We start from the raw sequence: 288358 nt of genomic DNA, 5'->3' as shown, positions 1-288358 counted from the left end.
TATTAAGGTCCAGGAAATACAGAGAACACCACAAAGATATTCTGCAAGAAGAGCAACCCCAAGGCACATAATCCTCAGATTCACCAGGGTTGAAATGAAAGAGAAAATATTAACGGCAGCCAGAGAGAAATGTCAGGTTACCCACAAAGGGAAGCCCATCAGACTCACAGCAGATCTCTCGGCAGAAACTCTACAAGCCAGAAGAGTGTGGGGGCCAATATTCAACATCGTTAAAGAAAAGAACTTTCAACCGAGAATCTCATATCCAGCCAAACTGAGCTTCATAACTGAAGGAAAAATAAAATCCTTTGCAAACAAGCAAGTACTCAGAGATTTTTGTCACCACCAGGCCTGCTTTACAAGAGCTCCTGAAAGAGGCACTATACATAGAAAGGAACAACCAGTACCAGCCATTCCAAAAACATACCAAATGGTAAAGAGCATCAACAAGATGAAGAATCTGCATCAACTAACGAGCAAAACAGCCAGCTAGCATCAAAATGGCAGTAGCAAATTCACAAATAACAATAATAACCCTAAATGTAAATGGACTAAATGCACCAATCAAAAGACACAGATTGGCAAATTGGATAAAAAGCCAAAACCCATCAGTGTGCTGTATCCAGGAAACCCATCTCACATGCAAGGATACACAAAGGCTCAAAATAAAGGGATGGAGGAAGATTTACCAAGCAAATGGAGAGCAAAAAAAAGCAGAAGTTGCAATTCTCGTCTCTGATAAAATAGACTTTAAAGCAACAAAGATCAAAATAGACAGAGAAGGGCATTACATAATGGTAAAAGGATCAATACAACAAGAAGAGCTAACGATCCTAAATATATATGGACCCAATACAGGAGCACCCAGATATTTAAGGCAAGTTCTTAATGACTTACAAAGAGACTTAGACTCCCACACAATAATAGTGGGAGACTTTAAAACTCCACTGTCAATATTAGACAGATCAACCGGACAGATAATTAACAAGGATATCCAGGGCTTGAACTCAGACCTGGAACAAGCAAACCTGATAGACATCTATGGAACTCTCCACCCCAAATCCGCAGAATAAACATTCTTCTCAACGACACATCACACCTACTCTAAAATTGACCACATAATTGGAAGTAAAGCACTCCTCAGTAAATGCAAAACAACTGAAATCATAACAGTCTCTTAGACCACAGCGCAATCAAGTTAGAACTTGGAATTGAGAAACGAACTCAGAACTGCACAGCTTCTTGAAAACTGAACAACTGGCTCCTGAATGTTGACTGGATAAACAATGAAATGAAGGCAGAAATAAAGAAGTTCTTCGAAACCAATGAGAACGAAGATACAACATACCAGAATATCTGGGACACATTTAAAGCATTCTCTAGAGTAAAATATATAGCAATAAATGCCTTCATGAGAAGAGTGGAGAGATCCAAAATTGACACCCTAATGTCAAAATTGAAAGAGCTAGAGGAGCAAGATCAAAAAAAAACTCGAAACATAGCAGAAGACAAGAAATAACTAAGATCAGAGCAGAACTGAAGGAGATAGAGACACGAAAAACCCTTTTAAAGAATCAATAAATCCAAGAGCTGGTTTTTTGAAAAGATCAACAAAATAGACAGACCACTAGCCAGACTGATTAAAAAGAAAAGAGAGAATAACCAAATAGATGCAATAAAAAACAATAAAGGGTAAATCACCACAGATTCCACAGAAATTCAAACTATCATCAGAGAATATTACAAACACTCTATGCACATAAACTAGTAAACCTGGAAGAAATGGATAAATTCCCGGACACCTGTGTCCTCCCAAGTGTAAACCAGGAGGAAGCCAAGACTATGAATAGACCAATAAAGAGGTCTGAAATTGAGACAGCAATTAAGAGCCTACCACACAAAAAAAAGCCCTGGTCCAGATGGGTTCACAGCCGAATTCTACCAGACACACAAAGAGGAACTGGTACCCTTTCTTCTGAAACTATTCCAAATAATCCAAAAAGAAGGAATCCTTCCCAAATCATTTTATGAGACCAATCCTGATACCAAAACCCAGCAGAGACTCAACAAGAAAAGAAAACTTCAGGTCAATATCCATGATGAACATAGATGCAAAAATCTTCAATAAAATACTGGCAAGCTGATTGCAACAGCACATCAAAAAGCTTATCCACCATGATCAAGTAGGATTCATCCCGGGGATGCAAGGCTGGTTCAACATACGCAAGTCTATGAACGTAATCCACCACATAAACAAAACCAAAGACAAAAACCACATGATTATCTCGATGCAGAGAAGGCCTTTGACAAAATTCAAAAGCCCTTTAAGCTAAAAACCCTCAATAAACTCGGTATTGATGGAACGTATCTCAAAATAATAAAAGCTATTTACAACAAACCAAAAGCCAATATCATACTGAATGGGCAAAAACTGGAAGCATTCCCTTTGAAATCTGGCACTACACAAGGATGCCCTCTGTCACCACTCCTATTCAATATAGTACTGGAAGTTCTAGCCAGAGCAATCAGGCAAGAAAAAGAAATAAAGGGTATTCAAATAGGGAAGATGGAAGCCAAATTGTCTCTATTTGCAGATGACATGATAGTATATCTAGAAGACCTCATCGTCTCAGCCCCAAAACTCCTGAAACTGATAAGCAACTTCAGCAAAGTCTCAGGATATAAAATCAATGTGCAAAAATCACAAGCATTCTTATACACCAATGACAGACTTAAAGAGAGCCAAATCAAGAACGAACTGACATTCACAATTGCTACAAAGAGAATAAAATACCTTGGAATACAACTGACAAGGAACGTAAGGGACCTCTTCAAGGAAAACTACAAACCACTGCTCAACGAAATAAGAGAGGACACAAACAGATGGAGAAACATTTTATGCTCATGGTTAAGAAGAATCAATATCGTGAAAATGGCCATACAGCCCAAAGTAATTTACAGAATCAACACTATCCCCATCAAGCTACCATTGACTTTCTTCACAGAACTGGAAAAAACCACCTTGAACTTCATATGGAACCAAAAGAGAGGCTGCATACCCAAGTCAATTCTAAGCAAAAGAACACAGCAGGAGGCATCACACTACCGGACTTCAAACTATACTACAAAGTTACAGTAATTAAAACAGCATGGTACTGGTACCAAAACAGAGATATAGACCAATGGAACAGAACAGAGGCATCGGAGGCAACAGCCATACAATCTTTGATAAACCTGACAAAAACAAGCAATGGGGAAAGGATTCCCTGTTTAATAAATGGTGTTGGGAATACTGGCTAGCCATGTGCAGAAAGCCGAAACTGGACCCCTTCCTGACACCTTACACTAAAATTAACTCCAGATGGATTAAAGTCTTAAACATAAGACCTGGCACCATAAAAACCCTAGAAGGAAATCTAGGCAAAACCATTCAGGACATAGGAGTAGGCAAGGACTTCATGACCAAAACACCAAAAGCATTGGCAGCAAAAGCCAAAATAGACAAATGGGACTTAATCAAACTCCACAGCTTCTACACAACAAAAGAAACAGTCACTAGAGTGAATCGGCAACCAAAAGAATGGGAAAAAATTTTTGCAGTTTACCCATCTGACAAAGGGTGATATCCAGAATTTACAAAGAACTCAAACAGATTTACAAGAAAAAAAAAAAAAAACAAGCCCATTGAAAAATGGGCAAAGGATAGGAACAGACACTTTACGAAAGAAGACATACATGAGGCCAACAAACATATGAAAAAATGCTCATCATCACTGGTCATCAGAGAAATGCAAATCAAAACTACATTGAGATACCATCTCACACCAGTTAGAATGGCAATCATTGAAAAATCTGGAGACAACGGATGCTGGAGAGAATGTGGAGAAATAGGAACACTTTTACACTGCTGGTGGGAGTGTAAATTAGTTCAACCATTGTGGAAGACAGTGTGGCAATTCCTCAAAGACCTAGAAATAGAAATTCCATTTGACCCAGACATCCCATTGCTGGGTATATATCCAAAGGACTATAAATCGTTCTACTATAAGGACACATGCACACGAATGTTCATTGCAGCACTGTTTACAATAGCAAAGACCTGGAACCAAACCAAATGCCCATCGATGATAGACTGGACTGGAAAAATGTGACACATATACACCATGGAATATTATGCAGCAATCAAAAATGATGAGTTCATGTCCTTTGTAGGGACATGGATGAATCTGGAGAACATCATTCTCAGCAAACTGACACAAGAACATAAAATGAAATACCACATGTTCTCACTCATAGATGGGTGTTGAACAACGAGAACACATGGACACAGGGAGGGGAGCACTACACACTGGGGTCTATTGGGGGGAATAGGGGAGGGACAGTGGCGTGGGGGAGCTGAAGAGGGATAGCATGGGGAGAAATGCCAGATGTGGGTGAAGGGGAGGAAGACAGCAAATCACACTGCCACATGTGTACCTATGCAACTATCTTGCATGTTCTGTACATGTACCCCAAAACCTAAAATGCAATAAAAATAATCTTTCATTCTTAAAAAAGAAAAAAGAAAATTAAAGAATATATAAAAAGCAACAATTATGTGCCCAAGTTATGGCACAGTAAATGTTGGTTAGTATAATTATTGTGATTACTAGATATTAAGATGCACCATCAAGCTCTCATTCATCCCACAAATATTATCGAATGCTTATCTTGTTCTGACATTTAAAAAGACATACATATTCCCTTTCCTATTATCATGCTATTTATATATAATATAATAACTAATCATTAAAATAGGTCTGCTCCAATAGTGATAAACTCAATGTAAAGCAATATAATATTATCAATTGAGTTCTGGGAGAAAAAGTCAAGGAAATCTCAAAATCAGAGTCAAAACTACTTAAACTATATTACAAACTGGGTTTAATATGACTTTATGTAATTAGACTTTTACATCCAATATTTAAGAACATAATAACTATGTATGCAAAAATAGTATTAAATGCAAGAGTCTCTGAAAATAGATAATACATAAATTGTCTAATGTGGAATACAGAAAATTGAAAGTATTTAATTTATTAAAATTTGCTATAAAAATGGTAGAGCATCAATATAGTAATATCAATTCTAAGTTAATAACAATCCTTATGTTCTAGTAGTTGATTATATGAGAATGTTTCATCTATCTTCTCTGACACAGAACTTTAATTGTACTACCAGAGGTCTTCACCATTTCATTTAATGTTATCAAAATTTGTCCTTTTTATGAACAGAAACTTTTCAAAAGAAGACATACATGCAGCCAACAAAGATATGAAAAAATGCTCAATATCCCTGATCCTTAGAGAAATGCAAATCAAAATCACAATGAGATACCATCTTACAACAGTCAGCATGGCTATTAAAAAATAAAAAAAATAACAGATGGAGAAGTTGTGGAGCAAAAGAAACACTTATACACTGTTAGTGGAAGTGTAAATTAGTTTAGCGATTGTGGAAAGCAGTGTGGCAACTCCTGAAAGAACTGAAAGAAGAACTACCATTCAACCCAGCAATCCCATTACTGGGTATATACCCTGATGAATATAAGTCATTCTGCCATGAAGACACATACATGTGAATGTTCATTGCAGCACTATTCACAATAACAAAGACATGGAATCAACCTAAATGCCCATCAACGACAGATTGGATAAAGAAAATATGGTACATATACACCATGGAATACTATGCAGACATGAAAAAGAATGAGATCATGTTTTTCATGGCATGGATAGAACTGGAGACTAATAACCTTAGCAAACTAATGCAGAAACAGAAAACCAAATACTGCATATTCTCACTTATAAGTGGGAGGTAAATGATGAGAACTTATAAACATGAAGAAGGAAACAACAGACACTGGGGATTGCAGAAGGAGAAGAAAGGGGTGCAGAAAAGATAACTGTTGGGTACTAAGCTTAATATCTGGGTGATGAAATAATCTGCACAACCAACCCCCATGACACGAGTTTGCCTATGTAACAAACCTTCACATGTACTCTGAAACCTAAAATAAAAGTGTTTTTAAAATAATTTTTTTTCTTTTGAGACGGAGTTTTGCTTTTGTTGCCCAGGATGAAGTACAATGGTGCAATCTCAGCTAATTGCAACCTCTGCCTCCCAGGTTCAAATTATTCTTCTGCCTCAACCTCCCAAGTAGCTGGGATTACAGGCATGCACCACCACACTCTGCTAATTTTTTTATATTTAGTAGAGATGGGTTTCACCATGTTGGTCAGGCTGGTCTTGAACTCCTGACATCAGGTTAAAAAGAATTTTTAAAGATTGTTCTTTTACAATAATTCTGCTAATATTGATACAGATTGATTTTCTTAGGGTAAATAGTAATAAGAATGCGATTTTTAAATGGATTTTTGAGGTATGGTTCCAGTTGATTGATTTTTGGTGCCTGTGTCAAGACTGAAGAAATAAGATATTCTACCTAAGATGACATGCGTTTGCCTCTTCGTGAATCCATTCTTGAAGCTGCTTGAAATGTCATATGCTGCCTGTCCTGTTCCTGATTAATTTAACAAACTAGCTGATATTTTTCTTAAAAATATTTGAAGATGCTTGTTTTGTTCTCTGTATACTGACTTTTCAAGCAAATTGCCATCCTTAAAAAGTATGTTTGTATCTTGCCATCTAAGTATTCTTGAGAAAAGTCTACTAAAATAAACCCAGGTTTTCATCTGACTAGCTCATTTGATATGAATCTTGAAGGTTTTACCTAAAGTTGTGAACATTGAAACTACATGATTTTACATTCCCCCAAAATTACTGACTAAATGGATATTCATTGAAATATATCAGAGTATATAACCAAAACTTACATTGCATCAGATGCTGAAATAGAATCTTCCTTTGTTTTCTAAGATGATCTGTCTAGCCTTAGTTAGAGAAGCCTAAAAGGAAAAATAACTTCTTGCTACACACAAAGTACCTTTAAAGTCATGAAATGCAAGGCCCCCTTGGACAATCTCCTATCTTTCTCACTCTCTCTCTGCCAGTAAAGGTTTTTAAAAAATGGAACAGAATATCTTTATGTTCTTCCTAACTATTCCCCACTGCCTCCTTCTTTTTGATGGGTAGGTTAGTGCTACCGTCAGCAATCCAATTCTCTATCAGCACATTTTAAACTACACTGAAAAAAAGAAAAAGGAGAGAGTCGGTATGTCAGAATCCAGGGAACAGATCACACTGGTTTCAGATTTGCTAATTGAAACATGACTCCCTGGAGTCATTGGTCCACAACTCTTTGTCTGTAACTATGTCTGAAGAGTTTAGAGAAAGAAAAACAGGAGCAGAAATACCCAATACTCAGATCAAGTAGTTGACCACAAAATGTTTCCAGAACAATACCAGCTAGCATCACCCTGATGTATAGAGTAGTGGGCAAAAATAATCTTTGGAAGCAAAGAGTCCTGAGTTGTAATCACAGCTTGGTCCCTGGACAAGTTACTTAACTTCTCTGATCCTGTTTACCAATCCAGAAAATGTGGATGATAATACCTTGCTATTTCTATTGCTGTATAGATTAATGTGTGGTTCTTAGAAAGGTAATTGACTCATGTTAGCTGTTACCATCATCATCGTCATCATCATCATCATCATTTCTACTTGTCTCTATTATGCATGTCATTTCCTTCCATTATTTCGATCATTTCAGTAAACACATTTGTACATATCATGTGCCAGACAAGCACTGTAAGAGGTATTCATGATACAAAGAATGACTGAAATGTGGAGGTTCTGGCTACAGTAGCTCAAAATCCAGAAGATGGGACAGATATGAACACTCTGCCTATTGGTAGGCACATGACACGATTTTATTTTTGTTTCTATTTCTGTCTGCACTCAGCACCAGTCTGTAAGCCCCTGAAAGTCAAGGCTCACACCTTAACCTTCTCTATATCACTGCTGCTTCATCTGGCCCATGGTGTTAAATACTCAACAAATGTTTGCAGTTAAATGAATTAAAAGATGAATGTTTTGCATTCAGGACAAAGAGGGTTTACTTCACCTGGAGAAAAGGAGGTAGCTTGACCAAGCAGATCAACGTTGAGTTGGGTCTTAAAGAGTAAATTGAAGTTGAACATCTTTTGCTGTTTATTTCTATTCATTTTATGGACCTTATTACTGTGCTATTGTTTTCTTAAATTTTATTTTTAAATTATTCATTGCTATAATGTAGAAACACAAATAACTTTAAATATTGACCATGTGCCCGTGACTTTACTAAATCACTTTTAATTAGTTCTAGTAGTTTTTATATAATTTTCTGAACATTTTCTACACACATTATAGCATCTGCAAATAAAAATAATTATGATTTTTTCTTTTTAATCTTTATGCCTTTCATTCTTGTTTGCTTGTTTGTTTGTTTTAGGCTTATTACACTGCTAGGACCTCCAATACAAATGTTAAATAGAACTTGTGAAAGTGGACATCTATGAGAGTAGACATCCTTACCTTATTCCTCATTTTAGGGTAACCCTGTTCAGTTTTTTACCATTAAGTGTGATATAAGCTGTAGGGTTCTTTTTTCAAGATGCTATTTATCCCACTGAGGAAATTTTTTCTATTCTCATTGCATGTCTTTTAGTGTGGGTCTGTTGATAATGAAGTCTCTCAAGTATCATTTATCTAAAAAAATTCTCATTTTGCTCTAATTTATAAAGAATATTCCCCTTATATTGAATTCAAGGTTAACACATTATTTTTATCTTTCTGAATTTAAAGGTATCATTTTGTTGCCTTCCTATCACCATTTTTTCTGATGTGAAATCAGTCATCATTCTTATTATTTTCCCCATCATGTAATATCTTTTTTCTTCCTTTCTTTTTTTTTTTTCATTTTTTGAAAAATCTCTCCCTCTGGCTTCCTTTAGCATTTTATCTTTATCCCTATTTTCCAGTAAGTAGATTATTATATACCTATATTTTGTTTTGTTTTGTTTTTATCTTGCCTTGAGTCTATATATGGGTGTTATCCACCTAGTTTTAAAAATTGGGGGCCAATACTTCTTCAAATAGTTGTTTTTCCTGCCCCATTCTTTTTCTCCTTTCCTTCAAGAAGTTTACTTCCACATATCTTAAACTACCTGCCACTTTTCCACAGATCACTGGGACTCTGTTCACCCATTATTTTGTATCTCTGTTCTTCAGTTTGGGTAGATTCTATTCACTTTTCTTCAAGTTCACAGACTCTTCTGCACTGTTCAATATTTTGTTAGGCCTACTCAGTGCAGTTTTGTTTCAAATATTGCTTTTTGCAGTGCAAGAATTTCCATTTGGTTCTTTTGCATATTTTCCATTTCATGCTTAGATTCCCCAAATGTTCATTCATTTTGACCATCATTTCCTTTAAGTCCTTGAACAAATTTACAATAGCTATTACAAAATCCTTGTCTGCTAATTCCAGAATCTTGGTTAGTCCAGAATTAGTTTCAAGTGATGGATTTTCTTTTGGTTATCGTTTTAATGTAATGCTTCTTCACATATTTAATCATATTTTTATATGTTGAATATTGTGAATAATACATTGTAGGGAGTTTGGATTATATAGTTTTCCTTTAAATTATGGATGTGAGTGTAGTTCTGGCAGTCACATAACTTATTAGCAGATCCTCTCAATCTAGTCAGATGATTTGGGCTTTTCTAACATGCTTCTATTTCAGTGTATTCTCTAATTGAAAGTGTGGCCTTTTGCTCTAAAATGTGGTACTTACTTCTAAATATGGTCTTCTGGGGGTCTCAACTAAATGGTTAGATGCACAGTATAATTTATTCACTTTGGTTGGAATAGAACTTCAGTGTCTGCCAGCACTTCATGATGTATGAGGGAGCTTTGGTTAGCTTTTGTACCACAGTCCCTCTCTGTTAGGTCTTTCAGAATATTACCCTACACATGCATAGCTCAACCCTTGGCCATGGATGCTCCGTGTAGACTTCTGTGCCTCAACCCTTGCAGTGTTCTCCCCTCTAGAACCCTGGTCTACATATTCCAGCCACCTTAGCAGACTTAAAATTCTGATCTCTGCCTTATTAGCACTACTGACACTCTTCTTATGGGCCTCATCTCCCTAAACCACAGTCTGGAAAGTGTCACCATTAAGAAAGCTGGGGTGGGCTGGGTGCAGTGGCTCAAGCCTGTAATCCCAGCACTTTGGGAGGCCGAGGTGGGTGGATCACAAAGTCGAGAGATCGAGACCATCCTGGCCAACATGGTGAAACCCTGTCTCTGCTAAAAATACAAAAAATCAGCTGGGCATGGTGGTGCGTGCCTGTAATCCCAGCTACTCAGGATGCTGAGGCAGGAGAGAATTGCCTGAACCCAGGAGGCAGAGGTTGCAGCGAGCTGAGATCGTGCCCTTGCACTCCAGCCTGGGTAACAAGAGGAAAACTCCATCACAAAAAAAAAAGAAAGCTGGGGTGAACATGAAGTTCAGCTCATGTCTTTCCTCCTAAGGATCACAGCTTTCTGCTGCCTATTTCCAATGCCTGAAAAAAATCCTCATATAGTTTGTCTAGTTTTATAATTATTTATAACAGGAAGTTAACTCTAGTGTCTCTAATATCTGTAGAAATAGATATTCAATCAACTGATAACTCATCACTTTATGATCTTGTGCCAGAGTTCATTCTTTCTTCTTTGGTTCCCCATTTTATCAAAATTATGGATTTTCTGTAAGGGGCTTACCTCCCCTAAGATCCCAAGAATCCATAATCTCTTGCCACAGAGGTTTAGGAGTATCTTGGGTCAGAGTCTCCCTCCTTTTAAATGCATACATGGATTTAAGTGCCAGTATTTGCTGCACCGCTTTGACCTGTCCTAGTCAGTGCAGGTGTGGTATGATTTTGGGAAAAATAAATAAATGAATCTTATGGGGTTCCTTAAGGGCATCATATTTAACAACATTCTTACAAATCCACTACATCATTGCACTGTGGTAGAAATAAAAATCACCCCAATTTTTCCCTTTACATTGAAAGGTGAGCACAAATTTAATCAAGGCTTATATAGGTTAATGACTAGAATATTGCCAATGTACCTGAAGTTTCTTGAATGAGAAGGTTCTATAAATGTAAAAAAGAATTTTCCATACTCAAATATTATAATACTGTATATATGTGCTGTGCGGTAGAATGAAAAGAAAAAAATTAGAAAACAGCTAATCATCTGGTATACATTCAAATATGCGCACACATACACACACATGTGTGCACACACACACACAAATACCAATAACTGTGATGCCTTTCACAAAATGATAAAATAAACTTACTAGTCTTGCAAAAGACTAGGATTGATAAGCTACTTAACAAATACCCATTTATCTGATTTCCCTTTTTATCTTTTCTTCCTTCCCTTATAGGCTCAAATATAAATGTCTATATAAAGGGTTTAGGGGAAAGACAACTTTTGCACTTACAAAATCCTTTACTTACAAGCTTTAGCCTTTCTTTTGTCTAAGAGCAGTTGAAGGTTGTCTTGATATACATCGTGTGTAGAAAACACAACTTTTCCTTGCATTAAGCATTTCTGGTGAAATATTTTTAAACTTCATGTAGTCATTTCAGATGATCTAAAAGAACCCCAGAGACAATAAAAGAAGAGCACATCTGTTATCCTCTCTGTTAATATAAGTGTCTGATTGTTTCACATCCCTCAAGGCATATTTCCACGTAAAACATGACAGGGAAAATGAGTAGTGATGACTGGAGTGCAATGTCTGGGTTTGTGAACATCCCACACAATGACCAACGGTCCACTTATAAGACAATCTGCTCACAATACCAAAAATGAGCAGTGACAACCACACAGGACTATTAAACAATAGAGATGGGCATTAGGACACTAAAGGCTTGATGGAAAGAAGGCATTTCCCAACCCTGCTTCTAGGACTTGCAAGGCCTCAGGGCACAGTTCATGACACTTTTTATGTTTTTTTCTCTGCAGGGTGAGAAAATCAGTTTCAGGGCAACTTTTGACAGTGAGAGAGCAGCATGAGAATTTTTAGGTGTGCATTTTTTGAGATGGAGGTGTTTTGAGGTTGCTTATAAATATGCAGGAAAAGGAACATTTCTGTATACAGACAGTCCTTGCATTGCTCAATAGTGTGGAACTATAAAAATGACTATGCAAGCTGAAATCACACGTCATGTTAATAACCGATGGGAAAAATTATTATTGTTCTGTGACCTTTAAGGTTTTTATCAAAATTAAAAACTGTCTCTTACTGTCAATTGTAAATATAGAGAAATATTTAAAAATAGTTCTCCTCTATAAGGAGAACTACAAAACACTGCTGAAAGAAATCATAGACAACACAAACAAATGGAAAATTTTTCCATGCGCATAGCTTGGAAAACTTAATATCATTGAAAAGGCTGTACTACCCAAAGCAATCTATAGATTCAACACTATTCCTTATCAAACTACCAATATCATTTTTCACAAAATTAGAAAAAAAACCTATAAAATTCATATGGAACCAAAAAAGAACTCAAATAGCCAAAGCAATTCTAATCAAAAAGAACAAAGCCAGAGGCATCATATTGCCTGAGTTCAAGTTATATTATAAGGCTATGGTAACCAAAACAGCATGATACTGGTAGAAAAACCAACATACAGAGCACTAGGACAGAATAGAGAACCCAGCAATAAATGCATACCTACAAATCACAACTACAATCATAACATCTGCAATTCTAAATCACACCTATATCACAATCCTATATCACACCTCAAATCAAATACCACCTTCAACCATCTGATCTTTGACAAAGTCAACAAAAATAAGGAATGAGGAAAGAATTTCCTGTTCAATAAATGATGCTGAGATAGCTGGTTAGCCATATGCAGAAGAATAAAACTAGACCCCTACTTTTTGCCATATACAAAAATTAACTTAAGATGAAATAAAGACTTAAATGTAAGACCTTAAGCTTTAAAAATCCTAGAAGAAAATCCTTGAAATACAATTCTGGACATCAGCCTTGGCAAAGAATTTATGACTGAGTCCTCAAAAGCAATTGCAACAAAAACAAAAATGACAAATGGACCTAATTAAACTAAAGATCTTTTGCACAGCAAAAGAAACTATCAACAGAATAAACAGACACCTACATAATGGGAGAAAATATTCACAAACTATGCATTTGACAAATGTCTAATATCCACAGTTCATAAGGAGCTTAAACAATTCAACAAGCAAAAAACAAATAACCCTATTAAAAAGTGGGCAAAGGACATGAACAGACACTTCTCAAAAGAAGAAAACAAGCATATAAAAAAACTCATCAAAGAAATGCAGATAAAAATCATGAGATACCATTGCATACCAGTCAGAATGGCTATTATTTAAAAGCCAAAACAATAACAGATACTGGTGAGACTGCATAGAATAAGGAATGTTTATACACTGTTTATACCTGTTTATACAACAATGTTTATTGGTGGGAATGTAAATTAGTTTGACCGCTGTGGAAAGCAGTTTGAAGATTTCTCAAAGCACTTAAAGCAGAACTACCATTCGACCCAGCAATCCCATTACTGGGTTCATATACTTTGGATATTAATTCCCTCAAAAATCTCATGTTAAAATGCAATCCCCATTGTTGGAAGTGGTGCCTGATGGGAATCTTTGGGTCATGAATGGTGTGGTACTGTCCTTGCAATAATGAGTGAGTTCCTGTTCATTCAGTTCATTCACATAAGATATGATTCTTTCAAAGAGTTTAGGACCTCTTCCTTCTTTCTCTTACTCCCGCTCTTGCAGTGTTTACATGGCTGCTCCCTCTTCAACTTCCACCATGAATAAAAGCTTCCTGGGCCTCCCCAGAAGCTAAGCAAATGCTGGTGTCATGCTTTCTATGTAGCCTGTAGAACTTTAAGCCAATGAAACCTCTTTTATTTATAAATTACCAAGCCTCAGGTATTTATCTATAGCAACACAAAAACTATCACATGGGAATATACCCTAAAGAAAATAAATTTTTTTATCAAAAATACACATCCACTCACATGTTCATCAAAGTATTATTCACAATAGCAAGGCATGAAATCAACCTAGATGGCCATCAACAGTGGATTGGATAAAGAAAATATAGTGTATACACACCATGGAATACTATGCAGTCATAAAAAAGAATGAAATCATGTCTTTGGCAGCAACATGAATGTAGCTGGAGGGCATTATCCTAAGTGAATTAACACAGGAACAGGCAACCAAATACTGTATATTCTCACTTATAAGTGGGAGCTAAACATTGAGTATGCATGGACATAAAGCTGGGAACAATAGAAAGTCCTAGCTAGAGCAATCAGACAAGAAAAAACAATAAAGGGCATCCAAATGGAAAGGAAGAATTCAAATTATCCTTGTTTGCAGATGGTATGATCTTATATTGGAAAAAACCTAAAGACTTCACCAAAAAGCTATTAGAACTGGTAAGCAAATTCAGTAAAGTTTCAGGATACAAAATCAACATACAAAAATTGGTAGCATTTCTATATGCCAACAGTGAACAATTTGAAAAAGAAATCAAGAAAGTACTCCCATTTACAATAGCTAAAAATAAAATAAAACACCTAGAAATTAACTTAACCAAGACATGAAAGATCTCAATAATGAAAACTATTAAAACACTGACAAAAGAAATTGAAGAGAAAACACACAAAAAATAAAGATACTTTATGTTTATGGATTGAAGATTCAATATTGTTAAAGTGTTCATAGTACTCAAAGCAATTTACAGACTAAATAGCCAATGGTATCCCGCAAAAAGAACCAAACTGGAGGAATCACATTACCTAACTTGAAATTATTCTACAGACCTACAGTAACCAAAACAGCATGGTAGTGGCAAAGAAACACAGAAGTAGACCAGAAGCCAGAAACAAATAATAAAGAAACAATAATAAGCCAGAAAAAAATCCTTAGATCTACAGTTAAATCACTTTCAAAAAAAGTGCCAGGAACATACATTGAGGATAAGACAGTCTCTTCAATAAATGATGCTGGAAAAATTGGATATCCATATGCAGAAGAATGAAACCAGACCCTTACCTCTCACTTTATACAAAAATCAAAACAAAATAAATTTAAAACTTAAATCTACAACCACAAACTTTGAAGCTACTAAAAGAAAACACTGGCCTAGCACTTTGGGAGGCTGAGCTGGGTAGATCACTTGAGGCCAGGAGTTCGAAAACAGCCTGGCCAACATGGCCATCTCTACTAAAAATACAAAAATTAGCTAGGCATGGTGGCACACACCTGTAATCCCAGCTATTCAGGAGGCTGAGGTATGAGAATTGCTTGAACCCAGGAGGCAGAGATTGCAGTGAGACAACATCACACCACAGCACTCCAGCCCGGGGAATAGAGTGAGACTCTGTTTAAAAAAAAAAAAAAAAGAAAAGAGAAAATATCGGGCAAAAAACTCTTCAGGACATTGGACCAGGCAAAGAGTTCTTCAGTAACACCCACAACCAAGCCAAAAATGAACAATGGGATCACATCAAGTTAAAAAGTTTTTGTGTAATAAAGGAAACAACCAACAAAATGAAAATGCAATTCACAGAATCAGAGAAAATATTTGCAAACTATTCATATGATAAGGGATTAATAACCAGAATATATAAGGAATTAAAATAACTCAATAAGAAAAATACAATAATCTGCATAAAAAAAGGGGAAAAGATCTTAATAGACGTTTTTCAAAAGAAGATACACGAATGGATGATCCAAGATGGCCCAATAGGAACAGCTCTGGAGTGCAGTTCTCAGAGAGAATAATGCAGAGGGTAAGCAATCACCACATTTCCAAACGAGTTTTTACTGTTCACAGACCAGGAGATTACCAGGCTGAAAAGCTCCATGTGTTTCCAGCATGGCTGTTTCAGCCAGTGCCACAGGTCTCCACACAAAAACTCACACAAATCTGGGCAGCTGTTTCAACTGGCACCTGGGAGACAGAGCCACCCATTCAACTGAAAAAAGGGAGCCAGGTGATCTGGCTCAGCGGGTCCCACCTCAACAAAGACCAGTGATCTGAAACTCTCTGGATTGAGAGTCTTGCAGCAAGTGAAGCTGGACAAAGGACAGTCCAGCTCGGTGGGGGGAAGGGCATCAGCCACTACCAAGGCAGTCCACCACTACCAAGGCAGTCTGCCATTATTGAGGCAGTCCATCATTAATGAGGCAGTCTGCCATTACTGAGACAATCGCCTTTACTGAGATAGTCTGCCATTACCAAGGCACCCCACCAATACTGAGGCAGACTGCCATTACAGAGGCAGTTCTATGTGCACCTCTGTAAACAAAACTGCAAGGAAGTTCACAGAGCAGCTGGACAGAGCCCATGGCAGCTCAGCAGCGACTCTGCTGGCAGACTGCAACTCGACTACTGCTTGCTGGACAGGGCATCTCTGAAAAAAGGCAGCAGCATGTCACAAACTTATAAATAAAGCTGCACCTTCCCAGGACAGAGCACCTGGGAAAACAGGTGGTTATGAGTTCCATTGCAGCAGACGTAAACGTAATGGCCCAGCAGCTCTGAATGGAACAACAGAGCTCCCAGCTCAGGACTTGAGCTCCTATAAGGGACAGACTGTCTCATCAAGCAGATGCCCACACAACATATATCCAGAGACCTCTCACAAAGGCGATCTCAGGCTGACTTCTGATGGGTACCTTTCTGGGATGAAGATAACAGAAGAAGAAACCAGCAGCAACCCTTACTGTGATGTAGCCACAGCAAATGATCCCCAGGCAAGCAGGACACGGAGTGCACCTCTAGCAGTCCTACAGCAAAGGGGCCTGATGATAGAAGAAAAACTAATAAATGGAAAGAAATAACTTCAACATCAACAAAGAAGGATGTCCATTCAGAGACCCCATCTGAACACTGCAGGTAGATAAATATATGAAGATGGGAAGAAACCAGTGCAAAAAGATGAAAACACCAAAAACCAGGAAGCCTCTCCTCCTCCAAGGGATCACAAGCCTCACCAGCAAGGGAACAAAACTGGATGGAGAATGAGTCTGATGAATTGACAGAAACAGGCTTCAGAAGGTGGGTAATAACAAACTTCTCTGAGTTAATACAACATGTTCGAACCCAATGCAAAGAAACTAAGAAACTTGAAAAAAGGTTAGACAAAATGCTAACAAGAATGAACAGTTTAGAGAAGAATATAAATGACTTGATGGAGCTGAAAAACACAACACGAGAACTTCTTGAAGCACACACAAGTTTCAATAGCCAAATTGACCAAGCAAAAGAAAGGATATCAGAGATTAAAAATCAAATCAATGAAATAAAATGAGAAGGCAAGATGAGAGAAAAAACAGTGAAAATAAATGAACAAAGTCTTCAAAAATATGGGATTGTGTGAAAAGACCTAATCTGTGCTTGATAGGTGTACCAGAATATGATGGAGAGAATGAATCCAAGCTGGAAAACATTCTTCAGGATATTATCCAGGAGAACTTCCCAAACCTAGCAAGGCAGGCCAACATTCAAGTCCAGGAAATACAGAGAACACCACAAAGATATTTTTCAAGAAGAGCAACCCCAAGGCACATAATCGTCAGATTCACCAGGGTTGAAATGAAGGAAAAAATACTAAGGGCAACCAGAGAGAAAGGTCAGGTTATGATGCACAAAGGGAAGCCCATCAGACTTCTCTCAGCAAATCTCTCAACAGAAACCCTCCAACCAGGAAGAGAGTGAGGCCAATATCCAACATCCTTAAAGAAAAGAACTTTCAACCAAGAATTTCATATCCAGCCAAACTAAGCTTCATAAGTGAAGGAGAAATAAAATCCTTTATGAACAAGCAATTGCTGAGATATTTCATCACCACAAGGCCAGCCTTACAAAAGCTCCTGAAAGAAGCACTGAACATAGAAAGGAACAACCAGTACCACCCACTCCAAAAATGTACCAAATGGTAAAGACCATTTACACAATAAAGAAACTGCATCAACTAATGGGCAAAACAACCAGCTAGCATCAAAATGGCAGGATCAAATTAATACATAACAATATTAACCTTAAATGTAAATGGACTAAATGCCCCAATCAAAAGACACAGACTGGAAAATTAGATAAAAAGTCAAAACCCATCAGCGTACTGTATCCAGGAAACCCATCTCACATGCATGGACACATATAGTCTCAAAATAAAGGGATGGAGGAAGATTTACCAAGCAAATAGAGAGCAAAAAAAAAAAAGCAGGAGTTGCAATCCTAGTCTCTAATAAAATAGACTTTAAAGCAACAAAGATCAAAAGAGAAAAAAAGAATGGCATTACATAATGGTAAAAGGATCAATGCAACAAAAAGGGCTAATGATCCAAAACATATACCCACCCAATACAGGAGCACCCAGATACATAAAGCAAGTTCTTAATGACCTCCAAAGAGACTTAGACACCCACGCAATAATAGTCAGAGACTTTAACACTCCACTGTCAATATTAGACAGATCAATGAGACAGAAAATTAACAAGGATATATAGGACTTGAACTCAGATCTGGACAAACCAAACCTAATACACATCTACAGAACTCTCCATCCCAAATCCACAGAATATACATATTTCTCAGCATCACATCACACTTACTCTAAAACTGACCACATAATTGGAAGTAAATCACTCCTCAGCAAATGCAGAATAAGGGAAATCATAACGAACAGTCTCTCAGACCACAGTGCAATCAAATTAGAACTCAGGATTAAGAAACTAACTCAAATCCGCACAGCTTCATGGAAACTGAACAACTGGCTCTTGAATGTTGACTAGATAAACAATGAAATGAAGGCAGAAATAAAGATGTTCTTCAAAACCAACAAGAATGAAGACACAACATACCAGAATCTCTGGGACACATTTAAAGCAGTGTCTAGAGGGAAATTTATAGCAATAAATGCCCACATGAGAAGAAAGGAAAGGTATAAACTTGACACCCTATCATCAAAGTTGAAAGAAATAGAGGAGCAAGATCAAAAAAAACTCAAAAGCTAGCAGAAGACAAGAAATAACTAAGATCAGAGCAGAACTGAAGGAGATAGAGACACAAAAACCCTTCAAAAAAATCAATAAATCCAGGAGCTGGTTTTTTGAAAAGATCAACAAAACAGACAGACTGCTAGCCAGATTAATGAAAAAGAAAAGAGAGAAGAATCAAATAGATGCAAAAACAAAAAATGATAAAGGAGCTATATTACCACAGATTCCACAGAAGTACAAAATAACATCAGAGATTACTACAAAAAACTCTATGCACACAAACCAGTAAACATGGAAGAAATGGATAAAGTCCTGGACATTTGCACCTTCCCAAGCCAGTAGGCTTCATCCTTGGGATGCAAATTTGGTTCAACATATGCAAGTCTATAAATGTAATCCACCACATAAACAGAACCAAAGACAAAAACCACATGATTATCTCAATAGATGCTCCTGAGAAGGTCTTTGACAAAATTCAACAGCCCTTTATGCTAAAAACTCTCAGTAAACTAGGTATATATGGAATGTATCTCAAAATAATAAAAGCTATTTACGACAAACCCACAGCCAATATCATATTGAATGGACAAAAACTGGAAGCATTCCCTTTGAAATCTGGCACAAGACAAGGATGCCCTCTCTCACCACTGCTATTCAATATAGTATTGGAAACTCTAGCCAGAGCAATCAGGCAAGAAAATGAAATAAAGGGTATTCAATTAGGAAAGAAGGAAATCAAATTTTCTCTATTAGCAGATGACATGATTTATATTTAGAAGTACCCATCATCTCAGCTCAAAATCTCCTGAAACTGATAAGCAACTTCAGCAAAGTCTCAGGATACAAAATCAATGTGCAGAAATCACAAGCATTGCTATACACCAATAAGAGACAGAGAGCCAAATCAAGAGCAAATTTCCATTCACAATTTCTACAAAGAGAATAAAATACCTAAGAATACAACTAATAAAGGAGGTAAAGGACCTCTTCCAGGTGAAATAAAACCACTGCTCAAGGAAATAAGAGAAGACACAAACAGATGGAAAAACATTTCATACTAATGGTTAGGAAGAATTAATATTGTGAAAATGGCCATACTTGCCCAAAGTAATGTATAGATTTAATGCTATCCCCATCAAACTACCAATGACCTTCTTCACAAAACTGGAAAAAAACACTTTAAACTTCATATGGAACCAAAAAGAGCTTGCATAGCCAAGACAATCCACAGCAAAAAGAACAAAGCTGGTGGCATCATGCTGCCAGACTTCAAACTATATTACAAGGCAACAGTAATCAAAACAGCATGGTACTGGTATCAAAACCAAGACATGGACCAATGGAACAGAACAGAGGCCTCTGGAGCAACACCACACATCTACAACCATCTGATCTTTGACAAACCTGACAAAAACAAGCAAAAGGGAAAGGATCCCCTGTTTAATAAATGGTGTTGGGAAAATTGGCTAGCAATGTGCAGAAAGCAGAAACTGAACTGCTTCCTGACACCTTACACTAAAATTAACTCCAGATGGATTAAGGACTTAAACATAAGAACTAATACCATAAAAACTCTAGAAGAAAACCTAGGCAAAACCATTAAGAACATAGGCATAAGCAAGGACTTCATGACTAAAACACCAAAAGCAATGGCAACAAAAGCCAAAATAGACAAATGGGATCTAATTAAACTTTAGAGCTTCTGTACAGCAAAAGAAACCATCATTAGTGCAAACCAGTAACCAACAGAATGGGAAAAAAATGTCTGCAATCTACCCATCTGACAAAGGGCTGATATCCAGAATCTTCAAAGAACTGAAACAGATTTACAAGGAACAAACAAACCCATCCAAAAGTGGACAAAGGATATGAATAGACACTTTTCAAAAGAAGACATATATCAAGCCAACAAACATATGAAAAAATGCTCATCATCACTGGTCATTCGAGAAACAAATCAAAACCACATTGAGATACCATCTCATGCCAGTTAGAATAGCAATCATTAAAAAATCTGGAGACCACAGATGCTGGAGAGGATGTGGAGAAATAGGAACACTTTTACACTGTTGTTGGGAGTGTAAATCAGTTCAGCCATTGTGGAAGACAGTGTGGCAATTCCTCAAGGACCTAGAAATAGAAATTCCATTTGACCCAGCAATCCCATTACTGGGTATATACCCAAAGGATTATAAACTTTTCTATTGTAAAGACACATACACATGTATGTTCATTGTGGCCCTGTTTATAATAGCAAAGACCTGTAACCAACCCAAATGCCCACTGATGATAAACTGGAAAAGGAAAATGTGGCACAGATACACCATGGAATACTATGCAGCCATTATAAAAGATGAGTTCATGCCCTTTGCAGGGACATGGATGAATCTGGAAACCATCATTCTCAGCAAACTGACACAAGAACAGAAAATCAAATGCCACATGTTCTCACTCATAGGCAGGTGTTCAACAATAAGAACGCATGGACACAGGGAGGGGAGCATCACACACCGTGGTCTGTTGGGGGAACTAGGGGAGGGGCAGTGGGGGGTAGGAAGGTTGGGGAGGGATAACATGTGGAGAAATGCCAGATATAGGTGATAGGGTGGGATGGAGGCAGCAAATCACATTGCCATGTATGTGCCTATGCAACAATCCTGCATGATCTGCACATGTACCCCAGAATCTAAAGTACAATAAAATATATATATTTAAAAAAAAGAAGTCACACAAATGGAAAACCGGTATATGAAAAGGTTCTCAACACCATTGATCATTAGAGAAATGCACATCAAAACTACAATGAGATATCATCTCATCCCAGTTAAAATGGCTTTTATACAAAAGATAAGCAATAACAAATACTGGCAAGGGTGTGGAGAAAAGGGAACCCTTGTCCACTGTTGGTGGAAATGTAAATTAGGACACCACTGTGGAGAGCAGTTTGGAGGTTCCTCAATAATTAAAAATAGAACTACCATATGAACAGCAATCTCACTGCTAGGTATATACCCAAACGAAAGGAAATCAGTATATCAAAGAGATATCTGCACTCCCATGTTTGTTGTAGCACTATTCACAGTAGCCAAGATTTGAAAGCAACCTAAGTGTCTATTAACAGATGAATGGATAAAGAAAATGTGGTATGTATACACAATGGAGTACCATTCAGTCATTAAAAAGAATGAGATCCTGTCATTTGCAACAACATAGATGGAACTGGAGGTCATTACATTAAGTGAAATCAACCAGGCACAGAAAGACAAACGTACGTCCTCACTTATTTGTGGGAGCTAAAAATTAAAATAGAACTCATGGAAATAAAAGGTAGTTACTGGAGGCTGGAAAGGGTAGTGGATGGGGAATTGGGATGATTACTGTACACAAAAATATAGTTTGATAGAATAAATAAGATCTAGTATTTGATAGCTCAACAGGATAACTACAGTCAACAGTACTTTATTGCACATTTAAAAATAAAAGAGTATAATGGGATTGCCTATAACACAAAAAAAGGATAAATACTTGAAGTGATGGATATTCCATTTATCCTAATGTGGTTATTACACACTGTATGCCTATATCAAAATATCTCAGGTACACTGTAAATATATACACCTACTACGTACCTACAAAAGTTAAAAATGTAAATGAAAGTAAACAAGAAAAAGATGGGAACAATAACCTAGAGACTACTAGACAGGAGAGATGGAGGGGGCAAGGGCTGAAAAACTACCCACTGGGTACTATGCTCACTACACAGGTGATGGGATCATTCATACCCCAAATCTCACCATCATGCAATATGCCCATGTGACAAACCTACACATGTACCCCTGAATATAGAATAAAAGTTGAATTTTTTAAAAACAGAAAACAATAGAAAAATTAAGATTTATTTTGTTCTCTATGATTTGAAACGTTAGAAACATTGAAAATGAAAGTGTTTAGTTTTATAAAAATATTATCAAATGTAATTTAAGCAGTGCTTGCCTTTATCATTGTATAAGAGGATATAAAGCAAATGTCTTTTCATGTCTTCTGATTTCTTATATGCTTTTCTAAGTTTGGGTCAGCTTCCAACATTTTATTCTTTATGATTTAAATGTCATGTAATATGTCCAAGAGTTTCTTTAATATGGAGAGATTTTCTTGTGTTTGGGGTTTTGGGGCTTTTTCCCCCACTATCACTTCTTCTGAGACAGCTTCACCTTTTTGCCACAACCACTTCTGAATTTCACTTCCAGAGTCATCATTTTGTGTTTATTCTACTTTCATCTTTCTATACCATTCCCACTTTAATTATCTATTTTTGTAAAATGTCACGTAGGCTGATCACTGGGAGACAAAGAAACAACACAATGATGCACTTTGCTGTCTGGGCATGGACTGAAGAACAGATGGGAGTGACCAATCACTGATGGAGTTTGAATAAAGTGGTAAGACTGGTCATTGATTGTGATGTGCATCTGTTCTTTACATAATGAAGAGCAGTGAAGTGTGTACTCTAGACAATTACTCATGGTTAATACACCCTGGTAGCTGAAATGGGAACTTTGTTGCTGGGGGACTGGGTTATTTAATTAAACCATGGTAACTGACATTCCTGCATATGGGAACCATGTACAGGGAGGACTGCCTGTGTTTAGAGAATTGGTTATCCCATTGACTTGATTTGGCCTAAATTTAATAATTAGGCTTTTCTTTCTGCTTTATTGGATTTTATAAAATTTCTAGGCAAAGAGTTTGATGGACTATTTGAAATCTAGAGAGTACAAATCTCAGGCAAAACTCAAGTATAGGGGAAATAGAACTGCTCCAGTTTTTATAGAAATTAATTTATACTTCAAACTCTGTTCTACCAAGTGGCAAATTTAATACCAGTAAGTTCATTATTCCCCTTAAAGTACACCTGCCTGGGGCTTGTGTCTGAATTCAAGAGGCTATCTAATTCAGGACATGTGTAACGTGGTCAGGGTAAGTGGAATTTCTGATCTTCAGTCATCATCTCTGAGCAGCAGCATAGGATGAGCTATAGGCTGCCTACCTGGACTTCCCTGGTAAAGGAAATCATGTCTTTTCCTCCTTATCTCAACTGCATGGCTCTTCAGTTGCCCTGATTCTTTGGGCAGGTCTAGAAGCTTTCTGTGACCCTGGAAAAACATTTTGTGGATTTCCAAGTCAGGATGAGAGGCTTGAGGTCTCTATAGGGTATCCCATTTAAGAAGTCCTCTGCTCTCTCCCAGCATGGAAGAAGTCTCTCCCTGTCCTGAAAGAAACAACCAGCATCTTGTGGATTTTCTGAGCTTTTCTTTTTTTGAGACAGAGTCTCACTCTGTTGCCCAGGCTGGAGAGCAGTGGCACAAGCATAGCTCACTGCATCCTCAACTTTCTAGGCTCAAGCAATCTCCCACCTCAGGCTCCTGGGTATCTGGGACTACAGGCACACACCACTGTATCCTAATTCTATATATATATATATATATTTTTTTTTTTTTTCAAGACAAGAGTCTTACTTGTTGCCCAGGCTAGTCTCAAACTCCTGGGCTCAAGCAATCTTCCTGCCTTTGCCTTCCAAAGTTTTGGGATTACAGGCATGAGCCACTGTACCTAATCTTTCTGAACTTTTCATGGGAAGGGGCATAAGTTTTTTCTTGACTTTCTAACCAATCTGAGTATTCTATCAATGTCCCCTACCCCTCCCTATGCTAGGAGGCAATCTGAGATGCACCTTCTCGGTACACACTAGCAACCCTCCAGCTTCAACCTGATTCCCTCCTTCCTTATGCATTTTCCATTCTGTTCCAGCAAATATGATAGTAGGGGTGGCAGGATACTGGTTCTGATAATGAAGTATCCTTAGCACTCTTCCAAATCACCTTATACCTGGATCTTTCTGAAACTCAAGAGCCAAGAATTTGACTCATTTCCCATGGCTACCAAAAGAGGTTCTACTACAATGACCCTTTCCCAAACAGCAGATGCTGCAAGATCCCAAGTTGAATGGAAGAAGTTCCAAAAAGAAGTAAAAGAAAACACAAAGCTAATGTGTTTTCTATATTTTATCCCACAGGAAGAGCAAAAGAAACACCGTGTGGTATGGTGAAAATGAATCTATCTGCTTCTTGAATTTTAATTCAGGCTCCACTTCTAAATAGCTACATGGCCTTGAAAATACTACTTTATCTCTTTGAGCCTCAGTTTTATCATCTGTAAAACTGAGATAATAATGGTTCAAAGCTCCTATGGTTTTTGTGGAGATTAAATAAACTTTTTCATGAAACAAAGCATTTAGCATAGAGCCTAGCAAATAGCAACTGCTCAATAAATGTTTACCTTTGTTATTAAAAAAAACAGCCACCAGTGGATGATGGAAACTCATAATTTTGAGGTTACATATCCCCAAAATACCTTAGAATTATGCCATTTATTCTCAGCCAGAGTTGTAATTGCCACAGGGTTCCAAGAGACAATTGCTGTATTATTCTGTTTTAAGCTAAAGAACCAAAACCTTGCTTAGAATTCTCTTTACACAAAATGAAAGAAAGAGTATTTGCTACTTTTTTAGAAATTAATCTATGTGATATCATACTGCATGCATCCTGTGGTCTAGGATAGGGGGAATGAAGCACATGGATTTTAGAAAGAGTTAACAATAAAGTAAAATATTTAGAAGTCTGACAGCAGGACCAATCATATTACCTCCATGTGAACTTATAGATGGAAAGTGAGGAGTCAGGAATCTCAAAGAGTCTAATTTTTCCCTCTTATCTTTTGATGATTAGTATACCCGTGGCACCTGGGAAGCCATCGTATCTGTTATCACCTTTCATCATTTACATTGTGTATCTGGAATTGGTCCTAGAAGCATGTGTAGGGTGTGCGTGTGCGTGTGTGTGTGCATGTGCGTGTGTGTGTGTGCGTGTGCATGTGTGTGTGTGTGTGTACATCTATCTGTGCATACAAAGGATGGGGACTAGGAGAAAGAAATGGAAAGAAATGATCTGGGAAATGACTGAATAGAACATTACTTATAGAAGCATTCAACAGGATGTTGACAGCTTTTCTTAGTTTCCATTGCAAGTGCAGCAAATCTGGATACAAAACAAAGTCAAATAAACAATCAGCATCTCCTTGGCAATTGGACTCACTGTTATGAACTACATGTTCATGTCCCCCCAATGTTTATATGATGAAATCCTAACCCTCAACATGGTGGAATTAGGAGGTGGTATCCTCAGCAGGTGATTAGGTCATGAGAGTGGGGCCCTCAGGCATGGGATTAGTACACTTATAAGAGGAGACTAGAGAGTTTGCTTCCTCCCTCTGCCCTAGCACATGGAGGATACAGCAAGAAGACAGCTATCTGCAAGCCAGAAGAGGGCCCTCACCAGAAACCTGGTCTGCTGGTGCCTTGATCTCAGACCTCCCAGACTCCAGCATTGTGAGAAATAAATGTCTATTGGTTAAACCACCCCATCTATGGTATTCAGTTATGACAGCTGGAACTGACTAAACCACCCATTGGGAAAAGTAACACTGTGAAAATGCACACAGGAGTGACACAGGTAAGGAGGTGCTGAGTCAGCACAAGCCCAGCAATGGAATCACACATACAAATCTATTCTCTGATGGAAGAAATTTAGGAAAAAACATATTCTCAGTCTTTGCTTATTCTTCCCAACTTTGTACATCTGTATTTCTTGACAGTTTGACCTCTCTCCCCATCTTTTAATGGGAACACCTCAATTTTACCTTGGGGAACTACTGCTCCCCCAAGTCATGAAGCCTTTGGTGAACAAACCACCTCCCCCTATCTTTAGCTAAGCAACTGAGATGCTTTCATTTGCAGGAATTTAATCTTGAGCAAGGTGGTATAAGGAAATAAGTCAGCTGGTGTCACTGGTTCCAGCAGTGATGCCATGGCACTGCTGCCCTAACCCCTGGAGCTCCCCTGGGCCTTATCTTCCCAAGCTTTATTTTCAGGCTTTTTGTTAGGCCTGTGCACTCTCCCACATTTTACCTATGAAGTTCCTCATTACTCAAATCAGCAAGAGTCCATTCGGCTACAACCAAAGAACCTTAACTCACAAGCCACCTCACCCTGCTTTCAGCCTAGACTACTGTCTGAGTTGATGGGATACTCCTTTTGTGACTAGTCCTTCCTGAGTTCAAGGCCTCAGTTAGGAACAGCACCACCAAAGTTCGTTAGTCATCCACTTCAGAGGTCAGCCAGGCATGGAAATTAGAGAGAAATGGTTTAATTTAAAATTAGTGCTTAAAAGTAAAGCTTGTCACTCTCTGGTCTTTAAATACTACCAAATATTTTTAAATCTGACACGCTTCTTCCTTAAGAAAACCACTTGCAGCTCTCTCCACATTAAAACAACAAATAAAACATAATGGCAACAAAAGAAAACACCACTTCTTCAGAGAGTTGTGGTTTGCAGCAACTTGGCCAGCCATCTTGAACTGTGGAGCTGCCACAGTAGTTTTTTAACTCATACTCACTCATGTGAAGGAAAGACAGGTTCTGAAGGTCCCCTGACTCTTGTCTTCACTTCCTGGATAGATGTCTGTCTGTGCTTCCTTTTACACAGACACACTTCTTTATCTCTTTCACATGACTTGACTACCAGCAACTGCCTTTCTATTGGCCCAAGAACACAGCAAGACAATCTCCATCCACCAACCCTCTGTGAGCAGCTCAGTGTGCTGTGAAATACCAGAGCAGCCTTTCTGTCAAACAGCAAGAGGCTTCCTCAAGAATAAGTTTTTGGGAGCTGCTGTGGCTCAAGCCAGTTGTCCTGGAGTTTGAGGAGGCCAGGCTACGCATTTGAAGCTAGTCTGGGCAACATAAGAACCTCTCATTCATTAAAAATAAATAATAGTAATAATAAGTTTTTAATTATTCATTCAAGTCCCCTTTGAAGCTGCAACAGTCACTGTTTTTCCATAATAGCAAAGATTACTAATAAACTTTTCTAGAAGGTTCTTTTAAACTTTTTAAATGGGCTATGCCTTTCTTCTGAACTGTAAACAAAATTGAACTGAGCAAAAGTTGTTGCTGTTTTTAAGAGGATTGTTCAGTGGTTTTCTCACATTTCCCGAGGTTACTGCCTTTGAACTAATTCTGACATTTAGTAACCCTCAGCTTGATTTCTCTCTTCAACATCAAGGGCAGTGTGGGCCAGAATTTAACTTACTTTTTAAACAACAAGAAACCCCAAACCATGCTGAGTAGAAAGAAGTGGGGAGCCATGCCAACCTACTTCTTTTCTGATGGGCATAAATGCAACCCATGTTAATGAACAGACCTCAAATATTCATTCAGAATTATTCCCTACTGTAAACAATCATTCTTACATTAATTTGAAATTCAGCAATCAAATTCCATAGTAAACATCTCCTAGATGTTTGACACTACTATGGACATCCTGGTACATATAAGAAGAGTAGAAGGTAATCTTTGCTTGTAAACAGGGTAACGATTTTACCATACTTTAGGGATGACATCTGTTTTCCCTCTACAGACCACCTCTTTTTCTTTCTCTGAGCACAGAACCTCTTTGGATCACCAGCTTTTTGCAGACTGCATTATCTTCTTATCCTTTGTAAAAGAAAAGAGATATAGACATGGCAAGGACAAAATAACAGTAATTACAATAATAATGAATGAGCTATGGGAGAAAGAAACCACAGCGCAGACCAGCTGACTCAAACCCACTTACTTTCTGGAGACACCAGGAATCATAGTTCCCCAACTGTTTACTCTGATACTCACATTTACCTATGAGGTCTTTTATTTCATCACTCCTTTTAACTGATATTCACTCCTCTTCACTTTTTGGATGCAGAAAACCCTGTGGAGTTTCTGAGATGGGTGAATGTCACAAAGAGGAGAAGAAGTCTACAGTCTTGGTACTCAAAGTGTGGTCCAGGGCCAGTAGCATCATTTACCTGAGACCAGTCAGATATGCAGAATGCCAGGCCCCATCTCCGACCTACCAAATCAGAATCTGCATTCCAACATGATGCACTGAGCCATGTTCTCCATACATTAAAACTTGAAAAGTTCTGATCTATAGCATTTGAAAATGTAAAAGAGCTTTCAAAATTACTACTAGAAACTCATTACCTGAGTTCCTAGTTGTAATGTTGAGACCAGTGAAAGAATTGATAATGCATGGACATGTCTTTCCTGCAGTGCAGTGTGAATCTGTTCTGATTTGTAACTGAAATAAGAAAACAGCTTATGAGATCTGTCTCTACTGATACAAATTGTCTGACAGTACAATGTTCATGCCATACATGCATCCACTGAAAGAAAAGAATTTATATGCTTATCAAATTTTAAATAGTTACACTTGCCTTAATAACAGACACTCAATGTGAACATAAAGTATGCAACCACATTAAGGAAAGAATATGAGAAATAAAACCAGCCTCTACAAAATAACTCTGTCCCCTAGTTGTGCCCAAAACAAAATCCTGGGCTAACGTGTAAGTCTTTTTCTCTTTTCCAAAATATTTCATTAAAGAGATTTAATTTTGTCTTTCAGCAAACTGCCCTTGCTAAAGAATGGTTTTGTGATATGCTTGAATCCATATGGCTCATTCTTGATATGAGATGACTATGAAAAACAAGGGAAAACAACAAACTGATTTCTTCTACAGAACTTATTGGAGATGACAAAGTAGGTTAAAATGGGGCTATTGTAAGGTTTTATGTCCTCCAAAAATCTAATAAAATTTGGGCATTCTGAGAAGGATACAGAACATTTTATAGAAAATGAGGACTCTCAGAAAAATAACCTCCATGGGTAGTTTAAGAGGAATGAGAACCTATCTATATCATTTGGGATTTAGGTTAAAAATGAGGAAAAGTTTCCTGCCAATTAAGATTATTAAATCCATACATTAGCATTATATGGTAAATGACAATGACATAATGTTGACAGAACTTGCTTCCTTGCAGTCATAGAATTAAATTCTTGTCGAGGAGCTTGTTTTCACAATAGTCATAATTGTTGTTGTTGTAACAGCAATGACAATCGAACAATAACAGTATAGTAGGCTCTGTGCTTCGCCTTTTACCTGCATTCAAGGTGCTATTATTATACTCACTTTATAGTTGGAAAGAACTGAGTCTCTGAGAAGTTGATGACTTACCCAAGGTCACAAAGACAGGCTGTAGTTGGACCAGGACTCATACACAGGCAGCTTTCCTCCAGAATCAGCACATTGAACTCTGCCATGTTCTACTGCCTCCTGGTAGACGTACATCATAACAAACCAGATGGAACCCCAACATTGGGTTAACTTGGTTTGCTGTGGCAAATAGACTTAAAGGCAGACTGTAGTAAATATTGGGAAAGGCATTCAGGAGTATTAAGATAACATCCCGTTAGCCAGGTGGTTGAAACATCAAGGAGCAAATTGTTCCTTGTCTGCTCAATGTGTCATCAGTCACCAGGCACAGCCCACCAACCTAAGAGCTGATGTAGGCTGCCTCAGGGCTTCCATATGCCATCCACATGGCCACAGCCATAGCAACACCAGCAACAAAGTCGTTCTGGAGACATTCTGACCCTCACTTTTTGTTGCACTAACCAACTGTGATCTGTCAACATGTACAATGACTAGAACAACAAACACATCCTCCTTCTCCCAATTACACATAAACCAGATCACGAAATTGTTCATCAGAAAGAACCATCAGAAGAGCCTGGAGCCCGGTGTAGGGGCTCATGCCTATAATCCCAGCACTTTGGGAGGCCAAGACAGGTGGATCACAAGGTCAAGAGATCAAGACCACCATGGCCAATATGGTGAAACCCCGTCTCTACTGAAAATACAAAAATTAGCATGGTGGCATGCACCTGTGGTCCCAGCTACTAAGGAGGCTGAGGCAGGAGAATCGCTTGAACCTGGGAGGCAGGGGTTGCAGTGAGCCGAGATTGTACCATTACACTCCAGCCTGCACGACAGAGCAAGACTCTGTCTCAAAAAAAAAAAAAAAGAAGAAGAGCCTGGAGCTGAACCGATGCTGTGATTACCATAATATAAATGCAGTGGATTGAATGTTTCCAGCATCCACCTAGATAAAATAAGACAACATATGGAAGGCCAGCCAGTGTGCAGTACACCAGAAGTACTCGGCAAATGTTGGTTCTTTCCTTTGCCCCCTGCTTAAGCACATAATCCTCGTGTGTTTCATTTTACTTTGGAAAGTGAAAAGGCTTGGTCCCCTTAGAAAGCCAGGGTCTATCCCATTGTGAAGGAAACATATTGGAGCTGGGAATGACAGGACAACAATGGAGACACTTATAAAGTGTCTTCACTTTATAAAAGGCAGCTCAATTCCACAAGAGAAAAGGAAGGTGAGTACACAATACTTAACACAAGATTACAGAAAAGATCTGAGAGCTAGCATAGAAATTTGATACCCATTATGAAACTGCCTTTTGCTAGTAGACACAAGAATCACTGGAAGACACTGCATGCCTGGTCTTGACCAGACTATAACCAGTAGGTTATTATAAACAGAAAATACCAAGCTGACCAAAAGCCATGATAGCGACTCAGAACTGTTCATAGGAAGGTCAAAATAATTAAAGTGAAATGATTAAAGTGGATTTGTATAATATTTTACTTTAGTCAAAAGATACATTCCCTGCACTTAGAAGTTTCAAAGGGGTTTATTTGATTATGGGGGAAATTATTAATCTATAAATGTTTTCATAATTATATTCTCTTATAAAGTGTTATTGGAATAAGTGAGATGCCCTGTTTTTCTCAGCTATCCATTCAAGAAGGAAGTCTAACATTACGTTTCTGTGCACTAGTAAATCAGTAGAAGGCAGAAATCTACAAGGAATTAGTTCTCTCTAGCGAAGTGTTTTCATTTTTTGAAATTCATGTCCTCTTTTCATATGTATCAAAATCTTATGCCTTCTTTTAGTATTAAAATAGAACAAATTAAATGTTATTATTAACACTGAATCAGAGCAATGGAACAAAGTGATGCTTGGTTTTCACACTGCACAGTCTTTGCCTCCTGTTATGATATGGTGGCAGCAATAAAGGGTAGGGAGTGGTGTTAACACCCCTGCTCACTTCCACTTAAAGAATCACTGCTTAAGTACTTATTCTGAAATACTCTGGTTTTTACATGAAAGAAATACTCTCTTTGACCAAACTTCAGAGTTCCAACCCCATTTGCTCTCACAGAATACTTAAGGTCTTAAGAAGCTAAATTACGCTACGAAGATAAATATGCAACTCTTTTAGCTCAAAAATAATTAAATCTTAGGTTTGCGTCTGCAACTTTTGCAAGATGTCTGCTAGTCATTTTAACTCTTGTGAAGCTTTTCTAACATCACTCATGTTTTGCAAGTTGTTGGAACATTTTATAGGTTGTCATTTTCTGTCATCATCTGGATTTAAACTTTTTTCCCCTGGGAACAAACTCAACACATTTATGCCTGTTATGAGCTATCGTCATTTGTTTGCTTGGGGTGAGAAATCAACATCTTATTGTCGATGGTTCCAAAGGCTTTGTCAGGCAGATAAACCCATGTTCAAATCCTGAATCTGCTGCTAACTGTCTAGGTGACCTTGATCAAATCCTTACCCTTTCTGAACTTCAATTTCCACATCTGTAAAATGAGCTTAACAATTACCTCCTTTGGTACTGTTGTAAAAATTAAAAGAACACAATTACAGCCCCTTACACAAGGCCTGGCATGTAGTAGGTACTTAGTATAATTCTCATGTACGTATCAAGAGTATGGGAAATATTTTATTAATACTACAGTTTTTAGTACACACAATATTGGGTATTCCTTTAAAAAAATGAAGAGATTTTGAGTTTTTAAAATGAAAAGTACTATCTGTCTAGATTTAATGAAATTTGAACTCTAATATAATAGTGATCATTTTGAATGAAATTGAAATATTGTTACCTAGGCAATACCCAAAAGCTAATTCCCCAAGACAGAGTGAAAGGAGATGCAAAAATTACTTTGATAATTACCAATTTGTTTCCCAATACTAGTTTTCTTATCACATTAAATAAATTAATCATACTATGCCTGCCACTGGTGTATCAAATCTTTACATTTTCCAATATATCAACTAAAGTGAATTTAGAACAGTTATCTAATATTATCATGACACCACCAGCTTCAGGAAGTTTGATTTTTTTCCATTTTAGCTCCTCCACTCACATGGTTTGGTCTCTTGTTGGGAGTGGTGGAGCCTAATTCAGCATGAATTCTTTTTTTCATCCTGTCACCCACAGGCAGTCAGTCACACGCTGCTCTAGAGCAGGGCGAGAAACACCTCCCTGAGGGATCAGGGCTCTGGAATTCCCTCTCCACTCCGTAAAGTACTAGAGACACACGAAGCATTACAAAGGTGGGATCCAATCATTTTCACCAGTGAGAAAAATTAAAGTGATAATGTTGAAACATGTTCCCATCAACTCAGATAAACTGCTATTAAGCCCATGTTAACATACTACCAAAATGTCCAGAAGAAAAATGGCAACTTCAATCATCTCGATATTTTACTATAGGAAATTAACCATTGTATGACAAAAAACAAAAAATGTTATTTTTATTCTGTTCCATGTCAAGAGATAAAACCACATGAGGGATAGGAAAATATGCTAACATTATGACTAAATTTGTCTAAAACATTATGAGAAAATTCAGACATATGCTGAACAACAGGGATGAAATTTGGGGACATGTAAAGTGAAAGAAGCAAGCCACAAAAAGACACTGAATGGGTCCACTTACATGAGGTACTTAGAGTAGTTAAAACCATGGAAACAGAAAGTAGGGGGCTGCCAAGGGCTAGGGGAAGAAAGAAATGGGGAGTTATTTGTTTAATATAGAGCTTCAATTCTACAAGATGAAAAGAATTCTGGAGATAGATAGTGGTGCTGGTTGCATAACAATACAAGCATAATTAAAACCACCAAACTACATTTAAAAGGATTAAGATGATAAATTTTGTGTTATAAGCATTTTGTCATAATTTTTTAAATTAAGGACAAAAACATTACGGGGAAATAAATATCAATCCGATTTCCCCTAGAATTCAGAATAGGCTGGGTGCAATGACTCACACCTGTAATCTCAGCACTTTGAGAGGCCAAGGGGTGCAGATCACTTGAGCCCAAAAGTTCGAGACTAGGCTGGACAACGTGGCAAACTCCACCTCCACCAAAAATTAGCCAGGTGTGGTGGCACACTCTTGTAATACCAGCTACTCAGGAGGCTGAAGTGGGAAGATCACCTGAGCCCAGGAGGATAAGGCTGCAGTGAGCTGTGATCAAACCACTGCACTCCAGCCTGGGCAGCAGAATAAGGCTCTGTCTCAAAGAAAAAAAAATTAAATTAAAGAATTCAGAATAGGACATACATGAAAGTTCCAAGCACAATGCCTACTCAAATAATTGCTTAATTGATAATATTTGAATACCAACCTAAATATATCTTCAACTTGTTATCCTGTATTCAATGTATTAATTTAATTGATTGATTGATCTCATAGCTATCTAAGTAGTTTCCTTAATAGTTTGGTAAGAATCTATGCATATTCCTTTATTTATTTATTTTCATTTTTATTTATTTATTTTTTAAGACATAGTTTCACTCTTGTTGCCTAGGCTGGAGAGCAGTGGTGTGATCTCGGTTCACTGCAAACTCCACCTTCTTTGTTTAAGCAATTCTCCTGCCTAAGCCTCCTGAGTAGCTGGGATTACAGGCACCTTCCACCACACCCAGCTAATTTTTGTATTTTTTTTTTTTGGATAGAGACAGGGTTTCACCATGTTGACCAGGCTGGTTTCAAACTCCTGACCTCAGGTGATCCTCCTCCTGCCTCGGCTTCACAAAGTGCTGGGATTCCAGGTATGAGCCACTGTGCCCAGACTTCTTTTATTTTTAATAGTTTTTTCCATAAGTTATTGGGATACAGGTGATATCTGGTTACATGAGTAAGCTCTTCAGAGGTGATTTGTGAGATTTTGGTGCACCCATCACCCGAGCAATATACACTGCACCCTATTTATAGTATTTTATTCCTTTCTCCCCTCCCACTCTTACCCACAAGTCCCCAGAGTTTCTTGTTTCATTCTCATGCCTTTGCATCTTCATAGCTTAGCTCCCACATATCAGTGAGAACATATGATGTTTGGTTTTCCATTCCTGAGTTACTTCACTTAGAATAATAGTCTCCAATCTCATCCAGGTCACTGCAATGCTGTTAATTCATTCCTTTTTATGGCTGAGTAGTATTCTATCATATGTAGGTATGTGTATATATATATATATATATATATATATATATATCACAGTTTATTGTATGTGTGAGTGTATATATATGTATGTGTGTGTATATATATATACATATATGCAATATGCCCATCAATCAATGAGTGGATAAAGAAACTGTGATAGGGTGAAAGATCCAAGATGGTGGTTTAGGAGCAGCTCAGGTTTGCAGCTCCCAGTGATAGCACAGTGGGTGAGTGGATGCCACATTTCCAGATAGATCTTTATTGCCCATGGACCAGGAGATTCCCAGGTGGAGGAGCCCCATGTGTCGCCAGCATGGCTATTTTGGCTGGTGCGACAGTTCTCCATGCAAAATACACTGGTCTGGTTGCCCTTTTAAGCTGGCAATTGCAGTTCCAGGAAGACAGAGTCACCCACTCATCTAATTAAACAGAAACAGGAAGCCAGGCCAGGAGATTCCCAGGCAGTTCCATTGTTTCAGCCAGCAGAGTGGGTCGCCCCATGAGAAATCACACAGATCCCAGCACCTTTTCAGCAGGCAACTGGAACACCAGGGAGAGAGTCAACCATTCAACTTAAAAAAAAAAAAGGCTCTGAGGCAGGGAGCCAGGTGATCAGACTTGGTGGGTCCCACCCTCCGACACATATACAAAAAAACAGCAATTGGAAATGCCCTGGGTTGAGAGTTTCATGGCAAGCACAGCTGAACCTGGGATGATCCAGCTCTGTGGGGGAGGGGCGTTCACCATTACTGAGGCACTCCACCCCTACAGAGGTAGTCTGCCATTGCTGAGGCAGCCCGCCATTGCTGAGGCAACCCGCCACTACAAAAAGAGTATGCCATTACAGAGGTAGGCCATCATTGTTGAGGCTGTTCTAACCACACCCATATAAACAGGATTGAAGGGAAGTTCACACAGCAACAGAATGGAGACCACAGCAGCTCAGCAAAGCCTCTGCAGGCAGACAGTGACTAGGCTGCCTTCTTGCTGGGCAGGGAAGCCCTGAAAAAAAAAAGGCAGCAGAACAATGAAAACTCATAAATAAAGCCAGAACTCTTCAGGAGAGAGCACTTGGGGAAAAAAGGGGGGTTTATGAGTTCTGCTGCAGCAGACTTAAACATACCTGCCCAGCAGCTCTAAACAACGGAGCTCACAGCTCAGCCCTTGAGCTCCTATAAAAAACAGACTGTCTCCTCAAGCAGTTCCTTGACCTCCATATATCCAAAGAGTCACCTCACAAAGGACTGATTAGACTGACATTTGGTGGGCATCATTCTGGGACAAAGATAGCAGAAGAATAAACTGGTAGCAACCCTTACTGTTCTGCAGCTGCTGCAGGAGATACCCAGGCAAGCAGAGCCTGCAGTGAACCTCAGCAGTCCTACAGCAGAGGGGCCAGACTGTTAGAAGAAAAAATAAGAAACAGAAATAACCTCATCATCAACTGGACATTCACTCAGAGACCCAATCCAAAAATCAGCAACTACAAAGACAACAGGTGGATAAATCCACAAAGATCGGAAGAAACCAGCACAAGAAGGAGGAAAACACTCGAAACCAGAACATCTCTCCTCTTACAAGTAATCACAACTCCTCACCAGCAAGGGAACAAGGCTGGATGGAGAATGAGTGTGATGAAATGAGAGAATCAGACTTCAGAAAGTGGTTAATGAGAAACTTCTGTGAGTTAAAAGAACATATTCTAACTCAATGCAAAGAAACTAAGAATCTTGAAAAAAGATTTGACAAAATGCTAACAAGAATGGACAACTTAGAGAGGAATGTCAGTGAATTGATGGTACTGAAAAACACAACACAAGAACTTCACAAAGCATGCACAAGTTTCAACAGCCAAATTGACCAAGCAGAAGAAAGGATATCAGAGGTCAAGGATCAACTCAATGAAATAAAACAAGAAGCCAAGATTATAAAAAAAAAGCATGAAAGGGAATGAACAAAGTCTCCAAGAAATATGGGAGTATGTGAAAAGACCTAAGCTACATTTCATAGGTGTACCTGAATGTGACGAACAGAATGAATACAGTTTGGAAAACACACTTCAGGATATTACAGAGGAAAACATCCCCAACCTAGCAAGGCAAGCAAATATTCTAGTCCAGGAAATACAGAGAACACCACAGAGATATTCCTCAAGAAGAGCAACCCCAAGGCACATAATCGTCAGATTCACCAGGGTTGAAATTAAGGAGGAAATGCTAAGGGCATCCAGAGAGAAAGTTCAGGTTACCCACAAAGGGGAGCCCATCAGACTCACAGCAGATCTCTCAGCAGAAACCCTAAAAGCCGGAAGAGAGTGGGGGCCCATATTCAACATCCTTAAAGAAAAGAACTCTCAACCCAGAATTTCATATCCAGCCAAACTAAGCTTCATAACTGAAGGAAAAATAAAATCCTTTGCGGACAAGAAAGTACTCAGAGATTTTGTCACCACCAGGCCTGCTTTACAAGAGCTCCTGAAAAAGGCACTACACATGAAAAGGAACAACCAGTGCCAGCCACTCCAAACGCATACCAAATGGTAAAGAGCATAAACAAAATGAAGAATCTCCATCAACTAATAGGCAAAACAGCCAGCTAGCATCAAAATGGCAGTATCAAATTCACACATAACAATATTAACCCTAAATATAAATGGGCTAAATTCCCCAATCAAAAGACACAGACTGGCATATTGGATAAAAAACCAAAACCCATTGGTGTGCTGTATCCAGGAAACCCATCTCACATGCAAGGATACACAAAGACTCAAAATAAAGGGATGGAGGAAGATTTAACAAGCAAATGGAAAGCAAAGAAAAGCAGGAGTTGCAATTCTCGTCTCTGATAAAATAGACTTTAAAGCAACGAAGATCAAAAGAGACAAAGAAGGTCATTACATAATGGTAAAAGGATCAATACAACAAGAAGAGCTAACGATCCTAAATATATATGGACCCAATACAGGAGCACCAAGATATATAAGGCAAGTTCTTAATGACTTATAGAGAGACTTAGACTCACACTATAATAGTGGGAGATTTTAACACCCCATTGTCAATATTAGATCAACCAGACAGAAAATGAACAAGGATATCCAGGGCTTGAACTCAGACCTGGTAGAAGCAAACATAATAGACATTTATAGAACTCTGAACCCCAAATCTACAGAATATACATTCTTCTCAGCACCACATCACACCTACTCTAAAACTGACCACATAATTAAAAGTAAAGCACTCCTCAGCAAATGCAAAACAACAGAAATCATAACAAACTGTCTCTCAGACAACAGTGCAATCAAGTTAGAACTCAGAATTCAAAAACTAACTCAGAACTGCACAGCTTCATGGAAACTGAACAACTGCCTCTTGAATGTTGGCTGGATAAACAATGAAATGAAGGCAGAAATGAAGAAGTTCTTAAAAACCAATGAGAATGAAGACACAACATACCAGAATCTCTGGGACACTTTTAAAGCAGTCTCTAGAGGAAACTATATAGCAATAAGTGCCCACGTGAGAAGCAAGTAGAGATCCAAAATTGACACCCTATCATCAGAATTGAAAGAGCTAGAGGAGCAAGACCAAAAAAACTCAAAACCTAGCAGAAGACAAGAATAACGAATATCAGAGCAGAATGGAAGGAGATAGAGACACAAAAAATCCTTCAAAAATCAATAAATCCAGGAGCTGGCTTTTTGAAAACATCAACAAAATAGACCACTAGCCTGATTAATAAAAAAGTAAATAGAGAATAACCAAATAGATGCAATAAAAAATGATAAAGGGGATGTCACCACAGATTCCACAGAAATTCAAACCATCTCAGAGATTATTACAAACAACTCTATGCACATAAACTAGTAAACCTGGAAGAAATGGATAAATTCCTGGACACTTGCCTCCTTCCAAGCCTAAACCAGGACAAAGTCAAAACCCTGAATAGAACAATAACAAGATATGAAGTTGAGACAGCAATTAAGAGCCTACAACACAGAAAAAGCCTAGGTCCAGATGGGTTCACAGCTGATTCTACCAGACATACAAAGAGGAGCTGGTACCATTCCTTCTGAAACTATTCCAAATAATCCAAAAAGAAGGAATCCTTCCCAAATCATTTTATGAGACCAACATCATCCTGATACCAAAACCTGGCAGAGACTCAACAAAAAAAGAAAACTTCAGGCCAATATCCATGATGAACATAGATGCAAAAATCTTCAATAAAATACTGGCAAGCCAACTGCAACAGCACATCAAAAAGCTTATCCACCATGATCAAGCAGGATTCATCCTGGAGATGCAAGGCTGGTTCAACATACGCAAGTCTATAAATGTAATTCACCACATTAACAGGACCAAAGACAAAAAACACATGATTAGCTCAATTGATGCAGAGAAGGCATTTGACAAAATTCAACGCCCTTTATGCTAAAAACCCTCAATAAACTCGGTATTGATGGAATGTATCTCAAAATAATAAAAGCTATGTATGACAAACCAACAGCCAATATCATACTGAATGGGCAAAAACTGTAAGCATTCCCTTTGAAATCTGGCCCTAGACAAGAATGCCCTCTCTCACCACTCCTATTCAATATAGTACTGGAAGTTCTAGCCAGAGCAATCGGGCAAGTAAAAGAAATAAAGGGTATTCAAATAGGAAAGGAGGAAGCCAAATTGTCTCTATTTGCAGATGGCATGATTGTATATCTAGAGGATCTCGTCTCAGCCCAAAATCTCCTGAAACTGATAAGCAACTTCAGCAAAGTCTCAGGATACAAAATCAATGTGCAAAAAACACAAGCATTTCTATACACCAATAACAGACTTAAAGAGAGCCAAATCAAGAACGAACTGACATTCACAATTGCTACAAAAAGAATAAAATACCTAGGAATACAACTAACAAGGAATGTAAAAGACCTCTTTAAGGAGAATTACAAATCACTGCTCAATGAAATAAGAGAGGACACAAACAGATGGAGAAACATTCCATGTTCATGGTTAGGAAGAAACAATATTGTGAAAATTGCCATACTGCCCAAAGTAAATTATAGATTCAACACTATCCCCATCAAGTTACCAATGACCTTCTTCACAGAACTAGAAAAACCTACCTTAAACTTTATATGGAACCAAAAGAGAGCCCGAATAGCCAAGTCAATTCTAAGCAAAAGAACACAGCAGGAGGCATCACACTACCAGACATCAAACTATACTACAAGGCTACAGTAATCAAAACAGCATGATACTGGTATCAAAACAGAGATATAGACCAATGGAACAGAACAGAGGCATCGGAGGCAACACAACATATCTACAACCATCTGATCTTTGACAAACCTGACAAACACAAGCAATGGGGAAAGGATTCCCTGTTTAATAAATGGTGTTGGGAAAACTGGCTAGCCATGTGCAGAAAGCAGAAACTGGACCCCTTCCTGACACCTTACACTAAAATTAACTCCAGCTGGATTAAAGACTTAAACATAAGACCTGGTACCATAAAAACCCTAGAAGGAAATCTAGGCAAAACCATTCAGGACATAGGAGTAGGCAAGGACTTCATGACCAAAACACCAAAAGCATTGGCAGCAAAAACCAAAATAGACAAATGGGACCTAATCAAACTCCACAGCTTCTGCCCAGCAAAAGAAACAGTCACTAGAGTGAATTGACAACCAATAGAATGGGAAAAAGTTTTTGCAATTTACCCATCTGACAAAGGGCTGATATCCAGAATTTACAAAGAACTCAAATAGATTTACAAGAAAAAAACAAACAAGCCCATTTAAAATTGGGCAAAGGATATGAAAAGACACTTTACAAAAGAAGACGTACATGAGGCCAAAAAACATATAAAAAAATGCTCATCATCACTGGTCATTACAGAAACGCAAATCAAAACTACATTGAGATACCATCTCACACCAGTTAGAATGGTGATCATTAAAAAATCTGGAGACAACAGATGCTGGAGAAATAGGAACACTTTTACACTGCTGGTGGGAGTGTAAATTAGTTCAACCATTGTAGAAGACAGTGTGGTGATTCCTCAAGGACCTAGAAATAGAAATACCATTTGACCCAGCAATCCCATTACTGGGTATATATCTGAAGGATCATAAATCATTCTACTACAAGAACACATACACACGAATGTTCACTGTGGCACTGTTTACAATAGCAAACACTGGGAACCAACCCAAATGCCATCGATGATAGACTGTACAGAAAAAGTGTGGTACATATACACCATGGAATATTATGCAGCCATAAAAAACGATGAGTTCTTGTCCTTTGTAGGGACATGGATGAACCTGGAGATCATCATTCTCAGCAAACTGACACAAGAACAGAAAATGAAATACCACATGTTCTCACTCATAGGTGGGTGTTGAACAATGAGAACACATGGACACAGTGAGGGGAGCACTACACACTGGAGTCTGTTGGGGGGAATAGGGAAGGGACAGTGGGGTGGGGAGTTGGGGACAGATAGCATGGGGAGAAATACCAGATATAGGTGAAGGGGAGGAAGGCAGCAAGTCACACTGCCATGTGTGTACCTATGCAACTATCTTGCATGTTCTTCACATGTACCCCAAAACCTAAAATTCAATTAAAAAAAAGAAACCTTGATATAAGTAACTGAGAGATTTTATATATATATATATATATATATATATATCCACTCATTGATTGATGCGCATTTGGGTTGGTTCCACATTTTTGCAGTTGTGAATTGTGCTGCTATAAACATGTATGTGCAAGTATCTTTTTTCAAATAATGGCTTTTTTTCCTCTGGGTAGATACACAGTAGTGGGGTTTCTGGATCAAATGGTAGTTTTATTTTTAGTTCTTTAAGGAATCTCCACACTGTTTTCCATAGTGGTTGTACTAGTTTACATTCTCACCAGCAGTGTAGAAGTGTTCCTTGATCACCGCATCCACACAACATCTAATGCTTTTGATTTTTTTATTATGGTCAAGGAGTAAGGTGGTACTGCATTGTGGTTTGGATTTGTATTTTCCTCATAATTAGTGATGTTGAACATTTTTTCATGTTTGTTGGCCATTTGTATATCTTCTTTTGACAATTATCTATTTATGTCCTTAGCCCACATTTGGATGGGATTGTTTGTTTTTCTCTGATTTTAGTTTGTTGGAGATTCTGGATATTACTCCATGGTCAAGTAAAGATTGTGAAGATTTTCTCCCACTCTGTGGGGTGTCTGTTTACTCTGCTGACTGTTGCTTTTGCCATACAAAAGTACTTTAGTTTAAGTAAGTCCCAACTATTTGTCTTTGTTTTTTATTGCATTTGCCTTTGGATTCTTGGTCATGAAATCTTTACCTAAGCCAATGTCTAGAAGAGTTTTTCCAATTTTATGTTCTAGAATTTTTATAGTTTCAGTTCCTAGATTTAAGTCCCAAATCCATCTTGAGTTGATTTTTGTATGAGGTGAGATGAGGATCCAGTTTCATTCTCCTACATGTGGCTTGCCAATTATCTTAGCATCATTTGTTAAAAAGGGTGTCCTATTTCCACTTTATGTTTTTGTTTGCTTTGTCAAAGATCAGTTAGCTGCAAGTATGTGGGTTTATTTCTGAGTTCTCTATTCTGTTCCATTGGTCTATGTGCCTATTTTTATATCAGTACCATGCTGTTTTGGTGACTATGGCCTTATAGTATAGTTTGAAATCAGAAAGTGTGATACCTCCAGATTTGTTCTTTTTGCTTAGTCTTGCTTTGGCCATGTGTGCTCTTTTTTGGTTTCCAATGAGTTTTAGGATTGTTTTTTCTAGTTCTGTGAAGTATGATGGTGGTATTTTGATGGAGATTGCGTTGAATTTTTAGATTGCTTTTGGTCATTTTCACAATATTGATTTGACCCATCCATGAGCATGGGATGTGTTTCCATTTGTTTGTGTCATCTGTGATTTCTTTCAGCAGTAGTTTGTAGTTTTCCTTGCAGAGGTCTTCTGAGTCCTTGGTTAGGTATATTCCTAAGTATTTTATTTTATGCAGCTATTGTAAAAGACATTGAGTTCTTGATTTGATTCTCCTCTTGGTCACTGTTGGTGTATAAAGGAGCTACTGATTTGTGCAGATTATCTTTGTATCCAGAAACTTTGCTGAATTCTTTTATCACTTCTAAGAGCCTTCTGGAGGAGTCCTTAGGGTTTTCCAGGTAAGTAATCATATCGTCAGCAAACAGTGACAGTTTGACTTTCTCATTATCAATTTGAATGACCTTTATTTATTTCTCTTGTCTGATTGCTCTGGCTAGGACTTTGAGTACTATGTTAAGAGGAGTGGTGAGAGTGGGCATCCTTGTCTTGTTCCAGTTCTCAGAGGAAATGCTTCCAACTTTTCCCCATTCAGTATTATGTTGGCTGTGGATTTGTTATAGGTGGCTTTTATTACATTGAGGTATGTCCCTTGTATGCTGATTTTGCTGAGAGTTTTAATCATAAGGGGATGATGGATTTTGTCAAATGCTTTTTTTACATCTATTGGGATGATCATGTAATTTTTATTTTTAATTCTGTTTATGTGGTGTATCACATTTATTGACTTGCATTGTTAAACCATTCTGCATTTCTAGTATGAAACCCAGTTGATCATGGTGAATTATCTTTTTAATATGTTGTTGGATTTGGTTAGCTAGTATTTTTTTTTAAGGATTTTAGCATCTATGTTCATCAAGGATATCAGTCTGTAGTTTTCTGTTTTAGTTATGCCTTTTCCTGGCTTCAGGGTGATTCTGGCTTCAGAGAGTGAATTAGGGAGGGTTCCTTCCTTCTCTATCTTATGGAATAGTGTCAACAGACTGGTACCAATTCTTCTGTGAATATCTGGTAAAATTCTTCGGTGAATCCGTCTGGTCCTCTACTTTTTTTATTGGTAATTTTTAAAATTACCATTTAAATCTCACTGCTTGTTGTTGATCTGTTCAGGGTAACTAATTCTTCCTGCTTTAAGCTAAGAGGGTTATATTTTCCAGGAATTTATCCATCTCTTCTAGATTTTCTAGTTTATGTGCATACAGGTGTTCATACTAGCCTTGAATGATCTTTTGTATTTCAGTGGTGTTCATGGAATATTTTTTGTTTTGTTTCTTGAATAGGTTATTTAGATTTTCTCTCTTCTTTTCTTAGTTAATCTTGCTAATGTGCTATCAATTTCATTTATCTTTTCAAAAAACCAGCTTTTCATTTCACTTATCTTTTGTAATTTTTTTGTTTCAATTTCATTTAGTTCTGCTCTGATCTTGGTTATTTCCTTTCTTCTACTGGATTTGGGTTTGGTTTATTCTTATTTCTCTAGTTCTTTCAGGTCCTACCTTAGAGTGTTAGTTTGTGCTCTTTCAGTCTTTTTGATGTAGGCATTTAGGGCTATGAACTTTCCTCTTTAGCAACGCCCTTGCTGTATCTCAGAAGTTTTGATAGATTGTGTCATTATTGTCATTCAGTTTGAAGAATTTTTAAATTTCCATTTTGATTTTGTATTCAACCCAGTGCTCATTCAGGAGCAGGCTATTTAATTTTTATGTATTTGCATGGTTTTGAAGGTTCCATTTGGAGTTTTATTTAACTGTGGTCTGAGAGAGTGCTTGAAATAATTACAATTTTCTTAAATTTAATGAGGCCCATTTAGTGGCCTATCATATGGTTTATCTTGGAGAAAATTCCATGTGCTGTTTGATAGAATGTGTATTCTGTGGTTGTTAAATGACATGTTCTGTATATAGGTGTTAAGTCCATTTGTTCCAAGGTATAGTGTAAAACCATTGTTTCTTTGTTGACTTTCTATCCTGATGACCTGTCAAGTACTGTCAATGAAGTATTAAAGTTCCCCACTAGTATTGTGTTGATGTCTGTTACATTTCCTAGGTCTATTAGTAATTGTTTTATAAATTAGGGGCTCCAGTGTTAGTTGCATGTTTGTTTAGGATTAGATATTTTCCCATTGGACAAGGCCTTTTACCATTATATGATAACCTTCTTTGACTATTTTAACTGCTGTTGCTTTAAAATTTGTTTTCTCTGATATAAGAATAGCTACCTCTGCTTGCTTTTGGTGCTCATTTGCATGAAACGCCTTTTTCCACCTTTTTAAGTTTATGTGAGTCATTATGTGTTAGGTGGGACTCCTGAAGGCAGCAGATAATTGGTTAGTGAGTTCTTACCTATTCTGCAGTTCTGTACTTTTTAAGTGGAGCATTTAGGCCATTTGCATTCAATGCTATTAGTTTTGAGATGTGAGGTACCATTACATTCACTGTGCTCTTTGTTGCTTGTGTACTTTGGTTTATTTGTTTTTTGTTTTTGCTTTTTAACTTGTATTTTTGTTTTACAGGTTCTGTGTGATTTATGCTTTAAAGAAGTTCTGTTTTGATATGTTTCCAGAATTTGTTTCAAGACTTAGAGCTCCTTTTAGCAGTTCTTGTAGTGGTGGCTTAGTAGTGGTGAAGTCTTTCAGCATTGATCCGAAAAAGATGGTGTCTTTCCTTCATGTATGATGCTTAGTTTCACTGGATGCAAAATTCTTAGCTGATAATTGTTTTGTTTGAAGAGGCTGAAGACAGTGCCCCGACCCCTTCTAGCTTGTAGGGTTTCTGCTGAGAAATCTGCTGCTAATCTGATAGGTTTTCCTTTATAGGTTACCTGGTGCTTTTGTCTCACAGCTCTTAAAATTCTTTCCTTCATCTTAACTTTGGATAACCTGATGACAATGTGCCTAGGCAATGATCTTTTTACAGTGAACTTCCCAGGTATCCTTTGCACTTCTTGTATTTTGATGGGTAGGTCTCTAGCAAGGCCAGAGAAGTTTTCCTCAGTTATTCCTAGATTTAGAATTCTCTTCTTTCTCAGGAACACCGATTATTCATCAGTTTGGTCATTTAACATAATCCCAGACTTCTTGGAGGTTTTGTTTATATTTTCCTATTCTCTTTTCTTTGTCTTTGCTGGATTAAATTAATGTGAAGACCTTGTCTTCGAACTCTGAAATTCTTTCTTCTACTTGTTCAATTCTATTGCTGAGACTTCCCAGAGCATTTTACATTTCTAAAAGTGTGTCCAAAGTTTCCTGAATTTTTTATTGTTTTTTCTTTAAGCTATCTATTTCCTTGAATATTTCTCCCTTCACATCTTGTATCATTTTTTGGATTTCCTTGCATTGGGCTTCACCTTTCTCTGATGCCTCCCTCATTAGCTTCCTAACTAACCTCCTGAATTCTTTTTCAGATAAATCAGGGATTTCTTCTTGGTTTAAATCCATTGCTGGTGAACTAGTGTGTTTTTTGGGGAGTGTCAAAGAGCCTTGTTTTGTCATATTACTAGAGTTGGCTTTCTGATTCCTTCTCCTTTGGGTAGCCTTTCTCAAAGGGAAGGTCTAGGGGTGAAGGCTGTTGTTCAGATTCTTTTGTCCCATGGGGTATTCCCTTGATGTAATACTCTCCCCCTTTTCCTATGGATGTGGTTTCCTGTGAGCCAAACTGCAGCAATTGTTGTCTTTCTTCTGGGTCTAGCCACACAGCAAGTCTACCCAGTTCCAGGGTGATATTGGGGATTGTCTGCATAGAGTCCTGTGATGTGAACCATCTGTGGGTCTCTTAGCCATGGATACCAGCACTTGTTCTAGTGGAGGTGGTGAGGCATGCAATGGACTGTGTGTGGATTCTTAGCTTTTGTGGCTTAATGCTCTATTTTTGTGCTGATTGGCCTCCTGCCTTGAGGTGGCGCTTTCCAGAAAGCATCAGCTGTGGTAGTATGGAGAGGAAACAGAGGTGGGCAGGACCCTAGAACTCCCAAGATTATATGCCCTTTGTCTTCAGCTACCAGGGTGAATACGGAAGGGCCATAAGGTGGGGGCGGGGCTAGGAATGTCCGAATTCAGACTCTCCTTGGGTGAGTCTTGCTGTGTTTGCTGTGGGGGATAGGGGTGAGATTTATAGGTCACTGAGTTGTGTACCTAGGAGGATTATAGCTGCCTTTGCTGAGTCATGCAGGTTGTCAGGGAAGTAAGGGAGAGCCGGCAGTCACAGGCCTCACCCAGCTCCCATTTAAACCAAACGGGTGGTCTCATTCCCGCTATGCATGCCCCCCACAACAGCCCCAAGTCTGTTTCTAGGTGGTGGGTGAACCAGGCTTGAGAACTTGCCCCAGGCTACCTGCCTCCCAGCTGCAAAAGAAAGGGACTTGGTTCTTCCTCTGCCTATGGAGTTTGCATAACAGATCCATGCCCTCCCCTGAGTTCTGGCCAGGAGGCTTCTCACCCTGTTCAGATTGTTATAAAGTTCAGATGAAGTTTACCTTCTCCCTCTGGTGTTCCTCCCCCCAACCCCACACCTCTGGCCACCTTCCCCATGTATCCCTGTGGTGCCAGGCAGGAATAGCCTGCTAGGGGACCCAGTAAGTTCCCAGAGTCTTTGCACTGCTTTCCTCTACCCCTGTATTTCACTCAGCTCTCTAAATTAGCTCCAAGTAAAATTGGAAACTTCTCCCACAAAAAGACCTTTAGTTTCTCCATTGAGTGTGTGTGTTTAGGACAGAAGGCTCTCCCTTTCCCACTTCTGCAGTTGGGTCACTCCCAGTATTTGGAGTGTCTCCCAGGTCCTGCAGGAACAGTCTGCTTCCTTCAGAGGGTCTGTGGATCCTCTCTGGATTCCTGGTTTGTTCTTGAAGTCAATATGGAGCTAAAATTCCATATTCTTTTACTCTGAAAAGACAAGAACTCTCAGAATAGGAATACATTGAACTTTTCATATTTCAATATGAACTAGTAATAGATATGCTATTTCTTATGAATGTTCATGAAGCCAGAAATGTACTGGGTGCATTAAACTCAATCTCAGTGTCACCAGCAAACTGACTTCATTTCTCACTCTGTTGGTCACAAACAAAAAAGACAGTCAGGTTTTATTCACTGGCCCAAATTGGAGAAGGGGAGACTCTTGCTCTAAAAGGCCCTTCTCCCTAAACAATAGAGGGTGTGGGGTTTTTAACGATTGGGTACCAGGAAGGAGAGAAATGTTAGCATGTGCAGGACGGGACTCCAGACATGCAGGCTCAATTCATAAATGTATGTCTTCATTCAATCCCTGTAGACAAAATGGCAGAAATTTTCTTTAAGGGAAGAGAATTTTCACATTATAATGATATGTTAATGATGGAAACGCTACTAGGGGTCATCTATTCCAGTTTGTGCCAGTTTGGGGGTCTTATCTCCTCTGGTATCTACTCAGGAGTCAAGAAGCTCTGGCACCATCCCAGGCCATCTGGTTTCCTTAAGCAGCTATGTCTATAAATAAAGGGACTAAAGAAAAACAGTAAGAAAGAGAACTTTCTCAGTTATTTCATCAGGGCTGCCCTGGTAACATCAGCACAGTGCTGCATCCAAAATACAAATCTAAGTACATAAACCACTAAAAATTAATGCTAGTTTTTACTGAAGGTCTCTGGAGTTAGTAGTATAGGGGAATTGCATTGCATAACATGCAGCCAGGCTCATTTACTTAAAAATCTTAACATAACTCAAAGTTACCGATAAAAGCAGCTGTCTTCTCCCCTCCTTTCTTTCCATAAATTCTCCCATCCTACTTCCTAATCCCACCCCATACTAATTCTCTTTACCTCTTTACTTTTCTGTCCCCTTCGTTACTCAATTTAGAAGGTTATATAGTTTGGCTCTGTGTCCCCACCCAAATCTCACCTTGAATTGTAATGCCCATAATCCCGACATGTCAACAGTGGGACCAGGTGGAAGTAACCAAATCATGAGGGCAGTTTCCCCCACACTGCTGTCATAATAATAAGTCTCAGGAGATCTGATGGTTGTATAAGGGTCTGGCATTTCCCCTGCTTGCATTTCTCTCTCCTGCCACAATGTGAAGAACATGTTTGCTTCCTCTTCCACCTTGTAAGTTTCCTGAGGCCTCCCTGGCCATGTGAAACTCTGTAAATTACCCAGTCTCGGGTATTTCTCCATAGCAGCATGAGAATGGACTAATAGAGAAGGGAAAGAAAGACTAAGGTTTGCATATAATGATCTGTGCACCCTTATCTGAAACCTTTGGAGCCAAATATATTCAGAACTTGTAATTTTTCCAATTTTATGGTTAATATAATGCATATACTGCATTTTATATTCAGAGTTTGGAGAAGCATTCTGAAATCAAACACATTAATATTTGTGTAGTGAAACATGAATATTCATATGACTTCATAAACATATCAGATAAATAAATATTACTTGTAGACTATACAAGCTCAGATCAGGTTTTATACCAAAAGAATTTGCCAGAAAAGAAAATAACTTTTAGTTTTCACAGCTTTAGGGGTTTCAAATTTTCTATACTTCTAAATTATTATTTTTTCTTTTGTTCCTATCACTTTTAACTTCACTAATAGTCAAGCAAAGTAATTAAGAATGATGGAACCAGGGTCAGGTGTTGTGGCTCACACTTGTAATTCTAGCACTTTGAAAGGCCAAGGCAGGTGACTTTCTTGAGTCCAGGAGTTCAGGACCAGCCAGGGAAACATAGCGAGACCCCATCTCTATTAAAAGAAATGAAAAAAAAAAAAAAAAAGGAATGATGGAACCAGGCTGTCAGCAGGATGGGTGATTCCCTGAATACCTGCTATGTGCTGTGCACTGTTCTAGGCTCTGTACATGATGAACAAGATAGACAAAAGTCCTTCTCTCATGGAGCTTGCTCCTATTCTCAGCATGAGGAAGACATAATAAAAAAACAAACCAATGAAAATATAATCTAAGATCAGGTAGTTAAAGAGGCAATGAAAAAAATAAAGCTGGGAAAAGGTATATAACAAAGAGTGATGGGGTTGGGTGGTCAAGGGGTGCCTCTCTGGGGAGGTAGAACTTGAACTGGATTGAATGATAGAATGGAGTGAGACTTGGGACTTTCTGGAGGAAGAGGATTGTAAGCTGAGGGAACAGCAAGTGCACTGTTGGGGCAGGGGTGCTTCTTGAGGAAGCCATTTTGGTGGAGGGCTCTAAGGAATCAGAAGAGACAGGGAAAGAGAGGTCAGAAGAATGGCATGGGATTTAGCATGGCTCTTAAAATCTCATTGCGATAGAATGGGCCAGATGACCCGAGCCATTGTTGGCTCTGAGTGATGGGAGGAAGGCAGTCACACAATGACAGCTGAGAGGAAGTCAGGCAGGGAGTAGACTCAGGTCGTAAGGGGCCTCCATGCCAACAGCAAGGCTTGGTGGAGTCTCAAAACAAGCACAGTGGAGAGATCTAGAAGGGCAGGAGCAGCACAGTCTGCAGAGGGCAGAACTGCTGTCCTGAGGAGGACATGGCAGAGAAAGAGCAAATAGACATAGCATTGTGGGGCTGTCAAACCAAATGAAGTGTTGCCTGTAAGACAGGGAGAATTCATTGTCCAGAAGGGTGTTTTGGGACAGAACAGACCTGGCACCCTGGCAGAAATTCATTCTAAGTTATCTAAATACTTAATTTCCTTCTAACCAAAGCTGGAATCAGTCCTGCTAGCTAGAGCAGAAGAGAACTGATGGGAGGCTGGGAATTTGGGGATTATCAAAAACTTCCCTTCCTGTTTCTAAGTTTAAAGGTGGAGTTTCTTAACATTTTACTCTTCTGCATACCTAAATAATCCTAAAACAGTCATGGGGCCCTAGGAAAACCAGAAAAAGTGCTCTGCATCTACCAATGAAAAATAATATTTGATACTACAGAAAGGAAACAGCTGTGGTGGTGAATATAGCAGGACAGATGGATCCTTAAAAAGAGTTCTGCTGGCCCATAATAAATGAAAGCTAAGGAAAGGAAAAGCCTTGCCAGTGCAGAGAAATAATGATGCCCCCCAGGATCACTGTTAGTAAGAACAGTAAGAAAGCTACTGTTATAATGACCTCTATTATTAACTTCCATTTATTGAATCACCACTATTTTCCAGGCACAGAGCTGGGCACTTCACTTGGTTTGCCAGTCTGACAGCCATGGAGCTGTGGAAGGGCTGGTAAGTAGTGTTATTTATTGCTATTGTTTACTGTTTACCCTGAGTGTGGACTCAGTTGAGAAATAAGTCTCCAGGATTACAATAATTTAGATTAAAATGTCAGTTTTAAGCCTGAAAAACAGAACTAGAAAATGTGACTTGGATTTGTTGTCAAATGGGCTACCTAATGTACCTCTCCAAAAAGGAAGACTTTCCCCACAATAAAAAGACCTACTCCTATAAGCTTAGTTTACAGCAAGAAAAAAAAAGTCCACATTCTTTAGGAGAGATAGAGAGGGAAAGGAAAAGAGACCAAACAAGCAAACTACCCAATCAATAAGTGACCCCTTGTTCCAATGAGCAAAATGAGAAAGGGAAAAGATGGAAAAGTTCCTCTGTCACCTTTTCCTTAAGAAGTAGAGGGCAAATTCCCCTCTTTGTATGGAAGAGTATATGGAAGAATTGGGACAAATAACATTTTGGTCATTTTACATCCATTTTCACAGAAAACTTAACTATAGTTCTGAAGTGTAAGTAACTTTACCAAGTCATAGACCTATGAGATAAAAGAGAACTCAGGATTTGAATTCAGGTCAGTCTGACTCAGAAGTCCTAATTCCCGCAAGGTGCAGTGACTCGTGCCTGTAATCCCAGCACTTTGGGAAGGTGAGGCTGGCAGATCACAAGGTCAGGCATTCAAGACCAACCTGACCAACATGGTAAAATCCCATCTCTACTAAAAATGCAAAAATTAGCCAGGCATGGTGGCAGATACCTGTTATCCCAGCTACTCAGGAGGCTGAGGCAGGAGAATTGATTGAAACCAGGAGGGAGAGATTGAAGTGAGCCAAGATCGTACCATGCCACTCAAGCCTGGGCAACAGAGCAAGATTTTGTCTCGGGTGAAAAAAAAGTCCTAATTCTGGGGGATCCCAAGATGGCTGAATAAGAGGGAGCTTCAAAAAGCAGCTCCCAGTGAGAGAGATGCAGAAGCTGAGTGGTCTCCACAATTCCAAACAAGCTACCAGGTTCATTTTGTGGGTCTGGTCGGACAGTGGGTATAAACCAAATAAGGCAAGTTGTGGCAAGGTGGGACACTGCCCCACCCAGGAGGAGCATGCAACTGACTGGAGGACTGGGGGATCTCCCCCTCTGGGACTTGATGCAGCGCTCTACCCAAGCCCTCTTCAAGCCACAGAACAGGAGATCTTCACCAGGTGAAAAGCCTTTGTGAGCTGCCTGAACAGGGCAAAACAGCAACTTTGGCCCTGGGGCTGTCAGCATAGATCTAGGCGGAAGTACTGCCTGACGCCGAGAAAGCCAAAAAGCCAGTAGGACTCAGCTACCCGCCCACCAGTAAGAAGGGGAATGGAATGCAGGGAAACAGCTCAAAGGGCAAGACGGATCCCCCCACCACCGCACAAAGCCCAGCAGACCAAAAAACTCTCACTCCAGAGTTTCACACCCAGAATCTTAGTTAGAGAGCAACCAAGAAAGCTCCAGCTAAGCGGGAGGAAGGGAAGCACCCATTACAGAAACCGGCCAAATTTTCCTGAGTAAATAAAAGACTCAGCAGCTCCACTGAATCTGTGGAAGCCAAGCAGCGCCTCCACAGGCAGACAAAGGAAAGGCTGTCTCCCCAAGCAGCTGTCTGAGATCAAAAACTATGTAAATCCAAGAGATGGGGAGAAACCAGCGCAAGAAAAATGAAACCATAAAAAACCAGAACATCTCTCCTCACCATCAGTTCACAACTCCTCACCAGCAAGGGAACAAAGCAGGAAGGAGAATGAATTTGATGAACTGACAGAAGCAGGCTTCAGAAGGTGGGTAATAACAAACTTCTCTGAGTTAAAGGAACACATTCTATCCCAATGCAAAGAAAGTAAAAACCTTGAAAAAAGGTTATGCAAAATGCTAATGAGAATAACCAGCTTAGTGAAGAACATATACCACTTGATGGAGCTGAAAAACACAGCACAAGAACTTCATAAAGCATACACAAGTTTCAATAGCCAATTAGATCAAGCAGAAGAAACGATATCAGAGATTGAAGATAAAATCAATGAAATAAAACAAGAAGGCAAGAAAAGAGAACAAATAGTGAAAAGAAATGAATGAAGCCTTCAAGAAATATGGGAATACATGAAAAGACCTAATCTACGCCTGATCAGTGTACCAGAAGATGACAGGGAGAATGAATCCAAGCTAGAAAACACTCTTTGGGGTATTATCCAGGAGAACTTTCACAACGTAGCAAGGCAGGCCAACATTCAAATACAGGAACTACAGAAAACACCACAACAATACTCCTCTAGAAGAGGAACCCCAAGGCACATAATTGTCAGGTTCACTAGGGTTGAAATGAAGGAAAAAATACTAAGAGCAGCCATAGAGAAAGGTTGGGTCACTCACAAAAGGAAACACATCAGACTTACAGCAGATCTCTTGGCAGAAACCCTACAAGCCAGAAGAGAGTGGGGGCCAATACTCAACATCCTTAAAGAAAAGACCTTTCAAACTAGAATTTCATATCCAGTCAAACTAAACTTCATAAGTGAAGGAGAAATGAAAACCTTTATGGACAAGCAATTGCTGAGGGATTTTGTCACTACCAGACCTACCCTGTAAGAGCTCCTGAAGGAATCACTAAACACAGAAAGGAAAAACCAGTACCAGCCACTGCAACAACAAAAAAAAAAAACAAATATTAAAGACCAATGATGCAATGAAGAAACAATGCCAGCCAAAGGGCAGAACAACCAACCAGTAACAAAATGACAAGATCAAATTCACACATTAAATGTAAATGGACTAAATGTCCCAATCAAAAGACACAGACTGGTAAATTGGATAAAAAGCCAAAACCCATTGGTGTGCTGTATTCAGGAAACCCACCTCATGTGCAAAGACACACATAGCTTCATAAGACACACATGGACTCAAAATAAAGGGATGGAAGAAGATTTACCAACCAAAATCAGAGAGAAAAAAAAAAAAAGCAGGGGTGGCAATCCTAGTCTCTGATAAAATGAATTTTAAACCAACAAAAATCAAAAGAGACAAAGATGGGCATTACAAATGATAAAAGGATCAATACAACAAAAAGAGCTAACAATTCTAAATATATACACACCCAACACAGAAGCACATAGATACATAAGGCAAGTCCTTAATGACGTACAAAGAGACTTAGACTCCTGCCCAATAATAGTGGGAGACTATAAAAGTCCACTGTCAATATTAGACAGATCAATGAGACAGAAAATCAACAAGGAAAGCCAGATGTGAATGCAGATCTGGACCAAGCAAACTTAATAGACATTTACAGAACTCTTAACCCTATCCACAGAATATACATTCTTCTTGGCACCACATCACACCTTCTCTAAAATTGACCACATAATTGGAAGTAAACCCCTCCTCAGCAAATGCAAAAGAAAAGAAATCATAACAAACAGTCTCTCAGACCACAGTGCAATCAAATTAGAACTCAGGATTAAGAAAGTAACTCAAAACTGCACAACTTCATGGAAAATGAACAACTGTCTCCTGAGTATAGACTGGATAAATAACGAAATAAAAGCAGAAATAGAGACGTTCTTTGAAACCAATGAGAATGAAGACACAACATATCAGAATCTCTGGGATACATTCAAAGCAGTGTCTAGAGGAAAATTCATAGCAATAAATGCCCACATGAGGAGCAAGGAAAGTCTAAAATCAACACCCTATCATCAAAATTGAAACAGTTAGAGGAGCAGATAAAAAAAACTCAAAAGATAGCAGAAGACAAGAAATAACTAAGATCAGAGCAGAATTGAGGGAGATAGAGACAGGAAAAGCCCTTCAAAAAAATCAACAAATCCAGGAGTTGGTTTTTTGAAAAGATCATCAAAATACACACACTGCTAGCCAGACTAATAAAAAAGAGAAGATAGAAGAATCAAATAGATACAATAAAAAAACAATAAAGGGGACATCCCTACCAATTCCACAGAAATATAAACTACCATCAGAGATTACTACAAACAGCTCTATGCACACACAAACCAGTAAATCTGAAAGAAATGGATAAATTCCTGGACACTTGCACTCTCCCAAGACTAAACCAGGAAGAAGTTGAATCCCTGAATAGACCAATAACAAGGGCTGAAGTTGAGGCAGCAATTAATAACCTACAAACTAAAAAAAGCCCAGGTCCAGATGGGTTTACAGCCAAATTCTACCAGATTTACTAAGTGGAGCTGGTTCCATTCCTGCTGAAATTATTCCAAACAATACAAAAAAAGGGAATCCTCCCCAACTAATTTTGTGAGACCAACATCATCCTAATACCAACTGAGCAGAGACTCAATTAAAAAATAAAACTTCAGGCCAGTACCCATGATGAACATCAATGCAAAAATCTTCAATAAAATACTGGCAAACAGAATGCAACAGCAAATCAAAAAGCTTATTCATCATGATCAAGTAGGCTTCATCCCAGGAATGTAAGGCTGGTTCAACATATGCAAATCTATAAATGTAATCCATCACATAAACAGAACCAAAGACAAAAACCACATAATTATCTCAATAGATGCAGAAAAGGCCTTTGACAAAGTTCAACAGCCATTTATACTAAAAACCCTCCATAAACTAGGCATCGATGGTACGTATCATAAAATAATAACTATTTATGACAAACCCACAGCCAACATCATACTGAATGGGCAAAAAGTGTAAGCATTCCCTTTGAAATCTGGCACTAGACAAGGATGCCTTCTATCACCACTCCTATTCAATATAGTATTGGAAGTTCCAGCCAGGGCAATCAGGCAAGAAAATAAAATAAAGGTATTCAAATAGGAAGAGAGGAAATCAAATTGTCTCTATTCACAGATTACATGATTGTTTATTTAGAAGACCCCATCATCTCAGCCCAAAATCTCCTGAAACTGATAAGCAACTTCAGCAAAGTCTCAGGATACAAAATCAATGGGCAGAAATCACAAGCATTTCTATACACCAATAACAGATAAACAGAGAGCCAAATCATAAGCGAACTCCCATTCACAATTGCTACAAAGAGAATAAAATATCTAGGAATACAACTAACAAAGGATGTAAAGAACCTGTTTAAGGAGAACTACGAACTACTGCTCAATGAAATAAGAGAGGACACAGACAGATGGAAAAACATCCCATGCTTATGGTTGGGAAGAAAAAACGTTGTAAAAATGGCTATATTGCCTAAAGTAATTTATACATTCAATGCTATCCCCATCAAGCTACCAACGACCTTCTTCACATAACTGGAAAAAAACCACTTCAAACTTCATATGGAACCAAAAGAGAGCCCACATAGCCAAAACAATCCTAAGCAAAAAGAACAAAGCCAGAGGCATCACACTGCTGGACTTCAAACTATACTATAATGCCACAGTAATCAAAACAGCATGGAACTGGTACCAAAACAGGGACGTAGACCAATGTAACAGAACAGAGGCCTCAGAAGCAACACCACACATCTACAATCATCTGATCTTTGACAAACCTGAGAACAACAAACAATGGGGAAAAGATTCCCTGTTTAACAAATGATGTTGGGAAAACTGGCTAGCCATGTGCAGAAAGCAGAAACTGGACCCCTTCCTGACATCTTACACTAAAATTAACTCCAGATGGATTAAGGACTTAAACATAAAACCTAACACCATAAAAACCTTAGAAGAAAACCTAGGCAAAACCATTCAGGACATAGGCATAGTCAAGGACTTCATGGCTAAAACACCAAAAACAATGTCAACAAAAGCCAAAATAGGGATCTAATTAAACTCCAGAGCTTCTGTACAGCAAAGGAAATAATCACTAGAGTTAAGTGGCAACCAACAGAATGGGAAAAATATTTTGCAATCTACCCATCTGACAAAGGGCTAATATCCAGAATCTACAAAGAACTAAAACAGATTTACAATAAAAAAAACAAACCCATTCAAAAGTGGGTGAAGGATATGAACAGACACTTTATGAAAGAAGACATATATGGAGCCAACAAATGTATGAAAAAATGCTCATCATCACTGGTCATTAGAGAAATGCAAATCAAAACCACATTGAGATACCATGTCACACCAGTTAGAATGGTGATCATTAAAAAAATCTAGAGACAACAGATGCTGGAGAGGATGTGGAGAAATAGGAAGACTTTTACACTGTTGGTGGGAGTGTAAATCAGTTCAACCATTGTGGAAGACAGTGTGGCAATTGCTCAAGGACCTAGAAATACCATTTGACCCAGCAATTCCATTACAGGATATATATCCAAAGGATTATAAATCATTCTGTTATAAAGACACATGCACAAGTATGACCTGGAACCAACCCAAATGCCTATCATTAATAGACTGGATAAAGAAAATGTGGCACATATACACCATGGAATACTACGCAGCCATAAAAGTGATGAGTTCATGTCCTTCATAGGGACATGGATGCATCTGGAAACCATCAATCTGACCAGCAAACTGACACAAGAACAGAAAGCCAAACACCATATATTATCACTCATAGGTGGGTGTTGAAAAATTCGAACATGTGGACACAGGGAGGGGAGCATCACACACTGTGGTCAGTGGCAGGGGTCTAGGGGAGAAACAGCAGGGGTGGGGAGGGTGGGGAGGGATAATGAGGGGAGAAATACCAGGCATGGGTGATGGGGGGATGAAGGCAGCAAACCACCTTGCCATGTATGTACCTATGCAACAATTCTGCACAATTTGCATGCACATATATCCCAGCACCTAAATTATAATTAAAAATAATAATAAAGAAATTTGAATATGGACTGGGTGCCACATGATACCAAGATTGCAGTATTCTTATTAGATACCAGGTAAGAAGAAGACATAACAAAAGCAGAAAGGAGGGAAGATGGCGCTGTAGGAGCAACTCAGGATTGCAGCTCTCAGTGAAGGTGCAGAGGGTGAGTGCATGCTGCATTTCCAGACGGATCTTTGTTACCCACAGACCAGGAAATTCCCAGGTGTAGGAGTGGCATGGGACGTCAGTGCAGCTGTTTCAGCTGGCGCAGCCATTTCGGCCAGCGCCGCAGTGTAGCGGCACTCTGCACAAAATGCACTGGTCTGAGTGCCCTGTTAAACTGGCAATTTGAGATTTGGGAGGGCAGATTAGCATATTCATCTGATTAAACAGGACTTGGACAGTGAGCCAGGCCAGGAGATTCCCAGGAAGGGACGTTTGAGCCAGTGCAGTGGGTCGCTGCACGGGAAATCACACAGATCCCCGTGACCTTCCAGCAGGTGACTGAAATACCTGGGAGAGAGTCAACCATTCAACTTAAAAAAAAAAAACATGCTCTGAGGCAGGGAGCCAGGTGATCAGGCTCGGCGGGTCCCACCCCCACAGAGACAAACAAAATGGTGATTGGAAATGCTCAGGGCTGAGAGTTTTACGGTGGGCACAGCTGAACCCAGGATGGTGCAGCTCGGTGGGGGAGGGGCGTCTGCCATTACCGAGGCATTCCGCCCCTACTGAGGTCATCTCCCATTGCTGACGCAGCCTGCCATTGCCGAGGCAACCTGCCATAACAGAGAGAGTTCGCATATACAGAGGGGAGCCATCATCACCACGGCAGTCCTAACCACACCTATATAAACAGGACTATAGGGAACTACACTCGGCAGCAGGGTGAAGCCCACAGCAACAGGGCAGCGCCCACAACAGCAGGGCAGAGCCTCGGCAGGCAGATAGTGACTAGACTGCCTCCTAGCTGGGCAGGACAGTGCAATGGATACCATAAATAAAGCCCTAACTCCCCATGACAGAGCATCTGAAGAAAAAAAGGGGATTTATGAGTTCTGCTGCAGCAGACTTAAACGTACCTACCTAGCAGCCCTGAATGAACAATGGAGCTCACAGCTCAGCACTTGAGCTCCTATAAAGTACAGACCGACTCCTCAAGTCGCTCCCTGACCCCAGTATATCCAAAGAGTCATATCACAAAGGACTGATCAGACTGAAATTTGGTGGGCATCATTCTGGGTCAAACATAGCAGAAGAAGAAACAGGTAGCATCCCTCACTGTTCCGCAGCTGCTACAGGTGGACCCCAGACAAGCAGGGCCTGGAGTAGACCTCAGCTGTCATACAGCAGAGGGACTAGACTGTTAGAAGGAAAACTAAGAAACAGAAATACTTCATCATCAACAATCTGGGCATCCACTCAGAGACCCAATTGAAAAGTCAGCAACTACTCAGACGACAGGTGGATAAATCCACAAAGATGGGAAGAAACCAGCGCAAAAAGGAGGAAAACACCCGAAACCAGAACACCTCACCTCCTACAAAGGACGAAAACTCCCCACCAGCAACGGAACAAGGCTGGACAGAGAATAAGTGTGATGAAATGACAAAATCAGATTTCAGAAGGTGGATAATGAGAAACTTCTGTGACCTAAAAGAACATGTTCTAAATCAATGCAAAGAAACTGAGAACATAGAAAAAAGATTCGAGGAAATGATAACAAGAATGGACAACTTAGAGAGGAATATAAATGAATGGAAGGAGTTGAAAAACACAACACGAGAACTTCACGAAGCATGCACACGTCTCAACAGCTGAATTGACCAAGCAGAAGAAAGGATATCAGAAGTCAAAGATCAACTCAATGAAATAAAATGAAAAGCCAACATTAGAGAAAAAAGTGCAAAAAGGAATGAACAAGTCTCCAAGAAATGTTGGACTATGTGAAGAGATCTAACCTACATTTGATAGGTGTACCTGAATGTGACGAAGAGAATGAATGCAAGCTGGAAAATACTCTTCAGGATATTATCCAAAAAAATTTCCCCAACCTAGCAAGTCAGGCCAATATCCAAGTCCAGGAAATACAGAGAACACCACAAAGATATTCCGCAAGAAGAGCAACCCAAGGCACATAATCGTCAGCTTCACCAAGGTGGAAATGAAGGAGAAAATGCTAAGGGCAGCCAGAGAGAAAGGTCGGGTCACCCACCAAGGGGAAGCCCATCAGACTCACAGTGGATCTCTCAGCAGAAACTCTACAAGCCAGAAGAGAGTGGGGGCCAATATTCAACATCCTTAAAGAAAAGAACTCTCAACCCAGAATTTCATATCCAGCCAATTGTGCTTTATAAGTGAAAGAAAAATAAAATCCTTTGCAAACAAGCAAGTACTCAGAGATTTTGTCACCACCAGGCCTGCTTTACAAGGGCTCCTGAAAGAGGCACTACACATAGAAAGGAACAACCATTACCAGCCATTTCAAAATCATACCAAATGCTAAAGAGCATCAACAAAATGAAGAATCTGCATCAACTAATGGGCAAAACAGCCAGCTAGCCTCAAAATGGCAGTATCAAATTCACACATAACAATATTAACCCTAAATGTGAATGGGCTAAATACACCAATTAAAAGACACAGACTGGCAAATTGGATAAAAAGCCAAAACCCAGCAGTGGGCTGTATCCAGGAAAACCATCTCACATGCAAGGATACACAAAGGCTCAAAACAAAGGGATGGAGGAAGATTTACCAAGCAAATGGAGAGCAAAAAAAAAACAGGAGTTGCAATTCTCGTCTCTGATAAAATAGACTTTAAAGCAACAAAGATCAAAAGAGACAAAGAAGGACATTACATAATGGTAAAATGATCGATATAACAAGAATAGCTAATGATCCTAAATATATATGGACCCAATACAGGAGCACCCAAATATATAAGGCAAGTTCTTAATGACTTACAAAGAGACTTAGATTCCCACACAATAATAATGGGAGAGTTTAACACTCCACTGTCAATATTAGACAGATCAACCAGACAGAAAATTAACAAGGATATCCAGGGCTTGAACTCAGACCTGGAACAAGCAAACATAATAGACATTTACTGAACTCTGCACCCCAAATCCACAGAAGAATATACATTCTTCTCAGCACCACATCACACCTACTCTAAAACTGACCACATAATTGGAAGTAAAGCACTCCTCAGCAAATGCAAAACAACTGAAATCATAACAAACAGTCTCTCAGACCATAGTGCAATCAAGTTAGAACTCAGAATTCAGAAACTAACTCAGAACCACACAGCTTCATGGAAACTGAACAACTGGCTCTTGAATGTTGACTGGATAAACAATGAAATGAAGGCAGAAATAAAGAAGTTCTTCGAAACCAATGAGAAAAAAGAAACAACATACCAGAATATCTGGGACACATTTAAAGCAGTCTCTAGAGGAAAATATATAGCAATAAGTGCCCATATGAGAAGAGTGGAGAGATCCAAAATTGACACTCTATCATCAAAATTGAAAGAGCTAGAGGAGCAAGATCAAAAAAACTCAAAACCTAGCAGAAGACAAGAAATAACGAAGATCAGAGCAGAACTGAAGGAGATAGAGACACGAAAAATCCTTCAAAAAATCAATAAATCCAAGAGCTGGTTTTTTGAAAAGATCAACAAAATAGACCACTAGCCAGACTGATAAAAAAGAAAAGAGAGAACAACTAAATAGATGCAATAAAAAAACGATAAAAGGGAAATCACCACTGATTCCACAGAAATTCAAACCATCATCAGAGAATATTACAAACAACTCTATGCACATAAACTAGTAAATCTGGAAGAAAATGATAAATTCCTGGACACCTATGTCCTCCCAAGCCTAAATCAGGAGAAAGCCGAAACTATGAATAGACCAATAACAAGGTCTGAAGTTGAGGCAGCAATTAACAGCCTACCACACAAAAAAAGCCCAGGTCCAGACGGGTTCACAGCCGAATTCTACCAGACACACAAGGAGGAGCTGGTACCATTCCTTCTAAAACTATTTCAAACAATCCAAAAAGAGGGAATCCTTCCCAAATCATTTTATGAGACCAACATCATCCTGATACCAAAACCCAGCAGAGACTCAACAAGAAAAGAAAATTTCAGGTCAATATCCATGATGAACATAGATGCAAAAATCTTCAATAAAATACTGGCAAGCCAATTGCAACAGCACATCAAAAAGCTTATCCATCATGACCAAGTAGGATTCATCCCAGGGATGCAAGGCTGGTTCAACATACACAAGTCTATAAACGTAATTGACCACATAAACGGAACCAAAAACAAAAACCACACGATTATCTCTATTGATGCAGAGAAGGCCTTTGACAAAATTCAACAGCACTTTATGCTAAAAACCCTCAATAAACTCGGTATTGACAGAATGTATGTCAAAATAATAAAAGCTATTAACAACAAACCAACAGTCAATATCATACTGAATGGACAGAAACTGGAAGCATTCCCTTTGAAATCTGGCACTAGACTAGGATGCACTCTCTCACCACTCTTATTCAATATAGTACTGGAAGTTCTAGCCAGAGCAATCAGGCAAGGAAAAGAAATAAAGGGTATTCAAGTAGGAAAGGAAGAAGCCAAATTGTCTCTATTTGCAGACGACATGATAGTATATCTAGAATACCCCATCGTCTCAGCCCCAAAACTCCTGAAACTGATAAGCAACTTCAGCAAAGTCTCAGGATATAAAATCAATGTGCAAAAATCACAAGCATTCCTATACACCAATAACAGACTTAAAGAGAGCCAAATCAAGAATGAACTGCCATTCACAATTGCTACAAAGAGAATAAAATACCTAGGAATACAACTTACAAGGAATGTAAGGGACCTCTTCAAGGAAAACTACAAACCACTGCTCAACGAAATCAGAGAGGACACAAACGGATGGAGAAACATTCTATGTTCATGGTTAGGAAGAATCAGTATTGTGAAAATGGCTATACTGCCCAAAGTAATTTACAGAATCAACACTATCCCCATCAAGCTACCACTGACTCTCTTCACAGAACTGGAAAAAACCACCTTGAACTTCATATGGAACCAAAAGAGAGCCCATATAGCCAAGTCAATTCTAAGCAAAAAGAACACAGCGGGGGGCATCACACTACTGGACTTCAAACTATACTATAAGGCTGCAGTAATCAAAACAGCATGGTACTAGTACCAAAACAGAGATATAAACCAATGGAACAGAACAGAGGCATCAGAGGCAACACAACATATCTACAACCATACAATCTTTGATAAACCTGACAAAAACAAGCAATGGGGAAAGGATTCCCTATTTAACAAATGGTGTTGGGAAAACTGGCTAGCCATGTGCAGAAAGCAGAAACTGGACTTCTTCCTGACACCTTACACTAAAATTAACTCCAGATGGATTAAAGACTTAAACATAAAACCTGGCACGATAAAAACCCTAGAAGAAAATCTAGGCAAAACCATTCAGGATATAGGAGTAGGCAAGGACTTCATGACCAAAACACCAAAAGCATTGGCAGCAAAAGCCAAAATAGACAAATGGGACTTAATCAAACTCCACAGCTTCTGCACGGCAAAAGAAACAGTCACTAGAGTGAATTGACAACCAACAGAATGGGAAAAAGTTTTTGCAGTTTACCCATCTGACAAAGGGCTTATACCCAGAATTTACAAAGAACTCAAACAGATTTACAAGAAAAAAACAAGCCCATTCAAAAGTGGGTAAAGGATATGAACAGACACTTTACAAAAGAAGACATACATGAGGCCAACAAACATATGAAAAAATGCTCATCATCACTGGTAATTAGAGAGATGCAAATCAAAACCACATAGAGATACCATGTCACGCCAGTTAGAATGGTGATCATTCAAAATTCTGGAGACAACGGATGCTGAAGAAGATTTGGAGAAATAGGAACACTCTTACACTGCTGGTGGGAGTGTAAATTAGTTCAACCATTGTGGAAGACAGTGTGACGATTCCTCAGGGACTTAGAAATAGAAATTCCATTTGATCCAGCAATCCCATTGCTGGGTATATATCCAAAGGACTATAAATCATTCTACTATAAGGACACATGCACACGAATGTTCATTGCAGCACTGTTTACAATAGCAAAAACCTGGAACCAACCCAAATGCCCATTGATGATAGACTGGACTGGGAAGGTGTGGCACATATACATCATGTAATATTATGCAGCAATCAAAAATGATGAGTTCATGTCCCTTGTAGGGACATGGATGAATCTGGAGAACATCATTCTCAGCAAACTGACACAAGAACAGTAAACGAAATACCGCATATTCTCACTCGTAGGCAGGTGATGAACAATGAGAACACATGGACACAGGGAAGGGAGTATTACACACTGGGGTCTGTTGGGGGGAATAGGGGAGGAACAGTGGCAGGGGGGCTGCGGGGGGATAGCATGGGGAGAAAGGCCAAATGTGGGTGAAGGGGAGGAAGGCAGCAAAACATGCTGCCATGTGTGTACCTATGCAGCTATCTTGCATGTTCTGCACATGTACCCCATAACCTAAAATGCAATACAATAATAATAATAATAATAATAATAATAATTTTTTAAGTCCTAATTCTTTCCACCATGTCACTTAAGTTAACTTACTCAATTTCTTTAATTCTTACAAAAATAACAGAGGATCACTGTAGAAAGTACAAATTAGAAAAGAGAATTGAGAATGCCCAGATCTACCCATAGCCTTTGCATTTTTCTTGATGTAGAGCCTTCCTCTTTTACATTAGCTAGCCTGTGTGAGAAAAAGCTCTAAGTAGATTATGACTGGGAAATTTCTGAGAGGGTTTCAGGACAAGGACCAGTATGGAGACAGGGCCCAGGGCCCAGATAATGGGGCTAAAAAGTAGTTCTGGCAAAGTCCTGAGGCCCAGCAGTCCTCACCATCTGCCTCCCAAAAGTCAGTTCACACCTCAGCAATGCCCACATCCGGTTCCCTCACCTGCTCCCTCCTCCTGCGTTTCTGATTGAAGTCCCTCCCTTCCTCTGGCATCTAAAGCAGGAAAGCTGCCTCATCCATCATAACCCTTTCTTGTTTCCAAGGCCTCATACCTAAGCTTTTCTTGTTTGGTCATTCCTTTTCAAGGAATTACTGGTTACTGGCAGTTGCCTGATTTTGAATGACTTCCTCATTTATACATCTGGAATTTGAGGTTCCCTCTTTCTTAAATGTCTACCTGGCTTCCAGCTCACTGCTTTCATAGACCTTCATTCTTTGGTTTCTTCCACAGATAATTCTATTACTTGACTTTCAGAACAGGGCCATTCCTGATCTAGTTTGCTGACCTACTCAAAAACACATTTTACCCAGAGTCTAGCCCATTCTCACACCTAACGTCTATCCAGACTCTTATCCAGGCCTGGATTTCACAGCCCCAGTTCCCACACAACATGCACAACCAGTAGCCATCTGTATCTGCAGGGTGACACTAGTCTTTTCCACTTCTATCAATAGTCTGATTGGTCAACAAAGCTCTAAGACAGTTCCAACACCATATGTCTTATACAGTAATTTGTTGTATTTGCATAGTTATTTTACTTAGAATTAGTATTACTTATGTTTTGTCAATTAGTGTGTCTATCATCACTTCTCCAAAAAAATAGAAATGTATCTCAGTGACTAGAATATGTATACAAGGCACATAAATTTTTTTAATTGTCTTTAAATTTTTTTTCAACTCTATGATACATATTCCATTAAAATTCTCAGCCAGGTGTGGTGGCTCATGCCTGTAATCCCAGCCCTTTGGGAGGCTGAGGCAGGTAAATCACAAGGTCAGAAAATTAATATCATCCTGGCTAACACAGTGAAACCCCATCTCTACTAAAAATACAAAAAAATTACTCAGATGTGGTGGAATGCACCTGTAGTCCCAGCTACTTGGCAGGCTGAGGCAGGAGAACCTCTTGAACCCAGGAGGCGGAAGTTGAAGTGAGCAGAGATCATCACACCACTGCACTCCAGCCTGAGCAACAAGAGCAAAACTCTGCCTCAAAAAAGAAAAAATTCTCTGATGCCATACTTTTTCCTCTTCCTGAAAATAAACCATCAACTTGGAATAACACCATAACCCAAGTGCCTTGGACTGTTATTTACAAGATTACAAATGCTAATGGAATAATTCTTATTGGACAAATTCAAATAGTTAAAATCAATTAATTAAGTTAAAATATTGATTAAAATGAAAAAAAGAGCTATTAAAAGTATTCAAATCAGTGTCTGCACTTAGAACTTGACTAAAATGTCAAGGTTTCCTAGGAAGAACTTGAAAATTGTTTCCCTAAGTCCACACCTTTCTATGTTCATTATCATTGCTATGGCAATGAAGCATTCCTGTTGGACCTTACTAGTTAGAAGCAGATAGGAAGCCAGTGCACATATACTGCCTTCCCCCTTCTAAGACATGTTTCCAATTTGCTAGCAAGGGAGATCAAACCACAAGATCTGAATCCAAGTGGAGGAAGGGGGATGAGTCAAGAATTCTCTGACTGTTCAACTTTTCAGATTCAGGAGGCTTTGGGGTGTGTACCAAAGATCTTAAGGGGATTGGATAGATCATCAAATCACTGGAATGCACTCTATTCTAAATTCAACTTTGAAATCACTTCTTGGAATTGCATTAAATAGGCATACCCTCAAACGTACTATATACAAACGTATATAATTGGGTAAGTACTAGATGTGTTCAGACTGTAGCAGAATAAATTGGTAGAGTGTTTTACTGAGTTAGCACATAGCTTATTAAAGCCTGGTGCCTGACACATCACCAGCAGTGTCACCATCTCCAGGGTCCAGTGTGATCAAGGAGCTAAAACCACAAGTTTCTGAAACCAACAAAGAGTCAAAGATCTTTGAGATCTAGCAGGAGGCAAATTTGTCCTTGGGCACTATTGAATCAAGCTGAAGAAGGGCCCCAGGGGATGTGTTTATCACTATTACAGTGTTCTTTTAACATGGAGCCCCTGACCCAATAGACAAGCAATATGGAGCTCTAGAAAATCATGTGGTCTTCCTGGCCAGGAAAGTAGTCTTTGTCCCAATAACTAACATCAACAGCACAATATTCATCACATAGTAGTGACTGATATACAAAAGAGGCTTTTCTTTGTGGTGAAAAAAAAAATCTGCTTTTTCCCCCTGTTCAAATGTGTGGGATTTTATAGCACAGTGCTAGACCAGCTCAATACCTGATTGAAATAACCCAAGAGGAGGATACAGAGTGAAGGCTGAATTCAGAATGCTCTGTGAAAGTACATCTGTTTTATATGAGACACACAATCTGTCTCATTCCAACCTGCATTTCTGGGTCACTTGAGACATTTAAACTGCACTTATAATTAACAGCTATTTTTAAACAGTGAAAAAATAGAGCACTGGTAAGGTACAAAAGCATTAAAATTGCCCCAGTTTCGCTTTTCAATAGGACACACCACCGCAATATGCTTCAAGATCAAAGAGAGCTCAGAAAGAGAGAGAGAGAGAGAGAAAGAGAGAGACAGGCCGATCAGTGGGGATAAATTGTTCCCATTATGGTGGTGTAAGAATAGAGTTCTTTCAATTGAAACAATTTAATAACCACATTCATTACATTGGTGTCCACTTGGTTTTATCTGAGCAGTTTTTGCATAACTGGGGAACAAGTTCAATTGAGCTTATTCTCTAGAAATTAAGATGTGCCGGGTTTGACATTCAGAAATTAGGCACTAATAGTCGACAAAGAGTTGTCTCGAGATTCCCCCTGGATATAGTGATATCTGCGTACCACTAATTATGTCAAATGCAAATGCATTCTCTAAAAGGTCTGCCCAAAATTTTCATGAGCTCATTTCAAGGTTGGTAAGGTTACATTAGGGTGATGATGGAATATCAGAGTCTCTTCTTTGGAACATGTTTATAGAATCACTTTGCAAACATCACTTATATAGGTATAGCGATGCCATCTGTAAACTTGTTTTTCCCTCAGCTATCACCAGAGGAAATCTTTTGGAGCACTCCTGATATTCTGTGAGATCAAATAGAATCATGGCAAACACAGGAACTGCCGATTTGACAAATAACAAGGGGATCATTCATTCAAAGGGGGAAAAAGTCACTAATTTCCCAGGATTGACTTCAGCTGTAGATATCTACATACTGGAAAAAGTGTCAGATTTTCTGCCAACCAGCTTTCCTGAGAATGGTTACATGTGCTGGTTCTCAACTGCACTATGGTACATAATGTGTCATTTGAAGAGCAGTTTATCCTAAAGTGCTATTTTAAAAAGATATTAGGAATGGAGCTGTAGAAATGCATATAGAAAAAGAAAAGGTAGGGTTTACATATGATGTATTGGATACACGCAATCCATTCCTGTCTGCTTCTCTCACTAGGAACTAAATCATGTACAGGAACATTCAAGAGACATTTCCCAGCATACACTAAACCCTTCTTTGTTTTCTTATTGCTGCCAAACAAGTGGAGAGTAAAGAATTGTTGAAGCATAGATTGGGTGGCAACTTCATAATAGCTGCACTTCTTCTTTCCTTCTTTTCTCCAGAAGACAAAGTGTAAAAACTGAGAAGTTACCCTGACTTCTACAAAAGCTTTTAAATAATAGTTTTTCCAGGAGCAACTGCACTTCTCTCACTAGACCATTTCCCCAGATGGGATTTGCAATATAAAACCACCACAGATTGGCTTATTGAGGAAAGGAGATAGACTTGTACAAATCACTGGAAAGATAAATAAGCTATAGAGATCAATAAATAAAAGCCGGACAGAAAAAAAAAATCAAACTCCGGCATTCCAGACCAATTAAGATGTTATTTACTGCCCATGTGATTGTAACTTCGATGCTCTCCTTCCTCGTTTTCACACCATAGGCATTTGTTTTGCTGAGAGAAAGATATATAACTGATGTGTAAATAGAAAATGATTTAGATAGATTTTATGTCCCATAAAACTGTTAATCTGTGCTCCACATTAAATATAAAGTACATTTTTTATTTAGACACTGCACTGGTATAATTAAAATAAAGTATGCTGGCTTTATTTTTTCAGTAAGTCATTTCCAACCATAGAGATCAAATAACAGTGCAACAGCAGCATGAAATGTGGTTATAATAGCCTGGGACCACATTTACTGAAACTAAAACATGGGAGATAATAGTGTGAAGGTACAAATTAAATGCAAATAAAACAGATTCCCTATTGTTGCTAATCCCTGGATTGGATTTCAGTGGGAAAATTTAGCTGTAATGTTTAACTTCTTTGTACAGCAATCATTGACATGTTTATCAGTTGCATTTTGAGATCATTGATAGAAACTCTCAACAAAGAATTTAAGGAGACTACCTGACCACCTTTCAGGAAGAAAATGGAAGTGGCCTGGGGCAAATCGAATAAAAATATACTCCCCAGACTGCCTCTGGGACATTTATGGCAGTTGGCAAACACTGATTGACTTGTTTCGTAATTGATATACATTTTTGTGGCAACCTACTTTCATTGCCCACCAGCAGCTTTTTTATTTCAGAGTTATGTCAACATGGCTTAGCAAGTACCCATTTTTGAGGGTGACTGCTCTGAAAACATCTCAAATTTTAACACAAGGGGACTTTACGGCAGGCTTGTGTTACAATTTCTGGTTTTCCTATGCTGTAATAAGCCCACATGCCATGGCAATAAAACTATGGCTGGTAAAATATAGATTTTTTTAACAATTGAAAAACATGATTTAAAGTGAACTTAGCAAAATCACCTTTTCTCTCAGCCCAGTTTCACTAGATCTTGCTACTAGTGTTTAAAATGGTCAGTGAGCAATTTGTTTCTTAGAATTTTCCAAGTGCACTGACATGAGTAGTCATTCTGATGAGATATGGCCCTTTTCTAAACAAGAAACTAACTCATGTTTTGATAAACCATCTCTTTCTAGTCTTTTATAAATTGGCATTTGTCTTATAACTCCATAATTTGCAGCTGTCTACTTTCAGGAAAGTTCTGGGCATGTTACACTCTGTCTTTTACATTTTGCAACTACAAATAACAGTAAGAGTGCATGCAAAACAAATACATAACTTTCTTCCTCACTTCCAAAAACTGTCAGGGACTATCAAAAAATTTCTGTAGTCCCTTCCTCACCTGGAAGACTTACAGTTCTCAAAAAGAATTAAGAGACACATTTACATAGGTTAATCAAAAACAAGGAGCACACAGGGACACCCAAGATGATGCACTGGGGTGCAGAAAGAAACTATTAGATCTTTTATTCTTTTATGCACTAAAAAGAAATGAAGCTTTACTAGCAGTAAAAATATAGAACTTAATGGTAGCATAACTTAGAAGAAAATGTACATATTTGGGGGTGCATACTGTAAATTTTTTAAGCATTTTTGTGCATAATTTTTATAGTTTGAAGACAATTGGCTTGGTGACTGCTATTAATCCTCCAAATATCGCTATAGAAGAGAATTTTCAGAGACTTTGTGTGGTAAGCAGACTAATGGTCCCACAGAAATGTTCATGTTCTAATCTCCAGAATCTGTGACTATGATATTTGGCACAGTAAAAGGGACTTTGCAGATGTAATTTAGGGTGTGGACCTTGAGATGGGGCAATTATCCTAGATTTTTTCAGGTGGTCTCAATCTAACTACCTGAGTCCTTAAAAGTGAAAAACAATTTCCAGCTGTACTGAGAGAGTGACAGATGTGGTGATGGAAGAGGGTCAGATAGATGCCATGTGAGAATAATTCTTCTTTTAGTTTTGAAGATGGAGGAAGGGGCCACAAGCCAAGGGAAGGCAGGTGGGCTCTAGAAGCTAAGACAAGGAAACAGATCTGCCCAGGAGCCTCCAGAAGTAATGCAGCTCTGTTGACAAGTGATTTGGCCCAGTGAGACCTCTGACCTACAGACCTCTAAGAAAATAAATTTGTGTTGTTTTAAGCCATTAAATTTGTGGTAATTTGTTATGGCGGCCATAGGAAACGAGTACATTCCATCTGCCCTAATTCTGAGTGCTGGAGTATTAGGAAAAATTCAAGTACACCACCAGATAGATTCAAGTTGTAGTCATTGAAACATTTTTGCTCAACACCTCCTGATTTCACATTATTAGAGGAACAAATAGCAGCAAAATATGACATTGATAAGTTGACTATATTGTATTTACAAAATTGGAAATAAACTAGGAACAAGCTCTCTGGTCAAGAAGTCTACAGACATGATCTTTGCCCATTACCTGAACATTATTTGCAATGCCAGCAAAATTTTTAAAAAAAGAGTGAAAAACCTGATTTGGGATATGTTGCATTTGCCCCAAATCTAAGGCACTTTGAGAATTTTAAAACTCATTCCTTAATATCTGAACTTCAGAAGGTAAAATTTCCAGGAATGACAGTATCGTGCTGGAAACATTAATGTGCCAGCATGAAATAATATCATTCTGTAGGAGGTAATAAAGGCATGAATTATGTCAAATTGTATTTGGTTCATGGATGTTACTATGCTTCTTATGGGCAGATACAGCTAACAGGCAGTAGAAACACCTGCCCGTCTCCCTCAGAAAATTAAAGTCGTGTGCACAAACATCAGCCTGAGAAATTAGAGGACTGTTTGTGGCAAACTGAAAATGTGCAGTGTTTTAGATATATCTCCTAAGGATAAGGAATATCTCTAGTTACAGCAGAACATAAATTTTCTCCTGGTCCTCATTGTAGAAAGAACCATTAAGCATGTGGTGGCTTCTACTCCTGTTAGGTAATATAATATGCTAAATGAATTTCCTGCTATGCTATATAGTGCCGCCATTATGGACTCTAGCCATTAATTGGTTTGGGGTCATTGGCCATCTCTGCTAATGTGAGGAAGCTACTCTTAAGTAAAATGTACAATGGCATCTCTCATTGAAATGGGCCAGTTTCAAATGATATGCATCATTATGCACGTGTAATGTACATGTGTACAGGTTTTCCTGTGTTTATTCATTAGGGGAAGAAAACCGTCAATTTTGTAAAGTTTAAAGAAAGTATTTACAGGTGCCATTGTGTGCCAAAGTTGTTGAAAAGTTTGAGAAAAATGTGGCACAAAGAAAATGCAAAACTCTATGAGCCTCATTGTGATTTAACCCTTTTGGAGCCAAAGCACTAACAGGGAAAAGCTGCCTCTCTCTTCTTCGGCAGATGCATATAGATGACACCACAAACAGAACCATTGCTCCTGCTACAACCTCGAAAATAATGTGCTCAGTTAATCTACACAACGTAGTCATCCTCTCCAAAAGTAATTCACTTCTTTAAAAACTGGAAGGAAAATAAATATGGTGCAGTAAAATTGTTGAGTAGAGGAATCTATCTGGACATTTCACAAAACATTTCATTATGCTGACAATTCCCAGAAGTACTCTCAAGAGTGCTTTAAGCTGAGGATTACTGCTCTGGAGCTGATGGACTTTTTTTGTAGCCCCTTTAAAAGGCAGTGAACCGTTTTTCTATTTTATTTAAATAATGCCCCTTAAAATGGATTTTTAGAGGTATAATAACTCCTTAAGAGTCAGTTATGCTAAACAGTTTCTCTTGATAGAAATGTTGTAAAACTCGTTAACTGCACAATTTCAGATGCCGGCTTGGTGAACACTAACTGACATGTGAATGACCAGAGTTTGTAAAATAAATTGCAATAGTTGTTGTATCACACAGCTAGCATTGCACAAGCTGGAGGCCACGAGGGGCTCCAACCTGACAGAAAATTACTTCAAGATGAATGAAAAGTGCTTGTTTCTCTTTATTAGTTTTTAGAGAACAATGAAAATGTGGAATTGTTTACAGAGAGCTGATTAAATGTGGTCAGTGGGGCCACGACCCTATTGCTAACTGTTGGCCTCCCCCTCCTCCTGGCCCCCAACCTACATACTCACACACCACACCACTGCAAGCACCCTCCTCACCCCGCCCCCACCCGCAGCCCCCTGCCACATGCATCTTCTTATAGGCTATTATGGCTGCACATCTGTGTGTGAAATGTGCTCATTCTGACATTCCACTGCTGCTTGGTGCTGCAGAGGCCTTTGTTAAGTAAAACACTGTTGTCAAGCCTAACAAGCAGGTCCTGCAATTTGCTGGACACTGTAGCAGAGAATAGCCCACGATGGATGGCTTCAGCCTCAGACAATGCTCAGTTCCATATTGGAATACATGCATATTTGTTTCATTGTGCAGCACTACAAAAACTCAGGACATTTTGGTTTTCTTAAGACTTTGATTTTGTAAAATATTAAGTTCCTTGTCTTAGACTATCCCAGAATAGCCTGTTTGCTGTATTTACTTAGGATAACTACTATCTTATGGCTAAAGGAAAAGGGCATGAAGTGCTTTAATTGGTCATTTGTGGCTTAAAATCCATTTATGTTTGACCAGAAAGCACAGCAGAGGAAAGGCACTAGCTACCACCTTACCTGACGGACTTGTGTATTAATACTTAAAGGGGTGGTCAAAACCAGGGCATTTAGGAGGATGTTGTGTAGAAGGATTCTCACTACATTATTTCCACAAAGTAAACAGACCTTGAGGGAAAGAAATATGAGAACTCATTAATAAGCATATGTCAAGCACAGAGAAACTAGTCTTTTTACCAGACCAAGCTAAATGAATTAGATCCAAAAGATGTTTTGGTAAACAAAAAAATTAAGGAAAAGCAAATCACTACCATTCAGCTCAACAAACAGCCTTCCATGACCCACAACCTACCTTGCTCCTAACCTCTCCCTTATGCACTTACACACACACGCTGGAAAAATCAGCAGTAACAGGGAGCAGTTCAAATGCTATTTGTGGCATCCCAACACAATACATAGCACACACCCCAAATGTGCAAGTAGGATTCTCTCTCGATTTGTGCAGAACATGCATTCTGAGCCTATTATGTGTATAAACAATGGCATATGTAATTACCTTTCTAGGGTGGCAATTATTCCTCAGAATCAACAATCAGAGTTAAAGCATGTTCCCCCAAAAGACATTTGGGGATCAATTCTGGGTCAATTATGTCAGGCTTTATCATATGGTGTCAGGCCATGTTAAAAAAAAGTAAGTTGAAAAAAAAAAAAAGCTGTGTAAGGTAAAGGCCAGTGGTTTGACTCAAATTGGTTTGTTTCCAACTTTGCTTTCTCCCAGTTGCTCTGCCCTTCCTCCATTCTCAAAACAACTGTGATTTGCTGGGTTTTATTTGTTAGACAGTTTGCTGTTCAGGAATATTAAATGCAGTAAATCTGGACTACGTAAAGATTTTATCTACTCTACCCTACACACACACACACACGCCAGGCACTGGGACTTTCTCCTAGGATATGGCACAGAGTAGGGATGTAATCATTCAGGCTTTGGGTCTAAGAGGTCTGGATTTGGAGTTCCACAGCTTAAGCAAGATACATACCTCCACAGCTCATAGGGCCTACTTCAAATTGTTATTGTGAGATTTAAAAGAGATAATTGAGAGAATATATGTAAAGTTGTTTAGTATCTGACACACCATGAGTACCCTGTGAATACAGAGATTGCTATTCTACTGACAGATGGGCCGGTGCATGAGAAGTGGAGCAGCCCCTCCAAAAGCCTTGTCCATGCGTAGAGTGTGGGCCAGGGCCCAGGGCAGCAGAGTGGATGTTGGTACAAATAACAGGGCTGAAATGGCAAATCCAAGATACCAAATAAGAGGCCAGGGGACTAGACTATATAAAAATATCCAGTTTAGTGCTCGCTTCGGCAGCACATATACTAAAAAAAATCCAGTTTATTTGGATTAATTCTAAGTAGATTGATTATAAACTACCAACCCCTAAATAGCACCAATAAAGGTACTATTCCATTAGCAAGACTATGCTAGGCACCAGGAATATACAGATGGACCCTCCAAGAAATCTTCCAGAACAGGAAATAAATACAGTTTCTTATAACACAAGTTAATAACTAAGACTTCTTGGAAGATACTTCATGCAAACTGAAAGCGGCATAACAAATATCCTGTATCGCAACCAGGAGTTTGGGGATGAGACGATTCAGCCTGTTATAGATGAATCATATCATTAAAGTTACCAGTCCAATTAGAGCTATTCTTTACTGAGGAACAAACAATATTTTTTTAGAAATTAAATTAAAAGGGATAATATGATAATTCCTATCACATTATTTATGGAGCAATATAATCCCTCATTCAAAGAACACTTTAAATCCAGTTTATACAGAGCAACATTGTTTATTTAATAAGATGGAAGTAGCACTTACACAATGCATTTCTCAGGCAGCACACAGTACTATTGGCAGTACGTATTGGCAGCTTAATTAAGAAGTCTGTTGATGATGTTAAGAAAAAAGCTGACACATTTTCAATTCAGATGGACACTCCTCAAGACAAAGATGTGTCTATTGTTGGCTCATACATACCAAAATGTGTCACAGACACTACATAAAATGTCTGGTGTCTACAGTTATATCAGTGTCTTTACACTGGGAAAATCATGACACACTTATACTCATCAAAAATAAATTTTTGGAAAAACTGAACAGTCATTTAACTTATGGAACACAAAGGACAATACAATGAATACTGAAATAATTACTTAACCAAATTTTCATAGAGCCATTGCCCAGATGGGTTTTGTTCCATCCCTGTCCTATCTTGGGTCTCTGGGTACCAGCACCCACGTTTGACCAAATCTTCCTCTTCTTCATGCTAATAACTCACTCAGAATGGCAGGCGCCTAGGACACGGGTCCTCAAGCTGTGGACCAGTATGTAGGAGTTCATGGCCTGCTAGGAACCAGGCCGCACAGCAAGAGGTGGGCCAGTAAGCATTGCCACCTGAACTCTGCCTCCTGTCAGGTCGGTGGCAGCCTTAGATTCTCACAGCAATGCGAACCCTACTGTGAACTGCACATGTGAGGGATCTAGGCTGTGCACTTATGAGAACCTAACTAATGCCTGATGAGCTGAGGTGGAAGAGTTTCACCCCACAACCATCCCCCACACCATCAGTGGAAAAATTGTCTTTCAGGAAACTGGTCCCTGGTGCCAAGAAGGTTGGGGACCACTGCCCTAGGAGGCATGGAAGGTAGTGGACTACAGAGACAACAGGTAAAATTCACCTCCCCACTCCCCAAGAAATCCACAAACAATATATTTTTCCAACAGACTATCTATACCTAAGAGGAGAAAATAGAATTTAATGCAAATTAACTCAAACTATAATGTATTAATATCTCTAAAGTCTACTAAATATTTATGGAATCAATAAAATGGATCTTATCAGAAGTCCAACAAAAAAAAGGGATTAAAATGTCCTGAGTTGCCCATGTTAGAAGTTTTGGGGGTTTTGTTTTGTTTTGTTTTTATTACAGAGACAAAACACTTACAGAATATACTTTTCCACTCATTTATTTCTTGTCTTATGGATACACCTAATCAACAGCAGAAGAAAAAAAAAATGTATCCTGAAACTAACTCTAAATTCATTGAAGACAGGCTCCACACCTTTGTTGCCCTCATTTTCTTCCCCTATTTTGTGCAGTGGTTCACACATAGTAAGTACTGAATTAAGTTGAAAGGCAATGCATGTTTTAATTCACATTAATTTGGAGGGGTTGCACTGATTTAAGGAGCAGCTGAGATAAAAAGGCTAGCTTCGATCTTTTCTGATTTCTAGCTAGTGTGGTACACCGTATTGCAAACTGCCTCTGCTGAACCACTGATGTCCGCTGTGGCATTCTAAATGTCTTGATTTGTTTCCACTTTTGCTGAAGGTAACAAGATGCTTCTCCAGTGGTTATCTTTCCAACAAGAAAATGTGCAAGGTGATTTGAAGCAGGTTCTCAGTGGCTATCTGTCCCAGTCCTAGAGGCAGTGTATCTGTGGACAAATTGAAACCAATTATTAATCCAGGCCTTTCTGAGAACTTTTCAAAAGTACAAAGGTTAGCCTTTAACTGATCACTAAAATGTTATTTAGCTCAACATTTCAAAAACACAACCAGGATCTCTTAGGGTAGTGATACTGTCTAAAGCTTTACCTCCCTACTTTAAATAACGATTTTGAAATCTGTCTCACCCTCAGGCACAGATCCAAGCCTAAGGAAATCAGAAATATCACATACCTGCATATTTGGAAAAGAAATTTTCCCTATCAGGTAAGGATTCTGCATTTTCATTCCTTGCCTTTATAAGTAGGAAAAGCTCCATTCGAGGTCCCAAGCCTTACCCCTTTGTGAATTGTAAAGTCCCTGTCTGTGTCCCATCCTGTGGTACCATATGGAGGGCTGGGAAACAACAGCTGCAGATAGAGAAGTGTGCTGTGAAGCAATCAGCCGGGCAGAAGCACACTCTCTTCAGCAGAGGCTCTGAACCAGCCAGGTGGGTCAAAGACAGAGGCATACACAAACACTTGAAACATCAGCTAGGTAACAAGGGCCCCATGAGAACACTATGGAAGAATCCAGTCATACCTTGTGTATTAGTTACATCATCATGGACCAGAAAAGAGAGGCATCTTTACAAGAACTATTTCGACTCATTCACATGTTCAGGGGCTGCTTTCTCTTTGAATTGTCTTACTGCAGACCCTGCCTCCACCACCCCTCCTTGCTAAGGCCCTCTTCCCCTCAGCCTGGAATCAGATGGCCTCCTAGCTAGGCCTACACCACCTCTGCCATGGTCTCAATTCCTTCCCAGTGATGCTACCTCCTCTGGGCCTCCACTGCAATTATTCATTCTGGGCTCCCTCTGAGCTTGGACCCCTGACATCTAAACTTAAAAGGCCCACACTTCTGTAACCTTCAACCCATCCTCATCACAGCAGGCCACAGAGAAGCAACTTCAGCCCAGCAGATGGTGAGACTGGAATTCTATAGCTGACCACAAATGCATTCAGTTGCACTAACTTTACACTCCTTATTCATTTCTCCCTGTTTTCCTAGCTCCAAACACGTTGGCTCAATCCTCACAGCTGGAGTCTGCCCTGACTGAATTTTCTGTTTCCTACAATGCCTTATGCCTTGCCCTGAACTAAAAATCTACTTGACTAGGGCTCTTACAAAATTATTCTCTAGATTCCATTCCAGGCCCCCAGCTGCAGGCTGGGATCCAGCTGTGATCAGACTGCCTCCTTCCATGATACCACCCCTCCTGACTCAAAATCTCACCTGACATCTACAATTCTAGTGGCCCAAACCTCCTGCTAAATTAATTCTCCTCAGGTACCAACGCCTTCCCTGAACCAGTCCCAAGATCATCACATCCACTTGGTCACTAAGGATTGGGCTGCTGGCTTACCCTAGTGAAACCAGGTTCCCAGTCCCTAATACACCTAATCTTGGCTTCCTCCTGTTTCCTGGAAACCTATGCTGCTGAGACCCTTCATAGGAAGCTCCTCTGCCCAGCCTAGACAAATTATAGCACTATACATATGAACATCCAGTCAGTTATTAATTTATTTTTACCTCATTCCATTATTAATGGCCTCTCCCATAGCCTAACCCCTGCCTGATTTTTGACATCTCCCAGTTTCTTATTTCACATTATTTTCTAGTCTCCAGCATGAAGTCTCTGCTTCAAGCACACAGGTCTACTAACCTCTAAGCTCATTCTGAATCTCTGTTCACATTCTCTTTTCTGCCTTCTTAATTAGCTCCTTTTCATCCCTTCGCCTAACACTTGTGACACAATCTAAAAAGTCTTCCCCAAGAAACAAATCCACATGAATTTATCCCTTATCTGGATTCCTTCAGAATAATCAATATCATACAGTTTAGCACTTGATTTTAACTAAATGTTTGGTATACATTACCTTCCCCAAAAGACTGTGCTAGTCCTTTGAGAAGTGGGATAAAGGTCACGTCTTATATTTATTATGCTTTCTCCAAAGTGCCTGGTGCTGATCTCTAGAAGGAAAAGGAGAGGAAAGTTCCACCCCATCTTCTCCTTACCTCTACCCAATCCCATCCCCAAGAGGAAAAGACACAAAGTGACTGAATCAAGTTATCCAACTCAGTTAAACTTTTTCTTTTTTTGTTTTGTTTTGTTTTTTTTGAAACAGAGTCTTTCTCTGTCTCCCAGGCTGGAGTGCAGTGTCACAATCTCAGCTTACTGCAATCTCCGCCTCTCGGGTTCAAGCAATTCTCCTGCCCCAGCCTCCCAAGTAGCTAACTTTTTCTAAGTGGGAGAAGCTTTTTGTATACCAGGAGAAAATGTTAAAGCTTTAATTTCTGTGGGCTCTCACCTCTTTGGGGTTTCTCTCTTTAAGGTTCTCACTCTCTTTGGAATGCTTTTTTCTACTGTCACATGGCCAGTGTGATAAAACTGGACTGAAACTGCCTCTGAGCTGAGCTCAACAGAGACTGCTTTAGCTTTGGAGTAGGAGGGCCGGGGCCCAGGAAGCATAAGAACATATGTGTATATATTAAACGCTTGAGGTGTAGCCTATGCTAATCTCCTCTGAGTACCTGTGGCCACAAGAAACACGTAGGCAAGGATCTGAATGCAATTAGTATCTAAATATCTTCTCAATGAAAAATGTACTGATTTTTCTATAGTAAACGTCTAAATTACATCAGAATAGACCAAGAATTATGAGAAAACTTGAAATTCTGGGTCAGTGTTATTTATAATTCATGCATTGAGTACATCCCTCATTCAAAACCTTAGTTTTATTTATTTATTTATTTATTTTTATTCATTTGTTTTGAGACGGAGTTTCGCTCTTGTTACCCAGGCTGGAGTGCATTGGCGCGATCTTGGCTAACTGCAACCTCCGCCTCCTGGGTTCAGGCAATTCTCCTGCCTCAGGCTCCTGAGTAGCTGGGATTACAGGCACATGCCACCGTGCCCAGCTAATTTTTTTTTTTTTGTATTTTTAGTAGAGATGGGGTTTCACCATGTTGACCAGGATGGTCTCGATCTCTTGACCTCGTGATCCACCCGCCTTGGCCTCCCAAAGTGCTGGGATTACAGGCTTGAGAATTTTATTTTTATAAAACCTTAGAGGCATTTCTCTAAGAACACACTTCTTACAACATAGATCTCGCAGTCCAAGATCTTTATGAGAGTTCGGATGCAAGCAAGACAAATCCTGGGGGTTTTGTAAGCCTTCTTGCCAACGATTAAAGCCAGTAGACTTCTACCATAAAATGTTTCACTGGCTCTTACAGATGACCACAGTCCACTGCATAATCATTTAATATTCATGATGTATCACATATTTTGAATATTTAAATATACCACACTACATACATATACATATAACCTTATTTGAAAAGAACTGGATAATGGATTTAGGCATACCCCAAAGTGTTAAGGTCTTTCGTCACTTGGACAAGTCTGTGAGGAAAAGTCCACTTTGAAACAATATTTTTGTTAGCATGTGACTCAGAATGACAACTGTCTAATACCCACTGTCTACTTCTTTTTATTGATAGAATCCTTGAATTTTAAGGCATGAATGGCCACAAAAAACTATATTTTCAGGCCCTCCTTGTAGCTAGGTATGGCTGATGGGATGTGAGTAGAAACCAGGAATACCTGTGATTTAAACTCTTAATACTAATACATGTGGCTCAGTCACTTCTGTGACTGAGGTGAGAACATGCTTGTAGAAGAGAAGTCTGTGGCTTGGTGAGTATGCATGGCCAGCAGTCTCCAATCTGTGCAGGTATTAATGTGTCAGGGCTGAGTGTTCTAGGATTTCTCTAGAGGCTGGCAAGAGCTCCTGAAGCAGTTGTCATTTCTGTCTCACCAGTATATCAGGGTTGGAGAAGTCTAAGCCTTAGGACCCAGTTTCCTTTCTACCTGGTATTTTCCTGCCAGAATACCATGGGCTGTAACTTGCTTTGAGTTGGAAGCAGTTTGCATGTACACTTGTAAATTTATTCATCCTTTTAATTTATACAAGGTTTCTTTTGCACACAATTCTCAATTCTTTAAGCAATGACAACAAATTTTGGTTTTCTATTGTTACGTGAGAACATCAGGCCACAGCAACATGCTATTGTGTAAGGAAAAATAAACTGTTGCAGTTAAAAAAAAAAAAAGAGTGAGAAGTACAACCTCCAGGGAATGCCCTTAAAGAGAACGCTTATACATCTTCCGACATTAATGAGGCCAAACTCCAAGGTTAACAGAGGTATCACACAGAAGTTTACATCACCCTGACTCAACAATCCAAACATAAGAAACCAGAATGGCTAAACAGCTTTGTTGTGTCAAGGAGCTCCTTCTTTCTTAAGCCACTATACTTTGGGATCTCTTAACCAGAATATAGGTTAGGTTGCTTTAACAAAAATGTCACTTTATAGCTGACCTATCTCGGACAAATTACTTAAATTCTATAAACTACTTATTCTTTTGTCTGTATCTACTTCACAGGGTTGTCATCAGCAACATGAGACTGTGTCTTTTTGCGGGGAACTGGGTGGTGGTCTCATATCCCCAGCTTCTAGCACAGTACCTGCATATAGTAAGCATTCAATAAATACTAAGCTATTACTGCTGATCTTACTCATATGCCAGATCTAGACAAATAATGCCGGACCTTAACAACTAACCAGTCAGTATTTCTTTTCTTTTCTTTCTTTCTTTTTTTTTTTTTTTTTTGAGATGGAGTTTCGCTCTTGTTACCCATGCTGGAGTGCAATGGCACGATCTCGGCTCACCGTCACCTCCGCCTCCTGGGCTCAGGCAATTCTCCTGCCTCAGCCTCCTGAGTAGCTGGGATTACAGGCACACGCCACCATGCCCAGCTAATTTTTTTTTTTTATTCTTAGCAGAGACAGGGTTTCACCACGTTGACCAGGATGGTCTTGATCTCTTGACCTCATGATCCAGTCAGTATTTCTAATAAAGATCTGATATAATATAAATAATCAACATGGTATGCATTAGAATGATCACATTTTCTGACCTAAATCTTAGAAAACATGGTCTGACAAAAGATATTTTCTGACTTGTGAATTTATTTTTATGAAAACCCTTATATGTAGAACCACTGGTCATCAAATTAATGAACTGACTTAACTTTTTTAAATGATCCACTTGAATCGGGCAGTACTGGAAAGCCAAAGGCACACTGCCCCAAGAGTACTGGTTGTGTCCCTGCCAGTTATTATTGCGAGCTTCCACTGTTCATGTATATACTGTAGAAAAGCCTGATTTTTATAACACATTTATGATTGTGAATTTATATTGTAATAGTACAGATTCTCAAGAAAAATGATTCTTCCGTTTTCTTAAAGGAAGATGGGCACTTTCTTTGCTTCTACAAAAATAGCATGGATGAGAGTTTTCAGGAAAACACATTTCTCGTATTGAAGAGCACTTAATAAACACACACCTGGCTGCTTTCATTTCACCACAAGTGGTGCCCATTTGCCAGTCATCGAAGTAATTCAGTCTGCTCTGTTGAGGTGATGGATTCTACAAACTGTATAAGGCTGTCATTAAGGGGAGAACAGATTATAGTCTCTATGCAGGACATTACAGTACTTATATTTCTCACTCATACAGCTTATGAAACATAGGAGAAACAAGAAGATGAAAATCAAGTTGAACATGGACTTAATGCCTTTCTCTCCCAATGAATGGAATGAGCTGGTCACACTTTTTACTACTTATATATAAAGTTCTATTTCCTTCTAGTTAATATAAAAAGCTTTGATAAAGGACACAAAGATTATGCACAAAATTCATTATGCAGTAATTTAAGTCTAACTTGAGGCCTTTGTGCCTCCACTTTTAAAATATTATTCTTTTCCCCATACTATTTATACAGCCATTTTTGCTTCTCTATAATTTTTACTTACCTACTTACAATTCTCATCTAGAATGGAGATTATATCTAGAGTAAAATTCATTAATTTGGGTGAATTGAAAAAGACAAGCCTGAATGAATGAAAAGTCTAAAGTATGAACAGTTATCAAAAAGATCATGATAACAGCAACAGCTGACATTTGGGAGTTTATTACATAAAAATCACTGAGCTTTTTACCTTACATGCATTATCTCATTTAATCCTCAAGCAGTCCTGGAGCAGGTATTATTACCCCCTTTTTACAAATTGGAAAACAGACTTTAAGAGATGTTAACTTTCCTCAGGTCACATAGCTATTAAAAGGTAGAGCTACTTCCAAACTTGCAGTTTTCTGACTCCAAAGCTCGTGCTCTTTACAGCCACACCAAACTGCTAGGTTTTTCCTTCAATCAATAATAATAATAATAAAAGTAATACCTCAGAGGAGGTTAACTAAACTATAAAGTGCCAAGGAACCCTGGTTTAGTAAACAAAAAAAATATTAATACATATTTAAAATTAGCTCACCACTTATTTTAGGTAATACTTACCTGCCATTTATGAAGTAACTACTTCACACAAGGCATTTCTATACATTAAAACTGACTCTCACAACCACCTCATAAAGCAGATAACTATCTCCATTTTACAGATGGAGGAAATACTCAGTGAAGCTAAGGTCACATAACTAGTAAATGGCCTAGTGTTTGCACTATGCGACACTACTTCATTACCTCTCTTATAAGGTCTTTCTCTAAAGTGCTGGAAAAGTCTGCTTTTTAAAGTGCCATCCCCCTGCAATTTTATTTATACTATTTATTAGCTCAGCGAAGCTTTAGTTCAGAGACAATGCAAAGGTAAACTTTAACCCAGGCCCCAACCTCATTTTCATAAATTCCAAATTTAGTGAGGTCCATGTTAATGGGTTTTACTGTATATGGAAAAGAGTTTAATAGTCACTTAGCACTGCTCTATCCATTAATAAATCTAAAAAGCCACACAAAGGTGAAGGAAGGAAGAACAGTGACCTCAAAACTAAAACAGATAAGGAGTGCCTATAGTTTGTACTCCCGCAGAAAAGTCAGAATATTAAACAGCCAATACATAACAACAAATTCAGTCTTACAAGTTTATATGTTCATTCATCAATTAAAGAAAATTAACCTAATCAGATGCTCATATTAAGGAATGCAGCCATAGCAAATCAGCAATCATAATTAAAAGTCCATTTCAAATCTCTTTGGTGTGCAGTGGAATGATCTAACAGCGAGGCTGCCTGGCTCTTTCCACTGTGTTGTGTAAAATGTGCACAGTATGTAGTCATCCCTAGCTGTTGAACATGTTCATCTTTGCTACTCATGCTGCACTTGTTTCTGACGCAGATATGCTTCTATGTGCACACTGAGTGGGAAACATGTAAAAGATTTGACAGTGAAAAAAGCACATGTCTGCAACACTGTTCCCACCAGGCCTACAGCCAGTTCCATAATATATGGGAGTTTTTTCCCCCTTGTAGGTCATCACCATACTGAAAATATTCTAAAAAAATCCTACATGCTTCAGAGGAGGCCACCTGAAGCACTCAGTATCCCACAACTCTGTCAAGTTGCATCATGCTTTTTTCTTTTCTTTAGGCCAGCTTGTGAAAGAGCTATCACATGCCTCTCTGCAAGGCACACAGCCTTGGGACACAAGCAAAGTAATCCAGGTAAAGGATAGCCAACTATTCTTTAGGCCTGATGCACTGTGGAATGGGTGTCAGAAGCAGATTTCGGGTCCCTTATAGTCTGGCCAGACTCTCAATAGGTCATCTATCATTTCTTTTATAATTGATTTTGATTTCAAGTCACTGGAAAGCATTACTGAAAAAGAATATGGAGTCTTACTCTTTGGAGTATTCAATGTCATAGCAAGAAAAAAATCTTCTTAGGTGTGTTAGATAAATTGAGCATTCTCAGAATCCTTCCCAACCTATGAGTTCCTCATTATTATTAATCAAATATCTAGCAGTCTACTTCTAGGAATCTATCTTACAGAAATAGCAGCACAAGTTCACAAAAACAAAAACATTACCATGTTCACTACAGTGTTATTTGCAATAGCAAAAGTATTAAATGACCTAAATAGCCAACAGTTGAAGTATGATTCATCATGGACCATCCATGCTCCGGAACACCGTGCAGCCATTAAAAATAACATAGTATGCCTCTATATACCGGCATGAAGCTATGTTCAGAGAAAAAAGGATGGACAAAATGTATAGTGTGATACCATATTTGGAAAAAATACAACTGTGTATATACACAAATATATGTGTATAAAGAGAAATTATATGAAAAGAAATATATCTGTCTTAGAGATATATAAGTATAAATACATAGTTATGTGTATTTCTGTTATGTGATATTCAATTAAAAACATTTCTATTGCCGGGCACAGTGGCATGCACCTGCAGTCCCAGGTACTCAGGAGGCTGAGGCAAGAGGATCACTTGAGCCCAGGAGTTTGAAGCGATAGTGTGCAAAGACAGTGCCTGTGAATAACCACTGCACTCCAGCCTAGGCAATACAGCAAGACTCTATCCTTAAAAAAAGTTTCTATTACATACTTATATAAACATATATTTGCATATGCATAGAAAAATCAGAAAGGATATACATTAATAGTGGTCACTTCTGGAAAGTGCGTTGGGAAAGACAAAAATTTAACTTTTTACTTGTACAGATATGTGTTGAGGTTTCTAAAGGACTCTGCAAAATTGACACTTTCCTTTCCTAGGTTCTGAGCAAGTTAAAAAAATACAAAAATAAAACAGATGGCGAACCAGAATATAACCTTTATTACTGACTGCAACCAAGGTAGAGGAGGTAGCTTGGTCTGAAATTCAAAACACATCTGGCTACACTGGCCCCTGCCTGTGATCCTAGCACTTTGGAAAGCCGAGGCAGGTGGATCACTTGAAGTCATGTGTTCAAGACCAGCCTGACCAACAGGGGAAGTTCCATCTCTACTAAAAACACAAAAAGTAGCCAGGTGTGGTGGCACACGCCTGTAATCCCAGCTATTTGGAAGGCTGAGGCGCAGATCAAGTGAACCTGAGAGGCGGAGGTTGCAGTGAGCCAAGATTGTGCCACTGCACTCCAGCCTGGGCAACAGAACAAAACTCTCTCTCATATATTAAAAAAAAAAAAAAAAGAATTACATAATCTTGGCAGGCCAGGACAGCAAAAGCTGGGATGAGCCCCCAGCCTCAGGGAAAAAATGTATGCTCTTGATAGGCAGGCCCTTCCCCAGATAGAACGAGCATGGCCGGCAGTAAGCTGAGCTAGCCCACTTATTCACCCCAAATTTACCAATTAAGTAAGTCACTCCCCTATAGGGCAGAGTGAGAAAAGCAGATCAAGTAGGAGTATTATCTTTGTCTGAGAAAGTAGTTTTAGCACATCTGGGGTGGTTGAATCCAGACTGCAAAGGGTTAAAGAGTAAATGGTGAAAAGGCAGAGGCTACAGAGTAGACAAGTCAAGAAGAATTGAAAGAAAGGAGGCTGGGAGCAGGAAATTTAAAAAAAAATATTTTAAAGGAAGAGGCCAACAAAATGTCAAAGGTGGAAAATTGAAGAGACAAAATAATTTACAGGGAGAGTCTAAACATAGTGATGGAATCATGGACATAAGTGAATGTGGCCACCTCTTACTGAGACATGAACAAAAGGGAAGGAAGAAAAGTTGAGTTCTTATCACAGGACCAATTCTGTAAAAAGAAGGATAGATCCTCAAGCTAAATCCAGAAAACAAAAAATAAACTTGCAGACTGTCAAAGAGCTGGCTGTGCTGCAGTCATGATAAAACTCAGCAGAATCAAGACCTACTTGTAAATGTTTTATCAAACTGGGAAAAGTACAAGAAATAAGTGATGTATTATTTGTAACACTGCTTAGATTAGTATTGATATGTACATACTCTCCATATTATCCAAAATCATGCATCATGACATCGGTCGACATGCTCCTTTGTCCATGGGAACCTTAAGGAATAAAGTTTTTCATAAGAAACTCTGAGTGATTTCAGCTTGACTGGCTCTGGGTAATTTTTCTTTGCAATTCTGGCTACCATTCTACCATATGCCCCAAATCACAATGCAGGATAAAGTAAAATCAAACAGACCAAGGATTGGTGGGAAGAGTCCTATTCTACAAGTCTGGCTCCATACTTCTAACTGATAGAGACTGAAATGTCTGCACTGGAAACGTTTCTGTATTTCCACTGATCTATGTTCATACCATGGTTTCCACAGCATCAGAAGTTTCAGTAAGAAAAGGCTTCTTCTGGTAAACAGATTCCTTTGGGTAAAAAAAAAAAAAAAAAAAAAAAAGAAAGAGGGAAAGGCTTCGTATTTTTCAACAGCCCCCTTGATATTCTTTATCAGGTTTTAAGGTTATGTTCCAAGTCTCTATTCTTCAATGTGATTTAGCTTTACAACCAGCTGCCCCCACTTCACTAGCAGTTTTTGACGTCATCCAGACTTTGCAAAATGTGTGCTACAGCCCCTACTCGGGCTTCTCAGCTGCTGTGGAAGTTATACTGCATTTGGTTAAGTGTGGAGGCTGGCACCAGAGAGGATCCATGATGGTGATTATCATGCAAATCAGCCTCCTGCAAGTCAAGCTCCTCCGTGGAGGCCTTCCAGCTCTGCTTCCCCCAGGGCCGCTCCATTGTCCCCAGCATAAAGCTAACCATCTTCGCTGCAGACACTAGACGTCGCTGAGATTGGTTCTCCTGACAGAGATTAGCGGGCAGCAATGAATCTTTCACGTGGGGTAGAAATATGATTTTATTTAAGAAAATAACCATACATAATTGGGCTTCTGTCACTTTAAATTTTAATGGTGAGAGTAATATGGAGGCTTCTGGAACTTTAAATTACGGCTTTCAGAAGCTTCACACTGAATCTTTCAATTATTCTCTGTAAGTACTTTCTCAAAGCATGTGCCACCATGACATTGATATCACAATTCAAATCTAAATTCAAAACTGACTGCAAGGCTATGAGCTATGTGCTGGCGTGCATGCTGCCTCATTTTATCTTTGAACATCTGACGAGGCGAATCAAGAGGCGTTCTCCCGGAGCCCAGCCAGCTGTTTGCCAAATATTCAAATGCCCTGACATGCAGAAGAGCCTTTCAGATTTCCCCACATCAAAATTAGCAACGACCCCCTATTCTTCCCATTAGCTTCTGGCTCACCTACATCCTTTCACGCAGGCCCGCCTGACTCACTCAGCTAAGTGCTTGCTCTCGCTCACCTCTCAGGTTCCCCGACTCCAGCAATTGGATCTGGTGTGTGCTGCAGAATGGCAGCCAGTTCAGACAAAACCATGGGGGAGAGTTTTCAAGTCAGTGTTTCCTTGAAGTGGATCTGAAAGAGTGGCTGAGCTGATATTTGCAGTAGTAGGAAGGCAGAGAGCAAAGACAGCATGCAGGTTTTACTTACAATACATTCATTAGGCCGGAACAAAAACTGAAATTGGAAAGACAGTAGCCAGGGAAAAGTGAAAAGGCTTTCCTTTTCCTTTTATTTTGGTGTCAACTTCCTTGTTATATATCCATTTTATCATTTTTAATATTTTTATCTTCATATTAAAACAAGTGGAAAGGCACCTTTTTCTTTATAGGTCTGGCTTTAGACTGCTTCAATTATTTTTAAATGTGTCCCCCTACCTCAGTAAACATAGCACCACATTTACAACTGTAAATAACTAATCCAGCTGCACATTGGTTAATCTACAATGAAAAACAACCCTTCTTTCACATTTTAAAGGTCCTGGAACAATTTTCCTCAGCTGGATGACTTAGAACAGAGGCTGTGAACAGCACCTGGGGAGTTTAGAATGGGAAAGGGACTAAGGTGCCAAGTGTCAAGACAACAGCCCCTACCCCAGTGGCTGGCAAAATTTCCTGAAGCTGGACATCAAAACCCCAGGACAGCTGGGTGAGGGGTTCCTTCATTCCTTCCGGATAAGCTGGGTCTTTACTTGTTCATTTCCTATAATGTGTTTATACTTGGACAGAAGGGGCACAGCAGGAATGCTTTCAGGGCACATTTAGGGGGAAGCCACTCTCACAGGAATTGTGAATACCAGATGTCAAACGAACCTGTGCTGCTGAGAATTCTCTGAGCGGTATGCAAGGGGCACCATTTCTCGTCTGAGGAAACTCTGCTGTCCTGATCCAGGGCCTTTCCCTAGCTGCAGGCGAAGGCAGATAGAAATCCTTTCATTTTTATAATAATAATAAAAGAAGCTGCTACTGTGAGCCTAAAATTGCCTAAGAACTAGATAGGCTGATGGCATTCCAGTTCTGCCAGTAAAGTCTATTCATTCTCTCAACCCAAAACAGCTTAAGTAACTCGCCTCGGGAAACCATGGGTGGCAGAGGCAGGATGACCACACGTGGAATGGCCATAAACAGACATCAGTCAACACCCTTGCCCCAGCATTATTTCCTGAATACAGGCTCAAACATTGCTTTGCACTGGGATCAGGATTACGGTGCCCAAGTAGGCACTCTTCTAAGCCACTGACCACGGACAGAGAAAATTTTTTAAATCCACATTGATTTCCAAGTCCAAAGTAGTACAATTACAAATATTGTCTTAGTTTAATACTGAAGGCTTATACAGTATTTCAAATATAAAACAGTCCTACATAAATCATTCACTCAAACCTTTACTGTGCTCCTATCATATGCCAAGTACTCTACTTTCATGAGTCAGCACTGGCTAAAGAATAATGTCAATACTACTAGATGTCTCTGCAAAATTTAGCACTGTGGCTTACCTCTCCATCTTAAAGCTCTCTCTTTACTAATTCCTCTTCCTCAGTGCTTGTTGGTTCATTAAACCAACAAGGGGTGAGGAGCAGTATAGCAAAATCACCTGGGGGACATATTTTTCACACTGCACAGATCCCCTTCACTCCAATTTGAGAATCATTGCTTATATGAACCCCTCACTATTTCTAGCTGCAGTAAGTTACTTCTCTTAAGAGCTTGGGGATGAACAAAACAAAAGTTGAAGATCTCTGTACCAAATATTTTCTCTAGATGATGTCATCTACTCTCATGACTTCAAGTATGTACCAACTACATACTGATGACTTCAAAAATAATATTTTAAGGACAAATCCATATGTCCAAATGCCTAGTACACCTGTTTTCAACTGACCTACTATCACAAACTCTACAAGTGTAACATCATTATATTTTCTAATATATATAATTTTATAACTTACATCAAATTATAAATGGTATAACATATTTTTTTTCTTAATAGTATTAGTATTTCCTCTATGATCCAAAATAACTAGCCATATTTATAAACCTCCTTCACACTCCCCATTCTCACTCCACATAGATCAAATCTGTCACCAGGTCCTTTCTCTTCTTCCTTAGGAACACATTTCAAATGTATCTATCTACCATTTACCATATCCCACTTGGACCCCTACATCAGCCTCCTTATTCCTCCCTAGCAGCAGCCTTTGCACTTAAAACTACTCTCTACATGCTTCTGATTCCTACTGATTAAAGCAGGAAATTGTTGAATGCACTACTCATAATATACAGATGATTTCTGATAGCAAACAAACGAACTTCTTAAATACTCATATTTTAATAGGTTTCAAAAAACAGAATTAATACATCAAACTGGGTGTCAAGTTAATAAGTTTGCTTTAAAAATAAATTTCAGTATAAAACTCAGGCAATTTAAAGAAATATTAATCTATTCAGGTAGTGTGAGATGTTTTAAAAAAGATAAAAGCAGTACATGAATCAATGAAGTGGGGAAGCTTGGTACTAGAAAGCAGGTCTAAACTCCTTAATATGGTATCAGATATCTTAAACTCCTTGACATTCTCTTCATTTTCAGCTTCTCCCTCTTTCTATATTCTCTGTACTTTACATATAACTTCTGCGTATCAGCTTTGCTGCAAAACAAAACACCCCAAATTTACTAGCTAAAACAACATTTTACTTAGTTCCTAAGTCTGTGAATGGGCAGGGCAGTTTGTTCTGTTTGAGCTGGGACCCCAGAGAGATGAGGGAAATCTGGGCTAACTGATTTCCCCTGGACTCTCCCATGTGTTTGTGATCAAATGGTGGCTCAGCTGGTAATTAGATGATCTCACTCATATGTTTAGCAGTTCAATGACTGTCAGCAAGAACCTCAGTTCTTCTCTGAGTGGCCATTCATCCTGCAGCACAACAACCTGGGCTCACTGACATTACAGTCACAGGGTTCTAAGTGCAGAAGCCCCAGTGCATGAGTCTAAACTATTTGCTAATATCCACTGGTCAACGCAAGTCATATGATCAACCCCAGATTCAGAATAGAGAGAGACTCCACCTCACCCCCACCCTTTTTTTTTTTTTTTTTTTTTTTTTGAGACGGAGTCTCACTCTGTTGCCCAGACTTGGAGTGCAGTGGTGCAATCTTGACTCGCTTCAATGTCCACTTCCTGGTTCAAGCAAGTCTCCTACCTCAGCCTCTTGAGTAGCTGGGATTACAGGTGCACACCACCCCGTTTGGCCAATGTTTTTGTATTTTTAATAGAGATAGGGTTTCACCATGTTGGCAAGACTGGTCTTGAACTCCTGACCTCAGGCAATCTGCCTCCCTCAACTCCACCTCTTTTTTTTTTTTTTTTTTTTTTTTTTGAGACGGAGTTTCGCTCTTGTTACCCAGGCTGGAGTGCAATGGCGCAATCTCAGCTCACCGCAACCTCCGCCCCCTGGGTTCAGGCAATTCTCCTGCCTCAGCCTCCTGAGTAGCTGGGATTACAGGCACGCGCCACCGTGCCCAGCTAATTTTTTGTAATTTTTAGTAGAGACGGGGTTTCACCATGTTGACCAGGATGGTCTCGATCTGTTGACCTCGTGATCCACCCGCCTCGGCCTCCCAAAGTGCTGGGATTACAGGCATCAGCCACTACACCTGGCCCACCTTATCTAATTTGAAGTGCACCAGACAGGGCAATGCTCCTATCCAAAAGCATTTTTTCCTGTGGGACTGGCACAAAGCCTGAACTTCCAGCATAGTTTATTCAAGGTCAGAACGTGTTTTAATGTAGTACAAACAACACAGGCTCTAGAGTCAAAAATACTACTAGGACTCAAAACCTAACTACCTGTGTGACACTGAAAATTCATTTTGTATATGTCTCTGCACCACTTTTTTCATCCATACAATTACCTGTGTTGCAGTAACAACAGCAGCTAGCACAGTGCCTGCCACACACTGGACACTCACCTCAAATCACTAAGTCTCCTGTTTAAAAAGCAAATGATCCTGGCAGGGGGTAACCTCAAGCCCTTTTTATTGCCTTCTGAGAAGAATGGGAAAAGGGTAAAGGGAAGAAGAGTGTGAAAATGAAGAGTAGCAGATAAACAACTTCACAATTTTACTGAGAGCTAGGCTTTTGGCTAGAAATGAAACAGTTACATCAGTTTTTGGAGACCAAACCAAGGAATAAAAGTACCCCCCTACCCCCAAGCCCCCCGCAATCTCAGGGCATAAATAACCATTTCTGGTAATATAGGACTTGGGAATTGCGTAATTTAGGACTTTGGGACTTATACAATTTTTGCTGGGTATCAATATGCCCATACTTGCATAGTTTTTCTGGTCATCAATATGGAATCACCATTTATAAGTATGCTTAGGCGAGACTACTGAAGTTAGTTAAGGAAGAAACAGAATTATTTAAATGTTACTCTGACATATTTCTTGTATATTCCCTCACCTTTGTCCCTCATCTAAAAGGGGCAACTGTAATTGTAGTAAACAATTTTTTTCCTCCCTACCTAAGGATACAATTTTTTTGAGTGAGAAAAATTTAAAGGACACTACAAAACACATAATTATAAACTTGAAATTATAGCACTTCTAAAGGAAATGTTGCCATTGAAATCAAAATAAGGTAGGTTTATTACACTTACATCCTCTTTCAAAGTAAAGCCAAGTTTTAATAAAATGTTTAAGTTTCCGAAATCCAAGCAGGAACTCCTATGAGAAGTCCCTGTATTTGTCCCTCCTGAGGCTATTCTCACATCTCAGTGGCAACCCTGAAACACTTCTGCACTTAGGGAGCACTAAACCAATCTACATTTGTTGAATTCTAGCCCTGTAAATGAGACTGCATTGTTACCCGTGATCTTTCACCCTAGCTACATTGTGAACTCCCTGGGACCCAAGATTCTGTTTTCTGTGTTTTCCTAGTCCTCCTCTCTCCACCCTCAGCACCCAGATTTGACTCAATAATTGTTCATTTATGGCTGACAAGGAAATGTATAAATAGCACTTGCTGACAGTAAATTCTTTGGTTTGTTCAAGTTCAGACCAAAACCTCTAGAGATCCTAAAGACTGAAATGACTATGGTGCCCCCATCCACATGTAAATTTAAAAAATACTAAACCATAAAGGACAAAATGTACCTGTATGCTTTTAAATTAAAATAGCTTCTGATGGCAAAATTCTAGGCAAGCTCATCAAAGGCTTAACTAACTCTTCTTCATTATTTTCCCTCCCCATTGTAGGAGCATACATGTGTATGTGAAAAAGCAAGAGAGAGAGAGAGAGAGAGAGAGAGAGAGAGAGAGATGGAGAGAGAGGGAGTGAGTGAGGATGAATGTGTCTGTGACTTCCAGCACTTTGTCTGCTATAGGGTACTCCAATTCTGGGTCCTCTTCATAAAACTATGTCAAAATACTAATTATGGTTATGGATGCTATACAGTATAGAACGAGAAATCAAATAATTCCCTAAATCCATATGTGTATTTGCTGTTCTCTTGTTAAGTATCCAAATTCTATTTCAGGTTTTTAGGAAGACAACTTTACACATTATAAATAGAAGCAATGTAAAAATTGTTTCACCTGCTCTTACAATTGTATTATGGTTGTGTGTGGAAAAGGAGATACAGCAAGTGATTGTCAGCAAATCACTCATAAAAATGTGAGAAGCCCAAGTTCTTTGCACTTTATTTCATTAGACACCAATATTTGATAAAAGCAATAAGCACCAAAGTATATTTAGATAAACCTTCCATAAATAATGTTCAAAGTAGTCACAAAGTTTATAATGCAGATGCTAATTACAGTGCCAAATCTACATTTCAGTTAAAACTATTTTCACATACAATGTGATTATCATATTCATAGTAACAGATACTAATATTTCTATTAAACCTGAATAGATTATGCTTAGCCATAATTGTTTCAATGGATCTGTTTCCACTTTTGTATTTTAAAATTCAAGCATGTTTCCTAAGAGTTGAATAGTTTATTCTGATGTACGTAGGTAGACTTGTCTTAGAAAATGTTTGGATATCTAGGGAAGTGGCATCAGAAAAATCAGAAAATGCTTGTGATTATATAGGTAATTCGCTTCTGATTATATAAGTACTTTTAAAACAGTAAAAATTTTACAACCTATATTGGCACTGAAGTACAGCTAGAATGCAAATTTAATAATAAAATGGAATAATTTAGTAGTTTGTTTTGTGATCAGATCTGATTGGTTCTCTCTAAGACATATTCAATTCTTAAAAATTCCCTTTGTGGCTTTGATCTAGGGGTGGAGTGCATACTATGTCCATTAAATAGGAAGCCAAGGATTACTTGAACAAATAATATTATGGCTTTGTAGAATGACTAATGGTCTTTGCAAAGGCCCAGACTGGTTTCATCTTTCTTAAGATTTTATCACTGATCTGTTCGTAGTCATGTGCAGTCACTAAAGGCAGCAGAGGTAACAAGTGTTTGATGTATGATACTCGAGCCACTTTTGTCAGAGCTGCATTTATTTTTATGCTACACTCATTCTTGGTACTCTTACATGTACATGGTTCTTTTATTTTTTCTTGTTTCCAGTGATGGGTCAGATATAGCAATTATAATAACACTAACCTCTAAAACTCTACAAAATAACAAATATACACTTCTTTGCAAGGGATGACTTTCCATTGCAGATTAAATAAATGACCACAGAAGCAAGCATCCTAATATAAGAGCTTAACTCTGTTCACTGCCATATTTGCACAGCTTACAAAATATCCCTTACCTTTTAGCACGTATTATCAATTTCAATTCAATCCATCCTTTACAATCTGCAGCAAGTCACAGAAGTGCTCTTCTAGTTAAAAGGAAATTTCAAGGGAGGAGGGATGTGGAAAAACACATTTAATTTATTCTATTGAAAGGGAACATTCTAAATGATTTCCAAGCACTTCTGCATCTTCTTACACACTGCAAATCAGTTCAGATATCTTAATCAGTGGCTACAAACATATCCTTATCAGTAACATATTCATGAAAGATGGTATGTGTATGAGCTGCAAAACGTTTGGCAGAAATCCAAGAATACAAAAGAAAGAATATGGTAAAGAATTGATGGAATGTATTTGTTTCAACCCTATTCATTTTGGGAATTTTTTAGCATCTCTGTTTGTTCCATTTGGAAGAACAATAGACAAACCAACAGAATGTCAGGTTTCTGTGACTTGACTTCATCTATATACAGTTATACATATTGTACAATGATCCAGGATGGAAGCATATCTATAGACACTGATGAATATAAGTACATAATATATACCTTCTTGTGTCTCTCTCTTTCTAAATTTTTCTATTCATGGTATTATTTTATGCAGAATTTAGTGCTTTTCTGTTTTGACAGTCTAAGCACTGATGAAACACTGTTTCATGAAATCAAGAGTAGTCTTTGACAATTAATTTTTGCAGTCAATGGTCTTCTTAAAATGGGCAACTCCCCTTGGAACTTAGGAGCCACAACAGCAGACTGTGTGAGTGAGGGAGCGAGACAATTCATTAGCCGATTCTGCAGCAACTCAAAGTGGCGGGGGATGTCAGTCCCTGCTTTGGTGCTTCAATACTAATGAGAGTCATTGCATATTCATAACCCCAAATACAGTCAGCTTCTTGTAAAAACTTTTGTCACCCAGGCTTCATGGCAAGAGCAAAGCACTGCACTCTTCTTGTCGTGGCACTTCCGCCAAGTGAGAGTGAGAGCAAGATTGATTGTTTTGCAATGCTGCCTGACGGGGAACTAAAAGATGCTGCCCCAAGGGTCCTAAAACTGCTTAGTTTGATTGCAAAGCTCCAAATAATCAAAGAAACAAAAAGGAGGCCTTGGTGGTAAATGTGTATGTTGATATATACATATACACACATATACACCATTGCATTAAAAATATATCAAAAAATACTCCAAACAAAACATTTGGCTTATTCAGAATTCAGAGTAATTATCTGTTAGGAATATAAATTCTTAATATGCTAAAAGAAGAATGGTGTGCAGCAGTAAACTTGTTTTTATGTTGCAGAAACGCCATGGCATATCTTAATAGAACCAGATTTTAAAACTGTCTGAAGTTTCCCATCATTATCAATACCAAAGCTTAGTGAACTGAACCTGTCAGTTCTGCCAAATCTAGAGCTACCTGGAATCGAGTTCCTCAGGCGCCTTTTTGTGTTGTCAATGTCTCCCTTGCTTTATCATCATCATCATTATTATGAGTGTCCAGAAATGAGCCATCCAGTGTGCCTGCCAGGAAATCCTAAGGGGCCAGCACTATACCATCTGACCCCAAAATACTTGTCTGTTGGGGGTAGCTACCAGCATCCCCTGGAGTCAGAGAAGGGAAATGTATGTTTCAGCACCCACTTTGAAAAAGCCTTGAGCATTTTTTCACTCGTAATGATGTCTTCAGCTGGAATGCCAGCACACTTACACATTTTTCTGACAGGCATACAGGCTATAAACTACTCATAAAAATTAAATAAAACAGGACAGTGAAAGAAAACTTTCTAAATTTGATCACATTTGAGTTGTTAAAAGTTATTTCCAGATGCATAATGTGTATAAATATCTGCATAGCTAAAGACAAATCAGGACTACTGAGATGATGGTGGGGGAAAGATGATGAGGTGTTGTGGGGGATGGGTCTCACCAAACTGTTTTATATCTTAGTCACAGACACACAAGCTTTGAAAATAGACGGATTTGTGTTTATGATTGATTGAGGTAACTGATTATCCACAGATATTTTAAGTGTTGAGACATTAAATTGTCAGCTCTATCAGTTTGATTGCAGTAAAACATGAAAACATTGACTTTTGTCTAGTTAGAGAAATTTATTTTTCCCAGAATGACAATCCTTTAAGTAGACGCCAGGCAGCTTGCCAGATTTCCATGTCATACACTGAAGTTTGCAAATGCAACCCATATTTTCAAGTGTTTTTCAAGGTGCAATGAATGGTGCATAGGTCTTTTGCAAATAGTCTCCTAATAAACAGAATTCTGCAGTATGCTTCATTCTGTTAACCCAAGAAAACTATTTACTCATTTTGAAGACAAAAAACACATTGTAGCTTTGTATCCATGGGAGTATATGTTAACAGTGCTCTTCACTTACTTAAAGTATCTCTCAAAAATAAAATAACCCTCTTTGGACCACCACACTGTGAACAAGTTTGATTAATATGTTTTATAAGCCTGAAATAAATGCTCATCATAACTGTCAGTAGGCTGACAGCTTTCAAAAGTCTTTGTTCCCAGAATGAGTAATTTGTCTGATCTTCTTTAAAATACCATATTCCCATCTAAAAGGAAGATGTTAAAATCAAGTAAATTCTACTAAAATTTGATTGTCATTAAAGCAGCCTTGTATTCTGAATCCCTGTATGAACTATATGCATGTATACTAATTAACAAAATAAAAATACCACATCTTACTTATTATCATTGCTTGTCAGAACACCTGTGCTTTTCACTGGGCAGAACTGTGGTTCAGTGTTTAAAACCTAGTCCATTATATGAATGAAAAATGTCAGATGTCATATATAGTCTATCTTTTTAATAAAATTTGACTAGGAAATCATTACTAGGCCTGATGATTTCAATAAAAACACCAGTCAAAAGACAGATATGGTCATTAATTCTACTGAAATACCAACATCTCTATATTTGCTGCATATATTTTCCAAGCATTTATCATGATCATTAAAATGCAGGATGTTCCAAAGACCAGGGGATAGCACTGAGCCCTTCATATCTGAATTCTGCAGACAGCAGATTATACCTGGTGCTAGGAAAGGTGCACATAGAGGGTACCTAAGTAGCTGAGCAAGGCTACACCAACTAGAACAACAAACACTTCTTCCTGACCCTGTTATTCAATCATTTGTGTCCTGGAGCACTGGATTTGGTTACTCTTCTTACCACATCTTAGAGAGTAAAATAACTATTATAAATGGTCATTAAATTATCCATTCCCCTATTTCTTCATTCCAACTATTGCTGATGCTACATAGCTGTTCCATGGCAGAACTTTACAAAGCACCCTGCCTGTACGCTGCCTACGATTACAGCTTCTTTTGTCAGCATGCTTTCCTCCTTAATTTGGTATTACCTGCTCTCATACCATGACCACAAAGGTTTAAATTACAGATCATTTCTCACATCTTTTTTGTGTAATTTCTATTTTTTCTAATCTCTAAGAAAGGCTCATTTTATAATAGTATGTCACATTTGTCCATAAGAAGTCATTTTTCATTTTGTTATTTTTCAAATAGCCAAGAAACCACAGGCTTTGTACATGCTATCACTGGGGCACTGTGAGCATTACTGCTCTTCTTGTTCATTTTAATACATTCATTATTCAACTTTTAATAGGGTTTATTTTCATGCTTCATCTATGCTATGACCAACCCTTATAATTTCTAATACATTGTGGCAGTTTTGAAAACAAAGTTCTTTCATATCTTATAGACTAATTTCCCCACTGTTGTTATATCTTATCTCTTGGTGAGATATAAAGTTTTAGTATTCAGCATATGAATTAGGTCAAAAGATAACTTATTTTCTTCCTCTTTGTTGGGTTTTTTCCTTTAAGGAAACTAGAATTCCCTTGTACCCAACCTAAAACAACTATATGCTATTTAATGCCTATGATAATTCCATAATTCCAGTAGTTCCACATTGTTTTCTAGACATTCAAATTCTGTTCTTCTCAAAGTACTATACTGACTGGGGATTATGTTGTTAACTCTAAGAAACAGAGAAATGATACCTGGCTCAGGTATGGTTCCTCTCTTTTGACATCATGAATGCTATTTCCTTTTACAGTCATACATTGCTTAACAACAAGGATATGTTCTGAGAAATGCATTGTTAGTCAATTTCATTATTATGTGAACATCATATGGTGGACTTATACAAACCTATGACATCATGTAGCACATGACGGTATGTAGATGGTACTGACTCAGTACAAGTGTTAAAATGGCCTTAAGTAGGATGCCTTTGACATTGCTCATTTGACTGCTTCTTTATCTATTCTGAATCATTTTTCATCTGTCTTCTAGCTTTTAAAGGTCACTATGATGTTGTCATTTAGTGATAGCAGCCATCCTTACTATGATTATAAACTTAAATAATTATGCTGATCAGAATTTCCACACTTCACTCCTTCCTATGCCTCATTTCAGTTGCATGTATTTACTTTTACCAAAAGTAAAATTTACTGCCGCTTCTTAAATTTCTTCCTAATGACCTACAGGCAGCCTCCCTCACAATTCCTGGAGCCCTCAGGCCAAGTACAGACTTTGTCTTATTTTTTTCCATATGCTCTTTTTTCCCATATGCTCTTTTTTAAGCATCTAAGACTATTTACTAATAATATCTGCACATTAGCAATATCTAAAAGGACAAGTAGTCTCTTCCTACAGCTAATGAAATATTAGCATCTCCTTTCTTATTACCTATAAAACTTTTGGTTTCTGCCTTTTTTTTCATTGCTGAAAGGGAGGATCAGTTCAGTGCAGTGATCTTCAAATTATACTCAGGGGTCCCCCAGGGTCCTTCTTAGAAGTAAATGGGCCGGGCGCGGTGGCTCACGCCTGTAATCCTAGCACTTTGGGAGGCTGAGGTGGGTGGATCACCTGAGGTCAGGAGTTCAAGACTAGCCTGGCCATTATGGTGAAACCCCATCTTAAACAAATAAATAAATAATAAAAAAATAAAAATTTTTTTTAAAAAAGGTAGAAGAAAAGGGTTGAAGGGGGACACCAGACAAAAGGAGAGTTTGAGGTCCAATTCATCTAGCCCACTGTAACTTTTTGTTTTCAACTTTTTATTTTTGAATAATTTTAAACTTACAGAAAAGTTTCAGGCATCGTATAAAGAACTCCTGTATGTGTTTGACTCACATTGTTAACATTTTGCCACAACTACTTTATCATTTTTTCTTGCCCTTCCTCTTCCCCCTCTCTTTGCTCTCTATGTATAACTTTCTTCTCTAAATCATTTGAGAGTAAATTGCAGATACCATGTTTCACTATCTCTAAGTACGTCTGTGTGCCTTTCCCAAGAACAAAGACATTCACTTACATGGCCAAAGTATAATAATCAAAATCAGGAAATGTAATATTCACACAATGCTATTATCTAATGTAATATATAGAACTTATTTAAATTTTTCTAATTGTCCCCAAATGTGCTGTATGGAAATTTTTGTTTTTCTGGTCCAGAATCATCCTTATCTTGTCTTTCACAACATTGACCTTTGTGAATAGTACATGCAATTTCCTTTGTAAAAATCCCTACATTTAGGCCTGTCTAATTTTTTTATAATTAGGTTTGGGTTATGTAGTTTTTATAGCAACGTTATATAAATGATGTTGTGTTCTTCTTAGTGAATCACATCAGGAAGCACATGATATTTTTTTGTTTGTCCAATTACTGGCAATGTTAACTTTGATTACTTAAGATGTTAAGGTAGTATCTACCAGGTTACTCTACCATAAAGGTCTTTGTAATTAAAAAAAGTATTTTATCCTTTATAATTAAAAAGTAATTTATGGGTAGATGCTTTTTAAGACCTTGTAAATATGCTGGTCCTCATCAGATTCTCATCCACTGAATTAGCATCTACTGATAACTTGTTTAACAGCTACACTGGCTGGAAAATGATGATTTTCTAACAGTATCATTCCTCCTACATTTATCAGTTAGTATCCTACTCACTTAAGTGTGAACTCATGATTTTTTTATTTTTACTTAATGAATTGAAATCTATTATTCTTGCTATTTTGAAACTCTAACTGTCTGAGTTTGGCCAGTGAGAAGCCATTTGGTCTCACTTCCATGGTTCTCTGACATGCCCCATCATAATTGAAGCTGTATTATCACTTTTATTTGTCTTCTATTTTGGGATTCATTTCCAAGCAAGACTTTAAAAAGTTCAAAATAGGTTGTTCTACTATAACACTTTTTCCCCAATTTGCCTCATTTCAAGTCAGGTTTGTATAAATAGTACCTAAAAAATAGAGAAGATAATAAACCATAGTAACCCCTTTGCTTCTGTGGCCACTTGGTCACCATACTCTTCCTGCAAACTACCAGGTATGCTCCTGCAGTAGGGGCTTGGGACCCACCATGCCCTCTGCCTGGAAGGTTCCTCCTGATGCCCCAGCAGGGTTCACTGCCCCATCTCCTTCAAGTCAGTTCTATCATCCTCATCTCAGAGAGGCCTTCTCTGACTACGTTATAGTAAAACTCATTTGATGACAACCCCTTCATTTCCAAGGTTTCATCCCAAAGCAAGACATTTACAATTGGTTTAACTCATCAATGGCTAAGTTGGAAACATGACATTAACCCTTGTTGGATTATTTTACCATAGTGGATTGACAAACTCCCTAACGTGCCTAATGACATACACATAGTCCTTCTGGGTCATGAAAACAAAATAGATGTTACCCACCCTACTGCTTCTGGCTTCCTTATTAAATACTATTTCCCACAGCATATCCACTTCAGTATCACTTTGTTATAGAATTAATCTAATGTTTAAAGCTGTTTGTCTCAATAAATATGAAATCAAATAAAAGCATCAACGAACAAGGATAAAGTAGAACTATTTGTCTTTTCCTAGGGAACGCTCTCTAAAAAAAAATCTTTTTAAATTGTAACACTCACCATTTGCTTTTCCCAAGTAAGTCTTTTAAAAAACAAACAGAAAACCCTCAACAAACAATCACATATAATAATCAACATCAAAGAGATACCCACAGGCTTTACAACTAGTCAAGTGCTTTCACTCAGTCATTCAGCACAGAAACTCACTTTTCCCTGAGCACATTCCTTCAATATACAATTCAAAGTGACTGCATTTCATCAATTAGGATTAAAGGTATCCTCACTAAAATGCACAGCAATTTCCATGACTTACTGGGTTTACCCAAAGCAAACTTAGTAAGTTATTACCATGTATTGCCAGTTTCTTAGAAGGTCTTAAGTTTCTCAAACAACTTACCTAGTCTTTTTCTAAAATCACTAACGTACTTCAGACATTCAAAAGTATATTATTTCCAACTGCTGTATTGAGGGCATGTAGGGTGACTGACTTTTCCCCTCGATGTCTGTTTTTCATTAAATTACTTAACAGAAATCTTTTAGGTTTTTGAGATGCTTCTGAACTACAGAGCCAATACATTTGTCAACATAGTAAATAAGTAAATGTTTCACAAGCCACAAAATGATGAGTACCTCATTATATAAAATAATGAACAAATTCTACCAACACGTAATATATTCCCAAAGTTAAAGGATGAACATTTAACCATACTTTAAATCCTGGCTACCTGGTCCAAATCCTGGAGTGGTTTAAACTCAAGGATCTAATGATACAGCCTACAGGCCAAATTTACCTTCCAAGATGCCTATTTTAGACATGGTAATATCTAGCTGATTTTAAGTGAAACTCATGATCTCCTAAAAAAAAAAAAAAACATGTAAATTCACTGGCCATTTGTTTTTTCATTATAATGTTAGCTATTCTCAGCACTAAATTGTTTAAGATCAAAAGCATACCACAGTATTTAGTCCTCTAACATACAAAGAAAACCTATATTCACCATACATGATAAAATATAACTTCTTGTTCTTGAGGTCTAGAACTGCACTGTCCAACATAGTAGTCAATAGCTACACCTGACTACTGAGCACTTGCAATGTGCCAAGTCCAAATTGAGATAAGCCATAAGTGTAAGATACACACCAGATTTCAAAGATTTAGCAGGAAAATAATCTAAAATGTCTCATTAATAATTTTCTGTTGATTACATGTTGAAACAATATTTTGATATATTGGGTTGAATAAAGTATATTATAAAAATTAATTTCACCTGCTTCTTTTTTCTTTTTTTTTAATGTGGCTACTAGAAATTTTTAAATTATGTATGTGGCTCACATTTGAGGTTTGCATTTATCTTATTTCTATTGAAAAGGGCTGGTCTACACAAAAGCAGGCAAAAGTCACAGTTACAAGGCTCATTCCATAGTGTGTTATAAATATCCTGCCAACACACAACTCTCATTTTCTGAGATTGTTAGTAGATCATCAAACCTCATAAGCAACAGACAACTAAGCCTAGGTGAATTCACTTTGTGATGAATAAAATTATAAATCTTACACATATTAAAATGCTATCATGATGGTTAATTAGACCACACAGTAACCACTTGCTGCAACTATCTTATAAGTAACTATCGTATTATTAATGTAGCCAAGGTTTGTGTATTTTAATGTTTTATTATCTCATTTCTATAAATACTATACCAAATATTCCTAAAAACAGCTTATTATCTACTAAATATCTTTATTTAGATATCATGAGCATTCCAAATACATTATATACAAAACTGAAAGCATTCTCTTACTGTTGAGAGGCAATTGTCCATGGTGTTTTTGATTGTCTCTGAGTAAAGACAGGATATGCTTCTGGGTTAGAGGGTACATTTGTTTCCTGACCGGCATAACAAAGATAATGTCATCCTCCAGGACAATGATTTTGGGCAAGTTTGGAAGTAGCCTCTTATAAGATTGGGAAGACACACGTCTACTGTGTACACAGCATCTATCTGGACCTCACTCTGTATCATGGGACTTAGGGAATCCTTAGAAGCATGAAGATCATGCTGCTTACTTTGATTTTAGTAATAAACTCTTAAATCTATCTAGGCTCACTGTTTCCTTCTCACAGGAGCCTACAGAAGTACGGTGGGCCAGCCTAGCAGCTGATTGTTGCTTGAAACTGCTTGACACTCACTTTTGCTTTTACTTTTTCAGTCTTTTCACAAGCATCACTATGTACCCACTGCCCAAGTCAGAAACCTGACCATCAATCTTGACTCCTGCCTCTCATTCACCAGGCCCACCATATCCAGTCAATCGTCAAGTCCTAGTCATTCTATCCTCTTAATTTCTCTCAAATTATCTATTTATCTCCATTCCCACTGATTTAACCCTAGTCCAAATCATTATTCCCTCATGTAGATGCTTAATTTGTGCCACTACATCAGTGTTACCCCACTTCACTCCATTTGTCATATTACAGCTGAATTGATCTGATTTGTCATTTCTTTTTTATTATTGCATTTTAGGTTTTGGGGTACATGTGAAAAACATGCAAGATTGTTGCATAGGTATACATATGGCAGTGTGATTTGCTGCCTTCCTCCCCATCACCTATATCTGGCATTTCTCCCCATGCTATCTCTCCCCAACTCCCCACCCATCACTGTCCCTCCCCTATTTCACCCCCGACAGACCCCAGTGTGTGATGCTCCCCTCCCTGTGTGCATGTGTTCTCATGGTTCAACATCCACCTATGAGTGAAAACATTCGGTGTTTGATTTTCTGTTCTTGTGAACCTGGAAACCATCATTCTCAGCAAACTGATTTGTCATTTCTTTGACCTCAGGATAAAGTCCAAGCTCCTTACAATGACAAAGTATTTCAAGACTAGGACTTACATAGAATGTTTCTTGAAATTCCATTTGTGACTATTTCACCTGAGGGGAAAGGAGGTGGAAGAGAAGGAGAAAACAATACAATAGTCCCACTTCTAACATAAAAGACTTGGGAGCAAAGGATAAGCCTGGTTCTATGACCTAGAAAGAACACTCTAAGAGAGCTGAACCTTAGTGGAACTGCCAGAGTTCCTTTCTTCCTTTTTCATATGAAGATTTGATGGTTACTCTATAAGGTGATGACTATGCAAGGATTGTAATAATTATTTCACAATGTAAACATATATCAAAGCATCATGTTGTATACCTTGAATATATACAATTCTTATTTGTCAATTATACCTCACTAAAGCAGGGAAAAAAGATTTGAATCTGATTAAACTCAATGACATCTTCTGTTAGAACTGGTAACCAAAAATTGACCCAACATAGACAAGAAGGGACATTATTACTTTACTCACTGCCAACCACATTTATTTTGATGAAGATAATGTACCATCTGTAAGCAATATTTAATTCCTTGTTATTAGATGTTTGAATGGACAATGAGTGCCACATCTTTTCCTTTTAGTTCATGGCATCCAATAAAAAAGTCTTTTCTTTTAAAATGCCTGATATTAAGCATGCTCGAATCAGTGGAATCATGTAGATGAAATGGGGAAAGCTCAGACAAGCCTCCATCCTCATCTCTCATCCATAATGTTTCCTCTGCCATGAACAGGTTTTCCTGTTTTTTTTTTTTCTGTCTGATTAAGCCCCTCTTCTTCATCACTTAGCTTAAATTTTATCTCCTCCAGGAAGCCTTCTCTGAATCTCAAAGTAGAATTAGATGTCTTTCCTTTGAATTCCCTTAGCATTTAATACTTGCTCATCATGTTTCAACATTTAGTACACAGTATTTAAACTATGTATTTTCTTCTCTCCCTAACTAGATGGTAACTCCTTGAAGACAACGTGTCTAACTCATTATTTTGACCCCAGTGGTAGCATAATGCCTAGCACATAATAGACACCCAATCAGTAATTATTGATTACAAATAGATAAATAAATAATTCGATAAGTCTTTGGAAAATAAAAAAGGGAATTCTAACCTTTTTAAAAAGAAGGAGAAGGAGGGTTTTGGCTGTGGAGTTTTTCTTGTCTCTCCCCACATTCTTTCTTTCCCTCAATCCTTCTCTCTTTCTCTTTCTCTCACTTTCTCTCTCTCTCTCTCTCTCTCTCTCTCTCTCTCTCTCTCTCTCTCTCTCTTTCTCTCTCTCTCTCACACACACACACACACACACACACACACACACACTTAATTTTATGTAGCAACTTGACTGGGCCCAGATACTTGATTAAACATTGTTTCTGGGTATGTCTGCAAGGATATTTCTAGATGAGATTAACTTCTGAATCAGTAGACTGAGTAAAGCAGACTGGTCTCTCCAACGTGGATGGGCCTCAGGCAATCCACTGAAGGCCTGAACAGAATAAGAGACTGAGTAAGAAGGAATTCTTTCTCTCTACCTATCTTCAAACTAGGACATTAGTTTCTCCTGCCTTCAGACTTGTACGTAGACTGGAACTTACACTATTGGCTCTCTTGGTTCTCAGGCCTTCAGATTCTGGCTGGAACTATACCATGAGCTCTCCCTGGTCTGGATTTCTCAGACTCCATCATCAAGTAAGCCAGTTTTTTTATAGTAAATCTCTCACTCACTCACTCACTCTGTCTCTGAAGATACCTATATCTTATTGGTTCTGTTTCTCTGAAGCACTTTAATACACACACTGACATGCCATGTCAGTGATGTGTTTCCTAATTTCAGCAGCCTTCCCACTCCTACATTTGCAGTTTCAGAGCTACCAGCTTTTATGAGGAAAAATAAATGTATTTTTTCAAACACTTGTTCATGTAAGGCAGAGTTGAATATAATCTCTACATAAATCAAGTTTGTTTCTAGGCAAGGAACACTAAGATGGCAAAGAAAAGATGACAGCTAAACTGGAAAATTTGTTCATTAACTTTTTAGCATCAAAGATCTTTATCTGTGCCCACTATCCTTCCCAAAGGCCTGAGGTACTTCCAGCCTCTGGTTCTGAATTTTGAAAATAGAAGCTTAGAACGCTGCTAAGCTTTCTTCCAAGACCTTACCTACAGTGACCAACACAGCCCCTCAAAAAAGTCAAAGAAGAGGGACCTTCAAGCCAACTGATGTACCATGGCAGGTTTCAAGAATGCCTGTGACGCCCAGCAGTGCAAGCAGCTGAGGGAAATTCTGGTAGCCTAGAGGTCATTAGTGGTTGCCCCCAATTTAAATTGTCAGAGTTTTCTTTGGCCACTATCTGAAACCAAACAATTTCAGAAAGATCATGGTAGCTCAACTTTATAACCAAGTTATTTCATAACATAGAAAACAAAGTTCTTAAACTTGCAGAGCCTTCTACTTCAGCATAAGAATAAGTATATCATCACTGTGGAGATAAATCTGTGATCTAGGAATGACTCTGCAACTTTAAAGCCCCCTGAGCCTCGGCTTCCTCTTCAGCATAAAAAATATTTAAAAAACAATGCAACGTGCCTACAACATTACATAATAAGTTTAGATGTTCAACAGAAGGCAGCTATAATTTTGTAAGATTCTCCAGAAGAAGTGAGCAAAGTACAGCCTGCCTGGCAAACTACCATTCACCTGTTTTTGTAAATAAAGTTTTATTGTAATACAGCACACTTATGACTACTTCTGTGCTACAGTGACAGAGTTGAGCAGCAGAAAGAGTAATGACAGTTATAACAGAGACTGTATGACCCACAAAACCTAAAATATTTACTCTCTGGCCCTTTACAGAAAATGCTTACTGACTCTCACTTATAAAACAGATTTCACTACAACTTGTAAAATAATATGATCTCATGTTAAACCATTAATAAACCCAATAAGCTTTCCTGCCTTTTTCTTCACAGGGTTCCAAATCATCTGATAAGATAGACCCAAATTGTTTGATAGGAGGAAAAAAATCAAAGGCATTTTAATAGTCTTTAGGATGCTCAAAATGTGGTCATGAAACTCACACAAAGACATTGGCTGGTCTCGTGGCTCTTTCTCCTTGTCTAGCCTCAATTGTGAGTGGATATAGCCAAAACCTCTGATAGGGTTGGTGATGCAAAACAATATGCAAAATCCAACTCTCTATAGCTACCTGATAGCTTAGGTGTAGTACTTGCATAATAAAGAATAGGCTCACATGATTATTGAACCTGACAAGTCCCAAGATCTGCGGTCAGCTGAAACCTGGCAAGCTTGAGACCCCAAAATAACTGATGTTTTAGCTCAAGTCCAAACGCATGAAAAGGCCACTGTCCCAGCTCAAGCAGTCAAATAGGAATTCCGTCTTGTTCAGCCTTTTTGTACTATTGAGATCTTCAGCTGACAAGCTGAAGCCCACTGGCATCAGTGAGGGCCACTAATTCAAATGTTTCATCTCATCCAGAAACTCCCTCACAGAGATACTAGAATTCAGTGTGACCAAATATGTGGGCACCCCGTGGTACAGTTAAATTAACACCTAAAATGAATAATCATAGTAGGTAGAGAGCTATTAATCAAATTTTCTATCAAGTAGAAAGTTTAGGACTCTTGCAGATACCAACATATTTATGAAGATTTTTTTATTGTTATAGCATAGATGGATTAAAAATTAGGATTTTAAAAAAACTGTTTACATAAAATATCTAAGGGAGAAACTGTACACTCTAAAAAACTAGAATTTCATGTTACAATTAGTACCTCCTGAAGTTACATACACTAATATGTAAACAAGTTTATATATAACAGAGGGTAAAAATTTATCCAGGACTCTTGAAAATAGTAGGCTATATGCTAGATTACATCCTTTTCTTGAAGGCATCTGGATACAGCACAGTGTAGATAATCTTACTTTACTCCGTAACTCCAAAAACCCAATAGGAAAATGTGTTTTAATCTTGCAAAATACCAATACCAGAACACTTATTAACTATATGTGCCTAATATTCACCTTCATATATTTTTACTAAACCTAGTATTTCTTCACCTTTGAAAACTTGAGACAATATAAAGTATCGTGATTATAGAAATTAATCATCCATAGACAATTTACTATAAATCTTGCTACTTTATTTTAAAATTCTGTTGTAAACCTCACATTTTATAAAAGGTAAGAGAAGTATTTTTACAGAATTGCAATGATTTCTTCTGTGTTTCAAACCCAGCAGAGTAAACACAAGTTAAGAAATTCTACTTCCAGAGACCTGCTTACATTACTGATTATTGTCTTGCATAAACAAGGAAATACCTATTAGAGCTCTCTACTAAGACCAACATCAAATAGTTGGGGGAAGATACCTAATGGAAACAATAACTGTTTAAAGACCCTTTGATTTATCCTTGTTCAACACCAAAAAGAAATAAAAAATAATATATCATGTCTGTATTTCTAGATTAGTGTTTCAACTTGGAATATCAGTATGTAGCTCTGATAGACTATGAGGAAGGGTTGCAAAGAGATTTTAGTGACCTCAAAGAATTTGTTTTGTAGCATGTTGAAATCTGTTAAGCACCTTCTGAATACAAATGTTCATTTTCTAACTCTTTTCTAGAATTTTAAGTTAGAAATAGATGGCTTTTTCATAAGGATCATGTACATGCTGAATGTTTTAATATCCGAATTTAGCAAAACCCAAAACACATTTGGTCAAAGCTGATTTTAAGCCATTTCTCAAATTCTATACACAGGCATAATTCAAAAGCAATTTATTTCATATGTTGTTTCTGATTCATTTACATTTCACTTTTCTCATCAAAAGTTTATTTTATAAGAGTTTAGTTTTTATCCAAAATACCTTATAACATTTCATTTTATAACACTTTGAAACACTTATTTTGAAAAGGGAAAGTAACTATAAAAACTTGTGCCTCCACAACAAAAGTGAAAATAGGCAAATGGGACCTAATTAAACTCCAGAGCTTCTGTACAGCTAAAGAAACAATCATTAGAGTGAACCGGCAACCAACAGAATGGGAAATTTTTTTTGCAATCTACCCATCTGACAAAGGGCTAATATCCAGAATCTATAAAGAACTAAATCAGATTTACAAGAAAAAAAATAAACAAACCCATTCAAAAGTGGGCGAAGGATATGAACAGACACTTTTCAAAAGAAGACATACATTAGGTCAACAAACATAAAAAAATGCTCATCATCACTGGTTATTAGAGAAATGCAAATCAAAACCACATTGAGATACCATCTCATGCCAGTTAGAATGGTGATCATTAAAAATCTTCATTTTTTAATGAGACAACAGATGCTGGAAAGAATGTAGAGAAATAGGAACACTTTTACACTGTTGGTGGGAGTGTAAATTAGTTCAGCCATTGTGGAAGACAGTGTGGCAATTCCTCAAGGACCTAGAAATAGAAATTCCATTTGACCCAGCAATCCCATTCCTGGGTATATACCCAAAGAATTATAAATTGTTCTATTATAAAGACACATGCACGGGTATGTTCACTAAGGCACTGTTTACAATAGCAAAGACCTGGAACCAATCCAAATGCCCATCTATGATAGACTGAACAAGGAAAATGTGGCACATATACACCATGGAATACTATGCAGCCATAGAAAAGGATGAGTTCATGTCCTTTGTAGGGACATGGCTGAATCTGGAAACCATCATTCTCAGCAAACTGACACAAGAACAGAAAATCAAACACACCGCATATTCTCACTCATAGGCAGGTGTTGAACACATGGACACAGGGAGGGGAGTATCACATACTGGGTTCTGTTGGGGGGCAGGGCCAGGGGAGACACAGCAGGGGGATGGGGAGGTTGGGGAGAAATAACATGGGGAGAAATGCCAGATATAGGTGATGGGGGGAAGGAGGCAACAAACCACATTGCCATGTATGTACCTATGCAACAATCCTGCATGATCTGCACATGTACCCCAGAACCTAAAGTACAATAAAAATAAATAAATAAATAAAAGCGTATGCCTCCAAATTACTAATTTGGTTTAAATTGACTCTACTCTCAGCAAAATATTTTCATACTCTCAATTATCTTTTCCTCAAAATTTCTTATAACTCTACTGGGCTAGATATAGCTTGCAATGTAACTAAATGATCTATATCACCATCACTGCAGCATTTACAAAATTAGTGTTCTCTGGAACACTAGTGTGTCAAGGGATTTTAAGAGGTATTCATGAAAAGAAAGTGGTTAGGGGTGGTAGTCAAATAAGAATGGAAAATGCTGAGTTAAAATCAAACAGGATTGTTTACTACAAGATTTCTCAGAACTTGTATATGCAAAATGAATACTCAAGAGCAAGATACAGGCCAGATGGAATGGTTCACGCCTGTAATCCCAGCTTAGGAGGCTGAAGCACAAGGATAACTTGAGTAGAGGAGTTTCAGGTGGCAGTGAGCTATGACTGTACCACTGCACTCCAGCCTGGGCAACAGAATAAGACTGTTTCAGAAAAAAAAAAAAGGAAGAGAGAGCGAGATAGGAAGCAAGGTTTCTCAAATTTATTTAACCATGAAACTCTTAACAAACCTCTTAAATTGCCGTAGACCATTAATATTCTGTAAAAACAATTTGAAAATCTGATTATATGATCTCAAACACTAATGAGGTGATTGAATTTATTATCATCCACCTGTCACTGAGATAATCTAGTTAACATTTTAAGGAAAGCAATACCCTAGGTATTTTTAAAGTATTACTAATAACTCCACTTTAACATGATAGAAACAAGTTGGGAATCTGAGTTTTAATTAATATAATAATAACCTGAAAGCTATATTGAAAATACTGTCTAAGTCTAATTCACAAGGGTTTAGTGCAAGGTTTTGAAAAAAAAACTGACAACTATTAAATTTTTGGTGAATTTAAAGTATAATATATAGTCATTTATTGATTATGACTTTACCATTTATTTTTTGAGACAGGGTCTCCCTCTGTCACCCAGGCTGGAGTGTAGCTGTGCCATCATGGTTCACTGCAGCCTCAACTTCCTGGGGCCAATCGATCCTTCCACCTCAGCTTCCCAAGTAGCTGGGCCCACAGGCATGTGCCACCAAGCCTGGCTAATTTTTGTAATTTTTTTTGTAGAGAGGGGGTTCCACCATGTTACCCAGTCTGGTCTTCAACTCCTGAGCTCAAGTCATCTGCCCACCTTGGCTTCCTAAAGTGCTAGGATTATAGATGTGAACTACTGCACCTCACCTGACTATAACATATTTAATTCTACATTGGTTTCTTCCTACCACTGAGCACATTTCATCTCTCCTTTTTTCCCTGCCAAGCACCTGGTATATGTTCAGTAAATAGAAAGTAATTTAAATATTAGTTTAATCAAGACATAATTTTGACATTGTTAAGCATGCTTGAGGGCAGTGCGCACTCTGCCTTGCTTACGGCTGAGTCTTTTGAAGGCAAGGACTTCACTGACATGTATTTACATAATTGTGAGGTCATTCTACTGTTTTGTAAAGTGACATAATACATTCCAAAGACCACCGGAAATTAATTTAGGATATCTAATGTTTTATACAATGCATACTATTTCCTGCCTTCAATTATAAAGATAACTGAGAACAGTTTCTATTAAGAAATATGTTTTAAAACAATAAATTATACTAAAATGTGAAATACTATAATTTAGCTAAAATTCATAGATTTTTTAGCAGACGTACAAAAAAAGGAATAACACTGTTACTCTTATGGAACATTAACAAAAATCTTAAGTTTGACAAGAACTTTAATTTTCACCTATAAAGGATTAACTATAAGAACTGCCTTCCAATTGTAAATGTCAGAAAACAGAATAAAATATATGAAACAATAATTTTCAGACATTGGATAATAGGCAGCATAGAACTATAATTTCTCAAAGAAGGAAAACAAACTACCTGAACCCTCTGATTGCCCCAGCTTTTCACCTAGAGGCATTTTCCAGGCTGTAGAGCAGAGACAGCAATCCACACAGAGCCCAGCAGTCACAGTGACCTCAGGAGACAGAGACAGGAACCTGGGTAAGCTGATACAACTAGAATTTGTGGAGATTATCAGACAGAGGGTAGCTAAATGGAAAGAGAGTTCTGAAGATCTTACAGAGGATTTTCTCTAATCTGTGGCTATTTATCTGCATGTGCATGAAGTGAAACTCCTCAAAGCTGAGGAAAGAAACACCAGGAAGCAGTATATCAAATAATTTCCACAGTTTACACAGAGCTAAGAATTAATTCCCATTTGCCAAAGTGGAGAGCTCATATAGCACAGGAGGTATTCATAGCAGTAAGGCTAACTTAGCCATAGGCTAAAGGCTGTTCTGGAACCTTTTAACAAAGCCAACAATAAAAGGATAAAACTGATTCCAGGTAATTTAAATGCATGCCAAAACAAAGTCCAACACTCCTTACAGGAATAAAACAAAACCCAGTTCCCAAAAACATAAAATTCATAATATCCATCATCTGTTCAGAAAAAGATTACAAAGCAAGAGATATTACCAATAATCCAAAGAAAACACGATCAATGGAAACCTGTAGAAAAAGAAATAAATAGAATGACAGAGGTGGTAGAATTGACAGGAAAGGATACTAAAACAACTATCATAAATATGTTCAAGAATGGAGTAGAAAACATGAATATGTTGAAGAAATAATGAAGATATTTTTAAGATCTACTAAAAGTGAGAATTATAAAATATAAAATGAAAATTACATTGGATCATATGAACAACAGACTAAAAGTGACAGAAGACAAAATCAGTGAACTTGAATACAACACAATAGAAACTAACCAGAACAAAACACAAGTAGAAAAAGACCCCCCAAAATAGTCTCAGGTACCTGTATGACTATATCATGCAGACTAATATATATGTAACTGGAGTCCCAGAAGGAAAAAGGCAAAGAAAAAAATATTAGAAAAAAATAACCATGGATTTTCTAAATTTTGTAAAACTAAATAAAGAACACATGCAAAGCAGCTCAAGAAATCCTGAGCAGAATAAACCTGAAAAAAAAACCCACACATACTATCATAACATGATAATATCATAATGTCATAACAAACCACAACATAATCAAACTTCTAGAAATGAGAAATAAAGAGAATACCTTAAAAGCAGTCAAACAGTAGGACAAAAAGACAAATTTTGTACAGAAGAATAAAACCAAGAATGATAGAAGACTTCTCATCAAAAACTAGGTAAGTCAAAAGACAATGGAGTGGTATATTTAAAATACTGAAAGAAAAAACAAACCAAAAAAAAAAAAGAAAGAAAAACAAACCATATGTTCTATAACAGAAAAAAATAGCTTTTAAAAAAATGAAGGCAAAATACAGACTTTCTGCAGACAGACAAATACAGAGAGAAATTGATGCTATCAGACTGGCACTATAAGAAATTTTAAAGTTCTTCATAAGAAAGGATAAAAATTATTCCAGAAAGAAGTATAACTACACAAAAAAAGAAAAAAGTATCAGAAATGGTAAATATGTGAGTAAAAATAATAGATGTTTTCCTCATATTTTAATCTTCTTAAAAGATAAAGGAACTGGGTGCAGTGGCTCATGCCTGTAATTTCAGCACTTTGAGAGGTTAAGGCAGGACTGCTTGAGCCCAGGAGTTTGAGACCAGTCTGGGCAATATGGCAAGACCTCATTTCCACTGAAAATAAATATTTTAAAAATTAGCTGGGCATTGTGGCACGTGCCTGTAGTCCCAGCTACTCAGAAGCCTGAGGCAAGAGGACCCCTTGAACCCAGGAGGTAGAGGCTGCAGTGAGACGTAATGGCACCACTGCACTCCACTCCACTCCAGACTGGCAACAGAAGGAAACACTGTCTCAAAAAAAGAAGACAAAATAAAAAGATAAAGGAGATTACTTAAGGCAAAAGGAATTACAATGCATTATAAGATTTGTGATATAATAAAAATATATTTAATCTCTGCCCTCAATTCCCAAGACAGAACTCCTAAAACCCTTGTAGCTAGGAGTACTAGAAGAATCTTTGTTCAAATATTTGATCTTTTACCCCAGTTTCTGCCATAGACCTCCTAAAACCTTTGTAATTTCCTAAGTGATAATAGTATCTTTTGCTCTAATGCGGTAACTCTTGGTGAGCTCCTGAATAGCCTCAGAACGGGAACTGGTTGACAGGGGGAGCCAACCATGTTGAGTAGAAGGTTGAAACTTTTAGCCCTACCCTCAGACCTCTGGGGATGGGGAGAGGGGTTGAAAGTTCAGTTGATCACCAATGGCCAATGATTTAATCAATCATGCCTACATGATGAAAACTCCACAACAATCCCTGAACTACAGGGTTCAGAGAGCTTCTGCACTGCTGAACACATAGAAGTATCTGGAGGGTAGCATACCCTGAGAGGCCATGAAAGCTTTTTGCCTCTTGCCACACACCTTGTCCTACACATCTCTTTCAACTGGCTGTTTATCTGATCCTTTGCAATATCCTCTATATAAATGTTCCCATTTACTAAAGTAGAGTGTTTCCCTGAGTTTTGTAAGGCACGCCAACAAATTAATGAACCCAGGGATGGCATCATGAGAACCACTGATTTACATCTGATTGGTCAAGAGTACAAGTCACAACCTGGACTTGTGGTTGGCATCTGAAGTGAAGTGAGGCCTTGTGGCTCTGAACCCTTAACCTATGACAATCCCCACACACATTTTATAACCACAGTGAAGTATTCAGTTTTCTGTTAAATAAATGAGAGAAGGAAAACATAGTTTATCTTTTTCTTTTACAGGTTCACAAAATATGAAGAAATTAACTGTATGACACTAGCACCATTGTAAAGTTCTTCCCCTATATGGAAAGTAGTATGATATTATTTAAAGGTAGACTGATAAGTTAAAGATGTGTGTTTTAAACCCTAGAGCAATCACTAGAAAATTAAAACAAAGAGTTATATGGCTAAAAAGTCAACAGAAGAGAAGATGGGACAAATAGGAAAAAAAGCAAGATAATAAATTTAAACTCAACCACTTCAATAATAACATTAGAGACTGACAGACTGAATTTAAAATGAAAGAAAAACAAAAAGCAATAGAGAAATCTATTTTAAACATAGACACAAATTTAAAAGTAAAAATTGAAAATAGATCTACCATGTAAACACTAATTAGAAGAAAGTTGGAAAGTATCTATTAATATCAGATGAAGTAGACTTTAGATCAAAGAATATTACTAGGCATCTTACTAACTAAGACACACATATATACAAACACAAAGAATCATCTCAAAAGACATAAAAAAAGCATTTTTCCAGAAATGTAGTTTAACTTTTAAAAAAAATTAATGCATGTTCTTCACATGTACCCCAAAACCTAAAATGCAATTAAAAAAAAAACTGGAAAAAAAAATTAACGCAATTTACCCTCTTAACTACACACACACACACACACACACACACTCGTGCACACACACACACCCCCCTCTGAAAAGGTGCATTGAAAGCATTTGACAAAATTAAACACCTATCCATAATAAACCCTTAACAAACTAGAAACATAAAGGAACTTCCTCAAACTAATATTTGAGAAACTGATGTCATACATACAGAAAAAAGATTGAATGCTATCCCCCTAAGACTAAGAACAAAGCAAGGACCTCCACTAACCACTTCTATTCAACAATGTACTGGAAATTGTAGAGAAACAATAATAACAGGAACACAGATTGGAAAGAAAATAATAAAACTATCTTTTTGATAGTGGACATGATTATTTATAATTATTCCAATGCAAAGAATCTACAAAAAAGCAAAACAGAAAACAACAACAACCTACCAGACTAACAAATGAGTTTAGCAAGGGCATATGATTCAAAGTCAATATGCAAAAATCAGTTGTATTTCTACGTTCTAAGAACAAATAATTAGAAATTAAAATTCAAAAATCAAGCAATTGACAATAGCAACAAAAAACTGAAAATAATTGGGAATAAATATAACAACTAGGTACAAGATCTGTACATTGAAAACTACAAAACATTGCTGACAAACATTAAAGACATTCTACATACATGAAGAAAAGTACTATGCTTATGGATCAAAAGATCCAATACCTTTGAAAGATGTTAATTCTCCTCAAAGTTATTCTATAAATTTGATACCATTCCAGTAAAAATCCTAGTAAGCTTTATTGTAGAAACTGCCATGCTTATTCTAAAATTTATATGAAAATACAAAATAATAGTACAACTCAAACAATTTTTTATACTTTTAATTTTTAAAGGAATTTTCAAAATTTCAAAATAAATTTTGAGGAAAAAAGTTGGAGGACTTATGCTATCTGATTTCATACTTATTCTTAAAACTATGACATAGAACAGATTTGAAAATACACTTATAATCAACTGATTTTCAATGAATATAAAAATGCACCAAATTAACTTAGTAGAGTGGTGTCTCTAACAAAGAGAATTAGAAGAACTAGATATCTACCTTTTATACTATAAAATAAGGGTAGGATGAAATTATATAAAAATTCACTCAAAAATGTATCATAGATTTAAATATAAGAGTAGAAACTATAAAACTCCCAGAAGAAAATATATGAGAAAGTATTTATGACCTAGTTAAATTCTAATGATAAGACTCAAAAGCCATAAAACATAAAAACAGAAAACAAGAAAACTGGTTTTCACCAAAGTAAAAACTTAGCTTTTCAAAACACTGTTAGGAAAACAAAAAGGCAGTCCAGGCGTGGGCTCATGCCTGTAATCAGCACTTTGGGAGGCCAAGGCAGGTGGATCACTTGAGGTTAGGAGTTCAAAACCAGCCTAGCCAACATGGTAAAACCCTGTTTATACAAAAATACAAAAAATTTACCCAGGCATGATGACACACACCTGTAGTCCCAGCTACTCGGGAGGCTGAGACAGGAGAATCACTTGAACCCAGGAGGCAGAGGTTGCAGTGAGCCGAGATTGGGCCATTGCACTCCAACCTGGGCAACAGAGCTAGACTTCACCTCAATAAAAAAGAAAAGAAAGAAAGAAAACAAAAATGCAAGCCACAGAGTGGGAGAAAATATTTGCAAAAGATGTATCTGATAAAGGACTTGTTGCCATAATATATGAGTGCTTACAACTCAAAAATAAGATAAATCAATTTTTTATTGCATTTTAGGTTTTTGGGGTACATGTGCAGAACGTGCAAGATAGTTGCATAGGTACACACACAGCAGTGTGTTTTGCTGCCTTCCTCCCCTTCACCCACATTTGGCCTTTCTCGCCAGGCTATCCCTCCCCATCTTCCCCCCCACCACTGTCCCTCCCCTATTCCCCCAACAGACCCCAGTGTGTAGTACCGGCTTCCCCATATCCATGTGTTCTCATATTTCCTCATCTGCCTAAGAGTGAAACTATGTGATATTTCATTTTCTGTTCATGTGTCAGTTTGCTGAGAATGATGTTCTCCAGATTCATCCATGTCCCTACAAACAACACAAACTCATCATTTCTAATTGCTACATAATATTACATGGTGTATATGTGCCACACCTTCCCAGTCCAGTCTATCATCACTGGGCATTTCGGTTGGTTCCAGGTCTTTGCTATTGTAAACAGTGCTGCAATGAACATTCGTGTGCATGTGTCCTTATAGCAGAACGATTTATAGTCCTTTGGATATATACCCAGTAATGGGATTGCTGGGTCAAATGGAATTTCTGTTTCTAAGGCCTTCAGGAATCGCCACACTGTCATCCACAATGGTTGAACTAATTTACACTCCCACCAACAGTGTAAAAGTGTTCCTATTTCTCCACATCCTCTTCAGCATCCGTTGTCTCCAGATCTTTTAATGATCGCCATTCTAACTGGCGTGAGATGGTATCTCAGTGTGGTTTTGATTTGCATCTCTCTAATGACCAGTGATGATGAGCTTTTTTTCATATGTTTGTTGGCCTCATGTATGTCTTCTTTTGTAAAGTGTCTGTTCATATCCTTTGCCCATTTTTGAATGGCCTTATTTGTTTTTTTCTTGTAAATCTGTTTCAGTTCTTTGTAAATTCTGGATATCAACCCTTTGTCATCAGATGGGTAAACTGCAAAAACTTTTTCCCATTCTGTTGGTTGTCAGTTCACTCTAGTGACTGTTTCTTTTGCCGTGCAGAAGCTGTGGAGTTTGATTAGGTCCCATTTGTCTACTTTGGCTTTTGCTGCCAATGCTTTTGGTGTTTTGTTCATGAAGTCCTTGCCTACTCCTATGTCCTGAATGGTTTTGCCCATATTTTCTTCTAGGGTTTCTATGGTGCCAGGTCTTATGTTTAAGTCTTTAATCCATCTGGAGTTAATTTTGGTATAAGGTGTCAAGAAGAAGTCCAGAAGAACTTCAGGAAGAAGTTTCTGCTTTCTGCACATGGCTAGCCAGTTTTCTCAACACCATTTATTAAACAGGGAATCCTTTCCCCATTACTTGTTTTTGTCAGGTTTATCAAAGATTGTATGGTTGTAGATATCTTGTGTTGACTCCAATGCCTCTGTTCTGTTCCATTGGTCTATATCTCTGTTTTGGTACCAGTACCATGCTGTTTTGATTACTGTAGCCTTGTAGTATAGTTTGAAGTCTGGTAGTGTGATGTCCCCCTCTGTGTTCTTTTTGCTTAGAATTGACTTGGCTATGTGGGCTCTCTTCTGGTTCCATATGAAGTTCATGATGGTTTTTTCCAGTTCTGTGAAGAAAGTCAATGGTAGTTTGATGGGGATAGCATTGATTCTGTAAATTACTTTGGGCAGTATAGCCATTTTCACGATATTGATTCTTCCTAACCATGAACATAGAATGTTTCTCCATCTGTTTGTGTCCTCTCTTATTTCGTAGAGCAGTGGTTTGTAGTTTTCCTTGAAGAGGTCCCTTACATTCCTTGTAAATTGTATTCCTAGGTATTTTGTTCTTTTTGTAGCAATTGTGAATGGCAGTTGGTTCTTGATTTGGCTCTCTCTTTTTTTTTTTTTAAACCAATTTCATTTTATTGTGGGTTTTTTTTGTTTTGTTTTGTTTTGTTTAGTTTATTTCAAAAGTTTCCAAGATGTGTTGTAGAGTTATCTTTTTTTTTTAAATTTTTTATTGCATTTTAGGTTTGGGGGTACATGTGCAGAACATGCAAGACAGTTGCATAGGTACACACATGGCAGTGTGTTTTGCTTCCTTTCTCCCATTCACCCATATTTGGCATTTCTCCCCAGGCTATCCCTCCCCTCCACCCCCTTCCACTAGCCCTCCCCTTTTCCCCCCAATAGACCACAGTGTTTAGTACTCCCCTTTCTGTGTCCATTTGTTCTCATTTTTCATCATCCGCCTATGAGTGAGAATATGCGGTGTTTCATTTTCTGTTCCTGTGTCAGTTTGCTGAGGATGATGTTCTCCAGATTCATCCATGTCCCTACAAACGAAACAAACTCATCATTTCTGATTGCTGCATAATATTCCATGGTGTATATGTGCCACATTTTTCCAATCCAGTCTATTATCAATGGGCATTTGGGTTGATTCCAGGTCTTTGCTATTGTAAACAGTGCTGCAGTGAACATTCGTGTACATGTGTCCTTATAGTAGAAAAATTTATAGTCTTTTGGATATATACTTAGTAATGGGATTGCTGGGTCAAATGGGATTTCTATTTCTAAGGCTTTGAGGAATCACCACACCATCTTCCACAATGGTTGGACTAATTTACACTCCCACCAATAGTGTAAAAGTGTTCCTTCTTCTCCACATCCTCTCCAGTATCTGTTGTCTCCAGATTTTTTAATGATTGCCATTCTAACTGGCGTGACATGGTATCTCAGTGTGGTTTTGATTTGCATCTCTCTGATGACCAGTGACGATGAGCATTTTTTCATATGACTGTTGGCCTCATATATGTCTTCTTTCGTAAAGTGTCTGTTCATATCCTTTGCCCAATTTTGAATGGGATTACTTGTTTTTTTCCTGTAAATCTGTTTGAGTTCTTTGTAAATTCTGGATATCAGCCCTCTGTCAGATGGGTAAACTGCAAAAATTTTTTCCCATTCTGTTGGTTGCCGATTCACACTAGAGACTGTTTCTTTTGCTGTGCAGAAGCTGTGGAGTTTCATTAGGTCCCATTTGTCTATTTTGGCCTTTGTTGCCAATGCTTTTGGTGTTTTGTTCATGAAGTCCTTGCCTACTCCTATGTCCTGGATGGTTTTGCCTAGATTTCCTTCTAGGGTTTTTATGGTGCCAGGTCTTATGTTTAAGTCTTTAATCCATCTGGAGTTAATTTTGGTGTAAGGTGTCAGGAAGGGGTCCAGTTTCTGCTTTCTACACATGGCTAGCCAGTTTTCCCAGCACCATTTGTTGAACAGGGAATCCTTTCCCCATTGCTTGTTTTTGTCAGGTTTATCAAAGATTGTATGGTTGTAGCTATGTTGTGTTGCCTCCGATGCCTCTGTTCTGTTCCATTGATCTATATCTCTGTTTTAGTACCAGTACCATGCTGTTTTGATTACTGTAGCCTTGTAGTATAGTTTGAAATCCGGTAGTGTGATACCCCCCGCTGTGTTCTTTTTGCTTAGAATTTACTTGGCTATGCGGGCTCTCTTTTGGTTCCATATGAAGTTCATCGTGGTTTTTCCAGTTCTGTGAAGAAAGTCAATGGTAGCTTGATGGGTATAGCATTGATTCTGTACATTACTTTGGGCAGTATAGCCATTTTCACGATATTAATTCTTCCTAACCATGAACATGGAATGTTTCTCCATCTGTTTGTGTCCTCTCTGATTTTGTTGAGCAGTGGTTTGTAGTTTTCCCTGAAGACGTCCCTTACGTTCCTTGTGAGTTGTATTCCAAGGTATTTTATTCTTTTTGTAGCAATTGTGAATGGCAGTTCGTTCTTGATTTGGCTCTCTTTAAGTCTGTTATTGGTGTAGAGGAAGGCTTGTGATTTTTGCACATTGATTTTATATCCTGAGACTTTGCTGAAGTTGCTTATCGTTTCAGGAGTTTTTGGGCTGAGGCCATGGGGTCGTCTAGGTATACTATCATGTCGTCTGCAAATAGAGACAATTTGGCTTCCACCTTTCCTATTTGAATACCCTTTATTTCTTTTTCTTGCCTGATTGCTCTGGCTAGAACTTCCAGTACTATATTGAATAGGAGTGGTGACAGAGGGCATCCTTATCTAGTGCCGGATTTCAAAGGGAATGCTTCCAGTTTTTGCCCATTCAGTATGATATTGGCTGTTGGTTTGTCATAAATAGCTTTTATTACTTTGAGATACGTTCCATCGATACCGAGTTTATTGAGGGTTTTTAGCATAAAGGACTGTTGAATTCTGTCAAATGCCTTCTCTGCATCAATTGAGATAATCATGTGGTTTTTGTTTTTGGTTCTGTTTATGTGGTGAATTACGTTTATAGGCTTGCGTATGTTGAACCAGCCTTGCATCCCCAGGATGAATTCTACTTGATCATGATGAATAAGTTTTTTGATTTGCTGTTGCAATCAGCTTGCCAATATTTTATTGAAGATTTTTGCATCTATGTTCATCATGGATATTGGCCTGAAGTTTTCTTTTCTTGTTGGGTCTCTGCCAGGTTTTGGTATCAGGATGATATTGGTCTCATAGAATGATTTGGGAAGGATTCCTTCTTTTTGGATTATTTGGAATAGTTTCAGAAGGAATGGTACCAGCTCCTCTTTGTGTGTCTGGTAGAATTCGGCTGTGAAGCCGTCTGGACCTAAGCTTTTTTTGTGTGGTAGGCTCTTAGTTGCTGCCTCGACTTCAGACCTTGTTATCGGTCTATTCATAGTTTCAGCTTCCTCCTGGTTTAGGCTTGGGAGGACACAGGAGTCCAGGAATTTATCCATTTCTTCCAGGTTTACTAGTTTATGTGCATAGAGTTGTTTGTAATATTCTCTGATGATGGTTTGAATTTCTGTGGAATCTGTGGTGATTTCCCCTTTATCATTTTTTATTGCATCTATTTGGTTGTTCTCTCTTTTATTTTTAATCAACCTGGCTAGTGGTCTGTCTATTTTGTTGATCTTTTCAAAAAACCAGCTCTTGGATTTATTGATTTTTTGGAGGGTTTTTCGTGTCTCAATCTCCTTCAGTTCAGCTCTGATCTTAGTTATTTCTTGTCTTCTGGTGGGTTTTGAGTTTTTTTGATCTTGCTCCTCTAGCTCTTTCAATTTTGACGGTAGGGTGTCAATTTTGGATCTCTCCATTCTTCTCATATGGACACTTATTGCTATATACTTTCCTCTAGAGACTGCTTTAAATGTGTCCCTGAGATTCTGGCATGTTGTGTCTTCGTTCTCATTGGTTTCGAAGAACTTCTTTATTTCTGCCTTCATTTCATTGTTTATCCAGTCAACATTCAAGAGCCAGTTGTTCAGTTTCCATGAAGCTGTGTGGTTCTGGGTTGGTTTCTGTATTCTGAGTTCTAACTTGATTGCACTATGGTCTGAGAGGGTGTTTGTTATGATTTCAGTTGTTTTGCATTTGCTGAGCAGTGCTTTACTTCCAATTATGTGGTCAATTTTAGAGTAGGTATGATGTGGTGCTGAGAAGAATGTATATTCTATGGATTTGGGGTGGAGAGTTCTGTAAATGTCTATCAGGTTTGCTTGCTCCAGGTCTGAGTTCAAGCCCTGGATATCCTTGTTGATTTTCTGTCTGGTTGATCTGTCTACTATTGACAATGGAGTGTTAAAGTCTCCCACTATTATTGTGTGGGAGTCTAAGTCTCTTTGTAAGTCATTAAGAACTTACCTTATGTATCTGGGTGCTCCTGTATTAGGTCCATGTATGTTTAGGATCGTTAGCTCTTCTTGTTGTATTGATCCTTTTACCATTATGTAATGGCCTTCTTTGTCTCTTTTGATCTTTGTTGCTTTAAAGTCTATTTTATCAGAGATGAAGATTGCAACTCCTGCTTTCTTTTGCTCTCCATTTGCTTGGTAAATCTTCCTCCATCCCTTTATTTTGAGCCTTTGTGTATCCTTGCATGTGAGATGGGTTTCCTGGATACAGCCCACTGATGGGTTTTGGCTTTTTATCCAGTTTGCCAGTCTGTGTCTTTTGATTGTTGCATTTAGTCCATTTACATTTAGGGTTAATATTGTTATGTGTGAATTTGATAATGCCATGTTGATGCTAAGTGGCTGTTTTGCCTGTTAGTTGTTGTAGATTCTTCATTATGTTGATGCTCTTTAGCAATTAGTGTGATTTTGGAATGGCTGGTACTGGTTGTTCGTTTCTATGTGTAGTGCCTCTTTCAAGAACTCTTGTAAAGCAGGCCTGGTGGTGACAAAATCTCTGAGTACTTGCTTGTTCGCAAAGGATTTTATTTTTCCTTCACTTCTGAAGCTCCGTTTGGCTGGATATGAAATTGTGTTGAAAGTTCTTTTCTTTAAGGATGTTGAATATTGGCCCCCACTCTCTTCTGGCTTGTAGAGTTTCCACCAAGAGATCTGCTGTGAGTCTGATGGGCTTCCCTTTGTGGGTGACCCGACCTTTCTCTCTGGCTGCCCTTAGTATTTTCTCCTTCATTTCAACCTTGTTGAATCTCTCAACCATGTGCCTTGGGGTTGCTCTTCTTGCGGAATATCTTTGTGGTGTTCTCTGTATTTCCTGCAATAGAGTGTTGGCCTGTCTTGCTAGGTGGGGGAAATTTTCCTGGATAATGTCCTGAAGAGTATTTTCCAGCTTGGATTCATTCTCTTCGTCACATTCTGGTACGCCTATCAAATGTAGGTTAGGTCTCTTCACATAGTCCCACATTGATAACTCAATTTTTTAAAATAGACAAGCTTTAAACAGATATTTCTCCAAAAAAGAGATATATAAGAAAATAAGTACATGAAAATATGCTCAATATCATTATTCATTAGAAAAATGCTAATTAAAATCACAATGAGATATAACTAGTTTTCAACTGAAGAGACTACAATTAAAATATTAACAAGGACTCAAGATGGCACTGTGAGAACAACCCAGGATTGAAGCTCTCGCTGGACGCGTGGAGAGGGTGAGTCAGGGAAGCATTTCCAGACAGATCTTAGTTGCCCACAGAACGAGGAAATTCCCAGGTATAAAAGAGACGCGGGATGCCAGGCTGAGGTCTCGGCTGGTGCAGCTGGCAGCTGGTGCGGCTCCGGCCCGCGCCGGAGTGCAGAGGCGCTCCACAGCACTCCATACAAAAGCACACTGTTACAGGTGCCCTGTTGAACCAGCAAACTGAGACCCAAGAGGGCTGAACTTGAGACGGAATGGGTCTTGAACTGTGACCCAGTCCAGGAAATCCCAGGGACTCAGTGTTTGGGGGAGCACAGTGCGACAAACAAAACGGCGATTCCAAACGCTCCTGGTGAAAAGGTTTTTTTTAAAGCACAGCTCCATGGGGGAGGGGCATCAGCCATTACCGAGGCAATCAGCCCCTACTGAGGTACACGCCCATTGCTGATGCAGCCTGCCATTGCCGAGGCAACCCGGTACAACAGAGAGACTCCGCCACAGGGCGTAGCCCGTGGCAACAGGGCGGAGACCACAGCAGAAGGGCAGAGCCTGCAGCAAAAGGGTGAACCTCACACCAGCAGGGCAGAGCCTCGGCAGGCAAAAAGTGACTAGACTGCCTCCTAGCTGGACACTCACAAGGAAAGAACAAACCCGCCCCCAGACAGAGCATCTGAGAAAATAAAGGGGTTTTCTTACGAGTTAGGTTGCAGCAGAACTAAACATAGCAGCCTAGCCGCCCTGAATGAACAACAGAGCTCACAGCTCAGCACTTGAGCTCCTACAAAGTACAGACTGTCTCCTCAAGCAACTCCCTGACCCCTCTATATCCATAAGACTGACATTTGGCAGACAACATCCTGGGACAAAGAGAGCAGAAAAAGAAACTGGTAGCATCCCTCGCTGTTCCGCAGCCGCTATAGGTACACCCCAGACAAGCAGGGCCTGTAGTGGACCTCAGCAGTCATACAGCGAAGGGGCTAGACTGGTAGAAGAAAAACCAAGTAACAGAAATACTCCATCATCAACAATCTGGGTGTCCACTCAGAGATCCAATCGAAAAGTCAGCAACTACACAGACGACAGGTGGATAAATCCACAAAGATGGGAAGAAACCAGCGCAAAAAGGAGGAAAACACCCAAAATCAGAACACCTCGCCACCTAGAAAGGACCAAAACTCTTCACCAGCAAGGGAACAAAGCTGGATGGAGAATGACTGTAACAAAATGACGGAATTAGACTTCAGAAAGTGGATAATGAGAAACTTTTGTGAGCTAAAAGAACATGTTGTAAATCAATGCAAAGAAACAAAGAACCTTGAAAAAAGATTTGAGGAAATGATAACAAGAATGGATACCTTAGAAAGGAATATGAATGAAATAAAGGAGCTGAAAAACACAATACATGAACTTCGCGAAACATGCACAAGTTTCAACAGCCGAATTGACCAAGCAGAAGAAAGAATATCAGAAGTCGAGGATCAACCAATGAAATAAAACGAGAAACCAAGATCAGAGAAAAAAGCGCAAAAAGGAATGAACAAAGTCTCCAAGAAATGTGGGACTATGTGAAGAGACCTAACCTACGTTTGATAGGGGTACCAGAATGTGATGAAGAGAATGAATCCAAGCTGGAAAATACTCTTCAGGACATTATCCAGAAAAATATCCCCCACCTAGCAAGACAGGCCAACACTCTATTGCAGGAAATACAGAGAACACCACAAAGATATTCTGCAAGAAGAGCAACCCCAAGGCACATAATCATCAGATTCAACAAGTTTGAAATGAAGTAGAAAATACTAAGGGCAGCCAGAGAGAAAGGTCGGGTCACCCACAAAGGGAAGCCCATCAGACTCACAGCAGATCTCTTGGTGGAAACTCTACAAGCCAGAAGAGAGTGGGGGCCAATATTCAACATCCTTAAAGAAAAGAACTTTCAACACAATTTCATATCCAGCCAAACGGAGCTTCAGAAGTGAAGGAAAAATAAAATCCTTTGCGAACAAGCAAGTACTCAGAGATTTTGTCACCACCAGGCCTGCTTTACAAGAGCTCCTGAAAGAGGCACTACATATAGAAAAGAACAAACAGTACCAGCCATTCCAAAATCACACTAAATGCTAAAGAGCATCAACATAATGAAGAATCTACAACAACTAATGGGCAAAACAGCCAGCTAGCATCAAAATGGCAGTATCAAATTCACACATAACAATGTTAACACTAAATGTAAATGGACTAAATGCACCAGTCAAAAGACACAGACTGGCAAATTGGATAAAAAGCCAAAACCCATCAGTGGGCTGTATCCAGGAAACCCATCTCACATGCAAGGATACACAAAGGCTCAAAATAAAGGGATGGAGGAAGATTTACCAAGCAAATGGAGAGCAAAAGAAAGCAGGAGTTGCAATCTTCATCTCTGATAAAATAGACTTTAAAGCAACAAAGATCAAAAGAGACAAAGAAGGCCATTACATAATGGTAAAAGGATCAATACAACAAGAAGAGCTAACGATCCTAAACATACATGGACCTAATACAGGAGCACCCAGATACATAAGGTAAGTTCTTAACGACTTACAAAGAGACTTAGACTCCCACACAATAATAGTGGGAGACTTTAACACTCCATTGTCAATAGTAGACAGATCAACCAGACAGAAAATCAACAAGGATATCCAGGGCTTGAACTCAGACCTGGAGCAAGCAAACCTGATAGACATTTACAGAACTCTCCACCCCAAATCCATAGAATATACATTCTTCTCAGCACCACATCATACCTACTCTAAAATTGACCACATAATTGGAAGTAAAGCACTGCTCAGCAAATGCAAAACAACTGAAATCATAACAAACACCCTCTCAGACCATAGTGCAATCAAGTTAGAACTCAGAACACAGAAACCAACCCAGAACCACACAGCTTCATGGAAACTGAACAACTGGCTCTTGAATGTTGACTGGATAAACAATGAAATGAAGGCAGAAATAAAGAAGTTCTTCGAAACCAATGAGAACGAAGACACAACATGCCAGAATCTCTGGGACACATTTAAAGCAGTCTCTAGAGGAAAGTATATAGCAATAAGTGTCCATATGAGAAGAATGGAGAGATCCAAAATTGACACCCTACCGTCAAAATTGAAAGAGCTAGAGGAGCAAGATCAAAAAAACTCAAAACCCACCAGAAGACAAGAAATAACTAAGATCAGAGCTGAACTGAAGGAGATTGAGACACGAAAAACCCTCCAAAAAATCAATAAATCCAAGAGCTGGTTTTTTGAAAAGATCAACAAAATAGACAGACCACTAGCCAGGTTGATTAAAAATAAAAGAGAGAACAACCAAATAGATGCAATAAAAAATGATAAAGGGGAAATCACCACAGATTCCACAGAAATTCAAACCATCATCAGAGAATATTACAAACAACTCTATGCACATAAACTAGTAAACCTGGAAGAAATGGATAAATTCCTGGACTCCTGTGTCCTCCCAAGCCTAAACCAGGAGGAAGCTGAAACTATGAATAGACCAATAACAAGGTCTGAAGTCGAGGCAGCAACTAAGAGCCTACCACACAAAAAAAGCTTAGGTCCAGACGGGTTCACAGCCGAATTCTACCAGACACACAAAGAGGAGCTGGTACCATTCCTTCTGAAACTATTCCAAATAATCCAAAAAGAAGGAATCCTTCCCAAATCATTCTATGAGACCAATATCATCCTGATACCAAAACCCGGCAGAGACCCAACGAGAAAAGAAAACTTCAGGCCAATATCCATGATGAACATAGATGCAAAAATCTTCAATAAAATATTGGCAAGCTGATTGCAACAGCAAATCAAAAAACTTATTCATCATGATCAAGTAGAATTCATCCTGGGGATGCAAGGCTGGTTCAACATACGCAAGCCTATAAACGTAATTCACCACATAAACAGAACCAAAAACAAAAACCACATGATTATCTCAATTGATGCAGAGAAGGCATTTGACAGAATTCAACAGTCCTTTATGCTAAAAACCCTCAATAAACTCGGTATCGATGGAACGTATCTCAAAGTAATAAAAGCTATTTATGACAAACCAACAGCCAATATCATACTGAATGGGCAAAAACTGGAAGCATTCCCTTTGAAATCCGGCACTAGACAAGGATGCCCTCTGTCACCACTCCTATTCAATATAGTACTGGAAGTTCTAGCCAGAGCAATCAGGCAAGAAAAAGAAATAAAGGGTATTCAAATAGGAAAGGTGGAAGCCAAATTGTCTCTATTTGCAGACGACATGATAGTATACCTAGATGACCCCATGGCCTCAGCCCAAAAACTCCTGAAACGATAAGCAACTTCAGCAAAGTCTCAGGATATAAAATCAATGTGCAAAAATCACAAGCCTTCCTCTACACCAATAACAGACTTAAAGAGAGCCAAATCAAGAACGAACTGCCATTCACAATTGCTACAAAAAGAATAAAATACCTTGGAATACAACTCACAAGGAACGTAAGGGACGTCTTCAGGGAAAACTACAAACCACTGCTCAACAAAATCAGAGAGGACACAAACAGATGGAGAAACATTCCATGTTCATGGTTAGGAAGAATTAATATCGTGAAAATGGCTATACTGCCCAAAGTAATGTACAGAATCAATGCTATACCCATCAAGCTACCATTGACTTTCTTCACAGAACTGGAAAAAACCACGATGAACTTCATATGGAACCAAAAGAGAGCCCGCATAGCCAAGTAAATTCTAAGCAAAAAGAACACAGCGGGGGGCATCACACTACCGGATTTCAAACTATACTACAAGGCTACAGTAATCAAAACAGCATGGTACTGGTACTAAAACAGAGATATAGATCAATGGAACAGAACAGAGGCATCGGAGGCAACACAACATAGCTACAACCATACAATCTTTGATAAACCTGACAAAAACAAGCAATGGGGAAAGGATTCCCTGTTCAACAAATGGTGCTGGGAAAACTGGCTAGCCATGTGTAGAAAGCAGAAACTGGACCCCTTCCTGACACCTTACACCAAAATTAACTCCAGATGGATTAAAGACTTAAACATAAGACCTGGCACCATAAAAACCCTAGAAGGAAATCTAGGCAAAACCATCCAGGACATAGGAGTAGGCAAGGACTTCATGAACAAAACACCAAAAGCATTGGCAACAAAGGCCAAAATAGACAAATGGGACCTAATGAAACTCCACAGCTTCTGCACAGCAAAAGAAACAGTCTCTAGTGTGAATCGGCAACCAACAGAATGGGAAAAAATTTTTGCAGTTTACCCATCTGACAGAGGGCTGATATCCAGAATTTACAAAGAACTCAAACAGATTTACAGGAAAAAAACAAACAAGCCCATTCAAAAGTGGGCAAAGGATATGAACAGACACTTTACGAAAGAAGACATATATGAGGCCAACAGTCATATGAAAAAATGCTCATCGTCACTGGTCATCAGAGAGATGCAAATCAAAACCACATTGAGATACCATCTCATGCCAGTTAGAATGGCGATCATTAAAAAATCTGGAGACAACAGATGCTGGAGAGGATGTGGAGATAAAGGAACACTTTTACACTGTTCGTGGGAGTGTAAATTAGTCCAACCATTGTGGAAGATGGTGTGGCGATTCCTCCAGGCCTTAGAAATAGAAATCCCATTTGACCCAGCAATCCCATTACTGGGTATATATCCAAAGGACTATAAATCGTTCTACTACAAGGACACATGCACACTAATGTTCATTGCAGCACTGTTTACAATAGCAAAGACCTGGAATCAACCCAAATGCCCATCGATGATAGACTGGATTGGGAAAATGTGGCACATATACACCATGGAATATTATGCAGCAATCAGAAATGATGAGGTTGTGTCATTTGTAGGGACATGGATGAATCTGGAGAACATCATTCTCAGCAAACTGGCACAAGAAGAGAAAATGAAACACCGCATATTCTCACTCATAGGCAGGTGATGAAAAATGGGAACACATGGACACAGAGAGGGGAGTACTAAACACTGGGGTCTATACAGGGGAAAAGGGGAGGGCCAGTGGGAGGGGGATGTGGGGAGGGATAGCCTGGGGAGAAATGCCAAATGTGGGTGAAGGGGAGAAAGCAAACAAAGCACACTGCCATGTGTGTACCTATGCAACTGTATTGCATGCTCTGCACATGTACCCCAAAACCTAAAATGCAATAAAAATATATATAAAAAAAAGAATATTAACAATATCAAATGATAAGACTTTGGAGCAACTGAAATTTCCTACATCCCTGGTAGAAATGTAGCATATACAATCACTTAGAAAATAGTTTGAGTTGTTTATTTTTAATTGGTTAACTATTTTACATAATTTATACCTCAGTAAAGCTAAGTGTTAAAAGTCGACTTAACAAAGCATTTTTAAATTAGTAAAATAAAATCCTGATAATAACTTGTAATAGTTTAACATTTTTTAAATACTAGCCAATCTTTTCCCCAATTGTCCATCAATTCATCATCCATTCAACCAGCAGATAGGCTCACACTGTCTAAGAAAAGGGGTGACAGCAGAAAGTAGAAGCAAGGAGTCTTTTTCTTGACCTATGAATTTCAAAATCCTTGGCCTATTTTCTGAGTGGAAAGGACTCAGAACTAACCTTATAAGAGCCAGGCAGGTGAAAAGGGAACGTGGAGACTGGAGTGAGCAAACCCTACAAGGAGCCACTCTGCAGCTCCAGCTGACTCTATCATATGGAAATGCTGCAAGATTGTTTTTCACCCAAAAAGTTTCCTGAAAATTCAAATTTTTATGTGGATTTTCCCAAATTTTAAAATACTGTCCAAACAAGATCACTTCTGTGGGTGAAATTCAATCCATGGATTTGCAATACCTGGCATGGAAGACAGATTTTGGCAAACATCTTTTAAAAAAAAATTATCACCCACCATACTTGATGAAAATATCCTGGAATGAGGATAAGAAGATGCAAAAAAATGATGGATATAGACATTATTTTTGCAAGACAACAGAGCAATCTGTGTCCCATTTCCTAGGTATAGACCTAGGAAGGCAGAAAGATACCACAGAAGAAATGAATGGATAATATGTGGGGCAAAGTATTAGCCTTATAGGGTTTCCCAGACCCCACACAGCACCAGGAAGGCTTAAGCAAATGGCAGTATCAGGGAGTTCTCCACATTTTGTGGTCTGGAAACCATAGAAATAACATAATGCAATCAATAGCATGAAGTTACAGAAAGGGTTGCTTTACCAAATAAAACCTTATGAATAAGAATGATGAGTCAGCAGCAACCTGCAATGATCAGCTAACTACAGAAATAAAATGAAGGACAAACATTTCTACAGACGCCACCATTGTGAAAAGATGAAGACAAATAGTACGATCTGCGACCCTCGCCCAAGAATCATCAGAGCACCAGGAAAGTAAGGCCCCTAATTGACATTAAAAGATATTTCTCCAGAAGACATACATGCAGCAAAAAAACATCTGAAGAAAAAAAAAAAAAAGCTCAACATCACTGATCATTAGAGAAATGCAAATCAAAACCACAGTGAGATGCCATCTCACCCAGTCAGAAGGACTATTATTAAAAAGTCAAAAAACAATGCTGGCAAGGTTGTGGAGAAAACGGGACACTTTTATACTGATGATGGGAGTGTAAATTAGTTTGACCACTGTGGAAGACAGTGTGGTGATTCCTAAAAGACCTAGAGGCAGAACTACCATTTGACCCAGCAATCCCATTACTGGGCATATACCCAAAGGAATATAAATCACTCTATCATAAAGATACATACATGCATATGTTCACTGCAGCACTATTCACAATAGCAAAGACATGGAATCAACCTAAATGCCCATCAATGATGGACAAGATAAACAAACTGGTACATACACACCATGGAAAGCTATGCAGCCAAAAAAAGGAATGAGATCATGTCCTTTGCAGGACAAGGATAGAGCTGGAAGCTATTATCCTCAGTAAACTAAAACAGGAACACAAATCCAAATACATGTTCTCACTTATAAGTGGGTGCTGAATGATGAGAACACATGGACACATTGATGGGAACAACATACACTAGGGCTTGTTGCGGGGTGGGGGATGGGAAGAGGGAGAGCGTCAAGAAGAACAGCTAATGGATACTGGGCTTAATACCTAGGTGATTAGATGACCTGTGCAACAAACAACCATGGCACACATTTACCTATTTAACAGACATGCATATTTTGCACATGTACCCCTGAACTTAAAATAAAAGTAGGAAATTTTTTTAAATTCAGCTACCTGGACAGAATAGGGGCTCAAAAATAGAAACTGATTTACAAAAAGTAAGAAAAAGTATAATCCTTGAACATCTGACATTGTAGATAGAGATGTACTTCTACAGACTGCTGTATTACCCTCAAAGCAAAGAAGTTATCAAAGGAAGGAGGAAGCATTTTATTTTTTAGATTAATTATGCCAAATAAATACTGGATTTTTAAACATGTCCTACAGATGGGCCACCAAAGCATAAAACTTTGAATAGCTACTCAATAGACTACAGAAGTAGGCTCTCTGATGACATCTATAATAATTTTACTAGACAAGCTGAGTTATCAAACAGAGTTTTTCAGTTTCCCAAACTCACTTGTAGGTAATAAATTATCTTATGACAAGCCTAGATGATTGGCAGCACTGGCCAAAATGAGTTAAACTTACTCATTCTGCAACTATTTAAATAAGTTCAGTAACAATACCACTAAATACACTTGTTTACATTGGAGAAAATATTGATCTGAGGCATTAACAGAGAAAGCAAAGAGATCAGCACAAAATATGTATGTATATGTATATGTGAAAAATTGTATTTCTAATTTTTCTAAAATGATCAGTGATATGATTTGTCCTCACTGAAATCTCATCTTGAATTGTAACTCCCACGATTCCCACGTGTCATGGGAGGAATCTGGTGGGAGGTGATTGAGTTATGGGGGCAGGTCTTTCCCATGCTGTTCTTATGATAGTGAATAAGTCTCATGAGATTTGATGGTTTTAAAAAGGGGAGTCTCCCTGCATAAGCTCTCTTCTCTTGTCTACCACCATGTGAGATGTGCCCTTTACCTTCTACTATGATTGTGAGGCCTCCACAGCCACATGGAACTGTGAGTCAATTAAGCCTCTTTTTCAGTATAGATTATCCAGTCTCATGTATATGTCTTTATCACCAGCATGAAAATGGAATGATACAGTAAATTGGTACCAGTAGAAGAGGGTGCTGCTGTAAAGATACCCCAAAACACAAAGGCAACTTTGGAACTGGGTAACAGGTAGAGGTTGGGAAAGTTTGGAGGACTCAGAAGAAGACAAAAAATGTGGAAAAGTTTGCAACTTTCTATAGATTTATTGGATAGCTATGACCAAAATGCTGATAATAATACTGATAATGAAACCTAGGCTAAAGTTGTCTCAGATGGAGATGAGGAACTTGTTGGGAACTGAAGTAAACGTGGCTCTTGCTATATTTTAGCAAAGAGACTGGTGGCATTTAGCCCCTGCCCTAGAGATTTGTTCAACTTTGACCTTGAAGGGGATGATTTAGGGTATCTGGCAGAAAAAATTTCTAAGCAGCAAAACATTCAAGATGTGACTTGGATGCTGTTAAAAGCATTCAGTTTTAGAAAGGAAACAGAGCATAAAAGTTCAGAAAATTTGCAAGCTGATGATGTGACAGGAAAAAAAAAACATTTTCTGAGGAGACATTCAAGCTGGCTGCAAAAATTTACATATAATGAGAAGCCAAATATTAATTGCCAAGACAATGGGGAAAATGTCTTCAGGCCATGTCAGAGACCTTTGTGGCAGCCCTACCCCTCACAGGCCCAGAGGCCTTGGAGGAAACAGTGGTTTCATGGGCCATGTCCAGGACTCCCCTGCTGTGTGTAACCTAGGGACTTGGTGCACTGTGTCCCAGCCTCTAGCAATGGCTAAAAGGGGCGAAGGTACAGCTCAGGCTGTGGCTTCAGAGGGTGCAAGCCCCAAGCCTTGGCAGCTTCCACAGGGTATTGAGTCTGTGGGTACACAGAAGAAAACTGACGTTTGGGGACCTTCACCTAGATTTCAGAGGATGCATGAAAATTCCTGGATGTCCATAAAGAAGTTTGTTGCAAGGGTGTGGCCCTCATAAAGGACCTCTGCTAGGGCAGTATGAAATGGAAATGTGGGGTTGAATCCCTCACAGAGGGCCCCCACTGGGGCACTGCCTAGTGGAGCTGTAAGAATAGGCCATTGTTCTCCAGACCACCAATGGCTTGCATAATATGCCTGGAAAAGCCACAGACACTCAATCTCAGCCCATGAAAGCAGCCAGGAGAGGACTTGTATCCTGCAGAGCCACAGGAGTGGAACTGCCCCAGACCATGGGAATCCATTTCTTGCATCAGCATGACCTGGATATGAGACATGGAGTCAAAGGAGGTCATTTTGGAGCTTTCATATTTGGCTGCCCTGCTGAATTTCAAACTTGCATGTTGCCTGTAGCCCCTTTATTTTGGGCCAATTTCTCCCATTTGAAATGGATCTAATTTCCCAATGCCTGTACCCCCACTGTATATAGGAAGTAACTAACTTGCTTTTGATTTTACAGGCTCATAGGCAGAAGGGACTTGCCTTGTCTCAGATGAGACTTTGGACTGTGGACTTTTGAGTTACTGCTGAAATGAGTTAAGACTTTAGGGGACTGTTGGGAAAGCATGATTGGTTTTGAAAAGTGAGGACATGAGATTTGGGAGGGGCCAGAGGTGGAATGATATGGTTTGGCTGTGTCCCCACCCAAATCTTATCTTGAATTGTAACTCCCACGATTGCCACATGTAGTGAGAGAAACCTGGTAGGATGTTATTGAATTATAAGAGCAGATCTTTCCCGTGCTGTTCTTGTGATAGTGAATAAGTCTCAAGATATCTGATACTTCAGTAGTATCATCCAGTGCTAGCTGTTCCTGAACAATCATATTCCATTCCTACTGTGGCATTTATATTAATAAATGCAACTACGTAAGTGCCTAAGCATTCTCCTGATACCTGGCAGCTTTGCTTTCATCTTCAAAAATATGCTTAAATTGTAGTGAGATCGCATTGCTTGCCTGCTCTCTAACTCTCCAAGTGTGATGACTTGCTAACACATCACACTCAGAATAAAATCCAAGGACTTTACTGTGGCCTATCAGTCTTTTTGTGATCTGCCTCTGCCTAATTCTTAGCCTCATTTCCTCTTTCCTCCTCCAGCCACTGTGCTTCTTGCTGATCCTGGAATGCACTGAATATAAGCCTTTGCACTTGGTTGATCCAGCTGCTGGGTACATGTTGCCCTAAAACTCATGTCATGTTCCCGTACTTCATTTAGAAAACTTTTACATAAATATAATCTCCACAGAGAAAACTTAGTTGACCACCCTTTTAAAGTAGAATATTCTGTTATTCTCTACACCCTTAATCTGCTTTTTACAGCAAATCATATATATATATTTTTTTAAATCAGTTGTAATGTAAATTCCACTGAGGACATTATATCTCCAGAGCCTAGAACACTGCCTAGTATAAGGTGGCACTAAATAAATATCTCATGAACCAGTTAGGAAGATTTGATAAAATGCTACTGACAATGGAATGAGATATAACACCAGTGATGGTTATGGTGGTCATAGAATGCCTGCAAATAGAAAACGCAAAAGGATGGAGGAATCAGATTAGTATTTGAGTAGAGTAATATCTTTACTAGTTGGAGGAAGCCAGGAGGGATGGAAGCAAAAGAGAGGTCAACCCTCAGATGATTGTAGCCCATACAACAGATTGAAGACAAATCTTTTTTCATTCCACCCATTCCTTCTTCTCATCTTCCTCTCATGTTTCCTCCAATAATATCCACCCACTTTTGCCATATTTTCCCTTCTCGTCCTCTTTTGCTTCCACTGTCATAATTTATTTACTCACATACTGCCCTCAAAGAATTCTATTTTTTTCTTGAGACAGAGTCTCACTCTATCACCCAGGCACTGGAATGCAGTGGCACACACAATCTTGGCTCACTGCAACCTCTGCCTCCTGGGCTCAAGCAATTGTCCTGCCTCAGCCTTCTGAGTAGCTGGAATTACAGGCACCCACCACCACATCTTTCTTCATATTTTTAGCAGAGACAGGTTTCACCTTTTTTGCCAGGCTGGTCTGGAACTCCTGACCTCAAATGACCTGCCCACCTCAGCCTCTCAAAGTGCTGGGATTGCAGGTGTGAGCCATGATGCCCAACCAAGAATTCTTTTCCTATTAATCAGTAGCCTCAGTAAAAGACAAGTTCTCTATTGAGAAACTGTTAAGAATAGATCTGATACTCCTTTATATGTCAAAAAGAAAACTGACATCATCCACGGTATCAAGTATTCTTCATGAAGGCAACAGAATGAAACAAACAATCATAAAGCAATTCCCTTTCACCTCCTATGTCAGGAATTCTGAATGCTTTGGGGCTTCATCTGATTAAATTCTTCTCTGCCTTCTCCAGAATATATCTTTTGTTGTTGTTGTTGTTGTTGTTGTTGTTGTTGTTTTTGAGCCAGGGTCTTACTCTGGCACCCAATCTGGAGTGTAGTGGCAAAATCTTAGCTCTCTGCAACCTCCACCTCACAGGTTCAAGCAATTCTCCTGCCTCAGCCTCCCAAGCAGCTGGGATTACAGGTATCCACCACCACACCTGGATAATTTTCTATAGTTTTAGTAGAGATGGGGTTTCACCATGTTGGCCAGGATGGTCTCAAACTCCTGACCTCAAGTGATCCACCTGCCTTGGCCTCCCAAAGTGCTCCAGAATATATCAATATCATGGAAATGTCCACACTGCCCAAAGTAATTTATAGATTCAATGTTATTCCCATGAAAATACCATTGAAATTCTTCACAGAATTAGTAAAAAACTATTTTAAAATTCATATGGAACCAAAAGATAGCCTATACAGGCAAGACAATCCTAAGCAAAAAAAACAAAGTTGGAGGCATCACCTTACCTGACTTAAAACTATACTACAAGGCTACAATAACCAAAACAACATGGTATTGGTACAAAAACTGACACATACACCAATGGAACAGAATAGAGAACTCAGAAATAAGACCACACATCTATGTCTGATCCTTAACAATCCTGACAAAAACAAGCAATGGGGAATTAATATTTAATAAGTGGTACAGGGAGAACTAGCTAACCATATGCAGATAATTAAAACTGGACCCTTTCCTTACACCTTACACAAAAAAATTATCTCAAGATGGATTAAAGACTTAAATGTAAAACCCAAAACTATAAAAACCCTACAATAGAATCTAGGCAATACCATTCAGGACATAGGTACAGGCAAAGATTTCATGATGAAATTGTCAAAGCAATTGCAACAAAAGCAAAAAATTGACAAATGGGATCTAATTAAACTAAAGAGCTCTGCAAAAGCAAACAACAACAACAACAACAACCACTATTATCAGAGCAAACAAGGCAACCTACAGAGTGGGAGAAAATTTTTGCAATCTATCCATCTGACAAAAGGCTTATAACCAGAATTTCCAAGGAACTTAACAAATTGACAAGAAAAAACAGCCCATTAAAAAGTGGGCACAGAATATGAACGGACACTTCTCAAAAGAAGACATTCCTGTGACCAATAAACATATAAAAAAAGCTCAACATCAATAATCATTAGAGAAGTGTAAATCAAAACCACAATGAAATGCCATCTCATGCCATTCAGAATGGTGATTATTAAAAATTCAAGAAACAACAGATGCTAGCAAGGTTGCACAGAAATAAGATCGCTTTTACACTGTTGGTGGGAATGTAAATTTGTTCAACCATTGTGGAAGATAGCATGGTGATTCCTCAAAGATCTAGAACCAGAAATACTATGTAACCCAGCAATCCCATTACTGGGTATATACCCAAAGGAATATAAATCATTCTATTACAAAGATATATGCACGTTTATGTTCACTGCAGCACTATTCACAATAGCAAAGACATGGAATCAACCCAAATGGCTGTCAATGATAGATGAGATAAAGAAAATGTGGTACATATACACCATGGAACACTATGCAACCATCTTTGCAGAGACATGCATGGAGCTGGAAGCCATTATCCTCAGCAAACTAATGCAAGAACAATGAGAACACGTGGATACAGGGAGGGAAACAACACACATGGGGCCTGTTGGGTGGTGATTTGGGGAGGGAAAGCATTAGGAAAAATAGTTAATGCATGCTAGGCTTAATACCTAGGTAATGGGTTGATATGTGAAGCAAACCACCATGGCACACATTTATCTATGAAACAAACCTGCACATCCTGCATATGTATCTGAAACATATAATATAATATAATATAATATAATATAATATAATATAATATAATAATATAATATAAAAGTTTATGAAAGGGTTGTTTTTTCCACTTCCTAACAAAGGCATACTAAGAATTTTTGTCAAAAAAAATTAACACATCTACAAAAGTATATCTGCTAAAATCCTAAGGCTGACATTACCTGTTTTTTAGTAAGATGACCCCAGTGCTTACTCAATTTAAAATAAATGAAAACTGGCAAGCAATCCCATCAGGCTTATAAATTATTGTTTACATACATATGCCTTTCTCCACCTCCCATCAAATGACACTGGGCTTGGCATTCAACTGGGATTTTTCAAGAATAATTTCTAACACATTAGCAGTAGCCAACATAATAATGGTTGTTAATTTTGGTCAAGTACCTCTCAAAATCCCGCTACCCAGAAGGTCAAATTATTCATTTTTAAAGCCCTCCATATGATCTCTTTAACTCAAAGTGAGTTCTGGGAAAGTAAACTATAGTACAAAATGTTAGTAGAAATTCATAGTAAAGTTCACAGTTTTTCCCATCAGTCCTGGAGAGCAAAGAAAAATTAAAGCAAGAAGAAATAGATTTTTTAAAATATCTGAATTCTCTATTCTGAGTTCCCTATTCTGTTCCATTGGTGTATGTGTCTGTTTTTGTACCATTACCATGATGTTTTGGTTACTATAGCCTTGTAGTATAGTTTTAAGTCAGGTAATGTGATGCCTCCAACTTTGTTCTTTCTGCTTAGGATTGTTTTGGCAGTATGGGCTGTCTTTTGTTTCCATATGGCAAATGACAATGCATTAGTATTTATTAAACTATTTGATGACTTACAAGATACTCAGTTTTGAAAATCTTAAATAATTTATTACATTATTTATTTAAATTTATTCCATTATTTTGGTAACTACACTTAATTCCAATTACAATCATAAATTCAAGACTTAAAAAGAACAGAAATTAATGCTGCAAATTAACAATCAAAAGCCTACAAGAGATGATCAAATGGGGTCCCTCCTGTGGATCATTCAGCTCATATAACACAGGGCTTTTCCCATCACTCCTTCCAGTTTTTACAGCCAAGTTCATCCCAGAGAAGACTTGTATCATTGAACTATGCCATCCACTCTTCACTTTTCCAAAGCATCCTCTCCTTATTTTTTGGCACCCTTTTCTAAGGCCCTGATACTTCTTGGCTTCCCAGGGACTGCCCCACAACTAAATTTGTCTCTCTAAGCCTTGCCTTCATCAGGCCTGTGCTCCATTTAGTTGACTTAACTCTAAGTCTCAACTACTGCCATCAAAATGTTATCTGTTTCATGTTCTACTATTTGTTTCCTCATCTCAAATAACTATTCTGCTAAACAAATTTAATAGTCTGGCAGAATCCTTCGTTAGATAACAATTTGTATTTAATAGGATCAACCTATTATCAACAGGTAAGTCTTTACCCCAAAGGAATCGAGGCCGGGCGCAGTGGCTCACGCCTATAAGTAATCCTAGCACTTTGGGAGGCTGAGGTGGGTGGATCACCTGAGGTCAGGAGTTCAAGACCAGCCTGGCCATCATGGTGAAACCCCATCATAAAAAAAAAAAAAAGGAATGATTAACAGGGCTTTTTTGGCTCATTGGTAGAGATATTTATGGAAAACTTACTTTTGTTACTCTCTAAATTCTAGCCATGAGTTGCTTAATGCTGGGGATATGTATTGAGAAATGCATCATTAGCTGATTTCGTCATTGTGTGACCATAATGGAGTGTACTTATACAAACCTAGAGGTTACAGCCTACTACAAACCTAGGATATATGATATGGCCTACTGCACCTAGGCTACAAACGCATAGAACATGTAACTATATTTAATACTATAAGAAATTGTAACACATGGTATCTGTGTATCTTAATATATCTAAACATAGAAAAAGTTCATTAAAACTAAGGTATTATAATCTTATGGGACCACCATCCTCTACGTGGTCCATCATTGACTGAAACATCATGCAGCGCATGAACTTACCTCACAAAAGCAAATTATATTCTGTGTATACAGAGAACCCAGTTATAGAAAAAACCAACTAGAGCTCAGTAAACAATCACAGTATTAACAGAACCTCCGTGTAGGAAAAGGCCTTGAAGTTTATCTAATTTGTAAGTTTTCTTAGGCTAGAAACCAGATTATTCATCTTCTGCAGCAGCTAGCACAATACCTTACTTGCGCACAGTAAATACTCAAGAAATACATGTTGAATCCATAGATACTTGAACCTCTATCTGATGCATTAATCTCCTCTACATTTTTCCCTATTCCCTGCATCCATACTCCCTGTCTCTGTTTCTCTGTTATTGTAGATACAGCTAGCAGTAGCAGTTCCAAGACCGAAGGCTGTTAACATCAGTGACTGTAGATATTTGACCCTTCCTAACCCTCATTAAAGCTATGCCTTCACTGACATATATTTAATAGGAAATGTGACAAGTGTCAAAATATAACAACTGTTTATAGCTGTATTAGTGACACAACATATTTATCAAAAGTAAAGGAATCAGTCCAGATTTTGGTTAGCAGTCTAATCTGACTTAAAACAAGATACATCTTCCTAAAGGATTCACATTATGAAAATAACTCATAGCCACAAAAAGTAAATATTTATAGGAAAAAAATCTAGAACAGTAGTAATAGCAGAAAATTTTTCGCTTTTTACTTTTTCCAACTTGATGTTAATGAAATATGACATTGCTACAATAAACATGAAAGAGTACCCTAACATACTTAGAAATTACACAAATCCCAAATGATAGCAAAAACAAAAATTATGTTTTTACTTTTCTTTTACATGCCCTTTGTGTTAGTTTGAGAGCATATGACCTTGTTATCTATATACTATAATAAAAAATTGGCTGCTTGTATGCCTAGATGGAGGCATTAAAAATAACTAAATAAAATTATGTTTCTCTGTGACCAATAAAAGACCCACGGCACAGGACGCAGTTCTCATTTCTCTATGTTAGAAGCTGTACTAGGGGAGAACAATCAAAGATGGCCGATCGCTAACATCCCGGGATTGCAGCTCTCAGGGAAGGCGCAGAGAACTAGAGGACGCCACACTTTCAGACAAAGTCTGGTCGCTCACGGAGCAGAAGATCCCCCAGTGGTGGAAACACACGGGTCGCCAGCGCAACTCTCGTGGTCGGCGCAGCGGTTCCGCCGGCACCTCGGCGCGGCAGCTCTCGGAGCAGAGTAAACGGGACCGGTTCCCCTTCTGACCGAGGTTTGGAGCCCCGGGAAGGCAGAGTCGCCTACTACGGACACAAGAAGGAAGCCCGACAGGAGAATCCTGGGCAGAAAAGCACCATCAGTTTTAACGCCGCTGCTCTGGCCCTGGGAACTAACAACCTGGACGTCCACTCAAGAGACCTAATCTGAAAGTTGGTAATTTCAAAGACGAGAGGAGGATAAATTTACAATGACGGGAAGAAACCAGCGTAAAAAAGCTGAGAATACTCAAAGTCAGAACGCCTCTCCCTCTAAAGATGATCACAGTTCCACATCAACAATGGAACAAGGCTTGATGGAGAACGAGCGCCTCCTGATGACAGAATCACTCTTCAAGGAATGGATAATAACAAACTTCGGTGAGTTAAAAGAACATGTTGTAGCCCAACGTAAAGAAACTAGGAACTTTGACAAAAGGCTTGATGAAATCCTATTGAGAATAGACAACTTAGAGCGGAGTATGAGTGAATTAATGGAACTGAAGAATACAATACAGGAACTCCGAGAAGTATGCACAGGTTTAAACACTCGAATTGTTCAAGCAGAAGAAGGGATATCAGAGGTCAAAGTCCAACTTAATGAAATAAAACGTGAAGAAAAGATTAGAGAAAAAAGGATAAAAAGGAATGAGCAAAGTCTCCAAGAAATGTGGGACTATGTGAAAAGACCAAATTTACGTTTGATAGGTGTACCTGAATGCAACGGAGAGAATGAATCCAAGCTGGAAAATACCCTTCAGGATATTATTCAGGAAAATTTTCCTAAACTAGCAAAGCAGGTCAACATTCAACCCCAGGTAATACAGAGAACACCACAAAGATATTCCTCAAGAAGAGCAACCCCAAGGCACATAATCGTTAGATTCACCAGGGTTGAAACGAAGGAGAGGATACTAAGGGCAGCCAGAGAGAAAGGTCGGATAACCCACAAAGGCAAGCCTATCAGACTTACAGCAGATCTCTCGGCAGAAACTCTACAGGCCAGAAGAGAGTGGGGGCCAATATTCAACATCCTCAAAGAACAGAACCTTCAGCCCAGAATTTCATATCCAGCCAAACTAAGCTTCACAACTGAAGGAAAAATAAAATCTTTTATGAACAAGCAAGAACTCGGAGATTTTATTACCACCAGGCCTGCTTTACAAGAGCTTCTGAAAGAAGCATTACACACAGAAAGAAACAACCAGTATTAGCCTTTCTAAAAATACACCAAAAAGTAAAGAGCACCAACATAAAGAAGAATTTACACCAACAAATGGATAAAACAGCCAGTCAACATCAAATGGCAGTAACCCTAAATTTAAATTGACTGAATTCCCAATCAAAAGACACAGCCAAAACCCAACGGCATGTTACATCCAGACCTGTTTCACATGCAAGGATACACAAAGACTCAAAACAAAGGGATGGAGAAAGATTTACCAACCAAATGGAGAGCAAAAATAAATAATAAATAAATAAAAAGCAGGAGTTGCAATTCTTGTATCGGATAAAATAGATTTTAAAGCAACAAAGATATAGTGGTAAAAGGATCAATGCAACAACAAGAGCTAACGATCCTAACACCCAGATAGGAGACTTAGATTCAATGAGACAGAAAATTAATAAGGATATCAAGGACTCGAACTCAGATCCAGAACAAGTAAACTTAATATATATTTATAGAGCTCTCCACTTCAAATACACAAAATATACATTCTTGTCAATACCACATCACACCTACCCATTAGTTTAAATGAAACATTGATTGGCCATTATTAATACCCAATTTTTTTCAAAATAAAGCAATATTTCCATTTACTCTCCCTCTTTCTCTTCCTCTTTCTTCCTCTCCTTTACTTATTTTTTTTTTTTCTTTCCTTCTCTCAAAAAAAAAAGAAATCAACTTGTAAACCTCTAGATCCAGGTCGGCAATGTCTCTTTCATTGCTTGATTTCCTTTCTTCCCTTCCCTCCCTCCCTCCCTCCCTCCCCGCTTCCTCCCTTCCTTCCTTCCTTCATCCCTTCCTTCCTCCCTACCGTCCTTCTTCCCTTCCTTCCTGCCTTCCTCCCCCCCCAAAAAAAAAAAAGAAGCTGTACTAAATGCAGCTAACCAAGAGAAAAGTATCTAAATAACTCTCCGAAGTAGCATATAAATATATATATATATATATATATTACATCTTTGTTGAAATCTCAAATTTTATATTACCTAAAAATTTGAATCACCTTTAAAACAGTATTTATGCAAATTCTAATCTCATATTGTTTACCTTTTCTGTAAGTGGATATATCACTCCTAGTAACATGTCTGTGTCACTACTCATACAGATGAAAGCATATAGTCATTTTAGGGATTAACAGGAAAATAGACATCTGCATGGAACATTTCCCTCATTTCATATTATGTTAGCATAGTTTTCCTATTTCTGATTTTACTACAAAATAAAATGAGTTTATTTTTACCCTTAAGTTTTTCTGTAATATATATTGCCAATAATACAAATACTTTAATTGCACATTAGAAAAAATCTCATTTTACTCTAAAGATTGCCATAGAAATTAGCCCTGAAGAGACCTCATAATATTACAAAAATCAAGATATGACTATGTCAAACTGGTATACTAGTTTCCATTTATACCAAATTTTACTTTTAAACATCACTTTAAAAGTTAAAGGTGTATTTTTGAAAATCCCAGGCTAGATAACATTGTAATTAGAATGTTATTTGGTCTTTCTCTAAGTTAGTGTCAAAATGAATCAATTAGACAAGAATCAATTAGCAAAAAACTATATACTGATCAATTGACTTAGCAACTAGCCAAACTGTATATTCTAAAAGCAATCCACTCTTCTGTCCAAAAGTCACATTTGGAATCGGTGGAAGTACACACCACCACTTTTATGGAAAGAAATTTGGTAATATATGTTGTGTTAATGTTCATTCTCTTTGACCAGTAATTCTACTTCTAGGAATTATCCTAAGGAAATATTCAGAAATGCAACAAAATTTTTATGCACAAAGATATGCATTCCAACATTATTTACTGGAGAAGAAAAAAAAAGAGTTTAATTTTAAAAAAATGAATATGATATAGTCATTTAAATCACAATGTAAATAAAATATAATAACCTAATAAAATTTTCAGAAAATGTACATAAAATATACCAAAAATATTTATAGCAATAACACCTTTGGTTACAGGTGATACTTAAATTTTTCATATTTTTAGCAGTTTATAGGACTGCTGTTCAAGAATAATTGAATTCTTTACACTGAACTAGTATAAACAAAGACTGTTAGAAGCCATTTTACTGACTGGCAGTCACATTATATTTCACATGCGCATTGTAGAAAAAACTGTTGGTCATAAATTGATGACTGTAATGAGCTAGCTATTTCTGAGGCACCATGGACAATGGTAATGGTTTAATAACTATCAATAATAAAATTAGGAGAGCATTTATATTAACAATTCATATTACCATCAAAGGTGAATTTATTTAAAAAATAGCTGCATATCTCACTAGGGACAGTTAGCACAAGAAAATGCTTGAAAAAGATATAGATCCAATATTCATTCATTGAATACGTAACAGGTACAATCTAAACCCTTTACTTATTTCATTTAATCCTTACAATACTATACAGTATGTATTATTATCCATTTTCAGAGGAGGGAACCAAAGCTCAGAAAGTTTAGATAACTTATCTAAGTTCACAAAGCTAGTAAATAGTGCTGCTATAATTTAAACCCAGCTTTTTCATACGCAGAATCCCTGATTATATCAATGAAGGAAGTTACACTGAATGATGAGATTATTCAGTTTGCATAAAATGATGGACTTGAAAATATTTTAATTCTAAAACACTATAATTTTTAAAAAGACAATCATGAATTTGTTGATTATTAATAGTTTTCACAGATTCCACATAATTAAGAGAAAGACAAATGTTTTAACTAATGTTCAACAAGATAATGCGTAATATCTTTTGCCAGGAAATAGAAGGTATGCAATAAATACTTGTGTTATTGAACCAAATTAACTTGATACTGACTAAAATAAAAATAGAAACAAATATCTCTTATTCACTCTCCATAAGCTATGTGAATATACTCTCTCAAGACATAAAAAATTAAATGTGCTAAATAATTACACATATATGTAAAATATTTCACATTTCAAACAACTGATCATTAGGTAGAAAAATTTGTGGGTTGTTTTTGGGGGTGGGGAGATAATCACATATATACAAAGAAAACAGAAATCACACACACAGAGTGTTGCATTTAGTCCCTAAGCAAACCAACACTCTATTGAATAAACATACATAATGGATAAAATAATTAAGAACATTCCATTTTAACTCTGAAAATCTAATAATTACAATTTTTAATCTTAATATTACCTTCCCTTTAAACAAAGCATTCCAGTGATTTCTAAAAATTTCCAATTTTGGATACTTGAAATCATAGCTCCTAATCATTTAAATAACCTGTTAAAATGCTGCTAAGTCAAAATTAAATGCCTATAGTTTTGCTTCAAACATGACCTGAACAATTTTTGCCTATTTTTACCAATATATAAAACGTATACTACCCATACCATTAAGATGATTAAACCAAATTAAGGCCCGTGTGTCATGTAGATTTCCAAATTTCAAATATTTTTTTGCTGCCAAATGCAAGAAGAGTTGACTTTTCTTTGCTATTATTTCATGTTTAAATTGCTACAGACAATCAAGAACAAATTTGGAATAAAAATACATTACAGATGCACCAACAAAAATGAACAGATATGGATACTATCAGATACATGCTCTAAAATCTGCCATATAAACCAGTTTCTAATTAATAAAGATATTAATTATTCTTTTCTGCAGATATATTCTGTTGATCTTCAGCAGATAGAATAAATTAATTCTAAAGTATTTTATCTAAAAATACTTACAGTTCACTCTTACCTATTTTATCAGAATTGCCATCCCAAGGGAAAATATTAAATGTGCAGAGGTTTCTTTGGAAGCTTCCCATTGCCTCACAAGTATATAATTAGTTACATTTCCTACATACTTTTTTCTACTCCAAGATTTCAGTTATTATTAACAATTAAGTTAACTGAAGTTGGTATCCCCTTTCCCATTCAGCAGGCTTATTTGAAGTTTTATGACATACCCTTAAATACTATGTATGTAAGTATGCTTAAATATTTACATATTGAAAAATGCTATAGTATATTCATAAAGACCAAACACACACACACCGCATTCTGAGATACAAAGGAACTGAAACTATTCCATGGAACAACAGACTCTGGTTGATATTCTGGAAAGCAGACCTTGCTTAGCCACTATTCAAATTTAAACCCTGGCACAGCATGGATTACCTACCCATGGATACTTGAGAAATTAATTAGCAACCCCTCCAAGATCATTTATACAATCTGCTTTGAGTTCAAATGAAACTAGCTTATAAAAATATCAGTATCCTTTATGTCTGCTTCATAAATAATTATAAAATTTAGACTAATAAACAGAGCTAAAAGATAAATTAAATCTATAATATTATTACTTGATATTGTTAACCAAACATAATTATAAATAAAATGGAAAGGTTTAACTAAATCAGTTGAGTTAAACTTGTAACACAAAATTTATCTCCTCAAATGTTTCAGCAATTATGTTTTTCAGCAATTTGTATATAAAATTGTCAACCTTATCACATTTATCACTTATATGAAATTTGTAAAAATAGACCAAATTTTAATTGACTTAGTAAAAAAAGCTTAAGAAAAGAAAAATAATTGTATAGTAATTCTAATAACATGTCAATAAAAAACTGTCACAGTTACTTGCTCAGGTTCCTCATCTTATTCACTGTTAGAGTCACAGAACCAAGTATACTGCCTAGAACACAAGTACTCAATAATGTTAAACTGAAATTATATCTTTCAGCAGGCTGTCCCAAAATTATATTTCAAGAATGTCTTGGTCCATTCAAGCTGCTATAACAGAATACCATAGCTAGATGGCTTATAAACAACAGAAATTTACTTCTTACAGCTCTGGAGGCTGAGAAGTCTGAGATCAAGGAACTAACAGATTCAGTGGCTGGTGAGGGCCTGCTTCCCGACCCATAGATGTCTACTCATTCATTGTCTTCACATGCCAGAAAGGGTGAAGCTATTCTCTCCGGTCTCTTTTATAGTGGCACTAATACCATTCATGAGGGCTCCTGTGACCTAATCTCTCTACCCTAATCATGACTCTCATGACCTAATCACCTACTAAAGGCCAAGCCAATACATTGGAGATTAGGTTTCAACATACAAATTTGGGGAGAACACATTCAGTACATAGCAAAGATGATCTCCCATCCTGAAAATTTTAGTGTGTATATACCTATGTGGATTTTTCTGAGATAAAGATCCATATTTGTCATCATGGACTCAAAGGACTACATGACTCCAAAACAGTGCTGTTTTTATGTTGTACCAAGAAGTTAAAAGCTATGTATCTACACAAAATATGGTGGCTGAACACAGGCCATGTCTTTTAAACACACAGCAGAGAGCACCTCTAGAAATAGTTAAGAAGAGGAAGGAATGTCAACTCTAGAAGAAAGACAAAGGAATTTTGTTACTTTTTTTCACCTGTTTGTTGCCTTTGTTATTCTGCCTACATTAACCAAAATTAGCACATTACTACAATTCTTCATTTGATTCCAATGGAACAAATGCAGCCACTGATATAATTACAGTACAGCACACTCTAGAAGGGAACACAACTGCTTTCATTAAGTTAAATGTATTGTAGCAGGATGAACAAGTATCTTATTAGATAATGCCTATGGAATCTAGAGTTTAGCTTATTAAATATTCCTGTCATTCATTTCTGTAATCATCATCGGCTGCAACTCAGTTAAACAGTGCTCAACCTCATATGATAAAAGAAAGCTAGATTTCACATTAATTGCCCCTTCAGCATCATTTAATTTTCTTCTTTTAATTTTGAGCACACCTATTTTGTAGGTGAGCACCATACAGCCTTGCCCCACCATGTGCCTCATGCCAGTAACCATATGTGACTCATGCCAGTAACTAAAACGCTATAATTCCACATTATTACATTAAGCAAGTTTCAGATTTTACACTGTCTGATTACTAAAATCGCATTAGTTCACTACTAGTGGTTTAGTCACTATATCAACTATTGGTATTAAATCTTCGAATGCAATGAAAGTTAACAGTGCTATTTTTATGTTGTGCCAAAAAAAATCATTGAGTCTGTTTTCTCTTTTTGATTACAGTTCATTTAAGGGAAAATGATGCTGTATGGTTTGACAATGTTTTATGTGTCTTCGGCTGACAGAACACACAAAACGTTTGAATAGGCCCATTTATTTGAGCAGACATATTAAATAATACTTTAAATGTGAACATGCATGTCATAAATTTTGTAGTCTCTTTAAAGTAGGATAAATCTGGTATTTAAAGTAGCCTTTGTTCAAAGTCATTTTTTTTCTAACAGTCATAAAGGGACTCTGATTTGTGCTGCATGAACAATGCCAGCATCATCATTTTAATGTTATCCATATGGGCTTCTAATAATAGATAAGAGTCTACATTCGTATTATATGTCTTAGAGACATTTAAAATCTAGATAAGGAAAGGCTGAATTCATTGGCCCTACAGTTAAAGGAAAGCAGACCCTAATTAAAAGAATTCTGTTCTGAATTAACTAGTTTGACATGTGCTAATTGACAGTTCCTGTGAAATGGTTCTAATTAAAGTCAATATGTCTTTTTCAATTAAAAGGAAATTAAGAATATACTAATATACATTAACAACTTAATCTGCCTTCAATATCCCATACATCAGCTGCTTTTCCTTCGTAACGTTATTGGAGAACCATCTGACATGAATCATCTACTGTTTGCTTATGGTATCTCATTATTACTTCACACGAGCACAGCAAGAGTAGATATCCCCTTGAGGAAGAAGATAACCTGCACATGCTTTGATTTTCAGAGCACCTAACTCTTAGTTCATTAACTATAAACCCACCTTTTTGAATTGAAAAAAAAGGTGGACATTTCTTAATAAGAATATTTGCTAAATGAAAACAAAGACAAGTGTTCTCAATTAGTTGGTCTTTTTACTATAGGCCTTAGAGGTAATTGCATTCTGCTGGAAAGAAGGCTGGACTTAGTTTTCATCATTTGGTTTGATTCAAACCAAAGCTTGATTTGACTAACATAAAACAAAAACATCTTTCAAATCATGTTCTGTTTCCCAAGTGAAACTTTGGGGAAATATCAGGTGGGAATACTTTGCACTGTATATACAACAGGAAATAGAAAGCAAGATTGTTTAAATGCCTGCACTAACAGAAGGCCCACATATACAATTAAAATGTAGCATTAGAGAAGCTGTTTATAGCAACATAATTAAATATTCAAATGTACATTACCAAAGCTATGGTATTAGCAATATCAGTTCCAGAAAAAGTAATATTAAACTGAAACATCAATACTAATGTACATAGCATTAACATCACATGGAGAACAATGAAAAAGATTAAAACTATTTCTAAGTAGATGATTATAATTTAGATATTTTAACTACAAGAAAAAGATGTTTTAAGGAAAGTTTTTATACTATCAAGGTACTATATGCAATTTTTTCACGACATAGCTAATAGTTTTGTAAGTATTTCCATCACAACCACCTTTTTGCAGAGTTTAGAATTCAACATGAAATGTAGCAACTTATATAAATAATTATTTCGCTTATTTTCACCAAAATTCATGTTTAATTTAAATAAAGAAGAAAAAAGGTAAACAAGTCTCACTTTTCCACTTTTACTCACATCTTTAAAAGATGAAATTCGCTATCACCTGTAGCATTCTGAGTAGCAGTGATAGCCAGCTAGCCAACAATCTCTCTCATTAAAAGCATTTTCCCCCAAATGTACTTTTTATTCTGAGTAGTTACTAAAAACTTTAATGAAAATCATCTTAAATGGAACTCAAAAAGCATCTGAAGTCTAGTGAATTTCCACAATGAGTAAATACATATTAATCTACTTTCAATAAAGTGCCTTCTCATAATTATAAACAGATTCAAGAGTCAAAATGCAGTGCTATGTATTACCATGTGGAGCCCCTAGTTTGATTTCCAATCTTGGGACTTGCTCCTCAAGCTGGCATAGACTGGAAATGCTGCAATAACAGCATGTACTCAGCTTTTTTAAATGGGAAAGAAGCCAATGCAGCAACTTTTCTGCCCAATTAAAGAGCATTGTCTATAGCAGGCCTACACAACATAAGGCCTGCAGACTGCACACAGCCATGAAGCAATTGTTCATGACCCACCCACAGATTTGGGAAGGGGGAGTAAGTAGAAAGACATACAATAATATGGCACCTATGTCAGCAATAAGAGAAAAGACTGTTCCACAGACTCCATCTCTCAGTTCACATGTTACAATGACAATGCTAATCTCAGGATGGCAATCAACGTGATCTGTCAGTCCTCCTAATGAAGACATTCACTGTACCAATGCTGCATTTGTATAAAAATTTCCTAAAGGGCAGTTTTTCATTTTGTTTTGCTTTGAGATGGAGTCTTGCTCTGTTGCCCAGGCTGGAGTGCAGTGATGCAACCTCAGCTCACTGCAACCTCCACCACCCAGGTTCAAGCGATTCTCCTACCTCAGCCTCCTGAGTAGCTGAGATTACAGGCACACACCACCATACTTGCTAATTTTTGTATTTTTAGTAGAGACAAGGTTTCGCCATGTTGGTTAGGCTGAACTTGAACTCCTACCTTGTGATCTGCCTGCCTCAGCCTTCCAAACAGCTGAGATTACAGGCATAAGCCCCTGCAGCTGGCCAAAGGGCAGTTTTATATACTTAACTGAAAATAGGAAAATCCTGTAGCATTCATCTGAGGTTTTACACTAATTGAACAATTTATAAATATTTACTGATGATCCTCATGGTTTATATTTTCTTATAGAAACTTGTTTTCACTTCTTTCTCTTGCTCCTCCCATTCAGTTACCAATGGGCGACTATATAACTCGTTCAAATTGGAAAGCTTTTAAGAATGAACATGGAGGAAAATGATGTCGTGGAAGACAGTGGAGTAGATCAATCCCTTTATCAAAACAACCATTGAGTTGACAAGAATGGTCATAACCAATTAACTTCAGAACTCAAGTCTAGCTGAACATTTGCAGCGTCTAGAGGAGTGTTTGATGAAGAAAAAGACTGGTAAATTTTGGTGAATTTCAGTGCTATGTATAGCAACTACAACCCTTAAGCCCTGCAGAAAGCACCATGGAGTCAATGGCCTATATGCCTGGTGAAATTTGCTGGTGTCAGAGTGAACAACAGTAACTGCTCCTGAAAGAGTGGGTTTCTGTATTTTGATCTGTTTGGAAGTTCACTGAGGGGCCAGTACAGAGGTGGTTCAACCATGATGGGCTGAAGCAGATTGCCAGGCATCCACTGAAGGAAGTTAAAAAGAATATACTTGACTTTTCTTCTCTTACAAAATCCAGGCATTTAAGAAAATCTCTGTCAGTGTGTTGGCCGACCATGAAGATAACAAAACTTAGGCTTCAGGAACCACATATAACAAGGAAAATACGTTTTTCAAAACAATTCGGAAAAGTCACTAAACAAATGAATAACTGCTGCCTTTATCAAGCAACAATCACAAGCCTTCATGTAGAAGGCAGAATCTGATTTCCAAAATTGCCACATTACAGTCTTCAAAATGTCCAGTTTTCAACGAAAAATCACAAAGCACACAAAAAATAGAAAAGTATGACCCATTCATGGGAAAAAAAATGATAAGACCTTCCCAGATGTTGAATTTACTAAGCAAAGACTTTAACTGTCTTAAAGATGTTCAAATAAGTAAAAGAAACCATGAGTAAATAACTAAATGAAATTAGGCAAACTATACAAAAAAGAGTAAGGAATATCAATAAAGGAATAGAAATTATTTTTATAAAAAAAAGAACACAGTAAAAATAATGGAGATGAAAATATAAGAGATGAAATTTAAAAATTCACAAGAGGGGTCCAACAGCCAGTTTGCTCAGGCAAAAGAAATGTTTATCAAACTTGAAGGCAGGACAATTATACATACCCAGTCTTATGAACAGACAAAAAAAATGAATGATGCAAAATAAACAGGACATCATTAAGTATACCAATATATATATTATGGGTTACAAAAAGAAAAAAGAGAAAAATGAAGAAACATTTTCCAATAACTTCCAAAATTTGATGAAAGATGTGATGCTACACATTCAGGAATCTGAACAAACTCCAAGCAGGACAAACTCAACGAGATCCACACAAAGACACAATGTAATCAAACTGTTGATAGACAGACAGAGAAAAATCTTGAAATCAGCAAGAGAGAAGGGATTTATTACATACAAAGCATCCTCAATAAAGTTAACAACCTATTTTTCATGAGAAACTATGGAGGTCAAAAGAGAGTGAAATAAAATATTTAAAATACAAAAAGGGAAAGAAATGCCAACCGGGAATTTATATACAGCAAAATCATTCAAAAATGAAGAAGAAATTTAGACATTGCCAGATAAAAGTTCACTGGGACAGGTATGGTGGCTCATGCCTGTAATCCCAGCACTTTGGGAAGCTGAAGTTCGTGGATCACCTGAGGTCAGGAGTTCAAGACCAGCCTGACCAATATGGTGCAACCCCATCTCTACTAAAAATACAAAAATTATCTGGGCATGGTGGCAGGCACCTGTAATCCCAGCTACTTAGGAGGCTGAGGCAGGAGAATTGCTTGAACCTGGGAGGCAGAGGTTGCAGTTTGCCAAGATCATACCACTGTACCATAACCTGGGCAATAGAGCAAGACTACATCTCAAAAAAAAAAAAAAAGAAGTTCACTGATAGACTTGCTCTAAAATAAATGTTAAAGGAATTCTTCAGGCTGACATAAAATGATACTAAACAGTAACTTAAAGCCATACAAAGAAATAAAAGTCACTGATAAGGTAACTACACAGGTAAATGGCAAAACCTAGTGTTAACGTATTGTGGGCATGTAACTTCCCTTTTTATTTCCTGTATGATTTAAAAGACAAATGCATAAAATAATAATTATAAATCTATGTTAATGGGCACATAATACATAAAGATACAATTTGTGACAGTAACAACATAAAGAGAAGAATGGAGCTGAGTAAGAACAGAGCTAATGTATGCTGCTGAAGTTAAGTCAGTATCATTTTAAACTAGATTGCTATAAATTTAGGATATTAACTGTAATCCCCCATGGTACCCACTAAGAAAATAACTTAAAATATACTGAAAAGGAAATAAAGAGAAAATCAAAATATTATACTAGAAAATCCAATCAAACACAAAGGAGGCAATATTGGAGAAACTGAGGAACAAAAAAAGACATGATATATTGAAAACAAATAGCACAATGGCAAAAATAAGGTCTTAATTATGAGTTGGCACTATAAACGTAAATGAATTAAACTCACCAATTTAAAAACAGAGACTGTAGAACAAATTTTTTAAAAACATGATCCAGCTAGTTGCTGCTTATAAAAGACCAATTTTAGACCCAAAGATACAATAGTTAACAATGAAAGGATAGAAAAAAAATATTTCATGCAAATAGTAACCAAAAGAGAGCCAGGCTGGCTATTCTGATATCAGAAAAGTAATGGATTTTACATTTAAAAAAACTGTGCAAAAGACCAAGAAATACATATAATAATGATAAAAGGATCCATTCATCAATATGATATAACAATTATAACTTTATACACGCCAAAAAAGAGAGCCTCGGAATGTATAAAGCAAACAGTGATAAAATTGAAGAGTGAAAACAGGCTAGAAGACAGAATATTATAACCATATAATTAGAATAATAATTAAAAACTCTAGAATAATAGTTGAAAACTTCAATAGCCCACTTTTAGTAATAGATATAACATATAGACTGAAAATAAACAAGGAAATAGAGGACTTGAACAATACTATAAACCAACAAGTCCTAACAGACATATACAGAACACTACCAAAAATGGCAGAATATGTATTCTTCTCAAGTTCACGTGAAACATTCTCCAGAATAAGGCAGAATTTAGGCCATACCACAATTTTCAATCGACTTTGAAATATATAAATAATACCAAGTATCTTCTACAACAGCAACGAAATGAAGTGAAAAAATCAACAACAGAAGAAAAACTAGAAAATTTTCAAGTTCACAGAAATTAAATTACATACCCTTAAACCAACAATAGGTTAAAAAAGGAAATGACTAAAAAAAATTGGAAAATACTTTCAGATAAAATGCAAATGAAAAAACACAACATACCAAAACTTATAGGAGGCAGCAAAAGCAGTCTTCAGAGGAAAATTTTTATAGCTGTAAACAACTATATTTTGTTAAAAATCTCAAATTAACAACATAATTTCACACCTTAAGAAACTAGAAAAACAAGTAAAAATTAAACCCAAAACTAGCAAACAAATAATAAGGATTAGAGCAAAGATAAACAAAATAGAGAGGAGAAAAACAATAGAGAAAAATCAACACAATAAAAAATGGTTTGTTGATAAAAATGAACTGTAATGATTTTTTTTGTGTCAACTTTACTGGGCTAAGGGATGTTCAATAGCTAGTAAAACATTATTTCTGGGTGTGTATGTGAGAGTGTTTCCAGAAAATATTAGCATTTTAATCAGTTAACAAAGTAAAGAAGATATTCCCTAATCAATGTGGGCAGGTATCTTCCAATCTATTACAGACCCAAATGGAAGAAACAGGTGGAAGAGCAAATGTTCTCTCTCTCTTCTCAAGCCAGGACATTTATCTTCTCCTAACTTTGGACATCAAAGCTCCTAGTTCTTGGGCTTTCAATCACGAAGACTTATACAAGTGGTTGCCCTAGTTCTCAGGCCTTCAGCCTCGGACTTGAAATTACACCTCAGCTCCCTGGTTCTCAGGTCTTCAATCTCTTGACTGAATTATACCACTGGCTTTCTTGGTTGTCCAGCATGTAGCCAGTATATCATGGGACCTCTTGGCTTCCATAATCACGTAAGCCATTTCCCATAATAAATCTCCTCTTATCCATCTATATATATCCTATTGGTTCTGTTTCTCTGGAGAACCCTGACTAATACATCAACCAAACCAACAAACTTTTAGCCAGACTGATTATAAAAAAGAAAGATGAAAATGAAATCTGACAAGAAAGCGAAGACATTAGTATCGACCTTTATAGAAACTAAAAGGATTATAAGAACATACTTGGAACTACGTACGCCAACAACTTAGGTAATCTAGATGTATTGACAAATTCCTAGAAACACATAAATTATCAAATTGATTTAAGAAGTAAAATATCTCAATAGATCTAAAGAAAAAACCTTAACAGACAGAATCAGTATTCAAAAACCTCCCAACAAAGAAAAGTCTGTGCTACACGGCTTCACTGGTAAATTCTCCCAAACACTAAAATAAGAACTAACACCATTACTTCTCAAGCTTTTCCAATAAAGCAGGAGAGGGAACACTTCCTAATACATTTTGTGAGGTCAGCTTTACTCTGATAGTACAGCCAAACAAAGACATCAAAAGAAAACTATAACTCAATATCCCTTATTAACACATATGTTAAATGCTGCAACAAAACATTGGTAAACCAAATCCAACAGCACATTTTAAAAATATATACACCATGACCAAATGAAGTGTAACTCAACAGGAATGCAAGTGTGGTTGAACATATAAAAATCAATTAATATAATGCACCACATTAAGGAGATGGAGTAACAGACTACATGATTATCTCAATACATGCAGAAGGAGCATTGGAGAAAATTCTATATCCTTTCATGATAAAAAAAAAAAAAAACAAAGAACAAACTAGGAGAGAAAATAATTCTTTAATATGATAAATGGCATTTATGAAAAACCCACAGCTAACATCATACTCAGTGATGAAAGAATGAAAGCTTTCCCCTAAGATCAGAAAGAAAACACGATGCCTGCTTTGACCATTGCTATTTGACACTGTACTCGAAGTTCTAATCAAAGGAATGATTCAAGAAAAAGAAATAAAAGGCATACAAATTTATAACACCTTTAGAAGTACAAATAAGTAAAACTACTTCTATTTGCAAATGACAAAATGCCGTAGAATCCACAGAGAAAGCTACTAGTGTCAATAAGCAAATTCAGCAAATTTACAGGGCATAAGATCAATACACAGAAATCAGTTGTTTTTATAAAGCAACAATGAACAAACTGAAAAGGAAATTAAAAACAATTCCAGGAATTAAAATACCCAGGAATACATTTAACCGAGGAGGTCAAAGACATACACTGAAAACTATAAACCATTGCTGAAAGAAACTTTAAAAGACCTAAATAAATGAAAATACTTCCTATGTTCATGAATTGTAAGACTTAATATTGTTCAGATAATATTACCCAAAGCAATCTATAGTTCCTCAAATTCATATGGAACTGCAAGGAACCCTAAATAGCCAAAACAATATTTCAAAAGTAACATATGGTTGGAAGACTCACAATTCCCAATTCCAAAACTTACTACATAGCTAAAATAGCCCAAACAGTATGGTATTGGCTTAATAATAGATATACAGAACAACAGAATAAAACTGAGAGTCCAGAAATAAATGCAAACATCTATGGTCAATTGATTTTTGACAAGAGTGCCAAGGCCATTCAACAGAGAAAGAATAGTCTCTTCAACAAATGATTCAGGAACAAATGTATAACCACAAACAATAAAGTTAGACTCCTACCTCACTCCTTACTAGAAAAAAAAACACACACACCTCTAATAGATCAATGACCTAAATATGAAAGCTACAATTATAGAACTATTAGAAGAAACCATATACTTAAATCTTTATGACTCTAGATTTAGTAATGGATTCCTAAACTTTCACAAATGCATAAGCAATATGAGTAAAAACAGATATATTGGACTTCATAAAAAATTAAAATATTTGTGTATCAAAGGGTATTATAGAATGGGAAAAATTTTGCAGTTATATCTGATAAAAAATTAATATTTCTTAAATTATATCTGATAAAGGATTAATATCTAGAATACATAAAGAACCATTACAACTCAACAACAAATAGACAAGCAATCCAAATTTTTAAATGAGCAAAGGAACTGAATGCATTTCTCCAAAAAAGATATACAGATCTCCAATAAGCACATGAAAAGATGTTCAGCATCACTGGTCATTAAGGAAATGCAGAAAGAGATGTCATTTCATACCCATTAGGATATATTTAATCAAAAAAAATGAAAAATATTGGCAAGAACCAGGCACAGTGGCTCATGCCTGTAATCCAAGCGCTTTGGGAGGCCAAGGCAGACAATCGCTTGAGCCCAGGAGTTAAAAACCAGCAGCCTAATCAACATGAAAAATTGTATCTACTAAAAATAAAAAAATTAGCCAGGAGTGGTGGTGTTTGCCTGTAATCCCAGCTACTCGGGAGGCTGAGGCACAAGAATCACTTGAAACCAGGAGGTAAAATGGTACAGCTGCTGTGGAAAACAGTTTGGCTGTTCTGAAAAAGTAAAACACAGAATTACCATCTATCTGACCAAGAGAAATGAAAACATGTCCATACAAAAAATTGCACATGAATGTTTATAGCAGTATTATTCATAACAGCAAAAAAAGGAAAACAGCTTAAACGTCCATCAGTGGATAATCAGATAAACAAATTGTGGTACTGGGGGGTGTGTGTGTGTAAGTGTGTGTGTCAAAAATAGGCTAAGTGAAAGAGACACAAAAGGTTACATATTGTATGGTTCTATTTATATGATATATCCAGAATAAGCAAATCCATAGCAATAGAAAGCAGATTAGTAGATGCCAAACAAGAAAAATTTCTTCTACATGACAAAAAATCCCAGATGGAATCAGCATTTATTATATAAATAACTACTTATACAATTTGGTGTGGTTTTCTTTGAGTCGTTCAGACATCATACATTTTGCAAATAGTGATATTATACTTTCATGGATTTGAGCTAAAATCTCCATAGGGTTTACATACATGTGGCTGTTCTTTTCAGTATTTTATTCTAGTTTTATTTTAGTCTCGTGTCCGATGCTTGATTTTTGTCTTTTCTCATTAAGAAAAAGAAAGTAGAATTATATGTCCAAATCTGGCATTAAATTACAATTCTCTTACTAAGAAAATAAGACCAAGCGCATGGGGAAAATGCAAATAGAGAGAGAACCTCTCCAAAATTCTAATTAAGCTGCAAGCCATAAAAGTGTGCAGTTTCTATAGTGAAACTTAAATGTTTACAGATTTTTCATCAAAAGACAAATGACCAAGTTTTGGCCTTGACCGTGTAATGAAGATAAGAATCCAAAGATAATACCTATTGTTTTACTCTATTTGGGAAAAAAATAATTTGATCTCAAAGTTTTGAATCTTTAACATAAATATGTATACTTTATAACATTTTAAATAAGGTATCATTTCTATTTACAAATATGATGATTTGTATATCATATATACAAATATGATAAAGAGAAATTATTTCATTTCCTCTTAAAATTAGATGTCCACTAACATTGCTGGATATGACTTATTTTAGAAATGCTCTCCTCCAACAAGTTTTCTGAAATTATACTATAACTTTAAAACCAAGAAAAAAATGTTTTGTGGATACCACAAACCCAGTAGAATGTATATTCTCAAAACTGTTATAGAAGATAGATGGTACTATTACCATACATACCTATGATCTGAACATAAACAGAAAACTCAATATCACTATGATATAATATTAGAAGTAAAAAAATGAATTACCTCTCCAAAACTTAGTATCTGTTTTTCAAATATCATTGTTAGATATCCTACAAGTAAATAAAATCAAAGTGAAATGTGTAAGAAACTCTCATTCCTTTATTCATTCATAGATCAGAGAGTAATAGAAAATAAACACAAAATCCACATTTCATCTATCTTTGTCTGTATGTAAATAATTAGCAAAATATGCTTATGTCTTGCTTTGCCCAAGCAGACTTGTCTGTGAGGGAAAGAAACTGCTGTGTTGTTAATGTTAGCTAAGCATATTCTACAAACTCTAGAGTCCAGGAAAATATATATTGGCAAGAAGTCTATTCAAAAAATTAGCATGTGAGACATGGTATAGCTCAGCACTTGTAGAAGGACACACCCTCTTTTGGTCAGAATTGCTTTTATTCAAGGACTTCTGTCATTCAAGGACAGAAGTCATCATTCCCTTCTTCCTCTACCATGTCTGCTTACCTTGGATATTATGAAATAGCCATCCTTCTTAATTTATGCATTATGGAAACTGTTTTCACTGTTAAACAAATAAACATGTTCTCTACATTTATTTGTTTATGAGTTGAAAACAAAGAAGTAGAGGTGTTTTTAATGCCTTCCTGACCTTGCCATATAAAGTAATTGCTCCCAGCCATTCTTAATTTACATACCATGACTTTTGTGATTTTTTTTTTTCTCTTGTTGCTCTTGTTAACTGAATATTTATATTTGGTATCTCAACGCATAACAACTTTTCTTCTAAAAAAAAAACCAACTTTTCCATTAGTTGGTTTTTCTCTAATCCTTTTATAGGATTCAGCATTCTTGGATGTATAATAAAGAGACAGTCACATCTTTGCCAGCAAAAGAAAGAATACATGCAGCTACACAGGTCACTTTCTAAGTGTTTGCTTTAGCCTCCTCCTTACTGTGAATACAGAAAACATCTGCATTCAATGTTGCCGATTTTTAAAAAGGCAGCCTGCATGCAGAGAAAACTGAATGAGAAGAAACCCAAAGACTCAAATACTGTCCAAATGAGCAGACTTCTAAAATATAACCCTTTGTCAAATTTTTGTAACATATTCAGTAGAGGCTTTTTTTTTTTTCAGTTAATTCCTCTACATACTTCAGTGATTAGTAGTAACTTTATCTTGTCATTCCCATAGACTATGATAGAAACAAAATAACCCAGAAGCTAGCTTTCTGATTGAGTTTCCATAAATGCAATGTGAAAGATGTGCATGCAGAATGCGGAAGCAGGAAATGACTTGGAAAGCAATGGAGATATTATGCTGTGTTTGTTTAAGTTGCTATGTGAAAGGCAAATCTTCCCACTCCCCTCATCGCCACAGTTGTGATTAAAACTCTGGCTGGCTAAAACCAAATATAAGGTTGTATTCTCTTCACCCTGCTGTCAATCTTTCCATTAGTTGGTTTAACGGTTGTGAGAAAAGACATGACCCTGTTTTCAACATGTGGATGAAAGGTCCTGCTTTGGTAAACTCAATTAGATAAAAAATTGAGTTTTCTCTCTTAATTTCAACTCATCATGGAACAGTAACAACTATTGGATGTGGAATTATCTTGTTGAACCCTGTTTTTTCTCATTAATTAATGTATATTTTATTGTTGCTACCCATAAATTCATATTTAAATGTATATACTATACTCAAAGAATACTTAATGTAAGAAATATGCATAAATCCAGGTAGATGTAACTTTGACACAGATGACATAATAAATGTATGAAGAAAACTTATGGAAAATGCTATAGTCTGAAATATCAGGAGAAATTGAAGATTCTCACTACCTTTCATGCATTCCTCATGTTTTCATTAAATATGTCTGTAAATGCCTAGAACTACATGAACTCATCATCTGAATCATGGGTCAATTACAAACAATCTCATTTTCAAGTTTGCCGATCAATGCACAGCTTTAAATGACACGTATACTGTTTTTGCACTGGGTTTTCTCCGTGCTCTTTTATAACATAAGTGAAGTATTATGCCTCAAAGTTTCTTAGAGAATAAGTCTTATGGCCAGGCACAGTGGCTCATGCCTGTAATCCGAGCACTTTAGGAGGCCAGAGAAAGAAGAATACTTGAGGGTAGGAAGTTGAGACCAGCCTGGGTAACACAATGAGACTCGGTCCCTACAAAAGAAATAATTAATTAATTAATTAATTAATTTTAAAACAGAATAAGTCTTATAACCAAAAGGTAATGATAATAATAATATATTTTGGGAGACTCTGAAAATTAACTTTCCTTGGAACCTCTTAGTCTAAAGAAAGATTAATAGTCTTTCTCACGTTGTTTTTTCCTCTAGCTAAAACATCTTATCTGAGTTAAAACTAATAAGAATATTATTATATTCTTATATCAAAAACAAATAAGAATAAAACTACTATCAGTTTTATCTAAAGAAAAAAATGGCCATTTTTCTCATACTTTTACAAAATTCTTACCTCTGACTCAAAGTTGCAAGGAGAGTGTCATCCTCAAAGGAGAATTTTTCTGAAAGCTTTGGATCTCTTCAAGAGATCAGAAGATTAAACTTTGACTTATTTACTTCCAAGCTATTTACTTCATATCAATATTACTATATTCATACTCACAGAAGAGCACAAAGAAAAAAGTCTACTTGAAATTTATAAAATACAAAGGTTCCTCTATGGCATCCCAATACTAGATGCAGTTTCAATGAAACATATACACTGCAAATAGAGGAGGTGCATAAAAGAAAGCAATGGGGGCTGGGCGCGGTGGCTCAAGCCTGTAATCCCAGCACTTTGGGAGGCCGAGGCGGGCGGATCATGAGGTCAAGAGATCAAGACCATCCTGGTCAACATGGTGAAACCCCATCTCTACTAAAGATACAAAAAATTAGCTGGGCATGGTGGCGCATGCCTGTAATCCCAGTTACTCAGGAGGCTGAGGCAGGAGAATTGCCTGAACCCAGGAGGCGGAGGTGGTGGTCAGCTGAGATCGCACCATTGTACTCCAGCCTGGGTAACAAGAGCAAAACTCCATCTCAAAAAAAATAAAAAAGAAAGCAACAGGGAAGAGACATGTTAAAATAGAGCACAAGTAAAAGAAACACACTAAATCAAACAGGAACAAATGTAATTGGATAAAGGCTCTTCAGAGGCTGAAAAACTACCCTAACCTACAAATCTGCACCAGCATCCACAAATTATGCTTGGGTAATTTTTTCTATTTTATTAATAAGAATTTATATTCACTATAATATTATCTAAAAGCCTTGTGATTATATGTATTATCCCTATGAAAGAAGCACTAAGATCAGTTGACCTAGGTTTCTCTACATAAATTTTTATTTGATTTGGAGAAAAAATACAAAGGAAAAGCAAGACAGAGAGGAGAAATAAGGATGAGAATATCCTGAAAAACACCTTAAATTAACTATAACAGAAAATAAGTAATCATTTCAAGTGAAAGAAAAGGAAAATATTTGTAAGAAATGTAATAATTTTAAGATACATTCTTTAAAATTGTTTCAAATATGTGAATGTGTGTGTGTGTTCCTTCAGCCAATTAATTATGGAAAAGGGATGACACATGGGTGGCAGAAGTACAGGCATATCTCATTTTATTGTGCCTCACTTTACTGAGCTTCGCAGATACTGCTTTCACAAACTGAAGATTTGTGGCAACCCTGCATCGAACAAGTCTGTCAGCACCATTTTTCCAACAGCATGTGCTCATTTTGTGTCTCTGTGTCACAATTTGGTCAATCCCACAATATTTCCAACTTTTTCATTATTATTATATCTGGTATAGTGATCTGTGATCAGTGATCTTTTATGTTACCATTGTCATTGTGAGGCACCACGAACCATGTCCATAAGCAAACTTAATACACATTCCAACTGCTCCACCAACCAGCAGTTCCTCTGTTTCTCTCTCCTTGGACATTCTTATTCTCAAAGACAAAACATACTGAAATTGGGCCAGTGAATAACCCTACAATGGCCTCTAAGTATTACAGTGAAAGGAAGAGCCTCATATCTCTCACTTTCAGTAAAAAGCAAAAAATGATTAAGCTTAGTGAGGAAAATGTGTTGAAAGCTGGGACAGGCCGAAAGCTAGGCCTCTTGGGCAAAACAGCCAAGTTACGAATGTAAAGTAAAAGTTTTTAAAGGAAATTAACTACTTCTGTGAACACATGAAAGATAGGAAAGCAAAACAACCTTATAGCTGATGCAGAGAAAGCTTTAGAGTCCTGGATAGGAAGATCAAACCAGCTATAGCATTCCCTTAAGCCAAAACCTAATCCACAGCAAGGACTCAATTTTCTTCAACTCTATGAAGGCTAAGAGAGGTGAAAAAGCTGCAAAATAAAGATTGGAAACTAGCAGACGTTGGTTCATGAGGTTTAAAGGAAAGAAGCCATCTCCAGAACAAAAAAGCACAAGCTGAAGTAGTAAGTGCTAATGTAGAAGTTGCAGCAAGTTATCCAGAAGACTAGCTAAGATCACTGACAATGATAGCTACACCAAACAACATATTTTCAATGTAGATGAAACCGCCTTCTATTGAAAGAAGATGCCACCTAGGACTTTCACAGCTAGAGAGGAGACATCAATGCCTGACTTTAAAGCTTCAAAGGACAGGCTGACTCTTGTTAGGGGCTAATGCAGCTGGTGACTTTATGTTAGAGCCAATGCTCATTTGCCATTCCAAAAATCCTAGGGCCCTTAAGAAATTATGCTAAGAGTTCTGTGCCTGTGCTCTATAAATGGAACAATAAAATTTAGAGGACAGTACATCTGTTTACTGCATGGTTTACTGAATATTTTAAGCCTGTCAATGAGACCTATTGCTTGGAACAAAAAAAAAAATTCCTCTCTAAATAGTATTGCTCATTAACAATGCACTTGGTCACCCAAGAGCTCTAATGGAGATGACAAAAAGATTCATGTTGTTTTCTTGACTGCTAATACAACATCCACTCTGCAGTCCATAGATCAAGAAGTGATTTTGACTTTCAAATCTTATTAATTGGGTTTTTTTTGGCGGGTAGGGGGGGAACAGAGGCTCACTCTGTTGCCCAGGCTGGAGTACACTGACTCACTGCAACCTCCCCCTCACAGGTTTAACAGATTCTAGTGCCTCAGCCTCCTGAGTAGCTAAGACTGCAAGTGTGTGCCACCATGCTCAGCTAATTTTTTTGTATTTTTAGTAGAGACAGGGTTTCCCCATGTTTCTCCAGCTGTTCCTGAACTCCTGAGTTCAGGCAATCCATCTGCCTCGGCCTCCCAAAGTGCTAGGATTATAGGTGTGAGCCACAATGCCCTGCCTCAAGTCTTACTAATTAAAAAACATAATTTTGTAACACCATAGCTGTCATAGTGATTCCTCTAATGGAGCTGAGCAAAGTCAATTGAAAGCCTTCTGGAAAGGATTTCCCATTCTAGATGCTATTAAGAAAAATCCATGTTTCATAACAGGTGGTCAAAATATCAACATGAGCAGGAGTTTTGAAGAAGTCCAAGCCTCATGGATGACTTTGAGGGGTTCAAGATTTCAGTGAAAGAAATAACTGCATTTATGGCAGAAATAGCAAAAGAACTATAATTAAAGCAGAGCCTAAAGATGTGACTGAATTACTGTAATGTTATGATAAAACTTTAAAGGATGAGGAGTTCCTTCTCATGAATGAGCAAAGAAAGTGAGTTTTTTAAAATAAGGTGGGTTTTTTTGGTTTGGGGATTTTTTTTTTTTTTTTTTTTTTTTTTTTGAGACAGGGTCTTGCTCCGTCACCCAGGCTGGAGTGCGGTGGCGTAATCTGGGCTTACTACAAACTCCACATCCTGGGTTCAAGTGATTCTGCTGCCTCAGCCTCCTGAGCAGCTGGGATTACAGGTGTCCACCACCATAACGAAATAATTTTTGTATTTTTAGTAGACAGGATTTCACCATGTTGTCCAGGCTGGTCTCAAACTCCTGACCTCAAGTGATCTGTCCACCTCAGCCTCCCAAAGTCCTGAGATTACAGGCATGAGCCATCGCACCCAGCCAAAAGTGGTAAAGTGGTTTTCTGAAATATAATCTACTTCTGGTGAAGATGCTATTATATGTACAATGCATCATTGTTGTAAACAACAAAGGATTTGACATATTCCATCAAGTTAGTTGATAAAGCAGCAGCAGGGTTTGAGAGAATTGACTCCAATTTTGAAAGAAGTTCTACTATAGGTAAAATGCTATCAAACAATGTCACATGCTACAGAGAAATGTTTCACAAAAGGGAAAGTCAATCGATGGGGCAAACTTCGTTGTTGTCTTATTTTTTTTAAATTGCCACAGCCACCCCAACCTTCAGCAACCATGACCTTGATCAGTCAGCAGTTATCAACATTGAGGCAAGACCCTCTACTAGCAAAAAGACTACAACTCACTGAAGGTTCAGATTGTTACCATTCTTTAGGAATAATGTATTTTTAAAGTATGTACACTGTTTTTTAGACATAATGTTATTTCTACTACACATATATAAATAGACTGCAGTATAGTGTAAACATAACTTTTATATGCACTGGGAAACCAAATAATGTGTGAAATTCACTTTATCGCAATATTTACTTTATTTAATATTGTGGTGGTCTAGACCTGAACCCACAATATCTCTGAGGTACATCGGTAAATACATTTGATCTACTTGCAACATGATGGTGAACTGTTCTTTCTCTGAACACAGAGAAATGCTAGATAATATATAAACCCCCAAAAAATGTATATAGCTTAGAAATATCCAGTATTCAAAAAGGAAGAGGGAACCCAAAGCCAAAATTACAAGAGTATAAGCAGACAGCATAACAACTGATGCACATATAAAGTAGAAACTGAACCTAGGAGCCAGTAGCTAAAGTTTTAAGATCCCCTTGTCAGGACAGAATAGTGGTTTAGGGCCCATGTAAGTAGTGAAGTTATAATGAAGTAACTGAGGTACCTGAATAAAAGGTTCACATATTCAAAAGATGGCTTTTCCATTAAAAAGGTATATTAAAAGCAAAAAAAATTATTTACTCACTAGCCCAGAAGAGCTGTTTTTTGCCAGTTCTCTGCCAAAAGCTCTGGGTAGGAAAACGTTTTCTGTAACCATTGAAAACCTAAAGATAGGTTTGGAGCCATGGCATAATGGTAATCCCATGCCAGATAAGGAATAGCTCCCAGTAAGGAATTTTATATAATGTTATGGTGTGATTGCCAAGAAATATTATTAAATGAAAAAAACTAGGTGCTGGACAGTGTCAATAGTATGCCTGCATTTGTCTAAGAAAACAATACAAATGTAATTCCATTTTAAAAACAGACACAAAGGCAAGATAAATCAACAGCTAATTACATTATTTACCTTGGGAAAGGAGAGAAAAGGGTAAAGGGAGAAGAAAACTAGACTTCGCCAAATTTACCTTATTTTCTAGTTTTGACTCTGAAACTATATAGTTTCTAACATAGTTATAAAGCAAAACTGAATCAAGAATGTTAAAAGCTATTCCCAAAATTTGAAAATAAAATGAAATAAACTAACTTATGTATCAAGTTGCTAGCTTAAATACAGAGAACAATTATTTTAAATGACATTAAACAGAGTAATTTGATTATAAATTCTAAGTGGGATGTACAGCAAGGACAGAAAGAACTGTAAAAAAATTGTAAACTGTTTTCCAGTAACCATATTGTTAGTGATGGCAATGGTATTGTTATACTGATACTAAAATAGACAATAACTAATTTCATTAATGTTATTATACTAGGAACAGTTTTAATATAAGAGGGACACAAACATAAAACCAAAAAATGTTAAGTAAAACTCCTATAATCCCAAATTTGAAGTAGAAAATTTTTTGAGAAAAAACTGTTTGCAAGGTTGGCCCTGTAAACTTGGATTTCAAATTGTTGCCAGAATAAGAGGTCACTGTGCCTAAGCAGTTTGTGCAATGTGTTTTAAGCTAAACACCTGCTCTCTTTCCAAGAGTCTGGAATTTTGTACATGCCAGGCAGAGGAGGCCTAGATGAGTAGCCTCTAATAAACACCCTGGGCACAAAGTCTCTAATGAGATTTCCTGATAGACTGAAATTTCACGTGTTGTTACAACTTGTTCCTGAGGGACTCGGGTTCATCCTGGGTGACTCCATGAGCAGAAAACTTTTCAAGGCTTGTGGCTGGTTTCCTCCAGACTTTGCTCCATTTGCCTTTTCCTTTTACTAGTATTGCTTTATATCCTTTGCTATAATAAATCACAGCCATGAGCATGACTATATGCTGAGTCCTGTGAGTCCTCCTAGTGAGTCACTGAATCTGGGGACTGTCTAGGAATTCCTAACACAGTGGGAAACTTTACAGACTAATAAGCTGGTTTCCTTAACAAATAAATTGCACAAGACAAAAAGTAGGAAAAAATCCTATAAAGAAATTTAGTAATACATTTTTCATTTTAATTTTTTGTTTCAGTTCCTCTAAATATGGCAAATACTGATTGGAACAAAAAAATTAATATTTGTTATTCAAAAGCTATAAAACTCTAAAAATATTTAAATAAGTTGCAGATAATTGTTGTATCTAAGTCCATGTCTTTTATACTCTTGAAGCCATTTAAGCTTAAAACTGCACTAAGACTTTTGGAATATCCTGTATAAACAAACTAAATTTGACTCAAGAAGAATACAGAAAACTAAACATATTCATGATATCAAAGAAATTAATTCAGCAGTCAAAATATGCCCACAAGAAAACATCAATCAAAAGTTATTTATAGAAAAGTATCACCAAATCTTAAAGCAACAGATAACCCCTATTTCAAGCAAGATATTCTAGGGAATAAAAAATAAGAAAAGCTATCCAGCTTATAAGACTAGAGTATCAGTCCATTTTCACACTGCTGATAAAGACATACCCGAGACTGGGAAGAAAAAGAGATTTAATTGGGCTTACAGTTCCACATGGCTGGGGATGCCTTAGAATCATGGTGGGAGGCAAAATGCACTTCTTACATGGTGGCAGCAAGAGAAAATGAGGAAGAAGCAAAAGCGGAAACCCCTGATAAACCCATCAGATCTCATGAGACTTAAGTCACTATAATGAGAATAAAGACCAGCCCCATGATTCAATTACCTACTCCTGGGTCCCTCTCACAACATGTGCAAATTCTGGGAGATAAATTCAAGTTGATATTTGGGTGGGAACACAGCCAAACCATATCATTCCTCTCCTGGCCCCTCCAAATCTCATGTCCTCGATATTTCAAAACCAATCATGCCTTCCCAAAAGTCTCACAAAGTCTTAACTCATTTCAGCATTAACCTAAAAGTCCACAGTCCAAAGTCTTATCTGAGACAAGACAAGACCCCTCACCCTATGAGCCTGTAAAATCGAAAGCAAGCTAGTTACTTCCTAGATACAATGAGGATACAGGTATTAGAAAAATACAGCTGTCCCAAATGGGAGAAATTGACCAAAACAAAAGGGTTACGGGGCCCATAAAATCTAGCAGGGCAGTCAAATTTTAAAACTCCAAAATGATCTCTTTTGACTCCAGGTCTCATATCCAGGTTGTGCTGATGCAAGAAGTGGGTTCCAATGGTCTTGGCAGCTCCACCCCTGTGGCTTTGAAGGGTACAGCCTCCCTTCCGGCTGCTATCACTGGCTAATGTTGAGTGTCTACAGCTTTTACAGGCATATGGTACAAGCTGTCAGTGTATCTATCATTCTGGGGTCTGGAAGATGGTGGCCCTCTTCTCACAGCTCCACTAGGAAATGCCCCAGTAGGGACTCTCTGTGGGGGATATGACCCCATATTTCCCTTCCACACTTCCCTAGAAGAGGTTCTCCATGAGGGCCCCACCCCTGCAGCAAACTTTTGCCTGTGTATCCAGGTGTTTCCATACATCTTCTGAAATCTAGGCAGAGGTTTCCAAACCTCAATTCTTGACTTCTGTGTACTCACAGGCTCAGCACCACTTGGAAGCTGCCAAGGCTTGGGGCTTCCAGACTCTAAAACCACTACCCGAGCTCTACGTTGGCCTCTTGCAGCCATGGCTGGGGCAGCTGGGACACAAGACACCAAGTCCCTAGGCTGCACACAGCTTGGGGATCCTGAGCCCAGCCCCAAAACCACATTTTCTTTCTGGGTCTCCTGGCCTGTGATGGAAGGGCCTGCTGTGAAGGTCTCTGACATGGCCTGGAGATATTTTCCCCACTGTCTTGGGGATTAACATTAGGCTTCTTGCTACTTATGCAAATTACTGTAGCTGGCTTGAATTTCTCCTCAGAAAATGGGTTTTTCTTTTCTACTGCATCAACAGTCCACAAATTTTCTGAACTTTTATGCCTCCCTTTTAAAACAGAATGCTTTTAACAGCACTCAAGTCATCTTTTGAATACTTTGCTGCTTAGAATTTTCTTTTGCCAGATACCCCAAATCATCTCTCTCAAGTTCAAAATTCCACAAATCTCTAGGGCAGAGGCAAAATGCTGCCAGCCTCTTTACTAAAACATAACAAGAGTCACTTTTGCTCTACTTCCCAACAAATTCCTCATCTCCATATGAGATCATCTCAGCCGGGACCTTACTGTTTACATCACTATCAGCACTTTTGTGAAAGCCATTCAACAAATCTCTAGGAGGTTCCAAACTTTCCCACATTTTCCTGTCTTCTTCTGAGCCCTCCAAACTGTCCCAACCTCTGCCAATTACCCAGTTCCAAAGTCGCTTCCACATTTTCAGATATCTTTTCAGCAACACCCCACTCTACTGGTACAAATTCACTGTATTAGTCCATTTTCAAGTTGCTGATAAAGACAAACCTGATACTAGGGGGAAAAAGAGGTTTAATTGGACTTACAGTTCCACATGGCTGGAGAGACCTCAGAATCATGGTGGGAGGTGAAACGCACTTATGTGGCAATAGCAAGAGAAAAAGGAAGAAGCAAAAGCAGAAACCCCTGATAAACCCATCAGATCTCGTGAGACTTAGTCACTATAATGAGAATAGCACAGGAAAGACCAGTCCCCATGATTCTATTAGTCCCTCCCACAACACATTGGGATTCTGGGAGATACAACTGAAGTTGAGATTTGGGTGAGGACACAGTCAAACTATACCAACTAGTATAATCTCCATGCTCAAAATGATAAAAAATGGTTAAGAAAAGACTATAAGCAGGCTCATTTACTAATAGAGATAAAAATGGTCAATATAAATTAGCAAATTTAATCAATTTAGTCAAGCAAAGTGTATTCTTCTATATCATCTAAATGTCTATGTCTACATACATGCATCTACTTAACTGTGTCATAATCAAGTAAGATTTATCCCACGAATTCAGGGATAGATTGACATTTCTAAATCTAGTAATGTAATTTGCCACATTAACATATTTAGGAGAAAAGCCATAAGATCATTTCAAAAGATACAGGAAAAAAAATTCAACATTCTTATATTATATTAAGAAAATTTTAGCAAACTAAGAATACAAGAAAATTCTCTTAACCTGATATTTAATAGTAAAATTTTAAAGCATTCTCTTTAAAATCAGAAACAAGATAAGAATATTTGTTAGTACTGCTTCTAGTCAGGCCTATGCAGGAAATCCTAACTCATTTTTTTGTTTTTGTTTTTCTGTTTTTTGTTTTTTGTTTTTTTTTTTTTTTTTTGAGACCAAGTCTCACTCTTGTCATCCAGGCTGGAGTGCAATGGTGTGATCTTGGCTCACTGCAACCTCCACCTCCCAAGGTTCAAATGATTCTCCTGCTTTAGCCTCCAAGTAGCTGGGATTACAGGTGCCTGCCACCATGCTCAGCTTATTTTTGTATTTTTAGTAGAGATGGAGTTTTACCATGTTGGCCAGGCTGGTCTCGAACTCCTGACCTCAGGTGATCCACTCACTTTGGCCTCCCAAAGTGCTGGGATTACAAGCATGAGCCACTGCATCCAGCCCCTAACCAGTTTTAAAAGTATAAGAATTGAAATAAATAAAAATTATTTACAATTAATATGATTATACAGAAGATCCAAGATAATCTACAAATTGTCAAAACTAACAAGACAATTCAACAAGGTTACTGAATATAGGATCAATAAACAAAAAATTAATAGCTTTCCTACATAAAGGCAATATCCAAGCATGAATGTAATAAAATACCTCATTCCAATAGAAACAAAATCATAATGTACTTAGACTATGTCTAACAAAATCTGAGTAAAACTTCTATGGAGGAAATTCTAAAACTTTATTGTCAGGCATAAATGGAAACTTAAATGAATGGGAAGATATACCATGTTGGTAGAGGAAAAAAATTCAGTTCCATAAAAATGTCTATTCTCACTAAATTATTTCTATAAATTCAGTTCCACTAGAAATCGCATGAAAGTTGTTAACAGAACTTGACAATGTGGCTCTATAATTCACATGTAAAAGAAAAGACTGAAAATAGAATCCTTTTGAGAAAGATGAACAATATGGAAAGATTTATCCTAATAGCCATCATCCTATTATATAGCTACGATAATTTAGAATTTAGATAGCTTAATATTGGCATACAGATAAACAAATCAAGCACACAGAATAGGAAACCCATAAACAGAACCATCTATATACAGCAATTTGGTACTGAATAGTGTTGGTACTGCATATTAGAAAGGTGGCAATATAAATTATTGAGGAAAAGTTAAATTATTTTCATGATACTGAGAAAATTAGTTATACATATGGTAAAAAATTAGACCATCTCACTAAATAAACTCCAGGTGGATTTTTGAAACTAAGCCTAGAAAGCAAAATTATAACATTTTTAGAAGATAAATGAAAATTAATAACGATATGACATCAAAATAGGAAAAGCTTTCTTAAGACTCAAAATAGCATAAGCCTTAAAGGGAAAGGCCAAAAATATTAACACAATAAGTTGTGAAACCTCTATATATCGATACATCATAAACAAAGTAAAAAGATAAGCCACAAAATGGTAAAAGTTTACAGTGCATATGACCAAAAATAAATTATTATAAAAAATTAAATAAAAAAGAAAAAGATGAAAACAAAAAAAAATCCAAATGGACAATAAACATATGAAAGGTTGCTCATCCTCACTATTAGAGAAATTCAAATTAGAACAAAACAACATTTCACACTATATTCTAATACTATTAAGTATAAACAAGAGTATAAGGAAAAGGAAATCTTAACACATTGCTGATGAAGCATAAATTGGTATTGCTACTTTGGGGAATGACTGGCTACATCATGCAAAGTTGATAATGATTATAAACAACAAATACACACCCTAAAGAAACTTTTACACATATGTGGCAAAGGAACAAGCATAAAAGTGTTCCTTACAGCACTGTTTTAACATTTAATAACTAGAAATAGATTAAACATCTATATATAAGTTAATAAATAAAATGTAGTATATTTATATAATGAAACCCTGAGAAAAGGATACTATACGTATCACTGTAGATAAATTTCGAAACCATAATGCTGTAAAAAAAAAAAAAGCTCCAGAATATGTACAGCATGATACAATTTACATTAAGTTTAAGAACATGCAAACAATAGTAAATACCAGAACTCTCTGCAAGAATGAAAATGTTCAGTATCTGCACTAATACAGTAGCCTCTAGCAATATGTGGATATTAAAGTATATTAAACACTTACAATGTGGCTAGTACTCCTAAGAAAAACTGAATGTATTTTAATCACTTTAAATAGCTACATGTGGCTAGTGGATACCATATTGGTACAGTAGGTATACAAAATTTATGAACACATAAATATAAATAATCAAATATTAAAAAATGGAAAAATTCATACCAACTTTAGAAAGTAATTACTTCTGGAGAAGTAAAATGAGACAGAATGGGATGTGAAGGAACTCAAGAGTCTTTATGAACTTTTATTTGTTTATAACAAAAATAAATATAAAGCAAACATGTCAAAATATTTGTTAACATTGTTAAATTTGGTTAAAATATTAATATTGGTTAATCTGTTTTTTCAGTATATTTGAAATTTTTCCCTATTTAAAATTTTTAATATTTCTTACTTTAAATGTTTAATTTTCATTTCTTTGAAAATTTTTAAATAACTTTTTAGAAGTAAACTGTATTTAAATCTTTATACCTGTAGAGCTAAACCCAGGGGATCAACTCTCTTATGTATAGTCTATCGATGAATATGTAAAACATTGGAAAAATAAGAAACTAGAGCAAAAAAATGATACAATATGCTTGTAGAGTTCCTATCTTATTTGATTTTTTACAACTAATTTTCAAAGAGCCAACCAAAATATCTCAAAAACGTGTTATTTTACTTAGATTATAAATAAAATGAATGGAGACAAACATGAGTTTACCTTATAGGTAAGTTAGAACTATTAAAAATACATTAAATAAAATACTGAAAATAGCACTGGACCCAGGGTCATAGCAGTTTTTATTAACTTTCTAATACCAGTTTATATTAACTTTCTGTGTTCTATTTATCTAGGTTTCCTCATTCATACAGGCTGAACTAAAGTCTCTGATTTCACTGCAATTCTTTTAAGTTAGAACTTTTAATCAAGTTTCTTCTTTCAAACGCGTATGTAATAAGCTATTTAGAATGATCATTCTTTTGTATCAAAGTGTCAAAAATCTGCACATCTGAAATCCAGATTCCCTTGCTGTCATCTAACTCCTCCTCCTTGCCCATAGGAAAGACAGAAAAAGAATCAAAGTAAATACATGATCAGCTAGTCAATGATCCATCATTCTCAAAGAACCTCATTTTTCAAAAATTGAAGCTTTTCTACTGGGTGTTTTTGACTTTTAATGGGTCTTATAATCAACACATAAACTCCTCCTGCTATTTTTCTTTTGGATATCCCAAGACTGAACAGAAAACTGATTCTCTATATAAATTGCATCTTTGCTCACTTAATGTTTTTAATTCACAAAAATCTAAAACTTATATATTAACCAGAAATATCAATTTATTGAGTGTTCTCTCCAAGTTATCATGCAGCCAAAGAATGTGGAAGAATTAGGTCTCTCTGTGCTATTCATCCATACAACTCTTAGTTATATCACTCAGTGTATGACAGAAATGCCCAGATTGGAGAAATTTGATTATCTGTTCTAACTGACTTACATAACTGTTATTACATAATAAGACTTTAGGTTAAATTATTTTGGATGGTGTTATGAATGATAGGAAATGGTAATAATTATCTTCTACTTTTTAATTTATTTTTTGGCAAAATTATTGAGACATTCCTGACCTCTATCACCTTTAATAAAATATTCATACAACTTAAATTCATATGATGCTTAATTTTATATGTCAGTTTGAATGGGGCCACAGAGTGCTAAGATTAAACATTGTTTCTGGGTGTGTCTATGAGGATGTTTCTGGGCAAGATTAGCAATTAAATCAGTAGATTCGGTAAAGTACATTGCCCTTCCCAATGTGGTTGGCCATCATCCAATTAATTGAGGGCCATATAAAACAAAAAGTGAAAGAAGGAAGAATTTACAGATTTTTGCTTCCTGCCTGCCTGTTTGAGCTAGAACATGGGTCTTCTCCTGCAGCTAGACTGGGATTTACACCATCAGTTCACCAGGTTCTCAGTCCTTCAGAGTCAGAATGGCATTATACCACCAGCTTTCCTAGGTCTCCAGCTTGCAAGTAGCAGATCATAGGATTTCTCTGCAAATTCCTCAGAATAAATGTCCCTTATAGTCAGGTGCTACTTAACAATATTTAGGTAATGATGGATCTCATATATGACCATGGTCTCAAAAGATTATATGGAACTGAAAAATTCCAATTGCCTAGTGACACTGTAGCCATCATAATGTAGTACATAGAGTTATGCACAGCAGGAGTTCCCAAACCCCGAGCCATGGACCAGTACCAGTCTGTGGCCTGTTAGGAACTCACCACAAAGCAGGAAGTAAGCAGTTGGAAAGCAACCATTATTACCTGAGCTCCGCCTCCTGTCATATCAGCAGTGGCATTAGATTCTTACAGGGGCACAAATCCTATTGTGAACTGTGCATGCGAGGGATCTAGGCTGCACCTCCTTATGAGAATCTAATGCCTGATTGTCTGAGGTATAACAGTTTCATCGTGAAGCCATGCCCTATCATCCCTGGTCCATGGAGTAACTGTCTTCCATGAAACCAGTCCCTGGTGTCAAAAAGGTTGGGGATCACTGATATACAGTAGATAATACTTGATAATAAATGACTATGTTACTGGTTTATGTATAGACTAAAATTAGACTTTTTAATTGTTATTTTGCAGTTTGCTCCTTCAGGAGCCTCAGGCAAGTCCTTCAGGAAGTATTCCAAAAGAAGGCATTATTATCATAGAAGATGACAGCTTCATGCATATTATTGCCCTTGAAGATCTGCCAGTGTGACAAGATGGTGGAATGGAAGACAATGGTACTGATGATCCCAACCATGGGTAGGACTAGGCTAGTATGTGTTGGCATGTTAGTTTTTAATTTAAAAGTTTTAACAGTAAAAAAATTTAGTTGGGTGCAATGGTCCACACCTGTAATCCCAGCACTTTGGGAGGCCAAGGCGGGCGGATCGCAAGGTCAGGAGTTCGCGACTAGCCTGACCAACAAGGTGAAACCCTGTCTTTACTAAAAATACAAAAATTAGCAGGACATGGTGGCATATGCCTGTAATCCCAGCTCCTCAGGAGGCTGAGGCAAAAGAATCACCTGACCCCAGGAGGCAGATGTTGCAGTGAGCCAAGATCGCACCATTGCACTCCAGCCCGGGCAACAGAGTAAGACTTCATCTCAAAAAAGAAAAAAGAAATTAAAAACAGGGAAAAAGCTCATAGAATAAGGAAATAAAATATATTTGTGCAGCTGTATAATGTGTTTATGTTTTAAGCCAAGTGTTAGTGTGTTTTAAGCTAAATATTATTACAAAAGAGTCAAAAAGCTTTTTAAAGTTTATAAAGTAAAAAAGTTAAGTTAGCAAGTTTATTAAGAATATTTAGTAAAAAGGTTAATTTACTACTGAAGAAAGAAAAACACTTCTTTATAAATTTAGTGTTGCCTAAGTGTACAGTCCTTATAAAGTCTACAGTACTATACAGTAATGTCCTAAGTTTTCATATTCACTCACCACTAACTTACTGACTTACCCAGAGCAACTTCCAGTCCTGAAAGCTCCACTCATAGTAACTGCCCTTTATAGGTGTACCATTTTTTATCTTTTATGCTGTATTTTTATTGTACTTTTTCTATGTTTAGATACACAAATAATTACCATTGTATTACAGGTGTCTACAGTACTAAGCACATTAGCATGCTGTACAGGTTTGTAGCCTAGGAACAACAGGCTAAACCACATAGCTTAGATGTGTACTAGGCTATACTATGTAGGTCTGTGTAAGTATATTCTATGCTGTTTGCACAAGGACAAAGTCACCTAATGACACATTTTTCAGAAAGTATTCCCATAATTAAGCAACACATGATTGTATATCCTATTGGTTCTGTTTTTTTTTTTTTTTTGAGAACTTCCACTAACACAGTTAACAAATGTCTCCTGTAGACATGCAAGCAGCCAACAAACATATGAAAAATTCTCAACATCACTAATCATCAGAGATATGCAAATCAAAACCACAGTGAGATGCCATCTCATACGAGTCAGAATGGCTATTATTGAAGACTAAAAAAAAAAACAACAGATGCTGGTGAGGCTGCAGAGAAAAGGGAATTTTTATACACTGTTAGAGAAAATGTAGTTCAGCCACTGTGGAAAGCTGTTTGGCAGTTTCTCAGAGATCTTAACACAGAATTACCATTGAATCTAGCAATCCCATTACTGGGTATATATCCAAAAGAAAAGAAATTGTTCTACCAAAAAGACACATGCATTTGTATGTTCATCACAGCATTATTCACAATATCAAAAACATGGAATCAACCTAGGTACATACCAATAGTCAACTGGATAAAGAAACTGTGGTGTATATATACCACAGAATACTACGTAGCTATAAAAAAGAACAAAATAAAGGCTTTTGTAACAACAGTGATGCAACTGGAGGTCCTTATCCTAAGCAAATTAATGTAGGAACAGAAAAACAAATACTACATATTCTCACTTATAAGTAGGAGCTAAACAATAGGTACTCATGGACATAAAGACAGCAACCACAGACACTGAGGACTACCAGAGGGGAGAGGGAGGGCAGGGAGCAAAAGCTGAAAAGCTAACTACTGGGTACTACACTTAGTACCTGAGTGACGGGATCAATCACAACCCAAACCTCAGCATCCTGTGATAAACTCAGGTAACAAACCTGAATCTAAAATAAAAGGTGAAATTATTTTTTAATGTCTCCTGTAATTAATTAGCTTCCCAAACTTGATAGGGCAATATTTTTCTTACTAAACATAAGTACTATTTTGTAGCATAAGGGGAAATTGAAGCTTGTAAAGTACAAGGGAATAGAATGCCCCCTACCCAAAAAGAAAAAAGTATTTTATCCTTCATTAATTCTAATTACAATAGTTGACCCTCATGAGAACACCATAAACTAGGATTTGATAGATAGGATTACAGTGTATTTCAGTATATAGTTACAATGCAGTTTGAAACACAACTTAGCTTTCATGTTCTATTAATATTCAAAGTCAGTATAACACTGCTGGATGTTAAATACAGGGCTACTTACAGGAACACTTGTTTTAAGTCCAAGAATTGAGAGAAAAGAGAAACAAATATTTTCAATTGGTATTTCTAGTAACACCCAGTGCTGCATATTCCATTCCAAATACTAAACATGCAATAAATTGTTACTCTTTGATAAATCTACATTGAAAAATAGCCAAGTGAAAAGGAAAAATGAATATAACCTGCACTATCCTTGTGATTAAAGCATACAGTTCAAAGACAAACATTTTTCTTCCTCCAGCTTCCAATCTACCAAAGCATTTTTACCCCCAACACCCATTAAACATGGAATTCATTCAGGGAGCTCTGTGAGTGATAAAGTAAAAACTGCTGTCATAAAATCTGTACAGTTTCCTCTGCAAATCTAAATGAATGATATTATGTGAGTGTTGACTTTATAAATTACTTGCCATTCAGCAATCAATAATAACTTAAGAATTATTAACACATCCCTTTTATTTCACTTAAGCAAGAAAAACATTTTAGTTGGAGCAATTTTTACTGATGCACTGAATTAAATACTTAAGGAAACAGATCTAATATTATACAACAGTATAATTAAGAATCAAAAAGGCTAACCAATTAATTTTAAAGAACTTTAGATTCAAGCTTTGCTTATGAAAAAAATGAAGAAAAGGAAAATAGTTATTTCATGAAATCAAAATATTCTTTTAAAAATGTTTTATATTTCTTATAAGCTCTGCAATTCAAACTGTATAAATAGTTCATGTAAGAAAGCAAAATTTAAAGTGAAATTAATGGATTCCTTCTATAAAGTTAAATTTCAACAAAAGTAAAAACATCAATAAAATAATATAAATTTTTAATGCTTCCATTAATATCTTAGAGAAAGAATTTTATTTTGGCAAACTTCTTAGTTCCCAAAGTCATACTTTCCTACTTTTCAAAGTAAAAAAAACACCATATATAATAAAATGACATGTAAAAAGATAATTGAGCATATAGACTTATTCTACTGATTCTAAGTGTATGAAGTAAAACTGGGTTTTGTTCTCTAATGGTTCAGTTGTTATGTTTAATATTTTTTAAATTGATTTCAAATCATTCTTTATTATATCAAAATTGTTTAAGTTCACCTAGCTAATTATGTGTGGGACAGTTACTCCTGCCCATAATGTTCTCAAAGCTCTTACCACTAGAACCCTGTGATATATAAGATATATGTAATAACGTTATAGATTACTGATGGTAGTTCCCCCACTTCTTTCCATCATTCAAATATGTACCATCATTACATTTTCTATTTCTCTCAAATGTTGTGAGTTCTCATAAGACCACATACCTCTCCTTAGTGTTTATGGCTGTTTTAATTTTAAACTTAATTGTGAAATTATTTGATTAACGTCTCTCTCCTATTAGACAAGCAAGGACAGAAACCATGTCTCTTTTTACATCTACTTTATCCTCAGCATCTAGCATAGGGCCTGGCTTAGATTATATGATCAATAAATATGTGCTAATCAATGGATAATATAGTGGTGATTTTTCCCTTAACTTTCCAAAAATCCCTCTTGTCTGCAGTATAAATTAAGTCTTAATAAATAGGTGATTGAATAGAGATAATGCCAGAAGATCTTCCTCACATGCAACTGTACATCCAAGAAACATACCACTTTTGTCTCTTTTTTATACCATTTTTACTTATTTGTGATTAAACATAAGGTAATAAACTGAAAACAGAGTACATCCCTTATCAATATCTACATCCAATAAAGACTTCAAGGATCTGCTGAAAAGGTACATAATATGAACAGAAATTGATAATCATGTAACCAACAAACCGATGACCAAGTTTTCATAGTTAATATGTTCAAATGTTGGCACAAAGACAATTAACTTGTGCCTGGCACAAATAACTGCACAAAAAATGAACGGATGAATGAAGTCTTCTCAAAACGAACTGCCTCTTACTATGCCTACTGCAGTATTTTTCTACATCCAGATAAAATGTATATGTATGTTTTATATATACCCCACACAAACACACTTACACAGTATTTTCATAGGAAGTAAACAAGGTCAAAAGGTAAGATTACAAGACTCTAATCTGAAGGGAATTTTAAATATAAGAACATACATGACCTGAAATCTATGGCCCATATTAAACTTCTCTCTAATCCTCTGACAACAGACAAAACAGTTTACCTTTCTGGAGTGTTCTCACTCTTTCTAATAGAGAGTATGGTTGATATCCCTCATATTAATGCAAAAAGAAATAATAACTTACACTTGTACTTTTTTTCTTTATATCCCTTCTCATCCTAAAGAAAGTATTTTAGATGGCATATTAAACAGTACTTTATAATTTACAAGGCATTTCCACATAAATTCTGATTGAGCTATATAAGTAGGTATAATACTATTAGGCCTATTTTACAAATGAGAACAGTAAGGTCCAAAGAAATTAAGTGACTTAGCGATACAAAACTAACAAGCAAAAAATCCAAGACCATAACCCAGATGTTCTAACTCTTCATCTTTTCATTGTACCACAAACAGTAATGTGAAGTTAGAGGTACTTAAAATACATAGCAGCAATACCAAGTATTAAACTAGCAGTGTATCTCTGTGAGTTTAGAAACTAGGACAAAATAATTAGAGTCTTTTATATTATCAGAAAAAAAAATACCACTATTTTATTTGGAATTATTCCATTTCTTCTTCCACTGTGCAATGCACTAGTCAGCAATAAATTCACTATAATGGCATCTATCAACCAGATTCAAAAATAAGTCTAACAGCAGATTCACTCAATTACACAGTCAATACAAACTATTACATAGTTTATTGAAGACTGCAATGATAATATTTTCCTGCATCTCTCACTGATAAAATGCAATCTTATCAACCAATTCACAGTATTGTTTTATATATACTTTTCATAAAGTATGTTTGTCTTGTTCTCCTCCTCCCTAAAATTCCAGTAAGATTTCTCTGTAAAGTCATCTTCAGGTTCTAAATGGAAGTAATTGTTTGATACTTTCTTGCTAAGTTTCTAAAGTACTATACGGCTGCTGATATATGTTTGTGCTGGCATTGCACAATAGAGCCTTGGAGATACAAAATCTGATTTCAGAGAAACCAGAGCTTAGTTCAAAGAAAAGAGCCACTTTCTCCAGCTAAGACTTTTCCTGAAAGAAAAGCACCAAGTAAGAAACATACTGTTGATATCTCCTGTTAGTCCTTTACAATCCTAATCAAAACATTTTTTTAAATTTACTTCATTATATAACTCTCTTTTCACATTTTATCCTGTGATGGTTTCATTTCTGTTAATTTGTTTATTATATGTTTCAGAGTGTAATCCCATTATTTCTTTTTTTTTTTTTTTTTTTTTTTTTTTTCATTTTGTCAATGTTGTCCGGCTTTATTTTTACTTTTTGGGGGAAAGGGTTTGCTGTTCTATCTCTGTATCCTACCATAGCCAGAAGTCCTGTCTCCAAAAATGTATTTTTTTTTTTTTAATTTTTTATTGGATTATAGGTTTTGGGGTACATGAGCAGAGCATGCAAGACAGTTGCGTAGGTACACACATGGCAGTGTGCTTTGCTTTTCTTCTCCCCTTCACCCACATTTGGCATTTCTCCCCAGGCTATCCCTCCCCACCTCCCCCTCCCACTGGCCCTCCCCTTTTTCCCCCAATAGACCCCAGTGTTTAGTACTCCCCTTTCTGCGTCCATGTGTTCTCATTTTTCATCACCCACCTATGAGTGAGAATATGCGGTGTTTCATTTTCTGTTCTTGTGTCAGTTTGCTGAGGATGATGTTTTCCAGATTCATCCATGTCCCTACAAACGACACGAACTCATCATTTCTGATTGCTGCATAATATTCCATGGTGTATATGTGCCACATTTTTCCAATCCAGTCTATTATCAATGGGCATTTGGGTTGATTCCAGGTCTTTGCTATTGTAAACAGTGCTGCAATGAACATTCGTGTACATGTGTCCTTATAGTAGAATGATTTATAGTCTTTTGGATATATACCCAGTAATGGGATTGCTGGGTCAAATGGAATTTCTATTTCTAAGGCCTTGAGGAATCGCCACACTGTCTTCCACAATGGTTGAACTAATTTACACTCCCACCAACAGTGTAAAAGTGTTCCTTTTTCTCCACATCCTCTCCAGCATCTGTTGTCTCCAGATTTTTTAATGATCGCCATTCTAACTGGCGTGAGATGGTATCTCAATGTGGTTTTGATTTGCATCTCTCTGATGACCAGTGACGATGAGCATTTTTTCATATGATTGTTGGCCTCATATATGTCTTCTTTCGTAAAGTATCTGTTCATATCCTTTGCCCACTTTTGAATGGGCTTGTTTGTTTTTTTCCTGTAAATCTGCTTGAGTTGTTTGTAAATTCTGGATATCAGCCCTTTGTCAGATGGGTAGACTGCGAAAATTTTTTCCCATTCTGTTGGTTGCCGATCCACTCTAGTGACTGTTTCTTTTGCCGTGCAGAAGCTGTGGAGTTTCATTAGGTCCCATTTGTCTATTTTGGCTTTTGTTGCCAATGCTCTTGGTGTTTTGTTCATGAAGTCCTTGCCTACTCCTATGTCCTGGATAGTTTTGCCTAGATTTCCTTCTAGGGTTTTTATGGTGCCAGGTCTTATGTTTAAGTCTTTAATCCATCTGGAGTTAATTTTAGTGTAAGGTGTCAGGAAGGGGTCCAGTTTCTGCTTTCTGCACATGGCTAGCCAGTTTTCCCAACACCATTTGTTAAACATGGAATCCTTGCCCCATTGCTTGTTTTTGTCAGGTTTATCAAAGATTGTATAGTTGTATGTATGTTGTGTTGCCTCTGGTGCCTCTGTTTTGTTCCATTGGTCTATATCTCTGTTTTGGTACCAGTACCATGCTGTTTTGATTACTGTAGCCTTGTAGTATAGTTTGAAATCCGGTAGTGTGATGCCCCCCGCTGTGTTCTTTTTGCTTAGAATTGACTTGGCTATGCGGGCTCTCTTTTGGTTCCATATGAAGTTCATGGTGGTTTTTTCCAGTTCTGTGAAGAAAGTCAATGGTAGCTTGATGGGGATAGCGTTGATTCTGTAAATTACTTTGGGCAGTATAGCCATTTTCACGATATTAATTCTTCCTAACCATGAACATGGAATGTTTCTCCATCTGTTTGTGTCCTCTCTGATTTCGTTGAGCAGTGGTTTGTAGTTCTCCTTGAAGAGGTCCCTTACGTTCCTTGTGAGTTGTATTCCAAGGTATTTTATTCTTTTTGTAGCAATTGCGAATGGCAGTTCGCTCTTGATTTGGCTTTCTTTAAGTCTGTTATTGGTGTAGACGAATGCTTGTGATTTTTGCACATTGATTTTATATCCTGAGACTTTGCTGAAGTTGTTTATCAGTTTCAGGAGTTTTTGGGCTGAGGCAATGGGGTCTTCTAGGTATACTATCATGTCGTCTGCAAATAGAGACAATTTGGCTTCCACCTTTCCTATTTGAATACCCTTTATTTCTTTTTCTTGCCTGATTGCTCTGGCTAGAACTTCCAGTACTATATTGAATAGGAGTGGTGAGAGAGGGCATCCTTGTCTAGTACCAGATTTCAAAGGGATTGCTTCCAGTTTTTGCCCATTTAGTATGATATTGGCTGTTGGTTTGTCATAAATAGCTTTTATTACTTTGAGATACGTTCCATCGATACCGAGTTTATTGAGGGTTTTTAGCATAAAGGGCTGTTGAATTTTGTCAAATGCCTTCTCTGCGTCAATTGAGATAATCATGTGGTTTTTGTTTTTGGTTCTGTTTATGTGGTGAATTACGTTGATAGACTTGCGTATGTTGAACCAGCCTTGCATCCCCGGGATGAATCCTACTTGATCATGATGAATAAGTTTTTTGATTTGCTGTTGCAATCGGCTTGCCAATATTTTATTGAAGATTTTTGCATCTATGTTCATCATGGATATTGGCCTGAAGTTTTCTTTTCTCGTTGGGTCTCTGCCGGGTTTTGGTATCAGGATGATGTTGGTCTCATAAAATGATTTGGGAAGGATTCCCTCTTTTTGGATTGTTTGAAATAGTTTTAGAAGGAATGGTACCAGCTCCTCCTTGTGTGTCTGGTAGAATTCGGCTGTGAACCCATCTGGACCTGGGCTTTTTTTGTGAGGTAGGCTCTTAATTGCTGCCTCAACTTCAGACCTTGTTATTGGTCTATTCATAGTTTCAGCTTCCTCCTGGTTTAGGCTTGGGAGGACACAGGAGTCCAGGAATTTATCCATTTCTTCCAGGTTTACCAGTTTATGTGCATAGAGTTGTTTGTAATATTCTCTGATGATGGTTTGAATTTCTGTGGAATCTGTGGTGATTTCCCCTTTATCATTTTTTATTGCATCTATTTGATTGTTCTCTCTTTTATTTTTAATCAATCTGGCTAGTGGTCTGTCTATTTTGTTGATCTTTTCAAAAAACCAGCTCTTGGATTTATTGATTTTTTGAAGGGTTTTTCGTGTCTCAATCTCCTTCAGCTCAGCTCTGATCTTAGTAATTTCTTGTCTTCTGCTGGGTTTTGAGTTTTTTTGATCTTTCTCCTCTAGCTCTTTCAATTTTGATGATAGGGTGTCAATTTTGGATCTCTCCATTCTCCTCATATGGGCACTTATTGCTATATACTTTCCTCTAGAGACTGCTTTAAATGTGTCCCAGAGGTTCTGGCACGTTGTGTCTTCATTCTCATTGGTTTCGAAGAACTTCTTTATTTCTGCCTTCATTTCGTTGTTTACCCAGTCAACATTCAAGAGCCAGTTGTTCAGTTTCCATGAAGCTGTGCGGTTCTGGGTCGGTTTCTGAATTCTGAGTTCTAACTTGATTGCACTATGGTCTGAGAGGCTGTTTGTTATGATTTCAGTTGTTTTGCATTTGATGAGCAGTGCTTTACTTCCAATTATGTGGTCAATTTTAGAGTAGGTGTGATGTGGTGCTGAGAAGAATGTGTATTCTGTGGATTTGGGGTGGAGAGTTCTGTAAATGTCCACCAGGTTTGCTTGCTCCAGGTCTGAGTTCAAGCCCTGGGTATCCTTGTTGATTTTCTGTCTGGTTGATCTGTCTAGTATTGACAGTGGAGTGTTAAAGTCTCCCACTATTATTGTGTGGGAGTCTAAGTCCTTCTGTAAGTCATTAAGAACTTGCCTTATGTATCTGGGTGCTCCTGTGTTGGGTCCATATATGTTTAGGATCGTTAGCTCTTCTTGTTGTATCGATCCTTTTACAATTATGTAGTGGCCTTCTTTGTCTCTTTTGATCTTTGTTGCTTTAAACTCTATTTTATCAGAGATGAGAATTGCAACTCCTCCTTTTTTTTGCTTTCCATTAGCTTGGTAAATCTTCCTCCATCCCTTTATTTTGAGCCTTTGTGTATCCTTGCATGTGAGATGGGTTTCCTGGATACAGCACACTGATGGGTTTTGGATTTTTATCCAATTTGCCAGTCTGTGTCTTTTGATTGGTGCATTTAGTCCATTTACATTTAGGGTTAATATTGTTATGTGTGAATTTGATACTGCCATTTTGATTCTAAGTGGCTGTTTTGCCTGTTAGTTGTTGTAGATTCTTCATTATGTTGAAGCTCTTTAGCATTCATTGTGATTTTGGAATGGCTGGTACTGATTGATCCTTTCTATGTGTAGTGCCTCTTTTAGGAGCTCTTGTAAAGCAGGCCTGGTGGTGACAAAATCTCTGAGTACTTGCTTGTTCGCAAAGGATTTTATTTTTCCTTCACTTCTGAAGCTCAGTTTGGCTGGATATGAAATTCTGGGTTGAAAGTTTTTTTCTTTAAGAATGTTGAATATTGGCCCCCACTCTCTTCTGGCTTGTAGTGTTTCTGCCGAGAGATCTGCTGTGAGTCTGATGGGCTTCCCTTTGTGGGTGACCCGACCTTTCTCTCTGGCTGCCCTTAGTATTCTCTCCTTTATTTCAACCCTGTTGAATCTGACGATTATGTGCCTTGGGGTTGCTCTTCTTGCGGAATATCTTTGTGGTGTTCTCTGTATTTCCTGCAATTGAGTGTTGGCCTGTCTTGATAGGTGGGGGAAATTTTCCTGGATGATGTCCTGAAGAGTATTTTCCAGCTGGGATTCATTCTCTTCGTCCCCTTCTGGTACACCTATCAAACGTAGGTTAGGTCTTTTCACATAGTCCCACATTTCTTGGAGACTTTGTTTATTCCTTTTTGCGCTTTTTTCTCTGATCTTGGTTTCTCGTTTTATTTCATTGAGTTGGTCTTCGACTTCAGATATTCTTTCTTCTGCTTGGTCAATTCGGCTATTGAAACTTGCGTTTGCTTCGCGAAGTTCTCGTATTGTGTTTTTCAGCTCCTTTAATTCATTCATATTTCTAAGGTATCCATTCTTGTTATCATTTCCTCGAATCTTTTTTCAAATCTTTTTTCAAGGTTCTTAGTTTCTTTGCATTGATTTAATACATGATCTTTTAGCTCACAAAAGTTTCTCATTATCCATCTTCTGAAGTCTAATTCCGTCATTTCGTCACAGTCATTCTCCGTCCAGCTTTGTTCCCTTGCTGGTGAGGAGTTTTGATCCTTTCTAGGAGGCGATGTGTTCTGGTTTCGGGTGTTTTCCTCCTTTTTGCGCTGGTTTCTTCCCATCTTTGTGGATTTGTCCGCTGGTCGTCTGCGTAGTTGCTGACTTTCCGTTTGAGTCTCTGAGTGGACACCCAGAATGTTGATGATGAAGTATTTCTGTTGCTTGGTTTTCCTTCTACCAGTCTAGCCCCTTCACTGTACGACTGTTGAGGTCCGCTCCAGACCCTGCTTGTCTGGGGTGCACCTCTAGTAGCCGTGGCACAGCGAGGGATGCTACCAGTTTCTTTTTCTGCTCTCTTTGTCCCAGGATGATGCCTGCCTAATGACAGTCTTTTGGATATAGAGGGGTCAGGGAGCTGCTTGAGGAGACAGTTTGTACTTTATAGGGGTTTAATTGCTGAGCTGTGCACTCTGTTGTTCATTCAGGGCTGTTAGGCTGCTATGTTTGATTCTGCTGCAACACAGCTCATTAAACAACCCTTTTTTTTTCTCAAATGCTCTGTGTTGAGGGGTTTGGGCTTTATTTTTGGATGTCCGATCAGGTGTCCTGCCCAGCTCAAAGGCAGACTAGCCACTGTTTGGCTGCCGAGGCTCCGCCCTGCTGTTGTGTGATTCGCGCTGTTCCTGCGGGCTCTGCTGTGGTCTCCGCCACACCCTGCGGCGGAGTCTCTTCGTTGTAGCGTGTTGCCTCAGCAACGGCAGGCTGCGTCAGCAGTGGGCGTGTATCTCAGTAGGGACGGGTTGCCTCGGCAACGGCTGGCTGCGTCAGCAGTGGGCGTGTATCTCAGTTGGGGCGGGTTGCCTCGGCAACGGCTGGCTGCGTCAGCAGTGGGCGTGTATATCAGTTGGGGCAGGTTGCCTCCGTAGTGGTGGATGCCCCTCCCCCACAGAGCGTCTCGGACCGTCTGCCCGGGATAGTTTGAAATCGCGGTTTTGTTCGTCCCACTGGGTATCCCAAGCGATCTGTCCCTGCAATCCCCTGGGCTGGGCTACTGTGCAAGTCTCGTTCAGTCTCAAGTCCAGCCCTCTCAAGTCTCAGGTTGCCGGTTCAACAAGGCACCCGGACAAGCGCGCCCTGTGGGGATTGCTGGGTAGGGCGGCCGCCGCCGCCCCGGCTGCCGGCTTCGCCAGGCAGACCTACTGCCTGGCGTCCCGTGTCTTTTTATACTTGGGAGTTTCCCCGTTCTGTGGGCAACAAAGATCAGTCTGGAAATGCAGCACTGACTCACCGTTTGCGAATTCAACGCGGGCTCCAATCCTGGGTTGTTCTCACAGCGCCATCTTGAGTCCCCTCCCCAATCCCATTATTTCAACATATATTCTATTAGATATTTAAGACCAAAAAAATGTAACTATGTAATTGCAGAATATCCTCAAAGATCTCATTACAAAGGGAAGTAAATTTTAAAAGGATAAAGTAAGTACTTTTCTTACAGATTTACAATGTTACTGGGCAATAATAATCAGGTAACATCATCAGTCATACATGCATTGCCATAAAACTTAAATGTCATAACTAATCACATTTATTTATATTCTTATCAGATGAATTGAATGGCATAAACAAATTGGCCACCAAGATTTTTATGCCATATTCTGGGGAAAATTGGATTAAAGAAGGAAGAATGAGACTATGTGGGTGACCCATTACATACCACTTTTTGTAGTTTACAGACTTGAATAAGTTTCAACTAGAAGGAAAATAAGAAAAAAAACCATTCATTATCTGGATTTCTTTTTTCAAAGAAAGAAGTCTTGATATCTTGCCCAAGCTGGCTTTGAACTTGGGGCTTAAGCAATCCTCCTGCCTCAGCCTCTTGAGTATCTAGGACTAGAGGCATGTGCCACTGTGCTTACCTTTTCTGAGATTTTTTTGAATTATTATTCAAAAGATCTCTATAATATATTACTGTTCTAAAATTATCTTTGAAATTTAGGCTCATAAGAATAAGTTTTTCAAAATTGCTTTTATGATAAATATTAGTAATGTGACACAGACCTAGTGGTAAGTAGACCTAGCGTCTCCAGACCTGACGCTGTGTAGAAACAGTAGAAAGAGTACTGAATTGCTCTTTTCCAATGTTATTAGACTGATGGTCTTACAACTGGTAGTATATTGGAATACTTTAATTATACTTGTATGGAATCTTACAGTTTCAAAGCATTTTCACAATGACAATTTCACTCATTTCTTCCAATAACCCTTTCAGGGAGATAAGATCCCCATTTTATAGATGAGAAAGCAGAGGCTCAAGGAGACTAAGGGATTTTCCACAGATCATACAGTTTCAGAAATGGGATACAAACCCAGACACCCAGAATTTTTATTTCCAAGACAATACATTTGCCTTCATCTGTATGTCAGTTTCTTTATACTTAGAATGGTGATAATTATACGTAAGTTACACAAATATAATTACACTGTTCACTTAATTCTCAACAATTAGTGAGTATCAATCATAACAGATAATACTAAATAATATGCATTCTGGAAGCATTTGGGATATAAGCATATAAAAACAAAACAACCATTCCTACATAAATGTAGGGTAGTAACCGTAAAAAAATACTGTTCAGGGCTGAAAGAGGACTGATGTCAAAGCTGATAATTTAATCCAAGTATTATGCTTCTTCAGGATCCCCAAGATGTGCATCTAAGAGATCATCATGGTACAGACTGGTGAAGAAATTTATTAAAGTAGACTTGAATAAATTAACATAGTCTACCAGACTATTAAAAAATTTTAATTAAACACAAAAGAATCACTAAACTTAAGTGGCCTCTTTCTCAGAGATTAGGGTCTAAAGACAGCATATAAGAAAAATATGGATTTGGTCAAAATCCCTTAAGGCAATGGCATGTTGAAGACTGACACACTTTCTCTCATAGCCAGTTATCTTTTTACTTTGGTTGCATACTAGATGAATTAGTTGGCTTGTATTTCATATTGCATATTAAAAAAATACATAACTTTAAACCCTAGAAACACACTCAGCCTAGCACACATAAAAGAACTGAATCTGACAGGAATAGCAGATTTACATCTCACATTCATTTCAGGGCACACATTCATTGAGCGAAATATTTTAATTTCTCTTTCTTTTTGGCCAAATCTTTATATGCACATGTATTTAAGTAAAGCAAATGTATGATATGACTCTACTGTATAAATCATTAAAATAGAAAACATAAAGATATATAACCACAATAATATTCTCATATGTGGGAATATATCTCCAATAATTGCCCACACTGCATGATGCTGGAAGGACCCTTAATTTCTATTTCTACACTGTATGTTTTGATAATAACTTAGTTGTCAGTGTATATATAACCCCCATCAAAGAACGTGAAAGTCTATATAAATGTATATTAAATTTTTCAAAGGAAATTTCTAAGGGACCTCCAAAACAAAATTTCTACTTAGACATGCATGTTAGAATCTCCATGTCTGTTGCTATTGCCCAGTAATTCTTAAAGTTTAACAAAAAGAAAAATATCCAACTTGATTCCAAGAAATGTGTGATCTTCTATAGAAAAAAGATTCTGCAACAACTGCTACTACACATTTTCTTCAACATAACACTTAAAATACAATATACTGTATTTGAAAAATTAGACAAAATAACATTTAAGAAGTCTAAACTAAAAGAAAGAAATTCTAGAATATTACTCATCCATGATGACTCAGTATAAACTGACATTTCTCCTAGCAGAGGTTTTTTAAAATCCTCTCTATTTATGGAAAGACAAATTAAGCATTACTGTATCTAAGGTCTCAATGTTAAGAATCATAGGGCTTTAAAAAGACAAATTCGCATTCACTATTTTTTCAGTAACATATAGATCCTATTAAATTCCATGTAAATCAGACAAATTAAGGAGAAAAATGTGATCTACCTATTTAAAAACTGAACTACACATATAACAATATTGTAATAATTTCCACATGCTCAAAACTAAAGTTTGCTTAAAATTTTAGTTTTCAATAGTCAGGTTTAGTTGTTTACTTTTGCATTTTTGAAGCTTGGAAATAGATTTGTTTTGGTTACTCTCCACTTTTTTTGTTAATGAACACTTCCATGTTGTATTCGTTTTAAAGAACACCAAATTCACAGTCCCATTTTCATATATTGATAATGCTCAACTGCTCAAAGAAACATTCCCTTAAAAGTAGACTAGTCATTGAAATGTTAAAAAGATCAAATAAAAATATATAATTTTATTTTATAATAGTGTCCTTTTTCACTTAACAAGAGGAAATATACAGGTTCTACTGAATGAAGAATGCCTTGGTCTGAAGTAGAAAGTATTTAATCTAGGACCAGATTTTCATCTTGTAAACTCTAAGAAATTTTTCAAGGGACATATAGCCTGTTCTTAAGTGGATTTATACCAGATATGATAGAGACCCTAATTAATTCATATAAATTCTCATCTTCCATCAAAAACAATACAAAGGAAATTGCTTAAAGGAGCAAAACAGTAGGTGATAGTCAGAGTTGAAAAACCAGAATAATACAGTACTCCTCTTTGTGACAATGTAAAATACAGCTTCTACATATTGCAAGTCCCCTCCACCACCAAAACAACAATCTGTGATTTTTCTATTTCTTTGACCAAAATAAGAAAATTACAAAATCAAGCATTATGAAACATCACAATACTTCATCAATAAACAGTTGAGATAATACTAACATTTTACATGTTGTATTCTCTAAACACCCATTAAGAGTAAAAGGTATGCAAACAACATGGTACTGGTACAAAAACAGGTGAATGGACCAATAGAACAGAACAGAGCCCAGAAATAAGGCCACACACATATGACCATCTGATATTTGACAAAGCTGACAAAAATAAGCAATGGGGAAAAGACTCCTTATTCAACAAATGATACTGGGATAGCTGGCTAGCCACATGCAGAAGATTGAAACTGGACCCCTTCCTTATGCTACATACAAAAATCAACTCAAGATGGATTAAAGACTTAAATGTAAAACAAAAAACTATAAAAATCCTGGAAGATATCTAGGTGATACCATCCTGGACATAAAAAAAAAAGGGCAAGGATTTTATGAAAAAGACACAAAAACACAACGAAATCCAAAATTGACAAATGCATTCTAGTTGAACTTAAGAGCTTTTTCACAGCAAAAGAAACTACCAATAGAGCAAACAGACAATCTACAGAATGGGAGAAGATATTTGCAAACTATGCATCTGACAAAGGTCTAATAACCAGCATCTATAAGAAACTTAAACAAATTTACAAGAGAAAAACAAATAACCCTATTAAAAAGTGCGCAAAGGACAGGAACAGACACTTTTCAAAAGAAAACATACATGCAGCCAACAAACATGGGGAAAAAAATTCAACATCACTAATCATTAGAGAAATGCAAATCAGAACCACAATGAGATACCATCTCACAATAGTCAGCATGACTATCATTAAAAAGTCAAAAAAATAACAGATGCTGGCAAGGTTGTGGAGAAAAGGGAACACTTACACACTACTGATGGCAGTATATATTAGTTCAACCACTGGAAAGCAGTATGGCGATTCCTCAAACAACTAAAAGTAGAACTACCATTCAACCCAGCAATTCCATTACTGGGTACATACCCAAAGGAATATAAAGCATTCTACCATAAAGACACATGCATGTGGATGTTCACTCTGGCACTAGTCACAAGAGCAAAGACATGGAATCAACTGAAATGCCCATGAGGGACAAACTGGATAAAGAAAATGTGGTACATATATTTCATGGAATACTATGCAGCCATAAAAAAGAATGAAATCATGTCTTTCACAGAAACATGTTTGGAGCTGGACACTATTATCCTTAGCAAACTAATACATGATCAGGAAACCAAATACTGCATGTTCTTACTTATAAGTGGGACCTAAATGATAACTTATATACACAAAATAGTGAACAACAGACACTGGAGTGTACCTGAGGGTGTGAGGAGAAAGAGGAGCAGAAAAGATAACTATTGGGTACTGGACTTAATACCTGAGTGATGAAATAATCTATACAGCAAACCCCATGACATGAGTTCACCTATGTAACAAACCTCCACAAGTACCCCTCAACTTAAAAGTCTTTTTTTTCAAAGTCAATAGTATAAATGTGCAATGTTCTATACTGTTTGTGTATAAATTTAAAGAATGAGGATATTCTTTAAATATTCATTGCCTTTTTAAAAAATGCAACAATACTAAAAATGAATAGCATTATGGGCAATTTTTATTTTCCTCTTAGTACAAACAAACAATGTGAAATGAGGAGGGTGGCTGGCAAGATGGCTAAATAAAAGCAGCTTTGGTCTGCAGCTCCCAGTGAGATCAATGCATAAAGCAGGTGATTTCTGCATTTTCAACTGAGGTACCTGGCTCATCTCACTGGGACTGGTTAGAGTGGGTGCAGCCCACAGAGGGTGAGCTGAAGCAGGGTGGGGTGTCACCTCACCCAGGAAGCACAAGGGGTCAGGGAACTCCCTCCCCTAGCCAAGGGAAGCTGTGAGGGACTGTGCTGTGAGGGATGGTGCACTCCAGCCCAGATACTACACTTTCCCCATGGTCTTTGTAACCCACAGACCAGGGGATTCCCTACGGTGCCTACACCACCAGGGCCCTGGGTTTCAAGCACAAAACTGGGCAGCCACTGGGGCAGACATCAAGCTAGCCACAGTTTTTCTTCATACCCCAGTGGCACCTGGAATGCCAGCATGAGAGTACCGTTCACTCCCCTGGAAACACCAGGAAGCCAACTGGTAATCCCACCCCAACAGAGTCCAGCAATCTAAGATCTACTGGCTTGAAATTCTTGCTGCCAGTACAGCAGTCTGAAGTCAACCTGGGACACTTGAGCTTGGTGTGGGGAGGGGCGTCAGCCATTACTGGGGCTTGTGTAGGTCATTCTCCCCTCACAGTGTAAATAAAGCCTCCAGGAAGTTCCAACTAGGCAGATCCCACAACAGCTCAGAAAAGCAGCTGTAGCCAGAGTGCCTCTCTACATTCCGCCTCTCTGGGCAGGGTATCTCTGAAAGAAAGGCAGCATCCCAGTCAGGGGCTTATAGATAAAACTCCCATCTCCCTGGACAGAGCACCTGGGGGAAGAGGCAGCTGCTGGGGCAGCTTCAGCAGACTTAAATGTTCCTGCCTACCAGCTCTAACAAGAGAAGAAGATCTCCCAGCACAGCACTCAAGCTCTGCTAAGGGAAAAACTGCCTCCTCAAGTGGGTCCCTGACACCTGTGCCTCCTCTGAGAGATACTTCATACAGCAGAGCTCTGGCTGGGATCTGGTAGATGCCCTTCTGGGACGAAGCTTCCAGAGGAAGAAACAGAAAGCAATCTTTGTTGTTATGCAGCCTCCACTGGTGTTACCAAGGCAAACAGGGTCTGGAGTGGACCTCCAGCAAATTCCAGCAGACCTGCAGCACAGGAGCTTGACCATTAGAAGAAGGAAAACTAACAAACAGAAAGGAATGGCATCAACATCAACAAAAAGGAAGTCCACACAGAAACCACATCCAAAGGTCACCAACATCAAAGACCAAAGATGAGGCAAAAACAGCTTAAAAAGGCTGAAAATTCCAAAAACCAGAACATCTCTTCTCCTCCAAAGGATCATAACTCCTCGCCAGCAAGGTAACAAAGTGACAGAGAATGAGTTTGACGAACTGACAGAAGTAGGCTTCAGAAGGTGGGTAATAAAAAATTCCTCTGAGCTAAAGGAATATGTTCTAACCCTGTGCAAGGAAGCTAAGAATCTTGAAAAAAGGTTAGAGAAATTGCTAACTAGAAAAAAACAGTTTAGAGAAGAACATAACTGACTTGAAACTAAGCTGAAAAACACAGCACACGAACTTTGTGAAGTATACACAAGTATCAATAGCCAAATTGATCAAGCAGAAGATACGATATCAGAGATTGAAGACCAACTTATAAAGCATGAAGACAAGATTAGAGAGAAAAGAATGAAAAGGAACAAACAAAGCCTCCAGGAAATATGGGACTATGTGAAAAGACCAAACCTATGTTTGATTGGTGTAGCTGAAAATGACGAGGAGAATGGAATCAACTTGGAAAACACTCTTCAGGATATTACTCAGGAGAACTTCCCCAACCTAGCAAGAAAGGCCAACATTCAAATTCAGAAATGCAAAGAACATCTCAAAGATACTCCTCAAGAAAAGCAACCCCAAGACATATAATCGTAAGATTTACCAAGGTTGAAATGAAGGAAAAAAATGTTAAGGGCATCCAGATAGAAAGGTCAAGTTACCTACAAAAGGAAGCCCATCAGACTAACAGCGGATCTCTTGGCAGAAACCCTACAAGCCAGAAGAGAGTGGGGGCCATTATTCAACATTCTTAAAGAAAATAATTTTCAATGCAGAATTTCTTACCCAGCCCAACTAAGCTTCCTAAGTGAAGGAGAAATAAAATCCTTTACAGACAAGGAAATGTTGAGAGATTTTGTCACCATCAAGCCTGCCTTACAAGAGCTCCTGAAGGAAGCACTAAATTTGGAAAGGAAAAACCAGGATAAGCCACTGCAAAAACATACCAAATTGTAAAGACCATCAACACTATGAAGAAACTGCCTCAACTAAGGGGCAAAACAATGAGCTAGCATATAATAACAGGATCAAATTCATAGACAACAATATTAACCTTAGATGTCAATGGGCTGAATGCCTCAATTAAAAGACACAGACTGGCAAATTGGATAAAGAGTCAAGACATATTGGTGTGCTGTATTCAGGAAACCCATATCATATGCAAAGACACACATAGGCCCAAAGTAAAGTGATGGAGCAAGATTTACCAAGCAAATGGAAACCAAAAAATAAGCAAGAGTTGTAATCCTGGTTTCTGATAAAACAGTGTTAAACCAACAAAGATCAAAAAAGACAAATAAGGGCATTACATAATAGTAAAGGGATCAATGTAACAAGAAGAGCTAACTATCTTAAATATAGATGCACCCAATGCAGGAGCACCCAGATTCATAAAGCAAGTTCTTAGAGACTTACAACGAGACTTAGACTCCCTCACAATAGTAGTGGGAGCCTTTAACACCCACTGTCAATATTAGACAGATCAACAAGACAGAAAATTAACAAGGATATTCAGGACTCGAACTCAGCTCTGGACCAAGGAGACCTAATAGATATCTACAGAATTTTCCACCCCAAATCAACAGAATATACATTCTTCTTAGCACCACATCACACTTATTCTAAAATTGAACATATAATGGAAGTAAAAACACTCTTCAGCAAATGCAAAAGAATGAAAATCAGAACAGTCTCTCAGATCACAGTGCAATCAAATTAGAACACAGGATTAAGACACTCACACAAAACCACACAACTACACAGAAAGTGAACGACCTGCTCTTGAATGACTACTGGGTAAATAATGAAATTTAGGCAGAAATAAATAAGTTCTTTGAAACCAATGAGAACAAAGACACAATGTGCCAGAGTCTCTGGGACATAGCTAAAGCAGCATTTACAGAGAAATTTATAGCACCAAATGCCAACAGGAGTAAGCAGGAAAGATCTAAAATCAACACCCTAACATTGCAATTAAAAGAACTGGAAAAGCAAGAGCAAACAAATTCAAAAGCTAGCAGAAGACAAAAAATAATTAAGATCACAGCATAACTGAGAGATAGAGACATGAGGAAACCCTTCAAAAAATCAATGAATCCAGCAGGCAGTTTTTTGAAATGATTAACAAAACAGATAGACCACTAGCCAGACTAATAAAGAAAAGAGAAGAATCAAATAGACACAATAAAAAATGACAAAGGTGATATCACCACTGATCCCACAGAAATACAAGGTCCCATTAGAGAATACTATAAACACCTCTATGCAAATAAACTAGAAAATCTAGAAGAAATGGATAAATTCTTGGACACATACACCCTCCCAAGACTAAACCAGGAAGAGGTTGAATCCCTGAATAGACCAACAAGTTCTGAAATTGAGGCAGTAATTAATAGACTACCAACTGAAAAAAGCCCAGGACCAGATGAATTCATAGCAGAATTCTGCCAGAAGAACAAAGAACAGCTGGTATCATTCCTTCTGAAATTATTCCAAACAATAGAAAAAGAGAGACTCCTCCCTAACTCATTTTATGAGGCCAACATCATCCTGATACCAAAACCTGGCAGACAAACACACACACACACACACACACATGATTTCTGGTCAATATTCCTGATGAACATCAATGTGAAAATCCTCAACAAAATACTGGCAAACCAAATCCAGGAGAACATCAAAAAGACTATCCACCACATCAAGTCAGCTTCATCCCTGAGATGTCACTCTGGTTCAACATATACAAATCAATAAATATAATGCATCATATAAACAGAACCAATGACAAAAAACACATGATTATTTCAATAGATGCAGAAAAGACCTTCGATAAAATTCAACACCCCTTCATGCTGAAAACTCTCAATATACTAGGTGCTGATGGAACGTATCTCAAAATAATAAGAGCTATTTATGACAAACCTACTGCCAATATCATACTGAATGAGCAAAAGCTGGAAGCATTCCCTTTGAAAACTGGCACAAGTATACCCTCTCTCACCACTCCTATTCAACATAGTATTGGGAGTTCTAGCCAGAGCAATCATGCAAGAGAAAGAAATAAACGGTGTTCGAATAGGAAGAGAGGAAGTTAAATTGCCTCTGTTTGCAGATGACATGATTGTATATTTAGAAAACCCCATCATCTCAGCCCAAAAACTCCCTAAGCTGATAAGCAAGTTTAGCAAAGTCTCAGGAAACAAAAGTCAATGTGCAAAAATCACAAGCCTTCCTATGCACCAGTAATAGACAAACAGAGAGTCAAATCATGAATGAACTCCCATTCACAATTGCTACAAAGAGAATAAAATACCCAGCTGACAAGGGATGTGAAGGACCTCTTCAAGGAGAACTACAAATCACTGCTTAAGGAAATAAGAGAGGACACAAATATATGGAAAAACATTTCATACTCATGGTTAGGAAAAATAAATATGTGAAAATGGCCATACTGCCCAAAGTAATTTATAGATTCAGTGCTATCCCTATCAAGCTACCACTGACTTTCTTCTCACAGAATTAGAAAAAAAAAAAAAAAACAACTTTTAATTTCATATGGAAACGAAAAAGAGCCTGGATAGCCAAGACAATCCTAAGCAAAGAGAACAAAGCTGGAGGCATCGTGCTACCTGACTTCAAACTATACTGCAAGGCTACAGTAACCAAAACAGTATACTACTGTTACTGAAACAGAGATATTGACCAATGGAACAGAACAGAGGCCTCAGAAAGAACACCACACATCTACAACCATTTGATCTTTGACAAACCTGACAAAAACAAGCATGAGGAAAAGATTCCCTATTTAATAAATGGTGTTGAGAAAACTGACTAGCCATATGCAGACTGGACCACTTTCTTACACCTTTTTTTTTTTTTTTTTTTTTTTTGAGATGGAGTTTCACTCTTGTTACCCAGACTGGAGTGCAATGGCATGATCTCGGCTCACCGCAACCTCCACCTCCTGGGTTCAGGCAATTCTCCTGCCTCAGCCTCCTGAGTAGCTGGGATTACAGGCACGCGCCACCATGCCCAGCTAATTTTTTGTATTTTTAGTAGAGACGGGGTTTCACCGTGTTGACCAGGTTGGTCTCGATCTCTTGACCTCGTGATCCACCTGCCTCGGCCTCCCAAAGTGCTGGGATTACAGGCTTGAGCCACCGCGCCCGGCCCACTTTCTTACACCTTATACAAAAATTAACTCAAGACAGATTAAAGACTCAAACATTAGACCTAAAACCACAAAAACCCTAGAAGAAAATCTAGGCAATATCATTCAGGTCACAGGCATGGGCATAGACTTCATGACTAAAATACCAAAAGCAATGGCAAACAAAAGCTAAAATTGACAAATGGGATCTAATTAAACTAAAAAGCTTCTGCACACCAAAAGAAACTATCATCAGAGTGAACAGGCAACCTAAAGAATGGGAGAAAATTTTTGCAGTCTGTCTATCTGACAAAGGGCTAATAATCCAGAATCTAAAAAGAACTTAAACAAATTTACAAGAAAAAACAACCCCATCAAAAAGTGGGCAAAGGATATAAACAGACACTTCTCAAAAAAAAGACATTTATGTGGCCAACAAACATATGAAAAAAAGCTCATCACTAGTCGTTAGAGAAATACAAATCAAAACCACAAAGAGATACCATCTCATGCCAGTTAGAATGGCAATCATTAAAAAGTCAGGAAACAACAGAGGATAGAGAGGGTGTGAAGAAATAGGAATGCTATTACAGCCCTGAATGAACAACAGAGCTCACAGCTCAGCAACTGAGCTCCACAAAAGTACAGACTGTCTCCTCAAGCAGCTCCCTGACCCCTCTAAATCTAAAAGACTGACATTTGGCAGGCATCATCCTGGGACAAAGATAGCAGAAAAAGAAACGGGTAGCATCCCTCACTGTGCCACAGCTGCTAGAGGTGCACCCCAGACAAGCAGGGCCTGGAGAGGACCTCAGCAGTCGTACAGCGAAGGGGCTAGGCTGGTAGAAGGAAAACCAAGTAACAGAAATACTTCATCATCAACAGGAATGCTATTACATTGTTGGTGGGAGTGTAAATTAGTTCAAGCATTGTGGAAGACAGTGTGGTGATTCCTCAAAGAACCAGAAATACCATTTGACCCAGAAATCCATTACAGGGTATTTACCCAAAGGATTATAAATCATTCTACTATAAAGACACATGCACACTTACATTTATTTCAGCACTATTCACAATAGCAAAGACTTGGAACCAACCCAAATGCCCATTAATGATAGACTGGATAAAGAAAATGTGGTACATATACATCATGGAACTACACAGCCATTAAAAAGGATGAGTTCATGTCCTTTGTAGGGACATGAATGAAGCTGAAAACCATCATTCTCAGCAAACTAACACAGGTACAGAAAACCAAACACCATATGTTCTGACTCCTAAGTGGGAGCTGAACAATGAAAACACATGGACACATGGAGAGGAACATCACACACTGGGGCCTGTCGAGGGGTGGGGGCCTAGGGGAGGAATAGCATTAGGAGAAATACCTAATGCAGATGATGGGTTGATGGGTGCAGCACACCACCATGGCACATGTATATATATGTTACAGACCTGCATGTTCTGCACATGTATCCCAGAACTTAAAGTATAAAAAAAGAGAATGTAAGTAATGAAGAACAGTATACATATATATACAGAATGAGTAGACTTCTTACACTTCTTATGCTGACTAGCCTTGATTAGTGATGCTAAAGATTATTTATTTCTCACATAATGCAAATGACAGTTGGTAAAGCTGCTATTATTACTGCTGGAGAAAAAACAAGGAAATAAAATTTCCTGAAACAGCCCTGTTTTTATTTTTTTATTTCTTCATTGTACTTTAGGTTACAGGGTACATGTGTAGATCATGCAGGATTATTGCTTAGGTACATACATGGCAAGGTAGTTTGCTGCCTCCATCCCTCAGTCTCCTATATCTGGCATTTCTCCCCATGTTATCTCTCCCCAACCTCCCCAACCTCTGCTGTCCCTCCCCTAGAACCCCCCCAAACAAACCCCAGTGTGTGATGCTCCCCTCCCTGTGTCCATGTGTTCTCATTGTTCAACACCCACCTATTAGTGAGAACATATGGTGAAACAGCCCCATTTTAAAGGTATGGGGCTCACCAAAATTACTGGCAATTGAACTGAGACCCAAAGGAGCCAAATGCCAACTCATATACGCCAGAAGACAGATAAAGAAGTCAAGAATTTTCAAATATATTAGGACCCACCACTGTCTTAGTAACACTGGTGTTATAGACATAGTAAAAAATTTGGTAATCATCTTAATTGTAACAGAAATTCAACCAAAAAACTAAAAATCCTCTCTTTCTCCCCCTCTTTTTTTTTTTTTTTTTTTTTTGAGACGGAGTTTCGCTCTTGTTACCCAGGCTGGAGTGCAATGGCGCCATCTCGGCTCACCGCAACCTCCGCCTCCTGGGCTCAGGCAATTCTCCTGCCTCAGCCTCCCGAGTAGCTGGGATTACAGGCATGCGCCACCATGCCCAGCTAATTTTTTGTATTTTTAGTAGAGACGGGGTTTCACCATGTTGACCTGGATGGTCTCAATCTCTTGACCTTGTGATCCACCCGTCTCGGCCTCGCAAAGTGCTGGGATTACAGGCGTGAGCCACCGCGCCCGGCCCTTTCTCCCCTTCTTAATACCTCACTCACTTGAAAGAACCTGCAACTCTCTATGTCTCTTTTCCTGGGGAGTCAAGGTCAAGGTGACCAGAGGTGAATTATTTAATCATATGGTACCTCATTTTTAATAACAGAAATTAATTATCAAGGAAATATTGTGGATCCAAGTTTTCTGGTTCTCAATTCAAACCCATTATGATATTACAGTAAAACTGTAACCTCATTTTTACACATGTAGGTCAGTTAATATAAAATATAAATAAATTGCTAGATTGCAGAAAAAGGAAACATTATTTTCTGTAACTATTGTATAAAATAGTCACAACTTTTTCTACTTCGTAAAAGCAGGAGGTGACCTGTGTGATAAGCCTTAGAGTTTACAAAGTTCTTTCACATTAGTTGACTCATTGTACCCTTAAGTCAGCTCTGTAACCAATTTACAAATTAAAAACTATGGCTCAAACATGTTGAATGATTTGTCTAAAAATAAATCACAGAAGTCATAAATGACAGACTCAAGCTCAGATTTTAATATCATTATTTCTCATTTAGATGAGAGGGCCTACCTCCCACCTACAATTTTTTTTTTTTTTGAGATGGAGTCTCACTCTGTTGCCCAGGCTGCTGTGCAGTGGCACGATCTCAGCTCACTGCAACCTCTGCCTCCCGGGTTCAAGTGATTCTCCTGCCTCAGCCTTCCCAGTAGCTGGGACTACAGGTGTATGCCACCACACCCAGCTAATTTTTTGTATTTTTAGTAGAGATGGGGTTTCTCCATGTTAGACAGGATGGTCTTGATCTTCTGACCTTGTGATCTGCCCACCTTGGCCTCCCAAAGTGCTGGGAGTACAGGCAATTTGAAGGCTTTATATGTTCATTCCAATCATGGAGATTTCTGTACCAGTAATATGAATCTGTGGTTCAACCAAGGAACATCTGGCTCCTCTCCTTTAGGCCCAGTGAGGTCCCACTTGCCAGCCTCATCAGCCTTGTCTTTGCCTCTCATTAGAGGCAGCAGCAGAAGGACCAGTGGTAACAACCTTACTAGTAGTTGAGTGGCAAAGAGAAACAGTTAAACAAGGGGATACAATGCTAACTGCCCCTCTTAAAATGGATGTGCAGCATATTTCATACCTCAAGGCCTTGATTTGCTTTTTAACATTTCATTCACTGAGAAAAATGATGGAAATTCCTAATTTGATAGCAAGAATTATTCAGTCCTAGAAACAACATTTGGTCAAACACATGATAGTTTGGAACTGGAAGAAACCTTAAAGACTTGGTTATATCCTTCATTTACTATATAAGAAAACAGGCGAATATAAGAAGACCTTCCAGGAGGGAGGACTCAAGATGGCGCTGTGAGAACAACGCAGGATTGGAGCTCGCGTTGAATCCGCAAACGGTGAGTCAGAGCTGCATTTCCAGACTGATCTTTGTTGCCCACAGAACGGGGAAACTCCCAAGTATAAAAAGACACGGGACGCCAGGCAGTAGGTCTGCCTGGCGAAGCCGGCAGCTGGGGCGGCGGCAGCCGGCCCTACCCAGCAATCCCCACAGGGCGCGCTTGTCCGGGTGCCTTGTTGAACCGGCAACCTGAGACTTGAGAGGGCTGGACTTGAGACTGAACGAGACTTGGACAGTAGCCCAGCCCAGGGGATTGCAGGGACAGATCGTTTGGGATACTCAGTGGGACGAACAAAACCGCAATTTCAAACTATCCCGAGCAGACGGTCCGAGACGCTCTGTGGGGGAGGGCGTCCACCACTACCGAGGCAACCCACCCCAACTGAGATACACGCCCACTGCTGACGCAGCCAGCCGTTGCCGAGGCAACCCGTCCCTACTGAGATACACGCCCACTGCTGATGCAGCCTGCCGTTGCTGAGGCAACACGCTACAATGAAGAGACTCCACCACAGGGCGTGGCAGAGACCACAGCAGAGCCTGCAGGAACAGGGCGAATCACACAACAGCAGGGCGGAGCCTTGGCAGCCAAACAGTGGCTAGTCTGCCTTCTAGCTGGGCAGGACACCTCATCGAACATCCAAAAATAAAGCCCAAACCCCTCAACACAGAGCATTTGAGAAAAAAAAAAAAAGGGTTTTTTAATGAGCTCTGTTGCAGCAGAATCAAACATAGTAGCCTAACAGCCCTGAAGGAACAACAGAGCGCACAGCTCAGCAATTAAACCCCTATAAAGTACAAACTGTCTCCTCAAGCAGCTCCCTGACCCCTCTATATCCAAAAGACTGACATTAGGCAGGCATCATCCTGGGACAAAGATAGCAGAAAAAGAAACTGGTAGCATCCCTCGCTGTGCCACAGCTGCTAGAGGTGCACCCCAGACAAGCAGGGTCTGGAGCGGACCTCAGCAGTTGTACAGCGAAGGGGCTAGACTGGTAGAAGGAAAACCAAGACACAGAAATACTTCATCATCAACATTCTGGGTGTCCACTCAGAGACCCAATCGAAAAGTCAGCAACTACGCAGACGACCAGCGGACAAATACACAAAGATGGGAGGAAACCAGCGCAAAAAGGAGGAAAACACCCGAAACCAGAACACCTCGCCTCCTAGAAAGGACCAAAACTCCTCACCAGTAAGGGAACAAAGCTGGACAGAGAATGACTGTGACGAAATGACGGAATTAGACTTCAGAAGATGGATAATGAGAAACTTTTGTGAGCTAAAAGATCATGTATTAAATCAATGCAAAGAAACTGAGAACCTTGAAAAAAGATTTGAAAAAAGATTCGAGGAAATAATAACAAGAATGGATAACTTAGGAATATGAATGAATTAAAGGAGCTGAAAAACACAATACGAGAACTTCGCGAAGCAAACACAAGTTTCAATAGCCGAATTGATCAAGCAGAAGAAATAATATCTGAAGTCGAAGACCAACTCAATGAAATAAAACGAGAAACCAAGATCAGAGAAAAAAGCACAAAAAGGAATGAACAAAGTCTCAAAGAAATGTGGGACTATGTGAAAAGACCTAACTTACGTTTGATAGGTGTACCAGAAGGGGACGAAGAGAATGAATCCAAGCTGGAAAATACTCTTCAGGACATCATCCAGGAAAATTTCCCCCACCTATCAAGACAGGCCAACACTCAATTGCAGGAAATACAGAGAACACCACAAAGATATTCCGCAAGAAGAGCAACCCCAAGGCACATAATCGTCAGATTCAACAGGGTTGAAATAAAGGAGAGAATACTAAGGGCAGCCAGAGAGAAAGGTCGGGTCACCCACAAAGGGAAGCCCATCAGACTCACAGCAGATCTCTCGGCAGAAACACTACAAGCCAGAAGAGAGTGGGGGCCAATATTCAACATTCTTAAAGAAAAGAACTTTCAACCCAGAATTTCATATCCAGCCAAACTGAGCTTCAGAAGTGAAGGAAGAATAAAATCCTTTGCGAACAAGCAAGTACTCAGAGATTTTGTCACCACCAGGCCTGCTTTACAAGAGCTCCTAAAAGAGGCACTACACATAGAAAGGATCAACCAGTACCAGCCATTCCAAAATCACACTGAATGCTAAAGAGCTTCAACATAATGAAGAATCTACAACAACTAACAGGCAAAACAGCCACTTAGCATCAAAATGGCAGTATCAAATTCACACATAACAATATTAACCCTAAATGTAAATGGACTAAATGCACCAATCAAAAGACACAGACTGGCAAATTGGATAAAAATCCAAAACCCATCAGTGTGCTGTATCCAGGAAACCCATCTCACATGCAAGGATACACAAAGGCTCAAAATAAAGGGATGGAGGAAGATTTACCAAGCTAATGGAAAGCAAAAAAAAGGAGGAGTTGCAATTCTCATCTCTGATAAAATAGAGTTTAAAGCAACAAAGATCAAAAGAGACAAAGAAGGCCATTACATAATGGTAAAAGGATCAATACAACAAGAAGAGCTAATGATCCTAAACATATATGGACCCAATGCAGGAGCACCCACATAAATAAGGCAAGTTCTTAATGACTTACAAAAGGACTTAGACTCCCACACAATAAAAGTGGGAGACTTTAACACTCCACTGTCAATACTAGACAGATCAACCAGACAGAAAATCAACAAGGATATCCAGGGCTTGAACTCAGACCTGGAGCAAGCAAACCTGATAGACATTTACAGAACTCTCCACCCCAAACCCACAGAATACACATTCTTCTCAGCACCACATCACACCTACTCTAAAATTGACCACATAATTGGAAGTAAAGCACTGCTCAGCAAATGCAAAACAACTGAAATCATAACAAACAGCCTCTCAGACCATAGTGCAATCAAGTTAGAACTCAGAATTCAGAAACCGACCCAGAACCGCACAGCTTCATGGAAACTGAACAACTGGCTCTTGAATGTTGACTGGGTAAACAACGAAATGAAGGCAGAAATAAAGAAGTTCTTCGAAACCAATGAGAATGAAGACACAACGTGCCAGAACCTCTGGGACACATTTAAAGCAGTCTCTAGAGGAAAGTATATAGCAATAAGTGCCCATATGAGGAGAATGGAGAGATCCAAAATTGACACCCTATCGTCAAAATTGAAAGAGCTAGAGGAGCAAGATCGAAAAAACTCAAAACCCAGCAGAAGACAAGAAATAACTAAGATCAGAGCTGAGCTGAAGGAGATTGAGACACGAAAAACCCTCCAAAAAATCAATAAATCCAAGAGCTGGTTTTTTGAAAAGATCAACAAAATAGACAGACCACTAGCCAGATTGATTAAAAAGAAAAGAGAGAACAACCAAATAGACGCAATAAAAAATGAAAAAGGGGAAATCACCACAGATTCCACAGAAATTCAAACCATCATCAGAGAATATTACAAACAACTCTATGCACATAAACTAGTAAACCTGGAAGAAATGGATAAATTCCTGGACTCCTGTGTCCTCCCAAGCCTAAACCAGGAGGAAGCTGAAACTATGAATAGACCAATAACAAGGTCCGAAGTCGAGGCAGCAACTAAGAGCCTACCACACAAAAAAAGCTTAGGTCCAGACGGGTTCACAGCCGAATTCTACCAGACACACAAAGAGGAGCTGGTACCATTCCTTCTGAAACTATTCCAAATAATCCAAAAAGAAGGAATCCTTCCCAAATCATTCTAGGAGACCAACATCATCCTGATACCAAAACCCGGCAGAGACCCAACGAGAAAAGAAAACTTCAGGCCAATATCCATGATGAACATAGATGCAAAAATCTTCAATAAAATATTGGCAAGCCGATTGCAACAGCAAATCAAAAAACTTATTCATCATGATCAAGTAGGATTCATCCCAGGGATGCAAGGCTGGTTTAACATACGCAAGTCTATCAACGTAATTCACCACATAAACAGAACCAAAAACAAAAACCACATGATTATCTCAATTGACGCAGAGAAGGCATTTGACAAAATTCAACAGCCCTTTATGCTAAAAACCCTCAATAAACTCGGTATCGATGGAACGTATCTCAAAGTAATAAAAGCTATTTATGACAAACTAACAGCCAATATCATACTGAATGGGCAAAAACTGGAAGCATTCCCTTTAAAATCTGGCACTAGACAAGGATGCCCTCTCTCACCACTCCTATTCAATATAGTACTGGAAGTTCTAGCCAGAGCAATCAGGCAAGAAAAAGAAATAAAGGGTATTCAAATAGGAAAGGTGGAAGCCAAATTGTCTCTATTTGCAGACGACATGATAGTATACCTAGAAGACCCCATTGCCTCAGCCCAAAAACTCCTGAAACTGATAAGCAACTTCAGCAAAGTCTCAGGTTATAAAATCAATGTGCAAAAATCACAAGCATTCGTCTACACCAATAACAGACTTAAAGAAAGCCAAATCAAGAACGAACTGCCATTTGCAATTGCTACAAAAATAATAAAATACCTTGGAATACAACTCACAAGGAACGTAAGAGACCTCTTCAAGGAGAACTACAAACCACTGCTCAACAAAATCCAAGAGGACACAAACAGATGGAGAAACATTCCATGTTCATGGTTAGGAAGAACTAATATTGTGAAAATGGCTATACTGCGCAAAGTAATTTACAGAATCAATGCTATCCCCATCAAGCTACCATTGACTTTCTTCACAGAACTGGAAAAAACCACGATGAACTTCATATGGAACCAAAAGAGAGCCCGCATAGCCAAGTCAATTCTAAGCAAAAAGAACACAGCGGGGGGCATCACACTACCGGATTTCAAACTATACTACAAGGCTACAGTAATCAAAACAGCATGGTACTGGTACCAAAACAGAGATATAGACCAATGGAACAAAACAGAGGCACCGGAGGCAACACAACATACATACAACTATACAATCTTTGATAAACCTGACAAAAACAAGCAATGGGGAAAGGATTCCATGTTTAACAAATGGTGTTGGGAAAACTGGCTAGTCATGTGCAGAAAGCAGAAACTGGACCCCTTCCTGACACCTTACACTAAAATTAACTCCAGATGGATTAAAGACTTAAACATAAGACCTGGCACCATAAAAACCCTAGAAGGAAATCTAGGCAAAACCATCCAGGACATAGGAGTAGGCAAGGACTACATGAACAAAACACCAAAAGCATTGGCAGCAAAAGTCAAAATAGACAAATGGGACCTAATGAAACTCCACAGCTTCTGCACAGCAAAAGAAACAGTCACTAGAGTGGATCGGCAACCACCAGAATGGGAAAAAATTTTCGCAGTCTACCCATCTGACAAAGGGCTGATATCCAGAATTTACAAACAACTCAAACAGATTTACAGGAAAAAAACAAACAAGCCCATTCAAAAGTGGGCAAAGGATATGAACAGATACTTTACGAAAGAAGACATATATGAGGCCAACAATCATATGAAAAAATGCTCATCGTCACTGGTCATCAGAGAGATGCAAATCAAAACCACATTGAGATACCATCTCACGCCAGTTAGAATGGCGAACATTAAAAAATCTGGAGACAACAGATGCTGGAGAGGATGTGGAGAAAAAGGAACACTTTTACACTGTTGGTGGGAGTGTAAATTAGTTCAACCATTGTGGAAGACAGTGTGGCGATTCCTCAAGGCCTTAGAAATAGAAATTCCATTTGACCCAGCAATCCCATTACTGGGTATATATCCAAAAGACTATAAATCATTCTACTATAAGGACACATGCACACGAATGTTCATTGCAGCACTGTTTACAATAGCAAAGACCTGGAATCAACCCAGATGCCCATTGATAATAGACTGGATTGGAAAAATGTGGCACATATACACCATGGAATATTATGCAGCAATCAGAAATGATGAGTTTGTGTCGTTTGTAGGGACATGGATGAATCTGGAAAACATCATCCTCAGCAAACTGACACAAGAACAGAAAATGAAACACCGCATATCCTCACTCATAGGTGGGTGATGAAAAATGAGAACACATGGACACAGAAAGGGGAGTACTAAACACTGGGGTCTACTGGGGGGAAAAGGGGAGGACCAGTGGGAGGGGTAGGTGGGGAGGGATAGCCTGGGGAGAAATGCCAAATGTGGGTGAAGGGGAGAAGAAAAGCAAAGCACACTGCCATGTGTGTACCTACGCAACTGTCTTGCATGCTCTGCTCATGTACCCCAAAACCTATAATCCAATAAAAAATTTAAAAAAAAAAAAGAAAACAGGCTTAGAAAGACTTAGTGATTTGCCTAAGGTTACTTTTCTTAAGTTTAATTAAAAAAAAAAAAAAAGCAGGGGAGACCAAATGATTTTCAGATTTGTGTTTGACAACTTTTACATTGGGAAAAAAATGAAGATATGCCCAAACTTTTTAGATGTATTAAGAGCTGCCATTTTTTCATTTTTCCAACATGCTGGCTTGAAGTGAATAAATAAGGAAAAAGGAATTTGTGATTCTGTTTAATAAAAAACAAATATAGAAGAGAAGGCTGTTAATCAATATACATAATACCCAATATACATAATACTGCAGCAGTATTCATGATATCAAGAAATTCAAGGAATGAACATAATGGCAAATGACTGCTCAAACTTCTGGGAAGTTTTTTTTCTTTCAGAGTTTACTGAAGAAAGCAGATAAAGCCAAGACCACCTATGAAGTAAGATATTCCCAGAAAATTATGTTTGAAAGAAAAAAAGTCTATTTCACTGTTCTAAAAGGAAGGAAGAAATCAGACTTTATGAAACACATTGGAAAGTCCCATCCTTCCCACCTACGCCTATCCTCATTAGTACAGATAAAATAATGAAAGACAAGGTCTCACTGGTTATGATACAAACTGCATGGTTTGGTGTCCACTAGGAAGTAAACTAAATTTCCTAATAAAATGTTTTTCTTTTCTCATTGAACTGGGTGATTTCTTTGTAAATGACTGATACCCTCCCAAAGAAGTGTGTTTACAGTGAAAATGGCTAATGACTCATACTTTGTTTTTCAGAATGGTTCCTTTACCATCTTTTTATTGTCTCTCAACCTTCCGTCAACTACTTTAAGAATTACCAGGCCGGGCGCAGTGGCTCACGCCTGTAATCCCAGCACTTTGGGAGGCCGAGACAGGTGGATCACGAGGTCAAGAGATCGAGACCATCCTGGTCAGCATGGTGAAACCCCGTCTCTACTAAAAATACAAAAACTTAGCTGGGCATGGTGGCGCATGCCTCCTACTCAGGAGGCTGAGGAAGGAGAATTGCCTGAACCCAGGAGGCAGAGGTTGTGGTGAGCCGAGATCGCGCCATTGCACTCCAGCCTGGGTAACAAGAGCGAAACTCCATCTCAAAAAAAAAAAAAAAAAAAGAATTTCCAGTGCCTCACATCTTTATTAACAAAGTATTACAATTCAGGAAGGAAAAGATGCCAAAACTGACCAAGATAGAAGTTGTAACTCTGTAGTACTACACAAACAGGAAAGAGAAAACAAACTAGTAAGGCAGACAAATATAATAACCAAGGAACTGAATAAAGTCAGAGGAGGTAAATCTACATTCACTTCATTTGTTTCTACTCTTGGAATGAATTCCTACTCTAAGCAAGAATAACAGCAGCAATAAATCTAAAGTAACACAAGAAATTTTGAGGAAGTTTAATTCTACCTTTTTTCTTCAAAACACACAGCAATCTTAACACTAAATATCTTAACACATACTTATAGATAAGCTGACTAGTTAAAATATCTTACTAACTGTTTACAGACTACCTCTGGTAGCTTAGGTGGGACAGAGATACACTGCCTCCTCAAAAAGCCCACAACTGATCCGTTTTTCTGCCAATATTTTTAATCTTCTTCATTATTTTAATATACTTACTGCTTTTCTAAAACATACTTTGCAACCAATCTTGTAAGATTTTATCACAATAAATTCAAATTTTTGACTTCTATCCCTAGGAAAAAAAAGTTGTTCTAAATTTATTAAAATATAAATTATTTCGTTGCTTCTTTTGTATTCTTAATTTTTATAAAATTCCTTGCGTTTTTATAAGTTTCAGACAACCAAGACAGAGAGAGAAAGAGAAAGAGAGGGAGGGGATTGTGCAACAGAAATCGGCCTCAGCCAACTCTCAGTAGTCTGTTGGCAGAAGGCCTGTGTGTGAACTATTTCCAAGACCTCAGTCTGAAAGGCAGCCAAAGGCTCTACAAAAGAACAGGCCCAAAATGGTTTATTACCTTTCACCTTTGACCTGTTGCCCAGCTACCTCATACTTTGTGAATTTGAAGTCCTATGAGAGAATTCTTTACCATTCTGTTTACAAACAGCTTACTTATTCCACAGGAACAGTTTGACAGGGCATATCCAGATCACCAAACCTTAGGTTGTCGCAGAAACCATGAGCCTCAGACTCATAGTTAAGTGAAAACTGCAACATAACTCACTAACTCATAGTTAAGTGAAATCAGTATTGTATTATGCAGAAATCATCAATCATTTAATTACCTTTATGTATATAGGTCAACAAAGCATCAATTCATAATATGTGAAAGTAATCATACTAGAATCACAAATGTTTTAAGTCATGGTTTCTACAGAAAAGAGAAAAAGCATAAATTTTTAACCAGAATATTACAAGTTAAGCACAACTATTACACTGTCCTATATCTTGCTAAATTTATCAGTACACAACAAAAATCACACAATCTTTCAGTTATCCATGTGTTTTCAAAACTCTAGTCTTTGTCTTAGTATGACTTTACCTTATATTAGGCTTTTACCTGAAGAAATTACTTGATTAAATCCATTGTCTCCAGCATGTTTGAACTAATCCCTCAAGGCTGACGCTTTGATCATTTTGGTGATTCCTTTAAAATAAATGAATGAATTCTTACCAATTATTAATGAGTACAAATGTAGCCAGATTTCTTTTTTAAACTGTGAAAATTGATTTTAAGAATGAATAAATTAGTGAGTGATCACATTTCAAAGGGTCATTTATTTTCAGTGGACCTATTTTCAGGAGTTATTTTCTGAATTTCCTAGCTGTACTCAAAACATAATTAAACATACAAAAATACTATATGCACACAATTTATCAGAAACATCTACTCTTTGAAATAAGTACAGCATGAATGAGTTTTCTTAAGTCAAGAAAACTATATCATTGTATGTACATATATATTCGCCACTAAGGAAAATTAATTGCCTTGATACTTCACAGCAGGGCAGCCAGTAGATAAATGGTAAATAATGGACTTTAATTTAGAAAAAGAGTTGCTTTTTTTAATCTAAGAATGATGATGATGATGATAGGTAACATTTATTGAATGTACTGGGCATTATTGCCAGCACTTTACATCGATTACCTAATTTAATCTTCAAACCACTCTATGAGATACATATTATTATCATTTTCATTTTACAGAAGAGGAAAGTGAGGCTAAAAGAGGTTAGGATATACCTCTAGGAAGAGGAAGGCTTAAAATTTGGCCTTAAACAATGTCATTTAACTTTACTGCCTCTCAAAACATAGCCTTTAGGCCAGGCACAGTGGCTCACGCCTGTAATTCCACACTTTGGGAGGCCAAAGCAGGCAGATCACATGAGGCCAGGAGTTCCAGACCATCCTGCCCAACATAGCAAAACTGTCTATCCCAGCTACTCGGGAGGCTGAGGCATGAGAATCCCTTGAACCCGGGAGGTAGAGCTAGAGTGAGCCGACATTGCATCACTGAATTCCAGCCTGGGCAACAGAGTGAGTGTCTCAAAAACAACAACAACAACAAAAACATCCTTTAGAAAACAAAGTATAAAAGCATTCAAGTAAAATAACATGTTATTACTTAGAATTATAATAACATATACTGCTTTATAAAGCACCCTCACAAAAATTATCTCATTTCATTCTCACAATTACCCTATAAGAGAATACTACCATTCCTATTTTACAGATGAAGAAGACAAAGCTAAGAAAGATTATCCACGGTTACTTGGCTAGTAAATAATAAAGTGAAGATGCCAATCCAGGTGTTCTAATACCATACCTTATATTTTTCCTACTAGAATTAGTCTTTTTATTTCATATGCAAATCTCTTCTAAGATGAAATATTATTCATTCAACAACAATTAGAATGAAGAATGCCTAATGTTAGATAAGAAATGACAAAGTTATCTTTAACATTAAACAAAATAATATTATCATAAAACAATTTAGTGAAAATAAATCCCATTTTCCATATTTAAAATCATATGATTCCTAGTAGCAAGATTTTCATTTTCCTTATTTAGTATCCATAAATACATTCTTAATTCAAATAATGAGGAAAAAAAAGAGTTAGGAAGGCCTATACAGAAGGCCTATACACAAAGGATTTTCCTATGACCCAGCCAGGCAGAGAAGTAGATCATCCAGGAAACAAGTAAATTATGATCCAGCTGGTGTAAAAGCTATACCAAAAGTATGACTTAAGAACCTCTATTGGTTCACCTCACCACCTGCATTATGAGCAATATTAGGATAGGCATATTACATGGAAGATCATTTCCAAAGTGGGATGCTCCTAACTCTTGGTTCTCCATTGTCACTGTTTGCCCCAAAGCCAAAAACTATCTGTTTCAAAAAACACAGATTTTAAAACAGGCATCTATAGAAGTTAGATGGTAGGCAATTTTAGGAAGCAGTATCTTTTCCAAAAGACTAAATATGATATCTGCAAAGCAGAAAGTATGTTAAGGAAAGTTAACTCATGTGTTACTAGAGCAAGTAGCTCCCCCAACCCCAGTTCTAACAACTAAAACTGTCTCCTAACATTTTTAAATGTCCCCTAGAGGAAAAAAATCACCCCCAGTTGAAAGCCACTAGTTGAGGCCATCCCTCCTGCTGAAAACAGAAAATGCAGAATTTTTTTAAATGTAATCATTTAAAGCACTAAACTGACAAGATAATGGGGAACTGTCATGCCAAATACTAGGTGAAGTAAAAAACCCAGTGTTTACCTTTCTGTTAAGAAGAATATCAAAAACCTAAGCCAATTTGCCTTGAGGACATTTGCCAGTTGGCAAATTAAAACTTCAATTCTGAAACATCAAAAGCAAGGGGTTTAGGAATCAAGGCTCGAGGTCCCATGTAAGATGGCACATAGAATATTCTCTCTGAATTACGTTAGACCTCAAAGGACTATACCTAAAATGAAACCTGCCCTCATTTCCCACCCACCCCAAGGATTTCAATGAAGGTTGTCTGTACACCAAAAGGAGCAGAGGAGGAAAGAAAAGAGAAACCGGAAAGGAGGGAAACTTCTGTCTAAAAATCTGTGGCCACAGCTTGGCCCTCATTAGGATTTACTGACCAGGTTCTCATCGCCTTGATTGATTGGGGAACTTGAAGCTAGGATTTTGTTTGAAATGCCCAGAATACTTGGCAAAAGCAAATGTAAATTATCCTAAAGGTATATTCATTCTAAGCTTCCAGGACTCTCCAAATAACTTTGCAAGGTAAGATAACCAAAGAAGATATACAAGGAAGCAAAGCAAGATGAGTTAAAACTTGCATAACTATAGGAAAACTGAAACAGACCTATTAAAACTTCAGATGTTAGAATTATCAGATATAAAACTACACTTGCTATATTTAAAAAATTAAATGGTAGGACTGAAAATATCTTCAAGGATAGGAAACTACAAAAAATGGGAAAGTAATTTGAAAAAGAATCAGATGAAATTTCTAGAAATGAAAACACAATGACTGAAACTTAAAACTCAATGTATTGCATTTGCAGCAGATTAGACCCAGAAAATGACAGAACTAGTGAACTGGGGGACAGATCAGGAAAAAACTATTCATAGAGCAGCCTAGGAACCAGCACGCAGAAAACTGTGAGAAAATCTAATATATGTGTACTCTTGAGTTCCAGAAAAAAAGAATAAAGAATATATGCACAAGTAAACTCATATTTTATCAATGGTAACTTATAAACTTTTTTTAACATTTCTTAAATCAAAACACATCTCAAAACTAAAGGTTTCTTATAATTACTGTTGGCCAGGCAGCAATCATAATGTATTTGTGCCATTCATGTTATCCTCACTTCAGCTGACTTATGTGCATTATTGGTAATAAATAAGTTGAGTTTAATTGTTGTTTAAAATGTCTTCAAATACTATGACTTGGCATTGAGAAGTTATTGGTGATGTATACTGCATTTCCAAAAAGTTTGTTAAAAGTGTATATACAAAGGTGCACAGTCTGACATTAGTGAAGAAAATATTTGTAATTGAAGTAGATGCCACAGTTCAATGGTCATTAGATTCCTGCAAAGCAAGAAAAGAGAAATGGGAAAGGAGGGACTAAGTACTTAACAGAACCTAAGAAATAAAAATATTTGAGACTCTAGCTCAAAAAATAAAATAAAATATTTTTATACAAAGTTAATTTAAAACTAAAGATAAGCAGGAACTCAGTAATTAAATGAACAAATATAGGACATGATTATATGAGGAACCATAGATCAAGAAAATAAAAGTGAGAACTAATTTTCACTATGAGCTCACAGGCAGCCAAGGCAAAAAGGAAGATGGTACATTATAGTCATTTGTCAAAAGTTGCACATTCATTAGAAGACAGAAACTTTCATTAGCCCTAAATTATTATAAAAACTATCATGACTTCTAGTATGTTGAAGAATATATAAATATATATGGGTTGGGGCATTATATAATTTAATCTTGGAGAAGAAACAGACATCTCAAAATAGTTTTTATACTGCCTGCTATTATTTTCAAGTCTCCAGGCATCCTACTCTGGAGAATTTCCAAATAATCCTAATAAATTATATAAAATCCTAATCTTAAATTTAAAGTCTTAATCTTAAATATAAAATTAGAGTAATTGTTAGTAATTTGTAATAGCCATGCAAAAAAAAGAGTTATTCTGTAGGTATAATTTAATAATATCAGTGATATCAGAAATCATAAGAATGACTACAAAGAGTTTGCACCTTCTGGGGGCCTTTTGATAAGAAAAGGTATACATGCAGAGATAGATTGGATACTAAAGACTTAGTAGGAACAGTGTGAGGATGGTTTAGTAGGACCAGGGGTACGGAGGAACACTTAAGTCCCTGTAGAGTTAAGATGGGTTACACAGTTTAATAGCAAACATCCCATAATCTCTGTGGCTTAACACAACAAAAGTTTGTTTCTCACTTATACCACATGCACAAAATTCATCTGTGAGGGTCTCTACTTCATAGTCACTTAGGAACCAAGACTGACAGAGGTTCTGCCATTTTGTGGATACACCAAAAAGTACTGGTGACCTCCCACCAGTCCCTCACAACCCCATCACCAGCTACAGAGTGGTTAAAGAATTAGAGGAGAACTTGGTTATTTGACAAGCATTAAGTATCTCTGTAACTATTCCCAGCTATTAGTGTTTCTATACCACAAAATGACTTAATAATTTGGAAAAGTCACAAAATAGAAACATCCACTATCTCTAAGGCCAAATTCATTTTACTCTATTCTAAACTTCTACTAAGGAATAAAAGGCAGTGGGTAGGCATTAATTCACACTTTTACCTCTTAGTCAAATCGCTCTTTTTCTTTTCCTTTTCTCACACTTTTACTCCTGTGTATTTCTTTAAGTGTTAGTCATTTCTTTGTCCAAGCCTAGGTATACTGCAATACTTTCCTAGTACCTACTTAACCTATTCTCTTTTTGTTATTAATTTCATTAATTTGCCTTAACATCAGTTGTTAAATGTTTCATTCTACCCACATAATTTACATAATAATTCTCATACTGCAGGAGAGACAAGGTCAGTCAAATAAACTCACTTCGACTTACCAAAAGAGACACAGGAAATTTCATCTACAGAAGTCTAGGAATCTCTTTATACAGACAAGAGGCTGTCCCAAAAAATCTTGGAGCCTTGCTAAGAAGCTTATAGAGAGACAAGCTGAGTGGGATAGGAAAAATGCATGGTCTTCAGATTTGGACAGACTGAGTTTGAATTCCTGCTCCATCACTTAGTGACTCTATAACTGTGGGCAAGTCAGTTAACCTCTCTGAACCTCAGTTTCCTCATCTCTAAAATCGACCTATGATTACAGGAATTAGAGAGAAAGTTTGTAAGGTATCTAGCATATGATAGGTTTTAATTGTAAAAATTATTATTACTATTGTACAAAGACTGATCAGTAAATAGAAGGACAACCAATGTAAACTGACACAGAAGGAGAGGAGTTTCTACTTACAGATTAAAGGGCATGGTGCTTAAAAACCTAAAGAACTCAAACATCAAAATTTTCCAAAACTGTTCTCAAAAATCTCTAAAGAACAATATCAAAGAAATATAAATTATTTAAAGAGAAGCTTGGCTATTTTATCCACTGAGATTATCATAAGATTTATGTAATAAAAGTTTACGTAAAGCAAGTCACAGGGAAATGGTTTTCTCATTGGGTTAACAATCACATTTTGCCTCTTTCCTAGGCATCAACTCTGATCAGTATACTACAAAAGAATAGGGTCTATAAGTGGTTTCGCATGTCATTCGTTTTCAGTACTGGCATAATACATATCACTCAATAAATATTTGTTAATGAACAAATGGATGCCAGCTATTATCTCTGGAATTGATTGTTTCATTTCAAGGAAGTTGCCTAATATGTTCTTTGATGATAGTTTGATCCTAGGCAATTCTGTGACTTGTGACATAAATAATAGGGGATGGGGGAGAATGACCAACTGTGATGTTTAATTTTATGGATCAATTTAGCTATGCTATAGTACTCACTTATTTAATCAAACACTAACCTAGATGTTGCTGTGAAGTGTTCCGCAGATGTTGTTAGCATCTACAATCAGCTAACTTTAAGTAAAAGAGATTAACTTTTAATAACGTAGGTGGATCTTATCCCATGAGTTGAAGGCCTTAAGAGCAAAAACTGAGGGTCCTAGATGAGAAGAAATTCTGCCTCAAGACTGCAGCATCACCTGCTGTGTGAGTTCCCAGCCTGCCAGCCTGCCCTACAGATTTCAGACTTGCCAGTCCCCACAATTGTGTGAGCCAATTTCTTAAAATAAATCATATATGTGTGTGTATGCATATGCATATGTATATGCATATATATGTATTTTATTGGTTCTGTTTCTCTGGAGAACACTGACTGATACACCAACAAAAGTGTACATTATTTGAGACTGTAAAGTACTAGGTAGACACCAAAAGTAGAATGTACTAAATGCTATTATATGTTGCGGTAGACCTTTAGTTTCCACTAAAACAATGCCTTCTTTATGTTCTTCTTTTATATCAATCCAAAATGACTAATTCCAGCCAGCATCTATCACTGGTAACAACTATGTCCCTTGAATCCCTTTGCATAATAATGTATACATTTCTCAGAATCAAAAATAAATATCATTGAATCTCATTAAAAGGGGGTTCTAAAAGAATTATTCTACATATTATCTATAATATCAACAGAAAGGAGGCATAGAATCAAACAGAATACACTTATGCCATTTTAGTGTTCATGTAATAAAAAGATATCATAATTCTGTACTCCCTACCTACTAATCTTTAGTTCCAACTTTTAGCATATGCCTAAACAAGAGAAATAAAGAGCTAATCAAATCCAGGCCAAGGAAGGATTTAACCAGAAATATCCAAAAGGGCCATAAATATTAATATACCATTTACTATTTAAAACCTGCTTATATCACCAGAATAGAAATTGTCAGTGTTAACATACAAAACTAGAATAGCAATACCAATGTAATGTTGATATTGAGAAATACAATATACATTTATGTAATATGAGACACTTGGACCATGTTACAAAAATGCAAATGTTACTGTCTTGCACATGTCAATAGGAAAAAGGAGAGAGAATCAGTGTCAAGGGTTAAAGTATAAATTATTGAACATAAGTCTGGCAGATTTTATTGATACTGGACATCCTGACCGCTTTGTACACTTACTTAGAAATGTAAAAACCAGAAATTTCTTCTTAAATATTTTCCTTCAGTTTTCCTGAAGGAAATTTCCAGATATTTCATTTCCTCTTTCAATGACTGTCCTATTACTAAATTGCTCAATGGGAGCAATTAAGCATCAAGTTGACATCACAAATGGAGACACCCTAGCAATCTGTTTAATCAACATAAACAAACAATCAAACTAATTCAGTCAATTTCTGTAGCCAAAAAAATTATTTTCTGTCTCCACCTTTCCCCTACTCTTCTTTCATTTCCACATCTTATGGTCTGAGCACAGCAACAAAAGCCCATTTTACCATATACTGTTTACCTCAGTATGTCTAAAGAATTACAACAATGCCTCTAGATTCCAAATGTCCAGCTCTGTCAAAAAAATAGAAAGTATCAAGTCAGACTGGAGAATGGCATTATTTTATAGTTCCAGTTCAGTTTACAGTCCTCTCACAAAACCTACTGAAGTTATAAAAGACTTAAAGTTTTTTCTATAATTAATAAATTGAACTGGGCAGTGGCTCACGCCTGTAATTTCAGCACTTTGGGAGGCCAAGGCGAGCAAATCATTTGAGGTCAAGAGTTTGGGACCAGCTTGACCAACATGGTGAGACCCTCGTCTCTACTAAAATAAAATTTTAAAAATTAGCTGGGCATGGTGGAATGGGCCTGTAATCAAAGCTACTCAGAAGGTTGAGGTAGGAGAATCACTTGAACCCAGGAGGTGGAGGTTGTAGTAAGCCAAGACCATGCCACAGCACTCCAGCCTGGGCAGCAAGAGTGAGACTCTGTCTCAATAAATAAATGAACAAATGAATGAATGAATGAATGAATTGATGCTTTGTCTTTCTATTTCTAATTCCTTAATTTCAATTATAGCAGGGCAGTCGATACAGTTAACAAAATATTTGGAGAATTAATATTTTCATCATAATTTTAAGTGAATGTAATAACTGGTTATATATAGAATCATTGCCTAATCATGAATAAGACTTTAATCTCATGAAAAATGTTTAATAGCAATTTTTAACTACTAAACACAAAATTAATAGTAATAGGGGGTTGAAGATTAAATTTCACGGTAGCCAAAGCATAAATTCAAGAACTTTAGATAATTTTAAAAAGAACAAAATACTAAGATTTTTAAAATCGCCATGTTTATACAGCTATGTGTAATAACACATTGCTACTCTCATAAATTAATTCAGTAGACTATTAGAAGGATTTTTTACAAAACATATCCTTGGAAAGACAATGAAATAGCAAGAAAACAATTTTCAGTTCTAAGAGAATAAATCTTATTCATAAAGGAAAACAAAGTAAGGGGAAAGGCACTGAAACTCTGAAGTACTAATTACTCTGCTTTTACATGGGGTAAGTAAGGCGGTACAATTGTATGGTCCTTATATACTCAAAGCTTCCACTAATATTTGATGAGATTGCCTTCATGAGAAACCCAGAATTACTTTCTCACATACAATTTTTTTATTAGTGAAAGGATCTCATAATGACACTTATACAGTTCAGGCCCAATATTCCCATGTATGAGAATTCTCAGTGAAGGGACTTCACTTTTACTAAGGGAATGACTATTGTGCAGGATTCTCAAATTTTTAATGTATCAATCACATTAAAGAGTACCCATTTTCACATATACACCATGGAATACTATGCAGCCATAAAAAAGGATAAGTTCATGTCCTTTGCAGGGACATGGATGAAGCTGGAAACCATCATTCTCAGCAAACTAACACAGATACAGAAAACCAAACACTGCATGTTCTCACTCGTAAGTGAGAGTTGAACAATGAGAACCCATGGACATGGGGAGGGGAACATCACACACTAGAGCCTGTCAGTGTGTGAGTAGCTAGGGAAGGGATAGCATTAGGAGAAATGCCTAACATAGATGATGGGTTGATGGGTGCAGCAAACCACCATGGCACGTGTATATCTATGTAACAAACCTGCATGTTCTGCACATGTATCTCAGAACTTAAAGTATAAAAATGAAAAAAAAAGACTGCCCATTTTATTTTCAATTGCTTGGATAGATGGGATTAAGGAAAATATACTAAAGGAACTTTCTGCCACTCAATTCCCAGCATAGTCATGCATGAAGAATTCTTATTAAGTCAAAAAAAAGAACAGATATTTGAATATATATTTGAAAGCAGAATTGTCCCCTTCGATTCAGTTTAACAAATGGAAACACTCAAGATTCAGGTCACTACGGACCATTTTCCCTACTCAAAAAGGGACCCTCCCTATTAATAACCATTAGAATGTTCCACATTTTTAAGTTTGCAACATCATGGCCTCATTGCAAAATGAGTATTTTGGGAAAACTAAATTTTCTTCAAAGGAAAACGTTTTTAAAATGCATAATTTCTCCATCATGCATTTTTTAAATAATAAGAATAGAAAACCTAACTGTTTTACAACTTAGGCTCAGCAACCGCCCAAGCAGCCTATAGAACCGATATCAATAGTTTTATGCATGTTGGAAAATCATTCTAAAGAATTTTTTTAATCTGAAAAATAACATCATCACTGTGGATTCCACCCTGAAACCCGGAGGCAGGAATTACATTGTGTTGTTAAAATGTTAGCAACTTCATTTCATTTTTTGAAAAGGCAATTTAGTTTTCCTGAAATAAAGAGCTGATTATATCTCTTATTACTGTTATAAGAATTTGATATATCGCAAAGTGAAAGAGTTACAGTATGTGTCAACTATCAACCAGGAAAAATGAACCTGACTCATAATTCACTTTGAGAATGTCTAGTTAGTCAATCAAGTGATTTGTAATCATGAAGGCTGCCAGAAATTGAATGAGGAACGGAACACAGTAAAATTCTTAGATTTTTTTTTTTAGTATTCTTATTTTGTTATGTGACTTTTATTGCCATTTTTGATTACTGTTTCTCAGCAGCACAAACTAAATCACACATATTTACTTAGAAGTTTTTGACTATAAAATAGGCTACAGGTATACAAATTGAATGACCATAGTATAGAGCGTCTTCCTACAAATTAAAGGTTTTAGTGTTTATAGCTTGAACAAGAAAAATTTCATTCCTTCCAATCCCTCCATCCTCTCCCCATTTTATTTAAATTATTTAGTAAATATGCTATTTGTTCTAATTTAGTATATTTCTATATATTCTAAAACAAATAAAATCATTTAAAAGAACCTAGGTAATATCATTAACTTTAAGCTTCCTTTTAATATCTTCATTGTATAGTAATTCCTCAGTTAAAGCTATAATATAATCTGATAATCAAAGAACATTTAACCTCCAATTAATACAATCCTAGTAAATAGACAAAATATAAAATCAACTTATAGCGTGACATATAAGGGGTAATGTGATAAATGAGTGTTTTTCAAAATGCAAACTACTGAACCATGTGCGAATGTGCCATTCTGACAATACTGGCCATTATAAGCTTTTTCATCAGTACTGCATGACACAGAATTACACAGCTTTAAAGTAAACTGAACTTTTAATATGATAACAAATGGACTCCTCCTTTCATTTACTCTTCATAATTTTCAAGCAGAAGGGTCCTTTTCCCAATTTTAGACTGATTATAACACAAGATCTCCTTAGGGAAAGTAATAGAGTTCTTAAGATCTATTATACTACTCATTACTGAAATCTAATATTTATTTTTAAAATTCAGCTACATAAACTTTGTGGACAAATTTCCAATAATAAATGTTTGGTTTTTCAAAATAACAAAATTCCAGACACACATTATACATTGACTCTAAGAAACTTGTATAATTATGGTGAGACCTGGGGAAAGACACTGTTTTCTACACTGAATATTCCCTGAAAAGTGTAGTGGCACTCCACTTGGGAATTCATGTTATCACCACTATCAAACCAACTGCCAGAATCACCTTTTCTTTTCTATTGAGCTTATTCAATCATTCATTCCAGAAATGCTCATTAGGCACCTACTCTTGCCAGATATTGTACTAGAAATTGGGGATAAAAATGAATTTAAAACATAGTCTTTGCACTTGCCTTTAAGAAATCTATAGTAAGAAGAAGACGTAAGTAAATAAGAACAATGAAATACAGGCTCTAGAAGACATCTAAATCTTGGAAATTTCAGTGACAGAGGTCAGTAATCAAGAAGGACTTCAAAATGTTCACCAAGCTAAATCTTGAATGAAAGTTGGTACTTATCAGGGAGAAAAGAGGAAAGACTATAATGGTAAGAAGGAGAATATGAATGAAGACCGAAGTGCAAAATAGCTTATCATAGTGGAATGAATACAAGCTATTCAGTTTAACTGCAGTTTAACACGTAAGAAGTACGTACAATGTTGGGTGGTAGGGGAAAAGGCTGCCAGAAGCCTCTTTCAAAAACATTTCATATTGATGATCACGTGATGTCATGTACTTGTAGTATAAGGATCCTGTCCCTCATAGCTACAAGTAGTTTTGACTTCGGTGAGCATCAGTCCCACAAATCTTTGATCTTGGAATTTGTTTATACTGTGAAAGAAGAAAAATTGAAAGACAATGCCAATTACCAAAAAAAAAAAAAAAGGGAGGGGGAACACTAGCAAAGCAAGACTGTAAAGAAAATTTACTTTGACAACCTGACAATGGCAATAACTCAAGTGAAAGCAACTAGAATAAAGAGGGCCAAAGCAACATAAGTGACTATAACAAGTTACTTATATATATTCACACATATATATATACATACTCCATGATTATATAAGATTTGGTCAAATTATAAATGAAATTAGTACAGTAAAATGAAGTTATGATTATTAAATGATATTGCCTGAACTACAGATCACTATGTAGATATACTACTGACTCTTGTAATAATATTAAATATACAGAAATCAAGCACTATGTCTCCGGAATAGCAAATTTGCAACAAGCATTAACAATGGCCACCAGTTGATAGACTAAATAATCTATTTGAAAATGGAAAAGAATCTTTTCAGTGTACTTATCCTGAAATTTCCTAATATCAGTAATACATCCATGGTGGTTTTGTTTTCTGTTTTTGTTTTTATTTTAGAGACAGTCTTACTCTGTCATGCAGGCTAGAGTACAGTGGCTCGATCTCAGCTCACTGCAACCTCCACCTCCCAAGTTCAAGCGATTCTCTTGCCTCAGCCACCCAAGTCAAGTGTTTTTAGTATAGATGGGGTTTCAACATGTTAGCAGGCTGGTCTCAAACTCCTGGCCTCAAGTGATCCTCCCACCTCGGCCTCCAAAGTGCTCAGATTAGTCATAAGCTACCTCACCTGGCCTAGTAATATGTTTTTAAAATAAGTATACAACATATGTGATCAATATGTGACTCTTTTCTAGTCAGTATGTATTCAAATAAGAGTCATGAATTATAAGTTAGCTGCCATGTGTTATAAAAAATGAGAATGGAGATGAGAGACAGGAGCTATTCAAACAACTCTTAAGAATATTCATAGATAACAAATTATAACTTTCATTACTTTTCATTGTCCTGTTGATTTCTTTGTTATCCTTTGGGCTCAAGTAATGAACCATCATGGTTTAACATCCCAATAATGTCTCATAAAACAAAGTTTAAACCAAATAATTGTTTAATAACACTGCAAAGATAAGATAACAGTAATATGCTCTTTCATGTATAAAGATAACACTTACTCACCAGCAATAGAGATGAGCTGCAAGTTGTTGTTCCATAGTGGAAATGGGCTTGCTGATCTAGCCAATTCTCTTGCCAAAGCTCCCTAGTGAATAGCAGCTTACATCTGTAAGATGAGTGTTACCAGTGGTCACAGAAAATAACAAAATAAAATGATCTATACTTTAATAAAACCTATGTCTTTGATCCCAAACTACCATATTCTGATGACCTTTTAAAAAGTCACAGGGATGCACAAATGCTCTATAATTCTTACATTAAAAATTATATATGTGGTTACTCTGATCAATTCATTGTATTCTATATATTACTTACATAAATATACAAATAATAAGAACTTGACTCTCTACCAAAAAACATTCTCAGCTAACTTAAAACAAAGATTTCTTCTGACATGCAAAATCAGAAGCATATAATGATAATGCTCAAAACATGAAAGCATGCCAACTTTATATCCCTCATCACCAGTAGCAATAACTGAGGAAATTACAGAATATTTTTGTTAATTTAAGAAATACTCTCTATAGCATTAAATGCAATATGACTATAGCCAAAATCACTTTGACATTTCCTAGAATTCTGAAAAATATTTCTACTTTTTATGAAGAAAAAATACTTTAGTTACTAGCTACAGTGTTCATTCTTGTCAATATAGAGGTTTCACAATGAAACAGTTCTGCTGACCTTCGATATGGAATTTTATCAGTTTCTAGTTAAATCTCCTTCATAAGACTTGAAGAGCTGATAAAATATTACTGGAAGACATTGTTTGTAAGTAAAATTAATGGTACATGCTTCTTTATTATTTAAGGGAATAAGAAATTATAACTTAAAAATTAATAAGCCATTAAAACTAGACACAAGTCAAAATCACCATGCTAAGCACTATGATGAGCAAGGCACTATTCAGGGCTTCCATGAACAAGTACAAAAATAACAAGGCATAGTACATAACCTCAAAAACATCACAATTTAGATATTATTGAAACATTCCTCTTTTAGTTCTCCATAATTGTTTACAAAAACAAACAGCAAGATTCTAACCCAGATCCTCTGCTAGAACAGGAAGAATGATGTGGAAAAGTACAGCATCACCTACCACAGCATGGTAGCTACCACAAGGATGAGGCTCTGGGGCTCCTCTTGCATATGGAAATAAGGAAATGTTAATAGAAATATTGAGAACATCTGCTGCAACTTGTGATGCAGGCCCACTGCCACCTGCAAACAAATAAACTTCATTAGTTTTAAGACACTATAAAAACATTTCCAGTCACAATTCTGTTTTAATGGGACATGCAAGTATATTCTCTTTCACAGTTTTTCATTCTCATCCTCCACCAACTTGCCAAGATTGGATGTCTTCCATTAGGTTGCAAACTTCTAAAGCTCCTCTTCATTTTGTTTTCCAATTTCTACAATGCCAGCAGAACACTCAAATAACTCAGTCTAGTATGAAATTAAGGTAAAAACTGGCTACTATAATACTCTGTAATCAGTTCTATAACAAGTTTTATAGAAAGTATTATAGATACTGAAAGGAAGGAAAAACTGGCTTTAAATAAAGGCTTCAGAGAGGAAAGGAAATGTCATTTGAGATGAGTACTAAAGAATGAGTAGCTGCTGGACAGAGAGACAAGCAGAAAAAATGCATTCTTAGTTGAAGAAAGAGGTAAAAAGTTAGAGAGGTACAAAATGTTACACAATATTTTGAGAATTTCAAGTAATATTTTGGAAAAGGAGCAAATAAGACAAAGGCATGAGAAAGATAACAGAGATGACTTATATGATAAAAAGTTGAACCTCTACTCTGACTAAAGGAGTGAAGACAGGAAAGTGAAGTGATCATTAAAAAGATCTTGGCAGACATGCGTAGTGGCTCACGCCTGTAATCCCAGCACTTTGGGAGGCCAAGGCAGGTGTATCACGAGGTCAAGAGATCAAGACCATTCTGGCCAAGATGGTGAAACCCCGTCTCGACTAAAAATACAAAAATTAGCTGGGCATGGTGGTGCTGTAGTCCCAGCTACTTGGGAAGTTGAGACAGGAGAATCGCTTGAACTCAGGAGATGGAGGTTGCAGTGAGCCAAGATCACACCAGTGCACTCCAGCCTGGTGACAAAGTGAGACTCCGACAAAGTGAGACTCTGTCTTGAAAAAAAAAGATCTTGGCAGCAATATGAAAGATGAGAGGAAGAACAAGACTGAAGGACAAGACTGAATGGACTAAATCACACAAGACAAAGTTGGCTTTACCTAATGGTATATGGAATTATGGTGACCCAACTCATCACCAATTAGGTCTGTTATCCACTGGGTCTCAAATCCAGTCATATTTTCAGATAATACTACAGACACTAATTTATTTTAGAAAACTGTTTATGTAATATAGTATCCATTTTAAAATGGGAGGAATTTGACACAGGAATATCAACCTGTAAAAATAATGAGTAGCAGGATTAGAGGTCATGTTTTTCCTCTTGTTACTGATATATTCCAAATGTTCTACATAATAAAATTAAAAATAAATTCTACAACAATTTCTTGAAGCTATAATAGCTAAAATTTGCATTAACCCTAAAGGACCTCACCCAGGATCCCTTGACAATATAATTGAACCCAAAGCCTCCTTCACCACCACAGCCCACTATACCTAAAATACTCCTACATCAGGACTTTATGTCATGTTCTTTCTGCTTCTGTAGCATCCTCTGGCCCCAAATGCCCAACTAAATCTCAACTTTATCATACCACCAGTTACAATGATCTCATACATGCATTACCTGCTCCGTACAGTTTCATATCCCATCATATTTAATTTATTGAAAACCATCTTCAGTAGTTCTCCTGTTTGTTCTTCCTACAGTTTTTATATAAGAACAGACTAGTGCGAGTCTGTTCTATTCCAAAGCAAATCTCATTTATGGACATATGCACATACAATTATTCCAATATTTTGATAAACAAACTTACGCATATAATCACAACTAAAGAGTTTTCAAATCTATCTTCAGAAAACTTGCCTACTGTTATGGATTGAATTGTTTCCCCTCAATTGTAGCCTTAACCTCCAACTCCTGTGAATGTGACATTATTCAGAGACAAGAGTCTTTGCAAATAATCAAGTTAAGACAAAATCATTAGGGTGAACCCTAATTCAATGTGACTGGTATCCTTATAAATAGGTAGATCTGGACACAGAGACAGACATGCATACAGCAAGAACACCATGTGAAGGCAGAGATCGGGGTGACAGATCTATAAGCCAAGGAATGTCAAAGATTACCAGCAAACCACCAGAAGCTAGGAAAGAAGCATGGAACAGACTCTCCATCATGCCCCTTAGAAAGAAGCAACACCTTGATCTCAGACTTCTATCTTCCAGAATTGAGAGACAATAGATTTTTGTTGGGTCAGCCACTCAGTTTGTGGTATTTAACCACCATAGCAAAATAACACAACTACTAAGGGAAACCATAATTTTTTTCCCTGAAAGTCATTAAAAACAAAAACATTTCTAAGATTACAAATCAAAAAATATCTTGCTATTCATTTTTCACTCTGGTGGCAAATGTGCTATTTAATAGCTAAGCCAATCTAGTGCCAAAAACTTCTAAGAATAAACATGATTCATCCTTCATCCTATATAGTATCATTACACAGACAGCATCACATAATCAAACATTAGAGAATGCAACCATTCTATAGATATTAGGATAGAGAGTAAAACGAAGTTATATAAATTTTTCTTTCTAATGGGAAGAGTTGCTTTGTGCATTTTCATGCTGTGAAAATGTGATCTGACCCATAATACAACCAAAACATAGTATAATAAGTTACTTGATGAAGAGCAATAATATTGGCATAGACCAGGAATAGGCTCTGAGGTAACACATACTTCAATTCAAATCTTTGCTCTGCCAGTCACTAGTTAGAGGCATATCTTGAAGATATTGCAAATTTAGTTCCAGATCACAGCAATAAAGCAAATACTGTACAAAACAAATCACACAAAGTTTTTTTTGTTTCCCAGTGCACATAAATTCATGTTTACACTATAATGCAGTCTATTAAATATGTAATCATAATATGTCTAAAAAACCATGTACATACCTTAATTTTAAAATACTTTACTGCTAAAAAAAAAAAATGCAAATGATCCTCTGAGCCTTCAGTAAGTTGTAATCTTTTTGCTGGTGGAGGATCTTGCCTTGAAGTTGATGACTGCTGACTGATCAAGGTAGTGATTGCTAAAGTCTGGGTAGCTGTGGCAATTTCTTAAAATAAGACAACAATAAAGTTTGTCTCATTGATTGACTCTTCCTTTAACGAAAGATTTCTCTGTGGCATACAATGCTGTTTGATAGCACTTTACCCACAGTAGAACTTCTTTCAAAACTGGAGTCAGTCCCTTTTAACCCTGCTGTTGCTTTGTCAACTAAGTTTACATAATGTTCTAAATCTGTGTTACTTAAACAGTGTTCACAGCATCTTTATCAAGAGTAGATTCCATCTCAAGAAACCACTTTTTTTTTTGCTCATCCATAAGAAACAACTCATCCGTTCAAGTTTAATCATGTAATTGCAGCAATTCGGTAACATCTTCAGGCCCCACGTCTAATTATAGTTCTCGCTATTTCCACCACATCTGCAGTTACTTCCTCCTCCAAAGTCCTGAACCCCTCAAAGTCATCCATGAGTGTTGGAATCAACTTCTTCCAATATCTTGTTCATGTTGATATTTTGAGTTCCTCCCATGAACCACAAATGTTCTTAATGGCAGCTAGAATGGTGAATCTTTTCCAGAAGACTTTCAATTAACTTTGCCCAGATGCATCAGAGAAATCACTATGTATGGCAGCTATAGCCTTACAAAATGTATTTCTTTTTTTTTAAGACAAGAGTCTTGCTCTTGTCACCTAGGCTGGAGTGCCACAGCGCGATTTCAGCTCACTGCACCGTCCACCTCCTGGGTTCCAGCAATTCTCCTGCCTCAGCCTCCTGAATAGCTGGGATTATAGACACCTGCCACCGCCCAGCTAATTTTTGTATTTTTAGTAGAGCTGGGGTTTCACCATGTTGGCCAGGCTGGTCTCGAACTCCTGACCTCAGGTGATCCACCCCCCCCCGCTTGGCCTCCCAAAGTGCTGGGATTATAGGTGTGAGCCACTGGGCCCAGCCTCAATATTTATTTCTTAATTAATAAAAATTGAAAGTTGAAATTATTCCTTGATCTATGGGCTGTAGAATACATGTTGTGTTAGCAGACATGAAAACAATATGAGTCTCCTTGTACATTTCCATCAGAGCTCTTGGGTGACCAGGTGCATTGTCAAGGAGCTGTAATTGTTTGAAAGGAATCTTTTTTCCAGGCAGCAGGTCTAAAACAATGAGTTTAAAATATTCAATAAATCATGTGACAAACACATGTGCTGTCATCCTGACTTTGTCTTTCTGTTTGAAAAGTGAAGGCATGGAAGATTTAGCATAATTCTTGAAGGCGCTAGGATTTTTGGAATGGCAAATGAGCACTGGCTTCAACTTAAAGTCACTAGCTGGTTTGGCCTCTAACAAGAGTCAGCCTATCCTTTGAGGCTTTGAAATCAGGCTTTAGACTTCTCTGTTCTAGCTATAAAAGTTGTAGATGGCATCTTCTTCCAACAGAAGGCCATTTCATCTATACTGAAAATGTGTTTGGTGTAGCTACTATGTCAATGATCTTAGCTAGATCTTCTGGATAACTTGCTATAGTTTCTACAGCAACACTTGTTTGCTTCACTTTATAGTTTTATATTCTGAAGTTTGCTTCTTTCCTTAAACCTCACAATCCAACTTCTGCTAGCTTCAATCTTTTTCTCTGTAACTTCCTCAGCCTTCATAGAACTGAAGAGAGTTAGGGCTTTGTTCTAGATTAGACTTTCACCTAATATTGTGGCTGGTTTGATCTTCTATGGAGACCACTCACACTTTCTCTACAATAAGATTATGCTTTTTTACTCTTGTGTTTTCCTTGGAATAATAATGAGGGAATGTGTTCTCTTTCTGGGTCCACAAGGGGGTGTAGTTGTAAGGGCAAAAACTTCCCAGCGCCATGCTCTTCTCCCATCTTTCTCCATCCAGATTTAACTGTTTCTGTTTTAATTTTTGCTGGCATGGGAGGAATCAAAAAGTCAATCACTCCAGTGGAAGTTCTAAGGAACTCCTTTCACTGGCCAGAGGTCTAGAAGAAAGTAGAGGTTCCTCCCAGGTTAAAAATCCCCTTCTTCCACACCCCTTTGGACTCCATGTTTGGATCCCCTTCCACTAACTCTCTCTCATGGAAGCCTGTCTTCCCTTCCTAAACTCCATCTCTCTCTCTCAATTCCCTTCTACCCAGTGTGGAAGCTGTGTTTCCTCTCCTGGATTCCATCTTTCTGGATTCTCTCAGTCTGAGAGGAGCTTTCATTTTCTGAATTTCCCCTCTGGAGTCCCCTTCCACACTCTTTGTGGATGTTTTCTCTTCTCCTTTTTCTCTTTCTCTACCTAAAATAAAATCACTTTTCTGTGAAAACTCTGTTTGGGGTCCAGTATTTACTTTACAAGTGTACCTCATCCCCTCTCTCATTCTTGAGAGAGCAGGAGATCAAGAACCTTGGAGAAATGTCCTCTCTGGGAAGCTGAGGGCTCCCCTGAACCCCAACAATACTTTTAATTTCCTTCAAAAACTTCCTTTGCTTTCACAACTTGGCTGTTTGGCACAAGAGGCCTAGCTTTTGGCCTGTCTTGGCTTTTAACAAGCCTTCCTCAGTAGCTTATTTCCTCATTTCTAGCTTTTGATTGAAAGTAAAGGAGGTGTGATTCTTCCTTTCACTTGAACACTTGAAAGCCATTATAGGGTAATTAACTGGCACAACACTTTCAATCTTCTTGTGTCTCAGGGACAAGGGTGGCCCAAGGAAAGAAAGGGGAATGGCTGATCAGTGGAGCAATCAGAATACACACATTTATCAATTAGCTTTGCTGTCTTCGATGGGCTCAGTTTGTGACACCTCAAAACAATGTTACATTAGTAACATCAAAGACCACAGATAATCCTAACAGTTATTGTAATAATGAAAAACTCTGAAAGAGTGTGAGATTTACAAATTATGACACGGAGACACTAAGTGACACAAACTGTTGAAAAAAATGGCACTAATAGACATACTCTATACAGGGTTCCCACAAACTTTAAATTTGTAAAAAAACATAATTTGTAAAAAATGTAGTATCTGTGAAGCACAATAAAGTGAACCACAGTAAAACAAGATATGCCTTTATTTGACTTGACCAAATAACTTAATCACGTTTGAGCCTCAAACTCTTCATCAATAAAATGGTAGTTTTACATTTTATAAAAACTGAAGAAATTAAATATGCTTAACATACAATAATAATAGGGCTTTACTATTTTTATTAAAAGAAATATTTATAAATTAAGGATTTTTTTAATACTTCTCTTGGGTAGGAAAAATAATTAAGCAAGCTCATGTAAGAACAAAAGTCTTGATCATGTATACTGTACACTAAATACTGCCGTTGGCTAGTTCAGTTCCTGACTCTAAAATTTAGGACTTTCAGAATTGTAAAACTATTTGCCAAAACTCAAAACACATTCAAACCTTAATCTTAGAACTAAAATCTCAGTGACTTTTGGCTTTGTCATTGACATTAGTTGTTATGCAGCTTTCAGAGATCTATAATACCACTCCTTTATTCCCTCAAATCTGTAAGCTTTACTCAGTCCAGAAAAACTACCTTCACAATTTAGAATCACACCAGTTTAACTCAAATAGGGTGGTATAATCCACTGAACCTTCTACCAGGAATTAGCAATGTGTTTATCAATTTTAAATATAAATCTTGTAAAACATATATCTCAAAATCAGCTAATTGAAGAAAATACTTATTTTGAATTTACATACTTATTTTGAGAAATATAAACAATGCAAAACCCAACAAATCACCAAATTTGAAAGGACCTCGTTATATCATGCAAACACTCTACACAAGATACAAATTATATTCCCATATGAATTCCAATACCTGTAAACTGGAATTTGTTCCTATATTTACATATAAAGAAGTAGAAGAAATTGCACAGTAAAGTGCAGAAAGACTGTAATTATTATGAAAAGAATGGTAGTATTTTTGTTAAGCTCTTTATCTAAAAGAGCTATCAGCACTGGTCAAATTTGTTGGAAAATATATCAACAACCCATTTCTTGTGAGAGAGGTAATTATTAGCATCTTTTAAAAAATTTTAGTGAGCTATAAAAACATGTTCAATGCTATACTAAGTTCAATAATATTAGTATCAGCATCAAAGCTAATGTATGGTCAAGACCAAACACTGGTATTTTTTAAAATATTTATGAAAACAGGCCAGGAACAGTGGCTCACGCCTGTAATCCCAGAACTTTGGGAGGCCAAAGTGCCAGGACCACTTGAGCCCAGGAGTTTGAGACCAGCCTGGGCAATAAAATGAGACCTTGTCTCTACAAAAAATTTAAAAATTAACTGGGCATGATGGCGCAGCATGCCTGTGGTCCCAGCTCCATGTGAGACTGCGGTGGAAGGATCACTTGAGCCCAACAGGTCAAGGCTGTATTGAGCTATGTTCACACCACAGCACTCCAGCCTAGGCAACAGATACCCTGTCTCAAAAAAAAAATTCTAAATATGTATATATATTTATACACATATATATTTATGAAAACATATTTGCCTTTATTCTTAATGTAGTTCCTAACTTGAACTAAAACAGACTTTGTTAGTTGAGTTTTCAAAATATGAATGTGCTTTTTGCTCAATTAAACAACATATAGGTCACTTTTCAGAAAACTATTTTATTTGCAACGAGATAACTAAACTGACACATTTAATTTAAACAAAATATTTTGGAGTATTAAGAAAAACTCTAAGACTTTTTTTTTAAGTACTGATTTAAAGTTAACAAACATGGCTGGGTGCCACAGCTCACACCTATAATCCCAGCACTTTGGGAAGCCAAGGTAGGAGAATTGCTTCTGGCCAGGAATACGAGACCAGCCCGGGCAACATAATAAAACCTGTCTCTACAAAAATATATACATATATAAAAAATAAAAATAAAATAAGATAAAGTTAGCAAATGCCATATTCTATTTATTCAAGATACATATTAAATAATACTATAATTTAGGCTGCCCCCAAATTACAATTCCTATCTCCCAAGCTTCCCAGGCTGGAATGCAGTGGCACAATCTCAGCTCACTACAGCCTTGACCTCCCCGGCTCAAGCGATCCTCCCACCTCAGCCTCCCAAGGAGACAGGTCCACAGGCACATGCTACCATGCCTGGCTAATTATTGTATTTTTTGTAGAGACAGGATTTCACCATGTTGCCCAGGCTGGTCTCGGACTCCTGAGCTCAAGCTATCCATCCACCTGGGCCTCCCAAAGGGCTGGAATTACAGGCATGAGCCATCACACCCAGTCTCAATGCCAAGCATTTTTTCAAGAAGTTAACAGCAAGGCAAGAATAAACATATTTTCTTTTTATCTTAAAGTCCCAATATAATAATATTAATAAAAATGACATGAATATGTTATATTAAGAAAATAAAATGTTAAATTATTGATAAAAGACCTTATCAATTATTATGGATAGTAATTAGGATAGGGAGTTTGCCTTTATCTACTCTTACATGTCTTAAGCATGATAAAAACTCAATACATATGTGTTGAGTATCTATACTTCAAGAACAAGAATCATAACAGTCACATAATTCTCCTAAGAATCAAATATGGAAAAATCCTAAAGAACTGGGAATTCAGGACATAAACAAATCTAACATTAGTAAGAGAAAATTCTACCCCTTGTATCCACAAATTGTAAGTCACAGCTACAAATTGTGTATTGGCTGTGTCAATGAAAAATATATAGCCAATGCTAGTTTTGAAATAATCTCAACTTGGTCTAAAGGGAAGTCATTAAGAACTGAGTAGAAATGGTGCATATATTTAAGCCCCTATAATCCTGGTATTATAATATGGCCAAGAAAGAAAATTTACCAATTCTATTGTTATTTCTGTAAACACACCACACCACCTCTCTATGGAGAGCTATAATAAATAAGAAAGTGAGGTAACATATATGACTACACAATGACTATATATCCTTGTGTTTCACTAGGGTTTCTGGTTTTAGCATTGCTGGTTTAGTGGTTAAGGTTCAATATTCTTACCGCCATCATCCTGGTTCATATTGTGGTGAGGGAGAAAACAGGTTCATCATCGGCTGGTTTCATTTACCCACACTTTTCTCTTGAGTTTCATCTACCTGCTGGAGAAACATAGGGAAATTTACTCAGGGTAGAAAACTCCTTATATTACAGATGTTTGCCAGAAATTTTAATCAGACAAAGAGTTGCCTTTTGAAATATTCTCACACACACCCCCAAAGAAGCTTTCCCAGATGGAAATGAAAGAAATCATAGTAAATGTGAGCAAATAAAGCAATGCCTAGGTAAAAGGTGCACTGAATACTGCTATCTCGATTAAATCAGATCTCTCCTCCCCAACTTAGTATGCTAAGGAAATTTTCCTATTAGAAGCTGCTGAACATGTAAGGTAATTTGACCTGCAATACTCACAGACAAATAAATGTGCTATCTGGTTTGCTTGTTAAAACACAACTACCTACCTTAAGAATATTTATAGCACAGACAAAGCTACTATTAGCAGCCTCATCCACCCTAAAGAGAATGGTTACTATTATAAGTTCCAAGTATGCATTTATAGAAGAAAGCAGTACTTTAAGAAACCAACTTTTTGAACTTGAAGCAATGGATTTGGGAAAAGATGGTTTTACAATAAAATATATAACTCCAACCTCCAGTTACATTGCTATTTTTTCATAGGAGAGACATGGCACTGTGTGAATATTATGACTCAAGCTTAGTCATCTCAACTAAGAATGAAGTAAAGTTGTTAGAGTAAAAACCTGAAAGGGAAAGTACATGCATGTAATTCTAAGTTGCTATTTTTAGAATGGGGTTTTTCTCCAAAGAGATTTTTAAAATGTATTTCCACATTATTTGTGCTGTTTTCACTTTAGTGCTCTGTTATATTTGCTACTAAATAAAAACAACAAACAAACCTATTCTCAAATAGAAGGTCATTTGTGATTTGAACACAGTATAAACTACATAAAAGAGGAAAAGTAATTTATTAAAGACATGCTTGCTAAAACACTGAATTTCAGAGACATATACATGTAAAAAGAAATTTGTGTTTGTCCTCATCCTATCTTTCTGGTCTTTAAAGAGATCAGAAAATTAACTGTAGAGTAAGGAGCCTACTGAAAACCTTGTTACATATAAACTATCATTCTTTCCCGGAAAGTCCAGAAAATACAGAAGAGATTCACAGACTCTGCGGGACACACAGTATTCTAACCCTGTAAGTAGCTTTCAGGCTGATAGAGCTTCAGTGGTTTTTTCCCTATAGAAAAACAGTCTGTGGAGGGAAAAAAATCTCTGTTTCTCTATTCTTTCTCCCCACTCCTTCTTAAGAACAATCAGGAAAAAAATGACAGGCAATATGGAGTGAAGAAAAGACTACCTGAATGGAAGTCAGGAGAACTGAGTTTTGTTCCCTGTTCTGTGACTTACGATATAGTCTTGGGCAAGTTACTTAGCCTTTCTCAGCCTCTGTCTTTTGTTTGTTTCATTTTGTTTCATATGGAACACAAGCAGCATTGAAAAAAATTTTTTTAATTACACCTAGAAAGACAGCAGAGATCATAGAGACAACCCCAACTTCATACATGAGGACACTAAAACAGAGAAACATGCCCCGTCACAGGTGATTAGACCAAAAGAGTTCTAACAACAGTCACAGCTCCAACATTTTAAAAATTATTTATTTAAAAAGACAAGTTATTTATGTCGAATTTCTAGAACGTTAAAAAAAAGTGAGCGGCAAAAAGGATGATAACTGCCAAATTTAAGATAATTATCTCTTCAAGAAGCCATAAAGAAATATATTCTGGAAAACTTCAATTGTATTTTATTTCTCAAACTGAGTTTGGTGTACATGGATGTTTATTTTTCTTCATATATCATTTTGTACAAAATACTTTCTAATCTTTTTTTTTGTAACCACCAAAATATCTTTAATCAAAAGCTAAAATAAATGAAAACACTTCTCTGGAACTTTAAAAGTCAATGAAAATAGTTGTGTGTGGTTTCAAATATTCTCCTGCTGAGCTTAAAGGGTAAATATCACTGTGTCCCCCTAATATAAGAAAAAATGTAAAATATGCTGAAAATACATATACATATAACTATTTCTAATCTAACTTAGTAAAATATAAAAGTACTACAAAAAGCACAAAACACAAAATAAGTTTTATTACTAACAGCATGATAAACCCACTTAAGAATTGAGAAAGATACTTAACAATTTGTACTTTAAACATATTCAAGAGTCACATCTAATAGCCTAGTGTTTCATCATCAGACTGTTTGGTTGTTTTTATTGAAACAAATAAGAACTGCAATAATTTACCTAAAGTAAGCAAAGGCCTATCTAAATGTCCACACAGAACCTATGTGTAAAAACTAAGTGCCTCCAAAATATCTGAAATTTTCCAACAAGAAAGTACAGGTCATTCAGCAAAATATATTTACTGTATACTACCATAATAGCTATTTAATTGTTATTATTATGATGCAGATATATAATGGAAACAGATGTTCCTTTTTCCTTTCAGCAAAGCAAAGGAAAAGCATAAACTTGCTGATATCGCATAGACTACTACCATAGCACAATGGAGGAAAAAAAGACATTAGCACATGACAATATTAGTTTTTACTACACAACTAATTGCATAAAAAGTATAACTTGAGATCATTAAATCAATATAATTTTCAGCACTGCAGAAGAGAAACAAATAGATTTGTATAACCAGCCTATTTCACATCTGCAGTTGGGAAAATACTTCTGACAGATTAAGTATATGCAAAATGTTATCACTGCTTTCAGAACACAAGGAAAAAAGTGTTGTTCTGTTTTCTTTGCTCATGTAACATGAATTGGAATGCTGCCTTTACAGAGAAATTTTTTTAAGTACCAGTATAAATTGGAAGAACCTTTCTGGAAAACAAGTGGGCAATCAATATCAAAAACTTTAAAAACCAGTCTATATTCTCAGTCTAAGTAATTTCTCTGTTAATAACGTATTATAAGGAAATAACCATAGGGATGGCAGAAGATTTATTTAAAATGCTATTCATTACAACTTACTTTATACTAATGGAAAATTAAAAATCTGAGTTGTCTAAGAGAGCAATGATTAAAGTAGATATGTTAAAACATTATAGAGTCAATATAAATGAATTTAATAATAATTTTAATCATATATTAAATGCGTAGAGGAATGAGGTTTAGAGAAAACACACAAAATGGCATTTCTAATTTTTGTAAATTCTGTCTTATGGGCAGATACTGCTTATTTTATCATAAAAGTTACTTTTTCTTTAAACAGTTCTATTTTTATGATCTGATATTCTCAGTCCAAAGTTTCTAAAAATGATTTGGGCAAAAGAGTCGTATAAATACTTACAGGTAAACTGACTTAATGTTGACATGTTATTTGATCCTGAAACCTGGCATAGAAAAAGGTACTTGTCAATCACATAGACCTTTATTTTTTCCTGAGTTAAGCAGAATCCTTACAAATTAGAGAAAATTTTTATGAAACAAACACTACAAGTGTGTCCTTAAGATCTACTAATATGATGTGTAGTATATTGCCAATTCAAGGAAATTTTCAGTTTAAAACATTTCTAGAGCAAATGAAGTAGCCTATTAATTGTTCTTTCAGTGTGCCAGTAAAAGTTTGCCATAGCTTTCCTAGGACTCTTAGTTTCCTGATTCTATTTTTACAAGAAGAAGCTGATTTGTCTTAGGCTATTACTGTCTATTACTTCTAGAAGTCTTGAGGAAAGGTGGGAAGCAGCAAATTCTGGCAATCTGCCTAAAGAGAAATCAATGAAACAAATTAATCCTTCGCAGGCTGCAATGACACAGTAATCCATCATTCAGAGCTGCTTTTATATACCAAATCAGAGAGCAGAGGAAAAGAGCCCTGGGGGATATCACAGACAACAACTTATACCAACACTGGGAAAATACTGAGGAATCAGTTTATTTAAAGAGGATAGATTTCAGTTGATTGCCTATTTCGTCAAATAAAGATTTTTCTTCCACAGTGTGTTGAACCCAAGGGCCAATGAGTGTATCTTCAGAATTCAGTACCATCTAAGCTGGCTGACATCAATAGGAGATGAATGTTTTTAAATAATTAGCATCATTAATCGGTATGGTCAAATATCTGGGTAAAGTAAATATTACTTTGTCCATCCAACTACAAAGTGTTACACACAGTCCTTGTTTTCACCAGAAACTAAGTGTAAATTTACCTACTAATCTACATCTTAACTAATTCCTGGTAAACCGTATTTGAGGTATTTCTTCACATATAAAATGTAACCATCTAAGATATATGTTACTTTGCAATGCTGTGTTAAGTTTAAAGGCTTAAAATTTTTAATTCAAGCTCTTGTGTAAATTCTAGCAAGTCGAATTACAAATAAATGACTTATTTTAAAATGATAAATATTTTGCTCATAATGTAGTTGACAGTGTTGGAAGATAAATGTGGTTTTCTTTTAAAAATAAAATGTACAGCAGTATATTCACACTGAGTATATTTATTTATACTTACACAAAAGCCTATGTATCTAAATGTATTTGTGCTTCTGTAGAAAGTTATGGACCTAAGTATGTCTTACTAGAGTAATGTATTTTAAGTAGAAGTATATTTCCTTGATGAAAACTAATGGCAAGAACTATGAAATCACACTGTATTACATTGTAAATGTATGCATCATATTCATGGTTAAATGTGAGACATGAGTAAAAGAAAAGAATTTTCATGATTATAAACAGCAACAAAAAAAAAATCCTTGACACAACAGTCTCTGAAATGTTAAAACTCCAGAATACCTAATCACACATCCAAAACAGAAAAAGAAGACTAAATAAATGCTCACTAGTCAATTTTTGAATGGCATGTTCGATTCTGAGATCCTTGGTCATATGATCATAATTCCTGGCCATGCTGATGCAATTTTAATTCAATGCATGGATCTAGTATTTATTGATTTAATAAGGTTAAATTACATTGTTGCTGCTACTGATGAACTGTCAGCAATTTAATCTAGTGAAATCTTCCAGAGAAATGTATATTTTAGGAGAGAACAAGAGAGGAAAAACAGCCATGTAAATAAATGTAATGCCTTTACTACCCCTGACACTAATAAGAGCAAAATCCTTCTTTTCTAGACTGCTTTGGGCTTCAAACATTTTCTTTGACTAAAGATGTACCAGCTGATTGAGCTTATGGTGAAAAGATTGCAGGGTAGCCTTGTAGGTACACCTTAAAAATTAGGTAAAAGCAATGACTTTCTCCTAGTATTTCACTCTGGCCTCTCCTCATAGGTTTTTGAGATACACACACCCCCACACCTGAGCCCTTACCTTGTCACCTAACAAGGTTTCAACGGCCCTGTCAACGATTTCCTCTCTCTGGACCCTAAAATTTCCCACAAACTCAATAGCATAGAGGAGGACATAAGAGAAGGGAGAAAACAGAAAATTAACTTTCTTAAAAGCAATTCTGCCAAAATACAATGGAGAGAGGCTCTAAGGGCTATGTCAAAGTAAGGAAGTATTACAGGATCCAGAATCAGAAAGGGGGTTAAAAAAAAAATCCACCAAAGTTGCTGGAACAAACACTTGGGGACTATTAGAAAGTTTTTTGCACTGCTGCACCACCCTGCTGCTGGGCTTATCTCCCCAACCTGGACACCTGGGAAGCATGCTGTGTTTGAGCTTTTCCCTAACTTTGAAGAAATGGAACGCTGGTGGTGCTGCTGCGGAGGTCAGTAAAACTATGCTAATTGGTGAACCTAATTGCTTCAAGCAGTCCTGCCTCTAAACAGGGAGAGAGCACAGTTGATGGAGTCAGTCTGTTCCTAATAAAATGAAGAAGCACTGAATTAAATTCCCGAGGAAGATTCTATAAAAGTTTCCACAGTATAACCAAATGACTTCACCTATGCTATTACCTCTAAGATGACATCTTTGAAAGAAAGCAGACCCCAGTCGGGCTCCATATTCATAAATTAGCTGAGCTTAGGCCAGTGAATCTGGATTTATTTAAAAAGGTTTCTTCATCCTTCCAATCAAATGAAGTCATTTTTAATTAGATGCTTTCTGCTAACAATGTCACTCTTCTCCACATTACCTGCTCACACTTGCAGCGCCTCTAGTGCAACATCTGGAGTCCCCTGCAAGCAGTCCTCCCAGCAGATTGGCTGAAGGGTGGTGGTTATTTCCGTTTCTCAATCTAAATTAAGAGATTACAAAACAATCTCTGGAAAAATTCTTGAGATACAGTCTCCCAATATCTTTTTTATGAACTACATAGCACTTTATCCGCTGTTCCCGCCTTGCAGATGGGTGTTTTAAAAAGTGCCAAGGGCCACAAAAGTAAACTCCCACAGACTCTCCAGCTTCTTGAAACCCAGTCCCTCCTTAAAATAGAAAATCAGCTGTGAGGGTCTCCAACCGTGTCCCAGGCCTTGCTTCCTACCCCTACCAGCAGCCCACCACCTGAAGAGGAGTGGCTGCCCAAGGCAGGGCAAATCGTTAGGCACCCCGGGAGGATGGCAAGGCTCAGCACTTTAGCCAGCGCGGGGAGCGGGGGAAAGGAGGCGAAATGGGAAGGTTGCAAAAGCGGCTTCGTTCGACGGTGGATCTCTGAACCTTAAAAGATCGGCGGGTATCCGCTCACACTCCCGAGGGCCCATTCCTGAGAGCTTCGCCGCGCCTACCCGAGGGGGCGCCAATTGCCCGCGCGGAGCTGACGCGTGGGCCCGGGGTTTGGGAAGCGTGCGCCACCCCCCGGTCGGGCCTGGCTTCCCTCTTGAAAGCCCCCGGCGCAGGCCCGGGGCTTTGTCCCTCCCGCCTGCTTGCGGAACGGTGGCCTTCTGCGCTGGCGAGAGCACTGCCTCTAGCCTTGCAACGACTTCCCAGTGCTTAGATCCCGCGGCCGGGGCCCCTCCGCCGCGCAGGGCACCGCACTTGCGTCGAGCGCCCAGCAGCCAACCCAGCGCGCGAGGCTCCGCGGCCGGATGTGGGCCTCGCTTCCGGGAGCCGCTCCAGGCAGAGATGCGCTCAGGGTCGGAGTTCGCGAGCCAAGTGGAGAGGAGTGGGAGGGGCCCCTACAAGGGATGCTGGTCTGCAGAGTGAAGAATTCGTTCACAAGGGAGCGCCCTTGAGGAGTGAGGGTAGTACAGAGACACTCGAGAGTAAGGGTCCTGGACTGCGGTGGGGCCGGGTCTGGTCTTGGGGCAGGTGTTCCCCGGCCGCCCCAGGGGCCTGCAGCACTGAGGGTCGCGCTGATCCCAGGGCTCAGGCGGACGAGGGGCCACCACAGGCACCTTCGGACCCTGGCGACCCGAAGATACGAGGCCTTCAGGAGAGGCTCGGGAACTCTCATCAGTAGGGGACCTAGCGCCCGGTCAGGATTCCATTCCGGGCGGAGAACTTCTCAACAGGAGTTGCAGGCCAAGGAATGAGTCTGGACCCGGGGTCCTGTCCCCGAGGACCAGACCACGACCTTAGAGCCCAGCTCGCAGTCCTTCCCGACTAGGGATGCCTGGGGGTCGTGAGCTCGACGGCTAAACGACAGGGAATCTTGAGTTCCTAGAGATGTACAGAAGGCAGAAAAACGACACTAGATGAGATTAGACAGTAACCGCGGAAAGACGGAACCACACGGAGACTCACACACTCTGCGAGTTGGGATTCAATTGCATTTCTTCAAATCTTTGATTCTGAAGTTTCCCCGCCCTCATATGCAAGAGCGTTTGGGGAAACTAAGTTCCTTATACTCTTTCATCCTTGTTATGTGAGCTCAGGGAGGAAGGCGGACAATAGCTGCAGCCTAAACACCTGCGATCTCTCAATGCAATAAAACATAGACGGTGACTGGAGTCGTTTCTCTTTTTGCTTCCAGAGGGAGCTCAAACCTGAAGTATCAAGGTTATCTTTTTCCAAAGGTAAAATAGGAGATGTGCGAAACCTGCTAGGGACACCACAGCCCACATCTGGAGGAGGTTCCCCTTTGCAAACAGAAAAGGCAATCTGATTTTTTCTTTCTTTCTTTCATTTTAGTGCTTGTGTAAACTGAGCAAAAGGAAATCAGGCAAAGGAAAGGGAAGGTACTGAGGAGAAAACGGTAAGCAGAGGTCTGGGTGGGATGGTGCACTGGGGCTCCTCTGACCCGGCCGCGGGACCCAGCTGCAGCGCAGGTCAATCCCAGTATGCCTGGCACTGGAGTTCTAGACCGACCCGGTGTAAATGCGGCCACGTGCTCAGGGCTGCTGTGCTCCAGCTGTGCGTTTCGGGGCAGCTTGCGCGCACGCGCGCGTACACACATTCACACGGGCGCTTGCCTCTGTCCTGACGCGGGAGCCTGAGGTTGTCCAGGCAGCGGAACCCCCGAGTTCCCGCCGCCACTTGACGATGTAGCTGATACTGGATACAGGGTCTCTCTAACCTAGGAGGGCGAGCAAACAGAGGCGCCTGGCTTGTGGGTATCCAGCCCCAAGTAGGGGAAGGGCTCACCGAGGGGCAGAGCCCAGGGAGAAGCGACGTCTCCCCACCACCCCGCTTCGTGGTCCTCCCCGCCTATCGGCCGGGTCACCTGTCAGTCGGTGCTCTCTCGGCTGGCTCCCCATCCCTCCTCGCTCCCCGCAGCCACGCAACAACGCGCTGTGAGCCCGAGCTGGGCTCCTTGGCCGCTTTCTGGTGCCTCAGCCTTGCGAGCCAGCGCTTACCCCACACTGACGCTTCCTGGTAAAAACATTACCAGCGCCGTTTTACCAGCCTCCGGATTCCTGCCTTTTCCCCCCACCGAGCAAAGACTGGCCGGTGTTTGGGGGTGGTGGTTGTTCTTTTAAAAGTATATTAAAGGATCAGTGGCGTCTCCCCATCAAGTCAATACGCCTTTATCCCCATCAATTAACCACACCTCAGAGGCTGCTATTAAGAGCTCAATTGAGCTGCAAAAGTAAGTATCCCGTTTCAGACAGATGTTGTTATCTCCCGCTGAGAGGCGCGGCCGGCGGGGCCGGATCCTCCACTTTCCGCGACTGCCGGAGTCGCGCTGGACTAGGCTGACCGCGCAGGGCGGCGACGCTGGAAGGGAGGTCGCCGCCCGACATTGCGCGGGTGCTTGAGGAGCCAGGAGGAGTGAGAAGGGCCCTAGACCCGCGGCCTCAAGCGCCACGCACGTCAAAAGAAGTGTCTCCGGAGTTGCGCCAGGAAGAACACCGAGAGCGAGCTGTGCGTTTTTGCGCAGAGTAGTCTTCGAAAGACCGCAGCTCCGCGCCGAAGACCCAGAAAGGGGGTGAGAGGGAGAGGGCAAACTAGTGAGTTTGGCAGGCAGTGCTCCCCCGACACACCCCACTTTCCCTTCCCGCCACTCCAGCCTCCTTCCCCGAAGCAGGTCCCCAAAACCCCTTGTTGGTAAAGGCGAGGTGCTGTGGGGATGCTGGATATGGAACTAGGGAATAGGGGACAGAAACGCAGTGTTTAGGACAAAGAGGATTGATTGGGGACTTCCGTGGCCTTTGCCCAGGTGTGTCTTTCCACCCTTTCTCACTCCAGTCACTCCCGAGGACTTGGGGCACGACTGTCACACGCAGCTGGGAGATCCTGGAGGGTGGAGGAAAAAGGAACAAGGGGACATGGCTCTCACTGCAGTGACAGGGCTTTCCTTCAGTCAGTGGCCACAATAAATTTAGCCAAGGCTAAAGGAGATTAATTTCCCAGCATAATCCAATTAAAAGATTTCTAAAGTAATCTTTTGCGAAAATGAAAAGTGCGCTACTAAAGAGGGGACTGGTTTTGATGACAGTGATTTATCGCCTCAGCACAGCACTGCACAGGACACTCGCTCTCCAAGCGATTTGACCAGAGCATCCCGTCCTCGCTTCCTGTCCAAACCTTCCCCTTCCTGAAAGGCAGCCATCTATCATGCCAACCTGGGCAGGAGAGAATGTGCAAGGGGCTGGGGTGGCTTACAAACACCATAGACTTTTTTAAGTGCTATTAGATTTATGGTCTCTTTTTCGACGCCCATCCAAAGTAATTAGCACATATGTTCTAAATAGATGATAGTTTTGTGAGCAATAAAGCAATTACCCATCGTTGGAGCTGACAGTTCCTCCAACTAAACTCCAACCAGCAGCTAATTGGAAAAGTCATTTCAGCTCCATTGTCTGCAATTAGTCCTGCTAAACTACTACACCCCAACTAGCTGGTTTGAGGTTAATTTATTCAGTGTTGTGTTTGAATGGACAAGACTTTGCCACGAAGGGACTTGCCTTTTGCCCCTCTGGACTGCACCCAGGGACTAGAAGAGCTGGTGGGAGTGAGCTGCTGATATTTTGGGGCCGGAACAGCCCCCAAGAGAGGAGGCACTCGACCGGGCCTCAGCTTCAAGGTTAGCTGTCCAGCGGCTGAAAGCCTACAGAGAAAACCATTGTTTCTCCTGCCAGACAGTAACCGGAGAAAGCAGCTCAGTTCATGCTACCAAAACCTTTATTTAAGAAAATAAAAATTGTCACCACAGACGAATCGGCTGGGTTCTCAACTTTCCCCTTGCATGCACATTCATCCGTTTATGATCCCGGGCCACCACACTGTCCCTAAGGAATAAACATAGAATCAGACTGCCAAAACAGAAAAGTCCTGAGCCCTGGGGGGTGGGGGTGGTCGGGAACCGGCTCCAACTCTGGGAGTGGTTCTCGGAAAGAAAAGACAGGAAAGGTCAGGAAGGCCAGCCTCTGCCTCAGCCACTCTGAGTTTAAAGCCACTTACCCCTTGAAAGCAGGGTTTCTCCGTGACTTTCTTTGATATTTTTTCCTTCTTCCTTTCTTATATATTTTTTTCTTCCTTCCTATCTAAAGTTAAGCCCAACAGGTCCAGGATTTGTGCACAGTGAGTGGAAAAAATGTGTTAAATGTCGGTTTGACGCCCCACCGGAGCTTCCAAATATCCAGCGGCTGGGATTCTTCTACTTAATTTAATCTTTATTGGACAGGGCGGCTCCTATGCTCCTATTCACTAGGAAAGCCGGGGAAACATATCCGTTGGGGTTCAGAATTGAGAGAGGGAAGGAGAGGAGTTAAAGAGGGATTATTCCTCCCCCACCCAACTTCGAACTTTAGAACTGCAAGCACCAGCAGTCTGGTGGGGAGGGAGATGTCCCCAAAGTCCCAGTCCTGACAGCCCAGGGTCTCTGCAATCTGGAGCCGGAGGAGGAGAGGTTCGCAGGTTGAGATGGGAACTTGTAGCCCTGGTAACCGAGTATTCCCTTGATGGAATTTTACATTAAAGTGTCCCAAGCTTTGGGAGCAATGAGAATTTTACTTAGAAGAATATGGGGTTGGGGGAGTGCTCACCTCTTAGGAGGTAAAGCTCAGTGCTTTCAGTCCTAGAAATCCAATGTCCTTTTCTGGATTATCATTCATATTAAATGTCCTGGGAGATGTTTTCCCTTTTGAAGTAAATACTATAACAATGCCTAAGGAAGACAACTTGGACACTTTAACCAGCATATGAGACTTACTAAAAGAATTCTAATTTCAAGCAAATTATAATTAATTGCTCAGCTTCAAGAATTTGGAGACATGTGTCTATAGCATGTAAAACTTTTACACTGCCTAATGTCAGGCTCTTGTTTCCCACTATTTATTGAGTTTTAACCAATTTAACTCCAAGCAAGACCAAAAAGAAAAAATTGTAGGGAGAAGTTGAAAGTAAAGGTCTTGTTTTGCCCCATTACCTCCCACCTGTTACACAAACTCCACCCCCTGAAGAGAAATCCTCCTGTCACTGTGACTTCCAGTTGAAAACAGAAAGGAAATAAGATGGCTTCTGGAAAAAGCTGTACATTGTGTTCTTAATTATTTGCTTTTATTTTTCAGGACTTAAATATGCCCAGAGAGTGAGTGAGGGCATGAAAAAGCTGAACGAAGAAGAGTCAGCTGAAAGTATCACCTAGTCTTGCTTGTTAGAGATTCTAAGGTAGATATGTGTACATACTTATGCATAAGGGCAAAATAAACTACCTAATCACCCCCCATGTATGGGAAATATTTACGTATATATCCATGCACTGAAACATTTTGAGTACATGTGTGCAGAGATTCAGTTCTATGAAAGCTCAGCTAGCTGTCTGCATGCATGTATTCACTTCTAAAGTAAAGGCATTTTTGTTGCTCCCATAGTTTCTTTCCATTAAGAGCGATTAGATGATGTCTATTCAAAGTTGCTGATCCAGAGAGAAAATAAGAGTAGATAAAAGGAGATTTCAAGTGACCTCCTCGTCCCTTTCACACCAACCTGAGCCCTAGAATAGCCAAGGATCAACTAACACAAAAGCCCTTTCCTTTCTCTTTTCAGCTTCAGAAGATTTTATGCAGGAGAGTAACAATAAAACACAGAACGATCCCCGAGTTTTGTTAGATCATGCATTTGGAATACTTTATTAACTCCCCCCAAAGATGGGCTAAGTTTATTTTCCACCTTTGAAATGTGTAAATAAAATATACATAGCATAACAAAGGGCATAATTGTTTACTGTTCTATTGCTTATATCAGTGATGTACTATGCTTATGCTTTTTCTTTATTTAAACTTTACCTAAACCCCTTTCTCCTAATGATGGAGGACACTGTAATAAACACATCTGTCCACTGACAGTTTAGAAAGAAATGTTAGGTTTATTATTTAGATCAACCTTCCGATAGGTAAATACAATTGCAGCATGACTCGTAACACCAGCAGATCTTCTGGCTTTTTGAGCCAATGCTTTTCCACTAGTTTATCTCATAGTGAAGAAAGTGACATTAAAGATTTAAACATATTCAAGCAGTCTTTAGTCAGTGAAATATCCAACTTAGATCTACTTCTGATGGGCTAATCCTGTAGTAAAAGAAATAGGTGCTCTGACAGGTAACTATTAAGGGAAATGATTATATAGCACAGTTGATTGTATTGTCAGGGTACTCTAACAACCTTCAAACTCATTTCAAAACTTCAACTTTCATCCAAACCTAACCCATTTTCCCTGGGAAGAATAGCCATGCAGTTTTATTCTTCACTCATGTTGGGCATTTAAAATAAATATGTTTTGTAACATAAAAGTCTTCAGTTATTTCCTTTTTTCTTTTTCATAAATTCATTTAGATAGCTAAGACTTGATTTTTATAAAAAGTAAATATTTGGCTCTGGCTTAACTGGTATGCTAAGAATGATTGTCCCTTTTCCTCCTCTAAAAAGGCTTGATTTGCATCCAAAGGCCGCTGCTTGCTCTCCTGCCATCCTTCGGGAGCTGCTTCTCCTGGACCCTCTAACTGGGGGCCTAGGCCAAAAGGAGTAGTGCTTCCCTTATCTCTCTTTTTTAAAAACATGTGCTTTAAATGACCGGTTTGAGATAGAAAACTAAACTAAGGTATAGCACTTGTCTCTGAGCATTTAGACCCAAAGGTGACAAAGAAGAAATGCCTGGGCTACCACAGCTATAATGAAAACTGGAGTCTGTTGAGTTCCTGGTTTGACTCTATGTGCAAGCTAAGAGTAGGCAGTCCAGCAGAAGCCTGACTCCTAACTTGGCCTGTCCACCTTGTTTTTTGTTGATAAAGGCAGACTTTTAACAACTGGGCAGCCACAATATATGCTGGGTTCAGTAGAGATTTCTGAGATAGACTGGGGTTTTGTTTGCTTGTTTTGGTTTTGTTTTTTAGTAATCACAAAACATTACGTGGGCATTCCTGTGCCTCTCTTCACCCTTTCTTCCAAAAGATCTGTGTGAGACCATTTAAAATACATCTTCAACTATGCCCTTCCTGGCTTTAATCTCATGCCAGGGGAGACTAATTGATTCGGCACCTTTCAAATAAGCTCTTTGGGAAAGGTCTGCAGCAAGATCAGAGGCACTGACCTTTTCCCCAATGATTGCAGGCATGTTCATCTCTCCAGATGGGCTTGATAAAACAGGGATAGTTCTGTTCTGTGGTCTTACTAAACAGAATAATACCATTTTTAACGATTTTGAGGTAGGGAAGAGGTATAAAAGGGAATTTCCTACACATATCTGGTCATTTGTAGGGTCCCATGGTACTTGAACTAGATTTAGAAAATGTTTTTACAAAGCCACTTTTGTTTAGTGTGACTTACCAAAAAGTCAAAATGAATGACTTTCGGGAGACCAAGATATCAATATCAAAAAGACTATAGAATTAGTAAAGAATGGTTCAGTCTTGTGGTAAGAAAGACATGGAGGGAGGGGGTATGTTAATAGACTAGAAAGTCCGTTTACATCCGGACTCTGGGCCCTGTAACGCAAGTCAACGCTGAATGTGCAGCCAAACTGATCTGTGCTTCTCTACCTCTCTCACCAGATCACAGCAGTTTACTGGTGGCTGGGAGAAATCAAGCGTTTTCTGGTAGGTCTTTTAAAACGTGATTAACGCTGAGCTTGATTCTAACAGCCCGCAAGGGGTACTACATAGGCTTACAGCCTAATTCCTTTCCCCACGCGGAGCGGTACCTTCTCATCGCCTTTTGGGGGAACCTCACTAAAGACCTAGTGTGCACTGATCAGAACCAGGAAGGCAGAAGAAGGAAGGGAGGCCCCCAGGAGCCCAGGCCCTTGGCGAGGCCCTTTGAGTTCCCAGACCCGCCAAAGAGAGAGAGAGAGAGAGAGAGAGAGAGAGAGAGAGAGAGAGAGAGAGAGAGCGCGAGCCCTGGAGAGGGTGGGCCTGGCTGGAGGCCTCGGGTAGGATGCTGAGGCAAGAGCCAAGAACCACATCCAGACTCAACTTAAGGTTCCGGGGTGAAAGGCCTAGCCTAGAAGGGAAGGAGAGAGATCTAAAGGGGGGTGGGGGGCCTGTGAAAGAAAAGTGGACACTGCAACTGCGTTTCCTGCTCCTGCAGCTGAGCGTGCCTGGACTAGTATGTGGAGTTTCCCAATTAGGGGATCCAAGTACTCTAGAAAACTATGATCAGTTTTTTCTGTTAGGTACCCTACCCAACGGCAACAGATATCGTTGTTTCCTGGTTGAGTGTGGGTTGCATTAGGCCCGGGACAAGTGTGCCAAGTGGGACCAGTATCAAACGACAGCCTTGAAGAGAGAAAGAAAGGGCTCCCTAGGAACTGAGCTGACTCCTCAGTGCCTCTACGGAAGACTTTTTTGCTGGAGGCAGTGCTGTGAGCACAAGTGGGGTGCCCTGTGGGTGTGCCACCGCGGTCTGGGACACAAGCTTCGGAAGAGAAACTGAGCTCTAAGTGCCATTCAGGCCGGACGAGTCCGAGAGGGGGACAGCGCCCTTCTTGAAAAGCCTTGGTTTCTCCTCCCTCCTCTGTGACGGAAAGTTGGCGCGGAGGCCCCGCAGGAGTTCGAGCCGCTCCCCTCCTCCGAAAAGCCGCGAGCTTCGACTGCTCCGGGCATCACCACCAACAGCTTCCCACTCCCACCCCTGGGACTAGGGCAAGGAACTGCACCCTCCTCCTTCCTTCCGGAGGCGCCGGCGGCTTCGCCTGAGGCCTCGCGGGCCCACCTTCTCCCCACCCCCAGGGTCACGTCTGGTCCCAGGGGCCTCTTTCAAGTTTGAAAGCCCTGCAGGGGCACGGAGAGCCCACAGTGAGGATGGGTGGGCGCTGCCGCTCCCTGCCAGGCTCAGCGGTCGTCCCGCCTCGCCTTGCCCTTCGCCTACAGGGCCTGACCCCGAGCCAGCCCTGCTAGGCATGGCCGCCTCGCTCCAGAGCCCACCCAGCCCCCAGGTGCGGTCCCAGGCGTCGGCTGCCCCCGCCCCCCGCGCGCCCTCTGACGCAAACGCACGCCCCTGCCCGGCACAGAGGAAACCGCTCTTGTAGGTTTTAATTGAGCCTCTTCCTTTCAACACACCCCCTCTCTCCCCACCCCTGGGATGCGACCCCCTCCCCGCCCCCAGCCCGCTGGCAGCGGCGAGAGGAGTCTGGCTCCGCTGCTAGGCTGCGAATCCCGGTGCTCTCGCCGCCGCCGCAGGTTGTCCGCTCGGGAGAGCGGCTTGATGTCCCTTTTAATCCGCTGACACTATCGCCCACATCAGACAGGCAGCCATCGATCGCGTTACATTAGGGGATGGCGTTACAAACGGCGCCTGCAGGTGGGCGGCTGGATCCAGACTTGCCAGGTTCTGGCCGCAACAGGCAAGGCGCGGGCACAAGAGCCAGCCGGGCCGGATTCCTAAACCGGCTCTACCGCGGGTCGCGCTAGACACCGGCAGAAACAGCCTGGCCGGTGTTAAATGTGCTGGTCCGGGTCCCCAGCCTGGGCAGCTGTTTCCCGCCGAGGGGGACACAGGGAATAGCAGTTGGGGGAGGGGGCCGCCTATTTTGAATGTGGATTGCTGCTGCTCGCCTGGCACGTTCCTCTCTTCCAGGGAAGTGCGGCGGCCGCGATCCTTGCCTTCGCGCTGGGGCGAGACAGGGGCCGAGCTAGGGCAACTCCGGAGCAGGCCCCGCGGAAAGTTGTCCTCGTCCCGCCCGGCTGCCTAGACTCTGCTCCCGGCCCGCGGAGGCCGTGCGAGCCAAGACTGCCTCCCGGCGCTGCCCGTCACCAACCCCAAGTTCAAGAGAAACGATAACCATTGCGTTACTTGCCTGGTGAGGCAGGATTTGGCCGAGTCTCGTTTCTGGTGCCCACGACGCACGGTCCAGGGTCCGAGGGCGGCTGGGCCTGTGGACCGGGCGTCCAGAGTGCCTGCGGTGCCCTGGAGCTTGCTCTCGCTCCTCTCCCACTCCCTCCGTCTCTCTCCGCGTTCTCCTTCACGCGCCCTGTCTCCCTCTCTTTGCCTGCTGCCTCTGCCCTCGACTCCCTGCCTCTCTGACTGTATGGGGAGTACGATTTAGAATTTGTACATAGAAAGGTTTTCTTTTCTTTCTTTTTTTGGTCTATTTTAATCGTGTTCGTTTCACCTTTTAAGTGACCAGAAGATGAGAGCGCGTTTGCGCGTTTATTTGGGCATAGGGGCGAGGGCAAGGAGCCCCTGCCACCCCCAGTCGCCTCCTCGCCATCAGCAGCGTACAATGGGCCAGCGATCGCGGAGTGCATTGACAGTCTTTCCATCATTCGAGCTGGAGGAGCTGTGGGGCATGCACGGGAAAGCCTTGTAGTCTGCTCTTTAAAATCATCGCTCGTCACTAGGCGGTCGCCGACTCCCGGCTTGAAGGCTGGAGAGACCGGGAAGCGCAAAACATCCCCCAAACACGCAGTGCTTCCCAAACCCCTCCCTGGTGAGACCTCAAGTGAGAACCAGTATTAAAAACAAACCCTACCTCTTTCAATACAGCGTGGCCATTTACTTCCACCTTTACCTGAGGGCGTGTTGGCTCTAGGAATGCTCGAGCTGAGACAAACTTTTACGCCCTCGCGAGTCCAGGGGCGGGCGGGCAAAAGCGGCTCCCACCCCCGGCGGCGGCAGCGGCGGCTTTGTCACTCCGCGCCGCTCCGCGCCCGCCTGAGCCTGCCTAGGGGAGCGATCTCAAAACGAGGGGGGTGCGAGTATGCGATTGGAGAATATGTAACTAATAGAAGTATCATTTTCCCCCAGTACGATCTTTCAAGGAAAAAAAAATCCATTGAAAGAATTTTCAAAGTGCTGTCTTCGTTTGGAGAAAAGGCACAGGCTGCCTGCGGGGAGGGGAGGAGGGACTCGGCGTTGTGCCGCCCGGGAGCGGCTCCCGTCCGCTAGGTGGCAGCCGGAGCCAGCGATTCCTGCGAGCCCCGCCGCGGGACCCGCTCCTCCTGCTGCCCCTCCTCCCGCGCCCAATCACCTTCAGGAACCGGGGTCTGCCTCTCTCTCTCTCTCTCTCTCTCTCTCTCTCTCTCTCTCTCTCTCTCTCTCTCTCTCTCTCTCTCTCTCTCTCTCTCTCTCTCTCTCTCTCTCTCTCCTCTCTCTCTCCTCTCTCTCTCTCTCTCCTCTCTCTCTCTCTCTCTCCTCTCTCTCTCTCCTCTCTCTCCTCTCTCTCTCTCTCCTCTCTCTCTCTCTCTCTCTCTCCTCTCTCTCTCTCTCTCTCTCCCTCCCCCTCTCTCTCCCTCTCCTCTCCTCTCCTCTCTCCTCTCTCCTCCTCTCTCCTCTCTCCTCTCTCCCCTCTCCCCTCTCTCCTCTCTCTGTCTCTCCCCCCTCTCTCTGTCTCTCCTCTCTCTCTCTCTCCTCTCTCTCTCTCTACTCTCTCTCTCTCCTCTCTCCTCTTTCTCCTCTCTCCTCTCTCCTCTCTCTCTTCTCTCTTCTCTCTCCTCTCTCTCTCTCCTCTCTCCCCCCTCTCTTCTCTCTCTCTCTCTCTCCTCTCTCTCTCTCTCTCTCTCTCCCCCCCCCTCGGTCTCTCCTCTCTCGGTCTCTTTCTCTCTCTTCCCCCCATCTCTCTCTCTCTCTCTCCTCTTTCTCGGCCTCTCTCTCCTCTCTCTCGGTCTCTCTATCTCTTTCGATCTCTCTCCTCCCTCCTCTCTCCTCGCCCTCTCCCCCTCCCCCCCTCCGTCTTCTCGTCGGTTTGCTCTTTTCCCGGGACTGACTTGGCCACACTAATCGTCCCCCTCCCGCAGCAATACGAAGACTTACTACTGTTTTATTAATGATTATTGAAGCGTTGTTTGTAGTTTTGAACAGTCAGGTGATTTTTTTAAAAAAAGAAGAAGAAGAAGGAAAAATTGGATTGATTGGAAAGTTTATTTTTAAAATCATCTTTGGGATAAATAGGAACCCTTGACTCCGATCGAATTTGTGCCAATAACTGCAAATTCCAGGAGTGTGCTTTGTCGTCATTAAACCTTTTAAACCAAGATATACTTTGGATCAAAATATAGGGAGATCCTACCTGTTTCTTAAAAGGATAGAAAATGAGCAGAATCCAGACTTGGATTGTGCTTATATGTGAGAGAAGAAAACAATCCAAATCCAGCATATTTCACGAATCATTAAAATGGTGGGGGTTTCATCCCCATTAAAAATTTTTTCCAAACATTTTCAATGATACTCTCTCCACGCTCATAAAATCTAATTTTTAAAACTTTTCAAAAGAAATCAAAATAATTTCCTTCTAATTCTTTTACCCATCGCTAGGCGTTCTCCCCCTAGTCATCCCTTCCCCCTCTGGGGTGTGTGCGTGCGTGTGTGTGTGTGTGTGTGTGACCATAGACGACCCATACTAATCAGGTCTCAGAGTAAATAGCAGCGCAGGACGATCTCAATGTAAATTGCGCTTGTCAGAAACACACCCCCCTCTCTCACTTTCTCTCCTCCTCCCCACACCATCCCAGTCTGTAGGTAGCTAAGAGGGAAGGGGGGGGAAAAAGAAAGAAAGCAAAAGAGGAGGGGGGAGGGGCTCTCCAACCAATGGCGTGCGGGAGGCTTGGCTAACCTTAGCCTCCCATTTTCTCTCCCCCCCGATTCAGGGCTCTGACCAGTCAGTCGCCTTTGATTATCAGTTGCCAGCAGCCCTTCTCTTGGCTCCTTGACACGAGCTCCATATAAGGCAGCGATCTCCATAGAAACGTGTCAGTTTCAATAGTAGTGTCAAAGTTCACTATATACAGACATTCGCGCAGATCCCCCTTTCGGAAACATTGCTCTGCGAGTCCACCCGTTTAAACGCATTCAATTTTTGGGTCTCTCCTCTCTCTCTCTCTCTCTCTCTCTCTCTCTCTCTCTCTCTCTCTCTCTCTCTCTCTCTCCCCCCTCTCCTCTCTCCTCTCTTTCTCCCCCCTCTCTTTCCCTCCTCTCTTCTCTCTGTCTCCTGTCTTCTCTGAACCTCTCTTCTCTCTCTCCTTCCTCTTTTCTTACATATTTTACTAGTTGTTTTCCCCTTCTTCTCCTTCTTTCTTTTCTTTTTCTCCCTCCTCCTTGTGTCTTTTACTCCATTCCTGCAGAAGAGAGAGGGCTAAACTTAAAGAAAAAAAAGGAGGAGGAGGAGGAGGCACCCCCTTCGTATTCTTCTTATCGTTATTTTATACATATATGATTTTTTTTGGAGGGAGGGTGTTGGTTCCCGGCTGAAGAGCACTTATTTAAAATACTAAAAAAAGAACATTTTTGGGCGATCTCCAGGGTTTTTTTAACTAGCTCTGTGTGTTATAGCAGAAGAAGCCGAAGAAGGAGCAAGAAAGAGGAAAAGAAGAGGATTATTTATTCGACCTACTTTGGATGTCTCTCTCGCTTTTCCTTTTTCCTTTTTTTTTTTTTTTTTTTTTGGCAATTATTTTCTTCTGATTTTTATTTTTTCTATTTCGCTGTGAATTCGTCGCCGGCGTGAATTATCCCGTATTTTTCTCCCCCTTCCGTCACCTCCCGAAAGAAGAAGGCAGCGAGAGCCCGGCGCCACCGGTACAACAAAAAGAGCAAAGTGTGTGATCTTCCTCGCCGGTTGCCTCCCGCTCTCCAGCGCTGCCTTCCTGAATGGCTGGCTGCGTCCGGCCCTGGACCTGGCCCCCCGACACCCGCGCGCCCTGATCGCCGCCGGCAGCCTCGCCCAGCGCCCTGCTTGGCTCACCGCGCTCCCCACACTCCTGAGCCCGGCGAGGGCTCCCGCCGGGACAGCGGCGGCGGCGCGGGCGGCCCCGGCCTCCGCTCGCGCTCCGGCTGCGGCCCCGACTCCTGCTCGGACTCCGGCCCGGGCCCCGGCTCCTCCAGCGGCGCTCGCCGCAGCAGCTCCGGCGGCAGCTCCAGCGGCGCCTGCAGCCGCGACCTCCGCCTCCTCCTCCGCCGCCGCCGCCTCCGCCCTCGCCGGCTTCCTCTATGTCGGCTCAGCCCGCGCGCTGCGCGTAGCCCGAGCGGCCGGCGGGCGGGCGGGCGCCCGGCGCGGGTGAGCGAGTGTGTGTGCGAGTGTGTGTGTGCGCGGGGGTGCGGGCGAGGCGGAGGGCGAGTGTGTGCGCGCGCCGTGGCCCATGCCCGCCGCCCCCGGCGCTGCGCCCCGCGCCGCTCCCGGCTGCCGCCTGTGCCATTTCTGATTTTGCAACTTGGGGAAGAAGAAAAAAGCGAGAGAAGGGAGCTTGCTCGCCGGGGGGTGGGGAGGGGGGGAAGGAGAGCGCGGCCCCCCCAGGAACGGAGCGCGGGGGGAGCGGGCGAGGGGAGCAGGGGTGTTGGGGGGGGAGCCTGAGAGCCTGGGGGGGCTGCAAAAAGAGAGAAAGAAAACAGCAGGAACCACAACAAAACGCCAGCAGGGCGGGCGGGCGCGCAGCAGCAGCGGGGCGGCCGAGGCAGTAGCGGCGGCAGCGGCGGCGGCGGCGGAGGCAGCGGCCGGTGCCCGGCTCGGGCTCGGCTCCTGCGACCCCGGGGCGCCCGGCGGGCCCCCCGCCCCCTCCCCCTCCCCCCTTCCCCTTCCCTTTCCCCTCCCAGCGCGCCCGCGCGCCCCGCGGCCCTCGGCGAGCAGCTCGGCTCCCCCCAGCGCTCCCCGGGCCCAAAGATATGGCAATGGTAGTTAGCAGCTGGCGAGATCCGCAGGACGACGTGGCCGGGGGCAACCCCGGCGGCCCCAACCCCGCAGCGCAGGCGGCCCGCGGCGGCGGCGGCGGCGCCGGCGAGCAGCAGCAGCAGGCGGGCTCGGGCGCGCCGCACACGCCGCAGACCCCGGGCCAGCCCGGAGCGCCCGCCACCCCCGGCACGGCGGGGGACAAGGGCCAGGGCCCGCCCGGTTCGGGCCAGAGCCAGCAGCACATCGAGTGCGTGGTGTGCGGGGACAAGTCGAGCGGCAAGCACTACGGCCAATTCACCTGCGAGGGCTGCAAAAGTTTCTTCAAGAGGAGCGTCCGCAGGAACTTAACTTACACATGCCGTGCCAACAGGAACTGTCCCATCGACCAGCATCACCGCAACCAGTGCCAATACTGCCGCCTCAAGAAGTGCCTCAAAGTGGGCATGAGGCGGGAAGGTGAATATTTCTTCTCTGCTTCTCTCCCCGCGCTTCGCTCTCCTCCCTGGCTCGCTCTTTCTTTCTCGCCCGGGTGGTTGCTGTGTGGGGCTGGGGCTCGTGTGGTCCCGGCCGGTCCCAGCTTCCCTTCTCCCCGCTGCCTTCCTCCCCCGGCGTCTCCCCCCCTCCCCAGCTCTCTGCCGCTGCCTCCCCCTCCCGGCCTGCGCTCCTCTCCCCGGCTCCCCCACCCCGCCCGCTGCCTGCTCAGGATTGTGTCCCTGGGATCGTGAGCTGTGGCTTAAAATCCCCTTCTTCCCTCTGTCTTGGATGTGCTCGATGTGTGTCTCCCGCGTGTGCGTGAGGCTGCTTGGGGCTGTGCTGGCATGAACTTGGGGAGGGGTGCTTATTTCCTCCAGAAAACTCTGTTTCTGTGTTTTTTCATTCCACTTTTCCCTCCACCTCTTCATACCCTTTATTTAAAATGGGGGAGGGCTGGGGGCTGGAGTACCCTGAACCATAGATTCATTGCTGCCATCATCCTTTTGGAAGCTTAGCTTGGAAAAAGAGGAGTGAGATTTATTGCACTTGTAGGTCTAATTAGGGGGGAAGGGGGGCTTCTGGCCCGTTCACTGGTTCCCTCTCTTCTTCACGGAGCTGGGGCCGCCTCCTCCAGAGCTGTGGCCTTGTTTTCACCCCTCTACTTTGAAAGGAAAGTTTGTGACTGAACCGTGCTTTCATAGTTCTGTCATTTTTTTTAAAGCATGATACTCGTTTTATTTCTTCATCAAACTCCACCCTCTCCTTAAATACTGCATACAAATTACAATTTACAACGGCATTTACCGATCCTTCTGATTTGGCCATAATGCATAGACTGCAGCTGGCATGAGCTTCCACATCATTTAATCCCTGTGTTGTATGGGTTTGTGTTTTTTTTTAAAAAAAAAACACAACTTTTGATGTTGTATTTGGATCTGCTTCATGTTCATGTGGCAAGAGATGCAGTACTTTTCTTATAAATATATTTTGCCGTTTACAGTTAAAGTTTATCTCTTGACAATCATTAAAGATGTCTTATAGTCAAATTAGAGAACCAGTCAATTTTGCAGAATGCAGATTACTCTTTCTTGTAATTGACTTTAAAATTATATTTTATATGCCAGAAGAAAAGAAATTGAATTCCTTCAGATCTGAAGGAGCAGGCAAATATGACTACTTCATTTCTAGCTCCAGGGAGATTTTGCAGGCATCTGGAAAAAAAAAAAAAAAAAACTTTAAATTGTACTCTCACTTAATTGAAAAATAACTGCCAAGTTCAAAACTATAATTAGAAAAAAGTATTCTAGCCATTATGTTTCAAGAGCTTAAGTTGCACTGGAACTTGTATTAAAATTAGAATCAAAGCAAACTTAAGAAAATAGGGCAAAACCTGAAATAAGACAGCTACATGTACATGAACATAGCTGTATTAATTTGTTGGGGGGAGAGTTCAGTAGCCCTAACTTTTCCTAAAGTTGTCTTTGTTTACATGGCAATTTAAAACGCTGGCACTGTTGAAGTAAAACATACACATTAAAAAAAAAAAAAAAAAACTTTGGTCAGCTTTAAGAACTCAAAGCATGCTTACGTTTTGCATTCAGATGGTTAATGAATCCAGTGTTTTTGCAGTTGAAAGCTCGTGCATTCACTGGGCAAAAGCTGGCTGCAGGTTGCAGTGGCACCGCACAGGACAGACATTAATTATATTTCCCACTTTTTTCAATAATGTTTGGCTACTGTAAGTTCAATTTTTTTCTTGAAAATTTTCAATTTTCTGTTGCTTTTAATAGTGAGAACTTTGTATGAGGCGACGGGGAGGAGGGGAGAAGGGAGGGGTGCAGGATACTTGTTCTCTACTCAAAAGTTGTAAGTGGTTAGTAGGATATGCAACTTGTGTCTATTTTAAGAATCATTCTATAGCATTTTAAGAGAATATGGAAACATTTTATCAGCAAAACGCTCCTTGCTTGCAAATGAGGAGGCCTCTAGGCATTTGCCTAGAACCACAACCTTCCTCCGGTTTCGCCTTTTATTTAATCCCTGATTTTTTTTTTTTTTTTAATTCTGAAGGGGTGACTGAGGTTTCATTTATCTTAGTGTTCCTCCTTGGTGGCTTAGGGGTTGGGTGGCACTTTCTTGGCCTTGCCAGGGTGGGGACCCTGGAGTCAGGCCTAGTTCCGGCGGGGCTGAGGTGGCCAGGGGCTCAGGCGATGGACACATCGAGCTACGGAGCTGGAGGGCCTCACCCCAGATCTCCTCGCGGTGTGGACTGTGAGAGCGAGCCAGAGAAGATGCGCAGGGCGCGTGTGGCTGCGGGAAGAGCTTCTGCATTGTGTTGGGTACGCTGCGGCGCGGCAATGTTCGCAAGCCCCCTGGATGCACATTGCCTCTTTTCTCTCTTTCTTTTTGTCAGCGGTTCAGCGAGGAAGAATGCCTCCAACCCAGCCCAATCCAGGCCAGTACGCACTCACCAACGGGGACCCCCTCAACGGCCACTGCTACCTGTCCGGCTACATCTCGCTGCTGCTGCGCGCCGAGCCCTACCCCACGTCGCGCTACGGCAGCCAGTGCATGCAGCCCAACAACATTATGGGCATCGAGAACATCTGCGAGCTGGCCGCGCGCCTGCTCTTCAGCGCCGTCGAGTGGGCCCGCAACATCCCCTTCTTCCCGGATCTGCAGATCACCGACCAGGTGTCCCTGCTACGCCTCACCTGGAGCGAGCTGTTCGTGCTCAACGCGGCCCAGTGCTCTATGCCGCTGCACGTGGCGCCGCTGCTGGCCGCCGCCGGCCTGCACGCCTCGCCCATGTCCGCAGACCGCGTCGTGGCCTTCATGGACCACATCCGCATCTTCCAGGAGCAGGTGGAGAAGCTCAAGGCGCTGCACGTCGACTCGGCCGAGTACAGCTGCCTCAAAGCCATCGTGCTGTTCACGTCAGGTGAGGCTGCGGTCGCGGGGAGGGCAGGCCACGCTGCCGGCGAGCGCAGGCCCCGCGCCGCCCGGGCCTGGCCTTTGGAGGCTCCCGCGCGGCGGGTGCGGGGCGGGCCGGGCCCTAGCCGGACACTGAGCCTGGCCCGGGTCTGCGACCCTCGCGCGGGGACCGGCCAGCCGCGCAGCTGCCATCTTGGGAGCTCGGCGGTGCGGGAGCGGAGGCGGCGCGGGTGTGGCCGGCGGGCGACCGGGCCTAGTCGCCCGGACCCTTGAGTGGGACCGCGGCTGCCGCGGATGTGTGTCTGAGGCGGGCGGGGTGGGGGGGAGCAGTGCTGTGGATCTGCCTGGCTGCGCAAGTGAGCGGGTGTTCGTGTGTGTGTGTGTGTGTGTGTGGTTTGTGTTATGTGTGAGCCAGAGCTCAGCGTTTCTGGGGGAGGCGAGGGAAGGAAGAGAACGTGGGAATGTGGCTTCTTACCTTGTGTGGCAAGCTCCTTGGATGAGTTTCCCGACATAGGGAGACACAGAGAAAGGTGGAAAGAGAAGAATACGCACAAATAAATCGTAAATAATCCCGCTTTATTGCTGCCTGATTTTCCCTTATCGGAAACCATTCATGTTTGCAGTTGCTGAGGTTATTGAGGGTCGTAAAAACAGGATTCGATCTAAACAAGAAAGATAAAAAACAAAAGCAATACTATAGAACCCGCAAGTATAGGAGGATTCCCCACCTAGAGATGAATTACAAAGCTATGCAAAACACATAAACATTGGAAATTTAACAGAGTGCCTTAAAAAATATCAAATTATGTGTAGGCAGTGGTAACATGCATGTTAACAATTTCTCTTATGATAGATGGTTCAAATTAACTTCCAGGAAAGTGCATTAATGTTTCCTTTGAAGGGCTCTGGTCTGAGCCTCTGAGAACATTGCCCGCTTTTTATTATTGTAACCTGCAAGAGGGAAATATATAAACACCCAGGACAGCAGGTAATGGGGGGAAATAGAAACAAAGCCAGAGAGAAGGCTGCTTAGACTGGATCTTGGGCCCTGCCCACTGTGAGTAGGGTTAGCTGCAGTTTTACCACCATTATTGGCACTATTGTTTTTAATTCCTCCATTCAGAGAACAAATAAACCATCCTAATAAATCTATCCTGGAGCCAGGCTTTCCAATGGCCAAATTAAAACCATTCTTGAGCAGAGATGGCAAAATCCCTTTCCTAAGGCCTTGTTGAACAGTAAGCAACGGTATAATCTATCAATATTTCTTGGCTTTCATGCGTGAAGAATCGTATTTACATTGTATTAAAATGACTCTTAAATTTGCACAATATTGTAATGTAGCAAATGTAGTATTAATATCGATCTGAACAGCAGATAATTTATTTAGACAAGAGCATCTCATTTGTATGCAGGGTGGCCAGAGCCATGGACTTGGACTGCCCCCCTTTTACTTTCAGTGCAAATGCAGGTCTGCTAGTGAGAGAGGGAGTTATTCTTTCCAAGAGGATAAAGTGCAAACCTTAAAACAAATGGAAGATTTATGGAATAGCCTCCTTGGTGTTTGAATGCATTTTATCTTAATAAGTCTTCTTGATGGAAATGTGTTTTTCAAAAGTGACAAAGAGCCTGGGAAGCAGCAACCAGGCTGCTTCAGCTCTGGCAGGCCTGGGGCCTGGCTGGCTCTCTACTACCAGGCTCTTTAGCCAAATTCATCAGGAAGCAAGCCAGTGTCAGGGAAGCTGGGGTTTCAAAATCTCATCCAGCGAGGTGTCTTGAAGCAGAAATGTGACTTGGAACTGGACAGAAGTCCTCTCAGGAAAGGTCTCCCCTCTTTTTTCCTTACTCCCCCTAAGGTTCTTTGAATCCGCCTTGACTTTGTTAATCTCATGCCCTTTCCCAGAGAGTGGTGAGGACTGTGCAGGCTGCAGGGAAACATTGTGGAATTATTCATGCTTTTCTTTTAACTTTCCATCCTAAAACATTCCTGTGAAAAGTGTTCCTTTAAAAAGTTTTCCAAAGAAGTTTCTTGAATCAAGGCTTCAAGGTGCAAGGAGTGCCTAGAAATGAACAATAACATTATTTTGTTGGAAAATTGCAAGGAGAATATCTGAAAATGGAAATAGAGCTGTCAGTAGTAATTCACCCCCACCCCCCATGCAACACATTTCCACTTTTGACTAAACTTGTTTTGATTGCTAGCCAGAAGGGAATTCATGGGAAGCCTTCTCAAAGTCATCCAACTTTTAAGCAAACTTTGAATGATGGAAAAGACAGTTTTAGACATATTGTCCAATGTGGTTTGCTCTGGCTAAGTATTTGAAGCTGGCACCGGGGTCCCCCGTGGTGGTTTTCACATTTGGCCTCCGGATGGTATGTTTAATCCTTAATATTCTGGACTCCATCCAAGGACTAGGTCATGACCTGAACTTACTTTTTTAAAAAATTCATTAATTCATACATCTAAATATTCCTTCAAATAAATGAGACTTTCTCTGAAAGGAGCCATCTAGTTAACATAAATACAATAAATCCATTTTCAGCACAATAATAACTTTGATTTCTAGTTATAGCAGCTGATAACATCTATATTTCCTGAACACTAAACTCTTCTGAATGCACAACATGAAATATATTCTCTGCACTACAAAGACTAAGCCAGGAGGGCCTGAGCAGTAATGGTTATTTATTTACATAATTTCTTTTCCATATACTGTAGAAGAAATATTGAGAGTTCCCACATTGACACTACCATATAAAAAGTGTGACATGGATTTTGCACATTCTGCCTCATTTTCTTATCTGGAGTATAACTCATGGAGCATAAATATGTACTGCATTACACTCCCTGGTCACCTAGCTTTGTCACCACAACCCCCCAGTTGATCTGGGAACTCATACCTTCTGTCCACATTTGGGGGAATCCTGTTGCAAAGGGGTGAGAGAATATTCAGACTGGGAAGATAGGCCAGAACCAGGGCTCCTGACGAAGGGAAGCCACAGAGATGGCTGGCTGGTACCTGACAGGCAGGCCCAGCTACATACATTTGTCTCCAAAGGAGGGAAGAAATGGAAGCAGTCAGCACAGGGCCCAAGCAGGCTTTTCCTGGGCTTGTCTCTTTTGGAGCCGCCTGTTTGGGAGTCAGGAAATGACCTTGTGTTCTGGGGACCCTAATTGTAAATGTCAGATAGATATTTTACTGACCTGAGGGGATGCCAGATGGATCTTAAAAAAATTAATAATCTGCTGGGGTACCAAGGAGTCCTTTTCACATTGCATTGTCTGGGGCTCAGAATGATCCATAGCATCCAGGCAGATAATGCCTGTAAAGCAAGCTATATGTAAATATGGGTTTGTGTCTGAGTGAGGGTCATTCATCAGGGCCAGGTTAGCAAGCAGGGCCAAACTCAGGGTCCCCTCTCTAAGTAGCAAAGCCCCACGGAGCTCTTGCCACCCTGGCTCTGCTAGCCGTAAAGTCTCGTTTGGCTTCCCAAATCAGACCAGTGTGGATATACCCAATTGGCTGGCTGGAGTAATTAGACATCTGAGAGGAACCTAAGTCTGTATCTGAGGTCAAAGGGGACTTGCCTCAGAAGTTCTTGAATTATCACTAGTTTTATTTGTATTTTTGCTCGAGGCCATAGCCTTGTAGATGAAGGTGTTAGAATGCTTTGTAAATCCCAGTTCTTCAAATATAAGGACAGAAAGCTCAGAAACTCAGCAGACACATGTTTTGCTTTAAATCATTTGTTGTGTCTTCATAGGTTCACACTTGCCCATTCACAATTATACAATCTCATTTTGGGGGCATTGCCATGCATGAATTTTCTTCCTAGATCTATATATTAGCAAACTCTGCCTTTGATCTCTAGTCAACCTCCTGACTGGCTAAGGGCTCCTCTGTGATCTTCCTGTTTTTTAAAAAATATTTATTATTAATACAAGAAACAAGTGGGTATTTGAACTAGGAGAGGACACCTTTACTCCATTACTCCATTCCTCTTATTCCATCTTTCCCACCCTTTGCTTGCCTCTAGTTAGTTTATACAGTATAATCTGCTGTCCTGAAATATTTTTAGATGACCAAGACAGGCCTTGGTTAACATGAGATAAGCAAACAGATTTTGAGATGCTGTCATTGTGTGCGGGTGCATTTTTCTCTCTTGGTCCTGCCACCAAAAGCTTATCTCCCTCAGGTCCCCCTCAACTCCCCACCACCCACAACCCCCCCACCCCCCAGTTCTGAAGCAGCAGCAGCTGCTGCTTGTAGCCTAGCTTTGTCTGATCACTGAAGATGTCTCCTTTCTGCAGCCTGGAGTAACTGAGTCATATTCTTTCTGATTATTATACAGCTTACAGAGATGTGACCAATTTTCAATTACTTGATCCAAGGTATAGATAGAAGTGTACACCTTCACCGAGGATTTGCTGCAGAGCCCTTGCTTGCATAGATAGTGGATCTCAAATCCTATATTGCTAAAGCATGGGCTTCATCTGATTCCAGGCATTGCCAGCCCATGATTCCTTACCCCCTCCCATGTGTTTGTTCACTACACAATCTAGGTTCTCCTTGAGAATTCTGGTTGGGGTCATTTGGGTTTGACAGGACTCCAGGAATCCTTTAAGAACTGCCTTCAGGCTGCATATTTTTAAGGGGTACTGAACACCCCCAAATCAGAGGCAAAAGGAGCAAAAGTCCCCCCTTTAATGAGCACCGCCAGCAAGATGCTCCCCTGCAGGCCGAGGACAGGTTGTTATGCACAGCAAACATGGTTCCAGCATTGTACATTATTTAATCCAAAGGTGAAAGAGGAAAAACAAAGGGACTAGAGAGGTTGCTGCCTCTGTGTGTGTGTGCCTCTCTTTTCAGCTCCCCTAGGCTTGGTGGGGGTTTGATTTATTTTTATTTGTATTGTATTGAGGGCTGGGGAGAAGGGAATGAAGAAGGGGATGGACAGGTATGGGAGGGTGAATTTTCCTTTTTTCGTTTACTTCTTTTTTATTTTTTCTTTTCTCCTTAAAAAAAAAAAAATTAAAGGCTTGTTTGTGCCTTTGCTATTTGTCAGCCTAACCGTGTGCTCCCTTTCCCTGTCTCTCCCTCCTGTGGCTGCTTGGGCAGACGCCTGTGGCCTGTCGGATGCGGCCCACATCGAGAGCCTGCAGGAGAAGTCGCAGTGTGCACTGGAGGAGTACGTGAGGAGCCAGTACCCCAACCAGCCCAGCCGCTTCGGCAAACTGCTGCTGCGACTGCCCTCGCTGCGCACTGTGTCCTCCTCCGTCATCGAGCAGCTCTTCTTCGTCCGTTTGGTAGGTAAAACCCCCATCGAAACTCTCATCCGCGATATGTTACTGTCTGGGAGCAGCTTCAACTGGCCTTACATGTCCATCCAGTGCTCCTAGACCTTGGGCGCTTCCCACTTGCCCCCCTCCCCCCCGTCCCCCTAGAGACTCAGAGGACCCACCTGGGCCAAGGACTCCAAAGCCGCGGGGACACCGGGAGGTGCAGAGGCCCAGGCAGGCCAGGCGGGAGGGAGGAGGGCCGAGGCAGGAGCAGCCTACCCAGCAGAAATGCAACCCGAGCTGCAAAGCATGGGAAAAAGAGACTCTTTTAGAATCAGGTCTGTGAGCACCTTGGGGAAGAAAAAAAAAAGTAAAAAAAAAAAAAAGAAAAAAGAAAAAAAAAAAAAAGAACCTTGTGTCTGTCTGGTGAAAAAAATTTTGGAAGAGAGAACCATGAGAATTTAATAAAACAGAAGGAAACTAATGGACCTTCCTGGATTTATTGTGGACGGATGTGGATATATTCTGTACAGAAAACAACACATATGGAAGTGGACTGAATCCTATGTAGAAACACACCCACACTGAACATTGTTATTCATTTTGTAAAATACTAGTCTTTATTTTCATTTTTTTGTAAAATTTAAACATCGTATGCGCATAAAGAAAAAGGAAACAAGAATTAGGGGAAAATAACATTTTCCAAATAATTATAAAAAATTGTCCTGTGTCTATGTATCTATATCTGTTTTGTATTTTTTTCTGGTTCCAAACCAGATTTCCTGTGATTCTATACTAATAATTTTTGATATAACCCTTTGCTTCTTATAATGAGTGCGATATATGTTGTCGAGGCTGTTCTTCAAGAATTAAAATTGAAGTGAAAATTTAAACAAAAATAAAAGAATTTAGCAAAACCCTTGTGTCTGGTTGCTTGATAGATGTTATCTGTGCAAGAGAACTCCTTGCTTAATTTCCACCTCAACTACTGTTAGAATTTGGGGTTTTGGTGTGTGGAAGGGGAGACTTTTAAAGTCTACTACCAAGTTAGTTAGATTCATTTTCTAAAACCAAGCTGCTACCTTGGTTTTGTAAATGTGGAGGGCCAGGCTGTACCTGGACTGAGGTCGGCGGGGAGGGCAGGGCGCCTTGGTCGTTGACTTCAATTATTGAGACCTTGCTGGCTGCAGGCGGCCAGTGCTCAGCTGGGCCAGGGACTGGGGCAGGCAGGGTCGTGTGCCGGGTGAGCAGCACCGGGGCGCAGCCTGCTTTAGTGTCTGATGGCGGCAACCGGGGCTTTACTGCAGGTGGGAACTTGGTGAGCTGGAGAAACTACAGTGGGGCATGGAGAGCTGGAGGTGGGGGTGACGGGAGCCGGCCGTTCAGACGCTACTGAGCCCTACGCTGGTAGATCTCGCCTCTCTCCAGCTCTGCTAGACGGTTGGGGCCTCAGCGCTTAAGTCCTGGCTTTGCTCCCGCTTATGGTCCGCTGAAGAGTCAGGTGCGGTTTGCCCTTCACTTCAGACCCTGCGACATGGGTTCCCAGAAGGGTCCTGGAACTCGGATGGGTGGAGGGAACCCCTCCCTGCCCGGCTCTTGGCATTTAGGGAGGTGGACCCAGAACCTGGGAGTCAGAGGGCTGGAGCGGGTTCTTCACAGAAGAGGTATTTGGGCCCTAGTGGCCCTTTGAGGGCAGAAGCCTCCCCCTGAGGCCTATCGGTGGGTGTGCTTGGGGGGCAGCTCTCTGCAACAGCTTTCGGAGCATGAATGTTTTATAGGATCAGAGCCGGCGCTGCGAGAACACATACTGCCAAGGGAGCTCTTTCTTAACGTATTAATAAAGCCAGATCTTTTAAAATAACACCTCTCACCCCTCCCCCTTGCCTCAGCCCCAAACAGGCCCGGATGAGGAAAGAGCTTCACTTTCAGAAGTCACTGGCAATGTTTTGCTTTCAATGTACTATCTAGAAGTCTCCCCGTCCCCTCCCCGGCATTCCCCCCCCACCATCACCAAATGCATTAACCAGTCCTACACTCCAACCCGCTTGTGGTTTTTAATATTCTGGGTGCAGCACAGCATGGGCAGTGTCGCACTCTCTGTGGACAAGGCACCGCAGGCCCATGATCGCAGGCTGGCCCGCCTGGGGACCAGCCAGAGCTAGAGCGGCCAGGCGGATAGGATATGGAGCCACTTGGGGCCCCTTGTTTCTCTGCAACCCACCCAGGAACAACGTCTTTGGGCCTGTGTTGATTTCCCTGCAGGTTGGACACCTAAGGCAGGAGGGGTTGGGGAGAGCCCAGAGTTAACCCCCCTCCCAAGAAGACTCAGGGAGCGCCACTGGCTGCGGTATCCGGACTGGGGTGGAGTGGGCTGCAGCCAGGGCTCAGAGGGGGAGGGGAGCCGAGCTGCCTCGGAGAGCTCAGCGCTCTTTTCTGCCTTTCTTGAAATGAGATGTAAATATATTCATTACAGTGTGATCCCTCTGATGAAAACAGATAAACATTTTCGTAGGTCGGAAACGTATTTTTCAATTAATCTCAGTATGGAGGCCCAAGCGCAAGGAGCCCAGTGTGGAGACTGGGCCGCCAGCAGCAGTAGCCCGAGATGTACACCCGCGCTTGCTCCAGTGTCCAGAGGTGACAGCGGTTAACTTGGCTCTTGATCCTCGGGGCTGGAACGTTGCCCTTGATCTGGGAATCTCAGCGACCTTTCTAAGCCTGGGCTCAAGCCTGGGACCCACCCTCGCAGCCTAGGAAGAAGTGCAGGCCCTCCTGTGGCCGCCCAGCCTCCCTTCCTCCCGGGCTCCTCTAGGAGCAGGAGGCCCTAGGGCTGAGGGGAAGGGAGAGGCGAGGTTTCTCCAGTGCTCCACAGGCCCGTCCTCCCCCCCGCCCTCCCCGCAGTGGGTTTCTCCTCTACCTCTTCTGTGACTGGGGTGGCCCCTGCCTGCGTTACCCACAGAGAGACAGTCCTGTTTCCAGGACCGGAGGTCTCTGTGTGTCTCATCCAGAGAGAGACAGAGCTCCCTGGAATCAGGGATCATGTGGGCGTCCCCGCCAGGGCGAACAGGTTACAGGAGCCCTTGGCTTTCCTTCACAGAGAGGGCAGACAGGACTCGGAAATCTTCATGTGCTAAGGAGAAATTTGGGAGTTGAGCCTTCTGATAACTGGGAAATACCCTCTGCTATCGGCTCCGACGATGTGCGATGTGAAGGCTCCCCCTTCCCACACGCGGTGGGCTGACAGTGGCCAGTCCTGCGGGCTGAGGGCGGAGCGACCCGGGGTTTCCTTGTAGTGCGGAGGGACAGGACCCAGTAGAGGCCAGGCTGCCCTGGGTTCAGCGTCCTGTGCCTCCCCAGTTCCCGGTTGCCGCTGTGGCCCAGGACCTGAGTGGGAGGCGAGTAGCTGGGAGCCTCCTCTGCTTGGGTGGCCTCCAGAGAGTTCCTGAGCAGTGAGCCCACCTTCACGTGGGGCTCCAGGGGAAGCCGTGGAACCGGAGCTTGAGGGCACCAGCAGGTGTTGGCCGGGCAGTCACCGTGGGCTTGCAGCCACACCTCGCCTGCAGGGGCGGTGGCAGCCCTAAAGATTTAGGAGAGTAGGGCTGGGCTAACTGGGCCAGGTAGAGCCCGACCCCTTTCCCAGAGCCAGAGGAAATTCGTCTTAACAGTTGGAGGGCGGCCCACACTGGGTGACTTCCCTCTCGAAATCACCAGTGACTTAGGAAAGTGAAACGTTCGCTGTTCTAATCCAAAGGCTTCTTGGACAACTGAGAACTTTAGGGGCTTTGAAGTCTGTTTAAACTTCCTTAGCCACAAGCTTTGCGGAAAACATCAGAAAGACCATCTTGGGTAGTGCTCTTCTCTGGGAATCGCTAGGGAAGGAGTCTGCACCCTATCCGCTGCCAGAGGACAAGGACTCACACTAGGGGGGAAAAGTGTGACCTTTGTCCCCACATGCACATCCCAACCTGGGACCAGGCAGAGTGGAAGCCCATAGTGGGAATGCAGATCCCTCCTGCCCACCAGGAGAACTATGAGCTTTGAGAACCCCACCACTCCGGATGGTCCAGGCTCTCGGCCTCTGGCAGCCACAAGGGTCTTGGTTGGCTCACAAGAGGCCCAACCACCCAGCTTTGCATTCAGGGGTGATGGGGATCTGGAGTCCCCTCTGTATGAGTCCACCTGAGCTTGTCTGCTTGAAGCCTGTAAGGAGGTGGGGGGGTTTTGTTTTTAAAAATCTTTCTTCTCTTCTTCCACTCGTAGGCACTCCTTAGGACTCCTACAGTGGCAGAATCGCCTCCTGTGAGCTCTGCATTTCCTCAGAACAAATCACCTGAATGTCTCTGCAAATAGCAGACCATGAGGATCGTGAGGAGTGGAGGGGACACAAGTGGGAACTAATAAAACTCTTGTTAAAGGGGCCTGCTCAGGATCTGTGGCTTCACTGGGCCTTTTACTTGGGAAGCCAAAGAGTTGTATTCCTAAATGAGTTAAAGACCCATTTACCTCTGTCGTGTCCTATTCATCAAGCCACAAGTTGAGAGTTCCTAACATGAAACTATTTGTTTGCTTACACAACCAGCTGGGCGCAATTTCACGTCTGAGATATCTATCTGAAAGCGCCTCTCATTTATTATCTCTCCTTGTCAGCGAATCCATTTTCCAGCTCCCCCTCCCCACTTTGGAGTTTATTTATTTATTTATGGTGGGACTTCTTTGCCTGGGAGAACCTGGGGTTGGAATGCTCCCCCGGGAACAACCTCTCCCTGCACGGGGTCTGTGCGCCCAGGTCCTGGGGACCAGGGACTGGCAGAGGCACTCCCGTGGTCACAGCTGACCCCGGCTAGCAGGGGAGCCCGGGTGTGGGGTGGGTGGTGAGTGGTCCTGCCCAGACACTGCGAAGCTGCCTTTCTTCTTGGATGTCCTCTCTACTAGCTCTTCCTGTGTAAGCCTCAACCACCTGTACGAGGAGGGGGTTGGGGGTAGGCCCGGGAAGCGAATCCAGGAGCCTTTCTCCGAGAATGGGGGCCGACAAACGAATTTGAGAGATGCTTTCACAAAGCCTCACCAAGTCCCATAGGGCCAATTTCTTCTCCCGGGGCCGGAGCGCAGAGTGAGTAACCAAGATGTAAACAGTTGCGTGATGGGTTGGGGGGAGGGGGCAGCGCATTTATTGTGTGTGCGGAGGGGAGAAAGCTGCACGTGGTTTCAATTTTGAAGCACAAAGAAATAACATGCAATGCAGAAAATAGGTTTATGAATGTAATTGAGAGGAAAGAAAACAATTAACACCGTGCAAGGTTGCACACTCCATTCCCCACCCCTCGCCTTCTCTTCTACCCCAATTTTGAGAAATTCGGATCATGTGAATAGAGTGGCTCTAGGCAGTTGGATCCGGCTGACAGGGAAACCCCTGATGGGGATCTCAGTGATGGCTGGATAATGGTGTCTATCCATCTCCTGGTCTGCGAAGGCCTCCTTTAACCAAGCTGAAAGCAGGGGATCAAATCCCCAAGTCCAGCATATAAAATACCCCCAGCTGAAAAGAAGGGAGGGAGAAGGGGCGCCTGCAGGAGAGAGGGAAAAGAGAAAGAGATAGCGAGGGATTTCTTTAAGAAAGACCAGACTGGTCTCTGCAAGCTATCCTATTGTGTTGATTTAGGAAGACATTTGCTGTATATAATGTTTAAGGCTGATAATATCATTGCGCAGCCAGATAAATGAAGCGTTGGCCCAACCGTGGGGTCAGCGATCGATCTCTGGGCTCAGAGGAAAGAGGAGAGAGACAGGGTCGTGCACGAGGCTCTGTCTGTGTGCTTGTCAGTCGGCATGCAGGAGCCCGAGTGTGTGTGAGCGTCAGGGTGTGCGAGAGAGAGAACCAAGTCTTCAGCTGGCCAAGAGGCTCATTAGCATTCCTAGCCCATGGACCTGCGCTGACAACTAACAGAGATATCCCGCTCACCACCAGGCCTCCTCTCCTTTTGTCTTCAGATCTGGAGGAGAAAAAGATTTCTTGGTGGAAGCTGGAGCCTGAACTTCCATGTGGTGCCTAAAAAAAGACATACCAGGATCTTGCTTGATCTTTCACTCTGCTTTTAAAAACTTTTCCCCCCAAAGAGGGAACTTTTTTTGCTTTTTCTCTCAAAGTGTAATATGCTTATTGAAACTTCAAGCTTAAATGGGAGAGAAAAATTCTCTGAAAATATTTTGCCATTTTTCCTTGTTGACACGAAGAGAGGTAGATGTTTTGGATGTTTATATGTTTGTTTCGCATACACATGTAAAGTTGGTACTTTTAGTTAAAGCTTTATAGAACATAGCTACCAGGGGCTGTTTGAGCTTTCTTTTTTCCCCCTCTTTCTTTCTCTTGGTCTTGTTTTATTATAAGATAAAATTCATTTTATTTTCTGTAATAAGCATCTTGCTCATTATTTTATTGCTCTCCATTTTTAAAAAATAAAATACATCTTAAAATTACATAGATCTAATTTTGTATTAACCATCAGAAAAATTCCATTTTAGAAACCTCTATTATTGTAAGAAGCATTTAAATATTATACTAAATCATGCAGTTTTAATGACCTTACACCTATTTTGGGGGAAAGCATCTTTTAACCATATCTCACAGGGATAAATATGTATCCACTTTGCTCTCCTAGATCCTGTTCCTTGAACTCTGTCAAACTAGGCAGATAGTTTTACACTGGAGTGTACAAATTATCCCATGTTGACAGATGTTTGTCACTTAGTAACTTCTTTCCAAGTTCCCCCCAACCCCCCCCCCCCAAGCTTTCTTTCCAGCTTGCTTTGTTGTTTTAAAATATGCATGTCTCTCACTGGAATGCCAGTCACGAGTGCAAACTTTGTGTCCAACCTCCCACATGAAATGATCCTTTTAAAGGGAACCCGATATGTCTCAATCTGCACTTCACTCAAAGCCTCTGGGTACCGGCCACTCACTCACTGGTCCTGGCTCCAAAATAACTCAGCAGAAACGAGTTTCCAACTAAAAATCCCCTCGAATGTCTCCCAGGGAAGAAATATAGCTCCTATAATTAAAGGAGGCAACGGCCAGAGGGGGAATGCAGCCGGCAGCCAAAAAAGAAAAGTAAGAGTTTTATTTATTTGCTGATTGAACTTGGGTTGTCATGACCAGCAGGTTTATTCACACTAGAAGTGCTGGAGGTTTGTACTATATGAGCACAGGAGGGAGAGGTGGGGAGAAAAGGAAGGAGAAGGAAAGTAGGAAGAATGAGACACCAGGCCAATTTTGAGAGAGAGAGAAAGTGATCTCTGTGGGACAATGTAAATAAACTTCCTAGCACTGGATTTGACTAATAACTTGTAGCTAAGCAATATGTGAGGGGGGTTTCAGAGGAGATGAAAGCGTAATTATAGTAAACTCTTACATGTGGGGTATCATCAGGAAAAGGAGGACTCTGTTTTCCCCAGAAAAGTAATGTGACAGCAAGAAATTTATTAGCTGTGCTGTGTGTGGCGGTTAGGTATGTGGGGGGTGGAATTATGGAGGGAGGCTCCAGAGAAAGAAGTTCCAGGACTCAAAGCAGAAGAGTCATGGAACCAGGAGCCCTCCACCCTCCTTGACAAAAGTTGCCTAGGGGGTGTAGATGTAAAATCTTCTCTAGAAGACATTATCTTTGCACCTTATTTTAATTAGTTTCATCTATTTGAGCTTATTCTGGCATTAGAACCACTTACAAAATGAATCAGCTCACAGGATGAACAACACTTCCCCACCTCTTGGGCCACCCCCCAAAAGGGAGTAGTGGTGGTTATAAGCTTCAAAACAGGAGTACTCAGACTGGGCAGCCCATTTCTATTAAAGAGGCAATACTTTAGTACTGATGAAAAACAGATGATTTTTTTCTTTCTCTTTGAAACAGTTACTCTCTTTTACTGATGTGAAGTGACGTCAGCAATGCCTGTCCTATCCCCTTGGAGAGTAGAGAGAGAGGAGGAGGGGATGGAAGGAGGGAGCTCAGAGAAAGAGGAAGAGAAAAGAGAAAGAGGAATTGAGAGAAGAGGAAAAAGGGTGGTGGAGGGAGAGAATGAGACTGAATATCCTACACTTTTGGGTGGGCAAAAATCCGCAAAGAGTGGGCAAAACAATGATCTAGAGGCCAGTGATTGATAAGACACCTTTCCCTGCTCTCACCCGATCTACATATTCTAACATATGGAAAGCTTACAGGCCCTGTGCACTTATAGAAGCCGATAATGCATTAGCTCTCAGCAATATTTACAGCACCACTCTTAATACACACCAGATGGTTCGCGACTGTGCCGCCTCAGCCAGCTCACTCCTCGATTTTACTCGGCGGCACTTTGTTGCAATTACGCTCCATGCTGAGACCAATTTTATTGGTGACCTATTTTTCATATTTGCAGCATTTTATGTTAAAAAAAAAAAAAAAACAACTCCCCTCTGGCCTTTTTGTAAAGACCAGCGCTCAGGAAGGGAGAGCTTAGGAGGACAGCGGTGCTGTAGGTCTGTCGAGGTGGATATTAATATTTATCGTGATGTTACATACCTCGGGTTTAAGTGAATAAACCGGATAGACATAAGTACTACGGTCATTATGTTTGTTCACTCACCCCTGTTTGTCAGACCCCCACGGACTCTACAGGGCGCGCTTGCCTCAGAGTCAATACATCGGACCATAAATATTGTATTCCATTAATTATCACCCCACTGGCTTATCCTGGGCGCCGGCGTCCTCGAGCGACACAGGGCAAATGAGGACGCTTCCTGAGCATATTTCTAGGCTGGGAACCCCGCTGAAATTTCCGCGGTGCCTGGGAATTCCTAGAGCCTGAGTGCCTGGCTCAACCCGGACTGGGCCTGGGGCTGGCTTGCAGGGATAGGGAGACTGCGGGAGAAGGCCCAACGCAGCCAGGAGCGCTCGGTACCTGTTATCTTGCTACACAGAAGGCCACTGGGAGAATCCCATTTGGCACGCCGGAAAAGGCTTTCAACTTTATCTCCCGCCATGTAAATATCCCCGAGTGCCTAACTGAGGGACTTTGTTTTGCACCGAACAATATAAATATCCTACTTGCTACAACGCAGGTGTGCTCTTCCTACCCAAACTCTCCCGGCTTCCTCGCTTATAGCAACTCTTTCTTCCCCCCCTCTCCTGGTTAAAAAAAAATCACAGATGTTTACTTTATTGATATAACCTGTACCATGGTTAGGCTGAGAATAATATGCCTCAACTAACAGTCATTTAGCAAATAATAGAGGCGTTCTGGATGCTTTCCAACGTTACACATGTACTTGGTCATAAAATGATACGTGAAAAAAATTAACATCTGCTTTCCTAAAATAAAGTGTGCCAAGTAGCTTTTTATGAATGCTTTCCTCATTTTAAAAAGAAATATGGAGAGATAAACTGGCACCCAGATGTATAGCATATTTATAATGGTTTTAGAATTTAAAGGTAGCTATTCATTGCACAAGCCATTTAAAAACTGACGTTTTAAAAGCTACTTAACCCCAGACATCTTCGAATCCTGAGGATTCTTCCAAATTTTATTATTTAAAGAGGAATTTACTGTAATTTAATTGCGTATCAAGGCAGAACTATGTGCAAGTCCGGGCACTACAGCCTCAGCTCAACAGAAATTCCAACTCGCCTTTTATTTACCTAATTTCTCAGCAAGGTTCCCAGGCCCTTAAGAAGGCCAAGCTGGAAAGTTTAGTTGGGCTCTTTTTTGTTGTTGTTTAATTCCACTATTAGGAAATGAGGCCTACCTTTGAATTATTTCATTAGGATTTGGCCTTTTGGGGGAAGGGGTGGGAACCATAATCATTAGTGGCTTTTTATTATTTCTACAATAAATGGCTATAGATTCTTTGTTGAATAAGCTGCTTGAATGTTTTGCAGATGTTCCACTTAGACCAAATCTGACCCCCTATTTCCTCCCAAATAAGTCGCTTAAACTCTCCCACCAGTCCATTTATTGGACAACATCCTCCCTCACCCTACCAAGTTTATAAGCCTAGGACATATTCTTATAAAATTTCCACCTAACTGCACATGCACGCACACACACACACACACCACACACATTTACACACACACTCCCACCCACTGAGCCTCTGAGCGTGGCAGAGGATAAGAGAAGAGAAAAAAAAAAAGGCGAGGAACTGGTGAGGCGGAATGGAAAGGAGGAGGGAAGTCAGCCCAGTGGTTACACCCCTGTGCAGAGGCGCGCCCTCCACTGGCCCCCTCGCCCCACTTTGTGCCTTTGGTTTGAAACACTGGAGGTGGCCTAGGGCCGTTTTCGCCAAAGGACTGGGAATCTTGATTTGCCAAGTGCTTTGGGCCTCCGCCCTAGGTGTTTCGGGGTCTGTGTGGTGAGCTGAGGCACAGCCAGGGTAGCCCGATAGTCTTCCTGGAGCATCCACCCCGCGGCACCGCCCCAGCCGCGGCGGCCGCGCGTGGGGACCCAAGGGCTTAACAAAGGGCTCCGCTGGGGCGCGGGGCGCGGCCACGTGACGGGTCTGAGCGCCGCGTCGCGGTCCCGCCGCGGGGAGGGGCGGCCAGCCAGCGGGGCCGTAGGGCTTCTTGACATAAAAAGAACGGCTGGGCCTCGGGCAGGCCGCGCTGGACCGCGCTTCGCCGGGATGAGAAGTACTTGTCTGGTTCCGCGCTGGAGAAGCCGCACCTCTCATCTCTCCGGCTCTTACTTGAAAAAGCACTTGGAAGAAACTGTGTGTGCGCGGGGAGGGCCGCGGGGTGGGCCGGGGCCGGGCTGCGAGGCTGAGGGGGCCGGCTGGTGGGTGGATGGGGAGGAGGTTGAAGAAACAGCCCCTTTCTGAGTGACAGGACCCCTTTTCAAAGGGCAAACAAGAAAAAAAAAAAAAAAAGGAAGAAGAGCTGCTAATAGGAATAGGAGAATTTTCAATGTTTCGCAGTTACTTCCCCTCACCTCTTTTAAAGAGGGAGATTTTTTCCTTTCCTTTTTTCCTCTTTTCCTTCTTCCCTTTCACTTTTTACCCTCCCTCCCTCCCTCCCTCCCTCCCTCCCTCCCTCCCTTCCTTCCTTCCTTCCTTCCTTCCTTCCTTCCTTCCTTCCTTCCTTTTTTCAGTCTCTCATTGGAATTGCGTGCACAAACGTGTTTTTATCTGTGTTCAGGAGAAAGAATGATCCATTAACTTTAAAAAATCTTCTTGGGTTGCTCAGAATTATTGAAACATGTTATGGTGTTTTCGTGGACTAACTGACCAGAGTGAAAAGGCAACAGACGAGTCACGCTTTCAGACAGGGTGTTTTAAAGATGCTGTGTTTGCAGGGGCGAAGAAAGGGAATATCTTACGAAGTTCTCCCTCATTCCAATAACAAAACCTGTCACACCCTCACTTCTTACTAGAAAAGATAGTGTCCTCATTTCCTCATCTGAACAGCTCTAAAGTGATTATTGAATGTCTCTGTGAGAAATCAGGAAGGGAGAGGAAAGCTCATCACACACAGAGCTTTTTTTAAAGCCTGTCTTGATGTAATTTAACCTTAGAAACATTTTTATTATCCCCATTCTCAACCGCAGCTTTTTTTTTTTTTTCTAAATTGGAGGACTATGCCTTATAGAGGAGAAAACCTTCTTTTAAAAAAAATTTAAACCCACAGTACTAGTTGTTTGTTGTTGTTATCAGGATTATGACGGTTATTATGTCGTCCCCTTTTTTTTGCACTTGACCTGATGAGAGAACTTTTTTTAAGAGTGTGAAATGAAGGACACAAAGACATATATCAATGGAAAGAAGAAAGTGGCCCTTTTAATGAGAACTAAAGAAAACTCAAATGTAGATGAAGTGTACCGTAAAAGCTGCTTCAAAGTCCATTTTAATTCCCTTGGGCTCAGTCATCACGAACGTGTGATAATTGGGAGTTCTGCACGGAGGTAAGGTCTCCATGGGGTGGGGAGTCCCCCTGGTGCACCTCCCTGCCCTGTAATTCCAAATACATTTCAACCAAGAACTTGGAGATATTACAGAACCCAGATCTGGCTACTCCACCTTCAAACGCTACCTGCCCATTAAAGACATTTTGTTTTCTTCCAGAGCAACTTTGCTCACTAGGGGAGCGTCATCCTCTGTCCCACTCCTCCACACACCCCAGCAGGATGGTATACGCTGGGCCATATTCTAAGGTTTTGACCATTATTTTGTGATCAACTCTGTTTAATTTTCTATTTATTTTTGGACCTGAGCCTTTCTGAATCACAAAAGTCCCTACAAGTAACACAGCAATAAATCTGAACAAAAATAAGACAGATTTCCTCATCGATGTGTAATAAAGTTAAAGGACATTGTTTTGTCAGACAAGCGCTAAGTAGAAAATAAATCTCAGAGTCTGGGGAAACAAAACGGAGCGCTGCTGGCATGTGTGTAAATTTACTTTTAAAAGCAATAAATCAATGTTAAATTAAACAGCTGGGTACCCTGTCTAGGAGAAGGTTCCGTGTTTAAGAAGACCTTGATGGGAGAAATGTACTATTTAACAAGACACACACACACACACACACACACACACACACTCAAAGTTCTATTTTCATTGGAATTCAGAGGCAAGACTGCCCTGGGAACTTTTCCTCTGAACTTAAGAGAGGGAGAAGGAAAGAAGAGAGAGCATGAATTGTGTTTACTGTCCATCCTCAGATCTTTACACATGTTTTCAGGATTAAGGAGACAAGGAGATTTTGTAGAAATGTTTTAGATGTGTTCTAAATTGTTGGTTAAACTCTGAAGTCTCTCTTTAGTTGCTTAGGTTTATTGGGTGGGTTGTGATTTTTCTGAGATTTTTTTTTCCTGTAACTACTATGACCTGTGAGCGTGTTGAGCATATTCTTATCTAATGCTTCCTTTATTCTTAATGTGGTTGTTTTGCACTGCAAATAGCACAGTAGAAAAATCAAGAGGACTGTTATTTCATATCTATTGTGCTTATGTTCATTGAGGAGCAAACCTGAGATTGGAGTAGCATTTAAAACTCAACAGGGATATTATACTATTTCATTTCCTATTTTTTTGTTTTTGTTTTTGTTGTTGTTATTTTCCAAAACTTCACTTCATAGGGAAAAAATTGTGTGTGGGGCAGTGGAGATGAGGACAGAACAATGGAAAACCCTAGCTCTGGCTCTGTGTTCTAAGAACAATGTGAATCAATGAGCTATTATAGAGGCAATATTCAATAGCAGGAAATTAGGAGTACTTTAAGGCTAGCATATATATACACTGGATTCTTTTCCAGCCTTAAAATGAAATTCCAGAAAGACTCTTTAGAGAGCACACGTATTGTTGAGATGAACTCTCTTAGTCTTTGGAATTCAGATGGACTGGTTTAAAAGAAAAATATGGGGTTCCTGCTTCTACAGAAACCAGGAGATATTCTTTACTTTCTTCACATTGAAATTCCAGAAGCTTTATTTTGTATTACGTTGTTAGCCCAGTTCCAAAGAATATTCTTATAATTAGGTAACATCATTCAAACTTTAAAATTATTTTTAAAAAGTGCTTCAACCCCACCCCCACCCCCTTCAAGCTACACACTAACAGGGGTATTTGGCAGCTTTCTAGCTGCTTTTGACTTTTCTTCAGCCAAAGGAAATATCAAAGACTCGGTTGCCTGGAGAAGAATAAAGTTATAGCATTTATATTTAGGAGGCAGCATTCCATTTCCGTGACCACCGGTGGCTTGTTAAGTAAATGTACGTCTTATGCCACTCGGAGAGAGCTCAGATCGCCTGTCAGGAGGCGTCTGGGCAGCCTTGTAAACTCAGAATGACTTCTCAAATCGTGCTAGGTTTTCCCAGCGATGCGCTTTCCCCTGCACTGAAGCCCTGGGAATCATTTCAGCCCAAGGTGAGCCTTTCAGGCACTGCTCTTTGTCCCCATTTGGATAAGAAGGTGCAAAACTAGTTAGACATTGGGCTGGCTTGGGGAACGTGGTAGGAGGGGATGGAGAGGCGGCCTGTTCTAATTAAAGACAATAAGCAATCCTGTGAGGAGCTGTCCTTTAGCCTTGGCTCGAGGCAGAAACGGTCTGTCTCACCTCAGTCGTTAAGTTTATTTGAGCTTGTCTGTGAGGCGAAGAGCAGAAACTTTGCAGGTAGCGCTGGGCTCAGGTGAGACTAGGCGGATGGTTAAATCACAGCAAGTGATCTTGAAGTCCCCCTTTACCTCCCCATCCCCTATCCCTCTGTGCTCTGTGCTTGACTCAGGCGTACTTTGATTCTAACTTTGCTTGCTAGATGGCGCTCGCTCTCTCAGGACTTTCTGTCTCAGAATTAAAGCGGCTTTTTAGCACCGTTGTTCTGAACTATTTGTGGGTATTTGATTAGTACAGTGCTGGTAATGTTATTATAGCCCTTGTTTTCGTCACACTTGTTCTCTTTTTGATTAAGGTATCGTACAGGTGGGAGCTGCCCATCTTGATTTATATAATAATGAAATTCAGGGAAACTCTACACCTAAATTTAGGGCATATTTGTGGTTCAATTACCTGTTCTGGTGCATTTAAGAAGGCACCTTAGTAACTTTTATACAGGAATCTGATTGAGATTTTCAAGAGGACAACTCAGCAGGTCCAGATAGTAATTTACAATCCTTGAGGTTTCCCACTGGAGTCCACCACCCTCTCCCACCACTACTCTCCATTCTCACTCGAAGATGAATCAGGCTGATTTGTGATAGCATTAATTGACTGAAAAAGTATTATGATTTCTTTTTAGTCCACGTACTAAAAATTTATGCTACAAAGAGTTATATTTTAATATTAGTAATGAAAGTCACTATACAGCTTGTTTCACAAGAAGGATGATTTGTGGATTCTAATGTATATTTATTTCAGTTACTAAATGATTCTTCTCAGATATTCAAAACACTTTTGGGGGAATTCCTTTGTGTTGAAGCACGAAGAGAGAAATCAGTAGTAGTTCTAAGCTTCTGGTGGAAAAAATTAAGATAAGCCCAAAAGACCTGAATATTATTTTGTCGAATGAAGATATCATTTTCACAGCACCCACTGCTCTCATACCATTGTCTGTTTTTTAAAGAAAGGATTGCAGGTGAGGAAGGCAATGGTTGCAAATTAAAGAAAAACATCTCTTTATGACTTTAAACACTGACATGGGAGAGTTCAACTTGTTACTTGCTTGTAGGATTTGGAAACTAATTTGTATAGAAATGTTCTACCTTTGGGGGAAATTAACAACACACAGTGCTGGGTGGTTTGGAAACCTTTTGTCAACCCTAGGCTGCTTTGGTGAAGAACCCCACGAAGTCTCTCTCTAGGTGTTAGGCTGAAACTCGCAGGCGCTGAAAACCTAAAGCAGAAAATTTACAACTTGATCAGCCCCAGCCACACACCAAAAAACCTGCTACTTGTGCAAACATATGTTCCAGATTAAGTTAAGCAAATGGCTCTCATTTTTTCAGGGTTGAAAGTTGATCATGAAAATTCAAATTTGAATGCGTTGTGCTTCTAATAGATCACTAGATCCTCAAATGCTTCCAAACCATTTACTCAAGAAATTTCATTTATTCTATTACCTTCTTGAGATCCTAGATTAGAATCTCATGCAAATTGACTCTAGTTGGGTATTATTTTCCAGGAACACATGCAGTTTTAAAAGTTGGCTAAGTTGAAAACTGGCTGTATTCTTCCCTCTAATGTTAAACTGTTAAATAGCTGAAGTGTAACTCAGTTGTTCTAATGCATTGTCTGTTTCCTCGTATACCTACTAACTTTTAAAAGCAGAAATTAAACTGCAGAATTTATTTTAAAGTTTAATTTTCTGGAGAAGTAGGTGATTTTTTTCACAGCATGAGACAAAATAAAGGAGTGTTACCAAAGCCTTTAATTATGTCAAGAAAGACTGAAATCATGGTATTTCTGTTAATGGGGGTAACTATCTTTTGCAACCTCTCTGTGGTCATCCAGCCACCTCCCCATTAAATTATTTGATGACCAGCTTGGCTAGTAAGATGTCTGGTAAAGAAGTTTAGAATTAACTCCCCACTCTCCAAGGTAAGTCCCTTACAAGTTGCAGGGGATGGAGCCAGGCATCAGATACCTGGGGTCCCTTCCTCTGTAATCTCAGGAGTTTGAAGTCATTCCCCTTTACCTCTCCACATTCCAATGATCATCCTGCAGATTTAAACCAGTATTGTCATGGTGAAGTTTGGCTGTTATTGTTTACATCTCTCCTTTCCCCAAGGGGTCTTTGCAAACATTTGAGAGATTATTGATTTCCAAGAAACCAAATAAAGAAACCTGTTCTTATAACTACGAAACACACACTTTACTTTAACTAAATAGGCAGTGTATATTTGACATTGACAAATGGGCAAGAGACAAGGAAACTTATTTTAAAAGACTTTGAAAGGAAAAAAATGGATACAACAATAGCAATCCTATGGAATGGTAGGGTTGGAATTAAAACAAAAGCTTGGATAATAAGCAAAACATAGTCATCTATACTGTAAAATGGTTTAAAGTTTCACTGAACACATACAGATGGCGAGCAAACATCGCTGAAGATGCTCCTCTCAGGGGGACCTGATAAGTATCCTCAAAGTTCTGATTTATTATAAAGAAAACAAGTTTCCCATACTTCTTTTCTTCACATTTTTCTCTGGCAAAAGTGTTTCTGAAATTTCTACTCAGGTCTGGGAGTTTCTGACTTACTTAGAATAATCCAGAAAAGTCATTCTGAAAACTGAATCAGGAGTACACTTTAAAAAAAAGTAAGAAACTATTGATTAATGAAATGCAGATCTTAACTACCCCTTTCCCCCAAGTCATAAAGGAAATCCCTCATGAAAGAAAGCGATTCCCAAAAACCCAGACTGAGAGAACAAACCTTAGGCACCCAGGAGTTCAATAAGGGCTGTCCATTCCACCCCAAATCTCCACAACTCCCCCAGCCCTGACAAAGGAAAACCTCCTGTCCTTCTCTGCACGAGATTCCTTTTCCTTGCTCCTGAACTGCGGAAAGCTAGAACGAATTTATCCAAAGACGGAAGCTCAGCTCATGGAATAAGCTCCCAAAAATGTACTGGCCAAAGACATGCAAATATTATGTATCTATTTCAGTTGTGAGTTTAGACAGTGGGTGACGGATCCTAGTCTAGAATATTCAAGTCTTCAAGTCACTATTATTCAACAGGTCTTTGCTATGCTGCACACTTCAGATGCCAAACTGCATTAGCTAACGTGAGTTGTCTCCTGTTTTTGCAGGAGGGTCTTGTTGCTAGGTTAGTTTTCGGCATGGCTGAGTTTCTCTAGTTGCATAGATTTATCTTAATATTTGGGCAAGATGACCCTTGAGATGGAAAGAATATCCAAACTACGGGGAAAAATTCATCTTTGCGGAGAATTCAGCAGTGACTTTGCAGACTAGGAAAAGACAAAAAGTTTGTGCAAGCAGTGCTATAAGAAAGAGGTGTGGTGATGATGGCAGTTTCGAGAAAACAAACTAAATTGTTAACCCGTGAAGGATTTAATAAAATATTGGTATATCTTAGGGGACATACAAATAAAGTGTTTTGAAGCTAAATTGTTGCTTTAGTTTATTAAGGAACTTACTGAAAAATTTTCTTGCAATACTATGGCAAATAGATAATAATTTATCCTGAAATGTATTGTAGTTCATGTTACTATACAGAAGCAGTTTTAAAATCAATTTATTAAGGGCATTCTATAGGCAAGAAACCCATTAACTTAAGATATTAGAGTTCTTTCCCCTTTTCATTTATTCCTGACTCTTTCTAGGAAAGTTTGGATTAAGTCAGTTTGAAATTATTTTAGTACAATTGCTATTTAATAGAAATTTGGTTTTGACCGTTTCACCTACTCGAGACCTAGTATTTTCGTCCCGAACATCGGTTCGAAAGAGTAGATGATGACCAGAATGGGATCCTGGTGGGAAGGAAGAGATTTCACTCAAAGCCCAACAAGTGAGGCGAGTTTCAATATAGCAAGGTGCAATTTGAAATTTTTTTTAAAAACTAGTCTTGTCTTAGGAGTGGCAACTTAAGTGTTGCTAGGGAGACCACGCAATGAAAAAGATACCACACGGAAGTGATCTTCCTTTATTGTACTTTGCTTGACGAGACAGCAAAAAAGAGATCCAAACAGGGAGATGTGCCGAAAAGCACAGCTTGGACTTAAGGTCTGCAAGTAGAAGAGGTGATGGGTACTGAGCCAGACGCGTCCCCTTTTTGGTGCTGTCAAGTAAGTTGCCGTCAGGCTCTTTAGCGCGCGGCGGGCTGGGCGCCCGCTGCGGAGCCGCCTCTCTCCGGGAGGTAGTTAACCAGTGCCTGGGCGGACCCGAGCCAGTCCAACAGCTCCAGCCACTGGCAGAGCCGTGGGACCAAGGGCCGGCTGGGTCTGGACGTAGATCTTCTGGAATGCAGATCTCTCGAGACTGAGATCCAGAGCCCGGGAGGAACGTGCTCCCAGTACAGACCTCTTGAAGTGCAGCCATGTACAGCTCCTGCCAGCTATGGGTGGTGGTGACAAGTGGGCCTTAGAAAAGTCGGGGACAAGGGGGATGGGGAGGGAAGATCCCTACCGCAGAAATGACAAGAGTGGCGCTGGTTTCGGCTTAGACTAGATCCAAATTCAGGAAGACTCGCAGGCAAATGTTGTGTAAACTGGGCGTCTAACACCGGCGTGGAGCAAACAAGACTCTCCACCCACAAACTGCATACTCTTTAAAGTCACTGTCGCTTTAGGCTCAGATCTTAATATTTCGGGAGCCAGTTTTCTGTGGTGGGGGAGTGGTCGGAGAAAGGAATCAGGCAGGGGCCAGAGCTTTGGGGTTCTGGCCAAGCAAGGGGAGAGGGAAGTGGGGGTGGGGGCGCGCTGGGCGCTGTCCATGGTGCTGGGGAGAGCGCGGCTTCATTTCGCTTTGCTGTCCCCAAACAGAGCTCAAGTGTACAAAAGGGTAAGGGCTAACACCAACAACTGGTGCGGCTAGATTTTTATTTTTCTCCCTGCAAATGTAGAAAATACAAATGTGGCTGTACAATTTAAATAGTACTTTAGGGGGGTTCTATTCTTTATTTCACAATCATTACTGCTTAGTCAGACAGCAGTGTTAACCGGTAGCGTCTTCATAAAGTGCTCACATTTTCAAAGTAGTGTAATCAGCAATTTTTGATGTACAAAGTACAGAGTAAGGAGGAAAGGAAAAGGATGATTTGAGACTTTATTTGAAACTCTAAACATATCCGGGGCAATGAGCTATTTCTAGATTTGATAGGAACTAAAAGCATAGCATGACTTAACCTGCTGAGTTTACTGAGAAAGTATTAAATATATATAGATTCAATTTCACCTAAATAATTCTCAAAACTCCATACCTGCCAAATGCTATAATTATATTTTCGTCAGCAAGAATAAAAGGAGTAATTTGCTATTGTAGTTTGTGTGTGTATAAATTAGAAACGGTTACGATTTCATTTTAAGTTCTAAAATGGTACTATAGTAACTGCATTTTTTTAAAAACAAATTTTATTTTTAAACATACAGGTGATCAGAAAGAAAATAGTATACAGTTAAAAATTATTTCAAGGTTAGGCTAAATAGAAACATAACCTAGGAACTGAATCACACTCCTGTATCACACACGTGCAGACGTACCATGTGCCAAAATTTCAGGTAGATTATTAAACTATGTTTGGTTTAACCAGAAATGTGAAAAATAGGAAAGCAATTGAACTTATTTTAATTAAGAAAATCTCACTTAGCCTCCGCAACCGGAATCCATGTGACAATGAAGAAGGAAAGGGACATGAATTCAAACAGCTGACACAATGATCAGCAGCAACTGACAGCATCTCATTTGATATTTGATATCAAGCACTAGATCAATATTTGTGAGATCAATGCAATTTTAATGGTTTTCTTTCAAACCTGTATGAAAGCCAAATTGTGACACTCTGTAGTAGGGTTATTTTTAGAGGTGGTTATTCCAGGAGATAATATTAAGTAATTTACTGATGCAAAGCAAAAGCAAAAGGGTTGGGGGGAGGGAGGAACCAACAAAAGCACCACAACAAACCATCAATATTTCTTCAGTTGATAAATCCTGATTATCCAAGTACCCGGAGAAGGTGTGAACATTTATTGGAAAAAAGCCATTTATTTAATTGTGGCTAAAAAAAGAAAATAAGTCTTTGAAAAATTATTTGGTCGTACATGAAGATGAACTAGATCAGAGGCACCTTTTTCAGACACAATGGGATTAGGTGTCATGTGAGCAAAAATAAATGAAAATGATAAAAAGAGAAAACCTAGGCCTGATAGCTACAGGGTCAATCCCCTCATGTGTGGAATTCAGTGGGAAATGACAAATTTTTCTGCATCCCTGGCAGAGTGGAAAACTGAGAGCCTTATCTGACACTCTAAGCAATGTTCCCACAAAGGTCAAATAAAGACAAAGAAATAAATAGGTCTAAATACTGTGCGTTATTCTCTTTAGAAGGGTTTATACCACCTAAAAAATAAAACGTACTTACTCTAACTCAGAGACACATAGTTCCTAACCCTATACTTATATTTTGACTCATTTGCTTATAAATTTATTTTGATAGAAATGCTAACCTTGAGTTTATTTATTTTTTTTTACAGATTCAGTTTTGAGGAATTTTCACCTAGAAGAATCCAAGATCTTCAGTCCAAACAGCAATTTATGGGGAGGTAGATGATGGGGGGGGAGGAGTGACAGAGGGGTTGTAACTAGCTGAACATTTCAGAAAGATCAGTAACAAAAATGAGATGTGATGGTCCTGGGTAGTGTTCTGTGACAAGCAGAAGTTTACGGCTTTTAGGTACAAGAGCAGGTAAATGTGTTCAGTTTGGGATTCAACCTTAGTTAAAAACTTGAGGGAACTCGTTTCTTTTTCACTTGAAGGAATAAGAACATTTTAGGAAATTTCCGATGCATGACCTAAAGACCTCTCATCCTTCTTCAGATAGAGAATAAAACATTTCAAAACTATGTAATTCTTGGAAAAAATTTTCCCTTAAAGATTTATTTTTTCCTGTTGTTTTTGTTGATGACAGTAAGTTGCCTGATGAGAAGCTGACAGATCACTTCAAATAAAAGGCACTATATTATATGCTTTTAAATAAAATTCATATCTAAATTCTTTTGCAGAATTAAATCATGCACCTAATATATTCCTTAATAATCTAGGTAAAGGTATATTTTCCAGGATTTTAGTAACTACACAAAAAGTCTCTCTCTGCATGTGAATTTATGCCTTATAGTGTTTCAAATTTGGCAGATTGCCTACAAACTAAAGATACCAACAGTTTAAATAAACTTTTATTTAATGAAATAAAGCCAACCTTACACACAAATGCACATTACATACAGATAATTTACGAGTTCGATGAACTTCAAATATTAAAAATATTTATTATAATGCCTTGCAGATTTGAAGATGAAAAAATTATTTAACAGAAGTTTCTAAACATTCTTGGTAACCAACATATACAGAACACCTACTATATTATAAGCATTGAAAAGACATAGACATATTGTATATGTTGTCTATTTCAGGTGAAATGGACAGAAATGGGCATATGTACCTCAGAATGAATATGTATGTGTGTATGAAGCATATACATATTTTTCAGTTTGGTAGGTTTTTCTTTTTTAAACCCTGAATAATTCTAAATAAGGAAATAAACTTTATACTCAATTATAGTTAATCAAACTTCATTTTGGCTAATCATAATTTGACCAGTGATTTTTTTTTCCTCAGAGCATGAAGGACAGTGTTTAATTTAAAAGTTTAGTGCACCCAAAATGCTGCTCTTCTTAAGCCACTTTGAAGTAATGCTAGTGAGTCTACAATCCAGAGCTACATGTTAATCTCTAGTTTTGCCTTCAAACAGAATTCAGTTACAAAGAACTTGGAAAGATTTTGAATCTATTCAGGAGAGAAAAACTCTTTAATTTTCTGAGGAGTAAAAACTCCCCAAGAAACTTCATATAGCTTCTTAGATTTTGCTTAGCATACGTGATAAAACATTGATTGTTGCAGTTTGGTGACCCATGAAATTTGGGGGTTAGTTTTCTCTTCAGACCAGAGCATATAATTATGCAAATAAAGAGCTGTCACTGATCTAGTGAAATACTCACAAACACATGCACTCTGAAATTGGACAGAAAAGTGAAAATGGTTGGTGATGTGATGGTGCCATGGTTTGTTTTCCTGCCAAGTTTCTATCTAAATTCATTATTCAAGAAGTAAACTTTAAAAAGAGACATATCATTCTTGGGGTGTTGGTTGTCTTTTCATTTCAGATTCTTTGTATTGGTGTTGCAGGCTGTCCACAAAGTACAGTTCAACATTATTTTACCTATGACAGTTCCCCATATTACTCGAGGTAATAGTCAAGGAAGAAAAAGATGAATGATCTAAAAAGAAAGATGTAGGACTTCTTTAGATTTCTTTTTAGAAACATGTGTCATGTCTGTTTCAAACAGAACTCAACTCCAACAATATAAATAACATAGTGAAAGATTTTTCACAAATCTCAAGGCGAAGGTCTGGGAAAAGTTGCTTAGAAGGCCTCATGGA

The 288358-nt window shown here is 39.1% G+C and overlaps 2 protein-coding genes, 1 long non-coding RNA gene and 1 pseudogene across 23 annotated transcripts; 2 read left to right on the top strand and 2 right to left on the bottom strand.

Moving 5' to 3' along the window:
• Nucleotides 1-75497: 75497 nt before the first annotated feature.
• On the bottom strand, nucleotides 75498-252995 carry LOC128931458 (uncharacterized). Of its 18 annotated transcripts, XM_078365195.1 has the most exons (8): nucleotides 242357-244374; nucleotides 241768-241869; nucleotides 235637-235734; nucleotides 226489-226610; nucleotides 225393-225495; nucleotides 82636-82735; nucleotides 79099-79192; nucleotides 75498-77166 (listed from the first exon to the last, which is right to left on the bottom strand). In XM_078365195.1, the coding sequence occupies exon 1, from the start codon at nucleotides 243022-243024 to the stop codon at nucleotides 242536-242538; it is 489 nt and encodes a 162-aa protein (XP_078221321.1). In that variant the 5' UTR covers nucleotides 243025-244374; the 3' UTR covers nucleotides 75498-77166; nucleotides 79099-79192; nucleotides 82636-82735; nucleotides 225393-225495; nucleotides 226489-226610; nucleotides 235637-235734; nucleotides 241768-241869; nucleotides 242357-242535. The 18 variants fall into 18 exon arrangements, 17 of the variants coding, with proteins under 17 accessions (XP_078221321.1, XP_078221323.1, XP_078221318.1 ...); XM_078365197.1 differs by lacking the exons at nucleotides 79099-79192; nucleotides 82636-82735 and adding an exon at nucleotides 229503-229666; XM_078365192.1 differs by lacking the exons at nucleotides 79099-79192; nucleotides 82636-82735 and adding an exon at nucleotides 224058-224233.
• On the top strand, nucleotides 242668-252924 carry LOC144581427 (uncharacterized). 2 transcript variants are annotated; one of them, XR_013532241.1, is made up of 6 exons: nucleotides 242668-243586; nucleotides 243702-243765; nucleotides 247523-247622; nucleotides 250000-251381; nucleotides 252023-252245; nucleotides 252566-252924. It is a non-coding gene; the product is annotated as an uncharacterized LOC144581427 (long non-coding RNA). The 2 variants fall into 2 exon arrangements; XR_013532240.1 differs by having other exon boundaries at nucleotides 252023-252924.
• LOC144581426 (uncharacterized) lies at nucleotides 252235-252995 on the bottom strand (annotated as a pseudogene). Its single transcript, XR_013532239.1, has 2 exons — nucleotides 252918-252995; nucleotides 252235-252812 (listed from the first exon to the last, which is right to left on the bottom strand). The product of XR_013532239.1 is annotated as an uncharacterized LOC144581426 (transcript).
• Nucleotides 252996-256570: 3575 nt separating this feature from the next.
• Nucleotides 256571-266651, top strand: NR2F1 (nuclear receptor subfamily 2 group F member 1). 2 transcript variants are annotated; one of them, XM_035291214.3, is made up of 4 exons: nucleotides 257727-257833; nucleotides 259149-259257; nucleotides 259933-260460; nucleotides 265574-266651. In XM_035291214.3, the coding sequence occupies exons 2-4, from the start codon at nucleotides 259245-259247 to the stop codon at nucleotides 265852-265854; spliced, it is 822 nt and encodes a 273-aa protein (XP_035147105.1). In that variant the 5' UTR covers nucleotides 257727-257833; nucleotides 259149-259244; the 3' UTR covers nucleotides 265855-266651. The 2 variants fall into 2 exon arrangements, with proteins under 2 accessions (XP_035147104.1, XP_035147105.1); XM_035291213.3 differs by lacking the exons at nucleotides 257727-257833; nucleotides 259149-259257 and adding an exon at nucleotides 256571-257501.
• The last annotated feature ends 21707 nt before the right edge of the window (nucleotides 266652-288358 follow it).

Source organism: Callithrix jacchus, chromosome 2 (assembly GCF_049354715.1).
Source record: "Callithrix jacchus isolate 240 chromosome 2, calJac240_pri, whole genome shotgun sequence".
Taxonomy (NCBI): domain Eukaryota; kingdom Metazoa; phylum Chordata; class Mammalia; order Primates; family Cebidae; genus Callithrix; species Callithrix jacchus.
This window is presented reverse-complemented; position numbering and strand designations above follow the sequence as displayed.

Bases quoted from the DNA above. Each gene is read 5' to 3' on its own strand.
- NR2F1 (XM_035291213.3), top strand. From the start codon at position 257,039: ATGGCAATGGTAGTTAGCAGCTGGCGAGATCCGCAGGACGACGTGGCC. The intron at 257,502-259,932 runs GTGAATATTTCT...TCTTTTTGTCAG, and splicing joins AGTGGGCATGAGGCGGGAAG to CGGTTCAGCGAGGAAGAATG. The intron at 260,461-265,573 runs GTGAGGCTGCGG...CTGCTTGGGCAG, and splicing joins CATCGTGCTGTTCACGTCAG to ACGCCTGTGGCCTGTCGGAT.
- LOC128931458 (XM_078365197.1), bottom strand. From the start codon at position 243,024: ATGAGAGTTCCCGAGCCTCTCCTGAAGGCCTCGTATCTTCGGGTCGCC.